Below are 288358 nucleotides of genomic sequence, written 5' to 3'. Positions count from 1 at the left end.
GTACAAATAGATTCTCACATTCTTCTCAATCCAGGGTGATTTTTAATCAGTATATTGAAGATTAGTATAGCAAAAAACAACTTTAACCATGTTAGCATCAAATAGTAACACAATGAGAACTTATGCAAAAAAATATAGTAACATGACGAGAGAACACCTATATTTTTATCAGTTTTTTTTATTTAATTGAAAAATTGTTGATACAACTAAGTCCTTCCCTTCATCTAGATCCCAGCATCCTCCCACTAGTTCTTAGATTGGATTTTTGCAACTATTTCAGAGCTAACTTGCAAAGATGGTGCTACAAAACTTTCTAGGTAATGCCACTCTACCCCATATTCTGGATCATGCACTGGTCAATAATTCACCATGTCATTATCAAGGTAACCACTAATCAGGATGACTAACTTAGAACATACATAAAACATTACAATACAAATTCAGATAAATTCAACCATTAGACCACAAGACCTGAGAGGGTAAAAGAAAAACAATCTACAGGTACCTTCCAGGAAGCAGCTGAGCACTGCTGACAGGGCTCTTGGTATTACCAAACCGCTTAGCCCTATTTTCATGTCCTTTCTCCACACGCATAGCAGCTACCTCCTTCTCCATTGCAGCTACTTCCCTTCTCATCTTCTTTGCCTCAACCTCCATTGCCTTAGTTAATGTCTCTACTTTCTTTGCTAACATCTGTAAACAGCAGTTGCATCTAGATATTATTAACCGTTAGTATAAAATAAAAGAATACACCAGCAGAGAGGAGAAAATGCCAACCTCAATAGCATCATCCTTATCTTTGAGGCTTTGATCTTTCTCATGGCCAGCCTTCCTCAAAGATACGACCTCTTTCTGCAGCAAATCATACAAGACTCCGGGAACACTATCCTCAGTATCACCTGACTGGAAATTGTTGGACTTATCGTCCAGATTTCCTTTCCAAGTATTAGGTGTTTCATTGTCCTTGGTTGCATTGCAAGACTGATTGAATTGTCCATTTAAAAGCACTTTACCCCTGTCTAATGATCTTGTGCCTCCATCAAATGATTTTGATGTTCCTTTAGCGTGCTTCAACATTGTACTAGAAGACAATGACCTCAACTGAGATGGTGTTCTTTTTGACAAAAAGCCATTCGAGGTCAGCTTTGAGATGTTATCAGCTCCACCCAGTGACTGACGACGAGAAGACCCATTGCTGACACTTCTTCCCTCAGGTGTAGTGCGACTAGTAACATTTGGAGATCCTCTCAAACTCTCCTCTAGCACTTTGAGCCGCAGATGATACTTTTCCTAGAAAATGCAACAACAAATGCTTTAATTTTGAAACCAGAAAACAAAGTCCTGCCAAACATTTTAATACAGATTGGATTTTTTACTTTCAACTGTGCTTCAGACTTGGCAGTTCGCTCCATGATAGCAAGCTTGTCACGAAGTTGCTGCATTTCTCCCTGTAACAATAAAGAATTGCAATGAGCAGCACATAAATGATGCAAGTGAAGGCAGTTTCATTCGACCAAAGAAACTGCTAGCGAGACCCCAAACATAGAAAGATAAAGAAGCTAAACATCAACAATAACCTGCAAGAATCTCCGTTCCTCAAGCCATTGTTTCACAGGCATCACTTTGTCATTAGCATCTTTCCATTCATTGGCTACAACTGTGGCCACCCTGTTTGCAGTTACCTTTGCACGAGCCAACTCCCTGTCCAGAGTTTTCCTTTCATCCTTAAAACAAAGTCATAGACACTTTGAGAATTGTGTCATAAAATATAAACTAAAAGCATGAATTAAAAAAATTGATTCTCTAATTTTTGGCACATTACATTCATCTCCTGAACTTTCCTCTGGTAGTCCCTCACAGCATTAGCTGCTGCACCACCAGCAAGAACAGCCTCTTCAAGCTCACGTACAGTCTGGGTAAGCTTTTCAACCTCTGCAACCTTTTGTCGATGCATCTTGTCCAAAATTTTGTTTTCTTCCTAATATACAAAAATAACAAACACGTTACTACACCAGAGCTTTATACATAGTCCAGACCATTAAAAAAAAAAATCCTAAAGTTCTGACAAAATGAAATTAAAAAAATATATGATTGCCATACCTGGCAAATTTCTATCTGTTTCATTAACTCTTGGTTTTTGTTTTGGAGATCATCTACCATAGAGGCCTTAGCCAAGGCAACCTGAACAGTCCTCTCAGCTTCAAGTAATGCTGCTTCTTTGGACTTGGTTAGACGATCTAAAGCTTTGTTATCATCTTGAAGCTTTGCAATCTGTAAGGATCTCAGAATTTATTAACTAAGTGTTTGGAGGATTGCATTACTTATCAAATTCCTAAGACTGACCACCATGCATGAAGGCATATATACCTCTTGCCTAGCAAGTTTAAGCTCAGCCTCAAGTGGAGCAAGAATAGCTTCAATTGGAGGCATATCATCATCCTTCTGAGCAGCATGAACTCTTCGAAGTGTGGCTTCAGCAGCAAACTGAGCTGCCATGGAAGCTTTCTTCTCATCATTGATTTTCTTGATTTCAAGATTCTGCAAAACATATTTAATCAATAAGTACATAATTATGCTACCACAGAGAACATCAAAGCAGGAGTTGAAAGAGGTTTTAAGCAATACTTTGCTTTCAATAAGAGATTCTGCTAACTTGAGCTTCTCCTCCACCTTCGAGAGTTCATCAGTAAGCTACGGATAAAAATGGAATACAGAAAAGTAAGGTCAGCATCAATCTAAACCATATACCAGACCAGATCACAGTACCAAACATCAAAACTAGGTAAAAGATTTTTAATTTAAAAAAAAAAAACTAATCAAATTCACCAGGCATATCAAAATTGAAAAAGAAAATTGATGCCAAACAGTGACAAAATAAAATCTTCCAACAGCTTCAAAAGTAGATGCAACACATTTAACCCCGATTTTACACAATGAAAGTAGCATAGATTTCAGAATTTGTAAATTTTAATATCTCAGCAGGTCTATCCCTCATTCATTTTAACAGCAATATAGGCATAGGAAGATCTGAAAGCCACATTAGTATTTAAGCACTCATATATTAGATGTTGAATGGCAAAAATACTTGAATAACAAATGAAAAAATTTGTATTACAACTGAAAATATAGCATCTAATATAGATGTGATAAGTTAGAATAAGATAGTCATATCGAGTGTAAGCTTCAAATCAATACCCAGACAGAACATCAATAACATGGTAAGATTACTACGGTTATTAAAAAATGGGCATGATGATGAATTCACCCAAATGTGTCAATTAATGAAAATCTCTTCTCAGAGGACAAAAGGAAGATTTTTTCATCTCTTTGGACAAAGTACATTTCTGAGTGGGGCAGGCATAAACATGAAAGTTGGTTTATTTCTCCTTCAATTGCCGGGATCTATATGTTACATTGGCAATGCATAACAATGAAAGAACGTATGTAAGCTGAAAATGTTACAACTTAACATCTTTAGCGCTTAGTTAAAGTAATAATAATATTTCCACTAAAAGAAAACTTTAAGCACACTGACAAATTAAAGGAAAAATCGCTTTAAATGAAGCTTAAACTACCCAAATTAAAAATCGCTAAGTTAAATAAGCCCATCACTTTCATTAAGAAAAGTAATAAATAAGAGTTAAAAATTGACCTCTTCGACAGCCTTCTCTCTTAACCGTTCCGACAATCTCAAAGCCTTGATCTCCGCTTGCGCTTCCCCTAATTCTCTGTCCTTATCTACAAACACCAAAAAATATGAAAAAGGAAAAAAATTAAATAATTATAACAAGATAATTAAATAAATAACCACCACAAAGCGCAGCCAAAAACAACACGAGTCAAGTCAAAAAGACCAGATCGAGCCACATTACACACCTCTGACTTCATTCTCCAACCGATTTAACTCCACCTTGACCGGATCCGAGCCGTGCAGCAACGTGATGAACTCATTGTCAGCATCGAAGCTCGGCCTCATAGACACTCGCCTCCTCGAGGAGCTCTTACCTACTTCCTTGAAAGACGTCGACACTGCGAACGGCGCCGACGGAGTCTCCGTCGTGACAGAAGCGCCTCCGATAAACTCCGGCGCTACCACAGCAACTCCGTCGCCGGGAAACTCCGCCATTATCTCCACCGATCTGATCGCCTACCTACTTGACCTGAAACCTACCACTGATCCAAAACGGCAACGTTTAGATCCAAATGCTAGGCGTCAGAACTGAGAAATCGTCAGCTGGAGTGAAGTGAAGATTGAACTTCGAAATGTAGAGAGAGAAACACCGTGCGTTTGTTTTGCTTTGATTTTTCTCTCTCTAGATTGTGATTTAAATCTGGCTGAGTAGTACACAGAGTGACAGTGTTTTGAGAGTGATTTTGATTTATTTTTACTGTTTACTCCTTTGTTTTTATGATTATTTGTAAACCCTAACTTTTGAATTTTTTGCAAACACCACACTAGGTGGTGGAGTTCAAACTTCAAACCCTATTATTGGAAAGCTCCGAGAAAATTGAATTTTGATTAATATAGAGAAAGAACGATTATTTCTCATTTGAACTATGTCAAAATTATGAACTATGACTCTTCAAGTCGAAAATGACAAATTTTCACTTTTTTTCACGTTTTGTTAAAATATTTCATTATAATTTAGAGAAAAATAACGATTAAAATAAGGAAATTATCCTTTTATAAGTTTTTAATTCATTGGACCACATTTTCTTGTCTTCTTCTTCAATTCTCAACCATATTAACTCACAATACTTAACTCTTTTAACACTAAGGGGACTCCCATCCAAACAAACAAGATAAAAAATAGAGATCAAAGTTTGAAATTAGTTGTTACATGTGGGTTTTAAATAGGGATACATTTGCGTTAAACTCAAATAAAAGTTGGTTTAAATTTGATTCAAATTTAATATGATCTTTACTTATTCGATTTCATGAACAGTAAAGTAAAAAAGAAGAAAAATCGTCTACAAAAGAAAATAAATCACTAACAAGTCAAATTCTAACACTATCGTCGATTCATCTCTTACCTAATTCAACTAGAGATATAATAGTTTGTATTAATGCTTTCATTTTTTTTTTTTTTTTTTGTTTTCATTCTTTATTTTGTTGCTTAAAATGTAATTTTTTACTTTTTAGTTCTGTTTTCTTAACATAAAAGAGGGACAAGAAAGACATTAATAAAATCACTAAATTAAAAAAATTAACACCACTAAATATCACTTCAAAAATACATTGTTAAAAGATAAATAAAAAATTATTTATATTTAAAATAAAAAAGAAAATAATCAGGGAAATCAAATAAACTAGTGTAATTTTTAAATTAAACAATACATTTTTTTCTTTTATTTACCTTTTTTTTATCTCTATAGTGAGTAAGGTGTATTGATATTTTATCTATAGTAGGGCGTTTAAGCAACTTTTAAAATATGAGGGGGTACATTGTGATAAGAAAATAAATGATAAAATACGAAGTCAGGTTAGTTAGCTGTTAAGCAGACACAAGACACAAGAGAGTGATGATAGGTTGGAAGGCGCGTGTTGTACAAAATATGTGACAATTACAATTTTTTTTCTAATTATTTGCTTTATAAATAATAATAATATTTTAAATATATAATTTTATCATTTTATATTAAAAATAATATATTATTTTTTTATTTTACTAAAAATATAATTAATAGATTATTTTATTTTATAATTATCCGTGAACATTTATTTGACTTGGTTGGACATATTCAAACTTTTTTGACACTGAAAATTTAATCAACAAAAAAAATAAATAAACTCATAAATATAATTTTTATGTTATAAATAAATAGCAAAAAGAATTTCTAAGCTGTTTAGTTTACAGATTGGGAGGTTATGTTTATTATTATGTTATTAATTATTTGGCGAAATTTTTTTAACAAAATTATGTGATATAAAAAATTTCATTTCTTTGTTATATAATCTTGTATTTATAAGGGTTGAAGAAAAGAAGTTATTGTAATTACATTATTAAACATGGTTAGATCTGAATGGCTAATAAATTGTGTCATCCTAAAAAGGAAGGAGAAAAGGGGTATCTCATATTCATAGAAGACAGAGATCAAAGGTGATTCGACAAAAATAAGAGGTACAAATAACATTTCGAGTATATCATGAAAAAAGATGAAATTGTCAAGACCCACTCTTCTCGTTACTTTTAGATACATGTCTAGTTTGACTTATGTGTAGATAAATATGTCTAATTATTGTTATTGATTGATTATTTAGTCACTTTTTTATTTACTTAGGATGAGGTTAGATTTGAACCGAATTGGTTCAAACTTGAAAGATAGATAATCTAGATCGACTTACTTCGAATTCATGTAACTCAAATTCATATCAAGTTTAAGCTAGAAGGTTCAACTTGTTTTTTAAATTAAGTCGAACTTGAGTTTGAGAGAGTTCACCTCGATTTGATTTATGAGTTGAGCTGATGGATCGATTTAATTCAAATTTAATTCATGACTCGATATCATTTTGTTAATTAATCATAAATTTGAATTATAAATCCAAATTGTGGATACTAGTCATGAGATCAATCATAAATTTGAGTCAAATTTAAATTAAACTCAAATTAAAATATTTGTATTTGAATCAAACCTTAACCATTCTTATTTTTCGTTTAACAAACTCAAATTAAACTAGAAATTAAATTATTTTTTATTCAAACTGAATTCAAATTAAAAGATATTTAAACTTTATATCCACCCTTTAGTTGAGGGTAAGTCAAATAACAAAACCCTTATATAGTTTCTTTGTTTCTTTCATTTTTTTTTTTCTATTTTTTGGGTTTAGAAATTAAAATTAAAATAAAAATATATTAATAATAAGTTAATTCCTGCGAAATGGTATAAATAACAAAAAGCCTAAAATATTTATTATCTTTCTACACTATTTTTGATCGTATGCATTAAAAATAATTTAATAATAAAGAATTTAAGTAACTTTTTTAGTTAAACAGTTACTAGGTTTCTTGGTAAAAGAGCCCAAGGATACTACGAGGGGATTTTGTAATACGCATATTACGAGCTACAACCTATATGTTGAGTTAAGGGTGTGTGATTCACTCGACAACACTTTATAGCCTCTAGGCTATTGTGTATGGTTATAGTCAAAATTACATTCAAATTAAATTAAATTTAAATTTGATTTGATTTATATATAATTAAGTTTGAGCTCGTAAAAGTTTAACTCAGATTTAATTCAAATTCAGTTTAACTTATTTCGAATTCGAGTTTTCGACTAACTCATTATTAAAACGATATTATTTTAATACATATAAGTTAAAACGACGTTGTTTTGTATCAAAATTTTTAATTCGTAAATTTGACGAGTAGTGCAAACTCGAAAATGTTGGCTCAAGCTCGAGGTTGCATAGGGCTAGATCATTTCAGATTCGTTCATATCGAGCTTAAACTTGAGCTCGAATAAGCTTAGTTCGAATCCAACCCTAATTGTGGTAACTTCCACGTTATTAATAATGCTAAATAAAACAAGTTAAATAAAAATTTTTAATTATATTTTAGTTTAAATTAATTTTTAAAATTTGAATTTAAAATCCAAATTAATGATTTTAATAATTAGTACCCATGAAAAATTTTTAAAAAGCCTAAATCCTATTATAAATAAAATATAAAAACAAATTACAAAAAAAATTAAAAATAATTATATAATCTAAATCATATTACAACTTATATTTTTATATAATTATTGATTTAAATTTATCAATAAAAAATTAATTGATATATATTTATATTATATAAAAAATCTATAAATTATCATGCAATTTTAATCACAATTCAAACCTATTTGATCGATTTAACCGTAAATCAATCAAATCTTATGCTTAACAACATGACTAAATCCAATGATTAAGACACCATTAGGTTGCAAATATTTATATTTATAGTTGTCCAATAAATGTATTAATGCATTCCCAAGTACAAAGTGTTGATCAAGTTTAGGTGAGTTAACTTTAAGAATTGCAACTATGATCTTGTTTAGAATTCGACCTACCAGGAAGAACCTTGCACACATGTATCAATTAACTAAAGATGACCTAAAATGCCTGCAAGGCTTAAAAGATGATCCACCGGCCAAGGAATCCCACCACCTGTCTCTGGTTAATAAAGAGAAAGGATTAAGGCACAAGTATTTAGAGAATACTCAAGACAATTTTCTTTTATCAAAAGATTAAAAAAAGTTACGATGAGTTTCTAGGCCTTTATAAAGACTATAAAATACATTAAACTAATACATTAGAATTCAAATAAAACAATAAAATAGTGCATATTGAGATCCCAACCAAATTAAACAATAGTTTATGAGACATTCTCAAAGAGAAAAAGGGAACAAGGAGTTATCCATTGTGTCATCCTTTGTCTTTGCCAAATTGGATAAGTCTTGAGTTTAGTGTTTGTCATTCTTTTCTCTTTCATTATGGCTTTCTTTGACTTGTTTGCACTTCTCATGATGAACTAATGCACTATTAATGGAGTTCAATTACAAATAAACACATAATTAAGCTAATGCATAATTAATTAAACAACATTTAGACAAAATAACACTCCATTAGGCTTGCTTGTTATTCTTTGATCCAAGTGACCATATTGCACCTAATAGAGTGGTTTGAGCCTATTGAAGCTTGAAGGGTCAGGTGGTATAAAAAAGTTGCATGGGCTTGGATGTTGTTGTTGGAGCTTGAAGTGTTGTAGTTTGATTAGAAAGCATGGTTCAGATCCATATCACCCTCCTCCAGTTAAGGAGGATTTGTCCTCAAATCTGGAAGGTTTTCATCCTTCAAGTATGGTACTAAATCTCCTGCATTGAAGGTTGTCAAGACTCTACCAAATGAAATGGCCACTTTGTAAGCATTGTCTTCAACTCTTGTAATGATTTCAAAAGGTCTATCAACTCTAAGGGATAATTTGCTCTTCCTCTTGGATGGAAACCTTTCCTTCCTCAAATGCAACCACACTAAGTTCTTGGGTTGAAATGTGAAAGGCTTTTTATGCTTGTTGGCTCTTTTTTTGTATGTTTCATTTGTCTTCTCAATTTGACCCTTGATGCCTTCATGGAATTTCTTCATTACCTTCACCTTGTCTTATGCATCCTTATGATCTTACAATTTACCAAGCAAAGAGGTTAGTTCAATATGAGTGATTAAATTAATGCTATAAACTACCTTAAAAGGAGAATGACAAGTTATAACACTAAGAGTCTGGTTGTATGCAAATTCGACATAAGTCAATTTTAAGTCTCAATCTTTGAGATGTCGATTCACTATGGCCCTCAAGAGTATGTCTAATGTTCTATTTGTCACCACTATTTGGCCATCAGTTTAAGGGTGATAAGAAGTGCTAAAAAGAAGCTTGGTTCTAAGATCCCCTATAGTGTCTTCCAAAAGTAACTTAGAAACTTTATGTCATGATCGGATACAATGATTCTTGGAACTCTATGTAACCCCATAACGTCTTTGAAAAACAAGTTCGCTATCTTACTAGCATTCTTTGTCTTATTGTATAGGATGAAATGAATCACCTTGGAAAACCTATCAACAACCACCATGATGAAGTTTTTCCCTCTTTGTGTTCTCAGTAAGGCTACAATGGAATCCATACTTAGGTCTTCCCAAGGTTGCTTTAGGATAGGTAATAGTGTGTAAGGTTTCAGTTTGAAATGTGTCTTAGCTCTTTGACATGTTCTACACCTTGCAATGATGGTTTGAATATCTCCTAACATCTTTGGCTAATAGAAGTGTTCTTTAAGCATCTCTAAGGTCTTATAAATGCCAAAGTGACCTGCCAACCACCTCTATATGTCTCATGTATTAACACTTCCTTAAAAGTCCCATTGGAACACATAACTGATTACCATGCCTTGGATTGATTTTGTGTTACCCATCGAGAAACTTCAAGGTTTGATGATCTAAATGTAACACAAATTGTTTTGGCCAAAGGTAGTGACTCTAATGGTCAAGTGCACTTACAATGGCATAGAACTATTTGTCAGATGTGGAGTATCTCCTCTTGGTGTCATTGAGCTTTTCACTAAAGTATGCTAAAGGCCTTTTGGATTGAGTAAAAACAACTCATATTCTCACTCTACTAGCATCACACTCCACTTCAATCAACTTATCAAAATTCGACAATACAAGAATGAGAGTTTCACATAACCTTTGCTTGATCACTCCAAAGGTTTCATTGGCTATCAAAGTCCACTTAAAATTACCCTTCTTCATGCATTCAGTGATAAGTGTCATGATGATACTGAAATTAATACAAATCTTCTATAGAATAAAGTCAAGCCATGGAAACTTCTTGCATCTGTGAGTGTCTTAGGCTCAAGCATAGCATGAATTGCTTTCACCTTGGACCGATCCACCATAATTCGATCAATTGAGATGATATACCTAAGGAAGACAATGCTACCCACAAAGAACTTACACTTTTCATGCTTCCCATAGAGCTTTTGCTTCCTTAACACTCTAAACACTACCCTCAAGTACTCAATATATTCTTCTTTGTTTATTCTATACACAAGAATGTCATCAAAGTACACAATAATAAATTTACCAATGAAAGGTTTGAGCACCTTATTCATTAACCTCATGAAAGTACTTAAGGTATTGGAAAGGCCAAATGGCATCACCATCCACTCATATAGCCCTCATTTTGTCTTGAAGGTCATATTTCATTCATCACACTCTCATTTGAATTTGATGGTAGTTACTTCTTAGATCAATTTTTTAGAAGGTTATAGCACCATATAGCTCATCAAACATATCATCCAACTAGAGAATAGGGTACCTACATTTGATAGTGATGTTGTTAATGACTCTACTATCCACACACATATTATTCGTTTTATCTTTTTTAGGGACAAGTAAAATCGACACCAAGCATGGACTTATACTCTCCCTTACAAACCCTTTTGCAATCAACTTATTGACTTGCCTTTGAAGCTTTTTAGTCTCTATAGGGTTATATTTATAGGCTACCCTATTAGTTAATGATGCCCTAAGAATGAGATTAATGTGGTGCTCTATTCCTTTAATAGGTGGTAAACCAAGTAGGAGGTTATTAGGAAAGACATCTTCAAACTTTTCCAGTAGTGATAAGACCTAGGGGTTGGGTGCCCTTACCTCCCTCTCTTATTTCCTCTCAACCATAAGTAAGGCATAACCAAATTTGTGTTTAAGGATGGTTCTCTCTATTTAGCCACCACTCAAGAACAAATTATCCTTCTTAACCTCTACCCCTTTTAGTGTTTGACGAAGTTTATTAGAACTAAGAGGTGCTAGGGTGATAAACTTCTCCTTAAACCTAAAGGAATAAGTATTCTTTCTACCATCATGTTTTAAATTCCTATCAAATTGTTGAGGCCTCCCCAATAACACATGACATGTATCCATAGGTATGATATCACACAAAACTTTGTCAATGTAATATTTGTCAATTGAAAAAGAAATGAGCACTTGCCTTGTCACTTGAAGACTACACCTATTGCTTAGCCATTGCCACTTATATGGTTGAGGGTGTGGTGATGATAGTAATTTTAGCTTCTTCATAAGTGTAGTAGATGTCATATTAGCACAACTCTCACTATCCACTATAACCAAGCACACCTTGCCAATGATAATGCACTTTGTTTGAAAAATGTTAAGGCTTTGATCATCATGAAGGTTGTTTTGGATATGTAAAGCTCTCTTAAGCACTAACATGTTGTCATTATCTGTTTCTTTGATCACCTCTTCCTTTTCTTCATTCTTAGCTAAATCATCATTCCCTTCATCATCTTCATCTTCCATGCATTGATAAGCCTCCTTAATTGCTTGAATCTCCTTGAGTGTTATCACCCTTCTATTAGGACAATTGGCTTAGAAATGCCTATAGTCATGACACTTGAAACATTTCTTATCGTTTTGGTTTGATCTTATTGGATAGGGTTTGTCTTTGGGGTGTTCTACTATTTTCTATTTGCCCTTGTCTCTTGAGAAAGTCTTGGGTTTAGTATAGGAAGTGGATCCCTTAGAGAATGAGGTTCCTTTAGTGAAAGTTCTTGTGGCCAAGGCTGTCATGGCTTTTATTTGCTTTTCCACCTTGATTGCAAGCTTACACATATCACCAAAAGTGCAATAAGGCTGTAATTCTACCATTTTGGCTATATGTTGCCTTAAACCACCAAGAAACTAAGCAATGGTTTGTTCCTTCAGTTCAAGCATCTCATTCCTCATCATGAGCTTCTCAAACTCTCTAATGTACTTATCTACACTACCATCCTCTTGTTTAAGTATGTGAAGTTTGAGGTACAATTTTTGCCTATGGTTTTTAGGTAAGAATTTTTTTTTTTGAGTAATTTTTTTAGTTTTTCCCATAATCTCACTTTATCCTTCCCTTTTCTACTTCATTGTTTCTTAATGTTTTCCCATTATAATGGGGCATAATTTTTAGACTTTAATATGGCTACCTTACATTTTTTCTCATCAGAATACCCCTTATATTTAAACACCCTTTTGATGGCATGTAGCCAACCAACAAAGTCATCCAGGCTAAGGCTTTCTTTAAACTTCAGATGTCAACTTTCAAGTCATAGTCATCATTCATAGGTCTCCTCCTCCACCTAGTCTCCTTATTATCATTTGACTCATTAAAGATGGGTGGTGGTTATCTAAGTGGTCTTTGGTGGTGGTGAGGTTGATAGGGTGAAGGTGATGGTGCACAAGTTTGATAAGGTGGGTTTTGTGTTTGGTTTTGGTTTAGGTTCCTTCTAAGTTGGAAGACTTGGGCCAATTGTTCTTTAAGTTCATGAATCTCTCATTAGAGTTTTTAGTGTCCAAATATCCAAGGATAGGGTGGGGATGAAGATTCACTCCTATGAGACATTTTGTGGTCAAGTGTTTATGGTTATGGTTTCGGGTTTTAGGTGATTTTCTTTGGGGAGTGATTGTGGTTGTTAAGAAAGGTTTATAATGGTGTTTGAGGTTGAATATGTCACACTAAAGGTAGAATTGAAGGTGTTTTTTGTGGTGTTTAGGTAAGGTTCAAGTATGGTAAGTGTATGAAGAATGTGGGGTGGAAGAGAAAGCACACATAAGGTTTATCAACAAGCAATACTAGCCAAGTACTTTCGGAAACAACCAAGTCAAGAAACTCGCCTTTCCAACCAACGCTCTAATACCTAATGATGCATTCCCAAGTGCAAAGTGTTGATCAAGTTTAGGTGATTTAACTTTAAGAATTCCAACTATGATCTTGTTTAGAATACGACCTACCAAGAAGAACCATGTGCACATGTATCAATTAACTAAAGATGACCTAAAATGCCTCCAAGGCTTAAAGGATGATCCACTAGCCAAGGAATCCCACCACCTATCTTCGATCAATAAAAAAGGGATAAAGGCACAAGTATTTAGAGAATACTCAAGACAATTTTCATTCATCAAAGGCTAAAAGAAAGCTACAATGAGTTTCTAAGCCTTTATAAAGGCTACAAAATACATTAAACTAATACATTAGAATTCAAATAAAACAATAAAATAGTGCATTTTGAGATCCCAACCAAACTAAACAATAGTTTATGAGACATGCCCATTGTGTCATTATTTCTCTTTGTTGAATTTGTTAAGTCTTGAGCTTAGCACTTGTCATTCTTGTCTCCTGCATTATGGCTTTCTTTGACTTGTTTACATTTCCTATGATGAACTAATGCACTATTAATGAAGTTCAATTACAAATAAACAGATATTAAGCTAAGATATAATTAATTAAGCAACATTTAGATAAAATAACACTCCATCGAGCTTGCTTGCTATTCTTGAAAGACCATTTTACATCCAATAGAGTGGTTTAAGCCTATTAAAGCTTGAACGGTTGGGTGGTATGAAGAAGTTGCATGGGCTTGGATATTGTTATTGGAGCTTGATTGGAGAGCATGGGCCAAATCCACATCATGTATAAAATATATATAATTTTATTTATGTCACTAATGTTATGTTGATGTCATTGACTTGATCAACCACTTAAGATTCAAATCGACCCCTTAATTGAGTCAATACTAATTTTGGATTTGAAACAATACTTATAATAATTTTCATAATGATTTTAAAGGGTATTTAATATTTAAAAAACCCTTTTTTTAAGTTTAATATCCCTTGATGACCCATGAAATCAATTTCTATCATTCATGTAAATGAACATTCATTTTTGCAAACCACATGAAATAAATTATCATATGCTCATTTGATATAAATTATGATTGCTGGAATCAATTCCTATCATTCACGTAAATGAATCTTCATTTTGCAAACCACACAAAATAAATTATTATGTGCTCGTTTGATATAACTATGATTGTTGAATTGTGATCAAGATTATTATTTTAAAAATAATTAATTATATGATAATCATTTGGTATCACTGACAAGTGCTTATTTGGAAGAGACTTAGGGAGAATTGCCTAGTGCATAAGGCCTTAAAAGCACAATCAAAAGCACTTCCTTTCAAGTGAAAAGTTGAAACCTAGAAATCCCTAGTGTTCTTCTCACAAATGGTGGGACAAATGAAACAAAAATATCCCTAGTATTTTTCTCAAAATGGTGAGACAAATATCCACATATTTAAAATTTGAATTTTAGTTATGTAAAACATGATATAAACATATACAATAAATATGAAATATATATACAAAAAATCTATAAAGAAAATAACAGAATAAATTTAAAAAACAACTGTTGTAATTATAATTTTTCCCTAATAATTTGAGAATTTGAAAAATATTATAATTTGATTGAATAAAGTTGCAATATTTTTAGCACAGGAGTATAACTGATGTTGAAAGGAATAATTTGATTGAGTTTATTTATTTAGAAATATATATCATGGGAAAGACATTGTATAATTTTTATAACTTCTATTTCAAATAATATTTTATGCAATGTAGAGAGTACACAATTTATATTAATTTTGGGGTGTTATGTTCAGTTATTTGAGGTGTAATTATCTTTTTTAAAACTACTGAAGGGAATATCAAAATTTTAAAATTTTCGAAAAAACAATTTTTTTTTTGAATTTCCAAAAGACCACTAAAAATTTCATTAACATTTATAATAATTTTAAGATTATAGTTCACCCCAAAATATACCACAAGATGTCATTGACATCTCTATCCATATTTGTACCAATAGTTTTTTTTTTAAATAATTTTAATTGAATTTAATATAAATTAGGGATATTCAAATTTTTTGGGCACAATATGTTATTTAGTTTGAGGGATATTTTTTTTCATCAATTTTATAGAAATATTCTACACATGGGGAAATGATTATTTTAAATTTAAAGGGTGATAATTTGTCATTTTATCAAACCTTGGAAGGGAATAGTCATTTGACCTAAATATATTGTTAATAAATATGATTTATCGTTTAGTTTGGTTTTATTGTTTTGACCAGATTATTCACAACCCTAAATATTTCCCCCATTTTTACGTGAAAATATGACAAAATGGTCAAGATTAATGGCAAGACTCAAGTATGTGCAATGCCAACTTTGTATACGTGATGTATAACCTAGTCAAAGAAAATTTTATTTAAGGAGGTAATTTCATATAAGAGTGGATACAAAGTGAGCCAAACTCAAACACCTACTAGTTTAAGTTTTGCTTGAATGAAAATTTAGGCAACTCGAGTTCATCGATTCGAAGTAAAAAGTAGCTTGAGTTTGACCCTATCCCTAAGTTTAAAGTTTGAAGCTTAGATCAAGTTCATGACTTAAATTCGTGGTTGGGATTTGTGGCTTCACATCTCATTAACAAAACGATATTGTTTTGATAATTATTTAACATGACTTGAATCAAGCCATGAGTTAAATTCAAACTGAATGAAATTATCACCTAATTGGCGAGCTAGATCAAGCCAAACTCCCTCTTGTTTGAGTTCAATTCGATTTCATAAGTGAGACAACCCTCTCAACTTAAGCTCAATTTGAATTTGATCAAAACAAATTTGAGTTGAGTTAAACTAAATCGAACCAACTTTTTCAACCCTAATTTTGTCTAACCTTAGCTTCAAAGGCGAGGATTATTTTTTTATGACACACCTGAGAATTGGTTTTTTAATTAATTCCCTCTTGTTTGAGTTCAATTTGATTTCATAAGTGAGACGACTCTCTCAACTTCAGTTCAATTTGAATTTGATCAAAACAAATTTGAGTTGAGTTAAATTAAATCGAACCAACTTTTTCAACCCTAATTTTGTCTAACCTTAGCTTCAAAGGTGAGGATTATTTTTTTATGACACACCTAAGAATTGGTTTTTTAATTAATTATACTTAATACTAAATAAATAAATAAATAAACCTTGCTTGAGAAAGACATTGCTCATTTTGGTATTGATACAAGAATTAAGATTATGAATGTCACATCTTTTGACTAAAAATATCATTAGCATAAATTTAGTTGATAAGGAATGGGACATTAATTGTGGTGGTTAAGTGCCTAAATCAATTGCTTATTAAAGAATTATTGAAAAAGACTAAATTATTATGTAAATAAGCACTGCCCACTTTAGGTCTTTGTCAATAATAAAGGGAGAAAAAGTGAAAACAAAATCATTTTAGATAGGCCAAAAGACATATGTCTACTGAAGGTTGGATGCAAACCCAATTTCCTATCCGCTAATTATTAAAAATTCAAATTCTCACCTATAGACTGTTAAAATTTACAGAATTAGTTAACTCTAAAAGTGAAATCATCATTTAACTAGTAATATATTAAAAATAATAAAATATTATATATTTCCCCTCTAAGTTTAGGAAACTAACAATTTCTTCCTGGGTTTAGGGCTTTTCTCTCTCCCTTTTCCAATGTCTAAACCAGCGGCTTCGCTTTCCCTTGCCTTTACTTTTGATGCATATCCAACATGTCCCTCCCCCTACAGTGACCTGTCTTTGTCCTCAGACAAAACATCCTTTTTGCCACTAGATGAAGGCGACGTCTTCGCCTAATGACAAAGATGGCATTTTCATAACCAAACAAAGACGAATAATTATGGGAGGGAACATGTCAAAGATGCGACGAAAAAGAGGAGAGAGAATGAAGTAGCCAATTTCGATGTCGAAAAAAAGAAGGGAGAAAAACCTTAAACCCTAGGGGGGGAATGTAAATTGTTAGTTTTCTAACCTTGGGATGAAATGGATAATGTTTTATTACTTATAATATATTACTAATTAAATAATAATTTTATCCTTGGAGTCAACCATTTATGTTACTTTTAACAGACCATGGGTGAGAGTTTGAGTTTTCAATAGTTGACAGGTAAGAGTTTGAATTTTTGATAATTAGCGGATGAAAGGCTAGGTTTGTATCAAACCTTGGGCAGGAAATAGTCATTTGGCCTTTTAGATATTGACTAATCAACCCATTTTATAGTCTAATCAAAATCAATGTTTTCAAACTAGGTCACTAAGTTAGGTATTGACCTAGTCAAGAGGCAATATGAGTTTTAACTTGGATTAGTGTATATTCAAATAAATATTAAAATATGGTGTATAAAGCCTTATGAATTGTAAAATTTTATAAAATAATATATTGACGTTATCATGACGGTTTGACCATTTTGTCTCAGACCATATACTAACCACTTAGTAATGGCTGAGCTAGTTCAACTAGCCAAATAGATCCAAGTTTTAAAACACATCAAACCAAATTATACTTAGTTAATTTGCAAATTTTGAGAATCAATCACTACTAAAATGATGTATAATGGAGAAATTAAATTTAATGGTGATTGGGTCATCACCACCATCTAACATAGAAGGCAAAAATTCAATTGAAATCCTATAATTTGAAACAATGCTAATGTTTTTGCATATGATAATTCTTATATAGAATATAATTTGTTAATTTACAACAAGGGTAAACTTTATATATTCGATAATTTTATTTTATTTAAATATATAATTTTCGAAACTAATTTAAATACATGTTAGATATGTGCAAAAATGTAAATAGCATAAAATTACATACATAAGTATTTCTATTAATCACATATTATCATATCAATTTATTTGAATAAAATAGGAAAAAAAAATATTTAACATATAATATTACTTGTAAAAATAATAAAATAACAAATAATTTATATATAATATTTATGGGACACATTTTATATCAATTTCAGTTCCTCCACTTATTGTTTAGGATTTTGGCCATACTGAATTAGGTTTAACTTGTTCAAGCACAGATTATAAAACTTTAGGTCCAAACCTTTGACATGTCCATTTGGATCTCATATTTTTTGTTCAAATATGGTTCATTAAAATTTTGGGGCTTTAGGCTATTTTGGGCTTATTTCGAGTATATTTTGTAATTTTAAAAACTTAAAAAAACATTATTATAATCTCTTGTTGGTTTAAAAATCCAACATATATATATATATATATATATATATATATATATATATATATATACACACACACACACCCTTGACCTTAATAAATTTTTGGGCCCTATTGGATCTCCGGCTTTAGCAACCTATGTTCAAACTTGAATTTGATAATTTAATAAACAAATTTTTTTGTCAAAGCTTGCTCGATGCTTGAATTTTGTTTAGCCTTAAACTAAATCTTTCGGGTCAAACAATCGTGCTTTAGCTTTTGTGACCTAAAAAACAGACTTATTTTTATTTATAATTTTTTACATTGGAAAGACAAAGTTGCTCTTCAAAGATTTTGACAAAAATAGAAATAAAGAAAATTAATAGTGGGCTCCAAATTTCAATTATTTCACTCGAGAAATTGGAATTCTCCAAGTTACATCAAGGTTCCAATTCATGAAACCTAAAATCTTAGTGTCACACTAAAGGTTACTTTTCTAAGAAAAAGTTTATTAACATCAACTCAATTATAATAGCAATAAAATTTATTGGGTTGTATCAAGTTAGGTCGACAACTAGATTGTCTATCATTTTTACTTTTTAAAATTTTAAAAATAAATTGATTTATTTATTTATTTTTGTTACAAAATTTTAGAGATATTTATGTCATTTGATAATTATTTATAGCCAAGCATAACTATTAAATTTCTATGTAAAATGAATACAATGCAACATCCTATTTAGTTGTCCCATATAAAATGTCTAAAATTTTGTGCGCTTTTAGAGGCGACTGAAAGAGGATGCATTAAAAAAGAGGAAAGCAAAAGTTGGAACCTTAGCCTTTTGATGAACATTGCACATCCCTTCACAGAATCAATCATCACATAAAAATGCTTTTCTGATAGCTTGAATGGTAAAATTGAAACACCCAAACAACATGACAAAAGTTTGAAACTTGTTGAAATATATCAAACATAACTAGCGGTGACCCGATTCAAGTAAGGGTTCATCATTTAAAAAGAATCACCTAAAGATACTCAAACTTTGTTAGTTATAATTACTGATATAAGATGGAACAAACCAAGTTTAATCATAAACAAGCCGAGTTTGAGTTTATTCGAACATTTGATTTTGAGTAAGTTAGAACTAAATAAAAAAATTAATTTGTTTTTTAGATAAGTTTGAATCACAACTAGTTGATATTGAGCCATTATTTGAGTTGAAAGAATTGGATTAGAGTCATTTTGAATTGGCCAAAGGACTATTTCACATTCAAGTTTTAATACAAAAACAAATGAATGGGTATTTGAGTTTTTCAAATCTCGTAAGTATGTATTTTAGGGATAGCAATAGAGAGGAACGGAGAGAGGATCTCAATCTCTGTCCTTGTTATGGGGATGATAAGGATTCCCCATTCTCTTCCTGTGAAGAAAAATTTTCTCTTTTTACCCGCAAAGAAAAATCCTCTTATAATACTCTTTAAACATAACATAAATATATTAAATAACAAAATTAAGTAAAATTAAAACCAACTCACTATTTCAAAATCACAAATATCATATATTAATCACTTTAATATGCACAATAAAAACCTAAATAAATTTGAAAAACATAAATAATTTAAAACTATATAAATATGTTGGTATTTTAAGTAAATATATTAATATAAAAGGATGAAGATAGGGATGGGGACCGGGACAAGGGGGCGACTGGGACAGGGGGACTACTAGGATGGGACATATGTATCCTCGTCCCTAACTGTGGGAATTTTTGTCATTCTCATCCCTATCCTCTTCCCTGTTTGTATGAGGAATCCCCTCCTAGTTAAGGTCGGAAAAAGTCGAAGCCCTTAAATTCGGACTAGAATTGTCATTTCTAATGTATTTGTCTTTATATTAAAACTTGGGTGGGAAATAGTCCTTTAGCCTTTTGAATTAGGTCTTATTTGGGCTCAGCTTATGTTGAATCCAACCATGTTTATCTCTACATATATTCAATGAAAAAATAGATTTTTTTTTTTTAATTCTTTGGTTTTATCCATATTGAAATTATTTATTTTCATTATTCTAAGTAGAGGCGTAAAAGGGTTGGCTTTTATTTGTGCGCAGTTTAGATCAAATTCAACTATGTGGATCGTTACATATATTCAATGAAAAAAGTTTTTCTTTTTTAATTCTTTGGTTTTATCCATTCTAAGATTATTTATTTTTACTATTCTAAGTCGAGACGTCAAGGGGTCAGGTTGGTTGAACCCCTTATAAATTGGCACAACCCATATTAACATAACCCACAATTTAACATGTTGTGCCAAGGCCCACAAGCCTATGAGGGTGACCTGATGTGGGAAAAAAATAATTTAGAACTTAAAAAAATTAAATAATATGGCAAGTTGGTCGAAAAAAGCATGTGGGTCATCTTGTCTAAAAGCCCACGAAGGCACAATCTAGGGGGTCAAAGGTTGTGTCTTGGGTCTTACTATTCCAATAGTCAGCATGACCTCTAATATATACAATTTGATGAGTTTTGGCCTAATATGATCCATAAATCTGATAAATCGTATCAATTAAGGTACGACATGACCTAACTTGGCCCATGGATACGTTTAATTTTGGGTATAGAAGAGTTTGAAACATATTTTAATTTGTTTTAACTTATTTTAATTTAACAACAAAAGTTCATTGATTTTTCACAATATTTGAACACTTTCATATGCAAGTATTGCATATTTGATGTAGCTCAGGTATAATATTGGATATTAAAAGAATGTTTTATTTCAAAATTTAGCCTTTTCAAGAATTTGTTTTAAACTTTAAAAAAATTTGAAGTATCAACAATAATTTATTTTAGAAATTTTACCAATAAAACTTTTATTTTGTAAGTTCAATATATTCCACTATTTGGTCCAAATATATGATTTACAATAATATAATATTACATAATATTAATACATCATTATATAATTGAATAATTTTAAATAAAAAATCAAAAAATATTTAATTACATGATAATATATTAACATCTCAATTGGTTTTAGGAAACCATATGTCTTTGACTTTTTCATGTGAATATCTACTAATCTAAAAAATGCAATTCTAATTCCTAAGAAATTACAATGGGTTCCAAAATCTTGTTTTATGTAATTTAAAAATATGACCAAAAAAATTGGTAATGTAATAAATAAATGATATAATAATATGAAAAAATGAGAAACTGGGTATGTATTTGTCTATACAATAAAAAATATATATTATTTAATTTTAAATTAAAAATTTTAAACTAAAAAATTTAAAAAAAACTGTAAGGTATGTACTTGAAAGAATTATGTAATAAGCTAGTAGCCTAATATTATTGAATTTAAATGGAGAATCTATAATTTAGTGTCTAAATTTAGGTAATAACTAACCTAGCAACTAATTTGACCAACATAAATGTGAGTATTTTTTTTTAAAGAAATATAAAATTATGTATACATATTTTTAATATATAATTTATATATATAAATAATATATTATTATATGATTATATAATTTTAAATTATAAATAAAATAATATCAAATCACATGATAACAAATCATTTATATATTCAAAATATATACAAAATATATATATAATATTATTTATTATACTAATATCTACAAATATATTTTATGTAGATTTAAATAAGAGTGGATTAGATCGAAGTGCACCCAAACAATGTCCAACTCAAACCAGATTTAATATTAAAAGTCTTACTCAAGATCGAGTCTAACCACTTTTAACAAACCACATTGGAAATATGTATTTTCAATAAACCATTTCATCAACAATGAATATGCAGCAAACCCAATTCATAGTGTTCGACATTTAGAAATAAGAATAACAACTACTCAATTCACCTATTATAAATAGGTCTAATCATTTGATTTTCATCACATTTCAACTTTTTTTTCATATTTTTTATTAGAAAACATAAATTAAAAAAAAAAATTCTTGCAATTAAAAAAATTGAGTTTGATCAAACTTGAGTTTCGACTCCTATGACTCAAGCTTTATGAATTTTAAAATCATGACTCAAGATTGAACCATGTTGGCACATTTCAGGCTAAATCAAGTTGAGTTGGCAATCAAACTCGAGCTAGCTTGGCTTGAATTCAACCCTTTTTTGCAGGTTATCATTTGAACTATTTCAATTAACATTAGAATAATATTCAATTAAATAGAATCATGATTTGGTGATATATGGTGCATATTTATTATAAAAAGAACTCAGTTTGAGTTCTAGCAAATGCATTTTTTTTTTTTTACTTTAACTAAACAACACTTTGGCTAGTGAAGATTTGCAAACTATCATTCTAATGTGATATTATCATACTGGCCTGACAGTTAAACTGATATGGATCGAATTGATAATCAAGTCTTGATCAAACTAATTTGACCAATATTGATCCAAATTTTAAAATAACGAGTACAAGTAATCTTTTTAAGTAATAAAGTGTTATACATTACCACTTCAATAAGTTACAAATCTTGAAGACCGGATTGTTTCAATCTATCAAATTGTTTTCTTAGGTTAAATTTTCATTTGAATTCTAATTTTTTTTGGTCAAATATATAAATTTTTTTAAATAAAAAACTTATGTGTGATTTAGATAGAATCTCTTAACATTTTTAAATAATCTTGAGTCTCTTGTTTATTGTAAATTGATCACCTTCCTTGTAACTTAATTGATTTGGTATGATTTTGTTTGGTTAAAATTTAAAAAAAAAAAAACACACTAAACCATATGGATTTTTTTTTTGTCCCTATTTTTGTATCGTGGACACTAAAAGATATAATTATGTCAATTAGGATTCTATTTGAATCGAGCCAATTCGATTGATTTTATATTTGATTGGATTCAAATTGAATTTAAATTAGAATTTTAGCTTGATAGTTCAATTTGAGTTTGTCAGAAATCTTCTCTAACGATATTGTTTATTCCATTAATGGTAATATTATTTATCTCGTTGGTGATACTATTTATCTCACCGATATCCCTCCAATGACATCTCTAACCAACTTAAACAAACGCTAACTAAATAAGATTCAAACTAAGCTCGAGCCAATTCATGTTCGGGTTAGACTCAAATCCAATATGTTAATTAGTGTGATTTGTATGATTTTATTGTGTTCTTTGTTGGTAATTTTCACTATTATTATTTCATATAACAATTAATAGTTAAACGTTATTCAACGGTATTTATTAGAGGAGCAATATCATATGTGCATATTTTTAAGTATATAATTGGATAAATAGATAAATATGTTATTATATGATTGAATATTATTTTATCATTAATTTAAAATTTTCTGATTGCATGATGATATATTATCTATATATTCAATTATATACTCAAAATTGTATATATATAGCTTACAAATATTAAAACGTGCATAAGAAGTTCATATTGCTATTTCACAATTATTAACTCTCCTCCTCTAATAACAATAAAATTATTATATGTACATACTTTTAAATACACAGATGATGTGTTATCATATGATTGAATATTACTTTATCTTTAATTTAAAATAATTCAATTACATAATGAAATATTATTTATATACTCAATTGTGTATCAAAAAATACGTATACATAATTTTATTGTTATTAGAGGGGGAGAGTTAATAATTGTGAATGAACAATATGACCTTCTTATGAACGTTTTAATACTTGTGAATATTCATATCACCCTAATTATATACTATCACATCAATTTATATAAATAAGTGAACACAAATTATTTGGACATATAATTTAATGTATATATTGAGATGGAGAGATTATTAAGTCTCTACTGTAGTTCTTTTCGAAAAGTCTTAGGGGTTGTTTGGTTCTTAGTAAACACAAATTACCTTGATAATATATTTTTTATTACTTTAATTACTTTGTTTTATTTGTCAGTAATAAAAAATTATAGTACCAATGGTGTGACAGGTAATGCAGATAATTATCTGATTACCACCATCACTTTAAGTATTAAAGTATTACGAAAATAATCTTGATTTTAGTATAATTATATTCTTCTTTATTAATTTTTAAGACAAAAATAATCTCATTTTCAATTAATATAATAAGTAATATAAAAAATATTTTGGAATAATTGTACCAAGGTCATTTCAGTAAAATAATATATTAATTTTTTTTTTTTACCTCTAGTCAAACACAATAATTATTTATATCTGCTAAATTTTATCAAACATATTAATCAGTACTCTATTAAGTAATTTATCTTTAAGATAATCTTTCAATTTAAGTAATAAAATATTATCCAAATCAAATATTCCCTGAAATATAATTTTATTAGGAAGTTTTATCAAAAAAATATAAAATTTATCTCATTTTTCTCACTTTAGTTTTGAAAACTAATAATTATATCATATTTTAGTTTTAAAAGTTATTTTTTCAGGTTTACAAAATTCACATTTGCCCCTCATTTTTAAGGGTTTCATATTTATATTTTTGAAACCTTTACTAACCCCCTATATTTTTTACTCTTACCGGCCACCCCATACTTTGAAATCTTTACTTCCCCTTCTCTTTTCTAGTTGCCCCTCTATTTCTAGCATCGTTCTTTGTTCCATTGGCGCACCCTAAACTCTTGAATCAATGGATAGACAATGAAGGCTAAACATAGAGCCAAAATCGACTGAATCAATGCGAAATACGCTTAGGGTTTCAACTTCATCAACAAATTAACACTATCATCGACCTCTCTTTTGGTGGTTGATGATGACATGATATCTCCTTCATCCGATTCGACGAATTGAAGGGAGACGGAGCATTGGTGGTTGACTACGCCAAATTGAAGCATTGATGGCCAAAATCTCTTGCTCGATTTTAGCCAAAATTTTGCGCTAGACATTATATAAATGGGAAGAAGATGAAGGGATGTCACGACATCTCAATCTCGGTTGTCGGAGACGAAGGGAGAAGGACCTCAACGATGATCTGGAAGTTGAAGCTGAATAAGGAGTGAAATTGAAATTTTTCAAAAGGTTGGGGGTGCCCTAAATAGGAAAAATATGAAAGGTTGAATTAAAACCTAGACTTTGGGGGGGGGGGGAGGGGGGGGGAATGGTTAGTTTTTAAACTTGAAAAAAAAAAAAGAATTATTAGTTTTCAAAACTAAATCAGGAAAAATAAGATAATTTTTTCATTCTTTAAATAAAATCTCTAAATTATGATTTTACCTTTGACAGTAATAGTCAAAATTAATAGACAGGTGGATATTTGAGTTTTCGAAAGTTAATAGATATAAGTTTGGGTTTGTACTAAACCTTGGGTGGAAATAAATCTTTTGGCCTAAATTAAATTATACGTACAAATAATTTTTGTTCACATATTTATACAAATTAATATGACAATATATAATTACGATGATATGCATATTTACAAGTATTAAAACGTGCATAAGAAAGCCATCTTGATGAAACAATATTTTGAACTTTTTAAATTTGAAAAGTCTATTAGCCCATCTATTATCCATTTGGCGGAAAGATAGGAATGTTATTTTCTCTTTTTATCTTCTCTTTTCCCCTTTCTTCCAAGGCTGGATTCAAACTAAGCCGAGCTCAAGCTTGACTCGATTTATATATGGTAGAGCTCGAGTTCGAGTTTGAGCTCATAAAAGCTAAACTCAAACTTGGCTCGTTTCAAACTTGAGCTTTTAACTAACTCTTTATTAAAATGACATTGTTTTAATATATATTGGTCAAAACGACGTTATTTTGTATGAAAATTTTTAATTCACAAATTTAACGAGCTCGAATTCGAAAATGTTAGCTCGAGCGAGCTTGTATAGGGTTGGCTCATTTCAAGCTCATTCGAGCTGAGTTTGAGCTCAAGCTTGAATGGATTCAATTCGAATTCAACCCTACTTTCTTCATCTCTTCTTGATAGACACCTATCTAGGATTTGGTTTTATATATCATCAGAGATAGGATTGTCCAAAGAATTCTTTTGAAGATTAAGTACTAGAAGAGATGATAATTGTGGGAGAAATGGTGGAAATTGACCAATAATATTATTGTCATGAAGATCAAATTATTCAAGCTGATTTAGCCCACTAAGATTTTAAGGTAATTTTTTTGGATAATTCATTTTTGCCTAGTGATAACATCCTTGTACATAGACCAAAAGTTTCTTGAACCGGAGAATCTAATGGAAGATGTATCATTCAACATTTCGGAGTCATATTGGATGTTGCCTAGTATAGGAGTAGTACAATCCAATCAAATGTTAGACCGTTTGACCAATTTTTTAAAAATAATATTTAAAATTTAATCATTAATTATATAATTTAAATTATTTAAATAAAAAATAAATTAGTTTGATGACATATTTATTCAAAATTAATAGATAAATCTTGGGATAAATCCACTTTAACCCCAAAACGGTTTTTTAGCAAATTGTAACTGTTTTTCTTGGTGGGTAACAGTTAAACCAATTGAAGTGAACAATCTAATCTAATTTTTAAAACTATGATATCAATATAAGCTAGTAATATTGTAGGATAGTGTAATCAAAAGTCAAACTATTTGACCAAATTATTATATTCAAAACAATTTTTAAAATTTAATCATTAAATATATAATTTGAATTATTTAAACATAAAAATAAATTTAGTTTGATAATATGTAGGCTTAAAATTGATATATAAGGTTTTGGGTTCAATTTTTTTGCGAACAGATCAAATTAACTAATCCAGTCTGATTCTTCTAAATGATCACAATGAAATCATGCCAATCAAAACAACACAAAAATCCATTGAAGGTTGTTGACATTGTGTTGGTGTGTGCATGCTTGATTAACAATGTTGTTCATGCAAGAAAAAACGCGTTGACAAAGACTTGGAAGAGATAGGTGCATAGATGATGAGGATAAGCATGGGGGGTGGCAGAGTCATAAAGGTGATGATTGATGATGAAGATCAAAGGTGTTTCTATAGTTTTAATAACAATGAGAATAAATTAATAATTGACATTATATTAAGTGTTTATAATAGCTTCATAAAGGGAAATTAAAATAATTACCCTTTTTTTCAAGGTAATAAATAAATTTATCCCTAGTTTTCGAGTTTAAACGAAAATACTCATACTTTAAAATATTTAAACGGAAATGCCCTAAATATCCTAAAAATACTAAAACTACCCTTCCTTTATTCCATATTTTGGGAAATTAATTAAATTACCCTTTTTAAAAGAGTAATAAACAAATTTACCCCTAATTTTTAGTATTAAATGTGTGCATGCTTGATTAACAATGTTGATCGTGCAGGCAAAAACGCATTGACAAAGACTTGGAAGAGATAGGTGCATAGATGATGAGAATGAGCATGGGGGGTGGCAGAGTCATAAAGGCGATGATTGATGATGAAGATCAAAGGTGTTTCTATAGTTTTAATAACAATGAGAATAAATTAATAATTGACATTAGATTTAGTGTTTATAATAGCTTCATAAAGGGAAATTAAAATAATTACCCTTTTTTTCGAGGTAATAAATAAATTTATCCCTAGTTTTGGAATTTAAACGAAAATACTCATACTTTAAAGGATTTAAATGAAAATGTCCTAAATATCCTAAAAATACTAAAACTACCCTTCATTTATTCCATATTTTGGGAAATTAATTAAAGTACCCTTTTTTTAAGAGTAATAAACAAATTTACTCATAACTCTGGGGTTTGAACCAAAATACCCTTATTTAAAGATATTTAAACAAAAATGCTCAAAAAAAAACCAAAACTATCTTTTCTTTATTTCTATATAAACTATATCTCTTCCATCATTTTTAACATATCTGAGAGAGATTTCTAGAAAGAGAAAAGAAGTTCATATTCAGGATTTCGAGCGAGAAGAAAAAAGTTTGTGATATCAAAGTATTTATATCTACTATAACTTCAATCGTTATTATTTTATTAATAATGCAATTATATGTGATGTTTTATATAATAAATTATAATTTTGTGTAAAAAGAAAGTTAATAAAAATTATATGGGCTATTTTGTAAATATTATAGTTGTATGGGGTGAAATTATATGTTACAATAAAGGGTATTAGAGGATTAGATTAGATAATATTTAATGATAAAATAATATTTTACAATGAAAGGTGTTAAAGATATGTTAGATAATATTTAGGGTAAAATGATATTTTATAATATAGGGGTAAGGTGATATTGTTCCAAATTAATATCACATTAATCAAAATATATTAATAATTACAATATATAATTAAATTATGGAATAGGTATAATTATACAATAAAAATTTGTAAATAGTATTTTCAATCATATTATTTATGTTGATTATATATTTTATTGTAGGATTAATCTAAATAGTTAGATATGCTTCAATTAGATAGGGGAAAATGGATAGAAAGGGGTGGAAATATAATAAAATATGTTGACGATAACAGAAAATTGATTAAAATTCCAGAATACACCTTCAAGGAATTAATCTAAATGGTGAGCGACAAATGTAATATAGATCGAAGAATATTTAACATTCAGCTCAGAATGAAACCAAAGCATCTTGAAAATGGCATCCTGATTGAAATTTCGAATGATGAAAATGTTGAGGCTCTTAACAGTCTATCTAACCTCTTCAAAAAATGCGTTTTAGTTTTTGTAACAACTACAGTTAATGATAACAGTTATGAGGCTCAATAAATAGATGAGGTTTTACAAGGTGATAAGCCAAGTAGTTATCCAAAAAATCAAAATATTGGTTTAGAAGGGATTTAAAATGTCGGGATCAATCCGAAATAAGAATTTTCAGAGGAAGATTTTGCATATATAAATGATATTGATGTTGATGCATTCTATCGTATGGAAGAATTTCTTCATGGTAACAAAGAAAAATCTATAGAGTGGAGTGAATTTGATGGAAAGGTTGTGCATGATATTCCAATGAAGGAATCAAAGATCAAAGAGAGGATACATGTTAATGAAGATATCGGATGTACAAGTAGTTTTCCAAAAACAAATCCTGATAGTGAAAATGTTCGTATTGATACATTTCATTGGTTACCACATTTTCCTGACCAGTCATCTATATCCAAAAGCCCAAGAGTGTCAAGCGATAGTAATTCTCCAAAAATTGGTACATTATTTTCAAGTAAACAACATATCATTAATGCGATAAGTCGAGATGCTCTTCAGAAGGGATATCAGTTTGTAGTGGACAAGTCAGAGACAGGCAAATGGGTGGTTAAATATCGTAACGAAGAATGTAAATGGTGTGCATAGGCAATTAGGGTAGGAGAAAGTGATAGTTTTAAATTATGTCATTTGGATAGTCATCACACATGTTCTAGAGTCCAGATATTACCTCATTATAAGCAAGCAGACGCCCAAGCTTTAGGACAAATTTTGAGGACCAAATTTATATTAGTTAATCATGTTTATCAACCAAAGGAGATCATTGCGGATATTGTTGATCGATATAAAATTGATATATCATATGCATAAGTATGGTCGATGAGAAATTAGACACTTTAATCATTGAGGGGTACACCAGAAGAGTCGTTTATGTTGCTACCAGAGTATTGCTACAATTTAGTATGTTGTAATCTGAGAATTATAACACATACACTAACAGATGAGCATGAACGATTTAAATACTTTTACATGACATTGGGTTGCAGTTTCCTTGCATTCCAACAACATATTCAACTAGTCATTTGTAATGATGTCGTCCTCTTAAAGGGTAGATATCTCGGTCAATTATTTATCGTTGTTGCATTGAATGGTAATAATCAAATATACCCATTGGCTTTTGGCATCGGTCCTAGGGAAGACCAAGACACGTGATGTTGGTTTTTAACAAAGCTGAATGGTTGTTTTGGTGAGGTACCTTATTTAGCCATGATTTCAAATCGACATGTCAGTATATTTTTTGCAATGGTTTAAGTATTCCTTGGTATGCACTATGACTATTGTTATCATCATTTCCATTGTAACATGCGATTCAAGTACAAGCAGAATGCAAAAGTCTCATAGATTTATTAGAAAACAGCTAAGGCATACACGAAGTATGAATTCCAAGAGATAATAAAGTCATTGGCCCGTATGCACCCTATTGCAACAACATACCTATGTGAGGTGGGTTTCGATCGATAGGCATAAGCATATTTCCTAGGACATATGTACAATATAATAAGTACCAATATCACTGAGTCATTTAATGCACTTATCAAACACGCTCGAGATTTACTTATTACTATTCATCAGAGGTACATTGCAGCATGTTATAAATGTGTGTATATAAACTTATACTTAATTACTCACCATATTTGTTTATATTTATATTAGCCTAATAACACCTTGGGTAGAGGAAACGATTGTCAAACATGTGCGAAAGTCTTCAAACTTGGAGGTGCATTCTATTACATCTGAACGATACCAGGTTCTTGGTAGTGGCCAATATGATGCTCTGGTCAACCTTACGGAGTGGACATGTACCTATAAAAAATTTCAACTATCATAGATTCTTTGCATGTATGTCATTGTTGTTGTCAGATATATGAAGCTCACCACTTGCATTCAATGGGTGCATCCATACTACAACACTGTTTTTTATCGTATAGTCTACGCAAAGGTTATCAATCCATTAGAAGATCAATCAGAGCAGATCCATCTAGAGGAGACAAGTGTTATCCACCTATCGTTTCTGCATCATTGTCGTATGAGACATCTAGCAAATAAAAACAGACGCCCTTCACAGGGAGAGATTGTTGATCAACTTATTTATAGTCGATGTCACAAACTTGGACATACGATACAGAATTGTAAGAGTCCTACTCCAATACCTAGTTCTATACCACCAAGTTCAAGAAGAAAAAAGAAAGATAAAAGATAACTGCACTTGTAATTGTACTTGTTAATTTTGATATAAATGTTGTTATTGTAATTGTTACTTTAATTATAAAGTTTGTGATTGTAATATATTTTGATATAAAAGTTGTGATTATAGTTGTTACTTCATATATACAGTTTCTTATTGTAACATATTATCTTTAAAATTTGTGATTGTATTTGCTAATATATCTATAAAATTTCGGCTAGTAATCATTATTTATGTCCATGTTGATTTCATATATCCATTTTCAGTCATTTTTTGTTCATTATATTATCGCTTATAGTAATTATATAAAAGACAAACGTATATAAATGAACCAATATATGAATATACTAACACATAAAACATATGAATGAGTAAACATATATAGATATATAAATGAGATATAATATAATAGTCAATCAATAAAAATAGTTGTGTGCCTAAATGCATGCGAGGTGTAAAGAGTCCTTCCCTTCAAAAGATAACGATCGGCCAAGTGTCAAGCACTCGATGTATCATAACATGAACATACTATAATCATTTGATAAGGGTGTCTGTTATGGTATATCCACCACCTTATGTAATGCAAATGAATCGTCTCATGGACTCTGACCTGTATAAGACCAAAATGATGTCGCAGCTAGTAAATGTGGTATCATTGACGTATACCAGAACATTTTTAGCCCAAATAACTTCGGGTCAATAGTAAACCTCTGTAACAAGTCATAAACTATAATCTTCCACTTTTCAAATCCAAGACCCCTGCAACCTAATGTGCATTATTGAAGTTTATCAGGATAAAAACTTGCACACATTGATAAAATACATATATTAGACCTTAATTCAGTATTCCTTGAAAATTAATTGAAATCCGAATACTAACTTTATCAATCACACCCTAGGGTTGCAAATGTAAATTAGGTGGATAATTCGTATTCACTAGTGGCGTGAAGAGTAGAGAAAACTGGTAATTATACTGATCTTTCATCTATACGACATACTCATGAGGGATGTATGCAACAAAGTAAGCCAAACTGTCGTCCAATTCTGACGAACCTTCGCAGTATCATCATGTTGTCATCGACGTAATAATCCCAAAAATGAATCTGCATGCTATAAAAACAAAAAATATAATATTATCACACACCTGAACAATCTTTTATACTAAAAAACAAAATTAATTGACCAAGTGAACTCATCTCATCAGATAACCATCCGAATGTATCCATGAGTGTACCCTATAAAGCAATTTTGATTCTCATCCCTATGTCGTACACATGACGTTTCTCAAAAAGATTTGGTTTTGCATACAATTTCTTAAAAATTTTCTCACACTCAGTACTCGATAACTGCACAATCAGTCTTAACTGTTAGATCCGTGGTTTCAATAGATTTGTGTATGGGCTACAAATGAGCGGTCCCTTCTTGACAATTTTACTACAAACTGTGCAGAAATACTATATTAAAACAAATATTATGTCATTTAAAATTACATTAACTCATGAGATTTTCATAAACTTTTGAATACCTTCTGTAAAGTAAAAGTCATGGTCAGAGAATCCGCAAGTGAAGTTAGATCGATTGTATTAACTTTCAAGGTTGGCTATAGTTAAATACATGAATTCAATAAATGAATAATATATTTTCCAATTATACTTATTAAATTTCTTGAAAATTTTTCAACCTGAATGATGTCCCCTTGTATAGGGAGCTAAACCATATCATTAGTGACCTCGTCATCTTGAGAGGCAATATCGATCACCTGTTTTCCCTTGCTTGGTGTGTTGAGATAGACCAAACGGAGATCTTATTGTAACAACAGGTTAAAGGTAAATGATAATTAATATTAACAAAAGTAACAATTTATAGTGGTTAATCCAACAGTTTACCTCAACCTCCATATAAGGTGATAATGGGGCATTCTTATGGGGTGATTCATTGTCATCAGTGATATCCTGTGACAGTATTAACATCTCATATTGGTAAATCAAACTGTTTAACAATAATTATAAAGTATACAGTTAACAATGTACGTACCTCTAATGTTAAAATAGATGTCATAATAGGATGCCCCTTCGACGTGGCCTGCTCAACACCAAGACACTGTCACAATGTCTACAATAATGTGTTAATAAAGAATCGATAATCAAATGTGTAAATAAGATATAATATTAATAGTCAATATTATACTTACCAGAATCATCATAGAAGGTGTCGACGGGAAAACTATGTTGGGTGATCCATCATCGCCGATATTCTATAACAGTATTAACATTTTATATTGGTTAATCAAAGAGTTACGTTTATCGAGATTAGAAGGTGTATAATTGATAGTGTACGTACATCTACTTTTGGTGTTAATGTCATCAGGGAATCCCCTATCAGTACAATGTTAGAAACGTTAGGCCACTGTCACAGTGTCAATAGTAACAATTAACAGGTAATCAATCAATGATTGTTGAATTCGAATATAATATTTACAAACGACATTATAATTACCTGAACCATTATAGAAGGTGTCAACAAGAAAACTTCATGTGATGATATGTCATCGCTCAAATCAAAAGTCAATATAGAATATTCTCTAGATGGTCCCTCACCAAACAACTGACACTATAACAATACCAACATTCACAAGTTAATAGAAGACTAAAAGTATTTCTAAAGTATCATTTCTAATATACTCATAACATTTAGCACCACATTGATAGTAGGTAAAGATAAAAATTTCAGACCCCCTCTCGATAGTCAGTTACCATCGTCATAAGAAGACTATAACAATATATACAATTATTATAGGGTTTATATGGTTACGTTTATAAATAGATGGACTATCTAATAAATTATTAACTTTTTTACCTGTTGGATAGTATCTATATGGTGATGAGATTGTGTCTCCTCCGTACAAGTCATCATATCCTCTATACGACTCAGCTTATCCTCGATCTGACTCAACCTATCTTCAATCCGACTCAACCTATCCTTCATACTAGCCTTTATATCAGTGAATCGATCTAAGATAAGATTTCTCCATCGAGCCAATGCAACATCAAAGTAATGAATGGAGAAATCTAATTCACTAACAGGAGGAACGTTTAATGTGCACTTAATGGTAAGGAGCAGAATAGAGGGCTCTAATGATATGTGCTCGTCGACAAGGGTCGTAATAGGGTCACTGACTAGACAAGGCTCGATCATAAGAGGTTGGACAAAAGTCTCGATAAGAAGAGGAGCAATGATCAGAGAAGTAACGTCAGCAGAACCCGATGATGCATTTGGTGATGTGCATGAAGAAGATCGATTATTTGACATCCCCGTGTATCGGACGATATCATCATACCAATCTGTACCTTTCTCTACCAAAGATAAAACTAGTAGAAAATTAACATCACCTTACAAATTTTTTTTTAAGTGCATTTTGTTATTATACCTTATACATATATTAATCGATAACAAATTAATACTTAGTGTATCTCTAGTAAAGATAGTTGAGATAGAATCTCATCCCATGATGTCTTTCGTGTGCCATCTCAACATTCGGATAGCTCTTGAAACCTACAAGATATCCACTTATCGATGTAGCAAGTCTAGCGTCTTGTATATCTAAAACTGTAATTTCAACTTAAATTGGTTATTGTATATATTTACAATCGTATTAAATCAATTTTATTTTAATTAAAAAAATTTTTGAATTAATAAATGTCATAATTATATGAAACACTAGTGGAAATCCTATGATATCATACTATTTAAGCTAGTTTTCCTTCTTCTTTTTTGTGTCGAGTCGAAATCTATAAAAATTCGAGAGATATTATCAAAAATCAAGCGATATGTCATCTACCATACCCGTACTCCTTATAGGTATGCATTGAATCCATTAAGATGATCAGCCAATTGTAATATCTTCTAGAAAATTATTTTCCTCAAATCACTCTTTAATAATCTCATGTGAAGATAAAACAACAACACTAACTTTACTACATCAATGTCGTCCTCGTACCACAGCCTTTGTTGGAAAACACGACTTAGATCAGCATATGTAAATGACTTACACCCATGAAAATATGTCTAAAGGATCCGATCTGTGGCCTTCGATGGAATATAGATGTCAATATCTACCATATGACTGAATTGAAGGTCTGTTATAATAGCAAACTCATAGGGATTGAATCTCACATCCACATCATTAACTCGAAACCATAACTCCTCTCTCAAGGTCACCTTATTTACAGCTCTAAGGATGAAGAAGTGTATTAAAACTCTACTAAATCGGCTATCCTTCAAGTCCAAGAAGTGTCTGATACAGGTACATTGAAAAATTTGTAATTGCCTCTTTATTAATAATTTTTTAATCACGACTCCCACATTTTTATATCCACGTGTAGTAACTTGAGCCTTGAAGTGTTTTTCAATAGGAAATCGCATTTCATCCTTGCCCTCATTCCTTTTTCTCTTTTGTCCAACTCTCTGTATCAAAATTAAATTGTGATTATATTAAATTTATATCAAATTTATATTATAAATTATTCAATTATGAACATAGAGGCCTTATTCAAAAAAAATATATATATATCAAATTCAAATTCTACACATTAAAAAACCTTAAGATGCATAAAATTAAATTCGCCCCTTATATGAAAAAAATCAAAAAAAAGCCCAAATTTTTGCATAACATGCAATCTGCCTCCTAAATCCAACCACACCAATTTGCATGGTGGATAACTTTGGAAAAACGCATTTTGCCCCCACCACTCAAATTCGCGTGTCAACCACATGAATTCTTGAGTCAACTGCATGAATTCGTGTGGTTGACCATCACCTTGTGTATCAACCAACTTTTTGAATTTGTATTCTGTCCCACCACATGATTAAAACTCACATTTTCACCCCCAACCACACGAGTTCGTGTGGTCCAGGAAGTTTGAAAAATACATAAAACCTCCATGTCTCTGACAAATCTCACTACACAAATTAATGTGATCAACGCACCATTCGAGTGGTCACTGTTGAATTCATGTGCTTAGATTTCATCTTTCAAACTTCATTTTTCAAACGTCATTTCAACAACAATCAACTCTACACCAATCTAACACAAAAGTTCTAAGGAAATTTATCAAAATCACCAATAAATCAAGCAATTTCATCAAAATTTTCAAATCGGAACCCTAACGCTAAACACGCAAATTTCACATCAAATCAACTAAATCTTGAACCAAAATGCATAAAGAGATGACAAGGATTATTTTACTAACCTTTTTGTCCATTTTCGTAGCCAGAAATGTCGCGAAAATCGCTTGAGAAAATTGATTGCACCAACTGCACGAAACGTGTGTTTGAATATTTTGTTTTCGTGCGTTGGACGACTAAACACAATGTTTTCTTCGTTTTTGAAATGAAGGGCATTTTTGTCTCTGCAGCAATTTAGGGCATTTTGGTTTAAAATTCAAAAACAAGGATAATTTTTTTTGCCCCCTTAACTTTAAGGAAATTTAATTAATTTCCCTTTCATAAATTCACTAAAAGAGATAAACTAGTAATTTATAGAAAAACAAAAATGTTTTCTTTAATAGGAGTGATTGAAGGATGAGGTTGGACAAATAAATTTTCAAACTTAATAGTAGGCAATGATCATATCATCAAATTTTGGATAGAAAATAGTCACTTGACCTACCTATTATTATCTTTATCCTATATCATATTTATTTGGTGAAATAACTATTTCCACCCTACATTTGATGAAACAAATTTCTGCCATTTAAGTTTGAAAAAATCAATGTTTTACTAATCTATAAAAGTCAACTATTAATTTTAACAATAAAGAGATATTATTGTCATTTTATCTAAATATTATAATAAAAGTATGATTTATTATCATTTTGTCTCAAAAATTTAAAATATTACAATAATAACCCTGTTGGAGTGAACTGTGAAAATTATTGTGGGAGAAATAAATGCCAGTTTTTTAAAGCCTACTATAGACGAATAAATATTTTTTCTTATAAAAATTATCATACTCACCCTTTTTTTTTAACATAACTATAGTTATTATGGTTTATAATATGACATTTAAAACTACTAAGAAGAGCATTGAAATTTAAAAAAATTTCAAAAACACCTTTTAACTTTTTTCAAATTTCAACTTTAAAATTTTATTAACACCTTTAATATTTTTAAAATTATAATTTACCTAAATATATAATTATATGTCATTGACACCTCTATGTATATTTACACTAATAAAATTTTTTATTATTTTTAATTGAAATGAATATATATTAAGGTACAAAAATTATTCAATAAAATTTTGAGGGCAAAGTATTATCTAATTTAAGGTTTTTTTTTTAAAATAATTTTATTAAAAAATTAATAAATTTTGTTAACAAATCTTACAAACTGGTGGAGAATTCACTTTTTCTGGATTGTCAGTTCATGAAACAATGGGTAGAAAATAGTCATTTGACCTATTTATTTTCATCTTTATTGTATAGCCTATAGGGGTGTATAATCCAAGTAACTGAACTGGTTAATCAGATTTGTGAGTTAAACTAAATTTTTGGTTTGATGAAAATTTCGAATTGAAACTGAATCAAATTTACACATTCTGATTGATAAATAAACTAAATTTATTGGATAACCGAACGGAATATTTGATTACCTAATTTTGAACCGATTTTTTAAATTAATATTACAATTATACCCTATTTCATCATGAACATTTAGACTTAATTTGAAAATACCTTGCCAATTGAGGCCTAATTGATTCTTAGGCAAAGAATTGCCTTTCTATATTCTTGGGCCTTGCTTTTAGAAGGGATAAGAATATATTGTTTTTTTGGGATAAGTATCAGCTAAAAGAGAGAAGTACAAATGTGGGGAAGATGACTGTTGAGAAGTCAATGGCGGAAAATGAACCACAACTGCCCATCTTCCCCTGGTTGTTTTTGCGAGGAACTCTTTCGGTTACCTACACACAATCCCTGTTTTTAACATTAGAACTATGAAAAATACAAAGGAAAATAATAGCAAAAAATTGACAGAGAAATATGGCCATGAATTTTTTTTTAGTCATTAAATTTTTATATAAAATATTATTTATTATATATTTAATTTAAAATCGGTTTGGTTTGGGAAATTAGTTTTTTCAAATTTTACAAACCGAAAACCAAATCAAAAATTTGGTTTTTTACAATTATTCAAATTGGTAATTGAATCAGTTTTTCAAATATCTTATTTTTCAGATTAATTTAGGGTTCAGATACTGGTTCAAGTTGATTTTGGGTTATTTTTAAACATCTTTAATAACCTATAAACCTATCTTCATCTTTGGAACTTGTCTTTTTCTCTAATGTTGTATATAAACACCCAGGTGTAATAAATGAAAAATTAGAGAAATTTACTCTCATTTTATCATGCGAGTTTAACTGGGGATAAGTGATAAAATTCAAACAATAAGGGGCATCTGAAAATTTCAGAAAACTTCGGGCCCTGTTTAATTTGAACCCTCAGTAACTGAAAAAAACCGTGTTAAACCAGGCGCCAAGTTTTGAATTTTCGTTCGTTACTCAAAGAGAAGAGGCAGAGCCATGGCCATTGAATGCCTAGTTCTCGGTAACCCATCTCTTCTCTTGACTCTCTTCTTCAATCTACAATCTCCACAAAGATTATCATTCGTTTGATTGACTTTTCCAGGAGCTGGGCAAGAAATCGGGAAGAGCTGCGTGGTTGTAACGATCAACGGCAAGCGAATAATGTTCGATTGCGGGATGCACATGGGCTACGACGATCACCGTCGTTACCCAGATTTCTCTCTCATATCAAAGTCCGGGGAATTCGATAATTCTCTCAGTTGCATCATCATTACTCATTTGTAAAACTCTACCTTTCATATTTGCTACTAATTTATTTTCTTTGATTGTTTTGCATTCACTTAATTCTTTCTATTTGGTAACTGCGGTTGGGATTTTGTACTTTTTTTTGTTTCAGTCACTTGGATCATGTTGGGGCACTTCCTTTCTTCACTGAAGTTTGTGGGTACAATGGACCTATTTATATGACGGTAAATCCATTATGTGTTTGATAAAATGTTTATCTCATGCTTTCACTTTGTGTGTAGTTCTTTTTCACAGGTCGAAGTAGAAAAATAAAGCGGCATATTTTCCCCCTTCTATGAAGCTCCATGTTGACTTCAATATGTTTCTTTTATGAACTCAAAGTCCAGAATTTTATAGACTTTTGATCTTTATATACGGCAATATAAGTGTGTAATATAAAATTGTTGTCTTGTAGTTCAGTTTAAAGTGTCCAGTATGTTGCAATATATTCAAAACATACTTTACCAAACGCCATGCTGATATTAATGGTGAACTTTATATAACATTTAACGACTGATGGATTTGGCTCTTCTCTAGCAGTTGATGCACTATTTTAAAAAGTTTAATATTATTCTTTTTCTCTTCATTTTCTAGTCCAATATCATTTTTTTCCAATTTGTGGATGGATATAGTTTCGGATGATTTTAGATTTGATTTCTTCATCATTCCAAAATATCATCCTTGTAGACTTATGTTTTAAAGGGAAATCTCAACTTCATTTCACATGCTAGCCACTTGTAACTCTTTCTTGCTTTATTAGTGCATAGTTCAATTGCTTATGTAAAATTTATAAATGTACTAAAATCTTAGTACTTCAGAATTTTGTGCTTGTAGCTTAGGGTATCTGCTGTTAAGTCATGCTAACATATTGGACAATTTATTCCATAAAATTACCATTTTTCTGGAGGGACAAGTTTAGTTCACTCTTATGTGTTTTTTACTTGTTGTTGGCTTGCATGTGGGGGCTCTTGTTTTCATAAAAGTTATACTTTTTGGACCAATCATGTTTGAAATTCAAATTATAAATTTTGATGTATTTCGATGAATGTCTACTGCAGTATCCAACAAAGGCATTGGCTCCTTTAATGTTGGAGGATTATCGAAAAGTTATAGTTGACCGAAGGGGAGAGGAAGAGCAATTTACTTCTGATCATATTGCAGAATGCATGAAGAAAGGTAGGATTTTCTCATTTTCTATGAGTGTAACTTGTTCTGGACTTTTCATTTTTTACAGTTTGGTAAATGCTGAATTGTAAAGTTGTATGCATCAAAATTGGAATACCTTACTTTAACACCAGTAATGTATTGTTTCCATTTAATTGTTTTGATTGAAACCTTTGAAGTTGTTATTGCATGGACTCCAACTTTTGTTCACACATATATTAATTTCTTCTTCTCTTTCATTTCTTTGCAATTTTATGCGGTCTTTAAGTCGTATTTCGCTTCATATATTCTTAAAGTTTCAAGCACATATATTAATGCATTAATGTGTTTTCACATTTCTGTTTCAAAATGGTTTCTCATTGCAGTCATAGCAGTAGATCTGAAGCAGACTGTGCAGGTTGACAAAGACCTTCAGATCCGTGCCTATTATGCTGGACACGTAAGATTTTTAAACTTAATTCTATAAACATAGGCCTTTTATCAGCCTTATCTGCACTAGATGGCAGCTCACACTGTGATGTAACTCCTATACTGTCCTTCATATCCAGCTTAACTGCCTAAGAATTGCATATACACATTGAAATTAAACTGAGAGAAATGCATATTGTATGAAAGACATATCGCTTCTCTTTTCTAAGATACACCAGTTAAATACATGTATAACTATGCTTTTTTTTATTATTATTTTTTTCAATTTATAAATTTCAATTAGACTCCTTTCTAATCCTTGTATGAGCAGATTTAGACCCAAGATCTCTTGTATAAGCACACCAATCAACTGACCTACCTAGTACTCATAGATTTGACTACATCAGTTAGGGGTTACATAAAATTGTCAGGTTCTCATGTTCCAACTTTTCCCAAGTGGTTATTTAACATGGTAACAGGGGCTGTTGATCAAGTGGTCATGTGTCTGAATTCCGTTGTATAATCGAATTAGAGTATGCTTTGTTTATGTTTGTTACAATGTTCTTGGTTTTGATTGTGTCAGATCTACGTGCCTTATATGTGTGTAGATATGCTAGTGTTCACATACTGCTATTAGGTTCTTACTCATCAACTTAAGCATCTGGATAAACTGCTAATATATTTGACAGGCACATTCATTACTAAATAAACATTTTGTGTGCTTCAAGTGTGAAACACAAGACTGTTTAATGATCCACATGATATGTCGTTTAAAAGTTCTTGACAGATCATTTTCATTATTAACTCATAATATTTTTCATCAGGAATTTTGAAAATGTCGTCCACATGTCATTGAGTTACAAGTCTCATTGTTTATGGTGTTTAAGGTGCTTGGAGCTGCAATGTTCTATGCAAAGGTGGGGGACACTTCTATGGTGTACACGGGAGATTATAATATGACTCCAGATAGACATCTTGGAGCTGCTCAAATTGATCGACTACAGCTGGACCTCCTTATAACAGAGTAAGGAACCTATATGCACGCATTTTTAAGTTGTGTGTAGTCCCATCTGCACATAAATAGGAAAAAACTATTAGCTACTGGTGACAATCTTCTGGAGTGTGTGATTCAATTTATCTTAGTTTGACGGAAGGAGAAAGACTTATGCCATTCATCACTTATCTTTGCCATAAAGGCAATTAATTTTTCTAGCCAGGTTTGGATGACCTAATTCTATAAAGGAATAATCAGAAGACCAGCACATTGCCAATACTCCATTATACTACATCATTTTGCAAATTTCATTCTGATCTTTAATTGGGTATATCATCATTATAATTTCTCAAATGAATATCAAGTTTTCTTCTTAACCTTTTCTTCTCATCTGAAAAATAATATACGGATATTTTTATGATTTTTATCCTGAATGGTTATGAAAATCACGATGGACAGATACTGGGCATACAACTCTCATTTCTATCCTGAGTTGATAGTTTCTGGCTGTATTTATCTTTCTGGCCTTAAAGTATTTCCATTTAATTATATAATTTTGTTAAAAAATGAACCTCTGGAATCATGATTTAGAGGCAAAATCAGGTGATGCTGTTTCTCTACGGCTTAAACTACACAAAATCAAGACAACTGTGTTCCTGGAGTGATATAATGGTTGTCCAGAGGCATCTTTTAATTATTTGATTGAGGGAAGAATTGATGCTCAGTGAACAGAGTGAATTTTTGGTTATAAATCTTGACATGAGTGAATTAATTTTCTTTTCCCCATTGAATTGGATATATTTTTGTTTTTGACCTCTATTGTCATTTAGTACTTGAGTTCCAAATTGAATATTTGGCTTTATTTTAGCATTGGTTTAATTATCTTTAATCAGCTAAAGATTTTTTTAAAGATAATATTTGTCAGTTTTTGCTGAGATGAAAATTGCATTCAAAATCTCAATATTTTATAACCATCTTCTCTATTAAATGAATATATTATTCAAACATGAATTCTTATGAACCTATTTCTTCCTTATACATGACTGTCTACACCAGGTCTAGGTTAAAGGATGTTTTCTAATTCTTCTGACAAGAATTCTGCTTCAGGTCCACATATGCAACAACTATACGGGATTCAAAATATGCTCGGGAGAGGGAATTTCTTAAAGCTGTACGTAAATGATAAGACTGTTGAATTCTCAACTATTTATTATATTCTTAAATTTTTTGCTAATTTTTTCTTCCATAACCAACTAGTGGTAAAGAGATTTGTTTATCCTCAGAGTACCTCAGAGGTTAATCAAATCTGCAGGGATCTTTTTCTGCTGCTTCTGATAGTCAGTGCCAAAGAATTTAGAAAGTTCATGATTATGTATCTGGATGAGTGCCTATGAGTATGTGCTTTGATTTATCTTTGACCCAGCATATAGTTGATTCTGTAGCCTTCTTCAACTTTATCTGTAGCTGTGGCATTAATTTTTTTATATTTTTACGGATGCTTTCAGCATAAGTGATATTTTGGTTGATCTTTGACTCTTTTTATGGATATCTATAATATGCTACTGTGAAAAAATATTGAAAGAATCTTAGTCATGCGTGGTTGTGTCATCTATAACTTCCTATACTTGGTTTGTAGCCTTCTTCAACTTTATCTGTAGCTGTGGCATTAATTTTTTTATATTTTTACGGATGCTTTCAGCATAAGTGATATTTTGGTTGATCTTTGACTCTTTTTATGGATATCTATAATATGCTACTGTGAAAAAATATTGAAAGAATCTTAGTCATGCGTGGTTGTGTCATCTATAACTTCCTATACTTGGTTTACATATTTGTACAAGTTATTGAATATTCTTTTTAGTTATTATTTGTTTTATGATAAAACTCAACGAAATTGCTGTTTCATCATTTACTTGCTTAACTAATTTACATTCACATTAAATCTTCTTACACTATACATTTTTGGTTTCCATTTACTTGCATTAATATCATTCAATTTATATTATTCAAAATCCCTCTGATAGTAGTATGTTTCTGTGTTTGAAAAATTCCTTTAGGTTCATAAATGTGTTGCTGGTGGAGGAAAGGTGCTTATTCCAACATTTGCCCTCGGAAGAGCTCAGGTTTTTTTGTTGCACAAACTTTTATTTTGCTTTCCTTGATTAATTGGAATGTGAACTATGACTTCATGCCTAAGTAACTTGTAGAGATTTTAAGATTTACCAAACATAGGTATGCAACAAAGAAATAAGTACTGTGGTTTGCAAATCATAAGAGAGAGTTTGGAAGGATTGTTTCTGCTGTGAAATTAAGTGCTGCTCTATCTTTTGCTCTGTTAAGAGCTTCAGGAAAAGAGTGGGGTGACTCAAAGGTTAACATGTTTTGAACATCTAGCCACTCTATCTCTTCCTCTCTTCACTTCACTGGGAACTAGACATTTTATCTTTGAGAGTCCATTCCTTATGCTTTCTGTGTCTTCTAAAATTCCTGGTCATGGATGCTTCTGCATATCTAAGTAATTGTTTTATTGATATAAATATCAATAAAGTCAGTTTGTAATTACCCTTCACTCTTTTATATAAAATGTTATAGTCTTTAAACTTAGAATTTGACATATAAGATTTTGACTTCTTGCTCCTAGAGAGCTGAAAATTTTCTTAACAATTTTGTAGGACTTAGGACCACATATTGTGTGAGATTTTACCTTGATAGGATTGCTCGTGAAGACATACCTTTTTTTTTCTTTTGTAGATCTACAACTTGTATCCTTGTTTACTGCATTGTAGAAGTCATAGATGTGATCTATATATGGATTTTATAACTTGACTATGAATAATTGCTATTACCATGGAACAGTTAAGAAAATCATTTCCTTTTTCTTTTTGACAATATTCTTAATTATCATACAGGAACTCTGCATATTGTTGGATGATTACTGGGAGCGTATGACTCTTAATGTGCCTATTTACTTTTCAGCAGGTTTGCTAAATTTGCTATTTTATTTATGTAAAATTCTTTGTTTGCTTGACTTTGGTTAGTCAGTATATTCTAAATCATGATATTCTTCTTTGTTCATGTATAAATAAGATGTGTAATTATAGGTCTAACAAGTTGAGAGTGATAATCAAGCTCTATTTGCTATGTTCTCATTGAAGATTTGAAAATTAATATTTAAACAACCAGAGAGCCAGCCTAGGCAATTGCAAGGTCACATGAGATTTTTGAGAACTATGTTGTTTATCTCAGTGTTACACTATTGTATGATATCTGTGGCTGAGATTGTCAAGATGTTATTAGCTTAAACTTGAAATGGATGCCTTAGTTGATAATACAAAGTTTTCTCAGGAACCCATATATGCAGGTTCTTGATGTTTTATTGGCATGCAGCTTATCATCTATTTTACGGTTTTTTATTAATTTTATCTGTATGATTTAGAAGTACTTATGGAAATAATATTTGATGGTGAATGCTCACTAATAAGTGGAGAAACTTGCCTTAGGTGCTCTCTTGTTGGCATTTTTCTTTTTCTACCGGTAGGCAATCATGATTCATATTTCTGTTGATGACTGGATTCTTGTTTTTCAGGTTTGACCATTCAAGCCAATATGTATTATAAAATGCTAATTAGTTGGACTAGCCAGAAAGTCAAAGAGACATACGCCACACATAATGCATTTGACTTTAAACATGGTACGTATAACTTTTTATCCTTTCTTCTGAGGAAGTATTAGTATCAATTCTTCTGAGGAAGATATCTGTATATTCCTAAAGATATCTGCTTCAAATTATATTGTTTTCCCTGTTATCTACAGTGGCATACCCAAAATTTAGAATAGAAACAATATGTATTCTTAATCAGTCTTGTCTCTTTTAAGGGGCATTCTTCTATCTGAGTGCCATTTCTTGTTTCAGAGTTCTCTCCTGGCATATTACTCTGATTGCCAATTTACTATTGGAAGCCTGATATTGTTGGCCACATGTATGTCATATGTTACGATAAGACGGTAGTTTTCACACCAGTTCAATTCAATTCCTGTAGAAATTTGTATTTTTGACTTTTGTTAACATAAAAAATGGGTTCTATACAGTCTGAGAAGCAAGTGAATTATTGATTGTCTTCTTGATTCAGTGAATGAAGTCGAAGTACTTAGTTTCCAAATTGGCATGTGATTATCTCCAAATCTCTTTCAATGTACAAACTATCACCCCTCTAAAGTTTTGACTGTTTTTACATAATCACAACATTTTAGAACACTTCCAAACAATTTTTATAAGAGCATATAAAAAGCTTGGTTTATGACTTCTTCAAACTTTCATGTCAATTACTTTTTGTACAGGTGAAAAATTTTACTTCATTTGCTCAGATTAGGATAACTTAGAACATTGCTCTTTAATCTTTCATGATATATATCTGCTCCAAAATAATTGAACAATGTTAATTTCAATTTTTGGAACAGCTTAGTTTAATTTCAATTTTTGGAACAGCTTAGTTATCCATTGCAGAAGAAACAATATTTCAACTCAAGTTGTAATTAAGAGTTACTTTTTTCTTTTATATCATTACATGATTGTTTTGCTTAAACGGTTACATCTCTATCTTATTTGTGTTTGGATATTGCAGTTCGTAAATTTGACCGCTCTTTGATAGATGTTCCGGGTCCTTGTGTTCTTTTTGCAACGCCAGGGATGATTAGTGGTGGTTTTTCTCTTGAGGTTTTTAAACATTGGGCTCCATCTGAAATGAATCTTGTCACATTACCTGGGTAAGAACTTTGTTATTTGGTTTTTTTGTTGGGCATACATGATAAAGTGATCATGCTGTGATTTAATGTTCATTTGTTTGATAGAAAACTGCATTTGTATGCTTATGTTTTCAAGCCAATCTCTGATGCATTTTTGGGGATTTATATTAAAGATATAAGAAAAAGAAATGAAAGAAGAAACATTTCTAGATTTATTAGTGGTTATTTAATAGTTACTGGATGATTTATCTGTCTTAGGGCATCTATTGAATTATTAAACTGACTTATCTTCATGGTTATCGGGTTTTCTAGAATAAGATAGCCTTTTGCTGTGACTCAGCGTTAATCTCCTGGCTGATTGCTGGTATGATTCTTTATGTCGTTACTGACTCATTGCTAACTTAGATATGCATAAAGAATGTTTTACTATTGCTATTACTTGAAGGTCACTGTAAAAGCAGTTATCTTTTCTCACACTGCTTCATAAGAGAGGTAACTAAATGCACATCAAACACTATACCTGTGTCAAGAATGTTCTTTGAAAAATCTTTTTGACTTGGGATTAGGATTGTCAATGTTCTTCTGAAAAGAAAAGTGAGTTCTTGTAGCACAAAGGTAGTTGCCGCCAATAGGAATTCGTTTCATGAATCTGGACTATTCTTTGGGTACAAGTGAGCCTCACTATCGGGGGCAATGTATGATAAATGATCTGTCTAAATTGAGGCATTTAGTTTGTAATTTTTCAAGTCAAGCCAAAAATAGATTTGGGAATTCAACAGATAGCTTCTACAGAGAATTTATATGTTATGGCAGTGGGATATGTGCTTTTTTAATTATCGATATATGTTATGGGCTTGGAGACTTATTTCAATTTATGAATCCTCTTTTTTCTTTTTTATTTGTAGGTATTGTGTGGCAGGAACCATAGGACATAAATTGATGTCAGGAAAGCCCACCAAAATTGATTTGGACAAGAAGACCCAAATTGATGTCCGATGTCAGGTTCAAATTCATCCCTTACCACTGTTAATTTATTTTCACATCATCTTATGAATTTTTTTTTTTCAATCTTTCATTTCGTCTCTTTTCACATATTGCAGTATGCTCAAGTTTTTCTATTGCTATTTTCATTTAAAGCAAAAGTTGGTATCTCAGGTTAAATCTATGAAGTATTAAATTTGTTTTGCCAAGTTATTACGACAACCCACAGTGCTGTGACAGATGTCAAATTGATGATCCGAAGTTATTAATCTCTTCATTCCATGAAAGTCCAACTCTTTCATTACGCAAATCATATTATCCATCTGGTTTGGTTTCTCCAATCTAGGTAGAATGACAGAGGTGAATAGTTTCTGAGGTGCATTTAAGTCTTTATTGAAACTTGGTGTTTGAAATATACACATATATCATAGGGCATGAAACTATTATCTTATTTGAACAAGAAGAGTTTCTGGAAAAAAGATAGTGATCATGTATGCTGTAGTATAGTGTCCAGCACTAAAATCTGAATGTCATGTAGTATTTAAGCATGTTAATGTATCTGCCTTAAAGGGTCTCTTCCCCACCAAAAATGGGATTCATTATGTTATCTTTGCCCATCTGTATCCTCTCTATGTTTTGACAGTGCAATATATGACTTTCTTTTGTTTGCGCTTCCTTGTGTCAATGTTGTTTATTGTCTTAGATTTCCTAACTGCGTTTTCTGTTTCCAGATTCATCAACTATCTTTTAGTCCTCACACAGATGCAAAAGGAATTATGGATCTTGTTAAATTTCTCACCCCACAGCATGTAATACTTGTACACGGCGAGAAACCAAAGATGGCTACTTTAAAAGATAGAATACAGTCTGAATTGAGGATTCCATGTTATGATCCTGCAAATAATAAATCGGTGCACATTCCTTCAACTCACTTTGTGAAAGCTAATGCTTCTGATGCATTCATCCGAAGTTGTTTGAATCCTAACTTTAAGTTCTTAAAAGGTGGTTCAGAAGAGAACTTTGACTCTGGTTCAAAAGGCACAAGTGCCTTGTCACTGCTGCAAATAAGTGACGAAAGAGTTCTGGAAGGGATTCTAGTCTTGGAGAAAAGCAAGAAGGCAAAGATTGTACACCAAGTTGAGCTTCTGCTTATGTTTGGAGAAAAAGAACACAAGCTTCAGTTTGCCTATTGTTGCCCTGTAAGTATTGACAAGTTAGAGAAGGCCACAACCACAGATCTTACTCCAGAAACTAATTCACTTTATGTTTTTCAAACATCCTCTCTGATTCAATTACTATCCACAAGATTATCGAGTGAACTTTCTGAAGGAAACATTGTAGTTCTGGGGGAACATCTGCAGGTGGAATCATTTCAATTATCAATTTGTTTGAAGGACAACTGCCCATATAGAAAAAGTGGTACATCGCAGCAGAAAAAATCTGAAGCAGTATTCTTTTGCTGCACTTGGTCAGTGGCAGATGAGAAGCTTGCATGGAAAATCATTTCAATCATGGAGAATTTTAATTAGACTTAAATGTCTCATCGTCATGCAGCTTTTTATGAGAATGCCCTTAAGTTGTTTATGGTGAGCTCAATTATGTGCTCGCAGAGAGGGGTATTTTTTTAATCAATCATGGAGAACTCCAACACAAGTGCAACTTCAAGTCATCCGGCGCTGTTGTATTCATCAATTTATTGTTGATCATATGGAGTTGTTTATGTTAAAGGTAATCTACTCTGAACTTTTTGGTGCAGGTGTTTCGTGAAGTGTTGCACAAGAACGACGTAGGAGCCATTGGCTTGTGACATTTTGCATATCACTTCTTGACATATTTAAGAAAAAGGGTATTAGCAAAATAGGTCAGACAGTCTTTCAAAGTCATTGTTTTAATTTGTGTTTGTTATGAATAATGTAATATCCTAGCAAGAAATTGATATTTTTTAGACTTGACAGTTTATGCTTTTGGGTTATGTGACTAGCAAAGACCCCAACCTAAACTTGATCCAAATTAATATCATACCAAAGACACCCAAACTGAATTATGAATGTGTTGATATAATATAAATTGAATTAATCTAATTAGGTCGTACTATGTCAAAATATAGTTCGTTTGACCCACTTAACTTAAAATGACATATTCTATATATTTTTCATTTATATATGATTTGACCATTTTAACTCAAAACAACTCAAACACAACACCTATATGAAGATCTTGGTTTGGTTATGCAGGGTCAATATGGACATGACTTGATTTATAAATGGATTAACCAAATATGATTGAATTAGAATTTGTGTAGAAAATACTCAATATTAAATCTATTTTTATTTGTCATATTATATCGTAAATTGTCAACTCTAATATGTTTGCAATAAAAGACTTATTTTTAAACTTCGAAGATTCACTGTGGAAGTCTTTGAAATAGCTTTAACACTAATGTAAACTTAAAAGTAGTAGTAAGAGGAAATCTCAGTTGTCTTCTTTAGCGCGGGGCAAAAACAATGGAAAATCTCACTATTTTTAAATTCAATGGACGAACAAATTTAAAACCCAACTAGACGTTAACCTAGTCAAAGTATTATTCTATAGATTAACCCACCGATTGAGTAGAACAATGATATTAATATAATATCATTATATGATATAACTAAAATTTTGAAATTAAATATATTATATATATTTACTAAATAATATTGAATAACAAACACTTTTAACTTAATGATTTTTGTATCGATCCAATTGTGTTATAAAACGAGGTTCAACTCTCTTTATTCTCAATATCAAATACATATAACCATAGACACTCCTTTCAATGTATTCTCAAATTGGCAACTCTAGCTCTGAAAAAGCCAGTCTTTCCTTTCCTAGCGACAAAATGTTATATGATTGACTTGTCAAAAATGAGTATTTCTTGATGCACTAAAATAGGTAACAAACATTAGAATAAAGACTGTGCATTAATTAAGTAGTGTACATGAATTTATTATGCATCAATAATGCTACATTCCTTTCATAAGATGAATCTCAAATTTTGTAGACCTGGCTCATGTCAGATTTGCTTTATGCAAACTAAGCAACACAAAAAACAAAGAGAAAGGGTCTTTTCCCTCGAACACATTTCCCACCAAAATCACTCACTCTTCCGTTTTCGCCAATCAGATCCAAGATCTTACAATCCAACGGCTCTAATCCCAATAATTCAAGTCACACGGATCACTGTCCAATCCAACGGCTACGTATGCCTCATCTCTTCCTATATAAACGTCGTCCTCGTCTTATCTTTTCATCCGCCTTAACAAACAAACATCCAGAGAGTGACCAAAGGAAAACTGAAGAAAAAAGACAAGAATGTCAGGAAGAGGAAAGGGAGGTAAAGGATTGGGAAAGGGAGGAGCAAAGCGGCACCGTAAGGTTCTCAGAGATAACATTCAGGGGATCACGAAGCCGGCCATTCGGCGTCTGGCGAGGCGTGGCGGAGTCAAGCGTATCAGCGGTTTAATCTACGAAGAAACTCGCGGTGTTCTGAAGATCTTTCTGGAGAACGTGATTAGAGACGCCGTGACGTACACGGAGCACGCTCGCCGGAAGACCGTTACGGCCATGGACGTCGTTTATGCTCTGAAACGACAGGGGCGAACTCTGTATGGTTTCGGGGGATAGGGTTAGGGTTAGGGTTAGGGTTAGTTTTGTTTTCTTGCGTATGAATGGAAATTGTAATGAATTAAAGGAGATTTGTATGGGAATTGACTCATCTCTGAATCTGAAGGATTGGTAGAGAAAATGGCAGTGGCAGCATAATAATAATGAACATTGTATGAGTAATTCTCTTATCGCTTAAGACTAAAAACATAGTATAGCATAAAAGCCCCAGCTCATGAGTGTTGGTCCTCTCTCTTCCTCATACAACCAAGAAGCCTAACTTAACATTCAGTATTCCATTACTCATCTACCTGTCTATTGAACACAACTGATACAAGTAAAGGAGCATTAAAAAAGAAAGGGTTATTATTCATTGAGTAATAATGAATTTCAGTCTTTCAGACTTCAACAATATATATTTGGAACAAATCATAATCTTCTCAATTCCCATACATAATCTGCTCCAATCGAGGTTGACCAAAGTAGTCAAACAGTATCCATGGCTGACTGCAGGGAATCAGTTCAACTTCCTCCTCACCACATGAAGTTTCCACTAATTCAATATTCTCAACAGATTGAGTCCTCACACATTCCTGTAAAATCTGAAATATCTCCTCCTCAAATGAAGAAATAAAAAAGGGGCTATTAGAAATACCCTCATCATATTCTTCATCCTCACTAAGCCGTGACTCTATGTTTCTTAATACGACCCGTTCCTCAACACACATCTGAGCTTTTTCAACACCGTGCAGTAAATGAGTCAACTCTGCATATTCATGTTTCACTTTCTGAGTCAATTCAAGAAGAAGCAATTTCTGGGTAAAATGATCCCCATGCCTTCTCTCCTTCCCCTTCCCCTTCCCTTTCCCCAGTACAGAGAAATTAGTAGAAGCAGCATTCTTGGCGTTCGTGATTTTGTTGTACTTATGAATCAGTTGGAGGCAAGATTCAGAATCCTCAGGCCAAGAATCGAAGGAGCTGGTACTGGAAGATGGGTCTTCGTGTTTGCAAATAAACAGAACATCAACGTCGCAAAGAATGCTCAATTCCTTGCTCTTTTTCTTCAAACATTGGAGTCTCTTTGGGTTCTTTTTTGATGTCTTCATTGTCATTGCGAGAGAAAAAGAAATCAACAAAATCAGCCACTTGCAGAGAGCCGAAGAGAAATCAAGAAAATCAAGAAAAACTCAAGGAATGAATATCGAAATCGTTGCCGCAGCTGCTTCCTTTATACAGTTGGAGCTGGCGCCAAGTTGACCGTTGGAGAGTATTAAAAAAATAATTAAAAAAATAATTTTTTTTAATTAAAAAAAACATTTGACTAACTTGTTTTTCATATAATATAATCTCTTGCATTAAGCGTATTCGTGTTGAGATTATTATTAATTTGATCAAGGACAGAATTGACGGTCAGTGAACAGAGCAACTTTTCTGTTCATAAATCTTGAATTCTTTTTCTACTTCCCATTGAATTGGAAACATATTTCTTTTCGACCAGATTGAATATTTTTGCGTAGGTTTAAATATCTTTAATCAGCAAAAGTAAATTTTCTAAAGATGAGATTAAAATTATATTCAGAATCAAACTAAACCAACAAGCACACAATTGCTACGTCTGAGCGGTTTGATCAAATTCTATACTTCAGCATAAACATAAAGAGCTCAAGAAAGAACTCTTGTTATTAGATTCAGAAAGAAGAATAATGAAAACATCAATTGTGTTACTAAAAAAAAACGACCTCATCTGCTTAATTTACTAAAAGCAACTAATGGGCCATGTAACCACAGCAACTTCGTAATCACCCCCACCGCCATTGCCATCTTCTGAAAGATGAGGAAGACGACGTTAGTTTATAACAGGCGAAGGAAGCTACAAAGGAGATGCAAGAAATGGGCCACAAAGAAGCAAGGACAAAAGGGTGTAGATAAAGACAAGTGAGGGACCCAAAACAAGTGCGTTTGGGATTCCTGGAGGAGATACAACGGGACTTCAATTGATCTGCCAGGGCATATTATAATACGAGCCTTATAAGAACTACATCTCAAAAATTAACTATTGAGATGGGAGAACCCAAGATTATATAAACCCTACATTAGTTATCCATACATTTTAATATGAAATTCAAGTCTCATACCTTATACTTAGAATGCTAACATATTATAATACAAATTTATATTTATAATAATATAAAAATATATTATTTATGAGGGTTTTTTGTTTTTGCTGAGTTTTTTGTTTAGCCATCATGTATTACAGCTTCTTTTCAACACGGTTCTCTCTTTTCAAAGTCAGAAGATTAATACTACTCCAAGAAATTATGCGAAGAGTGAAGAGGAGAAATAAATTTGTTAGCCTCGTTAGAACTTACTTCAATGTGGTGTTGTTTAGTCAATAAATGGTTCCCATCTCAATCAAATCGATTTCAGATTCAGATAAGAATTTTGTTCTTCATTTTCCAGTCTGCACTACTTCATTTTAAAAGAGAGTGATCTGATGGTTATGTTTAAGTCAAATTGTGTTTTCTAGGTAGTCCTTCTAAGGTTGAGAATGTTTCATATATATAAACACTTGAGAATGATTGTTACTTGGTTAATGAGAACACAGAAAAGAAGTTTTCAATAATTTTCCGAATCTCTTCATGGTATCTGACTCTTCTAACCAACGTCGAGTGACCTATCTTTTGGATCTACAAAGTCGCCACTTCTACCTCAGATTGGGAACTTTCCTATCAAGGCTGCAAGCTGTGAATGATAATCGACGTTATTGGCGTGGTTAGGCTTTCTTCTCAGCAGGCCACACATGAATTGGAAGAATTAATGGTATTGTCCTCCATAACAGCAGCTAGATTTGAGATGTTGGGAAATCAATTGTGTGTGGTAGGAAAATATTTTGTAGTAAGAACTGAATCTTTATAAAGCAAAGAAGATAGTGAAGAAGGAGTTTTGAATGACAAGAATGTTGGTAGCCAGTTTTGTTGTATAACAAGCAATTCAGAATTGGTAGAAGTGATGGTTTAGTTTTAGAGAGGATTCTTACTGAAGTGATGACCTAAATAGTTTCAGAGAGGATCCCTTATTGAATCTTCGTTGTTATAATAAAAGTGAAAGCTCATTCAAAAAAGGTTCTTTATTGAATTCTCAGGAAGAATTTTTCCTTGCTTTAAGTGTTCTTTTTCAGTTTTATGTTGGAAATTTTTTATATGGGTTAACATTAATTATATTTTGATTTCACAAAATCAAGTAATTGAATAGTCAAATATCGATTTATATATGGATTTGAGTAGAGATGACAATCTGGACCCGACTTTAGGGGTCCTGACCCTCCCCAACTCTAATAGGGAAGGGATTCCCCGATAGAAACCGGGAAGGGGAAGGGGAAGGGGATGGGGAAGAAAAAAATCCCCGCAATTGGGGACGGGCCCGGGATGGGGATACATGTGTCCCCTCCCCGCCCCTATCCTCGCCCTTTATATCAATATATTTATTTAAAATACTAATATATTTTTATAGTTTTAAATTATTTATGTTTTTTAAATTTATTTAGATTTTTGTTGTACATATTAAATGGGTTAATATATTATATTTATGATATTTGAAATAGTAGATTAATTTTAATTTTGCTTAATTTTGTTATTTAATAGATTTATATTGTATTTACAAGGTAAAAAAAATATATTTTTTTGCCGGTATGGGGAGAGGATTTTTCCCCGCAGGGATGAGGAGGGGATGTGGAGAGGATTTTTCTTTTCGGGGAGGGGATGGGGAATCATTTTCATCCCCGTAGCGGGGACGGGTCGAGGACGGGGATTTAGATCCCCTCCCCACCCCTCCCCGTTGCCATCTCTAGATTTGAGTGATCAATAAATATATGTTTAATACACTTAAAAATTATTGGTTTGAATGAACGGTTTAGTATGCGTCTTTGATTATTGAACTTTTAATGAGAGAGTCTAAATAATCTCATATAAATTAGCTAGATCCGCATTCTAAAACCTAATTTTTGATATGTTTATCCATTCAAAATAGTTATAAAAAGGTTTCTAAAGTAAAAGACTACTCATAACGTATTTTCAAGTTTTAGATTATTATTAAAGATCTTTGGTTTCAGATGCATGACTCAAATAAGTTTTTCTATATCTCTAATCATTAATTTTATATTTAATTTAATTATAAAATTTAATATTTTATAATTTATACGTATTTAGATTAAGTTCAGTATAACACCTTATATCATCATTCTTCTTAGCAAGCCAACAAGTTACACTTTTTGGCTTCACGGAGGATCCGAAGCATGATGTTTAAAAAATAACCAAGAAGGAAGTTTCTTCTCCTATTACAAATTGACTAATAGACTCTAGTCTCAAGGCCAAAAGACTTGTTCTCACCTAACGTTCGGTGTAACTCCAAACTCTCACACTCTAATTTTTAAAATTTTAAAATCTCATTTATAATCTAAATTTTATTAAAAGTTTTAGTTAAAAACAAAACCATTATTTAATTAAAAAAATTTTAAAAAATTAAATTTTAATCACGTTATCTTTCTTTAGTTTAAAAATATAATAATTTTTTTTATCTAAAGTTTAAAAAGTGATAATTTACTTAATAGGGTTTTGAAATCATCATTATAGATGGCAATGCATTCATCATCTCTGTTGAGTTATCTCTCTTTATCGATCAAATTTCTACCTCTAACGAAGATTAGGGAGCAAACTTTTTGAAGGAAACATTCAAGTTTCGGGGGAACATCTTCAGGTGGAATCATTTCAATTGTCGATTTGTTTGAACGACAACTGCCCATATGGAAAGATTGGTCTGTCGTAGCAGAATAAATCCAAGGCAGTATTCTTTTGCTGCACTTGGTCGGTGGCGGATGAGAAGCTTGAATGGAAAATCATTTCAATCATGGAGAATTTTGATCAGACTTTGAATGTGTCCTTGAGTTGTTTATGGTGATTTCAATTATGTGCTCGGAGAAAAGGGTATTTTTTATTAATTATGAATGATGTTCAGGAGTGTTCGAAGTGATTAAATATCAATAAAAATTTTATTATCTCGTGAAATTTGAGATAAGTCGAACTTTACTAGCCATAGAGTATGAGATCATAGGTAAGAGTACCCATGAGAGGATTGCAAATTCAGCAATCAGATAAAATCGATTATGCTCTTAACATTCGAACAATGCCACGCATCAAGAGAACAAATCAGTGACTGATATAGTTATCGTCGCTGCTTCCTTTAAATACTTCAAGCTGACCCCAACCAAGTTTGACCGTTGGCAAGAATAAAAATTTTAAAAACGAAAGACGTGTGCTTTTTTACTAAAATAACCTTACTCTTACATTCCGTTGAGTTTTTTTGGGGCCTAACATTATATGGGTCACAGTTAATTGGGTTGTTGTATGGGCTTTGAAACTTGATGAGACTAAAATTCACAACTGTTATCCCAAGTAAGATTTGTCTTAGGACCTGATTCAATTAGACAGAGCCCAAAGCACTTCTCCTCACTTAAAAGTTTAGTTCATTTCTAAATATATTATATATATTTATAGAATTTTAAAATTTTAAATACTCATTTATTTATAAAATTTTTTTATTAGAGTTAAAAGTAAAATTATTTTTTAACAAAATATTTTAAAAAATTAAAATTTTATATCATTCTCTTCTTTTCCACCACCAAAAGTGTAAAAAATTACCTTTTCTCTCATAATTTTTTTCTCTTTCTCTAGCAACAATCTTCATTCCAATCTACAACCGGCCTTCACCAACTTCTTTTCTCATCAAATGTCATGCTCGATGACCAATGTTTTAAAAACTGGACCGAACTGATCGGTTCAACTGAGAACCGACTTCAAGTCTAGTCTGGTTGATATGAAAATATTGTTTGGTAAATAGCTCGGTCAAACCCGATCAAAACCGATAAACCGGATGAACCGGTCAAAACTAAAAAAATCGAGTTTGACTTTAAAATTTCAACAAACACTGCACATTATTATTAATTCCAACACACCAGGTTTGGCTCCCTTGGCAGCTTGTGTCTTCTCAGCTTGGATTACTTAATTAATAAAATATTATTAATTTATTAACATAAAACAAAACCCTAAAGATTCCCAATTCACAATTTCACTTAAACAAAATATCTCCCAACAGGCACAACGTCTTCTTCTTTTCGTCGGTAAGTCTTCTTCTTCTTGATTTATTATTTATTTCTTTATTTGCTAAAATGGGTTTACTTTAATCTGTAATCTCAATGCTTTTTTCCTGTTTGAAAGGGTGATGATCTTTGTTTTTGTTTACTGAAATCCATTCTATTAATGTTTCAGTTTTAGTTTTTGGGTGTTGGGCAGTTGATTAAATCATAGCATTGCTGATGCTTTGATATTGGTGTTTGAAATTCTTTAACAAACAAAAGAATCATGTTAGGTCGTGTTAAAGACAACTGAGTTAAACCATTGTCTGTAAAAACTGCTACCTTAAGGTGCTGATTAGAAGCCATTAAATTTGGTTTTTCGGTTAATTATATAAAACCCACTTTGCTACTTAAATTTTATCGTGTTATAAATTATAATCACTGGAGCTCCAACATTCTACCTTTTTCAAGCAAGTTAAAAATTCTATTTTGGCATTTCATAAAAATCTCCCAGTAGTGAATTATTGAAAATTATTTGCAGTTAAGTTTGTATAATTCTTGACCATTATTTTTTGCTATGATCAGTGATGAATGAGAACATTCAATTCTTGGTAGGATTAAAAAATCACATGTCTAAGTTAGTGTGTCCATTTTACCTTATTGAAAAGTGTTTGCTTGTAAAAATGTCATTCTAAATGATAGTTTATTTTTTCAGTGAAATGGAAAATATATCATCAAGGTCAACACCATCTTTTGAGGGAGAATCTAGACAACAAACATCTTCCGAATGCTCCATACGACAAAAAAAGGATATAGTATGGAAGTTTATTAGTGAGGGAAGTAATTCTAATGGGAAGGTATTAATATGTGGATTTTGTCGAAAACAAATAGCAGGTGGAGGTATTAATAGAATGAAGCAACATTTAGCTAGAGAAAGAGATATTGTTAATCCATGTAAGAAGGTTATTGGAGATGTTCGATTTCAAATAAAAGAGTTATTACAAAAAAATATTGATAAAACCAAAGAAAGAGGGGGATTATATAATGAACGTGATGATATTCAAGAGATTTCTGAATATCAGTCTAGAAGTTCCTATAAAGGAAAGAGAAAAGCAAGTGCTACAATTGACACATTTTTCAAAATGCCTTGTGATCTTTCTCAACCTAATATCAAGGCATGTATGCAAAGTCAAGAAAGATGGCATGATACTGACTTGGAAATTGCCTTATGGTTTTACGATGCATGTATTCCTATAAATGCAGTGAATTCTCCTGTTTTATCAAATTGCAATAAGTAAGATAACAAATATAGGTCATGGATATAAATGTCCATCTTATCATGCTTTACGTGTAAATTTGTTGAAAGATGCTAAACAACATGTAAAGTTGATTCTCGACTCTTATCGAAGCACTTAGGATGAAACAGGTTGTTCCATTATGGCAAATGTTTGGACAGACACAAGACAAAGATTTTTAATAAATTTCTTAGTGTATTGTCCTAGAGGAATTACATTTGTCAAATCAATTGATACTTCAAGTTTCTCTACAAATGCAAAGAGTTTGTGTAATTTGTTTGTAGAATTCGTTGAATGGGTGGGTCCTCAAAATGTAGTTCATATGATGACTGATAATGGAGCGAACTACAAAGCTGTAGGATATTTACTTTGTGAGAGATTTCCTCACATTAGTTGGTCACCATGCACTGCTCATTGCATTAATTTAATAATAAATGACATAGGAGAGATGTCTGAGGTGCAGAGTTTGGTCAATCTTGCTTCTAAGGTAACAATTTTTGTTTATAATCATAAATGGACTTTGAATTAGTTAAGAAAAAAGCCGAATTGGAGAGAAATTATTCTTCCTAGAGCCACTTGCTTTGCCAACAATTTTATTGCTTTAAAAAGTTTACATGATTATAAAGATGGTTTGCAACCTCTTGTTATTGATGCAAATTACAAAAAAATCTTGAAGATGCAAAAGGGTAAAGAGGTTGAACAAATTGTTTTTAATGGAAATTTTTGGAATAATTGCTTGATCACAGTAAGGATTATGACTCCACTAATACGTCTTTTGTGTATTTGTAATTCTGATGAAAAACCTACTTCAAGTTATGGTTATGAACGGTTGTATAAGGCACACTTGGGTACTAAGAAGTTGTTCAAACATAAGAAGCATTTGTACAAGCCTTATACCAACATTATAAATGCTAGATGGGATAAAATGTTGCATCGAAGTCTTCATGCTGCAACGTATTGGTTAAACCCAACTTTTCAATAAGATCGAGACAATTTTTGCAAAAAACCAGAGATTATGAGTGGGTTAATGGATGTGATTGAAAAACATATTATATGTGACAAGCCAAAGTTGTTAGCTAAAACTAGTTTATATCGAGATCGTTTGAAAAGTTTTTCTCGTTTATTAGCTTATACTAGCAGCAAGAATATTTGACCTGATAAGAATCAAAATTTATCTATGCTTTAATGTTTAATATTATCTTTAATTTTATTTACTGTATTTTAGTGATTTTATCATTTAATTTATTTTTTAATGAAAGATGAATGGTGGAGATTATTTGGTTATGATACTCCAAATCTACAAAAGTTAGCAATAAGGCTTCTTAGCCAAGCAACTTCTTCTTCTGGATGTGAATGAAACTGGAATGTATTTGAACGCATACACACGAAGAAAAGAAATATACTAGAGCATCGAAGGCTTAATGATCTTGTCTATATTCGTTATAATGTGTGATTGAAAGATAGGTATAAAAAAAATTAAATTTCTTTTCTCGTGTGATTTTACATGTTCATATATATGTATGTATTTTATATTAGGTTTACTAATTAGAATAATATTTTTATATCAATGTATAGGATTGGATCTTCCAAGAAGTCATATGATCCTGTAGATTATGAATCAATTGATAAAACTGAGTTTTGGGTTATGGATGAAGAGGAAGAAGGAGAACTTGACTATGATGAATTAGAAAATATGCTTGATGAAGAATATCCAAAAGATATTGAAGAGTCATGTTCTCATGATCCTAAAGGTTGGTTTAAAATTAATAGGTTTTTTAAGTTCATGTATATTTAAAATTTATGTTAGATTATAACTTTATTATATTTTTATAGGTGATGAAGATGATGCAATGGTGATATTTGATGGCCATGATAATGATAAAGATTGATTGGAGCTTCCGCCGTAGAGTGAGAATTCTTTGATTAAGATATTTGAAATTGTTTTATTGTTTTGGTTTTTTTGAGTTTTCTGTCTTTCTTTCCATGAATTGAAATTTATTATTCAAAGAAACAAACATACTTTGTTATCATCAGTGTTATTGACTAGCAAACTATTTTTAGTGTTATTGCAATTTTTGTGTGTTATAGTAAATTGATGATTAGATTATAAAGTCTAATGTGTTTATGAAATGGTTGTGTTGTGTTTTATGTAGGTTATTAGATTGTTAATTTCATATAAAGTGAATTATAGATAATTGAATGAGATTTTAGGTTGTTTCCATGGTTAGTAGTAGAGAATTGTGTAATGTGAATCTAGTACCTTCCTAGTTTCTTTTGTTAGTGTTAATGGTTGTTGGATTACGATATTTAAGTTTTGGGAATAGTGGAATTTAATTAAGTAGTCTAACTTATATCACAATAATAATTGGTGATGTATCATTTTACTACACATGTGTTTGCCTTTTAAAATTAAATGGTTATGTTATCTTTTAAACAATGTTTAGATGATTAATTGTGGGTTAGATTGAATATTGTTTAATTGGTTGTGAAAAGTTGTATATATCATTTTTTGTAGTTTAATCACTTTCCATGATTATGTTGTATGTGATAATTGTTGTTGGAATGGTAATTTTTAAGTTGTGTTGCATAATGAAAAGACTTGGTGTCCGACTTGCGCTTTTTTCAACTGTTTATATTTTGTAGGTTAACTTGATCGATTCGGTCGATTGAACCGATCGAACTATGACTCAATAATCTCACCGGTTCATTATCGGCCCGGTTTTAAAAACATTGCCGATGATTGTCTTTGTGGCCAGACAAGGATGAAGAAGTCATCTTCTTTTCTTCAAGCTGGATAAAGATAATTTGTCTTCATTTGGCCATGAAGATAATCGATCTTTGGTCGTCTGACGTAGATATATCGTCTTCTTTTGACGACTCTATTACGATGAGAAGATCCGAGGGTAAGAAAAGAAAATGGTGGGAAGATGAGTCAACATTGGGAACAAATTCCTATAAAAAAAAAAAACCTAGGAGGAAAAAATAAATTTTTTAAAATTTAATTCTAAAAGAAAATCATTCGTTTTTCAAATCAAATGTGTAAAATGATATAATATTTAATTTTAAAATTTAGTGATAAAATAATAATTTTATCTCTTATAATTAATTATTTGGTTAAGTTTAATAGCCTATAGAAGAGTTTTTGAGTTTTTCAAATTTTATGAATGTATTTGAGAATAAGCTAAATCCTTAGGTGGGAATAAGTCTTTCGACGTTTAAATAATAGTGGAGATTAATTCGAATTCAAAAGATTTATTATTCTTCACTTAAAGCACAATGAAACAACCGAGCTAGCATATAAAATTTGAATTAAAGATTAAATTTATATTCATAAAATCGAGTTCAAGTTGTTTTGAATATTTTGAATTCGAATTGGCTAAAATTGAATTTAAGATTAAATAATTTACAATCTGAGTTTGCATATTAATTTATCAATCTCTAGTTAATTTTTCTTTTTAAATTCAAATTAAACTCAAATTGAATTTGAATAAGTATGAATCCAACACTGGGTGTTACACACGTTTGCTTTATCTGCAGTACCATGCTTTATAAGGCGCAATAATATTGTATTTATAATTTTATATACAAATAATTATATATTATTATGTGATTGGATATTGTTTTATCTTTAATTTTTAACTGTCTAATCACATAATAATATATTGTTTGTACATAAAATTATGTACAAAAATTATACAGCCAAACGACTATTTCCTACACAAAGTTTGGTACAAACTCAGCTTTTCACTTGTTAGTTATTGAAAATCTAAATAGTCACTATTATGTTAAATTTTACCGTTATCGTCAAAGGTAAAAATTATAAATCCATCATATTCCCCTCTAAAAATTAACAATTTCTCTCCTACCTTCCCTTTACCCAAAGTTTAAAAAATCACTATTTTCCCCCTAGAGTTTGCATTATTTCCTTATTGCTTTTCTGATGACCGGAGTCAACCAACCTCCATCCTCTTATCTTCTAGACAAGGATGAATCATCAGTCAACCTCCTGTTGATCGATGATTCATCAATGACGCATAGATCAGTGTGAAACATAGATTTGTACATTGCACAAATTAGGTAAGCTGATATGTGCACCGATTGATGCACAAATCGATTAGATAAAAAGTTTAAGCGTTTGTCTGACCGATCTGTGCGTTGACCAACATGATTTATGTAACACAGATCCTCATGACGAATCATTGGTTAACGATTTGTCCTCGTCCGAGAGATGAGAGGGAGAAGGTTGGTCAGTTCTAATTGCCAAAGAAGTGACAAGAGAGAAAATACAAATCCTAAAAGGATAAATAGTCATTTTTCAAACTTTGGATAAGAAAAAAATAAAAAAATTATTAATTTTTAAACCAAAAGAGAGAGAAATATGGTGAGTTTGTAAATTTTTAAAATATTTTTATTAAATAATAATTTTACCTCTAACAATAATATTATAATTTAATAAAAAAATAAATATTTAAAATTTTAATAATTAACAAATGAAAAATTGAGAATACACCAAATCTTGGATGAAAAAAATCATTTGGTCAAATTATTCAGATGACACTATTCATATACAGCCATGTACATGTGTTTCTGCTCTCGCCACGTTTTCCCTGCCTCATGCGTTGACTAATTTATCACTGTTTTTTCATTTACCCAAAATGGCAAGTAAATTAATCGTTCTAATTCTTACCCATAAAAAGGAAAAATAATTTATTTTCAATATTAATTAAGGTCATTTTGTAATAATAATCTAATAATTAAAATAATAAAATGAATATTTCCTGAATTTCCCACGCTGACTGAGTAAAATTTTCTTTCAAAAAAGTTCCCAACAGATTGAAAACTTTTTAGAAACCCCCCTGCCAATTCAAACCCAATTCAGGAGCCACCTCTGTCACTCTGTGTTCCGTTTCATCTACCATTCAACTCAGTGGCTCACCAAAACAAAAACGGTTCTTTCTTTACTGTTTCTTCTACACACAGCTGAACAAACAAACAAACAACAGAATCAGTCTTAATTAAGCGTCTCGCTCAATTCATTCAATTTCGTATCGTTCACTTTCATGTCTTCTTCCCAAGCCTCTGCAGCGGCAGCGGCGGCGGCGGCTGAGGCGGAGGCCGACGGCTCTGGGAGCCACGCGCCTCTCCTGCGTCCACGGGAATCCACTCCTTCGCCTACTGCTGCTGCTGCCCGCCCCGCAACTCTTGCTCTCTTGCTCGGCCGCGCTGCCGGCCGCGCCCGAGGCCCTTCCATGCTTGTTCGGGAAACCGCGGCTCGTGAGCTGGAAGAGCGACGCGCGGATTGGGGCTACTCGAAGCCGGTTGTTGCGTTAGATATGTTGTGGAACACTGCGTTTGTGGTGGTTTCCGTCGTGATGTTGATAATTACAGTTGATGAAAAACCTAATACGCCGATTAAGTTTTGGATCTGCGGGTAATTTTTTCTTAACTTGTTTGACCTAGATGGTATTTGTATTCACTATTCATATATGGAAATTGTTATGTCACCGGTGCTTAATTGCGTTAATGTTGCTCAATTGTGCACCAGCACCGTATTTTGTCCTTGAATTTATTGGTGAATGTTAACTTGCTTCCTGGTACAGATACTTGGATCAATAGTTTTGGCATAATTTTGAGGAACAGCAGCTTAATGACATATAATGCTTGAGTTGCTTTTAATTAGACTGATTGAAACTTTGATATACATTTTTTGACTGACAGGTATGCCCTGCAGTGTTTGGTGCATGTGGTGTTGGTGTGGTTAGAGTACCGGAGGAGGAACACACGGAGAGTCAGGGATGATGAGAGGGGTGTTGGCGATATGGTGGATGCGAATAATGATAGTGAGGATGAGGAGGAGGAAGAGGATGGTGGAGGATCACGGATTTCGAGTCGATCTAGGTGAGTTTTGGTTTGATTTTCTTTGTTTAAAGTGAGGAAGTTTAGTTTGAACGGAATTGATGTTAAATTTAAGTTTGAATTTGGATTTTGGATTTGATTCTCACTAATGGTTTTCTTATTCAAAGTCATGCCAATGATAGTACATCTACAGATACTGGTAAGAATGTGCCCGGTTAACCTTAGCACTCATCATTTTGTGTTTTGGTGGGAGCTGGATTTGAAAAGGTTGGGAATACCAAGTGCAAAAAGTTTGGTTGCACTTTCAGGAACTTGTGTGGATTTCTCTGCTGATATGAATGCATAAATTACGGGTATATTATTGGATGAGAATAAAAAAATTTGTTACCCTAGTTATAAACTAGTGTAACCTGATGTCCCGGGTTTCTCTTTTTCCCTCTTAAATTAAATGTAGTCTAGCCTCTCTAGTTTAACATAAATGTAGAAGATGAAGATCTTCATAGAGGATCAAGTTTTGGCAATTGAAAAATATCAACTTTGGATTAAAATGGGAAAAAGTCAACAGATAAAAGGAAAAAGAGTTTTTTAGAGATGTGTTGTGATAACCATTGCTGCTGAAGGTTTATAGCCACACAATATCTAGAGTTGTTAAAGACTGAATAAGAAAAAAGTGGGGATTAAACAGGTTAGGAAGTTGAGTTTTGGGAAGATGGCGGAAAGAGTATTCCCACATCAATATTTGTATCTCAACATAAAGGAAAAAGGGTTGAAATCTTCGTTTGTGGGGGAATTCTTGCAGGGAGATCTCAAAATAATCTAAGGGTTGCTTCATTGTGGGCCATGTGATCACTTGTCACTCCTAAAGTGAGTTGCTTGTGGATTAGCCCAAGTTGTTTGTGTGTTATGATGTTATTGGGTTTCCTCGTATTACTGACACAATGAATTTGTATTACTTAAAATTTTTGAATAGCGATTCATTGCTGGCAATCTGACCAGATGAAATGAAGGATTGATGGTTCTCAATAATGATGTATGACCATTGTTTGAAACAGAATATAATAATGCAAAGAATCATAGGATTCAAGTATGTATGAAAACATGCAACCTTCTGGTCCATCATGAACTTTTAGCTTGTTTATTCAACCTTACAAATGATTCCATGATTATAGTGTGATACACAATCTTGACTGCTGATTGATGTTTAAGCAACTGCGAATTGTAAAATTCTTATGTGAACAACTAGATGCAAGCACTCACATGTACTTTGTTTTTTTTTTTTTTTCTCTTTTAAAGAATGGAAATATGATATGCTCATTTCATGTTCAGCTGGTCCGTGTTGAGAGGTATCAATACTTGTTAGTTTGAACTAACAGTGCATTTATCTGCTGCAAAGGAGATTCAAGATTTATCCTTTTTCTTTATTCACCTTGATTGGGAAGTGGTTTTTGGCTGACTTTACTAGGTTTTGGGGTTTTTGTCCAGGGGAGAGATGGTTAGCACAATTTGTAAAGAATTATTTTCCCTTTCTTGGTTTTGTGTCTTATTTGTCAACACCTGGCCTGGTCCACCAGTTTTTCTTCTCATATGTAAAATTTGATAATACTTGTTAAAAAAAAAAAGAAAAAACTAAATGATGCATCTACCATTACTTTAGGAAGTAAGGTGGCTTTTGATTGTTGTTTTAGTAACTTTACTGTATGTAAGATTACTGACCGCTTACTGATTTGATGCTTGATGGCTTAGTGTCACTAAACGATGTGAATCGATTAATACAATGGTGTCATTTCTCTGGTGGATAGTTGGATTTTACTGGGTGGTCTCTGGTGGAGATGTACTCCTGCAGGATGCCCCTCGTTTGTACTGGTATGCTTTTAACTTATCTTTTCTATTACAAAATCTTCATTCAGTTGTACATGCTTTGTATTTTAAATTTTGTTTCCTTCCATGCCTATCACAGAAAAAAGGTATAACCTCTTGATGTTTTCCTTAAAATTTCTAGTTTTCTACTTCTTTCATCTTTTTCTGGAGTCTGATGACTCTAAATACTTAGGCTTGTTCGTTTTTTAATCAACTTATTTTATTTTATCAATCCCTGGGTTTTCTGTATACATCACCCAGTACATGAGTAACACACATTTGCTCTTTTATTAAATGAAGAATATGAAGCTCAAGATTTAACTACATTTGGTTCTCCTTCTATGCAAACTGCGATGTCGGTTGAGACTTGACCAATATTACATGTTACTATGATCCTAATCATTTTATCAAGTAAAATTAAGTTACTGGAATTTGATCAAATTCTAATATTAACTCAATTGACCATAATCCTGCCAGATTGATTTGAAATGTTTTTCTTTTATGCTTTAGTATTTGCTGAAATCTCTAATTCATCATATTTGCAGGTTGGCTGTGGTTTTCCTGGCATTTGATGTGTTCTTTGCCATCTTTTGTGTTGTTTTGGCATGTTTAATCGGGATTGCTCTGTGTTGCTGCTTGCCATGCATTATTGCAGTTCTCTATGCTGTCGCGGGACAGGTTTGAAGAAAAGAATTATGAACTATGACTGACACAGTGATCTTTAAACAAATTAAGGGTGAAACAACTTACTAATGGTGTCTTCTCTTGTTTGACTGATTAGGAAGGTGCATCAGAAGCAGATCTCAGTATCCTTCCAAAATACAGATTTCAAATATTGAACAATGATGAAAAGCCTAGTGTGGGAGCTGGGAAAATGGTTCCTGTAGAAACAAGCAGTGGATACTTGGCAAATGAACGTATACTGTTACCTGAGGATGCAGTAAGTTATTCTTTACTATGGAAATACTCAGTTTTCACAATCACAATGTATTCAATTAGAATTGTTGCCTTTTGTGTTAGTACAAAGTAGGATGAAAGTACTAGAATCTCTTCTTTTGTTTTTCTCATAATATTTGTATACAGTTATGCCTCACTGCAAACCAAGCCAGACCATTTGATATGCTGGCTTGGTTCTATGAACACTTCCACTGAAACAAAACCATACCAGTTGCTTTGAAGCCCTGAAAATATAAACCAGTAAGACTGGTTTCTTTTTGTCTAATGTTTAGATGCAGTTGTATAGGCAAGAGTCAGGCTAGTAAGTGCAGTTTATTGTGTCATACCACTTCGGCAAGAGTTGCATCTTCATATTTGATATGTCAAATATAATTGAAGTGTTTAAGCAAGTGAGATGCTTCAGTGAAGTCATAAGGACTGAAAATATAGAAATAATATAGTAATATCATAGGAGACCGTCTATTATCAGTGGTTTATTTTCTGAAGGGCTTTGAACTCCCCACATTATTATACTAAGGTCTTATCAAGAGATGGTTTCAGTAAATTGATTTTAGCGTTTCTTTATCTTTTCCATAGGAATGCTGTATATGTCTCTGCCCTTATGAGGATGGTGCAGAGCTTCATGCCCTTCCCTGCAACCATCATTTCCATACCACATGCATTGTGAAGTGGCTTAAGATGAATGCGACATGTCCTCTGTGCAAGTACAACATTCTCAAGGGAAATGAACAGGTATAAGAACGGTTCACATGCACTCTCTGTATATGCCGAAGAAACCAAGGCAGTAAGAACAAAACTTCTCCTAACTCTTTTCAGAATGAGTTTCCAATTTCGGCATTTGCGCTTCTTTACTATGTTCATTGGCCTTGTGGGGTTGTTTTTTTTTCCCCTTGCCCTTGTATGAATTATTTCAGGCACTTGTGCAAAAGTTGGAGCCATTGATTTGCAGGTTTTAAGTTATGCCTTGTTTATTCTCCTTTCTTTTTTTGTTTTGTAGTTGTATAAGACAAAAATAATGGTTTCATGTATTATTTATACTTTTGTGTCAATTATACTACATATTGTACCTTTGTGATTCAAATAATAGGCGGTATACTGCAATGGGTTATTTGCAGTGTATTCTATGTCTGATTTCTAGATATGTGATGACAATATATTGACCAGCAGCTTCACTTTTCTTTGAATTGTATTCTAAATCTGATGGCATTTCAAGTTCGAGCTTGAATCGGTTCATATGGTAAATAGTGACATTGGAGAAGATGAGATGACGAAAAATGATTAGAGAAGAACAATTGTTGACAAGCCCTTGAACTTGAGTTGAGTTGTCAATTTGGAGCTGTAGTTCAAGTTTGACTTAATTTGACCTGAACATGGATTCATCCACCCCTGCCCCTACGGACTGTGTCTATAGTAGGAAAACAAGCTCTGTTACATTTAATTTATTGCTGGGAATTTCAGAATGGCCTGAGCTATAATGGCTAATGAATCTCTTCTTGGTCATGCAAGACAGCCAAAAGAAAGCTATATAGGATTCCAATCAGTTCATAGTGGAACTATATATATGGTACAAGGGTTGATGTTACCCTCCACAGGTAAGGTAACGTTACTCTGCAGTACCCTGGTAGAACCTGCATGAACAAACTGGATATAGTTTTTCCCATATGCCTTTGATTGCAAAATCCATAATTTCGGAATCCCCACAACTGTAGAGCCAAATTAAGGAGCCTAATTGATGTTTGTAAAGAGGTAGGCAAAGGGTTCATAATTCTTGTTCAACATAATGTTAACATTACCAATGTTTTTAGGCTAGATCCAACATGACTCAATCAAATGATCAATCCACAAGTCCATATAATTAAAATTTTAACATACGTTTTAATCATGTGAAGACAACATAATTTTAATATGAATGTCAAACTAGTCTGACTTGTAGGTTAAACCTTGGTTCAATACTATTTATCTAGTTTAACCTCAAATCAATCTATTCCAATGGCTAGAACAAAATTTAACCATGACTCAAACCGGATTTGACATTGGTTCTTGAAGCTTCTAGTTGCTCACTGCATATGAGCTGCAAAAAGTTGAATCAAATGCGCACCTTTGGCCTCCAGGAACAGAAATACTCAATGGAGTAAAACATTTTCTCCTAGATAGTTCCCAGTAAGTGACGTGCAAAATCAATATGCAGTGCATGCCCCCCCTGAATTGCATGTACAAATTGGAATCAGGAACTTGATACAAGTCTCATAACTGAAATAAGCATAGTTACTTTTGGAAATCACAAAATCTTGTCGTGATACAATTGATCACATAGTATTCTCTAGGGTTAGATTCAAATTAAGTTAGTTCAGCTCAGCTCAGTGTTTGGCTCAATTCAAATTGGAGCTTTAACTCGACAATTTGATTCAAGTTCAACTTGAATTCTCTCCGACAATACTGTTAATCTTACTAATGTCATTATTCATCCTTCGAATAACACTGTTCATCTCTCCTATGACACTCCAACAACACATCCGACCAACTCAAACGAACATGAGCTGACCATAATGAATTCAAGCCAAACTTGGGTCAACCCATGTTCAGCCCTATTAGTCTTTGGATTTAGACAATCATAAACTATGACAAACTGCAATATTCATAGTCATAGCATAATGGTTTATGTTTAACTTCACAAATGATAGATCATCACATACTTTTCTGAAATAAAGTATGTATATTAACAATTAATCAGCAATAATTACCAAAAGATTGGAGAATTGAGAAAGAAAAGACACTTGCCTTGAAAGCTACTATGTGAGCCACTGGAAGTCCCTGACTACCATTCTGTGCAAACAGGGATAGGTCGCCAATAAGATCTAATACCTTATGCCGACAAGGTTCATCTGGGAATCGCAGTGACGGATTTAACCAACCGTCACTGATACTGCACAAGAAAATCAAGAAAATGAACAAGTGTATAATGAAAAGATTGGGAAAATTTTATGTCTTTTATGTTGAAACTAGCAGAAATATAATGCTCTCCTTGATCAAATAGAAAGATGAGAAAGAGAAATTGATTCAACATGCTTTAAGAATCACGTTATGTTATCTCTCATTAGATGTATAAACTGAATCCAAGTTTCTGAGTCACTCCGGCCTGTGCTTATCTATATTTTCAACTTCATACACAGATTAATGTTGTTACCTATATCAGAGAGTAAAACTGGATTTAAACCCACTGCAAGTTTACCATTTCAAAGTATAGACATTGATGTAAATGTGATTATCCTTTTTTTTTTTTGGGGTAAGTTAAATGTGGTTATCTTGTTCGTGGAAAAATGAAAGATTTTCTAAGTCACAGAAAAGTCAACATTATGATATATTCTGTGTCTATCACAATTGTATAGAAGACCTAGTCTCACCAAACTACACCCTCATCAGTTCAAAATGTGCATTCTTTAGTACCATAGGTGGTCAATCTCGTGTTTGTTTCATAACATATTACACAGGGGTCCGGTAAATCCATTTGGTTATTCATCCACAAAGCCTCATAATTCATAAATTAATGAAGGATCTCACCTGCAAACAAGGGCATTTTCTAATGAACCCCCTTTTATTAATCCGGCATTGCGCATAGACTCCACCTAAAAAGAATATCACAAGAGATTTAGTATCTGCACTGCATATCCATAACATAGAGCAGTAAAAAAAAAAAACCAGAATCATCATCAAATTTAATGACCAAATATCCAGGATAAATAAATATAGATAATAGTTCCAGAGTCTTAATTTCAGAAATTTATAACTCAGTTAGAAAAAATAAAAATTTTCAAATATGTGCAAGCAAGTTATGTTGGAGAAAAATAAAATTAGCTACAAGATCTGCTTTTATCTGATAGAGCACCATATGACCATATTATGTTGGTGAAGACTTCATGGCTCTGTTTAAAAGGGTCACCCAATTCTGTTAGGCTATCATTAATGTCAGAAGCTTATAGGGAACATCAGCAGAAGACCAAGCTGTAGTATTTAAACACTAACACATCTCCTGTGGTACTTGAGAAAAGAAGTGCACAAAAATGTATAAAAATAGTTATCATATTTAAGTTTATATGCCACCCGTCTTTGATAAGAGGGTTCTACCATATATAACATCACGTATGTAATTTATATGAATCAGCACTTTGGAAATCATACAACAAAAACTAACATCTCAGCTTGCCTTTGAAGATCATCAGTGCATCAATTAACAACAAAAGAGAAAGCATCAAACCATTAAATGAGCAAGTCACTACTGATTTTGAACAATGACAAGGCTACCACTTGAGAAAATGGACAAAAACGAAACCTCCTCATAAATGCAAAAAGTTCTTGAAGATGCAATCTGTGTTGCATAGACAGACTCATCCAAAGGGGCTGAAGAAAACCATTGGCAGCCAATAGTGGGCACCTAAAGAACAGAAAGGCAAAGTGTATGAATCGCACTATTCTTGGTACCTAAGATATGACATCAAATGTATTGGGTTGAGAGTTTTCAATGTAAACAAACATTTGCAGCAATTATAGGCGAAACAATATATCACATGGTAAATTTGGAAACAATATAGTTAATTCAAATAAATAACAAAGTTTAAACAAACTGCTTTACAAGATCATATTTAATGTTGTACACCATCAAACACCCAATATAGCTTCATACCTTGGGAAAGTGGACTCCACAAGTGATGCGAACCTTTGGGGAAGGGAAAGCGGCTATAAAAGAATCATTCCTCCATACATGCACTGGTTCATTCAAATATGGAGCAACTTTTTCGCCATTGTTTCCATGCTGATCCAAGGCCTCCTTTACCCCAACTTTTTCTATTGCCTCCAACCATGCACATGCTGACCCATCAAGAATAGGTACCTGTGTTAGTAAATTGTTGGCAATCATCGATCTTCCTTTATAATGTTCATGAAAAATCAACTATTCACCTCCTGCCACTCCAAACAATTCCTAATGTAGAACACTGCAATAAAAACTTGTTCCTATGAATTATTAAATTATTTTTTATTCAAATTTATTATAATTAATTTGCTCCCATGGCTTAGACAGCATGAGTTATACCAAACTGATGCCAAGTAAACAGCTACTGAAAATGGCACAGCAGTCTTATGGCTGACAACATACACCCTCTTATGAAGGTAACTTGATGAGATAGCAAAAGAGATTCTGCAGATCTGAGGAAGAAAGGGGGATATCTAGAAGAATTAAGAGGTAGAAAATAATTAAGAAAAAAATAATAGAAAACAAGAAAAGAAATTCAGTAGGGAGACAAAATAGAATTTAGAAGAACAGAAATTAGAGAAATTTCAATTATTTCTACAAAAGATATCTCATCAAACAAGATTATTTAAGTAACATCAATTTATCGAATAATAAAGATAAATCTTAAAACTAAATCCTAATATAAGCCTCTTGGCTTGGCTCTGCATCATCTAATCAATTTGTTAGAGAAAGTTAATTAACCTACTGCCCTTCTAAACAGTGTACTAGAAAAGCATGTCCCTTCTTTAGTAAAAGTGTAAGAAGAGACTCATGAATTTGGTCACGCGTACAAAAAACTCATACACCCTTGCCATTCATACACAGCACAAGTCAGTAACACATTCACTTATCAAACCAAAACTACAAAGCTGACAATTCCAGCGCACACTAAATTGCAAGGTTAAAAATTTCATGTATTCCACTGGTCCAAAATTAAATTTAGCCCAGCAAACTCTTGAGCCTGAAGACTAATTAAAAGCACTAACCTCAACCTCTCGACTGTCACAATCCTGATTTTCGATCTCAATCTTGCAATTATCAACACCCTTAGCCTCCAAAGCAGACAGCAGATGCTCAACAGTCCGGACTCTAACTCCGTCCTTACAAAGTGTGGTACACAAGGGTGATACTTTGGCGAAATCAATGGATGCAGGCACCGATTTTGATTGAAATTTGAAGTACCTACCTTCACCAGCAAACCCCGGAAATATTTTCACCTTTGAAACCTCACCCGAGTGCAAAGTCTTGCCACTCTTCTCTATGCATCCAGCTATGGTTTGTTGAAGCCTACCTGTCTATCACCAAACACAATGTCGTAGACCATCATAAATTTCTGCACTTTAAGTAATTTCATGTTACTAAAAGATTCATATACTGTAATTAAGGCATGACTGATACTCATAGTACTAACATCACTCTATGTTACAATTCATAATTTGTTATTACTTTTCGTTTGACCAAAATCCCTTGTTTCCGATTCTAAGAAGTTTTTTGTAATTTTTCATCATTTGGGTTCAAATGAAACACAAAAATGAAGCATACACGATTGAATTTTGACACGGTTTACCAGCTAAATATCTCTTTTTTCTAATTTTTTTTTTTCTGCTGAACAAACCGAAAACACAGAAGCAAACTCCGACAAAAGCTCTCGGATAAACAAATACAATATATATGGAGATGATGTGTGCGAGCGTACAGATTTCCAGGAGATGAGATTGGAGGATTTGAGGGTGTTGAAGGTGCCAGACACAGTCATTTGACGAAGCAACTTCAATTGACTTTGCATACTGCAAGTTGACAAGGAGTTTAAAGCTCGTTTGTTTCGGAGTGAAAGAGAATAGAAGTAGAAGTTGAAAAAAAACCTGAGTTGGGATATTTCGTATCCACGTTAAATAAATAAATAAATAGATACATATTTTATATATTTTATAAAATAATTTATAATTTTAAATTAAAAATAAAATAATATATAATCATATAATAATGTACCATAATTATATATATTTTTATAATTAAAATGAATACAAATATAAATAAATTTTAAATTAAAATAAATATAATTTTTGTATTAATAAAATATTTATTAATTAATACACCTATAATTTCCCTTGATATAGTTTTATTTTTTAAAAGTATTGTATAATAACTTTATTATTAATACTATCAAATAATTTTTTTTTTATATACACAATAAAATTATCATTTAATTATTAATCACTTATTTTATTTCACAAATTACTTTTCATAAAATTCAATGTTGAAAGTACTTTTTCTACAGTAACAATGATAATCAGTAAAATTAATGTTAATTTCATAAACAAATAAATGAATAAAAATATTTTATTATTCTTAGCTTTAACCATCATTTTTACAAGATTTTAAATCTCATAAATTTGTGATTAATAGGTATATTTAAAATGTAAATATCAAGTTGAAAATATAGTGAAGAAAATGTTGAGAAAGTTTTGATATTTGAATGAATAACCGAACAATAAAATAAAATAAAGATGAAAAAATGTAAACAATATTATGGAGAAAAGAATGAGGAGGTGAGAAATACGAATGACTCTATCTCATTTAGTCTACCTCTATTACTTATTTGTAGAGTTAAATTCGACTCAAACCAAACTTGAACTTGTTTAAGCTCAAACTTGCTCTTGAGCTTGTCAAAGTTCTCTCACGCTGTTTAAGCTCAACTACTTAAAATGATTTGAGCTCGAATTGAGATCAAGTGAGCTTTGAACTTAGCGTGATACAGTAACTAAGCAACAAAAAAATAACTACAATAACTTTTTTTGATATGATAAATCGAAATGATGTCCTTTTAATTGATTCATATAAAAATTTTTTTGGGTTGTGAGTTTGATAAACTAAACATTTTTCAAGTTTGAACTCAAACAAAAAAATTTTTAACTCTCAAGTTTAAACTCGAACTCGAATTCATTTAAATCAAATTTATTTTGGACTTATTTTAATCAAACTTATTTCAAGTTTTAACAAACTCAGTTTGAATATACCCCTCATTGTTTATTTGCTCAACAATTAAATATACATTTTATAGTATAATATTATACATATGAGGGGCAAAATGGGTTTTTTGACAAAGTCTGAACCCCCTCCCTTTGCCCCTGATTTTGGTACTATAAGTTTGTTATGTAGGACAACGAGAGATTTTGCTTGCAAATGAGAGGGAATTCCATAACCATCACTGTGTCTGCAACGGGAGATTATCTTTGCCTCTCAGATGGACCTTCTCCAGCCCAAGATCTTTCAGTATCATCTTTTCTGTTATGGCTGGAGCTAGTTTGTAGTGTTTGTTTTGATTGTTTTAATTAGAGGTGTCGATGGGCCGGGTCGGGCTGGCTCAGGCTCGGCCCATTGGGCTAATGGGTCGGGCGGGGCCCAAAGTCCAAACAGTAATGAGCTTTCGGGCCGGCCCAACCCATTAATATATAAAGGCCTAAGGCCTGACCCATATAAAAATGGGTCTTAAATGGGCCGAGTCGGGCTGAGCTTTAAATATTTAAAAAAATTATTTAAAATTTTTAAATACAAATTATTTTTCAAATTATAAAATATAAACAAATATATACTATGATAATATTCAAATGGGTTGAATTCATTTGATACTTGATCCATTTGTAATATTTCGTAATGATAAAATTAAAATAAAAATAAAATTATAAACACAAAGAATTATTATTTATAAATTTAGATATTTTCTGAAAGATAATTGATGAAAGAAAATGAGATTGAAAATATAATGAAATAATTAAGATTGAGAGATTTGTAAATGAAAGTGAAAATGAAAAAAAATTGAATAGATTTATATAAAAATAAATAAATTAATTAATTAAAAAATTTTAAAAAAAAAAATGAAGGCAAAAGCTTTGCTTCCCTCTACCTAACAAGGCTTCTGCCTTGCGGCAGAAGGCAGAAGGCAGAAACCTTGCTTCTACCAACAAAAATTAAAAAAAAAAATTAAACAGTATCAGATCGGGCCAGACCAACACATGAGTTTAATATTAAAAGCCCGAGACCCGGTCCAATAGGCCAGTGTGCCTAGCTCGACACATTACAGTATGAGTTGAGCTTTCTCGTGCCATGCTTTTTTTTGTGTTTCGTATCGGCTTCCATTCAATCCGACCCAATTGATGTGTCTAGTTTTAATGCTTACTAGGTGGTGTTTAAGGCTTTTTGCTGCTTTTTTGTCTTCTTGGATTAGTGTGCCGGACTTTCTCGTGTCGTGCTTTTTTTCGTGTTTCGTATCGGGTTTCTATTCGATCCGACTCAATTGACGTGTCTAGTTTTAATGCTTACAAGGTGGTGTTTAAGGCTTTTTGCTGCTTTTTTGTCTTCCTGGGTTGGTTTCTTACTTTACTCCTGGGTTTTATATTCTTCTGTATCTAATTTTTTATTACTATCTTATCCCTTATCTTATAAGATAAGGCGGGTTTTCATAAATCTGTGTCCTACTTCAACTGGTACGCAAAACTTAGGGGTGTCCTTGAATTATTATTATTTTTACGGGATGATCAAAGCTTAATTAAACATTAGGGTTGGTTTAAATATAGCATTTTAATCTCCCCTTAAGTCTAAAAAATAACAAAGAGGACCCCTCATATAAAATAAAAATGGTATGTTGTGATAGTCTGGTTAATTAAAAAAAAATTTTAAGAAATTTGCCTGCAAGAAATAGTTGATCATGCGCAAGTACCATCTAACCAGTTAATGTCATCATTCGACTTGTTCAAATTGAAGACCCAAAACATAGGAAGTTCAACTTTTAAGATTGAAAAACATGCCAACGTAGAGGGTTGAATTCATTTTGGATCAATTCCAAACAAAACTCTGATTGAGATCGACTTAAACATAAACAAATTAGTTTGTAATCAATAAATTCAAATTTAAATTCGTTTAAAAATAATTTAATTTTAGATTTGATTTAAATTAATTTGAATTTGACTTGTTTATGATAACGAGTTATTCTAACTTGAATCGAATTTAATATTAAAAGTTAGTGTTTTCATTGCTCTTAAGCTAAAACCTAAAAAAAAAAAAAAACACTTTTGACCATAATAAAAATGTATTTAAAAAATTTTAAATTTTTAAAAATATTTATGATAATTTTTAAAATAATGAATATACGATATGATATATGATTTGATTATCATAATTATTGTAAAGAAATCTGGTTGGGTATTGGTTAGAATTTTGGACGAACTAGGCTTTTGTTTTTGTTATTGGTTTGATAATATTTGAAGATCCGTTAACCAAACCAATTTGAAAAAAAAAAAAAACGAAGTTTGAAAGAACCAGTGCCACGACTACTTTTCAAGAAAATGATTAATTTGCCCGCCATTGGAAAAGCCTCTTAAAAACCCTATTGTTCCCATCCGCTCTTATCGTCTTATTACAATATTAAGTCTCTTAAAAAAACCCGTTCCCTCTCTCTTCCTCATTTAAATTTCCTTCAGTCTTTGTCCAACCAACAAAATCAATTCAGTTCAACTCAGCTAGCTCTTCCTCCTCCGTTCGGTTCCCCAGACACAGTAAGAAAAATCCCTAGAACTTTCTCTGTGTTTCTTGAAACAAAGTTTGAATCCAACACAATCCACTCTGGATTCCTGATTCTAGGGTTTTCGTTTCAGCATCGACATGTCCTGTGAGGACGAAGTTGTTATGCGCGATGTCGCCAATGCGGGGCTTGTTGTCAGCGATCGCATTGGCGGTGAAGCTGCTGCTCAGCTCGACGTTGAAGATGCCCTAGAAGCGTCTAGATACGCTAGCCACCCCTATTCTACTCACCCTAGAGAGGTACAATGCGCATGATTTTGATCGTTATTCGATAGGTGAAATTGAATCGAAAAATTTCAGCATCGTGTTTATAATAAAGGAATAGATATGGTTCTGTTTTTTTTTTTTTTCCATCATAGGAATTAGTAACATTCAATGCTCTAATTTGTGATTTTAAAAGTTTTTAACTTTTAGCATTTACTTTTTTCAGCATTTAGTTTTAAATTGACAATTAAATATCAATTAAATATGATAATAGATAAGGAATTGTACTTGTTAAAACGCATGCATTGCGAGCCTTATTAGTCCAAGTCATGCAATGAATTTGTGTAATGTGTGAGTTTATTTGAATATGAAATGATTAATGAAAATAAACTATTGATTGTAGCTAGTGAAACTGAGTGGTATGGAAATGGCACATTATGGTGCAGTGTGATAATATTATTTCAGTGGCTGCCTCTGGTTGAGGTGGTGGATTCATTGGACTTGCCTACAGCACTTGTTCAAAGATATAATGCAGCTGGTGGAGAAGGAAATGCTTTATGTGGAATATTTCCGGAGATACGGAGAGCATGGGCATCGGTTGATAATTCCTTGTTCCTTTGGCGTTTTGACAAATGGTAAGATCTTTTTATTTTCTTAAACTAATAGTTGTGAAATTGGCCACAGTGTTGTGGATTGTTGATGTAAAATGGAGATGTAAATTAATAGAAAAGGCACTAAGGCAGGGGTAGTTACTAAAGTGGACCAAGTGTCCATAGAGCTGTAATGGTTATTTCGTTATTATGCAATTCGTTGGCAATTGAAACACAGAAATATTAAGAGATGATGTTCTGATTTCTTAAGTTAATATATCTTTGTATGAAGGCTTAAAATTATTTGAAGAAGGCTGATGGGAAATATTTGAAATACTTGTGTCAATAGTAATGCTTAGTGGGAAGGTCTTATGTAATTCCACTTATCTTGCTAGTGAGCGAATCTTGGGTTGAATGGTTGTAACACTTCTTCTGTATATTTGTATATGATGAAATCCTGCATAATATACAAATATAAGAACAATAATAATGATTAGTGGTATAGATAATGAAAGATAAATAAATGTATATTTGTCATGGTTTTATAAGATGTGCACTTATGATATAGTATCTTATTCATACAAAGATATTTCTGTTATTTGTATGATTGTTTCCTACTTCTCTCTCTCTCTTTTAGAAGTTTATTGGGAATTAATTCACAAATTATCTTTACATGGTCATATTTGACCATAACTTCATATTTATGATTAGGGATGGCCAATGTCCTGAATACACTAGAAAGGAACAAGTTATTTGTGCGGTTGGTCTTGCCAAATCTAGACCCGAAATTTTTGTTGAAGCTATCCAATACCTTATTATTTTAGCAATGCCAGTCGAGGTAGTTGCCTGTACTTTTTTCTTTTTTTCTTATGAAAATGTAATTTTATTTATAATTTTTTGAGTGGAGTTTTTGTTATTTTCTTGTGAAAAGCTTTTATTCTATAGCAATATAAAGTATGTTGGGAATCTTTACATCCTTGTTTTACTAATTTAATTTATTTAAAAATTAAATTTAAGTACAGTGGGAGAAACAAAAGTGTTGCTTTTTCTCCAATGGTATGATGTTATATATTTTATCTCGAGGATATACTCCTTGCATGTCATTTGGCCTAATTTAATGTACTCATTAGGGTTATGTTAGAGACAAGTTAGGTCATGTTACTTTTCACAGAACGTTATCTGATGCTAGAACAAGTACAGAAAAATGCTTGTTAGGAATCGTATAGCGGGAGCAGCTATAACACTCTTTTGTTTCTCTATTAATTGGTCAAATTCATGACCAGGAATATCCAAGGATGCTTTTATTTTAATTATTACAGTAATTATGTTGTTAGATTTTGATTTGGAGGTGAATGGACAAGCTTAGTGGTTCGTCTTTGCGAAACTGAAGAAAGATGCTTTGACATACCCATGACAGGAACAAATGCATACTTACCCAGGAATGTAGCTGCCCACTGTAGTGTCATACATTTATAATATATCGAACCCAGTGTTTTATTAATCCAGCCAGATTATTTGTCCTTAGGTCAAAATGATTGTTTATAGCAGATATTTATAGCTATTTGAATAATTGTTGGAGACTCAAGTGATTGACATGTAAGATAACTTATAATTTGTTCTATATTATATCTTCATGAATCTAGGTACTTATGTTTGCATTGTACATTTTACCTATGTACTGGAAGTGATAACCTTTTACATTATGCAGGATTGTACCCAATGACACTTCTTTTGGTTCTTTCTTTAGCTTATGTCTCTTATCCCTTGGAGGCATTCTTCCACTAGTAGGTTTTCAGAAGAATCCCATTTATTTGGGTGTGGATGGTGGACATGCTTTTATGTGAATTCCAAGTTTAAGTTACTATAATATAATTGACTGGTGCTACCCTCTAAACATTTTGAATGGTAAATGATATGAAAGCACTCCTTCAGTTTCTTACTATCATGGCCTTCATGTTACCCAAATATTTTTTAAGTATTTTTATCAAATAGTTGTCATGTCATTGGTCACTATCATCTTCCTTATCATTTTTATACTGTTTGTCTCACCACATTGAGCATTATTTTCATTTTATTGTGTTTCACACAGTTGTCTTTCTTTGGTACTAATTGTAGTATTCTTGTTCAAGATCTTGTTGTTTCTTATTAGCCATTTCTTTTTATCAGTTGATGCTTATTGGTGTATGCCGTTCTGGAGGAGGTGATGGTACAGATCCTTATGCAGAGATTTCAATGCAGCCTTTGCCAGAGTATACAGTACCATCAGATGGAGTTACCATGACTTGTATAACATGTACTGATTAGGGGTGTATTTTCCCGGCAGGCCGTGATGGCCACATCTATGAGTTGCATTACACAACTGGCTCAGGTTGGTACAAGCGCTGCCGTAAAGTATGCCTCACTGTTGGTGTTGGAAATGTGATTTCAAGGTATTTATATTTTACTGCTGCAGAGTGAAATAATCCATTTATGCACCCCGTTATCTCACACCGATGATTGAATCTTGTCTAAATTTACAATATTTTATCACATTTCTGAATTTGCAAGTTCAACCATGTGATATTTGAGACAAGGAAGTAATGTGTCTTTCACTCAAATTTGGTAGTTGCAAATGAAGGTTTTACTTACATCATGTTTGAAAATTATGCTTTTATGATTTTCGGGTGGATAGTACCAAATTTATTTAAATTTGGAGCTGTTGACCCCATCGTTGAAATGGTTTATGATAATGAAAGACAAATATTGTATGCAAGAACTGAGGAAATGAAACTTCAGGTTTTTGTTATGTGGCCAAGCGGAGAAGGTCCACTAAAGAAAGTGGCTGAAGAAAGGAATATTTTCAATCAATGGGATACACATTATGGAGGTAGACAATCAACAAGACCAAGAGCCTCGAATCGATCAACAAAGGCATCCATAGTCTGCATTTCACCTTTATCCATTGTTGAATCAAAGTGGTTGCACCTTGTTGCCGTCTTATCAGATGGAAGAAGGATGTGTCTTTCCACTTCTCATTCTAGTGGTAATGGTGCAAGTGTTGGAGGTTTGAGGGGATTTAACAGTCACCAGCATAGACCAAGCTGTTTAAAAGTCATGACAACTAGGCCTTCTCCTCCTTTGGGGTTGGTGGAGGGCTTGGATTTGGAGCTATATCTCTTGCTGGGAGGAATCAGAGTGAGGATCTGTCATTGAAGGTTGAAGCAGCATATTTCTCAGCTGGAACCTTATCCTTTCTGATTCATCACCATCAACTACGTCTTATCTTCTTATGGTAAGCAAGGACTCAAGCTCACAATCATCTTTGTCTGGTAGTTTGGGGACAAGTGCTAGGACTTCTCGAGCACTAAGCGAAACAGTGTCTTCGTTTCCTGTTGAAGGTCAAATGCTATCTGCGGCTGATGTTTTACCTTTACCAGAACTTGAATTTTATGAACTTGAAAGCTTAGGGGAGTCCTATGAAAAGGCATCTGTAAAACTTTGGGCAAGAGGTGACCTTTCAACCCAACATATACTGCCAAGGGGGAGAATTGTTGTTTTTAGCACCATGGGCATGATGGAAGTACTTTTCAACAGGCCCATCGATATTTTGAGGAGGTTGTTTGAATTGAACGCATCAAAATAAATCATAGAAGATCTTTTTAACTGTTTTGTAATTGGCGAGGCAGCTTCAATGTGCTTGATGCTAGCTGCGAGGATAGTTCATTATGAAAATTTTATAAGCAATGCTGTTGTTGAAAAGGCTGCTGAGGCTTTTGAGGACCCAAGACTTGTTGGAATGCCACAACTTGAAGGTAGTAATGCATTGGCAAACACTAGAACAGTAGCAGGGGGATTCAGCATAGGGCAGGTTGTTCAGGAAGTTGAGCCTGTATTTTCTGGCGCACATGAAGGGCTCTGTCTGTGCTCATCAAGATTGCTTTTCCCTATTTGGGAACTTTCTATAATGGTCATTCATATGATACTATGCCTCAAAATGGGGTAGTTGTATGCAGACTTTCTGTTGGGGCCATGCATTTCTTGGAAAACAAGATTCGTTCATTGGAGAAGTTCTTGAGGTGTATAAGAAACCAGAGAAGATGTCTTCATGGCTGTATAGTTGGTTTAGGGAACTTGACTGGCTCTATTTTGTATGGAACTGGTTCAAATTTAGGTGTTGGTGACCAGAGTATGGTTAGAAACTTATTTGGTGCTTACCCAAGGAATGTTGAGTCGAATGGTGCTGGGACATCAAATAAAAGACAACGATTACCATATACTTCCACTGAATTGGCTGCAATGGAGGTATGATGAAATAGCTTGAAGATTTCATGTGTTTTTACTTTTCTTTGTCATCTCCTTTGGCAAATTTCTAATCTGCTGTGCTGCAGGTAAGGGCAATGGAATGTATCAGGTAGTTGCTTCTTAGATCTACTGAAGCTCTGTTTTTGCTTCAACTTCTTTCTCAGCATTATGTGGCTCACTTGGTTCAAGGTTTTAATGCTAATTTACAGTAGCAGTTAGTTCAACTGACATTTTGTCAACTAGTTTGTTCTGAGGAGCGTGACTGCCTTGCCACAAGGCTTATTTCTACCATGATGGAGTGTACAACTTCTTTTTAGATCTTGCATGTTCCACTTAATAAGCTAGTTAGGTTGGCTAACTTTCTTTCAATCTCCCAATTGCTACTTAGCTTGTTTAGGTTTATGTGCTGTTGTCGATTTTGCTAACTTTCAGTGATTGATATTGGTCTTTTTATTCATTTCTCCAGTATTATACTGGTCCAGATGGCAGGGAACAGTTGACGAAATTAGTGCAAGATAACGAGAAGGATGCCTGAGCTATTTCAAGGAATCTGATTACAAGTTCTTTTTAACTGTGGAATGTCTTGAAAAAGCTGTTATAACTTCAGACTCTGAAGAGAAGGAAAATCCTGCTAGAGAGGCCTTCAATTTCTTAAGTAAAATCCCAGAATCTACAGATTTACGAACTGTTTGCAAATGCTTTGAAGACTTAAGGTCAGCTATTAACCAAATTCTAGGTAGAGCTGGTGCTGTTTAATTTGTGTATTCCTGAATTTGATTTCATTTTCTTATTGGCTTACTGCAGATTTTATGAAGCTGTGGTTTGCTTACCTCTGAAAAGGCACAGGCTCTTGATTCTGTAGGTGATGCCTTTAATGATCAAGCCAATGCAGCAACCAAGGAGTTTGCTCTTGCACAATGTGAACAATGCTATGAGATAATCACATGTGCTTCGCCATCTCTAAAAGGTGATTCTTCTCCTAGAGAATTTGTCCCCTGTTAGACCTGCTGTTGCACGATCTACCATTGATCTAGCCTCATAGAAGAAATATATATGCTAGATTGTTCAGCTTGTTGTGCAATCACCAGATTGAATATTTCATGAATACCTGTATAGAACTATGATTGATTTGGGTCTTGAAAACGAGCTGTTTGAGTATGGAGGTCCTGATTTGGTGCCTTTTCTGCAAAGTGCTGGTCATGAACCCTTACAAGAGGTTTTTATTGTTTCCATTGTGTTATTGCATTTAACTTTAGAGGAATTAGCTTGATCAATTTCTCAAAAAAAAAAAAATCAAAATTTTGTGATGAAATTTTCACAGTTGTAGTTGTTTACTTTTTTAAGATGTTAAGAGCATGTTTCATCACAAGTTTGAATTGTTTGTTATTCTAATTTCTCTCTTTTTCTTGTAGGTTCGGGCTGTGTCTAGATTAACATTAGCGACTTCCCTAATGAGTTGAACTATCCCATCAAATAGAGCTAAATACTTTGATCTTTTGGCACGATATTATGTCTTGAAACGACAACATCTACTTGTGGCTCATGTTTTGCTAAGGCTTGCTGAAAGAAGATCAACTGATGCAAAGGATGCTCCTACTCTTGATTGGAGGTCTGAAGTTTTTTCTTTTCTTTTCATTCTTACCCTTTTGTTATGTCTCTAAATGCAAACAATTATGTGGATAGGATCAAATGGGTATCAACCTACTATTGAATGAAATTTTTGTTTTATCATTTAGAATTCAACAATGATGTCTATATGAGCAAAAGCCGGCTGAGTTAAGTTTGGTTTGGAATTTGATTGCTCAAGCAGATATTTGGCTTTGTTTAACCCATTAAAACCTAGCCTCAGTAGTCAAGTGGGTTGTTATCATGAAATATATGTATGATAATTTTAATCTTAAGTTCAATATATCTACTGTGCATATGACTAGTTGAATATGTTTCCAGAAATCCTTCAATCCCTTTTACATATTACATGTACTTCAGGGTTAAAATGGGGATTATTGCCAGACCTTACAACTTTGGTATTTAAGAAACTTATGGGATATAATATTCCAAGTGGATGGCCTAGGGGGAGTTGAACCATTGACCTCTTTGTTGAAACCAAAAGCCTTAGATATTAATAGGTACTTGGAGAGTGCGACGTCTGTGCGAGTGTTCCTCTTCTTGCGTTGATGCAGCAAGGATAGAATTTCCAGTGGGAGTTGGTATGCGACTGAGAGTTTGTACTTGCTTCTTTTCTTAATGTAACAGTAAGAATTTCGGAAGACAGAGGAAGAGATAATTATTTCAGTTGTAATAATTTGATAAGAAATAAAATTAGAATGGCATTACACTTTCATTACCTCTGCAGTCACAAAAACAGATGACAAACTCATAAGTTTAATGATGACAATTCCTCAACGAGTTCAACATAACCCAAAATAAAAAATAATTACAAGCAACTCAAGTGGAATACAAAAACCCAACACTACTTCAACTTTTGAGAGGTTGGGTCTCTCCCCTATTCCTTTCTTTCTCCCTCCCAAAAACTACTTTCCCTACTTTTCAGGTCCCTATTTCTTGATTCCTTGTTGCCGCTCCCTCAATCCTTGCATGCCAACTTAGCATCCAATATTTTCATAGTTCTTTTCTTTCCCAACATGTCCCTGAACTTTTGCTGTATGTCTGTTGCCCTTGCCGCTTCTGGAGTGCTGCCATTTGGAGCTCTCATAAACTGCTCACCAAAATTATTAGCACTGTTACCATCTATGTTAGGATTGCTACCTTCTGCTCCCATAATTTGCTCTCCAGTATTGTTATATCACTGATGTCGTCTGCTAGCTTCTCAGCTTGTGTTTTCAGGTTTGCCTTTCTTCCTCTTCTCTTCTTCTTCACATATACTCGAGCTCTAACAAATATTTGACGTAACCCTTGGGATTATATGACCTGTAGTTGAATTAACCTTAAGTTTTCAATTTCCAATTCCATTGTCAAATTAATTTGTTAAGATAAACAAATTAAACCACCTTAATGCTAGTCTTGTGTGTTTTGGTTCCTACGATGTATAGTTTGAACTTCCATCAATAATTGCTCTACATTTGTCATTGTCAGGCGTCAATACCTAAGTAATGTAGTTTTATAGGCCAAGAATGCAAGTAATAGTGACAGTCTAGTTAGTTCTTCTCGAGGTGCTTTTGATAATGGATTGTTGGATTTACTTGAAGGGAAGCTCACTGTTCTTCAGTTTCAAATAAAAATCAAAGAGGATCTGGAGGCCATAGCATCTAGTTTGGAAGCATCAGGTGACATGTCTGCTCAAAATGTACCAGCAGCTGAAAGCCATTCTTCTAACAATGCTGACTTTGCAAACTCTGTCCGAGAAAAGATCAAAGATCTATCATTAGATTTGAAGAACATCACTCAGTTATATAATGAATATGCTGTTCCATTTGAACTTTGGGAGGTGCACCTTTTATCTGTTTCCATTCTTGCTTCTATGATTATGTTAGAGCTCGAGTATATGTGAAGAAGAAGAAAGGAGAAAGGAAGGCAAAGTCGAAGATACAAGTTGAGGAATTGGCAGACGACATCAGTAATAATGACACTGGAGAGCAAATTATGGGAGTAGAGGGTTGTAATCCTAAAACAGATGATAGTAGTGTTGATAATTTTGGTGAGCAGCTGATGGGAGCTCCAGATGGCAACACTTTAAAAGCGGCAAAAACAGCAGACATACAGCAAAAGTTTAAGGACATGCTGGGAAAGAGAGAAACTATGAAAATATTGGGTGTTGAGCTGGCACGCAAGGATTGGGGGAGCAACAACAAGGAGTCAAGAAATAGGGACTTGGAGAGGAAAGAAGGGAGTTTCTTGGAAGAAGGAAGAAAGGATTAGGGGAGAGATCCAGCCTCTCGAAAGTTGGAATAGTGCTGAATTCCTTGTATTTTGTTTGAGTCGTATGTAGTTATTTTGGTTTCGGTGATGTTATATTTGTGAGAGATTGTTATCTTAAAACTTAAGAGTATGTTAATTGTTTTTGCGTTTGTGGAAGCAATGGAATTGCAATGCCTATCTGATTTCATTACTTATCAAACTTATTACAGTTGAAATATTAATTTCTTTTCCTGTTCTCCGTATTCTCCACTGTTACATTAAGGAAGAAGCAAATAAAATCTCTTGGGTGTACACCGATTCTTTAGGAAATTCTGTCCGTGCAACTGCAACGTAGGGAGAGGAATATTTGTATAGCCTACGCACTCTTCATGTTCCTAACACTTGTTATTAGAGCATGACCAGGATGGAGAGTCAGGTAGAGGGGCTTGAGAAGGAGGTGACAGAGGTTTATGCGATGTTGACAAGGATGGGTAACCGGCTGGAGGGTTTGGACAAGGAAGTGAGGGAGAAATTGAATGACACACAGGTAAGGTTGAAAGGGATGGAGAGTGGCATGGAAGTCATAAAAGGATACCTTCGGGACCTTAAAGAAGTCATGATCGGAAAGGAGGGTGGTGACAAGGGCAAAACACCGATGGACCCAGGACCCTCCACATCTCCAGTTGCAGGTCATAGTAACACAACACCGAATGGGAGAGAATCGACTCCTAACCACAACCCACCTACTAGAGCTACCAATGTTCGCCCACCACTTAAAGTAGAGGAAGCTGACGGAGGAGAGGAGATGTCAGAGATCGGGCAGAAAGGAGATGACTCTCAAAGCAGAGCTCGACAAGACATTTAGTTCCACCTATTAGACTTTCCATTGTTTGCGGGTGAACAAGCCTTGGAGTGCTTTGAGAAGGTTAAGCGTTATTTTGACGTCAATCGAATATCAGAGAGAGAGAGGTTGACAGTTGTGGGGGTTTGTATGGAAGGGGCGACATTTGACTAATTTAGATGGAGAAGAAGACGACAACCGTTCTCTAGTTGGGAGGACTTTCGAAACACAACCTTTAGAAGGTTCAGAACGGACGATGAATGGTCAGCTTAGGAGGAGTTATTTGCCATTCGACTCACAGACTCTGTCCATAAGTACAAGTGCCGATTCGAGTTATTGTCAGCGGAGGTTGAATAGCTGTCCGAAAGTACTCTGACAATAATCTTCATGAACAGACTCTTGGAAGAACTCAGGGAAGAGGTACAACTATTTCGTCCAACAACTCTGCAGGAAACGATGGAGAGAGCACAGGAGATTAAGAGGAAGAACGCGTTGATTGAAAACAAGGTGGGTATCTGACTCGGCAAAAGCTACCCAAGAACCCAGACAACCCCAACTCGACACCCAGCTCTTCTAAACACAGGCCAACCCACGCAATCAAGCAGCCCACACTAACTGTCATACTACCGGCCTAATATCCAACCTAATCAAAACCCAAACACACAACTTAGTCGCCCAATAACCAGCCCAATGCCGACCCAAGTGCCTGGCCCAACCCGCCCCACTTTAAACCTACGTCCCTTCGATCAAAGCAGAATGAAAAGTGTGTTCCCATACACAAACGCGATGTCTATGACAAGAGCTCTAAATGTTTTCGTCGTGTCATCCTCCAGCCAACGAAGAGACAACAATTTTCGGATGTTGTCCGACGACGAATACTGTTCAAAAATTGAGAAAGGCTTATGTTTCAGATGCGATGAGAAATACACCCCTGACATTGATGCCGATACCGACAGCTACGGATAATGATAGCCTGTGAATAGGATACTGCAGAGGACAAGGAAGAGGAAGTAAAAGAAGACGAAGCTGAGGCAAGGGAGTTGGAAGCAAACCTTAACTCAAGTTCAGTGGTAGGAATAGATTCCCTGAAAACAATGAAGTTCACCAGAATCATTGGAGGGAGGTAGGTATTGATTTTAATGGATAGTAAGGCGACACATAACTTCATTTCAGACCAATTGGTTACTGAGTTGCAGATTCCAGTCTAGCCAGCTACCTTTGCTATAGTGTTGGGAGACAGTAGGAAAGTCAGGGGAGACGACAAATGCAGGGGAGTTGAACTATTTGTGCAGGGGATAAAAATAATTCAAAACTTCCTTCCTTCTAGATTAGGTGGGGTAGACGTGATACTTGGTATCGAATGGTTGAGTCAGCTTGGATAAGTGAAGACTAACTGGGGAAAACACACAATGCGATTTGGATGGAATACGTAGAGAGTAGAGTTAAAAGGGGATGTTTTATTGACTAGATTAGAGTCATCAGTGGGGGCATTACTGAAGTTGATGGCATAGGGGAGCGAAGACTTTTCCTTGAAGGCAAGTGATGAGAGGAAAATTTTAGAGTCAGATGAGAAGGATATACCAGTAGACATGACTTTATTGTTGAAAGAGTTTGAAGATTTGTTTACAGAACCTTACAGAGTTAAAAGGGGATGTTTCATTGACTAAATTAGAGTTATCAGTGGGGGCATTACTGAAGTTGATGGCACAGGGGAGCGAAGGCTTTTCCCTGAAGGCAAGTGATGAGAGGAAAATTTCAGAGTCGAATGAGGAGGATATACCAGCAGAAATGACTCCATTGCTGAAAGAGTTTGAAGATTTGTTTACAGAACCTTACGGGCTGCCACCAAAACGAGAGAGAGACCATGCCATTCGACTAATGGAAGGGGCCTAGCCTCTTAACTTGAGTCCTTACCGCTACTCCCATTTCCAGAAAACTGAAGTGGAAAGAATCATCAAGGAAATGCTTACGACGGGGATAATTCAATCTAGTGTGAGCCCGTACTCAAGCCCGGTACTTCTGGTGAGAAAGAAGGATGGGAGCTGGAGGTTTTGCGTCGACTACAGGGCCTTAAACCGTGTAATTGTACCTGATAAGTTTCCAATTCCAACGATAGATGAACTCCTCGATGAATTAGAGGGGGCTGAAATTTTTAGTAAGTTGGATCTACGCTCAGGATATCATCAGATCAGAATTAAAGAATCCGACGTAGAAAAAACAGCCTTTCGAATGCACGACAGACATTATGAGTTTCTTGTAATGCTGTTTGGATTATCGAATTCCCCGACCATGTTTCAGAGCTTGATGAATGACATCTTTTGCCCTTTTTTGAGGAAGTTCATGCTAGTATTTTTCGACGATATCTTGGTCTATAGTAAGGGATTCAATGACCATTTACGACACTTACGAATGGTGTTGGAGTTACTAAGAAACCACCATCTAGTGGTCAACAAAAAAAAATGTCAGTTCGACAGGGAGAAGATAGGCTATTTAGGCCACATTGTGTCAAGAAAAGGAGTAGAAGCTGACCCTCGAAAGATAGGAGATATGCAAAATTGGCCTATACCATGCGATTTACGTGATCTGAGAGGTTTTTTGGGACTCATAGGATATTATCGAAGGTTTGTTCGTGGGTATAGGAAAATTGCAGAACCATTAACTAACTTATTAAAAAAAAAAATGCTTTCAGGTGGAATGACGAGGCGCATGCTGCATTCAAAACCCTCAAGAAGGCAATGGTTATGGTCCCCGTTCTTGTGCTGTTTGATTTCACAAAGGTATTTGTAGTGGAAACCGACGCTTCAGGTTCGGGAATGGGCGTTGTCCTTATGCAAGTCGGGAGACCTATTGCATATCTAAGTAAAAAATTGTCACCCCAAAACAAGAAGAAGTTAGTTTACGAAAGGGAGCTTATGGCCATTGTCTTAGCTTTGCAAAAGTGGCGCCATTACTTGTTTGAATGCCGTTTTCAGGTGAGGACCGATCAGTGCAGTCTCAAGTTTTTAACCGAGCAGAAAGTAGTAGGCCACGAATAGCAAAAATGGTTGGTGAAGATGCTAGGATTTGATTTTGACATCGTGTACAAACCTAGGTGTGAAAACAAGGCAGCCGATGCCTTGTCAAGGAAGCCAATGGAAGAAGGGGAATTGAAAGCAATCATGTTCGTTGTCCCAACTGGTGCAGATGGGATTCAAGAGGAGGTGATGAAGGATGAGAAACTAAGGGGAATTATACAAGAATTGCTCAGAGGAACTATCACTCATGCAGGATATGAGCTGAGAAAAGGAAACTTGATGTACAAGAGATGCATGGTAGTGCCAAAAAATTCCAGGTTGGTTCAATTATTTCTTTTAGAATTCCACTCTTCACCCATTGGTGGACATTTCGGTTTTTTCCTCACCTACAAGAAGATCTCTTCAATCCTTTATTAGGAAGGAATGAAAAATGATGTAAACAAATTTGTGATAGTGTGAAGTATGTCGGCGGGCCAAATACGAAGCAACAACACCGGTGGGCCTCCTGTAGCCTCTTCCCATTCCCTCCAAAATTTGGGATGATTTGTTAATGAATTTTATTGTGGGATTGCCGAAAGTGAGGGGTTTCAATACCATATTGGTGGTAGGGCTGGATTCGAATCGAGTCGAGTATCAAAACGACATCGTTTTGTATATATATATGGATCAAAACGACGTCGTTTTGTATAAAATATTTAAAAAAAAATCTACCGAGCCAACCCAAGCCAGTTCGAGCTCGGCTCGAGCTCGAGCTCGATCGAGCCGAGCAGAGCCCGGCTTGCTTCGGGCTCAAATTGAGCCGAGCTCGAGCTCGAGCTGGAGCTGGCTCGGCTCGAGTCCAACCCTAATTGGTGGAAGTGGATCGTTTATCTAAATACGAGAATTTTCTCGCTGTTCGTCATCCTTATACGGCCAAAGATATCGTTGGAATTTTTATTAGAGTGGTTGTTAGGCTCTATGGCTTTCTGAGGACCATTGTTTTAGATAGAGATCGTGTTTTCATGAGTACTTTCTGATCAAAACTTTTTAAGGCCTCCAAAACGGCACTTCAATTTAGCTCGGCCTATCATCCTCAGACTAATGGGCAAATCGAGGTAGTGAATCGAAGTTTAGAAACGTATCTCAGGTGTTTCTGTTTTGAGCAGCAGCGAACTTGGTCGAATTGGTTGCCTTGGGGGGAATATTGGTTTAATACCACATTTAATTCGACGGCGGGAATGACACCATTCAAGGCGGTGTATGGACGCGAACTACCACCACTTTTGAAGTTTGTAGAAGAACCCTCTAAAGTCGATGAGGTAGACGTAATGATAAAATAGCGAAATGAGATTTTAGATAGGTTAAAATCTAATCTTCACGAAGCTCAATAGCGGATGAAAAGTATGGTCGAACTGGCAGTGGGAGATCAGGTGTTTCTGAAGCTACAACCCTATAGACTCCGATCATTAGCATTGAGACCTAACGAGAAGTTGAGTCCATGCTTTTACGGACCCTTTGAGATAGAGGAAAAAGTAGGGTAGGTTGCATACAGACTCAAGCTTTCGGTGATAGCAAAAATTCATCCAGTCTTCCATATTTCCCAGCTAAAAAAAAGGATATGCCCCTCAGTGTCCAATATATCTCTCCCACGTTGTTTGAATGAGGAGGCTGAGTTGGAAGCACAACTTGAAGAAGTTTTAGATTTTCGTTACTCGCAGCTTGGAGACTTGGAGCTGCTTATTAAGTGGCATGGTTTACACGATCACGAAAACTCTTGGGAATTATACAAAAATTTAATTCGTGCTTTTCCTTATTTGCACCTTGAGGACAATGTTAGAGCTCGAGTATATGTGAAGAAGAAGAAAGGCAAAGCCGAAGATACAAGTTGAGGAATTGGCAGACGACCTCAGTAATAACGACACTTGAGAGCAAATTATGGGAGCAGGGGGCTGTAATCCTAAAACAGATGGTAACAGTGTTGGTAATTTTGGTGAGCAGCTGATAGGAGCTCCATATGGCAACACTCTAGAAGCGGCAAAGGCAATGGACATGCAGCAAAAGTTTAGGGACATACTGGGAAAGAGAGAAACTATGAAGATATTAGGTGTTGAGCTGGCACGCAAGGATTGGGGGAGCAACAGCAAGGAGTCAAGAAATAGGGACCTAGAGAGGAAAGAAGGGAGTTTTTTGGAAGAAGGAAGAAAGGATTAGGGGAGAAATCCAACCTCTCGACAGTTGGAATAGTGCTAAATTCCTTGTATTTTGTTTGAGTCGTATGTAGTTATTTTGGTTTCGGTGATATTATATTTGTGAGAGATTATTATCTTAAAACTTAAGAGTATGTCAATTCTTTTTGCGTTTGTGGAAGTAATGGAATTGCAATGCCTATCTGATTTCATTTCTTATCAAACTTATTACAGCTGAAATATTAATTTCTTTTTCTGTTCTCCGTATTCTCCACTGTTACATTAAGGAAGAAGCAAGTAAAATCTCTTGGGTGTACACTGATTCTTCAGGAAATTCTGTCCGCGCAACTGCAACGCAGGGAGAGGAATATTTGTGCAGCCTGCTCACTCTTCAGGTTCTTAACAGATTATTGTCATTTAAGTTGATAATTGTTTGTCTTTCTTTTGGTATCTTAAACTTCAGTGAATTGATGGTTTACTGGAAAGACCATGGTTTCTTTTCTTTCTGACCTTCTATCAAAAAACCCTTTACATTAATTAAGATAAATGAAACCTAAATATAAGTTTGAAATCTTTTCTTTAATTTGAAAACAATACAAGTTCAGTTTCTCGATCTATTTGTCTTGTGTGATTCATGAGACATTTATATTGTTATAACCACTTTGTATTATGATAATCTTCTTTTTTTGTGGTTTTATTTTTTTTTTTTTAAATTAATTTGCTAGTCTATCTAATAGTGCCATACGAAACTTGGTTGAAACTTTACTCTTTGGTCGCAATATGTGGATTATTCAGTTGAATTGTATTTTTACTTCTTTATTGCTTGAAATATGCGCATTATGGACATATAAAATTACTATACAATTGTTTGACAAGGTAGAATCATGCTGGAGATCTATGGTCTAAATATCTATTGGTCCCAAAAAATATTTTTCTTAAAGAAATGAATTGGTTCCTGGTGCTGTAAATAAATTTGTGATTGTAAAGTGGTTTTTAAATTTCCGAGAAAATTTAATTTAATGTGGTACTTGGTAAATTGGAAAAGTAAGGTCATACCTGGCTAGAAAAGTGTGAATCATCCTTTGTAAGTATATATGAATATTGGCTCTTTAATTACCTCTTCTGCTTTCTCCTCATCCTTTAAGATTCATTCATTGTGTTTTAGCCTTAAAACATTGTGTTAGGGCTCGGGTCTACGTGAAGAGGAAAAGAAGAGGAAGAAGGGCGACCTTGAAGGAGCAAATCTGGAATTCGACAGAAGGCATTGATGATAATAACAGAAAGCAGGATAGTGAAGCGGAAGGCAGCAGTCCAAAAGCTGTGAGTGATAATGTTGGTAGCAATATTAGTAAACAGCCTAGGTGGACTCCAGGTGGCAGCATTCCAGTGGCGGAGAGGATAACAGACACGCAGCAAAAGATTAGGAGTATGCTGGAAGAGACAGAGGTTGTGAATACAGGGGACGCTGAGTTGGCATTTGGAGATTGGTTGGGTGTCAGCAAGGAGTCCAGAAATAAGGAGCTAAGAGAGGAAGCAAGGGGGGAGGGAAAAAGAAGGAAATAGAGTAAGGGAGAGTCCCAACCTCTCGAAAGCTGGTGGGTGTAGGGTTTGGTTTGTGTTTTGCTTGAGGTATCTGTTTGGTCTTTACGATAGGAAGGTTATTGTCTTAGTTTGAGTATTACTTGTTGGTTAAAATTCCAGTAGAGTTGTTTATTTGTGATGATATGAATGATAGATGTACAATGTAATCAAACTCTTCTTTTAACGAAATGATTCAGTAAAAGTTCATTGTTCTCTTGTTATGTTCATTTGAATACTTCACTGTTACATCAGAAAGGAAAACAAAACAAATCCTCAACGCCGACAGACTCAGTCTGGAGTTCCTTTCTCCACTGCACTAGCAGGAGGGAAAAAGCATCTGAGTAGCCGCTGCAGCCTCCAGGTACCTAACACATTGTGTTAGCCCGAGGGAGGATTAATACTTGATGCTAAAAGAAAACAGGTCTTTGTGCTTGTTGTCTCATTGGTGTATTATCTGTAAAAACAATGGGGAAAGTATCGACCATATTTGGCATCATTGTTCTACTACTTTCCAGGTGTGGCATATTGTTTTTAAGGGAAGCCAAATTGGTTTGAATTGAACTTTTTTTTCAGTTTTTAATAAAAAATTTGGAGATGTGTTGTTTGGAGTTGGAAAAGGGGAGGGTGTGGGGTGGTTGATTGGAAGGTTAACTGGATATAATCTTCTTTTGGGTGGAATTGTAGGATTTCAGCAGATATCTTCCTTTTGTTTATTCTTAGTTGGACCTTGTCGATAATAATAATAATAAGAAGAAAAGGCTCTGTGCAAGGATCAGCTTATTTGCTTCTTTTTCATTGCTCTTTTGCTATTTTTATATTTTGTCTTGTCAAATGTAATATTTTGTAATAATGGACCTTATTTTCTAGCAAATCTTTTAAATTTGTAGAGTAGTTTATTTACAGTGTCATTCCTAGACCTTTTTTTATTTCAATTTAATTTTACATTTCATGAAGCAAAAGTTTTTTTTTTTTTTCAATTACTGCTTTCAGATATGTCTAAAAATGCTCTACTTTGCAAGCTATTCTGGTGATACCAATAGTAGCATTATAAGAGAAACCTGGGCTAGACTTATTGATCAAGCTCTTTCAGAGGGCGGCTTTGCTGAAGCTTGTTCAGTGCTGAAGAGGATTGGTTCCCTTGTGTATCCTAGGGATGGAGCAGTTTTACCTTTGGACACTTTATGTCTGCAACTTGAGAAAGCTGCACTGGTACTTTTTCCATTTTGTGTTCCTATGCATGCTTTGACTTATGTATGTTTATTGCAGAACTGCTCAACATAGTCTCAAATTTCCCAGATTCCGTTTGAATGTTGTAAGGTTTCCTTGGAGTGGGGTTTACTATCTTTGCCTGTGGTTTATGATTTCTTTTTGGGTTTCTTTTCTTTAAAAAAAAAAAAACCTTTGTAGGAGGTATTGGATTCAGGAGCTGAAATTGTTCAAGATGAAGATGTACCAACGGCTCTTCTGGCTGCTTGCAAGGGACCAGTTGAACCTGTATTGAACACTTATGACCAATTATTGTCGAATGGAGCTATTTTGCCATCTCCTAACCTCAGATTACGCCTTCTTCGATCAGTTCTTGTGGTACTTAGAGAGTGGGCAATGTCTGTATTTGCTCAGAGAATGGCTACAAGTTCTACTGGAGCCTTTATGATAGTACGTGGAACATTTTCAATTGGGCAAACAACTGTCATAAACCAAGGGATTCGAGATAAGATCACCAGTGCTGCAAACAGGTTAAATTCTTTTTCTTTTCTCTCTCACTCGCTCACTTTTCCATGTAGCATAATATATGGTTCATTTTTTTTTTAAAGATTAAATGTGATATGGATGGAGCAGTAATGAAGTTGTCCGGACATCTGTTTTGTTCTAACAGGTTTACATATATTTTCTGAAGATTTTAATTTAGATTTATGATAGAAATCCTTGTATTGCTTCTGTGGAAAATATCTTTTTTTCAACCTTGTTTTACCTGAAATGTTGGACCATCAATCATTGCCTTTGACAAATTCTTCACAGAAGTTTTAAGTTCCCCAAGTCTTGCCATTTTTGTTCTCCCGACAATTGTCTGCCTCTTTTTTTGGCATAATGATAAAATTTTTCTTTATAAAAGAAAGCAATATCAAAGGCGCTAGAAATAACTTAGATAAACTCAAATTTACCTTCTTAGGAACAAGCGTCAATATCTACTGCTTGCTGACATGGGGCAAAAGAAGGGAAAAAATGTTAAAAGGACTTGAAAAGCATGTTTGTTTTTTGAGGGTAGCATTCAATTGCTGTATCAGTGACTGTTTGGCAATGATCATTTCCTTTGATCTTTTCCCTTTTTTTTCTATTTAAGGGTTGTTTGGTTTTAGAATTTAAAGATTATCTTGGTAATTTATCTTTTATTACCTTATTTAGTTTGTCATTAATAAAATATTATAACAATATTTTATTACCAATATTGATGTGATAGGTAATATAAATAGTAATCTGATTACCACTTTTACCTTAGGTATTAAAAAATTATCCAGATACTCTAGATTTCATTATAATTATATTATTATTTATAAATTTTTTGAGATAAAAATAAATTTATTTTTAATTAATATAACAAATAATATAAAAATAATTATATTCAAAGACATTTAAGTAAAATGATTTACTAGTATTCTTTTATTACCTTTAACCAAATATAATAATTATCTATATCAATCAAATTTTATCAAAAATAGTAATAATTTATACTCATTAATCTTCTAAGTAATCTATCTTCAAAGTAATCTTTCTATTTTGGTAATAAAATAGTACCTAAACCAAACCTTCTCTAAAGGTTTACCATTTTGTTTGCAAGGGTGGTTTATGGTTTTGATCTAACCAGTGGGACATATTTTTGTCGCTTGCACTAATGAATTGGCATTATATGTATGTTTTCATCATGTTTACAGTGTAACATTTAATTCTGTTCTTTTGAGTGTGGTATCAGGTATATGACAGAGGTACGGAGACTTCCCCTTCCACAAAGCCAGACTGAGGCTGTCTACAGAGGATTTAGAGAACTTGAGGAATCCCTAATAAGTTCTCTTTCTTTTACTCGATTTTGATTGTTTCTTCTTTATGTAATATTGTATGATGAAATATTTTTTTTCACGGGTTTTGCCAATAAATAATATTATAGGTTCAATGTTGGAAGTGCTCATATGCTTAACAGTAGACAGTTCAAATGTAAAAAATGCTGTGGTTTTATCGAAAAAATATCAAGAGCTTGAATTCTCATTCCTAGCTGCCGTGTGTAAGAAATTGGAAACTGTTAATGCCTGCATTTTGGTACCAGCTCCTTGGTGGGAATTGGTGTTGCCCTTGTGCCTCTGTAAAGTGGAATGTTCCGATCTGCAGTTTTTGGCCTGTTGAACTCATGAAGCTGGAGAAAGTTTCTTGTTCTCAGCCTTTCCATTTTGCAACTATTTCCAAGATATTGCAGCTCTATATGCCCTGCCATGGATATTGGTGAATGTTCAAACTTACAGTTATGAATAAAGGCAAGAGGTGACAGGCCACAGTGACTGACAATGGTTATGGGCACACAGCTGCCATATTTAGGTATATCTTTCTTGCTTCTTGGTCATTGATTTTGTTTTTGCTTTAACTGTGCTTCATTCAGATTCATTGTCCACTGCTTTATTTAATCAGAAGTCATGTTTATTGACTACATTAAGAGATTAGATTTCTCTCACTAAAGGGATCAATTTTTTGGCAAATCGCCACCCTAGCTTGAGCTTTGATCTTCAAAGGTTCCCAGCTAGTCCAGAGGGATTTAAATTTGGATGGCTGTTAGTACTCAGCATGTGACAATCTTTGTTATTTTTACAGCCACCATCTCTCAACATGTTCACACTAAGAAATACTCCCATTTAAGATATTGCCAAGAGTAAAACTACGTGTAAAAACATTTTTTACTAACTTATCACGTTGAAGTGAGGTAGGTGAAAAGTCAACAATGTATTACTGAATCATATGTTACGTTAGATTGTATGAGTAAGTTAGTAAAAAAGTGTACGTGAATGTAGTTTTATTATATCATCAATTATGATGAATTGAATTCATACATTTGTTTCTAAGTAGGCAAAAGACGCCCATAATCTTTGGTCAAATTCAGTTGATAAATAGGGAATAGAATTTCTTGGATCTTGAAAGGCATTGAAATAACAAGTATTAAGCTCATTGAAATCCTGTTTCCTAGGTTGGTTCTCTTTCATTTTCAATACCCAATCTAATTCTTTGTACCTATTATTAGTTCATGAAATATTTTTTATTTTAAATGAAAATAAAATAAATAATTACTTAATTAAATTACTTAATGATAGATGAGATTATTTGTACTGTGATTATTCCTAATCAAAGTGTTGAAAGGGATTTATTGTTCAACTAATCTTGTAATGTTAAGATTTGAGTGTTCCACATGCCTCGAGGAATAATTTAGCCTATGATTTTCACCATTTTATTTAGGTGGTTCCTTTGACAATTAATTAAATGCTCCAAATCATCAAAATTTTCATCTATTAATTAATATTTTTTATTATTTTAATTGTATAAACACATGTTTATTAATTTTATTGGGTGATTTAATTATATATTTTATTTTAAAATTAAAATTATTAAATGTGATATTTATTTATTTATTTTTTCAAATTGAAATATTTCTAATCAAGATTGTCTTTTATAGAGTTTATATTATTATACGAATATATTTTTTAGTATATAATTAAATATATATATATTATCATATAATTAGATATTATTTTATTTTTAATTTAAAATTATTCGATTATATAAAAGTATACTACCTACATGTTCAATTTTATGCTAAAAAAAATTTACACGTTTTTTTAAATTATAAATAGCTAATATTTTGTTTCTTAAAAGCAACATTAGTTTAAATTAAAAAATGGGTTTTGATGTCCTCTCTTATATTTTGTAATATTTTTCAAAATCATTATCTATTTTTGATTAAAAAATAATAATAAAACACGAACGAGCCAATAAACAATATACTGGAAAATGTTTTATGTTATATCATTAAAATGGATATTATTTTATTATAATTTTTATTGAAATAAAAAAAAAAGTAATGTGATACTTTTGAGAAGAATATTTTGTATTTATATTTAAAAATAAATAAATTCTATGTAAGTATAATGTTTAAATCAATTTAATAAAATAAATTTCAATTATATCATTCAAAAAGCACAAAAATTTAAAAAATTATCCAAAAACAGGGGCGTTTTAGTCATTTCAGTAGCATCTAACATGCAGGCATTCAGGATTTTGGATTTAACATCGCAAAATCCAAAACTGCGTCTCCTTGGAAACTCAAAAAACGAAAACGCAAAAAGCAAAAAGCAAAAAGCAAACACACAAAATTAGGTCTTATCATTTTCATAAAACACCACCACCACCACCCCGATTAAATTAAATTAAACAAACGAAAAACAATTCTTCATTTTCTTATTTTTCCCTTTCTCAAAATCGCCAGATCTGAACTTCAAATTCACTTCGAGTTTTCTCTGAGAAGGAAAGATCATGAAACGACGTCGTTGATTCTCCGCTCTTTTTGATCATCTAACCAGCCAACCAACCAACCAACCAACCAACCAACAACAGCTATTGAATTGTTAGGGTTTTGGTTGCAATTTTTTCATGGCGGACGCAGTGATTCCCGCTAGTGTCCTTCGTAGTCTCGCCGATAAGCTTTACGAGAAGCGCAAAAATGCTGCCCTTGAGGTGAAATTGATGCTCTTTCTTTGTTTAATTTTCTTAATTTCTGTACTATTGGTTTAATTCGTCGTCGTTTCTGATATCTTAGTGTTTCGTATGTCTTTGTAGGTTGAGGGCGTAGTGAAGCAGTTGGCGTTGGCCGGCGATCACGACAAGATTTCGGCGGTCATCAATTTGTTGACCACTGAGTTCACCTACTCGCCTCAAGCCAACCACCGCAAGGTTTTAGTTTTTGTTTTTTGTCATCCATTATTTTTGTTAATTTTATTTAAACTGCTACGCCTAGGTTTTTGGTAAAGTAAAATATTTTATGTTTTTAAACGACAAGATTATACACGTTAATTTGATTTTAAAATTTTAATTTATAGTGGAAAATTCAGAATTATTATGCTTAGAAGTTATAACATTCAGTATTTGGAAGGACAGATAGATATGTGATTTCGGTACAAGTCTGTGTTACTACGGAGTCTTTACAGTACTGTATATATGAAGGTTTAATTTTTATTTATATTTGCAATGATTGTTGACTCATTGTAATGCATAAATGAGCGAACTTGTGTGTTGTGTAGGGAGGATTGATAGGATTAGCTGCTGTCACTGTTGGGTTGACTTCTGAAGCAGCTCAGCATCTTGAGGTAACCTGTATTTTTTTTATTTATTTTCTAATGTTATGATGTTCATTCAATCTAATTCAGATTTTTGTTTGTCAATTGTTAAACTTTGAATTGTTGTTTGATCTCAACCGTTTCAACCATATTTTTCGGTATTATTATAAGTTTGACTTAGGGTAATTTCATCTTTGTCACTATTTGTTTATTTATCTATCAGATGTGTTGAATTCATTTCTCCTAAAAATTGAATATATGAGGAGGCTGAATAAATTTCTTTTCCCATTTGGAATGACTCATATATTTATCACTCAATGTGACTGCGTGCTTTTATGGTTTCTTTTGATAATAATAAGTGACTGGTTAAGCAGTTGTTTTATTCTGGTTGGGTCAATACTTCTGTATTTCAGCCCATTCTTTTACCAAATATATGCTGAATGACAGTCATTGAAGTTCTGCACTACTACGCAACTAATATTTCTTTATTATTATTATTTTTTAAGCAAGGACTTTGTTTTTATATTTCATAGGTATGTATTACATATTTAGTAATTACACATACATGTAATTCTAGAAAGGGCACTTCTTACTTAGCCAATTACGATTAGTTTGTTGAAAAAGAAATGGATACTCTTGTAGATTTCATCTAGTATAGTTGCAACATCAAAACGACATCAAGGTGGGAGTTCTTTAATAATTGGTGATGCTTGCTGGAGATTATGCTCTGTTTCAGAAATATGGAAGTGTTTATGGATGGACATTATTATTTTGTGTTTGGTGTTTTCAGTAGTAGATTTAATGGAAACGAGCCTTATTTGATGGACTAAAGTATCAACAAGTAGGAGGAGGGCCTCTTTCCCACTCTGCTTATGTGTGTCTTCTGATTGGAGACGTGTTAGTGGCCTATAGAATGGAGAGGGGCTGTAGTGTCTTTGGATTTGAGACGCAGTGTATTGTGTGTCTTTTGAGTGGATAAGGTGTGTAATATGCGTTGTGGAAGTGAAGGGTTGTAGTGTGCATCTTTGGGGTGGAGGACTGTAACGTGCTTCTTTGGTGTGCAAAAGGGAAGGGGGGTGGGGTTTGTTTCTTCAGAGTGCAGAAGGGGAAGGGGTGTGGACTAGATTTAATTAAACCTTTATCTTTGCTGTAATGTATGTCTATGATTCTCTTGTATACTTGAAATTATTACTGAATACTTTTATTTTGTTAGCTGATTTTGCTCTTTTTGCCTGTTGTTTACACCTGTATTCACGATTTCTCCTACATTAATCTTCTAGAATATTTTTTTGTCATTTTTTCTTGTGTTGGTTCTTCTGCTTTCTTTGCTGGTATTCTTATGCCTTATTTTTCATTCTGATGTAACACTACAGCAAATAGTGTCACCTGTGGTTAATTCTTTCTCTGATCAAGAAAGTGGACTCCACAAGTGATGCGAACCTTTGGGGAAGGGAAAGCGGCTATAAAAGAATCATTCCTCCATACATGCACTGGTTCATTCAAATATGGAGCAACTTTTTCGCCATTGTTTCCATGCTGATCCAAGGCCTCCTTTACCCCAACTTTTTCTATTGCCTCCAACCATGCACATGCTGACCCATCAAGAATAGGTACCTGTGTTAGTAAATTGTTGGCAATCATCGATCTTCCTTTATAATGTTCATGAAAAATCAACTATTCACCTCCTGCCACTCCAAACAATTCCTAATGTAGAACACTGCAATAAAAACTTGTTCCTATGAATTATTAAATTATTTTTTATTCAAATTTATTATAATTAATTTGCTCCCATGGCTTAGACAGCATGAGTTATACCAAACTGATGCCAAGTAAACAGCTACTGAAAATGGCACAGCAGTCTTATGGCTGACAACATACACCCTCTTATGAAGGTAACTTGATGAGATAGCAAAAGAGATTCTGCAGATCTGAGGAAGAAAGGGGGATATCTAGAAGAATTAAGAGGTAGAAAATAATTAAGAAAAAAATAATAGAAAACAAGAAAAGAAATTCAGTAGGGAGACAAAATAGAATTTAGAAGAACAGAAATTAGAGAAATTTCAATTATTTCTACAAAAGATATCTCATCAAACAAGATTATTTAAGTAACATCAATTTATCGAATAATAAAGATAAATCTTAAAACTAAATCCTAATATAAGCCTCTTGGCTTGGCTCTGCATCATCTAATCAATTTGTTAGAGAAAGTTAATTAACCTACTGCCCTTCTAAACAGTGTACTAGAAAAGCATGTCCCTTCTTTAGTAAAAGTGTAAGAAGAGACTCATGAATTTGGTCACGCGTACAAAAAACTCATACACCCTTGCCATTCATACACAGCACAAGTCAGTAACACATTCACTTATCAAACCAAAACTACAAAGCTGACAATTCCAGCGCACACTAAATTGCAAGGTTAAAAATTTCATGTATTCCACTGGTCCAAAATTAAATTTAGCCCAGCAAACTCTTGAGCCTGAAGACTAATTAAAAGCACTAACCTCAACCTCTCGACTGTCACAATCCTGATTTTCGATCTCAATCTTGCAATTATCAACACCCTTAGCCTCCAAAGCAGACAGCAGATGCTCAACAGTCCGGACTCTAACTCCGTCCTTACAAAGTGTGGTACACAAGGGTGATACTTTGGCGAAATCAATGGATGCAGGCACCGATTTTGATTGAAATTTGAAGTACCTACCTTCACCAGCAAACCCCGGAAATATTTTCACCTTTGAAACCTCACCCGAGTGCAAAGTCTTGCCACTCTTCTCTATGCATCCAGCTATGGTTTGTTGAAGCCTACCTGTCTATCACCAAACACAATGTCGTAGACCATCATAAATTTCTGCACTTTAAGTAATTTCATGTTACTAAAAGATTCATATACTGTAATTAAGGCATGACTGATACTCATAGTACTAACATCACTCTATGTTACAATTCATAATTTGTTATTACTTTTCGTTTGACCAAAATCCCTTGTTTCCGATTCTAAGAAGTTTTTTGTAATTTTTCATCATTTGGGTTCAAATGAAACACAAAAATGAAGCATACACGATTGAATTTTGACACGGTTTACCAGCTAAATATCTCTTTTTTCTAATTTTTTTTTTTCTGCTGAACAAACCGAAAACACAGAAGCAAACTCCGACAAAAGCTCTCGGATAAACAAATACAATATATATGGAGATGATGTGTGCGAGCGTACAGATTTCCAGGAGATGAGATTGGAGGATTTGAGGGTGTTGAAGGTGCCAGACACAGTCATTTGACGAAGCAACTTCAATTGACTTTGCATACTGCAAGTTGACAAGGAGTTTAAAGCTCGTTTGTTTCGGAGTGAAAGAGAATAGAAGTAGAAGTTGAAAAAAAACCTGAGTTGGGATATTTCGTATCCACGTTAAATAAATAAATAAATAGATACATATTTTATATATTTTATAAAATAATTTATAATTTTAAATTAAAAATAAAATAATATATAATCATATAATAATGTACCATAATTATATATATTTTTATAATTAAAATGAATACAAATATAAATAAATTTTAAATTAAAATAAATATAATTTTTGTATTAATAAAATATTTATTAATTAATACACCTATAATTTCCCTTGATATAGTTTTATTTTTTAAAAGTATTGTATAATAACTTTATTATTAATACTATCAAATAATTTTTTTTTTATATACACAATAAAATTATCATTTAATTATTAATCACTTATTTTATTTCACAAATTACTTTTCATAAAATTCAATGTTGAAAGTACTTTTTCTACAGTAACAATGATAATCAGTAAAATTAATGTTAATTTCATAAACAAATAAATGAATAAAAATATTTTATTATTCTTAGCTTTAACCATCATTTTTACAAGATTTTAAATCTCATAAATTTGTGATTAATAGGTATATTTAAAATGTAAATATCAAGTTGAAAATATAGTGAAGAAAATGTTGAGAAAGTTTTGATATTTGAATGAATAACCGAACAATAAAATAAAATAAAGATGAAAAAATGTAAACAATATTATGGAGAAAAGAATGAGGAGGTGAGAAATACGAATGACTCTATCTCATTTAGTCTACCTCTATTACTTATTTGTAGAGTTAAATTCGACTCAAACCAAACTTGAACTTGTTTAAGCTCAAACTTGCTCTTGAGCTTGTCAAAGTTCTCTCACGCTGTTTAAGCTCAACTACTTAAAATGATTTGAGCTCGAATTGAGATCAAGTGAGCTTTGAACTTAGCGTGATACAGTAACTAAGCAACAAAAAAATAACTACAATAACTTTTTTTGATATGATAAATCGAAATGATGTCCTTTTAATTGATTCATATAAAAATTTTTTTGGGTTGTGAGTTTGATAAACTAAACATTTTTCAAGTTTGAACTCAAACAAAAAAATTTTTAACTCTCAAGTTTAAACTCGAACTCGAATTCATTTAAATCAAATTTATTTTGGACTTATTTTAATCAAACTTATTTCAAGTTTTAACAAACTCAGTTTGAATATACCCCTCATTGTTTATTTGCTCAACAATTAAATATACATTTTATAGTATAATATTATACATATGAGGGGCAAAATGGGTTTTTTGACAAAGTCTGAACCCCCTCCCTTTGCCCCTGATTTTGGTACTATAAGTTTGTTATGTAGGACAACGAGAGATTTTGCTTGCAAATGAGAGGGAATTCCATAACCATCACTGTGTCTGCAACGGGAGATTATCTTTGCCTCTCAGATGGACCTTCTCCAGCCCAAGATCTTTCAGTATCATCTTTTCTGTTATGGCTGGAGCTAGTTTGTAGTGTTTGTTTTGATTGTTTTAATTAGAGGTGTCGATGGGCCGGGTCGGGCTGGCTCAGGCTCGGCCCATTGGGCTAATGGGTCGGGCGGGGCCCAAAGTCCAAACAGTAATGAGCTTTCGGGCCGGCCCAACCCATTAATATATAAAGGCCTAAGGCCTGGCCCATATAAAAATGGGTCTTAAATGGGCCGAGTCGGGCTGAGCTTTAAATATTTAAAAAAATTATTTAAAATTTTTAAATACAAATTATTTTTCAAATTATAAAATATAAACAAATATATACTATGATAATATTCAAATGGGTTGAATTCATTTGATACTTGATCCATTTGTAATATTTCGTAATGATAAAATTAAAATAAAAATAAAATTATAAACACAAAGAATTATTATTTATAAATTTAGATATTTTCTGAAAGATAATTGATGAAAGAAAATGAGATTGAAAATATAATGAAATAATTAAGATTGAGAGATTTGTAAATGAAAGTGAAAATGAAAAAAAATTGAATAGATTTATATAAAAATAAATAAATTAATTAATTAAAAAATTTTAAAAAAAAAAATGAAGGCAAAAGCTTTGCTTCCCTCTACCTAACAAGGCTTCTGCCTTGCGGCAGAAGGCAGAAGGCAGAAACCTTGCTTCTACCAACAAAAATTAAAAAAAAAAATTAAACAGTATCAGATCGGGCCAGACCAACACATGAGTTTAATATTAAAAGCCCGAGACCCGGTCCAATAGGCCAGTGTGCCTAGCTCGACACATTACAGTATGAGTTGAGCTTTCTCGTGCCATGCTTTTTTTTGTGTTTCGTATCGGCTTCCATTCAATCCGACCCAATTGATGTGTCTAGTTTTAATGCTTACTAGGTGGTGTTTAAGGCTTTTTGCTGCTTTTTTGTCTTCTTGGATTAGTGTGCCGGACTTTCTCGTGTCGTGCTTTTTTTCGTGTTTCGTATCGGGTTTCTATTCGATCCGACTCAATTGACGTGTCTAGTTTTAATGCTTACAAGGTGGTGTTTAAGGCTTTTTGCTGCTTTTTTGTCTTCCTGGGTTGGTTTCTTACTTTACTCCTGGGTTTTATATTCTTCTGTATCTAATTTTTTATTACTATCTTATCCCTTATCTTATAAGATAAGGCGGGTTTTCATAAATCTGTGTCCTACTTCAACTGGTACGCAAAACTTAGGGGTGTCCTTGAATTATTATTATTTTTACGGGATGATCAAAGCTTAATTAAACATTAGGGTTGGTTTAAATATAGCATTTTAATCTCCCCTTAAGTCTAAAAAATAACAAAGAGGACCCCTCATATAAAATAAAAATGGTATGTTGTGATAGTCTGGTTAATTAAAAAAAAATTTTAAGAAATTTGCCTGCAAGAAATAGTTGATCATGCGCAAGTACCATCTAACCAGTTAATGTCATCATTCGACTTGTTCAAATTGAAGACCCAAAACATAGGAAGTTCAACTTTTAAGATTGAAAAACATGCCAACGTAGAGGGTTGAATTCATTTTGGATCAATTCCAAACAAAACTCTGATTGAGATCGACTTAAACATAAACAAATTAGTTTGTAATCAATAAATTCAAATTTAAATTCGTTTAAAAATAATTTAATTTTAGATTTGATTTAAATTAATTTGAATTTGACTTGTTTATGATAACGAGTTATTCTAACTTGAATCGAATTTAATATTAAAAGTTAGTGTTTTCATTGCTCTTAAGCTAAAACCTAAAAAAAAAAAAAACACTTTTGACCATAATAAAAATGTATTTAAAAAATTTTAAATTTTTAAAAATATTTATGATAATTTTTAAAATAATGAATATACGATATGATATATGATTTGATTATCATAATTATTGTAAAGAAATCTGGTTGGGTATTGGTTAGAATTTTGGACGAACTAGGCTTTTGTTTTTGTTATTGGTTTGATAATATTTGAAGATCCGTTAACCAAACCAATTTGAAAAAAAAAAAAAACGAAGTTTGAAAGAACCAGTGCCACGACTACTTTTCAAGAAAATGATTAATTTGCCCGCCATTGGAAAAGCCTCTTAAAAACCCTATTGTTCCCATCCGCTCTTATCGTCTTATTACAATATTAAGTCTCTTAAAAAAACCCGTTCCCTCTCTCTTCCTCATTTAAATTTCCTTCAGTCTTTGTCCAACCAACAAAATCAATTCAGTTCAACTCAGCTAGCTCTTCCTCCTCCGTTCGGTTCCCCAGACACAGTAAGAAAAATCCCTAGAACTTTCTCTGTGTTTCTTGAAACAAAGTTTGAATCCAACACAATCCACTCTGGATTCCTGATTCTAGGGTTTTCGTTTCAGCATCGACATGTCCTGTGAGGACGAAGTTGTTATGCGCGATGTCGCCAATGCGGGGCTTGTTGTCAGCGATCGCATTGGCGGTGAAGCTGCTGCTCAGCTCGACGTTGAAGATGCCCTAGAAGCGTCTAGATACGCTAGCCACCCCTATTCTACTCACCCTAGAGAGGTACAATGCGCATGATTTTGATCGTTATTCGATAGGTGAAATTGAATCGAAAAATTTCAGCATCGTGTTTATAATAAAGGAATAGATATGGTTCTGTTTTTTTTTTTTTTCCATCATAGGAATTAGTAACATTCAATGCTCTAATTTGTGATTTTAAAAGTTTTTAACTTTTAGCATTTACTTTTTTCAGCATTTAGTTTTAAATTGACAATTAAATATCAATTAAATATGATAATAGATAAGGAATTGTACTTGTTAAAACGCATGCATTGCGAGCCTTATTAGTCCAAGTCATGCAATGAATTTGTGTAATGTGTGAGTTTATTTGAATATGAAATGATTAATGAAAATAAACTATTGATTGTAGCTAGTGAAACTGAGTGGTATGGAAATGGCACATTATGGTGCAGTGTGATAATATTATTTCAGTGGCTGCCTCTGGTTGAGGTGGTGGATTCATTGGACTTGCCTACAGCACTTGTTCAAAGATATAATGCAGCTGGTGGAGAAGGAAATGCTTTATGTGGAATATTTCCGGAGATACGGAGAGCATGGGCATCGGTTGATAATTCCTTGTTCCTTTGGCGTTTTGACAAATGGTAAGATCTTTTTATTTTCTTAAACTAATAGTTGTGAAATTGGCCACAGTGTTGTGGATTGTTGATGTAAAATGGAGATGTAAATTAATAGAAAAGGCACTAAGGCAGGGGTAGTTACTAAAGTGGACCAAGTGTCCATAGAGCTGTAATGGTTATTTCGTTATTATGCAATTCGTTGGCAATTGAAACACAGAAATATTAAGAGATGATGTTCTGATTTCTTAAGTTAATATATCTTTGTATGAAGGCTTAAAATTATTTGAAGAAGGCTGATGGGAAATATTTGAAATACTTGTGTCAATAGTAATGCTTAGTGGGAAGGTCTTATGTAATTCCACTTATCTTGCTAGTGAGCGAATCTTGGGTTGAATGGTTGTAACACTTCTTCTGTATATTTGTATATGATGAAATCCTGCATAATATACAAATATAAGAACAATAATAATGATTAGTGGTATAGATAATGAAAGATAAATAAATGTATATTTGTCATGGTTTTATAAGATGTGCACTTATGATATAGTATCTTATTCATACAAAGATATTTCTGTTATTTGTATGATTGTTTCCTACTTCTCTCTCTCTCTTTTAGAAGTTTATTGGGAATTAATTCACAAATTATCTTTACATGGTCATATTTGACCATAACTTCATATTTATGATTAGGGATGGCCAATGTCCTGAATACACTAGAAAGGAACAAGTTATTTGTGCGGTTGGTCTTGCCAAATCTAGACCCGAAATTTTTGTTGAAGCTATCCAATACCTTATTATTTTAGCAATGCCAGTCGAGGTAGTTGCCTGTACTTTTTTCTTTTTTTCTTATGAAAATGTAATTTTATTTATAATTTTTTGAGTGGAGTTTTTGTTATTTTCTTGTGAAAAGCTTTTATTCTATAGCAATATAAAGTATGTTGGGAATCTTTACATCCTTGTTTTACTAATTTAATTTATTTAAAAATTAAATTTAAGTACAGTGGGAGAAACAAAAGTGTTGCTTTTTCTCCAATGGTATGATGTTATATATTTTATCTCGAGGATATACTCCTTGCATGTCATTTGGCCTAATTTAATGTACTCATTAGGGTTATGTTAGAGACAAGTTAGGTCATGTTACTTTTCACAGAACGTTATCTGATGCTAGAACAAGTACAGAAAAATGCTTGTTAGGAATCGTATAGCGGGAGCAGCTATAACACTCTTTTGTTTCTCTATTAATTGGTCAAATTCATGACCAGGAATATCCAAGGATGCTTTTATTTTAATTATTACAGTATTTATGTTGTTAGATTTTGATTTGGAGGTGAATGGACAAGCTTAGTGGTTCGTCTTTGCGAAACTGAAGAAAGATGCTTTGACATACCCATGACAGGAACAAATGCATACTTACCCAGGAATGTAGCTGCCCACTGTAGTGTCATACATTTATAATATATCGAACCCAGTGTTTTATTAATCCAGCCAGATTATTTGTCCTTAGGTCAAAATGATTGTTTATAGCAGATATTTATAGCTATTTGAATAATTGTTGGAGACTCAAGTGATTGACATGTAAGATAACTTATAATTTGTTCTATATTATATCTTCATGAATCTAGGTACTTATGTTTGCATTGTACATTTTACCTATGTACTGGAAGTGATAACCTTTTACATTATGCAGGATTGTACCCAATGACACTTCTTTTGGTTCTTTCTTTAGCTTATGTCTCTTATCCCTTGGAGGCATTCTTCCACTAGTAGGTTTTCAGAAGAATCCCATTTATTTGGGTGTGGATGGTGGACATGCTTTTATGTGAATTCCAAGTTTAAGTTACTATAATATAATTGACTGGTGCTACCTCTAAACATTTTGAATGGTAAATGATATGAAAGCACTCCTTCAGTTTCTTACTATCATGGCCTTCATGTTACCCAAATATTTTTTAAGTATTTTTATCAAATAGTTGTCATGTCATTGGTCACTATCATCTTCCTTATCATTTTTATACTGTTTGTCTCACCACATTGAGCATTATTTTCATTTTATTGTGTTTCACACAGTTGTCTTTCTTTGGTACTAATTGTAGTATTCTTGTTCAAGATCTTGTTGTTTCTTATTAGCCATTTCTTTTTATCAGTTGATGCTTATTGGTGTATGCCGTTCTGGAGGAGGTGATGGTACAGATCCTTATGCAGAGATTTCAATGCAGCCTTTGCCAGAGTATACAGTACCATCAGATGGAGTTACCATGACTTGTATAACATGTACTGATTAGGGGTGTATTTTCCCGGCAGGCCGTGATGGCCACATCTATGAGTTGCATTACACAACTGGCTCAGGTTGGTACAAGCGCTGCCGTAAAGTATGCCTCACTGTTGGTGTTGGAAATGTGATTTCAAGGTATTTATATTTTACTGCTGCAGAGTGAAATAATCCATTTATGCACCCCGTTATCTCACACCGATGATTGAATCTTGTCTAAATTTACAATATTTTATCACATTTCTGAATTTGCAAGTTCAACCATGTGATATTTGAGACAAGGAAGTAATGTGTCTTTCACTCAAATTTGGTAGTTGCAAATGAAGGTTTTACTTACATCATGTTTGAAAATTATGCTTTTATGATTTTCGGGTGGATAGTACCAAATTTATTTAAATTTGGAGCTGTTGACCCCATCGTTGAAATGGTTTATGATAATGAAAGACAAATATTGTATGCAAGAACTGAGGAAATGAAACTTCAGGTTTTTGTTATGTGGCCAAGCGGAGAAGGTCCACTAAAGAAAGTGGCTGAAGAAAGGAATATTTTCAATCAATGGGATACACATTATGGAGGTAGACAATCAACAAGACCAAGAGCCTCGAATCGATCAACAAAGGCATCCATAGTCTGCATTTCACCTTTATCCATTGTTGAATCAAAGTGGTTGCACCTTGTTGCCGTCTTATCAGATGGAAGAAGGATGTGTCTTTCCACTTCTCATTCTAGTGGTAATGGTGCAAGTGTTGGAGGTTTGAGGGGATTTAACAGTCACCAGCATAGACCAAGCTGTTTAAAAGTCATGACAACTAGGCCTTCTCCTCCTTTGGGGTTGGTGGAGGGCTTGGATTTGGAGCTATATCTCTTGCTGGGAGGAATCAGAGTGAGGATCTGTCATTGAAGGTTGAAGCAGCATATTTCTCAGCTGGAACCTTATCCTTTCTGATTCATCACCATCAACTACGTCTTATCTTCTTATGGTAAGCAAGGACTCAAGCTCACAATCATCTTTGTCTGGTAGTTTGGGGACAAGTGCTAGGACTTCTCGAGCACTAAGCGAAACAGTGTCTTCGTTTCCTGTTGAAGGTCAAATGCTATCTGCGGCTGATGTTTTACCTTTACCAGAACTTGAATTTTATGAACTTGAAAGCTTAGGGGAGTCCTATGAAAAGGCATCTGTAAAACTTTGGGCAAGAGGTGACCTTCAACCCAACATATACTGCCAAGGGGGAGAATTGTTTGTTTTTAGCACCATGGGCATGATGGAAGTACTTTTCAACAGGCCCATCGATATTTTGAGGAGGTTGTTTGAATTGAACGCATCAAAATAAATCATAGAAGATCTTTTTAACTGTTTTGTAATTGGCGAGGCAGCTTCAATGTGCTTGATGCTAGCTGCGAGGATAGTTCATTATGAAAATTTTATAAGCAATGCTGTTGTTGAAAAGGCTGCTGAGGCTTTTGAGGACCCAAGACTTGTTGGAATGCCACAACTTGAAGGTAGTAACACTTGTTATTAGAGCATGACCAGGATGGAGAGTCAGGTAGAGGGGCTTGAGAAGGAGGTGACAGAGGTTTATGCGATGTTGACAAGGATGGGTAACCGGCTGGAGGGTTTGGACAAGGAAGTGAGGGAGAAATTGAATGACACACAGGTAAGGTTGAAAGGGATGGAGAGTGGCATGGAAGTCATAAAAGGATACCTTCGGGACCTTAAAGAAGTCATGATCGGAAAGGAGGGTGGTGACAAGGGCAAAACACCGATGGACCCAGGACCCTCCACATCTCCAGTTGCAGGTCATAGTAAAACAACACCGAATGGGAGAGAATCGACTCCTAACCACAACCCACCTACTAGAGCTACCAATGTTCGCCCACCACTTAAAGTAGAGGAAGCTGACGGAGGAGAGGAGATGTCAGAGATCGGGCAGAGAAATAGATGACTCTCAAAGCAGAGCTCGACAAGACATTTAGTTCCACCTATTAGACTTTCCATTGTTTGCGGGTGAACAAGCCTTGGAGTGCTTTGAGAAGGTTAAGCGTTATTTTGACGTCAATCGAATATCAGAGAGAGAGAGGTTGACAGTTGTGGGGGTTTGTATGGAAGGGGCGACATTTGACTAATTTAGATGGAGAAGAAGACGACAACCGTTCTCTAGTTGGGAGGACTTTCGAAACACAACCTTTAGAAGGTTCAGAACGGACGATGAATGGTCAGCTTAGGAGGAGTTATTTGCCATTCGACTCACAGACTCTGTCCATAAGTACAAGTGCCGATTCGAGTTATTGTCAGCGGAGGTTGAATAGCTGTCCGAAGGTACTCTGACAATAATCTTCATGAACAGACTCTTGGAAGAACTCAGGGAAGAGGTACAACTATTTCGTCCAACAACTCTGGAGGAAACGATGGAGAGAGCACAGGAGATTAAGAGGAAGAACGCGTTGATTGAAAACAAGGTGGGTATCTGACTCGGCAAAAGCTACCCAAGAACCCAGACAACCCCAACTCGACACCCAGCTCTTCTAAACACAGGCCAACCCACGCAATCAAGCAGCCCACACTAACTGTCATACTACCGGCCTAATATCCAACCTAATCAAAACCCAAACACACAACTTAGTCGCCCAATAACCAGCCCAATGCCGACCCAAGTGCCTGGCCCAACCCGCCCCACTTTAAACCTACGTCCCTTCGATCAAAGCAGAATGAAAAGTGTGTTCCCATACACAAACGCGATGTCTATGACAAGAGCTCTAAATGTTTTCGTCGTGTCATCCTCCAGCCAACGAAGAGACAACAATTTTCGGATGTTGTCCGACGACGAATACTGTTCAAAAATTGAGAAAGGCTTATGTTTCAGATGCGATGAGAAATACACCCCTGACATTGATGCCGATACCGACAGCTACGGATAATGATAGCCTGTGAATAGGATACTGCAGAGGACAAGGAAGAGGAAGTAAAAGAAGACGAAGCTGAGGCAAGGGAGTTGGAAGCAAACCTTAACTCAAGTTCAGTGGTAGGAATAGATTCCCTGAAAACAATGAAGTTCACCAGAATCATTGGAGGGAGGTAGGTATTGATTTTAATGGATAGTAAGGCGACACATAACTTCATTTCAGACCAATTGGTTACTGAGTTGCAGATTCCAGTCTAGCCAGCTACCTTTGCTATAGTGTTGGGAGACAGTAGGAAAGTCAGGGGAGACGACAAATGCAGGGGAGTTGAACTATTTGTGCAGGGGATAAAAATAATTCAAAACTTCCTTCCTTCTAGATTAGGTGGGGTAGACGTGATACTTGGTATCGAATGGTTGAGTCAGCTTGGATAAGTGAAGACTAACTGGGGAAAACACACAATGCGATTTGGATGGAATACGTAGAGAGTAGAGTTAAAAGGGGATGTTTTATTGACTAGATTAGAGTCATCAGTGGGGGCATTACTGAAGTTGATGGCATAGGGGAGCGAAGACTTTTCCTTGAAGGCAAGTGATGAGAGGAAAATTTTAGAGTCAGATGAGAAGGATATACCAGTAGACATGACTTTATTGTTGAAAGAGTTTGAAGATTTGTTTACAGAACCTTACAGAGTTAAAAGGGGATGTTTCATTGACTAAATTAGAGTTATCAGTGGGGGCATTACTGAAGTTGATGGCACAGGGAGCGAAGGCTTTTCCCTGAAGGCAAGTGATGAGAGGAAAATTTCAGAGTCGAATGAGGAGGATATACCAGCAGAAATGACTCCATTGCTGAAAGAGTTTGAAGATTTGTTTACAGAACCTTACGGGCTGCCACCAAAACGAGAGAGAGACCATGCCATTCGACTAATGGAAGGGGCCTAGCCTCTTAACTTGAGTCCTTACCGCTACTCCCATTTCCAGAAAACTGAAGTGGAAAGAATCATCAAGGAAATGCTTACGACGGGGATAATTCAATCTAGTGTGAGCCCGTACTCAAGCCCGGTACTTCTGGTGAGAAAGAAGGATGGGAGCTGGAGGTTTTGCGTCGACTACAGGGCCTTAAACCGTGTAATTGTACCTGATAAGTTTCCAATTCCAACGATAGATGAACTCCTCGATGAATTAGAGGGGGCTGAAATTTTTAGTAAGTTGGATCTACGCTCAGGATATCATCAGATCAGAATTAAAGAATCCGACGTAGAAAAAACAGCCTTTCGAATGCACGACAGACATTATGAGTTTCTTGTAATGCTGTTTGGATTATCGAATTCCCCGACCATGTTTCAGAGCTTGATGAATGACATCTTTTGCCCTTTTTTGAGGAAGTTCATGCTAGTATTTTTCGACGATATCTTGGTCTATAGTAAGGGATTCAATGACCATTTACGACACTTACGAATGGTGTTGGAGTTACTAAGAAACCACCATCTAGTGGTCAACAAAAAAAAATGTCAGTTCGACAGGGAGAAGATAGGCTATTTAGGCCACATTGTGTCAAGAAAAGGAGTAGAAGCTGACCCTCGAAAGATAGGAGATATGCAAAATTGGCCTATACCATGCGATTTACGTGATCTGAGAGGTTTTTTGGGACTCATAGGATATTATCGAAGGTTTGTTCGTGGGTATAGGAAAATTGCAGAACCATTAACTAACTTATTAAAAAAAAAAATGCTTTCAGGTGGAATGACGAGGCGCATGCTGCATTCAAAACCCTCAAGAAGGCAATGGTTATGGTCCCCGTTCTTGTGCTGTTTGATTTCACAAAGGTATTTGTAGTGGAAACCGACGCTTCAGGTTCGGGAATGGGCGTTGTCCTTATGCAAGTCGGGAGACCTATTGCATATCTAAGTAAAAAATTGTCACCCCAAAACAAGAAGAAGTTAGTTTACGAAAGGGAGCTTATGGCCATTGTCTTAGCTTTGCAAAAGTGGCGCCATTACTTGTTTGAATGCCGTTTTCAGGTGAGGACCGATCAGTGCAGTCTCAAGTTTTTAACCGAGCAGAAAGTAGTAGGCCACGAATAGCAAAAATGGTTGGTGAAGATGCTAGGATTTGATTTTGACATCGTGTACAAACCTAGGTGTGAAAACAAGGCAGCCGATGCCTTGTCAAGGAAGCCAATGGAAGAAGGGGAATTGAAAGCAATCATGTTCGTTGTCCCAACTGGTGCAGATGGGATTCAAGAGGAGGTGATGAAGGATGAGAAACTAAGGGGAATTATACAAGAATTGCTCAGAGGAACTATCACTCATGCAGGATATGAGCTGAGAAAAGGAAACTTGATGTACAAGAGATGCATGGTAGTGCCAAAAAATTCCAGGTTGGTTCAATTATTTCTTTTAGAATTCCACTCTTCACCCATTGGTGGACATTTCGGTTTTTTCCTCACCTACAAGAAGATCTCTTCAATCCTTTATTAGGAAGGAATGAAAAATGATGTAAACAAATTTGTGATAGTGTGAAGTATGTCGGCGGGCCAAATACGAAGCAACAACACCGGTGGGCCTCCTGTAGCCTCTTCCCATTCCCTCCAAAATTTGGGATGATTTGTTAATGAATTTTATTGTGGGATTGCCGAAAGTGAGGGGTTTCAATACCATATTGGTGGTAGGGCTGGATTCGAATCGAGTCGAGTATCAAAACGACATCGTTTTGTATATATATATGGATCAAAACGACGTCGTTTTGTATAAAATATTTAAAAAAAAATCTACCGAGCCAACCCAAGCCAGTTCGAGCTCGGCTCGAGCTCGAGCTCGATCGAGCCGAGCAGAGCCCGGCTTGCTTCGGGCTCAAATTGAGCCGAGCTCGAGCTCGAGCTGGAGCTGGCTCGGCTCGAGTCCAACCCTAATTGGTGGAAGTGGATCGTTTATCTAAATACGAGAATTTTCTCGCTGTTCGTCATCCTTATACGGCCAAAGATATCGTTGGAATTTTTATTAGAGTGGTTGTTAGGCTCTATGGCTTTCTGAGGACCATTGTTTTAGATAGAGATCGTGTTTTCATGAGTACTTTCTGATCAAAACTTTTTAAGGCCTCCAAAACGGCACTTCAATTTAGCTCGGCCTATCATCCTCAGACTAATGGGCAAATCGAGGTAGTGAATCGAAGTTTAGAAACGTATCTCAGGTGTTTCTGTTTTGAGCAGCAGCGAACTTGGTCGAATTGGTTGCCTTGGGGGGAATATTGGTTTAATACCACATTTAATTCGACGGCGGGAATGACACCATTCAAGGCGGTGTATGGACGCGAACTACCACCACTTTTGAAGTTTGTAGAAGAACCCTCTAAAGTCGATGAGGTAGACGTAATGATAAAATAGCGAAATGAGATTTTAGATAGGTTAAAATCTAATCTTCACGAAGCTCAATAGCGGATGAAAAGTATGGTCGAACTGGCAGTGGGAGATCAGGTGTTTCTGAAGCTACAACCCTATAGACTCCGATCATTAGCATTGAGACCTAACGAGAAGTTGAGTCCATGCTTTTACGGACCCTTTGAGATAGAGGAAAAAGTAGGGTAGGTTGCATACAGACTCAAGCTTTCGGTGATAGCAAAAATTCATCCAGTCTTCCATATTTCCCAGCTAAAAAAAAGGATATGCCCCTCAGTGTCCAATATATCTCTCCCACGTTGTTTGAATGAGGAGGCTGAGTTGGAAGCACAACTTGAAGAAGTTTTAGATTTTCGTTACTCGCAGCTTGGAGACTTGGAGCTGCTTATTAAGTGGCATGGTTTACACGATCACGAAAACTCTTGGGAATTATACAAAAATTTAATTCGTGCTTTTCCTTATTTGCACCTTGAGGACAATGTTAGAGCTCGAGTATATGTGAAGAAGAAGAAAGGCAAAGCCGAAGATACAAGTTGAGGAATTGGCAGACGACCTCAGTAATAACGACACTTGAGAGCAAATTATGGGAGCAGGGGGCTGTAATCCTAAAACAGATGGTAACAGTGTTGGTAATTTTGGTGAGCAGCTGATAGGAGCTCCATATGGCAACACTCTAGAAGCGGCAAAGGCAATGGACATGCAGCAAAAGTTTAGGGACATACTGGGAAAGAGAGAAACTATGAAGATATTAGGTGTTGAGCTGGCACGCAAGGATTGGGGGAGCAACAGCAAGGAGTCAAGAAATAGGGACCTAGAGAGGAAAGAAGGGAGTTTTTTGGAAGAAGGAAGAAAGGATTAGGGGAGAAATCCAACCTCTCGACAGTTGGAATAGTGCTAAATTCCTTGTATTTTGTTTGAGTCGTATGTAGTTATTTTGGTTTCGGTGATATTATATTTGTGAGAGATTATTATCTTAAAACTTAAGAGTATGTCAATTCTTTTTGCGTTTGTGGAAGTAATGGAATTGCAATGCCTATCTGATTTCATTTCTTATCAAACTTATTACAGCTGAAATATTAATTTCTTTTTCTGTTCTCCGTATTCTCCACTGTTACATTAAGGAAGAAGCAAGTAAAATCTCTTGGGTGTACACTGATTCTTCAGGAAATTCTGTCCGCGCAACTGCAACGCAGGGAGAGGAATATTTGTGCAGCCTGCTCACTCTTCAGGTTCTTAACAGATTATTGTCATTTAAGTTGATAATTGTTTGTCTTTCTTTTGGTATCTTAAACTTCAGTGAATTGATGGTTTACTGGAAAGACCATGGTTTCTTTTCTTTCTGACCTTCTATCAAAAAACCCTTTACATTAATTAAGATAAATGAAACCTAAATATAAGTTTGAAATCTTTTCTTTAATTTGAAAACAATACAAGTTCAGTTTCTCGATCTATTTGTCTTGTGTGATTCATGAGACATTTATATTGTTATAACCACTTTGTATTATGATAATCTTCTTTTTTTGTGGTTTTATTTTTTTTTTTTTAAATTAATTTGCTAGTCTATCTAATAGTGCCATACGAAACTTGGTTGAAACTTTACTCTTTGGTCGCAATATGTGGATTATTCAGTTGAATTGTATTTTTACTTCTTTATTGCTTGAAATATGCGCATTATGGACATATAAAATTACTATACAATTGTTTGACAAGGTAGAATCATGCTGGAGATCTATGGTCTAAATATCTATTGGTCCCAAAAAATATTTTTCTTAAAGAAATGAATTGGTTCCTGGTGCTGTAAATAAATTTGTGATTGTAAAGTGGTTTTTAAATTTCCGAGAAAATTTAATTTAATGTGGTACTTGGTAAATTGGAAAAGTAAGGTCATACCTGGCTAGAAAAGTGTGAATCATCCTTTGTAAGTATATATGAATATTGGCTCTTTAATTACCTCTTCTGCTTTCTCCTCATCCTTTAAGATTCATTCATTGTGTTTTAGCCTTAAAACATTGTGTTAGGGCTCGGGTCTACGTGAAGAGGAAAAGAAGAGGAAGAAGGGCGACCTTGAAGGAGCAAATCTGGAATTCGACAGAAGGCATTGATGATAATAACAGAAAGCAGGATAGTGAAGCGGAAGGCAGCAGTCCAAAAGCTGTGAGTGATAATGTTGGTAGCAATATTAGTAAACAGCCTAGGTGGACTCCAGGTGGCAGCATTCCAGTGGCGGAGAGGATAACAGACACGCAGCAAAAGATTAGGAGTATGCTGGAAGAGACAGAGGTTGTGAATACAGGGGACGCTGAGTTGGCATTTGGAGATTGGTTGGGTGTCAGCAAGGAGTCCAGAAATAAGGAGCTAAGAGAGGAAGCAAGGGGGGAGGGAAAAAGAAGGAAATAGAGTAAGGGAGAGTCCCAACCTCTCGAAAGCTGGTGGGTGTAGGGTTTGGTTTGTGTTTTGCTTGAGGTATCTGTTTGGTCTTTACGATAGGAAGGTTATTGTCTTAGTTTGAGTATTACTTGTTGGTTAAAATTCCAGTAGAGTTGTTTATTTGTGATGATATGAATGATAGATGTACAATGTAATCAAACTCTTCTTTTAACGAAATGATTCAGTAAAAGTTCATTGTTCTCTTGTTATGTTCATTTGAATACTTCACTGTTACATCAGAAAGGAAAACAAAACAAATCCTCAACGCCGACAGACTCAGTCTGGAGTTCCTTTCTCCACTGCACTAGCAGGAGGGAAAAAGCATCTGAGTAGCCGCTGCAGCCTCCAGGTACCTAACACATTGTGTTAGCCCGAGGGAGGATTAATACTTGATGCTAAAAGAAAACAGGTCTTTGTGCTTGTTGTCTCATTGGTGTATTATCTGTAAAAACAATGGGGAAAGTATCGACCATATTTGGCATCATTGTTCTACTACTTTCCAGGTGTGGCATATTGTTTTTAAGGGAAGCCAAATTGGTTTGAATTGAACTTTTTTTTCAGTTTTTAATAAAAAATTTGGAGATGTGTTGTTTGGAGTTGGAAAAGGGGAGGGTGTGGGGTGGTTGATTGGAAGGTTAACTGGATATAATCTTCTTTTGGGTGGAATTGTAGGATTTCAGCAGATATCTTCCTTTTGTTTATTCTTAGTTGGACCTTGTCGATAATAATAATAATAAGAAGAAAAGGCTCTGTGCAAGGATCAGCTTATTTGCTTCTTTTTCATTGCTCTTTTGCTATTTTTATATTTTGTCTTGTCAAATGTAATATTTTGTAATAATGGACCTTATTTTCTAGCAAATCTTTTAAATTTGTAGAGTAGTTTATTTACAGTGTCATTCCTAGACCTTTTTTTATTTCAATTTAATTTTACATTTCATGAAGCAAAAGTTTTTTTTTTTTTTCAATTACTGCTTTCAGATATGTCTAAAAATGCTCTACTTTGCAAGCTATTCTGGTGATACCAATAGTAGCATTATAAGAGAAACCTGGGCTAGACTTATTGATCAAGCTCTTTCAGAGGGCGGCTTTGCTGAAGCTTGTTCAGTGCTGAAGAGGATTGGTTCCCTTGTGTATCCTAGGGATGGAGCAGTTTTACCTTTGGACACTTTATGTCTGCAACTTGAGAAAGCTGCACTGGTACTTTTTCCATTTTGTGTTCCTATGCATGCTTTGACTTATGTATGTTTATTGCAGAACTGCTCAACATAGTCTCAAATTTCCCAGATTCCGTTTGAATGTTGTAAGGTTTCCTTGGAGTGGGGTTTACTATCTTTGCCTGTGGTTTATGATTTCTTTTTGGGTTTCTTTTCTTTAAAAAAAAAAAAACCTTTGTAGGAGGTATTGGATTCAGGAGCTGAAATTGTTCAAGATGAAGATGTACCAACGGCTCTTCTGGCTGCTTGCAAGGGACCAGTTGAACCTGTATTGAACACTTATGACCAATTATTGTCGAATGGAGCTATTTTGCCATCTCCTAACCTCAGATTACGCCTTCTTCGATCAGTTCTTGTGGTACTTAGAGAGTGGGCAATGTCTGTATTTGCTCAGAGAATGGCTACAAGTTCTACTGGAGCCTTTATGATAGTACGTGGAACATTTTCAATTGGGCAAACAACTGTCATAAACCAAGGGATTCGAGATAAGATCACCAGTGCTGCAAACAGGTTAAATTCTTTTTCTTTTCTCTCTCACTCGCTCACTTTTCCATGTAGCATAATATATGGTTCATTTTTTTTTTAAAGATTAAATGTGATATGGATGGAGCAGTAATGAAGTTGTCCGGACATCTGTTTTGTTCTAACAGGTTTACATATATTTTCTGAAGATTTTAATTTAGATTTATGATAGAAATCCTTGTATTGCTTCTGTGGAAAATATCTTTTTTTCAACCTTGTTTTACCTGAAATGTTGGACCATCAATCATTGCCTTTGACAAATTCTTCACAGAAGTTTTAAGTTCCCCAAGTCTTGCCATTTTTGTTCTCCCGACAATTGTCTGCCTCTTTTTTTGGCATAATGATAAAATTTTTCTTTATAAAAGAAAGCAATATCAAAGGCGCTAGAAATAACTTAGATAAACTCAAATTTACCTTCTTAGGAACAAGCGTCAATATCTACTGCTTGCTGACATGGGGCAAAAGAAGGGAAAAAATGTTAAAAGGACTTGAAAAGCATGTTTGTTTTTTGAGGGTAGCATTCAATTGCTGTATCAGTGACTGTTTGGCAATGATCATTTCCTTTGATCTTTTCCCTTTTTTTTCTATTTAAGGGTTGTTTGGTTTTAGAATTTAAAGATTATCTTGGTAATTTATCTTTTATTACCTTATTTAGTTTGTCATTAATAAAATATTATAACAATATTTTATTACCAATATTGATGTGATAGGTAATATAAATAGTAATCTGATTACCACTTTTACCTTAGGTATTAAAAAATTATCCAGATACTCTAGATTTCATTATAATTATATTATTATTTATAAATTTTTTGAGATAAAAATAAATTTATTTTTAATTAATATAACAAATAATATAAAAATAATTATATTCAAAGACATTTAAGTAAAATGATTTACTAGTATTCTTTTATTACCTTTAACCAAATATAATAATTATCTATATCAATCAAATTTTATCAAAAATAGTAATAATTTATACTCATTAATCTTCTAAGTAATCTATCTTCAAAGTAATCTTTCTATTTTGGTAATAAAATAGTACCTAAACCAAACCTTCTCTAAAGGTTTACCATTTTGTTTGCAAGGGTGGTTTATGGTTTTGATCTAACCAGTGGGACATATTTTTGTCGCTTGCACTAATGAATTGGCATTATATGTATGTTTTCATCATGTTTACAGTGTAACATTTAATTCTGTTCTTTTGAGTGTGGTATCAGGTATATGACAGAGGTACGGAGACTTCCCCTTCCACAAAGCCAGACTGAGGCTGTCTACAGAGGATTTAGAGAACTTGAGGAATCCCTAATAAGTTCTCTTTCTTTTACTCGATTTTGATTGTTTCTTCTTTATGTAATATTGTATGATGAAATATTTTTTTTCACGGGTTTTGCCAATAAATAATATTATAGGTTCAATGTTGGAAGTGCTCATATGCTTAACAGTAGACAGTTCAAATGTAAAAAATGCTGTGGTTTTATCGAAAAAATATCAAGAGCTTGAATTCTCATTCCTAGCTGCCGTGTGTAAGAAATTGGAAACTGTTAATGCCTGCATTTTGGTACCAGCTCCTTGGTGGGAATTGGTGTTGCCCTTGTGCCTCTGTAAAGTGGAATGTTCCGATCTGCAGTTTTTGGCCTGTTGAACTCATGAAGCTGGAGAAAGTTTCTTGTTCTCAGCCTTTCCATTTTGCAACTATTTCCAAGATATTGCAGCTCTATATGCCCTGCCATGGATATTGGTGAATGTTCAAACTTACAGTTATGAATAAAGGCAAGAGGTGACAGGCCACAGTGACTGACAATGGTTATGGGCACACAGCTGCCATATTTAGGTATATCTTTCTTGCTTCTTGGTCATTGATTTTGTTTTTGCTTTAACTGTGCTTCATTCAGATTCATTGTCCACTGCTTTATTTAATCAGAAGTCATGTTTATTGACTACATTAAGAGATTAGATTTCTCTCACTAAAGGGATCAATTTTTTGGCAAATCGCCACCCTAGCTTGAGCTTTGATCTTCAAAGGTTCCCAGCTAGTCCAGAGGGATTTAAATTTGGATGGCTGTTAGTACTCAGCATGTGACAATCTTTGTTATTTTTACAGCCACCATCTCTCAACATGTTCACACTAAGAAATACTCCCATTTAAGATATTGCCAAGAGTAAAACTACGTGTAAAAACATTTTTTACTAACTTATCACGTTGAAGTGAGGTAGGTGAAAAGTCAACAATGTATTACTGAATCATATGTTACGTTAGATTGTATGAGTAAGTTAGTAAAAAAGTGTACGTGAATGTAGTTTTATTATATCATCAATTATGATGAATTGAATTCATACATTTGTTTCTAAGTAGGCAAAAGACGCCCATAATCTTTGGTCAAATTCAGTTGATAAATAGGGAATAGAATTTCTTGGATCTTGAAAGGCATTGAAATAACAAGTATTAAGCTCATTGAAATCCTGTTTCCTAGGTTGGTTCTCTTTCATTTTCAATACCCAATCTAATTCTTTGTACCTATTATTAGTTCATGAAATATTTTTTATTTTAAATGAAAATAAAATAAATAATTACTTAATTAAATTACTTAATGATAGATGAGATTATTTGTACTGTGATTATTCCTAATCAAAGTGTTGAAAGGGATTTATTGTTCAACTAATCTTGTAATGTTAAGATTTGAGTGTTCCACATGCCTCGAGGAATAATTTAGCCTATGATTTTCACCATTTTATTTAGGTGGTTCCTTTGACAATTAATTAAATGCTCCAAATCATCAAAATTTTCATCTATTAATTAATATTTTTTATTATTTTAATTGTATAAACACATGTTTATTAATTTTATTGGGTGATTTAATTATATATTTTATTTTAAAATTAAAATTATTAAATGTGATATTTATTTATTTATTTTTTCAAATTGAAATATTTCTAATCAAGATTGTCTTTTATAGAGTTTATATTATTATACGAATATATTTTTTAGTATATAATTAAATATATATATATTATCATATAATTAGATATTATTTTATTTTTAATTTAAAATTATTCGATTATATAAAAGTATACTACCTACATGTTCAATTTTATGCTAAAAAAAATTTACACGTTTTTTTAAATTATAAATAGCTAATATTTTGTTTCTTAAAAGCAACATTAGTTTAAATTAAAAAATGGGTTTTGATGTCCTCTCTTATATTTTGTAATATTTTTCAAAATCATTATCTATTTTTGATTAAAAAATAATAATAAAACACGAACGAGCCAATAAACAATATACTGGAAAATGTTTTATGTTATATCATTAAAATGGATATTATTTTATTATAATTTTTATTGAAATAAAAAAAAAAGTAATGTGATACTTTTGAGAAGAATATTTTGTATTTATATTTAAAAATAAATAAATTCTATGTAAGTATAATGTTTAAATCAATTTAATAAAATAAATTTCAATTATATCATTCAAAAAGCACAAAAATTTAAAAAATTATCCAAAAACAGGGGCGTTTTAGTCATTTCAGTAGCATCTAACATGCAGGCATTCAGGATTTTGGATTTAACATCGCAAAATCCAAAACTGCGTCTCCTTGGAAACTCAAAAAACGAAAACGCAAAAAGCAAAAAGCAAAAAGCAAACACACAAAATTAGGTCTTATCATTTTCATAAAACACCACCACCACCACCCCGATTAAATTAAATTAAACAAACGAAAAACAATTCTTCATTTTCTTATTTTTCCCTTTCTCAAAATCGCCAGATCTGAACTTCAAATTCACTTCGAGTTTTCTCTGAGAAGGAAAGATCATGAAACGACGTCGTTGATTCTCCGCTCTTTTTGATCATCTAACCAGCCAACCAACCAACCAACCAACCAACCAACAACAGCTATTGAATTGTTAGGGTTTTGGTTGCAATTTTTTCATGGCGGACGCAGTGATTCCCGCTAGTGTCCTTCGTAGTCTCGCCGATAAGCTTTACGAGAAGCGCAAAAATGCTGCCCTTGAGGTGAAATTGATGCTCTTTCTTTGTTTAATTTTCTTAATTTCTGTACTATTGGTTTAATTCGTCGTCGTTTCTGATATCTTAGTGTTTCGTATGTCTTTGTAGGTTGAGGGCGTAGTGAAGCAGTTGGCGTTGGCCGGCGATCACGACAAGATTTCGGCGGTCATCAATTTGTTGACCACTGAGTTCACCTACTCGCCTCAAGCCAACCACCGCAAGGTTTTAGTTTTTGTTTTTTGTCATCCATTATTTTTGTTAATTTTATTTAAACTGCTACGCCTAGGTTTTTGGTAAAGTAAAATATTTTATGTTTTTAAACGACAAGATTATACACGTTAATTTGATTTTAAAATTTTAATTTATAGTGGAAAATTCAGAATTATTATGCTTAGAAGTTATAACATTCAGTATTTGGAAGGACAGATAGATATGTGATTTCGGTACAAGTCTGTGTTACTACGGAGTCTTTACAGTACTGTATATATGAAGGTTTAATTTTTATTTATATTTGCAATGATTGTTGACTCATTGTAATGCATAAATGAGCGAACTTGTGTGTTGTGTAGGGAGGATTGATAGGATTAGCTGCTGTCACTGTTGGGTTGACTTCTGAAGCAGCTCAGCATCTTGAGGTAACCTGTATTTTTTTTATTTATTTTCTAATGTTATGATGTTCATTCAATCTAATTCAGATTTTTGTTTGTCAATTGTTAAACTTTGAATTGTTGTTTGATCTCAACCGTTTCAACCATATTTTTCGGTATTATTATAAGTTTGACTTAGGGTAATTTCATCTTTGTCACTATTTGTTTATTTATCTATCAGATGTGTTGAATTCATTTCTCCTAAAAATTGAATATATGAGGAGGCTGAATAAATTTCTTTTCCCATTTGGAATGACTCATATATTTATCACTCAATGTGACTGCGTGCTTTTATGGTTTCTTTTGATAATAATAAGTGACTGGTTAAGCAGTTGTTTTATTCTGGTTGGGTCAATACTTCTGTATTTCAGCCCATTCTTTTACCAAATATATGCTGAATGACAGTCATTGAAGTTCTGCACTACTACGCAACTAATATTTCTTTATTATTATTATTTTTTAAGCAAGGACTTTGTTTTTATATTTCATAGGTATGTATTACATATTTAGTAATTACACATACATGTAATTCTAGAAAGGGCACTTCTTACTTAGCCAATTACGATTAGTTTGTTGAAAAAGAAATGGATACTCTTGTAGATTTCATCTAGTATAGTTGCAACATCAAAACGACATCAAGGTGGGAGTTCTTTAATAATTGGTGATGCTTGCTGGAGATTATGCTCTGTTTCAGAAATATGGAAGTGTTTATGGATGGACATTATTATTTTGTGTTTGGTGTTTTCAGTAGTAGATTTAATGGAAACGAGCCTTATTTGATGGACTAAAGTATCAACAAGTAGGAGGAGGGCCTCTTTCCCACTCTGCTTATGTGTGTCTTCTGATTGGAGACGTGTTAGTGGCCTATAGAATGGAGAGGGGCTGTAGTGTCTTTGGATTTGAGACGCAGTGTATTGTGTGTCTTTTGAGTGGATAAGGTGTGTAATATGCGTTGTGGAAGTGAAGGGTTGTAGTGTGCATCTTTGGGGTGGAGGACTGTAACGTGCTTCTTTGGTGTGCAAAAGGGAAGGGGGGTGGGGTTTGTTTCTTCAGAGTGCAGAAGGGGAAGGGGTGTGGACTAGATTTAATTAAACCTTTATCTTTGCTGTAATGTATGTCTATGATTCTCTTGTATACTTGAAATTATTACTGAATACTTTTATTTTGTTAGCTGATTTTGCTCTTTTTGCCTGTTGTTTACACCTGTATTCACGATTTCTCCTACATTAATCTTCTAGAATATTTTTTTGTCATTTTTTCTTGTGTTGGTTCTTCTGCTTTCTTTGCTGGTATTCTTATGCCTTATTTTTCATTCTGATGTAACACTACAGCAAATAGTGTCACCTGTGGTTAATTCTTTCTCTGATCAAGATAGCAGAGTTCGCTACTATGCCTGTGAAGCTCTGTATAACATTGCGAAGGTGAGATTTGATTGAGTGATTGACATTTTATGGCTTCATCCCCCAAATTATATGTTAAGCTTTTGCTGCTGCATCACAGGTTGTAAGAGGAGATTTCATCATATTCTTTAATCAGATTTTTGATGCATTATGTAAGCTTTCAGCAGATTCAGATGGCAATGTACAAAGTGCTGCACATCTACTAGATCGCCTTGTAAAGGTGGTTTCTCCATCCTCCCATAAATATTTAACTTCACATTGTAATAATCTGAAGATAGAAATTCCTTTTTGCTGGATCAATTCTCAGATTTTGCTATGTGAAACAGGACATTGTCACTGAAAGTGATCAATTCAGGTGCACAGTCTTATATTCCAAATCTAAATTGGAAGCTCTTGTGTTTAGAGGCAAACACTGGAACAGGAGTTTGCGACTGCTTTTATAATTTAGTTTGTTGTTTTATGGTGTCTTTCTCTTCAGCATTGAAGAATTTATACCCTTGTTAAGAGAGCGGATGAATGTTCTAAATCCCTTTGTCCGGCAGTTTTTGGTTGGATGGATCACTGTATTGGACAGTGTTCCAGATATTGATATGCTGGGTTTTCTTCCTGACTTTCTTGATGGTAAATAGTATTTAACATATATAAATTGCTTCTTTTTTCCTCCTGGTTTCAAGTATTCTTCTTTTCTGCTTGTGGACTCTAAAATACTTGATAAATTTCAGGTTTGTTTAATATGTTGAGTGATTCTAGCCATGAAATACGGCAACAAGCTGATTCAGCCCTTTCAGAGTTTCTTCAAGAGATTAAAAACTCTCCAGTAAGTCTTCTACTGAAAATTAGAATTTCTGATTTCATTATACGTTGCCATGATATCTGTTTCCTGACCACTTGCCTTTCTGCATTACTTTCTTTATGTCATTAAAAAAAGGTATGGGGGACCCAAGGTTCAATGTCAATGGGTGTGAGTTGAGTGAAATTGTGGTGAGTCAAACTTCAAATTAATTTAATATAATTTTAGGAAAATTGTGTGGAATAATAACTAATTTGATATATCTAAAAAATCGGTGGGGTCAGACCTATAAAATTGAACACAAGTATTATTGGATTAAAAATAAAAAACTTAAAAAAATTAATAAAATTCTTGTTGAGGGGTTTCACCAGCCCCCAGTGGGCTGTTGGGCCCTTCTTTGGAACACCCATGAATTTAGGATCGCCAGCTTTATTTTTGAAATGTGATACTAACAGACAGTGGCATTGGTGGATCATTTACATCAAATATTTTGTCATGAATTCTTTTTGTTCATTTGCAATTTCCTGACTCAAGCAGTGCTACTGTTGAAGTCTGTAGATTATGGTCGCATGGCTGAAATACTGGTTGAGAGGGCAGCTTCTCCAGATGAGTTTACTCGGTTAACGGCCATCACTTGGGTAAAGTGTGATCAGTCTTTTCTGCCAATCTTTTCTGTTTTCATTTTTTTAAACAAAATTTCTCTGCGTTTTTTTCCTAAAAATGTTGAAGATTGCATTTCATATGAATAGCCAAACTGCTTAATTTATTGATTGAACAGATAAATGAGTTCGTAAAGCTTGGTGGGGATCAGCTGGTTCCTTACTATGCTGATATTCTAGGAGCCATTCTACCTTGCATTTCTGATAGAGAAGAAAAAATCAGAGTGGTAAGACAGTAAAAAGCTAACAATTTTCTAATAAATTTAAAAAAAATTAGTTGCGGTACCTTTGAGCATCTTGGTAAATGAACTTGTTTCCCTCTTTTTTTATGTAAGGTTGCGCGTGAAACCAATGAAGAGCTTCGTGCAATCCAGGCTGATCCAGCAGAAGGGTTTGATGCTGGAACAATCCTTTCTATTGCAAGGAGGTGTAGTTTTGTAATCTGGGAAAATTCTAGTTTTGTGAATGAGTTCTGATGTTTAACCGTAAATGATTACTGAAGAGATTGCTGGCTCTTTTGACTGATTAGGCAACTATCTAGTGAGTGGGAGGCTACTCGAATTGAAGCATTGCACTGGATATCAACCCTTTTGAATAGACATCGAGCTAAGGTGACTGGACATTTGTAGGTTAATCATGTGATCATCTGGTTCATGCATGTCCTCATGTTTTTTGCCTACTTTTTATAATATTATTATTAACATTGAACCTAGTCCTATAGTTTGATTGTTTCTAACTTGTAACACCCTGTAGAATTTAGTAAAAATCCTGTATCTCAACTTCTTATTTTGTCTCATGGGTGTTTGAGATCCCACTTACTTGCTCCCTTTTAAAATTGTTGTTTCCCCTGTATTTTTGAGGCAAATATATCATTTGTAAACGACTGCAGTTAGTTTTAGGGAAAGTATAAGTTTTGCAGCAATACTGTTATTATGTTGACTGGGGATGGTGGGATCTAACCAAGTGATTATTCATGCTTTCCATTTCATTACTGAAGTTAAATTTTAAAGTTTAAGTCTACTGGTGGTTGTGGTATGCATGGTTCTTAATTTTTATATTACCTGTGCGCAACACTATTGTTGGGGTCATAATGTAAACATTTCTAAAATTTTACATAATCAAGAATCGTAATTTCAATGCATGAGAGTGAAATAGTTTAAACCTGTATGACATCAAAAGTGCGGAGATACAGTGCTGACCTTGTTACTTCCATTTAGAGGTAGGCCATTGCTTTTGTCAACCAACCTAATTAGTCTGTATACTAGCCTTATTTGTGCCTGTATCACTGTGATACAGTTGAATCAATTTTGTGTGCAAAACTCAATGGAACAGGGTATGATTTTAATTGTGTTTAGTATACTAATTTATTGTTTATGATGTAAGACAGAACCTATAGCGTATATTAGATTTCAGTAAAATAATTTACATAATTGTTTAATTAGTTGATCGGACATTGTCATATTTCTTATCAAAAAGTATACTGTCTTTATGGGTCTGACATTTTGCAATTCAGTTTTGGGTTGGTTTCTTGACTAGTTCAATGTGTCAAACTCACCTGAAACTACTGTGCACATCCCTAAGTGTTCACTTATTTGTGTTTCTGTTTCCTTTTTGGGAAAATATATGTCTTCTGGCCTTGTTTTATGTTGATAACACGTGGTTTCAATTTTCTTCATTTAACAGGTTGTTTGTTTTCTAAATGAAATTTTTGACACTCTTTTAAAAGCACTGTCAGATCCTTCTGATGAGGTAAATTTCTTCCCAATTTCTGATTTTTCCTCCAGCAGGCCTTTCTAGTTTTATTATGTTATGTATTTCATTTAACATAACATGCCTTTCTAGTTTTATTATGTCAGTTCAGATGGTCAACTACGTTTCTTTAGCCTTGAACGTGAACATGCTCCTTACATTTATGTATTTCATTCAACATAATTCTCCATCATGTAACTTTATTAAAAATTGGAAATTTGGATTTTTCCCCAGGTTGTGCTCCTGGTTATTGAGGTTCATGCATGCATTGCAAAAGATCCACAACATTTTCGCCAGCTTGTTGTTTTCCTAGTACATAATTTCCGGGTTGATAATTCTCTTCTGGAGAAGTTAGTCTCTTTCCTTATTCCTTTTAAATGTTGTAGAATAGCTGGCAGTGGTATGCTTACCTTGTTTCTTTCTACTGTAATTGTGCTTTCTTTTGTTTCTTTAGTCGTGGTGCTTTGATAATCCGCCGACTTTGTGTACTTCTGGATGCTAAGAGGGTTTACCTGGAACTCTCCATGATACTTGAGGGAGAATCGGACCTAGATTTTGCATGTATTATGGTTCAGGTTATCCTCTATTCAACCTTAGTTAAGGCACTAAAGTGGGTTTGAATCAAAGAAACTATGTTGAGCATGTTTTTTTTATAGGCCAATGCAATTCTGGGATTGAAGACATAACTTAGATATAAAGTAGGAAAAAATAAAATGGTTTAGCCTTTCTATTCATTATTTTAGTTAATAGAAGTAACTTTTATTCATATTTTCATTTATGACCAAATTATACTTGTTATTTCTCTCCTTTCAGGCTTTAAATTTGATTTTACTTACATCCTCCGAACTCTCTGAGCTTCGAGATCTCTTAAAACAATCACTGGTTAACCTTGCTGGGAAAGAATTATTTGTTTCCTTATATGCTTCATGGTGTCATTCACCCATGGCAATTATAAGTCTTTGTCTATTAGCTCAGGTAAGAAATTAGAATTTTTACGGCTATTCATTTTGTTTTTGTATCGTTCCTTCCCAGTGAACTTCTTACCTGTTTTTCATAGCTATTTATGTAATCTTAATGATAATGTTGGATTCTTGTCTGACAGACATACCAGCATGTCAGTACTGTGATTCAGTCACTAGTGGAGGAAGATATTAATGTCAAATTTTTGGTCCAGCTGGATAAACTGATTTGTTTGATGGAAACTCCTACCTTTGCTTATCTTAGATTGCAGGTGCTCAAGTTGAACGTTAAATTCTGATTTCACTTACCATTGGGTCATGCAGTTGTCTTGTAAATGTTCTGCTTAGCAAGAACACATGCATGTATTCCTTCCTATTTAGCACATATTTTTCTTCAAGTTGTCAGTTTTACTTGGGAGGTTTGAAAAGATTTTTTTTGTTCTGTAGGTTTTTAGAAAACTTTTTTTATAATTATTGTGAACCAATTTAACATTCTCGGCAAACGCCCCATGCCGTCATGTGGAAAAGCTTCTTGAGTTGGGATTTAGGAGATTGGTAATGATTTAGTTTTTTCTTCTGGCCTTAATATCATTGCCTGTGCATACTAATAATATGACCTTTAAGTAATTACTGATTTCTTTTCTTTATCATAGTTCAGGGTTTCATTTCAATGAATAGTGTTTAGAGACACATGAATTTCTAAATTGATACAGTTGATTGTCTGCAATGTTGTTAATTATTTTGCATTCATCTGTTGTTAAAGCCATTTGTTATATCATTGATTTTGACCTCTCAACATCAAGATATTTTGATTGGTTGATTAATTTTGTGATTTACAGCTTCTTGAACCTGGAAGATATATGTGGTTATTGAAAGCCTTATATGGTCTTCTTATGTTGCTTCCCCAGGTATGTCTCAGCATTTTGCTACATTTCTCCATCTCTGTTTTTTAATGTTAATTGGACCTAAAGCCTACTTGGTATGCTCATATTTAATTCTTTTTCCTCCAAAAAATTATATTTTACTGCATGGAAAGTTCTTAGAAATGCGTTGTAATCTCTAGTAGATATTTGAAGATCAATCTGATATGAACCTTAGGAGAACTATACCTCAAAAGCTAGCTATTGAGATAGGAGAACCCAAGGCCATATAAACCCCTCACTAGTTTCCCATACTTTCCAATGTGGGATCCAAGTTCCATACCTTGCACTTGGGATCCTAACATACCACCACGCTCTGCAGCCTCAGCCCCCATGCGGGCTGGTTGTGCGCTAGCTCCCTGTTAGCCCCGGGCGAACGCTTCAATGCTAGCGTCACCACCCGCGCCGCACGATTGCAATTGGGAGACATGGTGATGACTCTGATACCAAATGATACGAACCTTAGGAGAACCACACTTCAAAAGCTAGCTATTGAGATGGGAGAACCCAAGACCATATAAACCCCACACTAGTTGCCCATACTTTCCAAGGTGGGATCCAAGTCCCATACCTTGCACTTGGGATCCTAACACAATCCCACCCATTTATCATTTGTGATTTCTGTTTATAATCAATCCCATTGTTCATGATTCATTATTGCAGCAAAGTGCAGCCTTTAAGATACTACGGACTCGTTTGAAGACTGTACCTTCATACTCGTTCAATCAGGAGCAATTCAAGTGGACATCTTCAGGTAATCACTACTCTCTCTCGACAGGATCACAATTCACTGAAGATGGTGACTCGAACTCTGACATGGCGACCTCGCACAATGGAATTAACTTTACTTCAAGGTTGCAACAGTTTGAGCAGATGCAGCGCCAGCATCGGATGCATGTGAAAACACAGGCAAAGTTGCGGAATAGTTCTACTTCAGTGTTGAAGGTTTGTTGAATTTAATCTACTATCATCTGGTCTTCTATTGTGAATTAAGTAATAAACAATGTGTGATGAAATGAAAGGATAAAGGCATAATATTTAAGCACATTCAGGCGATGCTGAATATATTATTCACTTGCTGACTGAATATGTTGGGTGGTTTCATGACCTGAACCATAATGGATTTTATTGTAGTATAATACTCTTATGTTTTTATAATATTCTAAACAATGTTTATCTTATTGGACAAAGATTTGGGTTTTGGGGGAATAGAATGGAGTTTTAGAGGTATTGAACCGATTTTATTCATCCAAAACCCCCTATTATTGTCTAAAGGGGATAAACATTGCTGTGCTTAAATTGGAATCTGATTTATGGTGGGGTCTCTCGACAATGCAGTGATGTTCTTGTTTCCAACTCTTATTTGCGACATTGCATTGTTCTAGTATTTCTTTTTTCATATTGTTATCTTATTTAGTTTTGTTGATCTATTATTTTTCAATTGTCACTGATATATTAAGGATCTTCTCTGTCACCTGTTGAATTTGCAGGAGGTGCAAAGACTGCAAGAATCTCAACGACTGTCTCCCCCATCAGACGTAAGTAGAACTTCTTCAAGATCATCATCCAGAAAAGGTCCAGGGCAGTGACAACTCTAGTGATGAATCTGCTGATGATCTCACACCTCAAATGAGATCAAGTATAAATTGTAAAATTGTATATTCTAGGAGTTTGTTTAATTAATTGAAGTTATGGAAGGTTGGGATGATGATGATGGTGAAAGCTTGGGTTTTGAATTTTATAAGTTAAAAAGCTTGGGTTTTAGCCTGAGCTGATTCTTTTTTCCTGTGTAATTGGGACATGCCCATATGGTTGTGTTATTTTTATTGGGAACCATATGGGCTACAGGGAGATATATAATTTTAGAAAATGCATTTTGTTCTTTCTCTCTCTGTTTATCTGTTGCACAGCAACCAAACTCAATTTGATACATTTCTGCTTCTTCTTTGTTTATCTTATTGTGGGTGGAGACAGGCTGAAAAAATGTTTAAGAGCTTCAAGTTACTGACTGACAACCATCTTCAACTCTCGAGATGATGGTTGCATTCATGATCTACAGGGAGTTATATTTAGCGGTAAGGATACTAAACATAACACCGGTAAGGTACTGTTAATTCGTGTGCTCCCAGTTGGCAAGTAATTAGGTCAAAAGAAGGGGAGGAGTTTGGAAGGTGCTGACAATCAACAAGCCGCTTATCGGAAGTAAAAGTAATTCTTGCTACACAAATCCATAATTTTATTGATTATAGGGTTTGGATTGAATTCAAAAGTCCCAATAAAGCCCTCCTTGAGATAGGCTCAATTTCAAAATCAAAAGAATCCTTCGGAGATTAATTTAAGATTGAAAACCAACCCTTAGCTTGGTTCGAATTTAGCTCATTCCATAAAAATGAGTTCAATCCTTAGCTTCAACAAGCTGCTCGGATAGAAAACCAACCCTAGTTGAGTAGTGCTTCAAATTCTACTGACCACTTAGCTTTATGTAGAGCAACACTAGCAAACGCGAGCTTGTGCAGCTGAAAAAATAAAACCACAGAAGTCTGCCTTCTGTTATTGTTTATAGAGCATAAATCTTCTCAAGGTCAGAGTTATATTCATCAGCATCAGATATATTTGCCGAGTACAGTGACCATGAGAATGACTTGCTTGCACTTGCCCTTCTGATGCGTCTCTGAGAGTCGTTGCGGAAGAACCCACAATGTTGTCGGAAAACAAAGTAGCACATACTAGCAAGCGTCCCAACAAGAATTGGTGCTCCCATCAGGGTTATGGTGATAGCCATCCAGGAATGTCCCTTCCCCACAACAACAAAAGCTATCGACAAAAATGCTCCACAAGTGCATGCGCAAGCAGCCCACATTAGCTTGTTAACTACTGAAACAACCTGCTTCTGAGCCCCCGTGTCCCAGGCCACCAAAGTGATCTGAACCACCACAACAGCCAGAGAGATGAAGAGGGATGTCGCGTTTAAGAGGCAAAACACACGAAAGCCTACTTTGTCAGCAATGTAAGCCTGCCCTGCTTCTGGTTCATCCTTTATATACTGACCTGGTAAACTAAATAATGCCACAAAAGCTATCGAGGCAAAGAGAGTAGCAACAACTGTAATAGAATTGGTCGTGTTCTGTACAGCTTCCCGGTGAAGCTTCTTTAGTTCCTTGGCGATACCAGTAACTCGTCTATTGGTTTTTTCATTTTGTATGAGTTGGACGCTTACTTCATGCTTAATATCACTCACAGTCCTCTTAAGTTCCATAGCTTCATCTACTTGGCCAATGTATCTTGCATGCTTGCCACCAACCTCCACAAGAGCTTCCTTGATTTCCAATGAAGATTCTCCATATTGGAGTTTGTCAGCCAAATCCATTGCAGTTTCTCGCTGGTAATTAATGGAATTGACATCGATCGATGTATAACTAAGCAATAGGTTTATTATCTGAAATATATAGATAACAAAATGTCAGGAATATGAACATCAGTGGAAATCACAAGAAGGCAGCTTTTCTTAAATATAAGTTTTATTCAAGGAACTACAAAAGCATGCATAATTACACTGTTTCCAGATTTTAAATATCCTAGAGACACCCTAATGTATTAAAGACATGAAATTCAGAGGACTATGTTTTGTGACGGAAACTTGAAATTCAACAAATATAACCTAGAATAAGTTCTCTCATTTTCATGTTATCATTCTAGCCTAAAAGTGTCCCTCTATGTTGTTGGTGTGGAAATATGCACCAACGAAGCAACACTGTTTGCCTTTTATTTGCATACTATGTCTTTTTATAATCTTGCACCCAAATCTCCCTAATTCGGTGTACTTCTTGTTGGTGCATATTTAAACACTAACAGTTGTGTTCGAGCCAATAAAGGGAAATAATCTGAGACGAGAAATTCCCCATCAAGTAGGTAGTTCATTAATCAGAAATTCAAGGTTGTGGAATGTTAAGTTATCATGTGTCTTTTGGTGTTAGAAGCAAGAATATAAATATACATTGTGCTGGAAGTATCAAAAGCATATAAATTAAACAGAAGAATGCTAGATAAATAACTAATGACAAGAAGTTCATCAATGAAACATACCTGCGGACGACATTTCCTTGTAGCTATATGAACTGCTGTATTACCCTTCTTGTCACGCTCAGTCAGTACCAAGTGATCGGCATGTAATATATCCTCTACCACTGAAGGACACTGACCCTTTGCAGCCATATGGAGAGCAGTTTGACCTTTCTTGTCTTTGATGCTGACAATTCCAGGATCATGATATATCAGCGTTTTCACCATATCAACAAGGCCATATCTAGCAGCCGTGTGCAAGGCAGTTTTTCCATTTTTCCGAACTGCTCTTATGCAACTAACATCAGCATCCAAGATAGCCTTAACCACATCTAAATGGTCTTTCACAGCTGCTGAATAAAGGGGACTTGTATTTGAGGAGTCGCATGACTTGCAAAGCTCAGGCCAAACACTCAAAAGTTCCTTTACAATTCCTAAACAAAATAAAAGTCAAGACAATATCAAGTTAAGAAACCTACTATCATCAAAACCTCTATCAGTCATGCTAACCACTGCAAATTTTTAAATTTTCGAGACCCCTTAAGGCTTCTGAGAGCAGTATAGAAAAATTACTAATTTCTTACCTCTACTTTCAAGATAAAGAAGTTTTGTATGCACAAAAGGAGAAAACCATTCAAAATGACATCATAAATGTTCAGTTCTTTCAAATAAGACTTCCTTACAGCAGACATTCTATACCATGAAACTAGAACCTCCCTGGATTAGTTAGTCAATCAGTTAATAATTCACAACTATTATCATTGATTTGTTTTGATCGCCGCCACACCAATTTTATAATACCCTTATTACAGCAAAATAGACATAGCCATAAGTTGGGAAAATGTATAACAAACTTTTAACTATAGAGATATAATCAAACTTTGGCACATGATTTGAAGGTTCAAATTCAGGTATTTTGTACATATTCATGACACACAAGATGTTGTGGTTCTCCCGAAGACACAATAATCCACTAAATCCTCAAATCCAAAGCATTTGAATCTCCTTCAATGGACTTTAAAAACAGCCACAGACACTCCATCAGAACAAACTTACCATAAAATGAAAAAAGGTAACAAATCAAGAGCTGCTACTTCAGAAACAGCCCAATTACAAAACCGAACACCAGCTTAAATATTAGTCTTTGTCTCGATAATTTTGAGATTAAATCAACTTAAATTTAGTCTTTGTTTCGATTATTTTGACAATCAAACCAATCCAGTTAAAACACCCCGCAAAAGAATTAATAAAATAAAACAAACAACACAAAAGATGAACCACAATCAAACATACCCAGATGGCCCCTCTTAGCAGCAACATGAAAGGCATCCAAATCAGACTTGGACCTGATCTTCACAATATCAACATCACAAAATTTAAGCAAGTAACTGAAAACCTCTTGAAAATTATGATCAGCAGCCACATAGAGGACAGTCTCCCCACCATCATTTTGCATAGCCATCAGATCAGACACCAAAGAAGAGCCATCAGGAGCCTCAACTTTTGTCAACTCATCAATAATCCTTTTCAGGGCTTTAAGGTCACCGGATCGGACGGCCGAGAAAAAAGATTGGTGGGTGATGAACCTGAGTGACTTTGAGTCCATGATAGCATAACAGCTCAGATTGTTGAATTCTAGCTCAGTTCTCAGTACTCACCCATCTCAAACATGTTTTCCTCTGCATAAATGCGAGAAAAGAACAGTAAAAACAGAACCCACTTGGCTATTAAAGTCTTTCTCCTCCTCTCCCTCTGAATCTTCCTCTTCTTGCAATTAAACGACGAGAAGACTTGACTAAATGTGAAAGAGACTTAAACATAAAATACAGAAGTCTGTAGGCATCTTTCTTGCAACCTTTTTCTTTATGATTCTTTTCACAATATTAATAATTTCTTGGAGATTTTGATTAAGAAAATGGGGTCTATATTCTTTTGACAGCAAACACCATGTGGGGGTAGTAGACTTTATCCTCTCTGTCTTCATTTTCTAAAGACAAAGAAGACATCACACTGTTCCTTTCTTTTCTCTAATATTTGTCTAATCTAATGCAAGACCAGGCACAGACTTTGATTGAGCTCTCTCGCAGGCTTCACTGTTCCTAGTAAGTGGTGACTACCATCAAATTCTGGTAAAACGTTATGCATACGAATTTGGAATTTTCGTGTTTATAAATAACTATAGTAAGTCCTAAACATCTTATCAACATCTTGAGTGCCAGACCGACAGGTTTAACCATAACTGTGATCCAGTAGTCCTGTCTAGTTACAGTCGATACTAATTGTTTTGAATTGGGATGAAGCATGAGCGAACTGGTCTAAATTTATCCAATCACAGTTTAATACCTCTATATAATTTTGCTATTTTATTTAACTTATTTGAAGGGAAAGTTTATTTTTTAAAATTTAATTTTTACGAAATGAACATGCAACACCACCATAGTGATTAATTAACATTTTTCCACCTAATGTTTGGTGGAAAAACACTTTTCTATCTATGACTCATCTTAATAACACTTTTTCATCCAAAATTATAGCTTTCATTTGTTGCTCTTGTAAAGTCTGGTTCGTATTTGTTGATTGATGCTAATTGAGTTTGAATTGAGTTTTGTATTATTGAAATTAGAATGAAATTGAATTGATTGATATATCTATGGTTGATTGGAGTTTGATTATAGTTTGATTATGGTTCGATAGTTACTGGAAAAGTTGATTGGGTTGTCTTGACTCTATACACATTGAAAGTACTTGTTTTATGATCGGATTGAGTATTTCTTGTCACTCACATTTCATCTCAAAAACACTAACTCATTAGTTTCATTTTTTTTTGTTTTGGTTGAAACCATTGTTAATAAGGGGTTGATTTGTAAAGCTGAAACTTTTGTTGTATAGGCTTCTAGAAATTGTTGTATAGTTGAAACTATTACTTAATAATAGAAGTCAAATATTTTTGTTGGCAGTTTTTGTAAACATTATAACATCAAGAATTAATACAGGTTTTCAATCTCTTGTGATTAATGAAATAATTCAAGATTTGCCTTTATTTTCAGTTGTCATCTTCATATATCAATTATCAGGATAAATTAGGCAAGTTAATTATAAATTTTGAGTAGTTAAATAATTCAATAAAACTATGTATACCCATTTTTGGTACACAATTTGTGTACACAGATGAGGTGTTATCATGTGATTAAATGTTTCTTTATCATATGATGACATATGTTTTAAAATCAACTAATTATATAATGACACATCACTATGTACATGAATTGTGTACCAAAAATGGGTACACATAGCATTGCTCTAAATAATTTTATATTATTAAACATATGAAACAAAAAAAAGTCAACTTATAAGGGTATTATGGTAATTATATATTTTATGATATCTTTTCTATTAACGAAGTTATAATTTAGATAGAAACATATTGTTAATGCCAACCCGTGTTTTTATACCAAAACTTGGGTGGGAAAATGTCATTTACTTTTAATTATGGTCCAAATAATATTTAATGATTAAATAGATAAAATTATTTAAAATATTATTTTTAATACTTATTTAATCAACCACTGCTACAATTGTTTGTTGACTCAGAGTAACCTTTTTACCGGGTCAATATTTGATCTAACTTTGAAATTATTATGTCTTATTAGTTAAGGTTCGATACTATTTAAGTATGAAGTTGAGATTTTAATTTAATTTGAAAATAATCTAATTCTAAAACCAATCCAAATAAGCTTGAATTCAAATGTTTAAATTAATTTGAATTCGAATCGTTTTACGAAAATAAATTCAATTTTTAACTTGAAACTTGATTTGTTTGATTGAAATTTGAGTAATTTGATTTGAAACAAATCCCATCCTATTATTACTTATTCTACAAACATAAAAATTAAGTTAGAATCTCTTGATTGAAAAAAATAATGGTAGGTATTTCTCAATTTACAATAATATTATCTTTAAAAAATTCAATACCATTCATTAGACCATCTAAATAAAATAACAATATTTTTATATATGTTATTAGATCAATTAATATGAATTATATTCTAGGTTCAAACTTATGTATTGGAGGGATTTTAATAGTTTTATAGAGAATTTTTTATCAGGGAAATTATATTAAATACCCATTTTACCCTTTTATTAAGTAAAAATGTCCATTTTTTCTATTCTTAAGCAAAAATGCCTATTTTTCCTATTCCTAAGGAAAAATGCCCTAAATTTTTTTTAAAATACCAAAATTATCCTTTATCACATCTATATAAACCTTCTCATTCTCACTCTCACTCTTATTATATACACTTCTCATATTACTCAAATACTTACTCTCACTCTCATTTTTATTCAATATCAATTACTATGGGTCCGTTCGGAAGGAAGAAGTTTGTATGTTTGAATTCAAATAAAAAAATAAATTCGTGAAAAAAAAAAATTTATACGAATCTTAACTCAAAATTTAATTTTATTTGTTAAATCTAGTTTATATATCATGTAAATGGGGTATTTGAATATTAGATAATAATTTAGAGGTTAAATGAAATGTTAGAAAAATATATGAGACATTTTGAAATTACACAATATATATAAAAGATTTAAATAACATGTTAAGAATAGATAAGTATATTTTGATACAAGACAACATACAAGGGTATTAAATAAAATATTAGATAATTATGAGTGGGTTAGATGAAATGTTAAAAAATATGAGGGATATTTTGATATTAAACATTGTAAGAACATTTTAAATGAAATGTTAGGAATAGATAGATACATTTTGATATAATACAACTTACAAGGGTGTTAAATGAAATGTTAGATAATTATAGGGGATAAAAAAATGTTAAAAAAATATTGAAGGTATTTTGATATTACACAATATATGAAGGTTTTAAATAACATGTTAAGAATAGATATATTCATTTTGATACAAGACAACATACAAGGGTGTTAAATGAAAAGTCAAATAATTATAGAGGGTTAAAAAGATATTAAAAAATATGAGAGTTATTTTGATATTAATCATTGTAAGACTATTTTAAATAGTTATTGTGGACTTTTTATTATAAATGATAATTTTTCTCCAAAAATATGTCATTGTAGGATCGATAATTAAAATGACTGGTTATACATCGATTCGTTACCAAGGAGAATGGATTCAAAGTGATGACAACACAATGAAATATGTTGGAGGATCTAAACTATTGATTAAAATTCTCTCTGAAACAACATTTAAGGGATTTATTTAGTTTTTGAAGGAGTCTTGCGATCTTGATCCAATTAAAAACTACCTTCAACTATCTATGAACTTAAGAAAAAATGAGTTCGACTGTCTCGTACAGATCCAAAATGATGAAGATGTCTAAAATCTTATTGATATACCTCAATACTTATAGGAATGTATTCCTATTTTTATTACATGTTCCCCTATTTAAGGACAGGAAGAAGAAGAAGAAGAAGAAGTAGAAGAAGAAGAAATTAGTGAAGTGAGAAAAGAATATGATTTGAAAAACTTAATTGATTTTAGTAATGACGCCTTGTATATTGCAAACTCGTGGGCTCATGGAGAGAAAGATAAGGTTCCCCACTGGGGTGACTTCGATGAAAATGGCATGACTGATATTCTTTTTAAAGAGGCAGAGCTCGAGCATAAGCCACTTGTTACCAAGGGTATGAACAATTTGCAGCTTGAAGATCCTATTTTGGGTGGTGAAAATTATTCTGGGCTATTTTTTGACAATGTCCCCATCGGTCCGTTTAAGTGGCTTCCTAATTTTTCTTCATAGCCATCAACATCATCAAGTGGTACAAGATCGATCTGAGAGGAGAATGCTGTAAAGTTTGATGATATTTTTCATAATAAAGAACAATTGAAAGATACTATGAAGCAATTTGCCCTACTGAAAGGATTTCAATATAGGGTCAAAAAGTCTAACAGGGGGCGATGAAATATTAAATGCAAGGCTGAAAACTATCAGTGGTATATATCTGCAACCAAATCCAAAGTCGATGCAATGTTTTAAATCAGTCAAATGAATCTAACCTACAAATGTTCAGTTGATCAAATAATGTCATATCACAGACAAGTTGGGGCCTGAGCTTTAGGTCAATTAATAAGGTCAAAGTTTGTATTAATTGATTGAATTTATCAGCCTAAAGAAATAATTGTGGACATTGCCAAATGGTATAAAATTGACATTTCATATTCACAGGCTTAACGGGCAAAAATTGGGCTTTGAATTCATTAAGAAGCTCACCGAAATAATCATTTATACTCTTACCAGATTATTGCTATAATTTATAGTGTACTAATCTGAAAATCGTTACCGCTATTGAAATGGACAATGACCATTAATTTAAGTATTTTTTTCATAACATTAGGATGTTCCATTCGTGTATTTAGAGAATATCTTCGACCTATTATTTGCATTGATGTTATTTTCCTTAAAGGTCAATATTTAGGTCATTTATTTTTTGCGGTGGGCCTCGATGGTAATAACCAGATATACCCCATTGGTTTCTGTGTAGGTAAAAAAAAGATCATGACACGTGGTGTTAATTTCTCAGGAAAATTAAAGAATGCATCCATGATATGTCCGAATTGATGATAATCTCGAATCGATATCATGTTATATACTCTTTAATGGCCGAAGTCTTTTCAGATGTCCACTATAGATGTTGTCATCACCTTCTATATAACATGTGAGCGAAGTACAAACGAGACTCAAAGGTAACGTGTTTAAACAGATATTAAATTTTTATTCTATTTAACATTTTTATAAATTTTTATCATAAAGTTCTCATATTATTTATTACCTTGTAGGTTGTGAGTGCATATTGGAAAGTCGCGTAATCATATACAAAAGCAAATTTTGAGGCTATGATGTGATGAACTCTCAAGCTAGGGCTTATCTAACTGAGATCGAATTTGAGTGATGGAGCATAACACATTTTTTGAGGCATCAATACAACATCATGACAATTAATATTGCGGAATCATTTAACTCCTTTGTAAGACATGCACAGGGTCTGTTTATCACAATGCTCGCTGAGTTCATTCATGGTATCTTATAGCGATGGTTTTACGAGAGGAGAAACCATGCAAGTACATACCCAATTGTTAATAATTATTTATTTGAGCATGTATTTCTTCCCTTATGTTTGTTATTAACATATATGTTGTTAATATTTTTTTAAATTACAGATGAATACCCTAACTTTATCACCCCTTGGACGGAGGGGAAGATCAGTCGTCGTTTGTCAAAGTCTGCATGCTTAGAGGTTCAGCCAATTACACTTATTTGGTATTAGGCTATTGGTTTTGGTGGATACATGAGCATTGTGGACTTCAATGAAATGTCATGTATGTGTAAAAAGTTTCAACTTTCACATATTCCATGCAAGCATATCGTTGCTGTTGCAAGACACATGAGGTTCATAAATATCAATGCATGGGTTCATCCATTATTTTGCACCGAGTTTTACTATGCAATATATGAGGAACCTGTCAATCCTCTTGGAAACCAATTAGAATGGTTGCATGCACTAGAAAAAAAAAGTTATCTTGCCCCTCGTTCTTGATAGTGGTTGTCTGGATCGCTCTTCCAATAGAAATCAACGTCCTTTACAAGGGAAAAATGTTACACTCAGGATTTGCAATCGTTATAAGGAACCAGGGCATGTTCGAACCCAATGTAAAAACCCAACACCAGTCCCAAGCTCTGCTCCAGAGGGTTCATTCAAAAAAGGTAAAGGATCGAGATCTTAATAAACTTTTGTTTAGTTGTATTAATTATACGATTCATGATTGTTGTTCAAATAATATGTAATCGATGTAATTTGATTATTATTTTAAATATGTAATTGTATTCACATGTGATGTAATAAATTTAGTGAAAATAATTTCTTCATTTCATATTTGTTAAAATGAGTATTATTCTTCCAATTATTAGAATTAACTTTTCCTGATTTGATTAATGTATGTTTTACCTGTGTATTAAACTGAACTTATAAAAATCAATAAATTATGTCATTGAACATGAACTATATTAAATAAACAATAATAATATTAATGTTAAAAACATTTTTGAGTATTTCACTAATACCATAATTTAAAGTTAATAACATCACTCTAGTTTTATATAATTATTTCCGTGACAAAATTATTTAAAAAATGAAATCAAATGCATATTTATATATAATGATGGATAAAATACATCATACATATACACACATACAATAAATATATACATAACAATATTTGAAAAACGATAAATAAACAATGATCGAACTAAATATACATCCATGATTTACTCGATACAGTGAAAATACAACTGTGATGCTAAATGCAGACGTATAGAGGTAGATAACTCTCGAGAAAAATCTATGCTCTATGACAATGCCAAACACTTAAAAAAGCGTAACATAATGTCAGTATGAATGTCGTGTATGGTGGCATCTGTCGTTCAAGACACCCTATATGCTATGAGCATAATATCTCAGGGTTGTACACCATAATCAATCAATCACGGAAATCTATAACTTGAGTTATCCAATGTGCGCAGTTGAAGTTTATAGGAATGAAAACCTATAAACAATGAGAAATTAGAATGGATACACGTGTAGATTATATTATAATTCAATGTAAATTATAATGAAAATACTATTATGCTATACCATATCAACCATCCCCCATGGTTTGTAAAATAATCCCGGGGTATAATCTACCTCAACCATTTTCGTGAAGAACCCAAGAAACCGATACTTCTCTGTCGGTGTGGTCTACCAACTGTTGAAGGCCATCTCAACATGTCTTACGAAGAAAGTGTGGGCAGTCATCCAACGCTATGAAATAGTCACATGGTGATCATCTTAGTGCTAACATAATATAGCCAAAAAAGAATCCATATGCTGAAATGATATAAAAAACTTGAATTGTGTTAGTTATTGACAAATATATAAAACTTTTAACTGGTGAATATAAAACTCAACATAATTGCAATATTTAATAAATCAATTGACTCAATGATTAACAATTACATACTTGATCACTAGTAAAAATAGTGCTTACATGACTCCAAGTAGGAACGTCTCGTATACGCCACCTAAACATTCATGGAGATGCATGGATATCAATCATATCAACCCAATCATACAAGGTGTCTAGCGTCTCATATATCCAATACTGCAATATAACCATTAATGATTAAAATAAATGAAGTTGTATTTTTGTCGATTAAAATATATAATCAATAAATTTAAATTTACCTGAAATACAAATGGAAATCCGTAGAGGTCATATTTACATATTTCAGGCATTCGACTGGAGCAGACTCTGTCACTTGCTTGTGACATCGATTCGTACTTCATCTGCCACATTGTAATGCCCTAGGGATAAGAATTAAATCCATCGAGATGATCAACCAACTATAAGTATTCGACAGATACTTTCTTTCGTTGATCATTCCCTAACAACACCATATAAAGACAGTATAGTAAGGTCATCTTGATGACATCAATATCGTCATCCCCCCATGGCCTAGCCAAAAAACACCCTCTATGCCGTGATACTGCACCTTCAGACAACCTCAAAAGTATGTATCTTTGATCCTATGTCCAGATGAGCAGAGAATATACAATGAAAGAGCAGTGAGTCAGCTAAAGGATAACTCTATCATCAAAGAAAACTCAAACAGGCTGAATCTCCTGTCATCCCTGTTAACCTTAAACTATAACTCATCTCTGACAGAAGACCGATGTAGCTATCATAAGAGAAATGCATGAACCAACACTCTGAAAAATTTCATATCGGGTAGACAAAGGAGATTCCTAAAACATATCCTCTCAAACAGTCGAAGTTGATCTAGGGTTAGTGTTGACTTAATCTTGGACAATGCAATGTACTATGCACGACATATATCCTCTGCCCGAAAGTGTCTCGACTCGTCAGGGATTCATTGCAAAAAATTTGAAAATTTTGTAAGGCATTCATAAAAAACAGACATATAAACAAATGTAGAAATAACAAATAAAAAAGGCCAAACGACTATTTCCCACCCAAGGTTTGATGTTTTCTCAAGTTTTCACCCTTTAACTATGGAAACACCAAACACCCACCCATGACTGGTTAAATTTAATCAAACCCTAATGTCTGAAAATTTTATCTATTTTTGCCCCCCTAAACTTTAAAAACTAAAATTTTTTCTCAGCCTAAGTTTAAAAAAATGGCAGTTTCACCCTAGGGTTTGGTTTTGAAATCTCTGGCGACCTCTTCGGCTCTGTTGCCGATGACGTCTCCCTCCCAAAGCATTCTCTCCTTTCGACGATCCCTTTCCTCCTATTTGGAGGTCCGATCAACGTCGAAGACGTCTTGGGAGACGAAGAACTTTATCGGGGAAGACGAAGAACTTCATCGGGGAAGACGAAGTTCTTCGTCTTCCCAGCCATCGTCTTCGTCTTCCCCGATGAAGTTCTTCATCTCCGAAGGTGTCTCCGACGTCGATCGGACCTCCAAATAGGAGGAAAGGGATCATCGAAAGGAGAGGATTCTTTGGGAGGGAGACGTCGTCGGCAACGGAGCTGGAGATTTCAAAACCAAACCCTAAGGTGAAATTGCCATTTTTTAAAACTTAGGCTGGGGAAAAATTTTAGTTTTTAAAGTTTAGGGGGGCAAAATTTGATTCTATTTTAGTTTATTTTTAATATTATAGAGAAAATGATGATTTTACCCTTACCACCGTTAGGGTTTGATTAAATTTAACCGGCTATGGGTGGGTGTTTGGTATTTCCATAGTTAAAGGGTGAAAACTTGAGAAAACATCAAACCTTAGGTGGGAAATAGTCGTTTGGCCAATAAAAAAATATTGAAAAATAAAAAATAGAAAAAAATCAAAACAAAAATGACAAAAATCTGAAAAATGAAACTGAAATTTCAATTCTACTCACTGAAATACCCTAAAATATTAATAATCCAAAAATCGCTTAGAAATCTGAAGAACACGAACCGATACATCCTAAAATGGCAAATATTGAAAAAAAAGGAAACAAAATTCAAATTATATATGTCAAAATACCCTAGAATGCCAACAATTGAAAAATCGATCAAAAATCTAAAAAATACAAGTCGATCTATCCAAAAATGATGAAAATAGAAAAAATGCAATTAAAATTCGAATTCTATACGTTGAAATACCTTAGAATGTCAACAATAGAAAAATTATTTTAAAATATAAAAAATACGAATCGATATATCCTAAAACGACGAAAATAAAAAAAACAAAACTGAAATTCAAATTCTATACATTGAAATACCTTAGAATTTCAATAATCGAAAAATCATTCAAAAATATGAAAATACATGTTGATATATCCTAAAACAGTGAAAACAAAAAAACGAAATTCGAATTTGAATTCTATACATTAAAATACCCTAGAATGTCAATAATTAAAAAATCATTCGAAAATATGAAAAATATGAGTCTATCTAACCTAAAATGGCGAAAATAAAAAAAAGAACTGAAATTCGAATTCTATACGTTGAAATACCCTCAAATGTTAACAATAAAAAAATTATTCAAAAATCTAAAAAATACGAGTTGATTTATCCTAAAATAGTAAAAATCGAAAAAAAGGAATTGAAATTCGAATTCTATACGTTAAAATACCCTGAAATGTCAACAATCAAAAAATTATTCAAAAATCCAAAAATACGAGTTGATATATTTGAAAATGAAAAAATTCAAAAAATGGTAAAAATAAAAAAAAACGAAACTGAAATTCAAAAATACGAGTCGATATATCCTATAAATAAAAAAATCGAAATATCGATCAAAAATTTAGTCATTACATAGTAAAATGTGTCTAAAAAAACACAAAAATGAAAAACCGAATGTCAAATTAGAAAACTACATATCAAAAAACTCTAAAATAGGAAAAACAAATATAAAATTTGAAAACTACATGTCAAAAAACCTTAGATATGAAAAATATCAATTTACCCCCTTAGAAAATTTCTACTAGGAATAGGTCTAATATTTATCCCTTGCTCCCTCAGCAATTTTTTAATCTCTTAGAGCACATGTAGTTTAAAAAAAGTAAATTTCCCCTTAACCCACGGTTTTTATGCATTAGCCCACAGTTTCATATAAAATTTCACAAAGACCCCTAGTGGACTACCCCTTCTCCCCTAGCTCCCTAATATTTCAAAAAAAGCTACTTCTCCCCCCAACCCACCATCGATCTCTCCTGACCGTGGGAGAATTCCTCCTGTCCATGGGATCCACTGTTCCCACAAACAAGAGCGTCAGTGATTCTAACCTTTTTTTTGGCCCAAAAATCGTCGTTTCTACCTCCAATTTCAATATAAACCAAATCTACATATCCTATAAGGCAAAAGGACTATTTCCCACCCAAGGTATGCTGCATTCTCAAGTTTTCCCCCTTTAACTTTGATAATCCCAAATACCCATCCATGAGCAGTTAAAATTAACGGCGGTCTCTCCCTTCCGAAGTTGTCGTCTTCGTTTGGGAAGACGAAGCTCGACGAAGCTCTTTGTCTTCCATCGCTCCTCCAATGTCAATTGGACATCCAAATGGGAAGAGAGAGACCGTCGAAGGGAGAGGAAGCTTCGAGAGGGAGAGGGCGTCCACAATGAAGCCGGAGATCTCGAAACGAAACCTAGGGTAAAACTGTTATTTTTTAAAACTTAGGTTGGTGGAAGCTTTTAGTTTTTAAAGTTTAGGGGGATAACAATAGATTATATTTTAGTTTATTTTTAATATTATAGAAAAATAATGATTTTACCCTTACTACTATTAATTTTAACTGCTCATGGGTGGGTATTTTGGGATTATCAAAGTTAAAGGGGGGAAACTTGGGAATGCAACATACCTTGGGTGGGAAATAGTCGTTTGGCCATCCTATAACACAAAACCTCTCAAAAAATTCAACCAAAACAACCAAGAATTAAAACATTTTATGCATTGTTCAAAATCAGAACCTTAAAATTTTAAACCTCAAATTCTCTCTCAAATCTCAATAATCTTAATAATAAATTGATTCTCTGCCATTTTCGATCACTGAAAAACATGATAATCGATAGAAATCTCTTCGCCTATGGGAGACGCAAAATTCTTTGAATTTGCACAATAAAATCGTGGGAAAATAACGGAGAAAATATGTAAAATTCTTGGTTTATATATAGGGGCAGTTTAGTCATTTCACAAAAGGGGGCATTTTTGCTTAATCCTAATTGTTTAAGGTAATTTTGCTTAGAGCCCCTTAATTTAAGACATTTAATATAATTTCCCTTTTTATCAATTTTAAGGGAGGATCTTTGATGATTATATGAGTGCATTTAATTTATTGCTAAAATTGAAAAATTACCTTAAAAATAGATTATTTAAAATATTATTAAGTATAAATAATTATTATGCTGCTTAGAGGTAATAATACTAGTATATTATATTATTTTAATAACTGTATGTATAATTATTTTAAAATATTTTTTATATTTGCTATTATATTAATTAAAAATGAGAATATTTTTATCTTACAAAATTAATAATTATAATTATAATAAAATTAAGATTACTAAAATATTTTATTGCAAAAATCTTTATTACCTTATAATCATATAAAGTAATGTCAATAATAAAATATAAATTATCAAATTAATTTTTTTATACATCAAAATAAACGCTCCTAAAAGTAAAATTCATTAACATATTTCATATTACGTGATAACAAAAGGATATATGAAATTAGACCTTGGTAGTAAAAAACATTATTGGATGGAGGGAAATTATTAAAAAAAGGCAAAATTAAGGGGGTCTAAGCGAAATTGCCCAAAAAATTCAGGTTTAAGCAAAAATGCCCAAGTTTTGTGAAATGAAGAAACTGCCCCTATATATAAACACAGCAAATTTCATTACTTCCCACGGTCATTTTACTATGCAAATTCAAAGAAAATTCAAACTTTCCCCTTTCCCACAGTCATCCCACGGTCGAACCTCATTTCTGCCAATTTTCTTGCTTTTCGGTAACCGTAAATGGTAAAGAAGGTTAGTATATCTCCCGTAATCTTGTTTAGAGCAAGTTATTGCTCATATTATTGAGATTTGATTGAGATTTTTTGGTTTGAAATTTTAGGGTTTAGGGTTTGAACAATGCTTAAAATGTTTTGATTGGTTGTTTTCGTTGAATTGATTAAGGGGTTTTGTGTTATACAATGTGTAGATTTGATTTATGTGAAAATCGGAGGCCAAAACAACCAAAATTTAGTCGAAAATGTCTGTTGAAAGGATCGGCAGTCCGACCGTGGGAACAGTGTTTCCCACGGTCAAACAATTTATCCCACAGTCAGCAGACATTGACCGTGGGTTAGGGGGTAGAGTGACTTTTTTAAAATATTGGGGTGTTAGGGAGAGTCCTTAGCCCACGTCGGGTTTTTCTGAAATTTCCCACGTGATCGTGGGTTTGAAACGAAATTATGAAACTGCCCCTCTATATAAACACAGCAAAATTTCATTTCTTCCCACGACAATATTTGAGATTTCACTGTGCAATTCATAGAAAATTCCAAAGCTTCCCACTCTCCCACGGTGAACCTCATTTCCGCTGATATTCTTGTTTTCCGGCAACCGTAAATGGCAAAGAAGGTTAGTATATCTCCCGTAATCTTGTTTGGATCAAGTTATTGCTCATATTATTGAGATTTGATTGAGATTTTTCGGTCTGAAATTTTAGGGTTTACGGTTTGAACAATACTTAAAATGTTTTGATTCTTGGTTGTTTTTCGTTGAATTGATTGAGGGGTTTTGTGTTATACAACGTGTAAGTTTGATTTATGTGAAAATCGGAGGCTGAAACGACCAAAATTTGGCTGAAATGGCTGTCGAAAGGATCGACAGTCCGACCGTGGGAACAGCGTTTCCCACGGCAAACGATTTATCCCACGGTCAGCAGACATTGACCATGGGTTAGGGGGTAAAGTGGCTTTTTTAAAATATTGGGGAGCCGGAGGAGATTTGTTAGAACACAATGGGTTTTTTTGAAATTTGTCATATAACAGTGGACCTTTTCAATTAAGGAATTTTCATGAGGGGGTAAATTGAGAATTTTATTATCTAGGGTTTTTGATCATGTAGTTTTCGAATTTTATATCTGTTTTTTCTGTTTTAGGGTTTTTCCATATGTAATTTTCAAATTTGAGATTCGATTTTTCGAATTTTGGTGCTTTTTGACACATTTTATGATGTAATGACGTAATTTCAACTTAATATTTCAATTTTTTCGTTTATAGGATATATTGATTCGTGTTTTGGAATTTCAGTTGCGTTTTTTCGTATTTTGTCTTTTTATGATATATCGATTCGTTTTTTTCAAATTTTCAAATGATTTTTCGGTTAGTGATATTTATAGGGATTTCAACTGATAGAGTTCGAATTTCAAATCCGTTTTTTTGATTTTCCCCGTGTTAGGATAAATTGAGTCTTCTTTTCAAATTATCTAACTATTTTTCGATTATTCATATTCTATAGTATTTTATCGTATAGATTTTGAATTTCATTTTCGTTTTTCATTAAGATTTCGCCATTTCAACTTCTAGAATACGAATTTCAGTTCTGTTTTTCCTAATTTTATTGTTTCAGGATATATCGACTCGTATTGATTCATTTCTGATCAATTTTTCGATTATTAACATTAAAAAGGTATTTCAACGTATAGAATTCGAATTTCAATTCCTTTTTTTTGAATTTCACCATTTCAAGATATACCGATTCGTATTTTCAAGATTTCCGAAAGATTTTTCGATTATCATCACTTTAAGGTATTTCAACGTATAGAATTCGAATTTCAGTTTCGTTTTTTCGAATTTCACCATTTCAGGATATATCAATTCGTATTTTCAGGATTTCTGAACAATTTTTTGATTATCGTCACTTTAAGGTATTTCAACGTATAGACTTTGAATTTCAATTCTGTTTTTTCGAATTTCATCATTTCAGGATATATTGACTCGTATTTTCAAGATTTTCGAATGATTTTTCGATTATCATCACTTTAAGGTATTTCAAAGTATAAAATTCGAATTTCAGTTCTGTTTTTTCGAATTTCACCATTTTAGAATATATCAATTCGTATTTTTAAGATTTTTGAACGATTTTTCGATTATCGTCACTTTAAGGTATTTCAAAGTATAGAATTTGAATTTCAGTTATGTTTTTTTCGAATTTCACCATTTTAGGATATATCGATTCGTATTTTCAAGATTTTCAAACGATTTTTCGATTATCGTCACTTTAAGATATTTCAATGTATAGACTTCGAATTTCAGTTCCGTTTTTTTGAATTTCACCATTTCAGGATATATCGACTCGTATTTTCAAGATTTTTGAACGATTTTTTTATTATCGTCACTTTAAGGTATTTCAAAGTATAGAATTCAAATTTCAGTTCCATTTTTTCAAATTTCAGTATTTTAGGATATATCGATTTGTATTTTCAAGATTTTCGAATAATTTTTTGATTATCGTCACTTTTAAGGTATTTCAAAGTATAGAATTCAAATTTCAGTTCCATTTTTTCGAATTTCACCATTCCAGGATATATCGATTCGTATTTTTAAGATTTTCAAACGATTTTTCGATTATCGTCATTTTAAGGTATTTCAAAGTATAGAATTCAAATTTCAGTTTCGTTTTTTTTATTTTCGTCCTTTCAGGATATCTTGATTCATATTATGTTATTTTCGATCGATTTTTCGATTGTTAATATTCTAGCGTATTTGAACGTATAGAACTCAAATTTCAATTCTTATTTGTTAAGTTTTGTCATTTTCTTTTTGATTATTTGGTATTTTTCATCTTTTTATGTTTTTTCCACAAATACATTTGTTTACATATTTATTTTTATGAATGTCTCAACAAATTTTTAAAATTGTTACAAGATATTTTTTGCAAAAGAAGACAGGTTGACAGCGAGCTGTGAATCCCCGACAAGTGCAGACACTTCCGGGCAGATGCGATATGTCGTGCATAGCGTACTGCATTATCTCAGATTTCTTCTACATTGACCCTGGGTCAGCTACGACTATTTGAGAGAACATGTTTCGGGTATCTCCTTCGTTTACCTGAAACCAAATTCCCTGGGATATTGGTTCATGCATTTCTACTACGACAACTATATCCACCTTTTGCCAGAGGCAAGTTTTGTTTTAGGGTTAGCGAGGTTGATGTGAGATTTAGCCTGTTTGAGTTTACGTTGGTGACAGGGCTTTCGTTTAGCCGATGGACTGATGTTTCTTCATATATTTCTCGCTCCTCCAGATATAGGATCAGGGATACGTACTTTCACGGTTGTCCGAAGGTGCAGCATCATGACATAGAGCGTGTTCGCTTGTCGAGGCCATAGGGGGATGACGATATTGACGCTGTCAAGATGGCCTCGTTGTATATTCTTCACATTGTTTTGTTGGGGAATGATAGACGAAAGAAGGTGTCCACAGATTACTTACAATTAGTTGATCATTTGGACGGGTTTAATTCCTACCTCTAGCCTATTGCTATGTGGCAGATGACATACGAGTCTATGTCACAGGTGAGTGAGAATGTCTATTTCAGACAGATGCCTGAAATCCGTAAATACGACCTTTACAGATTTCCTTTCGCATTTCAGGTAATTTTTATATTATTATTTATATATATTAATTGACAAAAATATAAATTGATTTATTTATATCGTAAATGATTATATTACAGTATTAGATATATGAGACTCTGGACACGTTATACTATTGAATTGACCTTGTTGATCCTTATGCGTTCCCATGGATGTTGAGGTGGTGTACGCTAGACGTCCCTAGTTGAACTCATATAGGTCGTATTTTCACTGGTAGTCCGTTATGTACTCATTAATTAATAAGTTGATTAATTCATATGATGTTGCTATTATTTTGACTTATATATCTTCATCATTAGAAGGATGTCACATTCCCCCTTCGTCCATCATCGAACGAGGAGGGTGTACCATGGTATTCTGAGATTCGTGAGTACACTGGTTTACCCGATGCTGATTCCTCCTCATCTTCTTCGATTCCTCTACCAATCAGAGACGGGGCTTCTATAGCCTCTAGACCTTTAGATGTACTCGTTGACACTTCTGAGACACAGGGGGAGCCTATTCAGCCTCTTATTATGAAACAGCCTATTCAGTTTCCTGTTATGGAGCAACCTATTCAACTTCTTGTTATGGAGTAGCCTTTACGTTCCCCTGTGGTTCAGAGCCCACGGACGACATACCATCCTAAAGTGGAGGATCGTACTACCCATCATGCCGTCGAGTAGTGTCCCCCATCCGTAACACCCAGTATTTCTACATTAGATGCTACATTAGCGCACTGGGGTGCTATGATTTTACGTGAGATATTGAGTTTTCACAATGATGTCTCTTCCCAGATGACTCGATTACACGACGATATGACTCGAGTACATGTATGGCTCGTTTTGAAGACATCGTTATGCATACATATCCAGCCCCCGTTGCTCAGGTTGTAAAACCACATCTAATTTATTACTTATTAAAAATGCATACACTGTTATTATTCTGACAACTATTATTACATTAGTACAGGAGAGGGACGACAATATCTAGTCGACATCCCCCATTGATACCGCTATACCATCCCATCAGTCACACGAGGTCTATATGATATTTGAAATTTATATTGAATGTCGTTATTATATTATAATATTGTTATATATGAAATTTCATATAATTAAGTTATTATTACTATTATCTTAGGGTAGTCGCCATGAGGAGGCACCGGTTAGCCCTTCTATTGCATCACCTGTCTGAGTTGAGGTATGTCACTTAGGACCAGAATTTTATTTTTATGATTGTTTGGTTATCGATTAATATAGGGTATATATATTCGTATAGGGTCTTCCTCATGAAGGCCATCCGATCGGATCTCCAGTTGCTTCAGATCCTCCACTTGAGGTATGCTAATTATTAATGATATTATATTTTATATGAAATATCACTTACCATTTTATCCTTTTCATGCATATAGGGAACCGACATTGATATATTATCGATAGAGGGTTCTCTTCGAACACCTTTCCCAGAAGTTGAGGTTAATTTTTTTAAAATGATGTCATTAATCGATTTGTCTTTTCTGTTATATTGTTTATTTAATGATGTTTTGACTCTTTTTTAGGACGAGCGATTATGGTTACTTGTTGATATCTCGAGCTCAACCAAAAAAATAGTGGATATTGGTTCACAGGAGGAGGACTTTCAGGAGGACGTTTCTGAGGCCATCCATATTGAGGTATATCAATTATACTTAGTATATAAATATTCATATATATTGGTCATTGAGATGTTCAAAATTATAATTTTGAAGTCCCCCGAGGGAACATGCGTGGTGGACTTGACCGTGATTCAGGATTCTCTAGTTGAACCTCCTCTCGCATACATGATAAAGGTAAAATAAATCGATTAATGCTAATTGTTACGTATGATGGAATGATGAATTAATTGTTTTTTGGGATCATATAGCTTATTCATATAACACGTGGTCGGATCATCCAGAAAGGTCCACTGGTTCACACTTCGTATACAAATCCACTCAAAGGGAAGACGAAACGGTAACTTAGGACCATTCTATCCTCTGCCTCAGAGCGTGAGGAATCTTTCCTCACATGGTACACTAGAGTTGCGGCTTTCGACACACATGATGTCTACTTCATCGGGTCGAAGTTAAAGCATAGTTTTTGGCAGCTTGTGGTAGAGTTGCGCGAGTGGCTGATCGACGATGTAAGTTGTCTATAGTATATAATTCCTGAAAAAGTTTGATATATTTATCAATAACTAACACATGTGAACTTGTTTATACCATTTTAGTATGTGGATTCATTTTTGGCTTTATTACGTCAGCACCAGGACGACCACCGTGCGAATGTTTCACAATGGTGGATGACTGCCTACACATTCTTCGGAAGCCATATTGAGATGGCTTGGAAGAGTTGGCAGATCACACCGTTTGAGGAGTTTAAGTTTTCGAGGCTCTTCACAAGGATGGTTGAGGCAGCGTACACCCCAGGATTATTGTATCAACCATAGAGGATGGTCGATCAGGTATAGTATATATGTATTTTCACTAAAATTTGTCACTGTTTATAGATTCACATCTCTATAAACTTTGACTACGCACATTGGGCGACCGAAGTTATAGATTTTTGTGAGTGGTTGATTACAGTATACTATTCGAATGTATCATATTTGGGGAATATGGGGTCTCTTGAGCAGCAGATGCGACCGTATCTAACATTCATACCTGCGTTATTAGAGGCGACGAGTTTTTAGACCGCTTCTGGACAGACTCCACGACATGATTCCCTCACTTTATATCGAGTGGATGTCCCTCAGTAGGGACTGGGATCTGGTGACTGTGGCGTGTTTATGTTACGTTTTTTTGAGTGTTTGACATTGTCACGGAGGGTCAATTTTTCTCGAGAGTCGTTTACCTCTATACATCATCATTTAGCGTCGCAGTTGCATTTTCACTATATCGAGTAGCTCACAGATGTATATTTAGTTAGCTTATTGTTTATTTATCATTCTTCATATGTTCGTATGTATATTTTATTGTATGTGCGTATATGTACGATGTACTTTATCTATCATTATATATCGATATGTATTTGATTTCATGCTTAGATGTGATTTGAGTGATGTTACTATCCAACAACAATCGAAACAATAAAAACATAGGATTTCTCAAACAATAACACATTTGAAACAACATGATGAAGGTAAAAATATACTCAAACAACTCCTTATTTATACTTAAGTTATTACATCACATAAAAATACAATTAAACATTTGAAACAATAATAAAAATATATCGGTTATATCAAACTAAAGTACAACAATGAAGAATCATATAAACATATCAAGATCTCGTTTCTTTGCCTTTTCTAGATGAACATTGCGAGGTAGAGCTCGGGACCAGTGTTGGGGATTTACATTGGGTTTGTGCATGCCCCGATTCATGACAACGACTGCAAATTATTAGTGTAACAGTTTCTCCCTATGACGGACGTCGATTTCTATTAGATGGATAATCGGGATGATAACTATCGAGGACGAGGGGCAATATAACGCTTTCTTCCGATGAGTGCAATCAATCAGATTTATTTCTAAGAGGATTGATAGGTTCTTGATATATTGCATGGTATACGTCGGTTCGAAAGAATGGATGAACCCATGCATTAACATTCGTGAGCCTCATATGTCGTGCAATAGCAATGGCATGCTTGCATAGAATACGTGAAAGCTGAAACTTTCTACACGTGCAAGACATGTCACCAAAGTCCATAATACCCATGAACCCACTAAATCTGATGACCTGATATCGAGTAGGTGTAATCGATCGAACCTCCAGACTTACAGACTTTGATAGACGACTGTTGATCTTGTCCTCTGCCCAAGGGGTGATAAAGTTAGGACATTCATCTGTAATTTGAAAAAATATTAACTACACATTTGGTAATAACCAAAAGAAAAGAGGAAAAAGTACATGAGATAAAACTTTTAATTAATAACGATTTGATACTTACCAACATGGGTTATCCTCTTATAAAACCAGCGTTGCATGGTATCATAAATAAACTCTAAGAGCATTGTTATAGGTAGGCCCGTATATGTCTGACAAAGACATTAAATGACTCAGCAATATTAGTGGTCATGATGTTGTATTGATGTCCCAAAAAGTACGCTCTACTCCAACACTCAAATCTGATATCCCGTAGATAAGCTCCAGTTTGAGGGTTCATCGAGTCAAGAGATTGTATCATTACCCCAAAGTCTAATTATGTGTATGATTTTGCTGCTTTCCAATATGCACCTGCAACTTGTAAGTTGGTAAAAAAAAGAAAAACTGAGTATAATCAAAATGTATGAAAAGGATAAACTGTTACAATGTTAATTACTTGTTTAAAACACTATACCTTTGAGTCTCATTTATACTTTGCCCGCATGTTACACAGAAGATGATGACAACATCCATGGTGGACATCTGAAAAGACTTCAGCCATTGCCAAGTATATAACATGATGTCAATCTGAGATTATTACCAACTCAGATAGATCATGGATACATTCTTTAATCCTCCAAAGAAACCAACACCACGCGCCATGATCTTCCTTTTTACCGACACAGAAACTGATTGGATATATCTGGTTATTACCATCAAGAGCCACCACAATGAATAAATACCCCAGATACTGACCTTTAAGGAATGCAGCATCAATGCAAATAACCGAGTGGAGATATTGGCTGAATGAACGAATGGAACATCCTAATGCCATGAAAAAATTCTGAAATCGATGGTCATTATCTGTTTCAATAGCAGTAACGGTGCCCAGATTAGTACGCTAAAGATTATAGCAATAATCTGATAAAAGCATGAATGATTCCTTCAGTGAACCCCTCAATGAATTTATAGCCCAATTTCTTGCCCGTCAAGCCTATGAGTATGAAATATCAATTTTATATTGATTGGCGATGTTAACAATTATTTCCTTAGGCCGATAAATTATATCAATCATCACAAACTTTGATCTAATTAATTGACCTAAAGCTCAAGCCCCAGCTTGTTTGTGATGTGACATGATTTGATCAACTGAACATGTGTGGATATGATTCATAGAGTTGATCCCCCAAACTTCACCAACTGTGGACTTGGTTGTATATATAAACCAGTTACAATTTTCAGCCTTGCACTTAATTTCCCACCTCTTCTTGTCAGACTTTTTTACACCAAATTGAAATCCTTTAAGTAAGGAAAATTACTTCACAGCGTCTTTCAATTGGACTTTATTATGGAAAATATCACCAACCTTAATACCATTCTCTTTTCAGATCGATCTGGAACCACCTGATGATGCTGATGACTGTGGAGAAAAATCAGGAAGTTACCTAAATGGATTAGTGGGGACATTATCAAAAAATGGCCTAGAATAATTTCCACCACTTAAAATAGGATCTTCAAGCTGTAAACTATCCATACCCTCGGTAACTGATGTCATATACTTAGGCTCTACATCTTCTGAAGGAATATCGGGCATTTCATTTCGATCAAAGTCACTCCAGTCGGGAACTCTATCTTTTTCTTCATGGGCCCATGAGTTTGCAATGTACAACAGGTCATTACTGAAATCAATCAACTTTTCCCAAGTTGTATTCTTTCTTGACCCCACTATTTTCTTCTTCATCTTTATCTTCTCCCTTTTGCCCTTCAATTGGGATACACGTAACAAAAACAGGAATACATTCCTGTAAGTACTAGGACATATCAATAAGACCCTGAACATCTTCATCATTTTGGACCTATACGAGGCAGTCGAGCTGAATTTTTCTTGGCTTCATTGATAGTTGAAGGTAGTTTTTCATTAGGTCAAAACTGCAAGACTCCTTCAAAAGCTCAATAAATCCCTCGAATGTTGTTTTATAAGGGTTTTTAATCAATTGTTTGGCTCCTCCAACATATTTCATTGTGTTGTTGCCACGTTGAATCCATTCTCCCTGGTAACGAACCGATGCATAACCATCCATTTTAATTATCAATCCTGCAATGACAAGTTTTTGAAAATAATTATTCATTTATAATAAAAAAACTGTAATAACTATGTAAAACAGTTGTACCATTATTAATATTAAAAAAATTCCTCATATTTTTTAAATATTTTATTTAATCCCATATAATTATTTAACAATTTATATAACACCCTCGTATGTTATCTTATATCAAAATCTAGAAAACATGAGTCGATATATCCTAAAACGGTGAAATTTGAAAAAATGAAACTGAAATTCGAATTCTAAAAGTTGAAATACCCTAGAATGGCAAGAATCAAAAAATTCTTCGAAAATCTAAAAAATACGAGTCGATATATCCTAAATCGGTGAAATTCAAAAAAACAAAACTGAAATTCGAATTTTAAAAGTTGAAATACTTTAGAATGGCAAGAATAGAAAAATTCTTCAGAAATCTGAAAAATACGAGTCGATATATCCTAAAACGGTGAAATTCAAAAAAACAGAACCAAAATTTGAATTCTAAAAGTTGAAATACCTAGAATGACAAGAATAAAAAAATTCTTCTGAATCTGAAAAATACGAGTCAATATATCCTAAAACGATGAAATTCGAAAAAAATAAACAGAAATTCGAATTCTAAAAGTTGAAATACCTTAGAATGGCAAGAATCGAAAAATTCTTCGAAAATCTAGAAAATATGAGTCGATATATCATAAAATGGTGAAATTAAAAAAAACAGAACTGAAATTTGAATTCTAAAAATTAAAATACCTTAGAATGGCAAGAATCGAAAAATTTTTCGAAAATCTGGAAAATACTAGTCGATATATCCGAAAATGGTAAAATTCAGAAAAAGGAAACTGAAATTCCTATTCTAAAAGTTGAAATACCCTAGAGTGGCAAGAATCAAAAAATTCTTCGAAATCTGAAAAATATGAGTCGATATATCCTAAAATGGTGAAATTCGAATTCTAAAAGTTGAAATACCTTAGAGTGGCAAGAATCAAAATTCTTCAAAAATCTGAAAAATACGAGTCGATATATCCTAAAACGGTGAAATTCAAAAAACGGAACTAAAATTCGAATTCTAAAAGTTGAAATACCCTAGAATACCAACAATAGAAAATTTTTTAAGATATCTGGAAAATACGAGTCGATATATCCTAAAACGGTGAAATTCGAAAAAACCTAAAATTTCATTTATAATGCTCCTATTATATTTAATATCAAAATGCCCCCAAATTTTAATAATATTTCATTTCAACCCTCAATTATCTCTTTTTTATTTAACACCCTTGCATGTTGTCTTGTATCAAAGCAATATCTATCTATTTTTAGCATATTATATAAATCCTTCATATATTGTATAATATCAAAAAAAAAACCTCATATTTATCTAAAAGTGCATGTAACCCCCATATTTGTCTAACATTGCATTTAACACCTATATTATGACATATAAACTAGGCTTAACAAATAAAATTAAGTTTTACGCTAAGATTGGTATAAACACATTTTTTTGATGAATAGTCTTTTTTCGAGTCGAATTTAAAAATATGAACTTCTTCCATCTGAACAAATCCCTACTAATTGATCTTGAATAAAAATGAGAGTGAGAGTGAGTGTTTGAGTGATATGAGAAATGTGTGTAATAAAAATGAGTGAGAAGGGTTTATATAGATAAGGGGGAGGGTAATTTTGGCATTATAGAAAAAGTTATGAAATAAAGAAATATCAAAATGCCCTTACAATGTTTAATATCAAAATACCCCCTAATTTTACTAAAATTTCATTTAACCCCTCATAGTGAGTGATGAGAGTTTATATAAATTAGGGGAAGGGTAATTTTGGTATTTTAAAAAAGTTATGGTGTTTAATATCAAAATACCCCCTAATTTTAATAAAATTTCATTTAACCCCTCATAATGAGTGAGGAGGGTTTATATAAATGAGGAGAAGAGTAATTTTGGTATTTTAAAAAATGTCATGGGCATTTTTGCTTAGTGGGAGGGTATTTTGGCTATTTTTTATAATTTCCCTTGGATGGAACTTGTATAGTTCTAATGAGTATTTGTTGGTTCGAAAATGCCAAAGGACTTATTCCCACCCTAAGATTGTTTCTTTCTTAGGTCCTCACTCTTTAACTTTGAAAAACTCTTTTACTCACTTATAAGCGGTTAAAGTTAACCAAATTTGTTAGTTTTAAAATTTTATCTTGTTTTTCTTCTATAAACCTTAAAAAATAACAATTTCCTGTTAGATTAAGGTTTAAAAAACATGTTTCCCTCTAGGGTTTACTTTTCTATATCTGACCGCTTATCTAGAGTCATCTCTGATAATCTATTTCCTTTGACGTGTTCTCTCCCTCCGGAGGTCTCTCTCTCCTCCAGTCGACAATTCAAGTCTAGAAGACAAAGGTCTTCCTCGTCTTCTTAGCTTGAATAACTAGCCAGAGGAGGAAGAGATGAGGATAGAGAGATTGTTGAAGAGAGAGAACACATTGACAGGGATTATCGGTAATGGCACCAGAGTAACAGTCAAAGATGGAAGAGTAAACCCTTGGGGGGGGGGGGAATGTTATTTTTTAAACTATGACTCGAGAGAAATTGTTACTTTTTAGAGTTTAGGAGAGTAAAAAGAGATAAAATTTTATTTATTTTTAATATTACAGATAAAATGATGAGTTTACTTTTAAAACTAAAAGACTTAACAATCTATAGATAGGTAAAATGGTTTTTCAAAATTAAAGGATGAGAATTTGATAAAGAAGCAATATTTGGGTGGGAATAAGTCCTTTGGTCTTTCGAAAATAATATCATAAAACACGTGTGTTTGGCTATAGAAATGTGATTATAACTTCAAAATTTTACGGACGGTTAAATTATTCTATTTAAGTTAAAAAGAAATAATGTTTTTATCAAATTTGTTGACAATGTGAAAGATTTAATTTATTTTTTAGAGGTTACATTGATAAAATTATTAATAAATTTGAAGGTTGAATTGATGACATTTTTTAAAATTGGGGTGTTAAGAAATAGAGACTAGGATCATGTTTCCAAAGAGAATAGAGGGAAAGATTACATTTCTAAAATCAATGAATCTGAAAAAAGGGCCAAATATGCAATGATTTTACAATAAAAACCCCAGAGCCAATATGGGCTTTAGAATATGGTATTTAGTGTCACAACAAAAATGAAATAATAATATTTCATATATAAAAAATAAATATAAATATATATATAAATATTATAATATTATAATATAACTGAATAATATTAAATTATAAATAAAATAAACATATCAATATTATACCCGTATTTATACTTATTGTCAATGTACATCAAATTAGACATAAGATGCTATAGGCTAGACAGAGTCTTGTCTACCAAAATAACATGGTGCCTTTTTAAGGCTCACACTAAAAAAGACTAGACAAACTCAAATATTCCCTAAATCTTGCATGATTGACATACCAACTAGACATGTGCTAAACCCTAAAACACAAATAGCCCACAAATATGTGCTAAATTCTAAATGTGAATGATTAGATTGCTTACTCCAATCTTCAAGTTTGATCTATTTCAAATTGCCCCATGTTTGACTTATTTTAGCTAATTTATTAAAGGGTATATAGTTTTGGAGAATATGTTGTAGAGTATCATGTTACTTTGTAAATTTACAATCATTGGCTATCACTTGAAGCTAGCACTTTCTGGCAATAGGGCAAGTTTGTGTCATGCTTTTGTATTTCGTTTTAGAAGATACTTAATTTATACCCTATTTAAATTAGAATCATATCGAAAATACTTAACCTAAAAATTGAAAGGTTTAATTCCTTTCATTAAAAAAAAAAAGTTTGGTCTATTTATTTTAAAAAGGGATGAAATTTAACACCATCGGAAGATATTATCTCTTATTCATATTATTCATAATTTAAAAAATATATTCTTTAGACTAGTTTAACAACCTATCAATAAAGCCTCTCACTTCAATACGATCATATTATAAGTCATTAGTGTATATACTTAAATTTATTTATAAGAGTATGAAATCGAGGTTAGATTTTTTGGTTATACATATAAAATTTCATATTTTAATCAGTTGTTCTATTCATAGTAGATAAATTTATTCATCATTCCAATCTAGATACGATAATAGGTTGAACAAAATTATGTTATGCCTAATTTGGCACAATTTAACATGGTAGAGGTCGTGTTGTGTTAAGACCTGCTACAAGATAAACCATATTGGCCTGCCTTAACACTAAGACTCATGACACGACTCATAACCTTTTTGGTTGTGCTTTTATGGGCTTTTTTGCTAGGGTAACCCTACTTTACAGGCTAGTCAACCAAAAATTATTATTCTATATAATTTTCATTTTTAAAAAATTTTTGTGACTATATCAGATCGGCCCATAGACTCAACACAACCCATCTTAAAAACGGGTCTTGGCGTGACCCGCAATTTTGCATGCAGTACCCCCAAGCTGGGCTTTTTTAGTTTTATGTTGATTAATTCTGGTAAGTTTTCTTTGCCTTGAATTATCGCAACTGATGATTTTTCTTTCTTTTTTTTTTTTAATTTGGAATTGCTTTAAATTTAATAATTTTTCATATCATTCTCATTCTGTATCTTTGTTTTAGGGAAATGGGGTTTCTTTTTGTTTTTACAACTCAGTTTAATTGTTCATTTTGTTAAACACGGTTATATATTTCTGGGATTTTGATGAAGTTTGAGCCCATTTGCAGTGTCTTCCATGGTATTAAAACGTATATGTGGCAATTTTATTGTTCGAGTGAACATATTCCTGACGTTTTACTTGTTAGTTGCGAATTTTCAGTTTTTCGGAAGAGTCGGGGATACTGGCGATGGAAATTTTCCTTTTTATGCATTGAGCAGGCCTAATTACCATTGTTGTGTTGGTGGGATTGTTTGTCGTATTAGGGTTTTATATGAATCATTTGATCAAGTAAAACTCCGCTGTTGTATGATGTCAGACAAATTTACTTAAACTGAAAATAGGTCGGTAACATCAAGTTTTGTAAATTAGGGTTTTTAGAGTTCTGAATTTGAGTAAACTGGACACTGTGGGAGTATTTGGCGGAGGAACTATGGGCAATGAAATTGGGTTTGAAGCTTCTGCAGAAAGGGCAAAGGTGGGAAGCTTATGGTGGCTGTATATTAGCAATCTTCCTAAAACTTACAGTGTTCCAATCTTCTTTCAAGGGGAGGATATTAAGAACTCGCAATATGCTCCTATTCTTTACCAGGTATATCGTTTGGCTAACTCATAACTAATATTAACAGCTTAATGACAATGGCTGTTTGGTCACTTTTAAGGCTGTGCTTGAGATTTGAAATTATTGCCTGATTAAGACAGAGTAAAATAAGAAACTAATGTAGTTCATTTGCTCCAAAATCACTGCTAAAGGCTCTGAACCATTCTGGCTAGTTGACTTGAAGGGAATATATGTACCTTTGTTTGGATTCTTAAACAGTTCTAGATTTTCAGTTAGCTTCAAAAGTACCAGTAATTTGTTAAAATCTATCTTCATGAACCAGGTGAACATAAGATGCCGTTTTCTTCTTTATTTTGACCAAGAAGTCTGGCGTGCTCTTGAGAGTTTGAAACCTAATGGTCACCTTTTGGGGGGCCAAGAAATGGGTGCATCAGTTCTTGGATGGGCAGTGTTGGCAGTCTCATTTAGGTCATTTTGTTTGCATAAAAATCCCCATGATGCTTCCTCTTATGGATATGTGCAATCATAGCTTCAATCCTAATGCTCAAATTGTTCAGGAAAAAGAAGCAAGGAATGCAGAATTGCTAAGAAAGGCAGGTTCTCTAATTTGTTTTCTTATATTCCTCAATTGCTTACATCTTCCGAAAAGAAGTTCTACACTTTTTAACTACTCTAGAACTTATATTTCAATTCTTAGAGACAAATATATAGCAGAAACAGAGGTCAAACAAAATGATTCATTACTACTTACTTCTCGGTGCCTAAACAATGATCTTTTCTTGTGGGGCTATGGATTTGTGATTCCTTCAAATCCTTATGACAGCACTGAGCTAAGATATGACAGAGTGCTTATGGATGCTGGGATTTCATTGCCAAACTTCTCCTCACCAGTTGGATGGCAGCAGCAATTTTTAACCCTCATAAAGTTAGATGGAGAAGCATCAGTTTCCAAGGTTTCTCCTATTGAATTGCTTCTAACCAATTGAAGGGCATGCATCATATTGAATTTTTATCCCTCTCAAGTTCTGGTCCAAATACTTCTGCTTGTGATTAACATGACACTCTCTTTGTCTTTCCTCTATTTTCAGAAAATTGTGACAGAAGGCAATGAGAGCTTCAGAGTTTGCCAGAAGAAACAGGGCAAATCTTCCCATTCATTTCCCTTTTAGTTTTGAATGCTTATAGAAGCTACGCCCTTTCCTCATGCAAATTACTGGTCCTGGACATCAACTTTTTTATCCAATCCTTTTAGTTTATAAGCAGTGAGCAGCATTCAGGAGCCATGAAACACTATAACTTGGACACAATTTAAGAAAAAAATTATGGAAACAGTGCAGAAGCATGATTTGTCCCTTGTTTTATCCTAACAGGTAACCTTAGGAGAGGAAGCCCGGATTTGGTGGAGGGACATTTGTTGGCAGCCTTAAAGAGTATTACTTGCAAGTGATTTGAAAACAGTGCAGAAGCATTACTTAAATGTGAATCCCCCCTTGGAATTGAGAATGAAGTCGAGGTTTTTCACACCCTTGTTGCATTATGTCTGATTGCACTAGAGCATTTTCCTAGAAAAATAATGGAAGATGAATCCCTATTTAAACATGGAGTTTCAGCTTCTACTGAACATCTGAACTGGCCAACAGATTCAGAATCGAGAAGAAATCTATAATCATAGACATGATGCAAAATCTCTTGAAGAGGGTTACGTTATTATTGTCAAAGGAAACCACAGCTACTCAAGGCTGAAATGACAGTTGAAGATACATCTACTGCCGCATTTTGGCCTACACAATTTCATTTTCTTCCTCTTGCAATGTAGGTATCACTGCCCATTTCCCGTCAATTGTGTACCCATTTCAGATGTTTTAAGTTATTTGTTTGTTATGTTTTTGAAAGATTTTGATAGTTTAAACTGGCATTTCGGCTGATCTTTACATCATTACTTACCAGTATCCCGAAATTGCTGTCAATATATATTATTAGTATACTGAAAACTAAATTGTACAAAAATCTTAAATGAAAAGACCAAGAATATTTGAATATTTGTCTCGGGGATGAGGGCAATTTCTTTGTTTAAAGCAGCATAGTATAACTGAAAACTAAATCATGGTTCTCCTTAAAATAGTGGTGGATTCAATCTAAACTAGTCTGATTCAGAACCACCACTCAGCTTAGCTCATACGAGTTGATCTCAAGTTTAAGTTCCAAGCTTGGATCAAGATCATTTAGTTTGTTTCATTGGCAACATTGTTTATCTTGCCGGCAACACCTTTTACTATATATTATAGTTGTGATTTTAAAAATTAGATTGGATTAGTTGGTTTGATGGTCACTTACTAGGAAAAACTGTTATAGTAATTGAAAAATCTTTTTTAGAGTTAGACTCTGACTTTTCAAACCATTGGATCAGGTAAGCCATGGATTTGACCCAACAATTTTTTTAAATTTCATTATTGAGATTATTATTATAAATTTATTTTTATGTTAAAATAATTTAGATTATATATTTAATTATTAATCATATAAAATTATTATAAATATTGTTTTTAAATAGTTTATTAGTCTAACCACTAATCAAATGATTTGACCATCGATTAGATTGTATTATCTCTTTCATTGGGTTGATATCTGATTCGATTTTAAAAATATTGTCTTTAGAAACATTTTACATCATTTGAAATGAACTTAAACTCAAATTGGACAATATTATGCTTGAAGTGGATAATATTATATTTGATCTGATATAAGCTCAGCTTCAAATCCATTCCTATCCCCTACCTCAAACGGTTATTTTAGGATGAAAAGTTGGTATAGCTCATAGAGTTCAAATTATCTTTAATTCTTTGGTTTTATCCATATCTCAGTCTTAATCTTGATGGGATAGTATTTAAGAAATCCAAAAATGGAAATGAAGGGTAGTCTAGAATTCCTAAATTTTACTCTGTTTTCTGAAAGGCGACTTGGACTGCGACTCTCTCTGCTGCCTGCCTACCCAACTACCAATTTCACACACTTCTTTGGATTTGGTTCGCCAAACCCTCAACAAAAATCTCAAAAATCAACTTCAACAGTCACAAATTGACACCTAATTTTATTTTAAAATTGATGGCTCCAACGAACAAAAAAATTCTAATACGCAAACTTAAAAAATGAATTCAAATTGAATAACGGAATATTCTGATATATATATATGCATATGCTGAATTAAAACTGTTAGTTTTTTGTTTATTTATTTTTTAATATTTATGAAGATGTTGTTTCTGTTTTATCCTGTGAAATTTTCCCAGGAAACAAACAAAAGAAAACAAGAAAAGGAACAAAAAGGAGTTCTGGTTTCAAAGACATGTACAACTGAAACAAACAAGAAATCCCAGAAATTAAAACTGTTGGCTTTTTTTTTTAAAAAAATATTAATGAAGATGTTATTTCTGTTTCATCCTATGAAATTTTCCCAGGAAACAAACGAAAGAAAACAAGAAAAGGAATAAAAGGGAGTTCTGGTTTCCAAGACATGTACAACTGAAACAAACAAGAAAACCCAGACATTAAAACCGTTGGTTTTTTTAATTTTCTTATGAAGATGTTGTTTCTGTTTCATTCTATGAAATTTTCCCAGGAAACAAACAAAAGAAAACAAAAAAAAAAAAAGGCACAAAAATGATTTCTGGTTTCCAAGACATGTACAACTGAAACAAACAAGAAATCCCAGAAGCTGATCACTAAGAAAACGTACAAACTAACACAAGAAATACCCACATGAACATCATCATCATCAAAGTAACTGAAATTCTATATTTCATACACGGTAATTATTTCTAAAAACTCCAACTGATGAAGAAACAGTTGCTCTCTCCCTCTCCGCCAGCCCCAGTGGCGACCTTGGCCGCTGCCTGGCGACTCCGTAAGCCACTCGTCTAATCTCCGGCTGCTTCATCTTCTCACTCTCTTGCTTGATCTTCATAACCTGGCTGTGAATCGCTACGCCACCAACCACCTTCATGTTCTTGCTGCCATCTTCTTTCTTTTGTTCCATTCTTTGCCTTTTCTTCCGCCTGGAATATTTTTAAAAAGAAGCCACACAGAAAGCAGCTTTCGAAACAGTTTTCGTGATGAATCCTGGAAGAGTTTTGAACGTATGAAAGAGTATTTAGATGTAAACAAAGAGATGATAAAGACACGGTTTCCTTCGGGTAAAAGAGTTCGATACTACTATTTATTTGAATCTTGAAGCTTCAGTCTTAGACGATTCTTTCAACCGTTCACATCACGACACTCTTAACGACTTTCAAAATACTGACATTTTGTGATGTTGATTAAAATATTCATGTTAATTTTGAAAGGTTGGATATAAATTAAGCTACCTTTATTTTAGAAGCTGATTCCACTTAATTAAGCTTTACTTAAATTTGTTTAATTTAAATTTGAATTAAATTTAATTTAAAAGAGTTAGTTCATTATTTGAACTGTATCAAGCTTGATTTAAATTTGTGATTTGAGTTCATAGTTTATTAATAAAATAATATTATTATATCTATTATCAGATAAAATAATATCGTTTTATCAATAAACTATAATGTCAAATTATAAATTCAAGCAACAGAATTGAGTTATAAATTCAAATTGAAATTAAGTCAAATTATAAGCCGAATTTAAGATAGAAATATTTAAGTTAATTTGGTTTGTATTCACCCTTTAAATGTTATACAAAAATAACCAATTACTCTCGAACAATTTTGTCATCATGTCTAATATTTCTATGAAAACCCAAATCTCTTAACCCTAATTGACACCTTTTAATTATAACACAAACGATCACTTACTTTAAATGTGTATAGTTTTACTCTATTAATTTTTACAAGCTTAAAAAGAAAAATTTTCTTACTTCTTTTTAATGTTTTTTGATCCAATAATATAAATATACTAAATATCTATATTAGGGATATTATGAGTATTCTAACACTTCTTTTGTAAACTTACTGAAAATAAAAAATTATACAAATTTTAAAATATATTAAAAAATTTTAAAAATTGAGAGTTGTAATTAAATTTATTGAAAAGAAAATGTTTTTATTGGAATTTCTAGTGTATTTTGGAACTTGGGAATAATTAAATCATGGGTACTTTTTTTTTTTTGCTTAAATTTATTGGTTTTTTTTAATTTTTAGTTTATTTTGTAATTTATTTCAATTTTGAAAAAAAAATATAAAACCTACAAAAAAGAAAGCTAATAAAATTCCTTTGATAATTCAAATATATATATATTGTTAAATTTTTGTTTGACCAATTGCCGTTTGGTGATACATATGTTGACTAAGGTCAATTGCTTAGATGGAGCTAGGAGGCTAGTCTTTGCCAAATTTCTTCAACACTTGGTTTGACTGCTTTTTATTTTCAAAATTAATCATTATGTTAAATCCTATATCCTAAATATCAAATTTTAAAGTACGGGTGAAAGTATCTATTCTGAAATATTTGAGGTGAAATTGTACCTTTTTAACATTTTGAGGGTATTTTTATGTTTTCCAAAACTATGTCAATTTGGTTGTAATTGATTTCTAACAAGGGTAAAAATGTCAATTTTGTAAAATTTTAGAGTTTTATATAATTTTTTCAAAAATAATAAAAAAGTTTTTGGTTTTTGGTAGGGGTAAAAATTGCTAATTTAAATTTTTTTTAAAATGAACAAAGTTATAAAAAAGTTTGGGAGTGTTTTTAATAGTTGTTTGAGTGCCATCATTTTGGTAAGTGTCAATTTCTGGTACCGGTGAAAATGACAATTTAAAAAAATTTTAGGGATAAATGAATGGCCAAAGGACTATGTCCCACCTAAGGAATGCTACAATCTCAAGTTTTCTCCATTTATCTTTGATAATCCTAAACACTCACTCATGAGTAGTTAAAATTAATGGTAGTAAAGGTAAAATCGTCATTTTTTCTATAATATTAAAAATAAACTAAAATATAATCTCTTTTTATCCTAGGGTGAAACTGTCATATTTTAAAACTTAGGTTTGAAAAAATTTTTAGTTTTTAAAGTTTAGGGAGGCAAAAAGAGATTATTATTTAGTTTATTTTTAATATTATAGAAAAAATGACGATTTCACTCTTATTACCGTTAATTTTAACTGTTCATGGGTGGGTATTTGAAATTATCAAAGATAAAAGGGAAAAACTTGAGATTGCAGTATACCTTGGGTGGGAAATAGTCCTTTGGCCTAAATGAATTTTACAAATGTTATTTTTTTCTGTTATTTCCAAAACACACGGAGTGTTGCTAACAATTAGTCTTAAATTAGGGTGAAAAAATTAATTTTTAAATTTTTATGGTGTATATAAAATTTTCAAAATAAGGTTGAAGGTTTGAATACAATTCAGGGTTTAGAGTTTAATACGATTTAGGGCTTAAGATTTACCATTCGAGATTTAAAATTCAATGTTTAAGATTTAGGTTTTAAGATTGATGAGTTTGCGTTTATAATTCTTGAGCTTGGATTCAAAGTTCAGTATTTAGTATTTAAGACCTTAACGATGAAAGTTTAATGTTTATGGTATATGGGTTTTTAATAATAAAATTATGTATATTTATTTTAATTATATATTAATATATATTATAAAATAAATAAATAATTTTAAATTTTAAATAAAATAATATACATAAATATATATACAATATTATTATTATTTTTTAATGGCCATCACGAGCGTATATTTTTGATTGCCAACAAGAAAATATTTTGACCTCTTTCCGTATATTTCGATTGCCAAAATGAAAATATTTTGACCAATTCGAAAATTTGCTCGCCCTCGCAAGCACTGTATTGGGGCGCGCACCAAGCCATCACAAAAAGTCCAGCCTGAACCCAAAAAAAAAGGAAAAAAAAAATCTTTTCGCACCCAAAACGGCTTCTTTTGGCCCCACCATTTGCCCACGTGATTACTCGCGTTATTCCCCCCACGTTGCCCTTGCGCTAAGTTACAGCCTCTGGATGTTTTGGGGCCAATCCAATGCTCCTGGGGTTTTCATGCTGACAGGTGCTTCGGTTGTCTTCCCTCCTTTCTCTCATTTTATCTCTGCCAAAATGCTTCATTGGCCGTCCTCCTCCGCCCTCTGAGATTACGACTTGCAGCGACCACTTTTAGACTTCGTTTCTCCATACCTTGGAAGCTAAGCATTCCTTCTTGTTCTTCTTTTATCTTTTCGATTTCGGTTCAAAATAGTTTAGGGAATCCGTATGTTTTCTTCAATTTTTGACTTAGATTGATTGATCTCATACTAAACATGTGAGTTCAATCAATTGAAGTCTAACAAAAAGGAAAAAAACCGATCAGATGGTATGTTAACTCAAGACATTTTTTTTGTAAGATTAATTGACGGAACTCGAAGCCTTGAAAGTTACCTTAAATTGTGAACGGCTAGGGACGCAAGATGTGGCAAATAAACTTCTTGTTTATGACATTCCTTAGACAGCCAGATATGCATTTCTTATATGCCACGTTTCCATTAAAACTTGGTGTGTTCAGACAATATAACCTAGCCATCATAGAAATCCTGCAACAATAGTTGACAGGGAATATAGAGTTTCTCTTAAATCTATACCCAATTCAAGTACATATGCATCTTTAATATTATAAATGTCTATTATGGATTAGGATAACACTTCAATCTGATTTGTACTTCTAGAAAACCTCTTTTCTCCAGATCTGTGTATATTGTGGGGAAAAACAATTCATTGTTTCAGCATATCAACAACGAAGACTTTTTTAATTTGAATATTACCCTTTTTTATAGTTGTACTTGATATCTATCATTTAAGGATCATGACTAAAATTCAACATAAGCAAGAAATTAATAACAGTGTGCAATATCCCACTGCATTATGTTCAATTCGAAACCCAAGCTGTAGAAATAGCAGTTCAGATTGTGATTATAGTAAATGATGCCTCAAAGATATTGGTGTCAAGAAAGAGCCCAACTGCAGGGAAGAAGAGAGTAAAGAGGGGAAGGACCAAAGAGTATATCTGTTATTCACTTAACAAATAAAGTGTAATGGTAACTTAATGTAAAGATGCATATTTGTGCTTGTTTTTTTTTCATTGATTTTTCAGTTTGGAATAGTCTATTGTAATATGACAATTCTCACCTAATTAGACGATTTGTTTAGGTATTTCTATCTCTCTTTATAATCTTCTTCCCAAATCCCTTCCTGCCCTAGTTCTTTTGTCATGTTCTGTTACTGCAATATGACTATATTGGTTCAACTACAGATTTTTCATGTAGGAAATTTTTCTTTGTATATTTTTTCAGTGTTTTATGTGCTTATTTCTAATTTTGAATTAATTATTTTTTGGGATGTGTAAAAATATTACATGGATAATTTTGGAACATGCTTTTCTTATTACTTAGTTTTTGAACTTGAGTTTCGGCATCTATATTTCTTTTTCCATAGTATTCTTGCTTATGTGTGCTCTTCCATCATTAGTAGCATAATGCATTGCTAATGGAAATGCAGAAGAAATTGGTTCGTTTCATCACCTTAACTAGATGCAGAGACATTTAATCTTGGATTCAAGGTAAGAAATTGTAATTAGTTATTTTTTTGGTGATGAATTAGTGTCCTAGGTGCTCTATATTCCGAAAACAACTGATATAAACTTGGTGATGTGGTTTGTCGATTTTTTGAGATGTTTTTCAAATGTTTACATTGACTGTTGCTTTGTGGTAAAGTTTAGGTAAAAGTTGAGGCTAAGGCCTTTGAAATTTGAGATGTGCATAAATTGCATTCTTCACGTATGATCTTTCTAGGCACGTGTTAACCATGTGGCCTGCAAGTTATACAACTGTTTTAATTTTATTGCTGGTGGTCCAGGGAGAGGCAAGGGTGGGGCAACAATTAAGTACTTGTTAAGTATTGATTAGATATTTCGGTATTCTTGAAATTTATAATATTGCAAACTTACAAATGGGGTTTAATTAATTAATTGACTTAGGCCTAATAAGACAAGTTATTAATGTATATCATTCCAGATAAATTAATTTTTCAACAGTGCTCATAATTTAATTGGTGGGCGTGAGATTCATAAGTTCTACCATTCATTGCCAGATTCTATGGTTTTTTTCCTCTTTGAAGACTCTTATTTGTAAAAGGTTCAAAGAATGCTATTACTAAATCAGTCTAAGAATGCTTGTGGTTTTCACATTTCAGCTGTGGTGAAGTCAATGAATCAGTGATCCCTTACCCTGTGGATGTGAGTTGTAATTTTCATTTATGTGTGTGGGTTTTAGCTTTGGTTCTTCAAATCATGTTCTAATATTTCTTCTTTACTATACACCGTGTGGACAGGACTTGTAAATAACATAATATTATCCTTGCATAACACTTATAAATTTCAAAGTTTCACTCAAAACAATTTTAAATTTTCTTCTGCTCCATGGCAACCAATCTGGTATAAAAAAATTTAAAAGCTGAAGTTGCTTATAGGGCTGTAATTTCCAGCTGTGGCACGATATTTTCGACCATTTGCTCATTTTTGCTTGTTATTGATTACTAGATAGATATGAAACAATGTTGATTTGTGTGTCATACTCTCATATTGTGGAATATGGAATATCATACTTATGAACTGTGGAATACATAAAAGAGCTGGGGTATTGGTTTACAAAAGATAATGTCAATGTGGGTTGTGAATTTCGGTTGTGGGTTTAGTTTATTATCTCTCTTTCTTGCAAATTTTTGTAATGCGATCCACTCCAATCCAATCCAGTTCAATTTTTTTTTTTTGTAATTTTTCATGTGTAATGTTGAATTTAATTGAACTGCGTATTTCTTTTTCTGAAAAGGAATTTTGCTGGAAGTGCTTGTGCAAATGTCAGGCTTACTCCTCCATGGCCCTTTTAGTGCCCTGTTAGCTTTCATTCGTTGCAATTGAATTGTTCATACCCAGGTCTTGAATATATTATTTTTTAAATGTCATCCTAATGAAAACATCAGACTACTAAATTCTGATGCCTAAGAAAGCTAAACTAAAGAGAGGGCCTCGCTTTTTTGATTGAGTTGTTGGTGGATATTAGAATAAAATGGAAAAATAAAATTGTTCTAGTTTAGAGTTTACCCCCATTTTTTCATTGAAAATGACAAGAGAGGAAATTTGGGGTGGGCTGTGTGGGCAGTTCTTGGATTACAGAATTAATAGAAGTTATTAATTGTGCTTATTTTAGATTTTCTTAAAAGTTGTAGTTTTGTAACTTGTTGATCATATTATTGTTTGTAGGAAGGATACGAAGTTTTTGTTGTTGGAAATTGAAAACTGAGTGAAATCACAAGGTATGATCTAAATATTAGATTTTTTTTTCCATGTTGGAATGAACTTTAATTAATGTTAAATGACAATTGACATCTTTCTTTGTGTTAATTTTTTTTTTTGTTTTTATAGATCCTTCTTTTGTGTTGGTGTTACAAATGATTAACGGCCCTAGCAAAAGCATTCATTGACCTTCTTTCTTTGCTTGAGCTCTGTTTTTTCCATTCTAAAGCTTCCAAGGCCAGAACAATTATTCAGCATTGTTTCTGAGGGAGTGTGTCCCATGCAACCATGAAAAACTGATTATGTAAAATGCTAGTTTTTTTTTTATATATTTTCCATTATGCATTTGATTTTGGGCATTATGTAAATTAATTGTATTTTTTTGTTCTCTAAGTTGCTTGATACTTTTCGGTGCTTTCTTCTGAGTAACAAAGTTGAATTGTTCTATACATCTTTCTTTTTTAGTGGAGGGAGATAAAATGATATTTCATCTCAAATTTGACGAGGAGTGATACAAATTTGTGAATCCATGCAAATTTGTATCATAAATTAGAAAAGAGAATTCAGTAGATAGTGATTGAATGATAACCCCAATTAATTTTGGAGGATCAAAGGTTGCACTTTTTATTTCTGTAAATTTCTCTTTGTAAATTTCGTAAGGTCATCTCATAAGTCAAACTCTAGAAGTTGGCCATTTGTTGTTGCAGAAAATATTGATTTATCAATTAAAATATTTACAAAAGTTAATCCATTTGGTTTGTAAATTGTTGCCAAAGGTTTTTTCTTTCTTGAGATCTGCACACTATTGATATCTGAAATATTCTAGCATGCTTTTGGCTCAATATCCATGCATCGGAGTCCTTATGTATTTTGAAAGAACTAATTTGCTTAATCTAGATATTGATACTCTTTGGTGTTATCAACAAGTTAGAGTTTTCTTTGTTTTCAAGTGTTTTCCTTTTCTATTTTCCTTCCTATCATTTTTCATATATATTGTGGAAGGGTCATGCGTTTGTATTTAGCTTCAACTCTCTTATTGTTTACCTCATTTTTGGTATTTAGGTGTTCAAAGTGTTATAAAAATTTCTGAAGCTTCTGCGAAGATGGAAGACTTTTATGATCTTATGTTAAATGTCAAGGGCTTAAAAATTCCAGGGGATAGTCTAGACGATTACCTTAGTCTGGAAGAGCTTCATGGAGATATTCAGTATTTTTGCAAATCATGTAGAGCATTAGTTGATGCTGCTTGGAGTATCAAGCTATGGTCACTTGGTGAAATTCTTAAAGGCATTGTGTTTTCCTTCCAAAGGTACTTTGTCATGCGCATTTGAGAGCATTATGTACCGCTATCGTGCAGTTTTGACGTTATATATGCTGTTAGACTTGCTAATTTTGACTCCTTTATGTCTTATTTTTTGTCATTTCTTAAATTGTGTCATGCTTGACAACTAACAAACGAGAGAATTTTTTATCAATTCATTTTTCACTTGTCAATGTTGCAGATCTTCTGCAACCCTTTTTGATTGGAATTTGTAATTCAAACCCCATAGCAATTTAAAGATCATTTGTGACTTAATTATTTATTGTTGTTGAAGTTGCATATCAACTTCAACAGTTCTTCAATTTGGTGAAACTCATTATATGATAGTTTGATCTTTTTTTATGTGGTGTTGTGGATGAATAAGTAGTTGTTCATTTAAACTGCATTGGAAAATAATAGTTTGTGGAATGTAATAAGCATAAGATGGCAAATCCTATGCAATTATTTGAAAGTATTTTGCAGTTCTTAATTATGATGTGCCAATCATATATATGCATTCTACGTTGCATGATTGGCAACCCCCTGGTAGCCCTTTTAAGTCATAACGTGGACACTGTAATTGTCTGACTTTTGGCTGTATCTGTCTCTGGCTGCGTCTGTCTTTGACTGCATTTTAGTCGAAAGTAGGTCATAGGAAAAAAATGGTTAGTTTTCCTTTTAAGCTATGGGAAAGCATTATTGGGTATTTAAGTGGAGGCTCAACTAAAGACGCTACATTGCAGAGTGTTGCGTTGAATGTTGATGGCTTCTTCTGCATGGGATTGACTTGGTTCTGCTTGTTATTTCTTATGTTGAACTAGTTACGAATTTGCATAGAGGTTCCAGTGACTTTATACTCACAAGTTCACCTTTTTTTTTTTCTCCCAGCAATTTCAGAGAGATGAAGAGGTATGTAAGAAGATTTTTTTACGTGGTGGGGAGAGTGCTCCCATGAGAAGAAAGAAAGACAGTGGTTATCAATTGCTACTACCAGATCGGTAAACAATTTTATGATTGCATTAAAAAATCTATGATTTGAGCATGCATATTGACACACTCTAAAGTGGATCTACCCCATTCCTGTTAAAGTCCAATCCCATTCCAACTCATTATTATTCAGCCCATATTTATTGTTTTTCAATTCCCTTCCTACCCATTTCTATTCCACCCATTTTTAGATTCTTGTTAGATCAAGCAATTGGACACAACAAACACTGAGGGGCATGCCGAGTCATTTCTGTCCTTATTGGATTATTGATATAATTTAGTATTCTATAATCCGGAGGCTGTGACATAAATAGAAACAAATGAACAAACAATGATTTAAATATCTAAGTACTATTTACATTGTCATATATCAAATAACCCTACGATATAAGATGTCACTTCACTCCTTGCATGTATCACCTCACATTGTAAAATAGCAGTTCTCCCCCTACAATTATAATATCAAAACCCTCCACATGTCTCCATCACCCTAATTTTGAGACAATTCTGAGCTAATATTTAATACAACACAAATTATTGCATAATCAACAAATTAATCAAATTTTGAATTGTCATTCACATTAATATCTCAATATCATGAACTTCTTTCCTATGAATCAGACACGATGTTAGATATTGAGTGAGATTGTGAAAATGTGAATGATATTTTGTTGATATAGGGTTAGAGTTTATATAAAAGAGATGGAAAGTAATTTTGGTAATAAATTAAGTATTTTGGTCATATCCATTTAACACAAAAAAAAAATGTGGTCAATTTTGTTTTGGTGCATGAAAACAAAATCTTTACACTAGAATATATTAAATATGACAAGAAATGATTTAATAACCTTTAGTGCTATTTTCGTAATGAAATAGTGGTGAAAAGTTAGTAAAAGTGAATGGTTTCTATGCATTAGGGAGGTGTCTTAATATGTGGGGTGGAAATGTGATTTTTTAAATTTGAAACGAATTTTAGGGGTTCTTTATATATGGACATTTTCATCATTGTAAAAATTGTTGATTATTGGTTAATCATGTTTAGTTTAAATTAGTCGTGACTAATTGAATTAATTTCTCTTTTAATAAATTTAATATGAAATAAGTTTTTAGAGAGATTGACTATTTGATTAGATTTCTTTTTGTGCTAATAGGGATATAATTGAGTAAGTCAAATAGTGCTTGACTTGAGCTTAATTAATTAATATAAAGACAAAGCTTAAATTTGAGCTTGAACTTTTCAAATTGATTGGAGTTTTGCTAAAAAATTATATCTAAATCTCTTAATTTTCAAATAAATATTTTAAATCTCTTATCATATATATTATTAATTGCCTTCATATTCAAAATTAGAGAGTAAAATTTTATAGATGTAATTAATATTTGAAATTTTCTGTGGTTTATTGACATTTTACTTGCAGCAGAGTATGAGCTTGTGCGCTGATTGAGTTGACCACCAAGAAGCTCAAGAATAAGATAAAATTACATCGAATTATATGAGAATATATCATTATTGATATCAAATGAAAAATAATTATAAGTACACATAACATTATTCATATAAGCTATTTGCGACATTGCTTTCTAGCAATGGTTTTGAGCTAAACCAAACCTGAATAATAGATAACTCAAGTTTGATCCGAATCTAGAATGGTTGACTAAAAATTAAATTTGGCTTATTTGAATATTTAGAGAAGAAGAATCATTGTAGAAGAAAAAGAATAATAATTGCTGACGAGGTGAGCTTTGATGCAGAAAAAGGGTTTGAGTTGAAATTTTTTCAACTCTTTTAAGCTCATGTCATTCAGATCTAATCCACCTTTACCACCTCTTGTTGCTTCTATGTTAACAAAATTATATGTATATATTTTTTATACATAATTTAAATATATAGAAGATGTATTATTATATAATTAGATGATTTTAAATTAAAGATAAAAAAATACCTCATCATATAATAATATATCATTTATGTATTCAAATTATATACTTTATATATATATATATATATATATATATATATATATATATATATATGTGTGTGTGTGTGTGTGTGTGTGTGTGTGTATAATATTTCTCGTATTTATCTGCACTCTTGAGCGAAATTGTAAGCCTTTTGTGGGTATCTATGGCTGAAGAAATCCTTGAAACAATCGACTGACGATGTAACTCCACAAGAGGGAGCTGAAATATTAACTGACGAATCCAAATCTTCTTTGAAAATGGTTTTAGAAGAGAAATTAATTTTTTCTTGGTAAAGATGCTTACTTATTTTCCTTTTGAAAGCCTTGTATAATTGAAAAATTCTTTAAGGGTATTGAAAATATTTTATTATCAAAATTAAAAGATTATTTTGAATATAGAGTATTTAAAAGATTATCGAATATAAATGAATATTATATTTAGTAAAATTTGATAGATATAAATAATTATTATGTTTGGTTAGAAATAATAAAAAAATACTAACATATTATTTTACTTAAATACTTTTGAGTATAATTATTTTCAAATATTTTTATATTACATGTTATATTAATTAAAAATAAGAATATTTTTGTTCTAACAAAATAATAAATGAGAATATAATTATAATAAAATCAAGATTACCTTTCTAATTTTTTAATACTTAAAGTAGAGGTAGTAATAAGATATCTCTTATATTACTTAACAAATCATTATTAGTAACAAAAGATTACCGGAATATTTTATTACTTATAAATTAAATAAAATAATATAAATAACAAATAATAGATAATTAAAATATTTTAAAAAGGATAATTAAAATATGAAATAATATTCACCATTGTCTGAATATATATTGAGTCTATAAGTGTGGAGATCGAAACTTATATTATACAAACTTTATTAGTTTTGTGTAATATGAGTTTCGATCTTCAGACTTGTAGATCTAATATATATTTTCGATATGGTATCAGAGCCACTTGACTAATGTCTGAGGTGGCTAACTTGACATTTACTGCATCTTCAGGCAACTCCATGACTTTTAAGTGATCTGATGTGACTAGATCTGGTGAGTGCTTCTATCAAACTGGTGGTTTTCCTATCTCAACGCTTCAACTTGTTACATCGAAACTTACTAATGAAAAGTATTGATATTGGAGGACTCAAGCATTTCTAGTTATAGGTGCTCATGACCTAAAAGAGCACTTACCAGGTTTAGTTACTTGTTGAACGCTTTTATTTCTGTGAAGTCTGATAATGGAATTGATGAGATTAAGATTAGGAATAATCAATTTAGTGTGTGGAAGAGATATAACAAGCTACTTATGGGATGGTTGATTTCGTTTGTTAGTGAAAATTTGTTTAGTCTAGTATCACAGTGTAGCATAGCAAATGGAATGTGGATTGCACTAGAAGCTTACTTTGTTACAGAGTAGAAAGTAAAGATTATGCATCTTAAAACCACTTTACAAACTTTAAAGAAAGGGAGTCTTAGTGTGCAAGAATATATGCACAGAATGAAAGATGTTTTTGACACTTTGATCTCTAGTGGTCAGTCATTAACGGAGAAAGATTTAGTTAATTTCATACTTGATGGTTTGGGAGTTGATTTTGAGCCTATAGTGGTATTCATACTTGCTAGAATGGATTCACAGTTTGAAAAGTTGTCTTTAGCTGATCTAAAGCTCATACATAAAAAATATGAGTAGAGACTTGGGAGAACCTCAAGCTTCTATTTTGATTTTAAGGGAAATTTAAAAAATGGCCAAAATGCCCTCCCATTAAGCAAAAATACCCAAAATCACTATTTCCAAGTCAAAATGCCCAAAATTACTGTTCCAAAAAAAAAATGCCTATGACTTTTTTTAATACCAAAACTACCCTTCCCCTCATATTTATATAACTCTCCCACTTACTATGGGGTTTTAATGTAATTTTAGATCACTATGAGGGGTTTTTGGATATTTTACATTATAAAGGCATTTTGATATTTATTTATTTATTTCAAACTTTTTCTAAAATGTCAAAATTACCATTCCCTTCATTTATATAACTCCCCTCACTCATTATGGGGGTTAAAATAATTTTAGATAAATATGGAGGGTTTTTGGATATTTTACATTGTAAAGGCATTTTCATATTTATTTATTTATTTCAAACTTTTTCTAAAATGTCAAAATTACCCTTCCTCTTATCTATATAAACCCTCCTCACTCATTTTATTTACACACACTTCTCATATCACTCAAACACTCACTCTTACTTTCATTTTTTTTCAATATCAATTAGTAGGGATTTGTTCAGACGGAAGAAGTTCGTATTTTTGGGTTCGACTCGAAAAAACACTTTCATCAAAAAAAAGTATTTATGTCAATCTTAGTCTAAAACTTAATTTCATTTGTTAAGTTTAGTTTTTATGCCATAATATGAGGGTTAAATGCAATGCTTCACAAGTATAGGGGGTTAAATATAATTTAGGATAAATATGGGGGGTTTTTAGATATTTTACATTATAAAGACATTTTTGATATTTATTTATTTAATTACTTTTTCTAAAATGTCAAAATTACCCTTCCTCTCATCTATATAAACCCTTCTCACTCCCTTTATTTACACACACTTCTCATATCACTCAAACACTCACTCTCACTTTCATTTTTTTTCAACATCAATTAGTAGGGATTCGTTCGGACGGAAGAAGTTCGTATTTCTGTGTTCGATTTGAAAAAATACTATTCATCAAAAAAAGGTATTTATGTCAATCTTAGTCTAAAACTTAATTTCATTTGTTAAGTTTAGTTTTTATGTCATAATATGAGGGTTAAATACAATGCTTCACAAGTATAGGGGGTTAAATGTTATTTAGGATAAATATGGAGAGTTTTTAGATATTTTACATTATAAAGACATTTTTTATATTTATTTATTTAATTACTTTTTCTAAAATATCAAAATTACCCTTCCTCTCATCTATATAAACCCTCCTCACTCCCTTTATTTACACACACTTCTCATATCACTCAAACACTTATTCTCACTTTCATTTTTATTCAACATCAATTAGTAGGGATTCGTTCGGAAGGAAGAAGTTCGTATTTTTGTATTCGACTTGAAAAAACACTATTTATCAAAAAAAGGTATTTATGTCAATCTTAGTGTAAAACTTAATTTCATTTGTAAAGTTTAGTTTTTATGCCATAATATGGGGGTTAAATGCAATGCTTCACAAGTATAGGGGGTTAAAGTAATTTAGGATAAATATGGGGGGTTTTTAGATATTTTACATTATAAAGGCATTTTGATATTTATTTATTTATTTATTAATTACTTTTTCTAAAATGTCAAATGAAATGTTATTAAAATTAGGGCGCGTTTTCATATTAAACATGGTAGGCGCATTATAATTGAAATTATAGGTTTTTTCGAGTTTCACTCCTTTAGGATATATCAATTCACATTTTCCAGATTTTTACATAATTTTTCGATTGTTGCCATACTAGGGTATTTCAACTTTTAGATTCCGAATTTCAGTTTCGTTTTTTCGAATTTCATCCCTTTAGGATATATCGATTCGTATTTTTAAGATTTTTGAAGAATTTTTCGATTGATGTTATTCTAGGGTATTTCAACTTTTAGAATTCAAATTTCAATTCTGTTTTTTTGAATTTCACCGTTTTAGGATATATCAACTTGTATTTTTTAGATTTTCGAAGAATTGTTCGATTATTACCATTCTAGGGTATTTCAACTTTTAGAATTTGAATTTCAGTTCTGTTTTTTTGAATTTTATCATTTTAAGATATATCCACTAGTATTTTCTAGATTTCTGAAGAAATTTTTTATTATTGACATTTTAAAGCATTTCAAAGTATAGATATTATAAAAACGTTTTAAATGGAACGTTACAAACAGATAGATGCATTTTGAGGGGTAAAATAACATACGAAAGTGTTATATAAATTGTTAAATAATTATAGGGGGATAAATAAATTATTAGAAAAATATTATGAGTTTTTTTTAATTATTAATAATTGTACGACTGTTTTTCATAGTTATTATTGATTTTTTTATTATAAATGAATAATTATCTTCAAAAACTGGTCATTGCAGGATTCATAATTAAAATGGATGGTTATGCATCAGTTCGTTATCAGGGAGAATGGATTCAAGGTCGCAACAACACAATGAAATATGTTGGAGGAGCCAAACAATTGATTAAAATCCCTTATGGAACAACATTCGAGGGATTTATTGAGCTTTTGACGGAGTCTTACAGTATTGATCCAATGAAAAACTACATTCAAGTATCAATGAAGCCAAGAAAAATTGAGCTCGACGGCCCCATCCAGATCCAAAATGATGAAGATGTCCAGGGTCTTCTTGATATGTCCCAGTACTTTCAGGAATGTATTCCTGTATTTGTTACATGTACCCCAATTGAAGGGCAGGAGGATGAAGATGAAGATGAAGATGAAGATGAAAACGAAAGTAGTTGGGTCAAAAAAGAATATGATTTGAAAAAGTTGATTGATTTCAGTAATGACCCATTGTATATTGCAAACTCATGGGCTCATGGAGAAAAAGATATAGTTCCCTATTGGGGTGACTTTGATGGAAATGATATGCCCGACATTCCTTCATAAGATCTATAGCCTAAGTATATGGCATCAGTTACCGAGGGTATGGATAGTTTACAGCTTGAAGATCCTATTTCAGGTGGTGGAAATTATTCTGGCCCATTTTTTGACAATATCCCTACTGATCCATTTAGGTGGCTTCCTGATTTTCCTCCACAGCCATCAGCATCATCAGGTAGTTCCAGATCGATCCGAGATGAGCATGGTGTCAAGATAGGGGATATTTTTCATAATAAAGTCCAAACAAGATTACGAGAGATATACTAACCTTCTTTACCATTTTCGGATGCCAGAAATCACGAAAATCGACAGAAATTTGGTCAGCCGTGGGATGAACGTGGTGACGGGAAAAGTTTTGAAATTTGAAAGAAATGCACAGTAAATTCTCAAATATTAACGTGGGAAATAAGAAATTTGGCTGTGTTTATATATAGGGACATTTTCGTAATTTTGCCAAACTCACGTTGACGTGACAAATTTCAAAAAAACCCGACGTGGGCTAATGTGTCTCCCACGACTCCCCAATAGTTTTAAAAAGCTAATTTACCCCCCTAAATTTGGTTGAACGTGGGATGCATGATTTTGACGTGGGAAACACTGTTCCCACGTCGGACTGCCGATCTCTTCGACAGTCATTTTCGGTCAAATTTTGGTCGTTTCAGCCTCTGATTTTCACATAAATCGAATCTACACGTTGTATAACACAAAACCCCTCAATTAATTCAACAAAAACAACCAAGAATCAAAACAATTTAAACATTGTTCAAACCGTAAACCCTAAAATTTCAAATCGAAATATCTTAATCAAATCTCAATAATATGAGCAATAACTTGATCCAAACAAGATTACGGGAGATGTGATAACATTATTTTCCATTTTCGGTTGTCGGAAAGCAAAAAAATCGACGGAAATGACATTCGTCGTGGGATTGCCGTGGGATGTGTAAAAAATTCGAATTTTCTTTGAATTGCACAGTGAAAATTTGCTGTGTTTATATATGGGGGCAGTTTCGTCATTTCACAAAACCTAGGCATTTTTGCTTAAACCTGAATTTTTTGGGCAATTTCGCTTAGACCCATTTAATTTTGCCTAGTTTTTAAAATTTCCCTGATTTTAATGGTGGAGTAGCAAAAATGGTCAAATAGACCAGTAAAATTGGGCCTGGGTGTATGAATTTCAAATCTGAGAATTTTGGAAAGAATAGTAGTGAATTTTTTGTTGAATTAGCCTCTGGACATTTGGGTAAGAGTGAGAACATGAGCCAAAAACACTTTAGGCCTTTTTCTCATGAGTCTAATTTTGGGTCACAGAGTATAAGTAGAGGAAGAAATTTCAATGGGCCTACAGTTCTTTGTCAACTCTATGGGAAGTCAGGACATGTAGTCTAGCAGTGTTATCACAGATTTGACATCCATTATACTGGCGATAATCCTAACTATAGTGTACAAAATCTAACTACCCTTCAAACACTTCCATCATAGCTCAGTCCTGAAACATAGAACCATACATCACAACCTAGCTATTGCATATCACCATCATTACTACCATCTTACAACCTAAACAACTATTAATCCCATCCATCACAACCAAATACAAACCCATAATATACCACAAATACAACTCTTTATACAACCTAAACACCTCTGACAAATCTTTACTAGTCATCCCATATTCCTTAGCACATAGATACAATATCAGGACCATAATCACCTACTGGTACTATTACTCAGATGCCCAACATATCATCTGCTCATGCTTCAACTAGTAGAAGCTCATTGGCCATTCCAAAAGCTAATCCCAAGACTGTAAAGGACTTAACTTGGTATATGAATTTAGGAGCAACGGATCATGTAACTGCTAGGGTTGATTAGCTTGTTGTTAAGAAGGATTATGTAGGTAATTAGTAGTTCCAAGTGGGTAATGGTAAGTGTTTACATATTTCCCATACTGGTTGTGCTTTTTTACCTTCTTTTTGCGCCAAAAGATACCTTTATCTGAAAAAAATTTTATTTGTCCCTAAAATTACTAAAAATCCTTTTAGTATTTCAAAGTTTCCCGAAGACAATAATGTCATAGTGGAATTAATGAGTGACTATTGTCTTGTTAATGACAAGGATACTAGAAATATGCAGCTCCGAGGGACTTTTAAAGATGGCCTACATCAACTCCAAGCCCCTATTGATGGTTTGAATTTGTTTATTACACCAGTACATTTTTCATGTCATTTATGTCTTCTAATTAATTTTGTTATGTATGCAAATATATCCAATTGTACCTTTGATAAGTCCTCTATTGGTTTTACTTCAATAATTTCTGTTAATAATTCTATTTTGAGTGTCTTTTCTTTACCTTGTACTATCCTGAATATTAATAAAGTCAATGTTTCTATTCGGCATAGACGTCTTGGACATCCATGTGTGAAAACCTTGAAAAACATCTTTACTAAATTGAAATATATTGTTAATTTTGCTAATTTTACATTTTGCAAAGATTGTCAATATGGAAAACATCATCAAAGTCATTTTACTCTATCAAATTCAAGAGCCATACAACCCCTAAACTCATTCATAGTGACTTGTAAGGTCCAACACCTTTAGAATCAACCTTAGATTTTAAATACTATATATATTTTTTAGATGACTTTACTAGATTTACTTGGATCTTTCCTTTGAAAACAAAGGCAAAAATCTTCCCTTTATTTCAAAATTTTCATAGGCTAGTTGAAAACTAGTTTGATAAGAAAATAAAAACCTTACAAACTGATTGGGATGAGGAGTATAGGATTCTTGAACAATATCTTAGTAAGCATGGGATAATTTTTAAGCATCCTTGCCCTCATACATATTAACAAAATGGTAAAGTTGAGTGTAAACATAGGCATATAGTTGAACTTGGGTTAATGCTGCTTTAAATCTTTGTTGGGAAACCTTTCAAACCTTTGTTTTTCTACTGCCTACACCTGTTCTTTCCAATTTAACCCCTTATTAGTTACTGTTTCATAAAGAGTCTAATCATAGTGCCTTGAAAGTGTTTGGGTGTGCTTGCTACCTTTTTCTTAGACCCTATAGTAAACAAAAATTCAATTTTTATATAGAGAAATGTGTTTTCATTGGTTATAGTCCACTATATAAAAGCTACAAATGCTTAAGTAAAATTGGCAGGCTGTATATTTCAGCTTCAATAAATTTTGATAAGAATAATTTCCCTTTTTTTTCTGATCCTAATTTTAGTTCTAATGCGTCTTTATCTTCTTCTTATTCAAACACCACACTCTAAACACAACTCTCAGTTTATTTATTCCTATTTTATCTCTAGTAAACACTACTACCATACCTTCATTAATACAACCATAAGATTCTATCAATTTGAGAGTTCCTTTAGCTGCTCTTAGATATTCTAGTTCACAAGATACATGCTCACATTTCTCTGTTGATACAACCACATCTTTGATTAACACTCCAACAACCCATCCAAATACTACAATAGAATCTCAACTAGCACCCAAAACACCTAATCATAGACTAATTAGTACTTCTCAAACACTCAAATCATTTAACATATACACTACTATTCCACTACAAGTTGCTTTGCCTATTAAGATTCCTAAACCAGTAACTAAAAATACACCTAATAGGCCTTGTCATCATATGATTACAAAAGCTAAATTAGGTCACTTACTCGCACCAAGAACTTTTTCCCTTCTTACAAAATCTTTACCTAAAGAGCTAGCAAGTGTTGTAGAAGCTCTTTCTAGTTCCTTATGGTTTGACTCTATGAAAATGGAATTTAATGCTTTAGAAAAGAAAATGAAACTTAGGAATTAGTGCCTCGTTCACCATATCAACATATTGTAGGCCATAAATAGGTTTATAAAACTAAGTTAAATGCAGATGGGATAGTATAAAGACTTAAGGCTAGGTTAGTAGCCAAAGGTTTCCAACAGACTCCTGGGGTGGATCACCTTGATACATTTAGTCTAGTGGTTAAACATGTTACAATTTGGGTAATTTTGATTCTAGTAGTGGCATATAAGTGGCCTGTTCATCAAATAGACATTAACAATGCTTTTTTTAATGGTGAGTTGCAAGATGAAGTGTACATGAGCCAACCTTAAGGCTTTGTTAATGGAGATAAGCCTCATTTTTTTTGTAAGCTGAAAAAGGCATTATATGGGTTAACACAGGCTTTTAGAGCTTGGTTTGAGAAATTAAAGGGTGTTTTATTGGCTAAAGGTTTCACCATTATTATTTCAGATCCTAGTTTCACCAGAACCCTATGATAGCCAATACAAAATTATTCCTCGGAGATAATGAACCATATTCCAATCCTACATAGTACAAAAGCATCATTAGAGCACTTCAGTACTTGACCATAACTAGGCCATATCTCTCATTTGTAGTCAACAAATTAAACTAGTTATTTAAGGATCCCTCTGAACTATAATGGCAGACATGCAAGAGGGTGTTGAGATATATTAAAGGCACTCAATCATTTAGATTACTGATCAAAATAGTTGTTTGTTTTTCTATAAAGGTCTATGTAGATTGGATAGGGAATCTAAGTGATAGAATATCCATTAGTGGTTTTGTAATATACTTTGGTTCAATTCTAGTGTAGTAAGGATCTAGAAAATAGAAAGTTGCAGCTTTCTCTTCCATAGAAGTTAAGTACAAGGCTTTTAGCCAAACTTATACTGAAATTGCTTAATTAAAGAGTCTACTTAGTGAATTAAAATTTTGTTGTTTTTCTATTCCAATATTTTGGTGCGATAATCTTAATGCAGGTTTACTTGCTTCCAATGCAATCTTACATAGCCAAACCAAGCACATAAAGATTGACGTACATTTTATAGGGAACAAGTCATTGCAAAACAACTAAAGGTATAATATGTTCCCACTCAATATCAAACAACTGATGTATTCACTAAGTCTCTTTCAGTTTTTAGGTTTAAGGAGTAGAAAAGAAAGACAAATATAGCTGATTGGCTAAGTTGGTCTAGCATTTTGGAAAAAAAATAGTCCAAAAGTATCAAGACACGTTATAGAAGGGAGATTATCAGTCATTGAAAATTTCCAACAATAGTCAGATATTGAAAGATACTGAAGGAGATGAGTCAAGTACGCAACTTGATGGTAATAATGGTAGTGACTCTTGTAGACTCTGTGGTGTATAATGATATCTAGCTAATTCTATGTTAGTTGGTTATGTTATACTTTTAGGGAGGAACTGGAGTTCTAGTGATGAGTTAAAGTTTCTAACATTTTGTGAAAGTGGAATGTTTATATTGAGGGAGGAACTGAAGTTCTAAGTATTCTAAGCATTATTCATTTGCGAATAGTAATTGAGTGAGTTGATGATATGCATTGGGATTAACTATCTTTTACCCTATTTTTTATGTTGTGGAAACTCTGGTTGTAAGCCTAAAATGGCATACTACTATTTTGGCTTGAGGGAAGATGTCGAGGTATTGGAAAAACTGTGCGTTTTTATAAAAGAGTAAAACACACTATTTCAATTAAAAGAAATAATAACAAAAGAAACATCTTTACTTTTCTTTACATTGGCTATCATTCATGAAGTTTCCTTCTCTGTTGTTGCATTTCACTTTTACTCAAAGTTCTTTGTCACAGCTACACATTAAAGCATCTCTAGTGACTCAATAGCTTAGATAAGCAGTTATCTTTGTTGTATGATGTGATCAAGATGTCGGGTTATGATTGATTTGGTAGTTATTACCAGACTATCAGTTGATCTTGTATATAAACCTTATTGTAATCAATCTTGATGCTTAATGAAATACAAAGGCATATTTAATATATTTTTTCTGGTTTTGGTTCTTGATTCGTAGTTAGGAAGATTTGCATGGTATCTTCCTAACTATGAATAAAATAAAAAGAAAGAGAGTCCCACATCTAATAAAATAAAGTAAAGTGAGTGATATATAAGTGTGTGAATTAGACCTTAACACAAACCAGTTGATTTTGTGTAATATAAGTTTCAATCTCTACACTTGTAAACCTAATTTATTTATGACATGATATCAAAGCACAAGCTAAATGGCAGGTTTAACAGTCTAAAGTGTTTTTGGATACAAATAACAAAGTACCCAACCAAAAACCGGCTAAGCTAAATGGAAAGCTTAACAGCCTAGGTGGTTGCACTTGGATAGGGGTGTTGAAGACTCAAATGAAAAGAAAAAGAGCCTCACATCAAAATAAAAAGAAAGAAAGTCTCACATCGAATAAAATTGAGTAAAGTGAGTGGTATATAAGTGTGTGGATTGAAACTTAACATAAGACAATTAATTTTGTGTAATATGAGTTTCAATCTCCACACTTATAAACTCAATATATATTTCTGACAACTATTGTTGGGGATCGAACTGAGTCACCTGTGTTATAGGCAGGAATACTTACATTTTAAATATTATAATATAATCTAATTTTGTAGAAACACTTCTATTAATCTAAACAATTATTCTTCTACCAATAAAATCAAGATGGTTTTCATATACAAATGCTATTTTCAACTCAATCAAGGCTTCATTCTTGAGGTTGGGATGAGTTGTTTAGTTATGTGTCATAAGGCTTAACTTAAAACACATAAATCAGGTGTTGACCTATTCAAAAGTTTGATTCACATGCAAACTACTCTAATTGGCTAGTTAGATTGATGTCATTAGCATAATATAATTAATATTTGAAAACGGATTCTAGCTACATGACATTAACATTACATCATGTGGACAATGGTATGAGGCTAGATTGGTTTGATTTGATGATCGAATTATGATTCGGTACTATTTACTCGATTCATTTTAGGTCAATTCAGTCAGATGGTTAAAAAAGATTTTAGACATGAGCTAGACCAGATTTCACTATGGTTTCAAATTGGACTGGTTAAAAAGCTTTTATCACTTTGAATTCTAAAAAAAAATCCAACTCTTACTAAAAAAAAAAACTAGAAAATTTAGATAAAATATAGATATTATTTGTCCACCCTAAGAGATCTGAGGCTCGGGCTAAGTGTGTATGTAGGTTTCCTTAGTTTGTTAAAAATTTCTTGATATGGGCCAATATTAATTATGATTTTGATTTAATAAAACTGGATAATTAAATAGGTCAATGTCAGTTTACAGATAGGTTTGAGTGATTAATAATGATAAACCTAATACACTAAAAGGTTATGATCTGGATGAATAACATAAGTATGAGCCTTGAAGTTTATTAGACTTTGATAGAGGTCAATTAACCTACTATAAATTGGCTAGGTTTCTGCTTCAAAACTTAATGTATAAGTGTAATATAATTTGCCCTATTGGATAGTTGCCATTCAAAGAGGTTTTTGGAGTAAAAGACCAAGTCATATCAAGAGATAAGCTCAGTAGCTTCACAGATTCAGATTGCGTGGTGATTCAGGTATTTATATAACACTAAAGATTATTTGATATTTTATAATTTATGCGTAGATCTTAGAATTAGGCTTGATTGCTTGGCAATTCAAGTATTTCTATAACCTTAAAAATTATTCAGTAATTTATAACTTATGCGTAGATCTTTGAATTAGGAATGATTGATTGATTTTATTTAGTTTATGTAATATAAATCTTACATGAAGTTGACCTGACACGACCCTTACTAGTTTGAAAGAGAACAATAACTTAGAAGGTTTATTTACCCAAAGCTGATAGACTTTTTAAAAGTTATTTATTTTTCTTATTTGTAACCTTATGTTCACCCTAATTGCATGTCGTATTTCTGCCTAAAGGTGATTATATGATGATGTTCCTGAAACCCTCATGGATAATAACTTATAAGGTTTTCAAGCTATTTATTGCTAATTATATTGCTTATTGCATCCCATCTTTGATGGAATCCATTATTGTGAACAATAATAATAATGCCACAATAGAGATCTTGAATCATTTAAACTTTAAAGAGTTAGAGATAAGATTTGTATTTGCATTGCTAATTAAGGATATAGTTTTGGCCCAGTGAGTTGATGAACCACCTAAACCCAAGATAACAACTCAATTGAATAAAACGATTTCTATGATGAGTGAAAAAAATCCATTAGGTCAAGGTTCCTTGCCATAAAGAATCCATTGTTAATTACCTTATTAGAGGTTTACACTAAACCACAAGTGTTAAGAAATTTGTCACTAAGGTTACTAAAACATCTCACAATGTTAGAGATATTGGTTTAGTGAATGGTATAACTTTGAGAGAGATTTTCTTTGAAAATTTTAATCCTAAAGTTTTGAAAAAAAAAAAAATGATTGTTTCACAATGATGACATAAGATTTTTTGTTTTTCTCTAAAAGAGAAGCGTTACGTGGACCCGACCATAGCTTTATCTAATATGTCTATTTCCTTTTTTGTCTAAATTCAAAGACGCAAGATTCTTTTGTTCTTCATCCACGTGTCTCTTTCGTTGATAATTATCTTTTTCTTATCCTAAGAAACCCCTTTATTATTGAGTAATACTATATGTATCCATTTTAGATACACAAATTGGTACATATTTACATGTGTCATTATATGATTGAGTGTTACTTTATCCTTAATTCAAAATTATCCAATCACATGATGAGACACATAAGTATGTGCTCATTTGTGTATCCAAAATGGGTATACATAGTTTTATTGTTTATTATTATTATTTTTTTGATAGATATTTGAAACATGAAACATTAATGCAATTCAGGTTTACTCTTCTTATTGGGTTTAGGTCCACCCATGATGGGTAGACCTAGCCTGTTTTACTTTCACTACCAAGGGTAGTTGGTGTAAAAGTTAGTGACAGTTGGACTCTTATTTAAAGTCTAAAACTGTATTCCCTTAAGTGCAATGAATGAAATATTTTTCCAGAAGAAGTTTTCTCTTCTTCTTCTCCTTAAGTGCAATGAATCAAAAACATAGAGAGATCAAGTCTCCCGAAAGGAATGTAGTATGTGAGCAAATGGGGTTGTGGAAATAACTCATGTCAACACCCTGAGTAATGTTTAAATGGGTTTCGTTGCAAACTTGAAGTCGAGTATGTCAAATTTATATTTATAGTATTCACAAAATGTTATGTTTTGACATGTTAAATTGTTTCTAACGTTGCTATTAGAGCTTAGGTTATGAATTTGCCATGTTTTCTGTGAATTAAATTATGTAATTTGTGAAAATTATAATATGGAATTTCAATTTGTGATTAAAATTATGTTTAAATTCAAATTTTGGGCATGAATTAAATTTGGTCAAAATTGCATGAAATTAGTGATAGGAAAGATGTTGGATAATTGCTTGGAATTGTTTTACATGTTTTAAATTAAGAATTGAGTTGAAATAATGCTAGAATCGACGAATTTAGAGCCAAATCCAATACTAAAAAGTTGTGTTTTTCTAGCCGCCTTATTGTCAAAATTTGGTGACTTTGGAGTATGTCATTGGTCTGACATGAACGATTGACCAAAGGGTTACAAAAACCCTATGGTCCTATCGTCGAAGAATCACCAAAAGATGGCCAATTAAATAGCCAAAGTTGTTAGGGTTCATGCATAAATCCGAGTGTAATTAGATTGAAAAAACTTGATTTCTTGACCCATTTAGTTAATGGGCTGACCAGACCCATTGGTTAACGGTTAACCTATGGTCGATTGGGTTATAGTTGAACCAATCAATGCCCACTCGAGTCAATTGATTGGTCAACTATTAAAGCTTGATCGATCATCATTGACTAGCATGTATGAGCATGTGACAATCTTCCCTCGACGTGTGACAACACGTGTGTCTCACTCCTGGCCTATGAAGCCACGTGTAGGCACTGTTTCGATGCGTAGAGGCACGTGTGACATCGATTCGTTGTGTGAAGGCATGTATAACCATAGTTTGGTGTGTGACAACATGTGAGCAACACTTTTCAATGTGTTTTGGCATGTGAAACCATGTTCCAGAGTGTGGTAGCTATGTGATGCTTAGATCTACATGTTGAATGTGTTCTATAGGTCCTCTGATGCGTGAAGATATGTAATACCTTGTTCAAGCTTTTGAGAACACATATTGCTGTTTCAAAATACATATTTCTAAATGCAAGTTTGTTAACTAAGGACCATCATATTATGTACAGAATGTGATTATCTGATGATCTAGTGGTGCATGTTGAGACTATATATAATTAGTCATACTCTTTTAATTGGAAAAGAGATAGTACATAGTCTAATCATATTCATGCATGATTATTATTCCCGTAATTAATGATCTTGTTTTAGACAAAAATTTGAAAACTTTTGGGACTAAGTGGATACATTATAGTTTGCTAAAAAGCAACACTTAGTAATGTATGAGAGAAAATCCACCACTTTGACGTTATTCCCAAATTAAAGAAATGCGAGGTATTTGACCTACTGCAAATTTCATAGAGATTTTATCATGGATAAAATGATTCTAAAAACGATAAGGTTGATGAAATAGTCATAGTCATAATAAATGACACATTTGTTGAATCATATGTTTTTTATATGTTAAATGTGAGAATTCTAATATTGGTAGAATTTAGTGAAATTCTCATCTAAAATTAATATTGATGTAATTAGATTGAATTTTAAAATGTTAAACATTTGTGTCTGGAAGATGATTGGGAACATAGTAAACTTTCGATTCTGTGTTTTATGTGAGATATTTTAAATTTTAATGCATAATTACGACAATTGATATGTATTTAGTTGTATTGATTGAGTTATGTCTAATATATGTCTTTGTGATCTAGTTAACTATAACATCCTAGGACATGATGGCTGATTTGAATAAGAATGATATTGAATAAAGATAATTCCAACTTGTGACATTTAAACTACATAATATCCTAAATAAGCGAAAGGCTTTGGAAACCGTAGATCAGGTTAAGATAAAGTCACGACTGACTGAGGGATAGATATCTAAATGATGCCTTACACAAATGTGATATGGATGCACATCACGCATGTAAAAAGCAAGACTCACTTCGTGTGATATCTTGACTCATTCCCTGAATAACGCTTTGGTATACGAGTACCAGTTATGCTCAACTGCATATGCCATAAGTATGGTTTTGATTAAAAAGTTTGGAGAAATTGTAGTCCTTAAATGAAGATAGTTGATTGTTAAATTTGATTAAATGTCAAATATGATAATGGACCCGAAGTTAGCTAGACGTAACCTGACAAATAAATAATAGGTCCATTTAGTAAAACGATCTCTTCCCAAAAAGTGGGAGTTAATAAAGGTACATATGACCCATAATAAAAATATAAGTACTTTTGTTAGTAGTTCTTGCCACATAGAAATAGAAGACAAATGCCTTTAAGGTAGATAGACCTACTACTTATGCATATGTTACAAAGTCAAGTTTCAAAAGTGAGTGACTTAAATCCAAATAGAGGAAGGAAGTCGTATAATGCTAAAAAAGCAAGAACAAAGAATTGAAAGAGAAGAGTGGCAAAAGTATTGGAAGAAGAGATGAAAACAAGATGAATTATTGCAATAGAAGTAATGAAAGTTATTTCACCCGTGAATGAACAGAGCTGAAAATGATATTGTCACATTCTACATAAAGTGATGAAACTTTATTTTCTAGTAATATGATATTAACTGAGTATTATCCTATGTGGATTAGGAACTCAAAAGCCATCGACCAAATAGCTCGTGATAGAGGATCTTTAGTAGATTTCTATCAAATTTTGAATAAAGTGAATTGAATGTATGTAGACAAAAACACAAGGGTTGTAGTAAAAGGAATGGACACGAGCAAATGAGTTTTACGAGGTGGTCGAATCCTATACTTGTATAGAATCTAATATGCCATAAATATTCGATGAATCTTGGTCAAAGTACTTGTTCTTCTTTAAACTAAGATATAATTTGAATTTCTCTAGGTGCTTTATCAATAAGTATTTCTATAGATTTGGTTTGTTAGTTGAATGGTTATATGATATTTGTCACCTTTCATTATGATAATGTTAGTTTTTCATTATTTGCTTTTCTTATATGTATGGATATGAATGCAAATATTTAACATGCTAGATTAGGGCACATTGGCCAAGATAGGTTGAATAAATTGGCCTATGAAAGTTTATTAGGAACTTTTATATAAATAGAACTGCTCATGTGTGTGCATTGCCCAGTTGGAAAAACTACTAGAAAACCATTTAACAAAGCTTTAAGAGTTTGACTTCTTTTGCAATTTATCTACTTACGAATGTAAAGTTTGAAAAGATATCTCATATTTCATTACTTGTGTTGATGACTTGATCTCCAATGAGTCATAAGCAGTAGACTGCTTTAGACATTGCATATGATTGAGGTTGATAATCAATTAGATAAAATAAATAAAAGTTTTAAGAACTGACTGAAGTCTTGAGTATTTGTCTAAAAAGTTCGATGAATTGAGTAATAAAATTGAAATAGAATAAAACTACTAATTCCAAGAACTTCGCAACAAACTGGTGTAGTGGAAGAGAGTAATTGAACTATATTGGAATTGGTTAGATCAATGATGACATAAGCAAAATATCAAGTCACTTTTTGATGATATGACATTAATTACTACTTGTGTACTTAACTGAATGCCAACTAAATTAGTTGCTTCCACTCCTTATGAGTTATGATTAGAGAGAAAACCTGATTTAATTTATTGCAACCTTTGTGGTTTAGCGATGTTTACCTATAGCTTATTCTATGAATTTGAAAACCTGGGACTAAGAAGAAAGGAATGTATCTTTATAAGATATGTAGAACATTCCAAAGGGTATATGTTTATTAGGGAGGATTTTATTGGAAGATTAACTAAAATTGTATTATGAGATACTACATTCATAAAAGATATTTTTCTTAATATGGATGATATTGATAAAAGATATCATTTTTTAATATGGATGATGTTGATAAAAGATTTCATTTGAATGACATGAGAGAAATATGAGGATAGGTACATCTTAGTGCCCATTGATTGAGTCCTAAGAGATAATACTTATACTTATTCTAGATAATGAAAGCAAATGTAATTGAGCTCTAACCTATTCCAGATAGTGGAAGCAATGATCCTCAATAGCGTCCATCTTAATCCAGTGGAAACATTGAAATTAAGCTTTAATCTATTTCAGATAATAGGAACATTAATCCTCAATTGCATAGGAGAGAATCTCTAAAAGTACTATAGTGACGTTCTAAATTAAAAACGAGATTCGTATCCATTCCCTAAGATGATGAAGAACCTAAAATTATAAAAAAAATTAACTCATCTTTTGCTAAGAAAAATGTTGAGATGCATTGGAAGAAGAGATAAAATATGTAGAAAACAAACCAATTCTAGGTTATGGTTGACTCACCGTCGAGTTGAAAATCCATTGTGAACAAGTGGATTCCTCGAATCAATTGTAAAGTGGATAACTCAATAAATATATATAATTTTGCTTTATAGCGAAAACTATACCCAATGAATAGGTATAAATTGTGAAGAATAAAGTTTTTGTCATTTGTAAGATTTACTTCAATATGTTTAATTCTAGTTGTAGTAACACATTTGAATTTAGGATTACACTAGATAAATGTCAAAATAACTTTTTTTAGTAGAGAACTCGACAAAGAAGTCAGCGTGAAATGAGATATAGATCTCATTGTTATAGGTTTGAAGTGCAGAGTGTGCAAGCTTTAAGAACATTGAATGACCTAAAATTTTCATCCAAACACTAATACTTGAAATTTCATAAGTGTTAATACCTTATAACTTTAAAATGATTAATCAAGATTACCATGCCTATGTGGCGAAGTCTGATAGCAAATTTGTAATTCTATCAATATATGTGATGATGTGTAGATAGCTAAAAATGATTTGAAGTAAATGATGAGCATCATAGGATGGTTTTCCATACTTTTGACCTACAGGATGTGGGAAAACAGATTACATATTATGAATTAAAATCTAGAGAAATTGTTCAAAGATACTTTTGACGTTATCACAAGAGCATAATATTCAATATATTTTAGAACAATCCAATATAGTTAGCTATGAACTTATTGATATTCTTGTGTCAAATGAAGAATTATTGAGCTAAGAGATATGTCCCAAAACTTAAGATGGAAACAAAGAAATATTAATAGTTACCTATTCAGATGTCATTAAATATATTATGTATGCTATAGTGCATACATATCCAGACATTTGTTTTTGTTGTTAAGCTGGTGAGTCTATATAAGTCAATATTGAAAAGAATACTGAAAAGCTATCTATAAAATATTAATATATTTAAAAGGCTTTGGGATTATTGTTTATGTGATTAAGGATTGAATTTTCGTTTAATTAGCTATTGAGATGCCAATTGGGGAAGTAATTTAAACCAACACAAAATAAATTCTGGCTATGTTTTTTTACTTCAGAAGGGCCCATTTATTAGAGTGATAAGAAACAAGGATGCATAGCTTTATCCATAATGAAGGTCAAGTATATAGCTTGTTCAATGATTATACAAGAAACTGTTTAGTTAAGAAGATTCTTCGTGAATCTGGGTAAACAAGATGAGATTATTAGAGCAATAGTTATCTATTGAAATAAACGATCCCAAGTATTATAGAATAACAAAACATATCGAAACTAAACATAATATTTTAAGAAACTTTATTTCTAAGAGAGAAATGAACGTATAATATAATTTTATGTATTGTATGGTCATTGATCCTTTGACCAAGATTGTTTCAATAAAAGTATATCTTGCACATGTTAAATCTCTTAGATTACGTAGACTATAATTTGTAAGTTGTTAAGTTTATATATTGTATAGGTGACATAACATTGAAAACCATGAATTCAAATTTAGGTTATATTTGAACTTGCGTCCCAAAATTCTTGGGTTTTTTCATTGCATACACATCGTTTTTAGCTCAATAAGATTGTAATGTCACACATGTTAGAGATTGACTCACTTATATGAGCAATCACTTTTGACGTAGAGAGAGCATGCAAAGATGAGACATTATTCTTAAGAAATGTGATGTTGAGAGAGCATGCTAATGAGAGACAAATCTCTTAAGAAAAGATTTATCAAAATTAAAATGTCCCTTTAAAGATTGATCAAGATAAGGTCATGGATAGATATATTTGAAAATGACTGATTTGGATTTCCCACGTCCAAACAGCTTATGAATGTCAAATATAAGTTTTTAATATGGATAAATACCTACAAGTGTGAAGATGATTAAAAACTAAGGTTAGGCGCTTGGTGTAGCGACTTAACTAAGATTTGTGTAATATTGTGAATGACATTTGAGAAAATACACACTGTAGCATATGATTCATACCATGTAGCACATGATTCATACCATGTGTGCATAAGTAAGATGACTAGTTAAAATAGTGAGATGATGAATTTCTGCTCCTTTACTATGTGAGACTTTATGAGGATTATCTTATGTTAGTACTCTTTGACTCTTTGCTATTATTCGATGTTTACTCTTAGTGTTGCTATCTTAGTTTGACACCTATGGTCACACACGATTCAGTCCATCGAACATAACTAGAAAAATAGTTAAGTTTAAATTGAGAATTTCAAATAGAAGAGGAAGACTTATATATTATGTGTGTTCATTGGCCAGTCGATCATGTCATTTATATGGAAGAATAAACTTGATCATGGATACATAGAAAAATAACACAATGATAAATGAGGGATTAAAGAAAGCTAGTGTTATCGAGTAAGTCTGGTTACTATGAGCTTAATACTTTATTTTGTTTTATTCAAGTTAAAGTGACTATGTTATTCCTAACAGATGCATAATATTTAGCTCTCAAGTGTAAGTTGCTTGCAAGGTGGTACGACACATTTACAAATATGAAAATACTGTTGTATGAGATTTCTGTGAAAGTTTTTGGTTCGGGTCTTTCATCATGTGTGAGTAGGAGATATTAGGTTTGGATCCGCCCATGACGAGTCGATCCGACCCGTTTTACTTTAATTGTTAGTGGTAGTTGGTGTAGAAGTTATTGGCAGGTGGACTTTTATTTAAAGCCCAAAATTGTCTTCCCTCAAGTGCAATGAACGCAATATTTTTCTAGAAGAAGTTTTCTCTTCTTCTTCTCCACACACAAAACCAAAAACACAGAGAGATCAAGTCTTCCAAAAGGAATGCAATACATGAGCAAATAGGGTCATAGAAATGCCTCATGTCAACACCTCGTGTCGTATTTGAATAGGTTTTGTTGCAAACTCAAAGTCAGGTACACTAAATTTATATTTATAATATTCGCAGAATGTTATGTTTTGGAATGTTAAATTGTTTCCAACACTTCTTGTTATTAATATTAATTATTATAATTTATATTGAATTACTTAATTAATACACCAAGTTGGTCATTTAAATTGGAGGATATTTTAGTCATTTTGTTAGAAAAAGGTAAAGTGGTCATTTTAATTAAAGGGTTTTTTTTTTTGGCATTTCATTGGAAAAGGGTAAAGCAATCATTTTAGTCATAGACTAACAAAAAAATATTAAAGTTAACCTTTCATGGATGGTTTTTGGGTTTTTAATAAGTACTGGGTAGGAATTTGGGAAAACAATAAACTTTGGGTGAGGATAGGCCTTTGGGTAATTTTTTTAGGACCTCGCCTGTTGTAGAATAATTTGGGGGCATTCATGGATGAACAAATGTTAAGGATGAATTCAATCCAAGTTACTTTGAATGAGTCGATTTTAAGTTAGAACTCCAACGTGACAATTTAATTTAAAATCCATAAGTTGATTAGAATAAGTCAACTTTGAGTTAGAGCTCTAATTTGGCAATTTGACTTGAGATTAACTGATTTATTTATTCGAAAATTTTTCATTTTGCCAATGATACGGTTTGCACTACTGGTAATTTGTCGACCTTATCAACAACCCTACGATAATATTATACATTAATTTAAATAAATTCAAATTGGTTCAAAAATCAATTCATTGAATCCACTCCTAAGAAATGTGCGAGCCAATCAACCGAACGATTGAACTCCTCAAGAGGAAGCTGAAATATTCAAATATCTACCAATGAATCCAAATCTTCTCTGGAAAATGAAAATGGTTTTTGGAGAGGGATTTTTTTTTCCTTGGTAAAGATGGTTACTAATCGTCCTTCTGAAAGCCTCATTTAATATCAAAATTCTTAAAAATGATAAAAATGAAAAACAAAAATAAAATTTCATCTATTTGCATTAAGTATTATATTATAATCTGATATTTTTAGCAGCTTTTCTATTGATCAAAACACTTATTCTTCCATATATAGAAAATCAGCTGATGATGATTGCTATTGATTGGTTTCCCTCGATATATTATCTAGTTAATTGTTTCACTCAAAATGTATGGTTTAGTGTACCAGACTTTCTTGCTTGTGGTGATCTTAGGAGGATCTCATATATTCTTTATAGATTAAGTCAATGTTTTCGAAATCGAATTAGTGTCAGCCTGATAAAGGGGTGGTCTAGTCCAACAAATGATCAAATTGGTTAACCAATATCTGTTTAAAAATAATGTTAAAAATAAATTTATATAAATTATCATTAAATATATAATTTGAATTATTTCAATATTAAAATAGATGTAGTTTGATGGTATATATGTTTTTTGAGTTCAAGTCCCAATAATGAATTAAAAAAAAGATTTTTTTATGTTTGAACGGTTCAATTTATTTTAACTTTAAAAACGATTTTCAAGTAAAATGAAATTTGTTTTATTGATAGGTGACAGTTTAATCAGTCTAACTAATTGGTCTAATCCGATCTTTAAAACCATAGATCAAGCAAATCATAAACATCTATCATTTTGGATGTACTTACTAATTTTCATCTTCTAGGTTCTTAACATACTCAAAATTAATTAATTATTTTATTATATATGAATAATGGCCCTTTTAGCCTTATACAAAAACATATCTTGCTACACGGTAAACTCTTATTTGTGGCAAAAAAACCAACGACTCCCATTTCGACTTGTAGATAGACCTTCTTTGTCCAAAGACGCAGTGTACCAATTGATATCCTTTGTGTATCTTTCAACTCTCAAATATTCTTTTAATTACAATGTAATGGATTGGAAATTTTATTATATGACTCTGAATTTTAAAACATTATTGATAAGATTGTAACCCCTTCACTTCATCCTATCCTATAAATATAAAAAGAATATTTAAAGGAAAAGAGGAGAGATGCGAAGAGAAGAGAGAGAGAAAAAAAAAAGAAAAAAAAGAGATATCTAATATTGAAATTTAGGCAAACATCATTCTAAGTTAGGTGAGGAGACAAATGAAAATTTAGCAACTCTATTCAGATGGCTTGTCCAAAATCAAGTCATTTTCAAGACATCTCCTTTGTAACGGTTGATGCAGGACATCTCCTTTGTAACTCGTGTTCAATCTTCACTTTGTGTTTATTTTATCTCCCATTGTAGTTAATATTTGGATTAATTAAATGATCTTAACTGTTGTCACCGTAATCTATCCAACACCAGACTTTAAATCTGTATATCAACTAGTAACAAAAAGTTTCATAAACACATGCCATTGATGTTATAAAGATATATTATTTATAAGACCAAAACTTGAGAGAGTTACATTAATATGCAGTCTAGATTAATAAGTTGATGGTGGAAAACCAGTACAGTTATCCAGATGCTGGTACTCAATCAAGAGATGAGTTAAATTCGTTTATTAAATTGGAAGAACTAAGAACTCCATTTTTAAAGATGAAAACCTCAAAAGTATCTTTTAGAGAAGTTATTAAAGGTGTCTAGAATTTTTCAAAACTGGGAAAAATAATTTAATACGATTATCTTAAGCAATCTAAAGGAAACAGAAAATAAAATGAATAAGATAAATTTGACATTCAGAGGGAAAAATTACGAGCATTAATTCAAATTGTATGCTGGCGAGGTAGGTGTAAAATTCAAGCCATGCAAATAACGTAACCATCTACAGCAATCAGAAATATTAATAATTAAGAAAACAAGAAATTCAAGTGGAATGAGACTGAAAAACACGGGCAATGCTATGTATTTTTTTTTTTAAATATAATTTAGGTATATAGATAATATGTTATAATATAATTGAATATTACTTTAGCTTTAATTCAAAATCAATAAATCACATAATGATATATTATTTATATACTCAAATTATATATTAAAAATAGATGCACAAATACAATTGTTTATTATTTCATTCAAAATCTAAGGTTATATTACCAAGTCCTTATCATATGTGGTGATCCTAAGAGGATCTCATAATCCTCGTGTCGAGGATCCCATATTGGTTGGGAATTAAGCTGGTTGGTCAGAGAAAAGTCTTATCCCTTGAACTAGCTTTTTGGGATGAAAGAAACTCATTAACACTTTTCAAAGCTCTAACGAGTGGTATTAAAACTGAAGGTTAGAAACAATTTCATCCAAAGTATCGGTTTGTGTAATTTTAGCTCAAACATCGGTAAACTCCCATCCTGGGAGGCCTAAATGAGGGGAGGCTTCTATCTCTCTTACTCCTTTTGGTAAAATCCCATCGTATTCTTATTGCATATGGTGATCCTAAGAAGTTCTTATATTTTTATTGTTGAGTATCCCATATTGGCTAGGAAATAAGTTGGATGGTATGAGGAAAAGTCTTACCCGTCAAGTTAGCTTCTAATTGGTTTGATAGGGTGCAGCCACTGTATATATACCTATGTTTAATATCCAAATACTATTGATGAAAGAGACATAAGGTATTTTTGCGTCTTTTACGGTAGGAGAAAATGAAAAAGAGTTCAGTAGGAATTGGACGCCTTCATGCAGCGAAAAATGTACCATTCATATTATTCATCTCTCTTCTTTCTTTCTGGTTGGGTTATTGTTTGTATTATAAGACATGTTGAATATGCATGCAGGAGAATTATACCGTTGTACTTCCATGGGTGACAGTTATGGTTAACACAATGTTCTTTGGGAAGTGCACGGTTCAGCCAAATAGGAAGAGCAACAAGCTGGATTGTTTTTGCATTGATTGTCTCTCTTCTTTCTGCTCTCACTGTCTTCCCTTTCTCACCTGCTGCCACAACCGTGTCAAGGTCTCTCACCACTGAAACCAGTAAAATTAAGGGATACTGCATTTTTTACCCTAAAATAGGTCTACTATACATTTATATTACACTTTTTTATAATTTAAACATTTTTGTTATTTTATATGTTAAAATACCGAACTGTCCTTATCTCCAACCTTATAAAGATTCATATTTATGATTTCATGTGAAATATAATTTACTATTATTTAATATTGTGATTTTACATTGTTATATTATTTAATATTGTTATAATGTAACTGAAGTATTAATGATTAAAATTGGGAATGAGCTAATGAAAATCCAGGTCTGGATAAAAAAAATACATGAAGAACGAGTTAACATTAATGTCAACCTATTCTTCGTGTATTTTTATATCCAGACCGAAATCTTTGTCAACTCATTCCAAGTTTTAACCATCAATACTTCCACTATATTATAACAATACTAAACAATATAATATCATGAAATCACAATATTAAATAATATAATAACATGAAATCATAATATTAAATAACATAACAACATGAAATCACAATATTAAACAATAATAAATTATATTTTATATGAAATCATAAACATAAATCTTTATAAGGATAAAGACAAAGACAGTTTAGATAAAGACAAAGTGGTAAAAATGTTTAGAGTATAAAAAGTGAGGTATAAATGTATATGTGGACCCATTTTAGAGCATAAAATTCAATAACCCTAAAAATAATTGCAATAAAAATATATAACTATTTTGAACATACAAATAAATATATATTTAATATGTATCATCATACAATTAGATGATTTTAAATTAATTATAAAGTTTCACCTTGGGATTCAAGAAAGGAACAATAAAATTTGTTACTTCATTTTGCTATGTAGATTCATATCTACATCTACAAGGATGTGATCAATCAACGTGATATGACCAAACTCTTTAACTGTTCTAACATTCATGTTGATTCGGGAAAAGGCCAAAAGACCATGCCCCAACCAAGGTTTTCTGAAATGACAATGTCCACCCTTTATGTCTCAAAAAGCTAGATTCCCACCTGTCACTCATTTTTGTTAGTGAATTTTCTTCTTTTTTTTCCTCTTTTCCTCTTGTTAAGTATTGTATTCATTTGAGTGCCATTCAATAGAGTTTTCATCTCTATTTTGTTCTTTGTGTTCTTATTTTCCTTTAAGAGTTTGTGGGTTTTTTAAGCTTACTTAATATGAGATCTCTTGTTTATATATGTACAAATAAATCTTACTAATATTTTTATACAAATTTATGTGTCAACATGTAGTTAGATAATGTGATTATTTATATTTTTTTTCACTTTAAAGTCATTCAATAACATATTATCACATCAATTTATATAAATAAATTAATATTATTTATTTGTACATGTATTATTATTTAATTTAATAAAAAATAACCAATAACCTATTTATACTTTTAAGTTCTTTCTAATTTATTCCTCATCATTATACATTTATTATAACAAATGTATCCTGTAACTTGGAGAAAAAAATTTGTGCACCCATGTTTCCTAACCACCAACCCAAATTCATTGTCTCCTCGATATTCTTAATTTAAAAATATCTAAAATATAATAACATATTATTTACATAACTACACTTCATTTTATTGGTATTGATATCGTATAATTATAATCTACGGGCCAAAAGATTATTTCCATATAAGGTTTAGTCTATTAACAAATTCTCACACATGAATTTAAAAAAATCCAAATATCTAGGTGTTATCCAATTGCATTAGTACTTCTGTTAATTTAATGATAAATTACTGATTTACCCTTTTATGACATGTATATATACCCATAAAATCTGTCTATATACACATGGAAAATTTAATCAAATTTAATTTGATAACCATCCTGTAGCTTCAAATGAAGATTATAAATAAAAAATAATATATCCTTAAATTTTATTATCTCTTCAGGGATTATATTTAAACCCTTGAGACCCTTTGGATACTTAAGTATATGTCATTACTTATTCATAATTATCTTCTTGAAAACTAGAAGTAATCCTTCAGAAGAATAGTAATCTCTTACTAAAAACTTGAAGTAAACCTTCTGAAGAATGAACAGTCACATCAGTCACACACAACTACCCACCCCCGCCTACACCCCGTTCACTCCACCTGGAGCTCTTTTCCCCTTCTCAGATCCACCACTACCTCCCGTCTACGATTTCCACATGCTTGACCTCTGTATAAGAGGGAAACCATTGTTGTTTGTGAAAAGAGTGGAATGAAATTGAATGTATAATTGCTGTGAGATAGTTTTTGTAGATCTGAGATGAGGAAGGGAAGTTTGTTCTAATCAGGAGTGAGGGGGATTAATTTGCTTTGAAAAAAGAGAGAAATTGTAAGATGGAAAGCTTGTTTTAATCAGGAGTAAGAGGGTATTAATTTACTTTGGAAGAGGAGAGAAATTGGAAGGGGATTGGGAAGGGCGTTGGATTTGGTAAGTTTGCGGGGATTTGATTTTGATTGGGAATCAGAAATTATAAAGCAAAATTTTAAATTTTGGAAAATAGAGAGATTTTTATTATAATAGTATATATTAAATTTTTGAATTTTATTATTATATAATCTATCTAATTTACCATTACTTTTTGAGGAAATCATTAACAATTTCAATTTATAGGTAGATGTTTGAATTTTTTAAAATAAATGTAGTGAGATCGATAAAGGAAACCTTGGGTGGGAATAAGTTTTTGACCTATTCTTCTCACATGCAAATTTAACATGACTATTAATTATTTACACTGGCCACTATTTTTATGAAAATATATTTTCTACAAATAAAACCAAAGTCCTGTTCCTGAAACGAAGGAATCATCATCATCGTCAGCAAATAATTAATTCAGACTCAGAGGATTGCAACATAATTCACTCTACTACAGCATTTAATGCAAGGTCAGTCTCTCTTCTATGCTAAGTCCAAATGACTGCCATTATAACTTACCATATATATCGAATTATTAATATTTCATTATCAGGTTAAAACAACGTTGGTTAGCTTTTTAAAAATATTAAAATTTTAATAAATCTTAAAAAATATTATGTTTTGTTTACAACCCTAACCTTTTGAACTTAATTCTATAAAATCACATTAATAATTTATGTTTAATTTGTTTGGGTAACTTAATTAATCTCCTTAATTAATCTAGATTAATTAATACGACAGGTTTTAGATCTAGTTGGAAATGAATGGAGAGAAGAAAGCAAAGTAGAAGATGATCATTGCTACTCGACAACATCATCACCCAAGAGCCAGAATGGAAAACGATTAAGAAAAGGATTTCCATCAAGAACTCTAATGATGTGACTTTTATCACTAGATTTGTGTTATATTATATATCAAAAATATAATTTTTTATATTATGTATTGTATATCATATTATATTGTATAATGCATCTTTATAGAAAATAATAATAATGAAATAATAAAAATTCTAATTACCATATTATTATTGCGAAAATTGTCATAAATACTCATTGAAATTATAAAAATTTTCAAATACACACTTATCATGTCGTCAGTTCATCAAAAAGGTATATTGATTTATATCAGTAATATGTATTGTATCGTATAATATATGTATCATATCATAATGAAATAGATTTTGACATCAATTAGCTTAGTAATTCACTACAAAATTTGAAAAATTAACATGGTCAATAATTAATTTTTTTGAAATATTTTCGTTTGAGTAGATGAAAATTAATAAATGTTACTAATTCATTTCCCAAATGTTAGGTGAAATTCATTATTGATATAAAAATATATTCGAACTTCAAAGTTTTCCAAAATGAATCTCCATCCGAAGTAGGTTTGGATTCAATATTGAGTTTGAGTCACAAAGTGAGCTCATTTTCATAAAATAAACTAAGTTTAAGTGGATTCGAATATTTAAGTTCAAATTATCTTAGTTTGAATAAAAAGTAATTTTTTTTTTAAATCGAATTCAAGTCTCGTCAATCTTGAATTGACTTTTTAATTTTTGAGCCAATCTCATATTGTAATGTATTCGAACCTAGTCCAAATCAAATCTAGCATATTAATGGCAATGTGGAAAACACTTCCCTTTAGATGGATAAGTGGCATCCCATGGGGCCCCTGAAAGAGAGGTTTGGAGAAGGTATTATTAATAACTCGAGCATGAGTAAAGTAGCGAAAGTAAAAGATATTATTGAAGGTAATGAGTGAAGATGGTTGTTGGTCAACTCCCCGGACTTGAGGGAGGTTAAAGCTATGATGGTGGAAAAACCAAAAGATGGTATTTATGTCATTTGCTGGATTCCTAACCCTTCACGAACCTTCTCTTTAAAGTCCTCTTGTAACAAGTTGAGGGCAAAGAAAAGAGAGATTAATTGATATCATTTGGTTTGGCACAAACAAAAAGCTCATTCCTCATCACGCCATCATTCTTTGGCTCGCTATTAGGAAGAGATTGAGTACGAAGGATAAACTCTTGAGATATGGCCTCATTTCAAATTCTACTATGTAACAATGGAGAGGAGGATATAAGCCACCTCTTCTTCAAATATAAGTATAATGTCTTCATTTGGAAGGGAATCCTAAAGATTAAGAATATGGCCTATAGTGATCAAGCTTGGGAGAGCTTCATTGAAGTCATTGTAGAGGCTTGGAGAAGAAATAATCTCAAATGCATTATGGGAAAGTTAAGTCTTGAGCCACCATTTATGCTATTTGGAAGGAAAGGAACAATAGAGTCTTTTTTAGAGGTACTCTCCCTAAGAAGAGAGTTAAAGAAAATGTAAGGAGAATGCTGAGGGATAAAGGCGCCGAGTTAACAAAAATGAACTTTAATAGTGAAGTTGGAAATATTGCTTTGAGATGGGGTCTTCCCCAATACATCGTCAAAATTGTCCATGTCCATAACCAAGGGAATCAATGAGTTCCCCTCTTTTGTATTCTAACATGTTTGGTTTTTGTAAGGTTCTTTCATTATAGAAGTTGCTGAAGTCTTTCTTACTTTCTTTGTCTGTTCGTGTCTTACTGCATTCTTTTGGTGTAGTTCTGTTGTCCTGTGATATCTCTCTGGATAGCTTGCTCTAGTTCTGGCATTTGCTACCTCCTCATTGCACTACTAGTTTTGATGGTTCTATGTTTTGTTTCCATTTTGGTTTCATTGGTTCTATAGTTTAGGATAAGTAGAACCTTGTCTCTGCCTTCTGCTATAGTTTTACTTGTCTGTATGTCCCCTGTCATGTTGCTGTTTTTGTTTTTTAGTTGTAGCCTATAAAATTATCCTCAGTGTTAGTTGCCCAGATATGTTTTAGGTGCTTGCAATGATTGTCTATTTTTTTTCTCCAGGTGTTGCTTTGTTCTTTGTGTGGGATAATTTCCTCTTCTTTCTGGTTATTGTTAGAGAGCTTTATTCCAGCCCCTTTTGCCTCTCTTGAGTTCACAACTTTAGCTCTGGCCTCTCTTTTGCCTTTTCTTTTGAAAACATATTGTGCGTGACTTGGGTTTTTCATTGGAAGCAAAGATTTTCCTGGTTGCAATCTAAGAACACTCTTGGTTCCTTTTGCTTTGTGCTGCATGTTAGGGCTTTTGCTCAATTTGATGATGTTCCAAATTGTTTCTCATGTAACAAGTCTAGCAAAATTGCTTGTTTTTCTCCTCGCCAGCTTTCGAGTGCCTTGTATAGATTGTACAGTTTGTACTACTTAAATGGTTTTTTTGTATTTTTGATTTGTTTTTGTCTCTTTTGTTCCTCTCTTGAGTCTTATCATTGTTTGTTCTCAGATCAACAAGTGGTTTCCTTTAGGGATATTGAATTTTTTAACCTTTTTTTAAACCATGTATACATATATACCACATAACTCATTCACTTAACAAAAATACCACAATAGTGATCCATTTCCCCAAAATACTCTTGTTGATATAACTTATGCAGAAAGAGAGAATACCATCTCTCTCTTTTTCCTCAGTCTTCTAGTAAGGAAGAAATCTCTACGGCATAAAAAAAAGTTCTTCAATAAAGAAGACATCTGTGATTAAACAAGAAAACCCATGAGAAAGCTATTATAAAGGATTCAACTTAGATACAAGGAAAAGAGAGACAAAAATTGCTAAATTTATTTAGAGATTTAACATTTGTTGCAAAGATTTCATAGCAAAATCACCCACATTTAGGTCAGTCTTGATTCAAGCTCATATGTTATGTGTTTTCTTGATGAACAATTGAAAATTAAATAATGTATAGGAGATTCATATTTATAACTTCATGTGAAATATAATTTTGTTATGATTTCATGTTGTTAGATTGTTTAATGTTGTGATTTCATGTTGCTTTTATTGTTTAAAATTGTTATAATGTTGTATTGATGGTTAAAAAATACGAAAATTCAAGTTTAAAAAAAAAAGATAATGCCAACCCTAGACATTAATGCTAAGGCCGACATTAGCGCTAACCCTTGACATTAACGCTAATCCGCTTGGGCCCCCTTGAATTTTGTTTGTTTGTTTTCTTCTAATCCACTCAATTCCTTTATCCTTTATACCTTGGTTATGCTTATGTTCCAATTCGATGCCTTTTTAGTGTGGGTATTATTTTCCTTGTCTTGGCAGAGAGTTGCATAAAAAATTATAGAATTGCCACTGCTGTTTTCCTCTATTTTTTATTGTCTTGCCTCTCGATCAATAGTTGTATATCATTTGATAATATGATAGTTTAATGTGTTATAAATACGTATGTATGAAATTTGGCCGCATTGGTATTGCATTTGGGGCCTAATTTGAAAAAATTGTAAAGTAGTGCAATTTAGAGTGCATAGTATTTTCTAGCTCACCCTTTTTGGATTTATTGCTTATGCATGGTCGTACGCATCAGTTTGGTATCAAAGCATTAGTTGTTTGTGTGAGATAACTATGATTTTCTTCATTTCGGAGTTACTATTTTTTACCAAACGATATTGTTTACCAACGGATATTGTTCACAATACATAAACTTTGCCTAAACACATGTGTTTTTATTATGTTTTTTGATTTATTTTAAGTCAAGATGGAAAAAGTTGTATTTAAGATTCGCTATGGAGGGAAATGAATTAATGGTGATGATAATGTGATAAGATATATTGGTAGGAATGCGTGAGGGATGTGTATTGACATAAGTGTTGATTTTGAAAGATTCATTGCGAGAATAAAATCTTGTCTAAGACTCGATCGAAGTCAGTCAAATGTACATGTATTTTCCCCAAGTGATGTGGGTCCAATAGAGATTTTAGATGATGATGACGTGGAGTTTTGGACGGTTGTAGCAAAAAGTTTATGTGGATTAACAAAACTCTATGTTACTAAGAATCCAACTGACGAAAGGGATAATCAATAAACCAAAGATGTTCATAAGGAAGAAAAGGAAAATCATCCAACAAATAAGTGGGAATATCCATAAAGTTTCCAAGAGTTTAGCGGGAATTATAGTGATGATGATAATGACAATGACATGGATGAGGATTATGAAGTAGAGAGTAATGAGGATGATGATGATGATGATGATTTTTCGGGGTTTGATGAGGACATGTATTGTCACCTATATCTCCCCATGAAGTATCGATATTTGCCCTTGTATCTCTCCATGAATTGTTGACACATGTTGGTTCTACTCGGTGAGCATCATCATAGTGTGTTGGTTGAGTTACTGCTGCATCTAAGAGCTATTAACTCTTTCATGATTTATTAAGATCTGTTGAAGACGGTCATATGATACACCATTATACGAAGTCTTATGAATTGAGTGTCTTGCAGGCTCGATCTCCTTATAGGATAACAACATGTGAATGCCTTGGAAGTATTCCTCTCTCAATTGAGGTGTCTCTATGTAATCAACATTGTTGGACACCTCTATTTCCTCCCCAAAAATCAGACTAGTGACTAGCGCAAACTCAACAAGGCTGAATCAGAACTCAAGAACATTTAATCTGAACCACATTTCTTTGTTTAGGTTCTCGCGGCTAATCAAATTAAGTAACATAGCATGCATAAAAATAATATTAAACCGTGGCTTTGCCAAATGATACGAACCTTAGGAGAACCACACCTCAAAAGCTAGCTATTAAGATGGGAGAGCCCAAGGCCATATAAACCCCACATTAGTTGTCCATACTTTCTAATGTGGGATCCAAGTCCTATACCTTGCACTTGGGATCTTAACATACCACCACGTTTCGCAGCCCCGGCGCCCACGCGAGCTAGCTGTGCGCTAGCTCCCTGCTAGCCCTAGGCTAACACTGCAATGTCGACGTCACCACCTGCGCCGCACGATTGTGACTGGGAGACATGGTGATGGCTCTGATACCAAATGATACGAACCTTATGAGAACCACACCTCAAAAGTTAGCTATTGAGATGAGAGAGCCCAAGGCCATATAAACCCCACATTAGTTGTCCATACTTTCTAATATGGGATCCAAGTCCCATACCTTGTACTTGGGATCTTAACATATGTCCGAAACAGGTTATCCAAAAAATAGCTTTCTAAGTAAGCGTAAGTTTGTTCTTGATTATGGTCACAATGTTTATCTTTGTTCGAAGCAACATGTGCACTCAAAATTTGTATGCATTATGGAATCTGTATGCCCCTCTTGGTAGTTAATAGGGCTGGACTCGAGCCGAGCTAGCTCGAGCTCGAGCTCGGCTGGGCTCGGTTCGAGCCCGAAAAGAGCCGGGCTCTGCTCGGCTTGATCGAGCTCGAGCTGGCTCGGGTTGGCTTGGTAGATTTTTTTAAAATTTTTTTTTATATAAAACGACGTTGTTTTGATCTATATATATTAAAAATGATGTCGTTTTGATAATGAAAAACGAGTCGAGCCGAACTCGAGTAGAGTCGGGTCAAGCTCGAGTTGAGCTCGAGCCGAACTTGAGCCGCCCATAAATAAACTGAGCCGAGCCCGAGCTAAGCTCGGCTCGGCTCGAATCCAGCCCGAGCTAAGCTCGGCTCGGCTCGAATCCAGCCCTAGTAGTTAATTGCAAATGCCTGAAAAATATATTAATTCATTTAATACATTAATGAATGACAATAATTTTTAATCAAAGATTAATCAAACAAACTAGATTATCATTATTAATATGGTTGATATCAACTAATGTGGTAACATTGGAATTAAAAATAATTGGACTTATCATTATTAAAATGAATTTTTTCATGAGTAATATTTAAAAAAAAAAATGGATAGGTGACATGCAAAATTGGAATCAAACCTGAAAATTGGATTATCGTTATTAAAATGAATTTTTTTTTCACGAGTAACATTTGGAAAAAAACGAATAAAACCTAGCACCAAAAAGGTTGCAGCACCCATGGTTGGTGAAAATGCCGACCATTGGCGGAACGCCAATGGCATTCCGGCCAACCATTGGCGCCACCTACCTGTTCTCATTGCGACAATTGCTAATTAACTTAATTAGATTTACATTTACTTAATTAGCTAATCTTGATTTAGATCGAATCGAGATTTATATTTACTTAACTGATAATTTATATTGAATTACTAAATTAAATTTAGATCGAATTAAATTTAATTAGTATTGGTAATTTATATTCAATTACTTAATTGAATTCAGATTGAATTAAATTTGGTACGACACAATTATGCTTCCATTTTATACTATATTTGTTAACTCACTTGTCGTCCTGCCGTTATGTCACTGTTGTTAATCCAACAAGTTTCATCGTTGGCCAATTGCTTACTAAATTTTCTTCGTGCACAGGAAAACAATATGAAAATCTATGCTATATATGTTAACTCTTATATGTTATATATCTATGCTATATATAATATGATCTTTGAGAAAGCAAGCAAGGACTATTGCAAAGGTTTGTACATTCACGTGAAAGAAGCAAACAAGCATTATTTGAAAGTATTTCTTGTAATATTCTATGCTTCTTTGCAATATTTCTTGCACAAATATTCTCTGTAAAATTTGCTTTGCTTCTTGGGATATTTTTTATACACACACACACACACATTATATGATATATAAAAGAGAAAAGTATTCTTTGCATATTTAACGCTAAGGCCTTTAGTGCATGCTTTTCATGGGTGGGTTATCAGATTATCTTTTCGTGTGTTGCTTCAATAGAGATTAACACCAACCACACTTTTAATCTAAAGAATTTAAACTCAAAAATTTTAAATTCAATTGATCTTATCTAACACATATATATAAATCTTGTTTCAAATGTTAATACTAAATATCTATACATATTCTCTCGTATACAAAGAAAGAGATAATAACATTGTCTTTGTTTGGTTTTTCAAGTTTGAAGATAAAGATAATTTAGGTATTCTAACATATAAAATAATAAAAATATTTAGAGTGTAAAAAATATGATATAAATATATACATGGCCCAAAATGGGCTAAAAAATTCAATATCCTTTTGTAACTTGGGTCTACTTGTCCTGCGGCCCCCTTTTTTCGTCGGTTGAGCTTTGATTGTTTTGGTTTCGTCTTGCCCCTTTTTTTTAATACACATTTACTTAGCCCAAAAAAAAAAAAAAATCTAGCTCTAAATTGTTCTAGATTGTATACTTTTTTTTGAAAAAAAAATTTTAAAGCCAATATTTTTGCAGCATCAATCATTATTCATTGACATTAACAATTCTAGTTATTCTGGAAGTCGCAGATGAACGTTATTTTCATCATTAAAAATCATGTTTTCAAGAAATCAATAAAGAAGTAGGTATCATAATAATTCATGATTAGTTACTGATTTTAATTTACATGAATAAGTAGTAAAATGAGATTATGAAAATGATATGAACAATATTTTTGGAATCGAACTGAAAACCATTAACCCAGTAATTAATCTGTTATCAGACCGATTAATGATTTAAAAGTAATATTTAAAACAAATTTATATAATTTATCATTAAATAAATAATTTGAATTCATTTATTTATTATTAAAATAAACTTAGTTTTATAATATATTTGTTTAAAATTAATAAATAATGATTTTTTTATATTGATTGAGTTAAATTTAGTTTTTTAACCAGTTTACCTATTCAAACTATTAGATTCAGTTTTATCCAATTTGGGTTAACTTTAAATATAGTTATCTGAAACCATTTTTACTAGTAGGTATTTGTATGATTCGATTTTTAAAACTATGATATAAATAATAATATAAGTATAAATAATAATATAGGTATTTATTAGATTAATTAAGAATAATACCGGAATGAGGTACGTAGTTAAATAATAACTAAGCTTACATCATTAAGACAAGGATTAAACAAAAATTTGGAAATTGAATATAATGAAAAAACAAAAAAAAAAAAGAAACATAGACAAATTTGTGTGTGAACCCATCTTCTTCCTACTTAATTTGTCATCACATTTAGGGCACTTTATCACTATTCTTTTTTCTCAGTCAACTATTTTCGAATATTTCGTAAAAGAATAAAATTTTAATTTTAATTTATTAAAATATTAAACTCTTTCGTGAAGCACATGTGAAGAATAGGGTTACAAACGAGTCCAACCATAAATAGCTCTAACAATTTTTTTCATTATTATTTAATTTTAATCAATGGTGTTAATTGAGAAATTTCCCACGTGCCCAACGCGATTAATAGAGTTTTTATAATTAATTTTCTATTCAAATTTGTCATCTTGCCTCCCCACAACACAGGATCAATGATTTTCATTACCTCCAACCATTTCCGTTTTATTTGATTAATTCTTTAATAATTGCCTCTTAACCTCTCCAATCCACCAAGATTAATTAAAAAAGAGCAAAGAAAACTCTAAAATAGAAAATGAAATTTTGATATGTTTACATTAAAGTGAGAGGTTTTGATTGTGAATTATTGAGTTGGTGTCCCTAAAATTCGCCGCCTTAGTGATTGGACTCCGTCAAATATGATTCCTCCTAAAAAGTGTGAAATTTGGTAACACATTAACAACTTGGCAACAACAAATTTTTTTTTTGTTAACAAAGAATTTTTACTTGAGTCAGATTGCTTTTTTAGGACTGAATAGACTAATGCAAGTAGATAAAACCCCATGTGTAGTAATTGAATTCATAATCACTGTATTAGATAAATCAAGATGTTGATTTAGATATGTTGCCCCATGCTTTGTTGCTTGGGAATCTTCTATGTTTACCACTTAAGCTACCCTTTAGGTTCGACAACAACGAATTTGAACAAAAGACAAGATATTCAAGATAAGAGTTTGTAATATCAAACACATGGATCAGAGAGTTGCTTTCTTAAGAAAATTAACTGAAGTTAATGATGATCGATCGTTCAACTTCTCCATTATAATTCTTTTAATTTCTTGTAATAAGTCTTACTAAAATTTTATATTTTGGAAGATAAAGAGTAAAGAGACAGAATAATTTCTCAAGGAGTGGGGTGCTTCATGCAATATTTCTTATATCCCATGTGAGTTTCAGCTAGTTTGGCTTATTACTACTTGGAAAGAGTTGGTAGGGGGAGATTAATTAATTTTTAACACACATATAAGGTTGGATTTGAGTTGAGGCTGACTTGAGCTTGTTTGCCAACTCTATTCGAACAAGCTTAAAATGAGTTCAGTTTATGCAAGTTTGATCTTGAGCCTAAAAGCTTTATATTGTTGAGTTTGAATTTGAATTTGGAAGTGTTTGGCTAGCCAAGTTTACAAGCTTGAAAAAGTTTGATTTAAATTGGCTAAAACATTGTCCTTTCGATCAATTTTGGTTTAGCTACAATGCCAAATCAAGTTTGGCTTGACATTACAAACAAACTCAGTTTCGGTTGTTCTCAAAGTAGTTTAAAAGGAGTTTGAGTTTGACTTTTTCAAATTGAGTCAAATTCAAGTTTACTTAAACTTAAGCTTGGTTAGACTCAAATCTGTATGTGTACACACTTTATATGCATATTAAAATTTTGACTATGTAAGATGCCGACTAAATCAGATATATATCTAAAGTATAATTTGAGTAAAATGATATTTTAATCATTGCATCCCTTACACGCAGATTTTGTGAGTGTATAAAAGTTTATAAACCTCATTATGGAGTGGATCATTTAAATTTGGGTTTGATTTTTCTTGACTTAACCCGGAAAAAATGTTTATCTCTTCTTGGTTAACTCATGCAGACTAGGGTCTTTTAGACCAGTCTACCATGTTCAAACAGGTTTTGGATAAACAGCCATTAGGTCTTTATAAATTGTTAAAATGACTTAAAAGCCAATTTAATTTGGACACCAAATATGTTACCATTTCATTTTCCTTTTCTTCCAATGTGTGACTTATATATTCCAACATGAAATGCTAAAACTTATAACAAGATTACTTTTCTCTTGATAATAACAAAATTTGAAATCTGAATTTTAGATCGGCGCATGAGACACTGCGATGAATTCGTATACAACAGAAAAAGCTATAACAAGATTACTTTATTTTTAGAACAATATTATGTGTATCTAGTTTTAAATATATAATTAAGTACTTACACGATGTACCATAAAATGATTATGTTTATTTTATTTTTAATTTAAAATCACATAATGATGTATCATCTGAGTATTTAATTGAATATTCAAAACTAGGTATATATAATTTGGTTGTTATTTTTATCTTCTTCCGGTTGCCCTTGTAATATATAATTGGATTCCTTTAATCTGCACCATACATTTGGTGGGTCTTAAATTCTGACCATTGTGAATATATTTAAGGTATACATTGCAATTTTCAATTAAGTACTTACGGAAATATTGTAATTGAATTTTGGTTCCTTCGAAAGATGATTATTTTATGATATAATAATGTAATGGCCAAAAGACTTGTTCCCACCAAAGGTTTAATTCATTTTCAAACTTACATCTGCGAGATTTCAAAAACCCAAATACGTATTTATCATTCAACTTCTGTTAATTTTCAATTATATATAAGGGTAAACTATCATTTTAGTAGTAATATTAAAAAATATATAATTTTATCTCATTTCCCCTTATATTTTAAAAACTAACAATTTCACCAATATCTAAATTTTTTCAGTTTTGAAAAATGACTTTTTTCTCCTAAGGTTTTTTTCCTCTTACAATTTCTAACCAACTTCTCCCCTCCGGTCGCCTTCTCTATCAATAAGCTTCTTTCTTGATGACCTCTCTATCTGCCTTTTCACCCAATGACAGACGACCTAGTGGAATCGATTGAATCCACCAAATCTCGTTTATCGAATGCGATTCCCACATGCATCTCATTCATCGAACTGGGCCTTCCATTCGTTGATGTTAGTTGACAATAACAAAGAGCTAACGAGAAGACAACTAGAATGCCAACACATCTTCATGAAGCGTTGATGGAGATGGGCGACTTGTCCGTTGAAAACGAAGAGTTGATAGACAATTTGTCTTCTTCATTTTTGACAGACGATTTGTCCTATTAGCTTTCTGTTTTTGACAGATGATAGGATAAAGAGAGAGATCACCAGGTGGGAGAGAGATTGGGCATGGGCCATTGACTAAAAATGGATAAGGTGGTTGAAAAGATGGAAGATAGAAAAATAAACCCTAGTAGAGGAAAAAGACAACTTTTTAAACTTTTTAGGTAGGGGTGAAGTGTTAGTTTTCAAAATTTGGAGAGAAAAATGAGATATAATTTTATTTATTTTAAAATTACTATTAAAATAACAATTTTATCTTTACATATAATTGAATATTTTAATGAAGGTTGTATGACGGGAGGGTATTTGGGTTTTTGAAACCCTACAAGTGTGAGTAAGAAATAGACTAAACCTTGGGTGGGAACAAGTCTTTTGGCCTAATGTAATCGTTGTCAAATATGACATGCGATAGGGCATGCCCAGCTGGAATAAAATGGCTCACTGGTTATGACCAGCAGTAAAGAGAAAGAAATTAATACTTAATTTATTACATGTATATAAGCATATTGAAAATATGATTAACATTGGTAATTGGTTAATTAATGTAAATCTTTGTAGATTTTCCTCAAATATAATCTAAAGGTGATTTCTAGTTAAACTGAGCTCAAATAAGAGTTAGCTCTAAAACTTGAATTCAAATTGGTTAGCTCAAGTTTAAGCTTGAGCCGATTCGAAGTGATATTAGAGTAGATGATAAGTTGATAAAAAATGAGAAGAAAATAATTGTTGGAAAATAAGAGTTTCACTGAAAAATCTTCAACAAATTCTTGAACAAGAGCTGAACTACTTTGAGTTTGATTAATTCAAGCCAAACATAAATTTAAACTTGAGTTAACTTAATTCCAATCCATCCTTAATATTATTTAATTTTGGAACTCAATTTTAATCATTTTTGTTTTTAGGGGATTCTTATTCCCTGTAATATTTAATTGTTATTTATATAGAAAATCGCTACAAATTATTCTTGTGCGCCAACCGGCAACCACCAAGAAGTTTCTACATTAGGTTAATAAGCAATTTATTGTGGTATATCTAAAGCAACATCTTAAAACATCTAAAACAAAACGCGAAAATACTTAAGACTTTTTCTACTATTAAATATTTTCTTCAATATAAAGAATGACGATTTCTTGATTTTTCTTTCTTTTAAGTGTACGATGGTGTATAAACTCAAGACTTTTTTCTACTATTTCTTTAAGAGTAGAATGATCCGAGAATTAATTTTTGTTTTACTCAAAACTAGTTTTCCTGCTTTTATTTTCTCCCAATTGACACTCATGACTTTTCGGCTATTATTATTTTTTGAATATATAGTATTTACTTCTCAAAATTTTTCTTACAAATATAGGATAATCCATAATACGTCTATTCTAATTAAAACAGTTTTTCCCGTCCAATACTCTAGAAAATGACTTATTTCTTCCTAGCTAGGGTGAACTCGCCAAACCAAAAGAAGGATCAGTTCAAATTCAACTCCAATCTAAAATGGTCAATTTAAGTTTAAGGTTGGTTTAATTAGGATTGAATTCGAACTAAGTTAACTGAGTCTTGAAAGTCGACACGATTCAGATTGGTTTGACTTAAATTTGTTTAATTCGAATTAGAATTGAATTTGAATTAGATTTATGTAATCTTTTAAATTGAATCAAACTTGAACTAGGAGGTGTTCGAATCGATTTGACTTGAATTGATAATTCAAATTTATGACATAGTTTAGCTTGGATTTATGGCTTGAATCGGTGATTTTGCTTATTATTTAAGTAAAACAAATCATTTTATTAATGAGTTATAAACTTTGAGCTATAAATTTGAATTATCGATTTAAACTATAAATTTGAGCTAAACCAAACCCAACCAAATCAAATCACTATTTATTGGAGCTAAACTTGAATTGAACCATTTTTTTTGTGTCAAGCTTAAGTTAAGAGGTGTTAGGAAGGATTTGATATGGTTTGTATCTAACCTTAGGTTCAATTGATTGGTGAAAAATGATGTTGGAGAAGAAAATAATGGTTCGCCGTTGAAAAAAAAAATGGTTAGAAAAGAAGAGCTGGTGATACCACTTGAGGATGCTCTCCACACTAGGGTTGGATTCGAGCCGAGCTCGGTTCATATATGAGCGGCTCGAGCTTGACTCAAGCTCAGCTCGGCTCGACTCGTTTCGGGCTCGCGTTCGGTTCGGCTCGTTTTTCTTTATCAAAACGACGTTGTTTTTAATATATATTAATCAAAACGACGCCGTTTTGTATAAAAAATTTTTTAAAAAAATCTACAGAGCCAACTCGAGCCAGCTTGAGCTCGGCTAAGCCAAGCTCGTTTCGGGCTCGAGCCGAGCTTGGCTCGGCTCGGATCCAGCCCTACTCCACACGTGGATTCGGTCTCTACACATGAGGATGTTCAAAAGGGATTGGAACTTCAATTTGAATTCAAATCATTAGAACCTAACGTGGAAACGGTCTCCACACGTGAGGATTTTCTCTGAAGTCGGCCAAAATCAAATTCTCGCAAGCTTCATCTTCTTCCTCCTTGGTCTTCTTGGAACCCCACCATTCGGTATTGCCCTATTACTTTCTTTATAAACAATTCTATGTATAGCTTCTTTGTTCATTGTTATGCGAACCTTAAAACTTCTCTCTAGCTCACTTTACCATCTTCTTTGTTTAATGATGACAGTTTCTTTGGTCTCTCGGAGGGGCCGGCAGCTCCAGAGATATAACAACCTGGGCCATCGCCAAGTTGTAGGGTGAATACTTTGATTTTTCATTTACAATTTTTCTCTATTTTATTCTTGTTTCTGATGAGGAAGTTTTGGACTTGCAGATGCATTCCTTACCGATTCAAAGATGGCGAAGATGGTGACATTACTGATGAATTGGAAGTTCTTGTTATTACTTCTCAGAAAGGTCGAGCTCAAGGCCTGATGTTTCCCAAGGCAACATTATATACACAAGCTTGATATATGATTCAATTTAATTCATGATTTTAATTATTATATCTTCGGCCCATGCATTAATTTTTCAGGGTGGATGGGAAGTTGATGAATCTCTAGAGCAAGCAGCTTTAAGAGAATCTATTGAAGAAGCTGGAGTTCTTGGCAATGTTGAGGTGAGAATTGTATATTTTTGAAGCTTTTCCATAATTGCTTCCACGAAGTATTCTGAGTCCAGTTTTTATATTTTCAATTTACAGCGTGAATTGGGAGAATGGAACTTTCTCAGCAAAAGTCAAGGCACTCTTTATGAAGGCTACATGTTTCCGTTGCTCGTCAAGGAGCAGCTTGAAGTATGGCCGGAAAAATATGTCAGGCAAAGAATCTGGGTAAGTTTCTAGAGACTGATTTATAGTCCATATTTTTAAAAATTCAAGTATTTTCACTATTATGAATTATGGGTTTAATATATTTGAACTCCAACGGTTAAAATAACTCAAACAAATATAACTTAAATATTCATTATATTATATACTCTCCCATTTTTATTTTTCGACCGATCTGTGACTTATCTATTCTAACGTTTCCCTTAACAGCAACTATGCTACCAGTTAACGTTGGTTATATATACATAAGGTGACCCATATAAACTTAGGTCTAACTTTTCTTGATGACTCAACTTGAAACAAAGTCTAACTCTTTTCGGTTAACTCATGGATCCAACTAGATTTTAACACAAAGGTCTTGCGTATTTCAACTCTAGCCAACACTCTTAAATGAGACTTGAATTAACAACCATTAAGCCTTTGTAACTTTGATACCATATTAGAAATCAGTCCACTAATGTATTATGTAAAATGATTGCGCAGATGAGTGTCGATGAAGCAAGAGAAGTGTGCTGCCATTGGTGGATGAAAGACGCTTTGGACATATTAGTTGCAAGACTCACATCAGCAATGGATCACAATGAGGAAGGAAGAGAGCTTTGATTGTATACTTTTCTTTTTAAAAAAAAATTTTAAAGCCAATATTTTTGCGGTATCAATCATTATTCATTAACAGTAACAATTCTAGTCTTCTGGAAGTCGTAGATGAATGTTATTTTCATCATTAAAAATCATGTTTTTAAGAAATCAATAAAGAAGTAGACATCATAATAATTCATGCTTAGTTAAAGATTTTAATTTACATGAATAAGAAGTAGTACTATGAAAATGATATAAACAATATTTTTGGAATTGAACTGTAAGTCAACCCAATAGTTAATCTGTTATCAGACTGATTATTGGTTTAAAGGTAGTTAAATAAATAATTTCAGTTCATTTATTATTAAAATAAACTTAATTTTATGGTATATATACTCAAAATTAATAAATAATGATTTTTTTATATTGATCGAGTTAAATTCAATTTTTTTAACTAGTTTAACTATTTAAATTATTCGATTCAATTTGATCCAATTTGGGTTAACTTTAAATATGGTCTTTAAGTATACGAAAACCATTTTTACTAGTAGGTTATATATTTGTTTGATTCGATTTTCAAAACTATGATATAAGTAATAATAAAAGTATTTATTGGATTAATTAATAATAATACCGGAATGAGTTACGTAGTTAAATGATAACTAAGCTTAAATCATTAAGACAAGGATTAAAAAAAAAATGTGAAAATTGAATATAATGAAAAAAAAACATAAATAAAATTTTGTGTGAACCCATCTTCTTCCTACTTAATTTGTCATCACATTTAGGGCACTTTATCACTATACTTTTTCTCAGTCAACTATTTTCGAATATTTCATAAAAGAATAAATTTTTAATTTTAATTTATTAAAATATTAAACTCTTTCGTGAAGCACATGTGAAGAATAGGGTTACAAACGAGTCCAACCATGAATAGCTCTAAAAATTTTTTTCAATATTATTTAATTATAATCAATGGTGTTAATTGAGAAATTTCCCACGTGCCCAATGCGATTAATAGAATTTTTATAATTAATTTTCTATTCAAATTTGTCATCTTGCCTCCCCACAACACAGGATCAATTATTTTCATTACCTCCAACCATTTCCATTTTGTTTGATTAATTCTTTAATAATTGCCTCTTAACCTCTACAACCCAGCAAGATTAATTAAAAAAGAGCAAAGAAAACTCTAAAATAGAAAATGAAATTTTGACATGATCATATTGAAGTGAGAGGTCTTGACTATGAATTATTTAGTTGGTGTCCCTAAACTCACCGCCTTAGTGATCGAACTTCGTCAAATATGATTCCTCCAAAAAAATGTGAAATTTGGTGACACATTAACAACTTGGCAATAACAAATTTTTTTTTGCTAACGAGGAATTTTTACTTGAGTTGAACTGTTTTTTAGAGACTGAATAGACTAATGTAAGTAAGTAAAACCTTATATATAGTAATTGGGTTGACAACCACTATATTAGATAAATCAAGAGGTTGATTTTGATATATTGTTAATAGGGTTTGACCCCATGCTTTGTTGCTTGGGAACGAAGAGTTTGTAATATCAAACACATGGATCAGGGAGTTGCTTTCTTAAGAAAATTAATTGAAGTTAATGATGATCACTCGTTCAACTTCTCCATTATAATTCTTTGAATTTTCTTTGTAATAAGTCTTTCTAAAATTTTATACTTTGGAAGACAAAGAGTAAAGAGACAGATTAATTTCTCAAGGAGTGGGTCCTTCAATCAATATTTCTTATATCCCATGTGAGTTTGAGCTAGTTTGGCTTATTACTACTTGGAAAGAGTTGGCAGAGGGAGATTAATTATTTTTTAACACATTTATAGGGTTGGATTTGAGACGAGACTGACTTGAGCTTGTTTGCCAACTCTATTCGAACAAGCTTAAAACGAGTTCAGTTTATGCAAGTTTGATTTTGAGTATAAAAGTTTTATATTGTTGAGTTTGAACTTAAATTTGGAAGTGTTTGGCTCGCAAAGCTTACGAGCTTGAAAAAATTTGATTTAAATTGGCTAAAACATTGTCCTTTCAATCGATTTTGGTTTAGCTACAGTGCCAAGTCAAGTTTGGCTGGACATTACAATCAAACTTAATCTCGGCTTCTCTCAAATTGGTTTAAAAGGAGTTTGAGCTTAACTTTTTCAAATTAAGTTAAACTTAAGTTTACCCAAACTTAGACTCAGTTCGGCTCAAATTTATATGTGTACACACTTTATATGCATATTAAAACTGACTACGTAAGATGCCAACTAAATCAGATAGATATCTGAAGTATAATTTGAGAAAAATAATTTTTTAATCATTGCATCCCTTACAGCCAGATTTTGTGAGTGTATAAAAGTTTATCAAATGCATGAGAAAACAAAAATGAAAGAAATATAGAAATCAACCAATTAATTCTATGTAATTTTAAAGTCACATGATTGTAATAATTAAATAATAAAAAGATTTACTAGTTCTACATAAATTCCATTAAAGTCTAATGATCATTGTAGTAATTAAAAAATATAAAAGATTAACATGCATATCAAATAATATGAACACACGATTTCGATATAATTAAATTAATAAACCTTTGTTTAACATATCCGCTGATGCAAACCTGTTTAAACATGGTGGGTTAAGTTGAAAGAAGTCAGTATCTTAGATTAAAATTGAGGTGGATTCATAAGTTAGCCAAGAAGAGTTATACTTTGATTTGGCTGAATAAAAAAAAATCAAATATAAGTTAAGAAAGTCTCAATTGGTAGCTCGGTAAAATTTAAGATTATTGAATTCTCGACAGTTAGAAATTTAAGTCTTCTAGACTTAATAATTATGGTTTCATCATATTCGGCTTCTAATTGTTAAAATGATTTAAATTAATTAAACTTGGATACTTAAAGTTTTATAAACGCCATTATGGAGTGGGTCATTTAAATTTGGGTTTGATTTTTCTTGACTCAACTCGGAAAAAATGGTTTATCTCTTTTTGGTTAACTCATGCGGACTAGGGTCTTTCAGACCAGTCTACCATGTTCAAACAGGTTTTGGATCAACAGCCATTAGGTCTTTCTAAATTGTTAAAATGACTTAAAAGCCAATTTAATTTGGACACCAAATACGTTACCATTTCATTTTCTTTTTCTTCCATTGTGTGACTTATATATTCCAACATGAATCACTAAAACTTATAACAAGATTACTTTCTCTTGGTTATAACAAAATTTGAAATCTGAATTTTAGATCGGCACATGAGACTTTGCGATGAATTTGTGTATAGCAGAAAAAACTATAACAAGATTTCTTTATTTTTAGAGTAATATTATATGTATCTAGTTTTAAATATTTAATTGAATACTCATATAATGTATCGTAATATAATTATGTTTATTTTTTAATTTAAAATCACATAATATTATATCATTTAAATATTTAATTAAATACTCAAAATTAGATATACATAATTTTATTGTTATTTTAATCTTCTTCCGGTTGCCCTTGTAATATATAATTGGATTTCTTTTATCTGCACCGTACATTCGGTGGGTCTTAAATTCTGACCATTGTGAATGTATTTGAGGTATAGATTGCAATTCTCAATTAAGTACCTATGGAAATATTGTAATTGAATTTTGGTTCGTATGAAAGATGATTGTTTTATGATATAATAATGTAATGGCCAAAAGACTTACTCCCACCAAAGGTTTAGTTTATTCCTTATTCATATCTACGGTTTTAAAAACTTAAATACTTATCCATCATTCAACTTCTCTTAAAATTTTTAATTATATGTAAGGGTAAAATTATCATTTTAATAGTAATATTAAAAAATATATAATTTTATTTCATTCCCCCAAGATTTTAAAAACTAACAATTTCATCTATGCCTAAACTTTTCCAATTTTGAAAAGTGACTTTTTTCCCCTTACATTTTCCGGCTGACTTCTCCTCTCTGGTTGCCTTCTCTTCTAATAAACTTCCTTCCTGACGGCTTCTCTATCTACCTTTTCTCCCAATGACAGATGATTTGGTGGAATCGATTGAATCCACCAAATCTCGTTTGTCGAATGCGATTCCCAAGCGCATCTCATTCATCGAACTTGGCCTTCCATTCGTTGATGTTAGCTGACAACAATGAAGAGCTAATGAGAAGGAAACTAGAATGCCAACCCATCTTTATGAAGCGTTGATGGAGATGGGCGACTTGTTTGTTTAAAACGAAGAGTCGAAAGACAATTTGTCTTCTTCATTTTTGACAGATGATTTGTCCAATTGGCTTTCTATTTTCGATAGATGATAGGACCAAGAGAGAGATCACCGGGTGGGAGAGAGATTGGGCATGGGCCATTGGCTGAAAAAGGATAAGGTGGTTGAAAAGATGGGAGAAAGAAAAATAAACCCTAGTAGAGGGAAAAATAACTTTTTAAACTTTTTAAGCAGGGGTGAAGTGTTAGTTTTTAAAATTTGAAAGGAAAAATGAGATATAATTTTATTTATTTTAAAATTATTATTAAAATAACAATTTTACCCTTACATATAATTAAAAATTTTAATGGAAGTTGGATAACAGATGGGTATTTGAGTTTTTGAAACCCTACATGTATGAATTAGAAATAGACTAAACCTTGGGTAGGAATCTTTTGGCCTAATGTAATTGTTGTCAAATAGGACATGCAATAGGGCATGCCCAACTGGAATAAAATGGCTCACTGGTTATGACCAGCAGTAAAGAGAAAGAAATTAATACTTAATTTATTACATGTATATAAGCATATTGAAAATATGATTAACGTTGGTAATTGGTTAATTAATGTAAATCTTTGTAGATTTTCCTCAAATATAATCTAAAGGTGATTTCGAGTTAAACTAAGCTCAAATAAGAGTTAACTTTAAAACTTGAATTCAAATTGGTTAGCTTAAGTTTAAGTTTGAGCCGATTCAAAGTGATATTAGAGTAGACGATAAGTTGATAAAAAATGAGAAGAAAATAACTGTTGGAAAATAATTTTTGTTTTGAGGGGATTCTTATTCCATGTAATATTTAATTGTTATTTATATAGAAAATCGCTATAAATTATTCTTGTGCGCCAACCGGCAACCACCAACAACTTTCTATATTAGGTTAATAAGCAATTTATTGTGATATATCTAAAGCAACATCTTAAAACGTCTAAAACATAAATTCTAAACGCGAAAATACTTAAGACTTTTTCTACTATTAAATATTTTCTTCAATATAAAGAACGACGATTTCTTGATTTTTCTTTCTTTAAGTGTGTTGTGCAGTGGAAATACAAAACACAACTTCTATGCTATTGAATATAATAAATAATTAAAGCAGAAAATAAAATGCAGAAAAATAAAAGAAAGAAAACACAAGAATTTATGAGGTTCGGTAAATGTACCTACGTCCTCGGCGCCGCTGACTACTTTCACTATCTCCAAAGAATAGTTACAAAGGAAAAATAAACTATTAGAGATCCCTAATAATAAGATTCTCTCAATACAATTGTGTTTGACTACAACTGTCTTAGAGATGATTTTGAACTAAAACTAAAGCCTCTATTTATAGCCTTTAGTAAAATACAAAGAGATTAAATTAATAGATGTGGGACATAAAGAGCCACTTATTTCAACAATCTCCACCTTGACGATTTAGCGAGTCCCACCAAATTTCCTTTATACTTTCTTCTTCAGCGATGACTTCAAATGCGCCTTTCGGCGCAATTTAAGCTGGCAGGATGTTGATCAAGTTCAAACAATGATTGAACTTGATCGTTGTTACCACCTTGGTCATCATATCTATAGGGTTTTCAGCACTCTCATCATACAATAATAGATAAATGAAAAACCCATCTTGTAGCCTGCGAAAATATACACAATTATCATACTTGTTTCTTGTGTACCTATGCTCCATCATAAATTGATCAAATCGCTTGTACCACTGTCTTGGAGACTGTTTCAGTCTATAAAACGATTTCTTCAATTTGCAAACCCAATTTTCTTTATCAGCAACCTTAAATCCTTTAGGTTGAGTCATGTAGATTTTCTCTTCCAAATTACCATGTAGAAATGCAGTTTTCACATCAAATTGAACTAGTTCAAGATTCAATTGTGCTATCAAGGCCAACAAAATTCTAATAGAGGAATGCTTAACAACTGGAGAAAATACCTCATCAATCCCTTCCTTTTGAGCATAGCCTTTTGCTACCAACTTTGTCCTGTAGCGAATATCTTCTTTGTTAGGAAATCTATCTTTTCTTGCATACACCCACTTGCACCCAATTGTCTTCTTGTGCTTTGGCAATTGAACTAACTGCCAAGTTTTATTCTTCTGAAGGGATTGTAATTCCTCATCCATGGCTTTCTTCCATTTTTCAGCTTCTAGACTTTTGATTTCTTCTTTATAAGTGGAAGGAATATCATCATCTATAATTGGAAGTGCATAGGCCACCATATCAGCAAATCGAGTAGGCTTATGTATTTCTCGTTTTGGCCTATGTGATGCAATTGATTCTTGTTGCTGTTGAGGTTCTTAGGTTGAAACCTCTTCATCTTCACTTTCCTCCTCTGTCACTGGAGTATCACTATCATTTTCAACAACTCTAACTGGGTTTTTTGTTGTGATTGTCTCAAACTCCACCTGTTGTGGAATACACTCCACCTATTGTTGAGTATCATCGGTCTTCTTTGTTACCTTCTTTAACATGGTAGATTCATCAAAGGTAACATCACTACTGTGAACGATTTTCTTCAACTTTGGACACCAAAGACGATATCCTTTCACTTCAGAACTAATCCCCATAAAGATTGCTTTCTTAGCTCTTGGATCTAATTTATACTCCTTTGTATGATAATAGGTAGTCGAACCAAACACACGTAAGGAATCATAGTCATTAACAGGTTTTCCAGACCATACCTCAAGGGGTGATTTCCCTTCAATTGCAGTGGATGGTAAACGATTAATGAGATGACATGCATATGTAACAGCCTCAGCCCAAAATGGCTTGCCTAACCCAGCATTGGACAACATACATCTAACCTTCTCCACAAGGTTCGATTCATGCGTTCAACCACCCTATTCTGTTGTGGTGTTCCTTTAACTGAGAAATGACGTACAATACCTTCAGCCTGACAAACTTAAAAAAATGGATCACAAGTATACTCACCACCATTATCAATTCTTAGTCGATTGATCTTTCTGTCAGTCTGAGTTTCAACCATTTTTTTCCATTTTAGGAAAACACCTAATACGTTATTCTTCTTCTTTAAAGTGTACACCTATGTCCTTCTGGAAAAGTCATCAACAAAAGTAATAAAGTAGTGTCTACCTCCCAAAGAAGCTGTTTTAGTAGGTGCCCACACATCAGAGTGAACATAATCCAAAATACCTTCAGTATTATGAATTACAGTACCAAATCTTACTTTTGTTTGTTTTCCTAAGACACAATGCTCACAAAAATCCAACTTGCAGGTCTTTGCTCCTTTCAATAAGCCTTGTTTCACCAAACTAAATAAGGTTTTTTCCCCTGCATGTCCCAAACGCATATGTCAAAGTCTGGTTGCTTCATCATCTATATTCTTTTCAGATACTACAACTATTGATTCAAAAACTGTACCACCATTATAATAATACAAGTTATTTCTCTTGTACCTTTCATCACTACAAGAGCACCATAAATAACTTTTAAGACTCCATCTTGCATTGACACCTTGAAGCCTTTGGATTCCAAAACTCTCAAAGAAATGAGATTTTTCTTCAACTGTGGTACATGTCGAACGTCTATCAGAACTCTAGTTGATCCATCATGATTCTTTAAACTGATTGAACCTATCCCCTCAGTTTTGCAAGGACTATCATTACCCATGAAAACAACTCCACCATTTAGTTTTTCATAATTGAAGAACCATTCCTTGTGTGGACACATATGATAAGTGCAACCCGAATCTAGAAGCCATTCATCATACTGAGATGTCATTGGTAGACTTACTAGAGCAAAATCTGACTCATTTTCTTCAATTCTAGCTACACATGCATCTGAAGCAACTTTGGTCTTCCCTTTATCTTTCCTTTGTAACTTCAGACAATCTTTCTTCCAATGTCCCTTCTCTCGGCAAAAAGCACATTCATCTTTACTAGGTCTTTTATGAGATCTACCCCTTCTTTCTTGCTTCTTCATATACTTGTTTCTTAACGTCTTCCACATTTTAGTTGCAGACGTCTCTTTCATGAATGGATATTTCTGCTCTCTACAAAGACACGTACGAATTGTACCACAAGCTTGACGGTTGATCCTCACCCATTCTTTGTCATCCATCTTCTCTGGTTTTTCCTCCTCTAGAGCTATATCAAGATTTTCTTGACACAGGGCGTCCATCACCTCATATTGCCACAAGCCAAAATTGTTGCGGCTATCAAATTTTTCCACATCAATTTTTGCGGTTGTCACAATTTTCTTTGTTGATGTCGATGCCATTTTCTACTGATTACGATTTACTTGGTATATAGTTTTTTAAATAACCAAGTTTCATAAATTTATATTCAATAGCTAAAACACAATTACTATAACCCAGGATAGTAGTAAGTGCCCAAAAATGATAATATATGCACTAAGAAAGTACCCAAAAAAAATTGGTGGGGACAAAGCCTCCTTAAAAACCAATCTCCTTTGATAGTATTTTCCTAGACATGCACATAACCATATAAATAGCTACTCACTGTCCTAAACCTAGGCTCTGATACCACTTACTGTGCAGCGAAAATACAAAACACAACTTTTATGCTATTGAATATAATAAATAATTAAAGCAGAAAATAAAATGCAGAAAAATAAAAGAAAGAGAACACAAGAATTTACGAGGTTCGATAAATGTACCTACGTCCTTGGCGTAGCTGACTACTTTCACTATCTCCAAAGAATAGTTACAAAGGAAAAATAAACTATTAGAGATCCCTAATAATAGGATTCTCTCAATACAATTATGTTTGACTACAACTGTCTTAGAGATGATTTTGAACTAAAACTAAAGCCTCTATTTATAGCCTTTAGTAAAATACAAAGAGATTAAATTAATAGATGTGGGACATAAAGAGCCACTTATTTCAACAAAGTGTACGATGATGTATAAACTCAAGACTTTTTTTTTCTACTATTACTTTCTTTAAGCGTAGAATAATCCCAGTATTAATTTGTATTTTACTCAAAACTAGTTTTTCTGCTTTTATTTTCTCCCAATTGACACTCAAGACTTTTTGGCTATTATTATAATATTTACTTCTCAAAATTTTTCTTACAAATATAGGATAATCCATAATACGTCTATTCTAATTAAAACAGTTTTTCCCGTCCAATACTCTAGAAAATGACTTAATATTAAGCTTTTATTTCTTCCTAACTAGGGTGAACTCGCCAAACCCGAAGAAGGATCGGTTCAAATTTAACTCAAATCTAAAATGGTCAATTTAAGTTTAAGGTTAATTTAATTAGGGTTGGATTCGAACTAAGTTAGCTGAGTCTTGAAAGTCGAGACGATTCAGATTGGTTTGACTTAAATTTGTTTAATTCGAATCAGAACTGAATTTGAATTAAAAGATTTATGTAATCTTTTAAATCAAATCAAACTTGAACTAAGACGTGTTCGAATCAATTTGACTTAAATTGGTAGTTCAAATTTATGACATAGTTTAACTTGAATTTATGACTTGAATCGGTGATTTTGCCTATTATTTGAGTAAAACGAATCATTTTATCAATGAGTTATAAACTTTGTGCTATAAATTTGAATTATCAATTCAAACTATAAATTTGAGCTAAATCAAATCGAACCAAATCAAATCACTTTATTTGAATCAGACCATTTTTTTGTGTCGAGCTCAAGTTAAGAGGTGTTAGGATTTGACATGGGTTGTATTTAACCCTAGGTTCAATTGATTGGTGAAAAATGATATCGGAGAAGAAAATAATGGATCATCGTTGCAGAAGAAAAATCGTTAGAGAAGAAGAGCTGGTGATACCGCTTGAGGATGTTCCCCACACGTGGATTCAGACTCTACACATGCGGATGTTCAAAAGGGATTGGAACTTCAATTTGAATTCAAATCATTAGAACCTAACGTGGATTCGGTCTCCACACGTGAGGATCTTCTGTGAAGTCGGCCAAAACCAAATTCTCGCAAGCTTCATCTTCCTTCCTCCTTGGTCTTCTTGGAACCCCATCATTCGGTATTGCCCTATTACTTTCTTTATAAACAATTCTATATGTAGCTTCTTTGTTCATTGTTGTGCCAACCTTAAAACTTCTCTCTAGCTCACTTCACCATCTTCTTTGTTTAATGATGACAGCTTCTTTGGTCTTTCGGAGGGGCCGGCAGCTCCAGAGATATAACAACCTGGGCCATCGCCAAGTTGTAGGGTGAATACTTTGATTTTTTATTTATAATTTTTCTCTATTTTATTCTTGTTTCTGATGAGGAAGTTTTGGACTTGCAGATGCATTCCTTACCGATTCAAAGATGGCAAAGATGGTGACATTACTGATGAATTAGAAGTTCTTGTTATTACTTCTCAGAAAGGCCGAGCTCAAGGCCTGATGTTCCCCAAGGCAACATTATACACACAAGCTTGATATATGATTCGATTTAATTCATGATTTTAATTATTATATCTTCGGCCCATGCATTAATTTTTCAGGGTGGATGGGAAGTTGATGAATCTCTAGAGCAAGCAGCTTTAAGAGAATCTATTGAAGAAGCTGGAGTTCTTGGCAATGTTGAGATGAGAATTGTATATTTTTGAAGCTTTTCCATAATTTTTTCCCCGGAGTATTCTGAGTCCAGTTTTTATATTTTCAATTTACAGCGTGAATTGGGAAAATTCAAGAATCTGGGTATGTTTCTAGAGACTGATTTATAGTCCATATTTTAAAAAATTCAAGTATTTTCACTATTATTAATTATGGATTTAGTATATTGAGCTCCAAAGGTTAAAATGACTTAAACAAATATAACTTAAATACTCATTATATTATATACTCTCATTTTTTTTTTTCGACCGATCTGTGACTTACCTATTCTATCGTTTCTCTTAACAGCAACTATGCTACCAGTTAACGCTGGTTATATATACACAAGGTGACCCATATAAGCTTAGGTCTAAATTTTCTTGATGACTCAATCTGAAATAAAGTCTAACTCTTTTTGGCTAACTCATGGATCCAACTAGATTTTAACACAGAGGTCTTGTGTGTTTCAACTCTGGCCAACACTCTTATATGAGACTTGAATTAAAAACCCTTAATCTTTGTAACTCTGATACTATACTAGAAATCAGTCCACTAATGTATTACGTAAAATGATCGTGCAGATGAGTTTCGAAGAAGCAAGAGAAGTGTGCTGCCATTGGTGGATGAAAGAAGCTTTGGACATATTACTTGCAAGACTCACATCAGCAATGGATCAAAATGAGGAAGAAGAAAATGTATCATATTGTTCATTGGGTTAGAAGAGAAACTAGATCAGTTTAGTCTCATCTTCTACACTTGAAATAAAGGAAAAGATAGAAATTACAAATAAATAAATAAAATACATGCACATTCTTTTAATAATTTATTTATATAAAGTGACAATATATGATTGAGTGATTTTAAAATAAAAGAAAAAATAAATAATTATTTTTTTCAATAATATTTTACCAAGTCAATTTGTATAAATAAATTAGTAAGAATAGAAACATTTTTGACTAGAAGTGGGAGTTAGAGTGATATTGTTCAGACGCAAATTAGTTTTCGGATGGATGAAGAGAGGATCAATTGACTCTAATGACAACATACATAGAAAATATATAGAAATTAATCCAAAATATGTATAGGTTAAATCCTTTTTGTAGAAATTAAATCTGTGAATTTCATCAGCCTTTTTTTTTTTTTTAACTAAAATGAAGTTCTTAAATATTTTCACTATCTTTAGGGATTACATCATCATTTTGAATAATTTAAGTTTAGGAGAAGTGAAAATAAATTACATAACATGAAATAGTAAAAGGGACATATTTCTTATCAATCAATTAACAAATACGAAGTGGGAAAACTTTAGAAAACTCATATTGATGCTTCAAAGTATTTTATACTAATGATGGATACATCTTCACACCCAAAATTAACATTATATGAGTGATATTACATGCACTCATAATCAATATGAACACGAGTACAAATATTTATTTGTTATCATACGATTGAATATTATTTTATCTTTAATTCAAAATTATCTAATTATATAATAATATATCAATATTTATATTCATGTTTATATACATGGTTAGAAAATGAAGTGTTATTAATATCATAATAACTTTTTTTAATACTTTAAAAAGGGAAAGGTGTCCATCATAATAAACTTTTAGGGTGCTTTTGGTTCAAATAATTTTTTATTATCAAAATTGAAAGATTGTTACAAAAATAATTTAATTTAAAGATTAATTGGAATAAAATAATATTTTGTTCTAAAAAATTGATTTGTATAAATAATTATGATGTTTGATTGATAATAATAAGAGAATATTAATAAATGTCTTTAATATGTTAAACTAAATTTATTAAATAAGAGTAGAATTATAACAAAAGTATAATATTTAAATACGGGGTATTAATTAAAATAGCACGAAAGTTTCTGCCTAAACCTTTTTAGGCAAACTTTGAGTGATTTTATTTTTTTAAGCAAACTTAATTTGTATTCCAATGATAGCCCTTTACCCTAAGTACATTAGATTCAGTATAGTTTTTCCTTGACAACCTTTCCTCTTTCATCATCATATTGCTGATACATTTGATAACTTATGATCTGAATATTTAAAAACTCATTCGAAAACAGATCAATTTTTGGTATAATTGTTGATATTTACAGATTGTAATGTAAAGATAAACGTAAATGCACAAAGTGCGTACGAGTGTGTGTGAGTGCGAAGAGTGCATACGAGTACGTGCAGGTGCGGTTAAGGTGCAAAAAATTGCAAGCGAAATTGCGTGAATTCATGCGCAGGAAAATTGGAAAGGTAGAATGGAATTGTTGTATGAAAACACTTGTCATTAACAATTGCATGAAAACAATTGATTTTATCAATTGCATGAAGACAATTGATTTCATTCATTAATGTTTTGGATGGGGTAGCTTTGGAGGTAGATGAAAATATTTACTATATTTTCGCCCCTCATTTATAAAGAAACACACTTCTTTACTTGTTTCATTCAAAACTTAATTGATTTTAAACCAACTATATTTCACTTGCTTGAATTGATTGATCAGAAAAAATGGTAGGAGTGATATTCATGCTTGGATTTGGTGGGCAATGGCACAACAAAGATGATAATAATTTAAAATATATTGGTGGAGTTTAGACATTAGTTTCAGTTAATAGAAAAATCAATTACAATATATTTGTAGAAGCGGTATCTTCTCGTTTAGGTATTGATCAAAGTTATAATGAGATAAAAATTTATATATCAAACCTAATAAAGTTTAGTGATTTGCCATATTTATTAAAAGATGACTATGATATTTGGACGATGATGAAGCGATCTAGGTCAAGCAGAAGGTCTTCCTTATTTTTTGAAGTGGTGAAACACCAAATTGAATTCTAAGCTAAGAATGAATAACAACATCCAGAACCAGAACAAGGGATTCACCAAGGAGTTCATCGAAACCCATCCACTGAAGTTCACTCTATGGATAACATATATATGCAATAAAAATACTAAATTAAAATATAATATGACAATTGAGCTCATTAAAGTCTAGCCCGGTCACAAGAAAGACCAAAATTCATGAAAACCCAAAAATCCTAAATTTGGTAACACAAAAACTGTATAATACACACTGAAATGGCCTTTATTTGGGCCTATAAATTGGGAACAACCACAAAAGTAAGTTATTGATATAGAGCTCAAAACGAGCTTCACGTTGATAGGTTACAAGCCCCGTAACTTCTCCTAGATAAAAAGTTATGGCCATTTAAAGTTTGCCTATGCGTTTTAGATTTCGATTTCTCCATGGGCTTGGGCCTAAATTAGGTTGACTTCTCTGTTGGCTTCTTTAAGCATCCAGTCATCCTTAAGTAAACTGGTTTTAGTCTCTAAGCCCTCTATGAGCCCTACTAAAGCCTGTTGCACTTCTTGACTTTACTTCTCGTAATTGGGCTAATCGAAATGTGTAGCAGATCTGTTGGATGACTTGATGCTCCCATGATGCCTCTATCATTCCCTCCTTCTTGAAAGGATTTGCCCTCAAATTTGCATCATCAAAAGGAGATAAGTCAAAAACATTAAAAGTAGCACTTATATTATGTTCACCTGGAAGATCCAATCTGTAGGCATTATTATTTATACGCTTAAAGACTTGAAATAGACCATCACCCTTCGGGTGTAACTTAGATTTTTATTGGGATGGAAACTGTTCCTTCTGTATGTGCACCCAAACCCAATCACCTGGTTGGAACACCACCTTGAGCTTTCCTTTGTTAGCTTGTTTGACATATTATTCAGTTCTCCTTTTAATATTTTGCCTAACTTTCTCATGAAGTTATCGAAGAACTTTGCCTTCCTTTTACCATTTAAACTGGTACATTCCTCAATAGGTAAAGGTAACAAGTCCAAAGGTGTAAGTGGATTAAAACCATAAACAACTTCAAAAGATGAATAACTAGTAAATGTATACATAACCCTATAATATGTAAATTCTGCATGTGGTAAGCTATCCTCCAAAGTCCTCAAGCTACCCCTATTTGCCCATCCATTTATGGGTGACATGTTGTAAAAAATAGTAGTTTAGTACCTAACTTACCTCACAATACCTTTTAGAAATAGCTTAAGAACTTCACATCACCATGAGATACAAAACTCTGTGGAATGCCGTATAGATGCACGATCTCCTTGAAAAACAAATCAACAATGTAAGTTGCATCATCGGTTTTGTGACATAGAATAAAGTGTGCTATCTTTGAAAACCTATCAACCACGGTAAAAACTGAATCACTACCCCTTTTAGACCGAGGTAACCCTAAAACAAAGTCCATAGAAATATCCTCCTAAGGTATAATAGGTATAGGTAAAGGTGTATATAAACCATGGGGTAAAACTCTAGACTTGGCTTGTTTACACTTAATGCAACGAGTAAAAATATGCTCTACATCTTGTTTCATATGTGGCCAAAAGAAATGCTCTTGTAGTATATCTAAAGTCTTTGTTATACCGAAATGACTGATTAATCTACCTCGATATGCTTCCTTCACAAGCAATTCATACAAGGAACTCATAGGCACACACAATATATTTTCTTGAAATAAATAACCATCATGCCTATAAAACTTACCAAATGCAGTTTTCTCATAAGCTTAATAATTACTGAAAAGTCAGAATAATTCACATACAAATCCTTAATGTACTCAAAGCCGAGTAACTTAGTATCTAAAGTCGAGATTAGAGTATACTTGCGTGATAACATATCTACCATAATATTTTCCTTACCTTGCTTGTAATGAATGACATAAGAAAAAGTTTCAATATATTCAACCCACCTCGCATGTCTCTTGTTTAATTTATCTTGCCCCTTTAGGTATTTTAAGGAATCATAATCTGTTTTGATAATGAACTCACGTGGCTAAAGGTAATGCTGCCACGTCTCCAATGCTCTCACCAAAGTGTACAACTCTTTGTCATAAGTAGGGTACTTTAAAGCTAGCCCATTGAGTTTCTCATTGAAATACGCTATGGTCAATTTTCTTGCATCAAAATAGCTCCAATACCTATACTTGAAGCATCACACTCAAGTTCAAATGGTTTTAAAAAATCAGGCAAAACAAGTAAAGGTGCAGAACTTAACTTATCCTTAATTAATGCAAATGTACGCTTTCGTTCCTCACCCCACCTAAACCCTACTTTCTTTTTAAGAACTTCAGTTAGTGATGCTGCTAATGTATTTAAATCTCATATAAATCTCTTATAAAAATTAGCCAGACTATGGAAACTCCTAACCTCGGTCATAGAAGTAGGCATCGACCACTCTTGGATAACCTTAACCTTTTCCTCATCTACTTTAATCCTTTTAGATGAAAGCACAAATCCTAAGAATGTAACTTGGTCAGTGCAAAAGGAACATTTCTTAAGATTACCAAATAACCTCTCTTTCTTAAGCACAAACAAAACATCACGCACATGTCATCTAGACTATGACTATAAATGAGAATATCATCAAAATAAATGACTACAAACTTGCCTATAAATGCACGCAAGACATGGTTCATTAACCTCATAAACGTAATAGATGCGTTAGTAAGCTAAAATGGCATTACCAACCACTCATATAGTCTATGCTTGGTTTTAAATGCAGTTTTCCATTTATCACCCTCTTTTATCCTAATTTGATGATACCCACTTTTCAAATCAATTTTTGAAAAGATACATGATCCATGCAACTCATCAAACATATCATCTAACCTAGGTATAGGATAATGATACTTTATAGTTATTTTGTTGATGGATTAACAGTCAACGCACGTTCTCCACGTCCTATCCTTCTTAGGCACTAGAATCATTGGTATGGCACATAGACTGATGCTCTCTCTCATGTATCCCTTCTTCATCAACTCTTCCACGTGCCTTTAAAGCTCCTTTGTCTCATCAAGATTACTTTTATAGGTTAGTCGGTTGGGTATTGCTGTTCCAGGTATGTACTCGATTTGGTGCTTGATCCCATGAATCAAAGGTAGTCCATTGGAATCTCCTCAGGGAATATGTCTTCAAACTCCTACAAAAGAGAAACAAACACACTAGGAAAAGAATCGCGAGTGTTAGTGAAAGATAAAAAGCTTTCCATGTAAACTTACAATAATGGATATTGTTTAGTCACAAGAGAAACCTTCATATCACTTATCTTCCCATAAAAACTCTCTTTTTTTCTCTTATGGCTGAATTGTCACCTTCTTTTTTTTTTCTCTTCTTTTTGGCCTTACTTTTTCTTTGATCATCCTCACTCAAATTTTCTCTTCTTTTGTTTTCGCTCTCACTTTCTTTTTTTTCTTAACTCATCTTTCTTCTCCCCACTTGATCCTCATAAACCAGCTCTAGTGACAATGGTACAAGTGTGATGAGTTTATTATTTATCATGAAAAAGTGTCTATTGTTGACTCCATCGTATGTGACCTTTTTGTCATATTGCTATGGTCTCCCTAACAAGATGTGTCCAACATGCACGGGTACTGTATCACACAACACCTTATCTTGATACCTACCCATAGACAAGGCCACCACCACTTGTTTATTCATCCTAATTTCTCTATAGTCATTTAACCACTAAACCTTATAAGGTCTAGGGTGTTTGATTGTGGTTAAACTAAGTTTTTCTATAAGTTCGGTACTAGCTACGTTCTTGCAACTACCCCCATCTATAATTAAAGTGCACACCTTACCCTTTACATGACATCAAGTATGGAAAATATTCTCTCTCTGCTCATCATTTTCTTCCTTGTATTGTAAACTCAAAGCTCTCTTAGACACTAGTGCCTCATCCTCTGCTGCATACGCCAACTTTACATCACTAGCATCCTCTAATGGTGGCATAAACTTATCACTAGATTCTTCCTCTGTCGCATACTGGCCATCCTCCCTCAATACCATGGTTTTTTTGTTAGGACACTGAGAGGCTATGTGACCCCTACCCAAACACTTAAAACATTTGATCTCACTATTTCTCTTTAGTGGTTTGGGTTTGATACTAGGCTTTTCTCGGCTAGATTCATCTTTGTTTTTTATTATTTTTAAAATTTTTTTAACAAGAATCTCTCAAGGGTTTGACAAATTCATCCGAAATCGGAGAAAGGCCAAAGAACTATTTCACAACCAAGGTTTTCTAAAATGACAATTTCAACCTTTAAGTCTCAAAAAGCTAGATTCCCACCCATCTCTCATTTTTATTGGTGAATTTTCTTTATTTTTTTTTCTCTTTTTCTCTTGTTAAGTGTTGTATTCATTTGAGTGCCATTCAGTGGAGTTTTCATTATTTTCCTTTAACAGTTTGTGGGTTTTTTAAGTTTACTTAATACAAGATCTCTTACAAATAAATTTTACTAATATTTTCATATAAATTAATGTATCAACATATAGTTAGATAATGTGATTGTTTATATTTTCTTTCACTTTAAAGTCATTCAATCACATATTATCACATCAATTTATATGAATATACTATTATTATTTATTTGTACATATATTATTATTTAATTTAATAAAAAGTAACCAACAACCTATTTATACTTTTAAGTTCTTTCTAATTTATTCCTCATCATTATACATTTATTATAACATATGTATCCTGCAAGCTGGAGAAAAAAATTTGTGCACCCATGTTTCCTAACCACCAACCCAACTTCATTGTCTCCTTAATATTCTTAATTTAAGAACATCTAATAATATAATAACATATTATTTAAATACCAATTGAATACTTACTAGCTACACTTCATTTTATTGGTTTTGATATCATATAATTATATTCTACGGGCCAAAAGATTATTTCTATTTAAGGTTTAGTTTATTGACAAATTTTTACCTATGAACTTTATAAATTTCAAATATCTACGTGTTATCCAATTCTATTAATGGTTTTGTTAATTTAACGATAAATTATTGATTTACCCTTTTATAACATGTATATATACCCATAAAATCTGTATACATACACATGGAAAATTTAATCAACTTTAATTTGATAACAATCCTGTAGCTTCAGACGAAGATTATAAATAAAAAATAATATATCCTTAAATTTTATTATCTCTTCAGGGATTATATTTATACCCTTGAGACCCTTTGGATACTTAAGTATATGTCATTACTTATTCATAATTATCTTCTTGAAAACTAGAAATAATCCTTCGGAAGAATAGTAATCTCTTATTAAAAACTTGAGGTAAACCTTCGGAAAAATGAACAAACAGAAGAGTCACATCAGGCGCACACAACTACCCACCCTCGCCCACACCCCGTTCACTCCGCCTGGAGCTCTTTTCCCCTTCTCCGATCCACCACCACCTGCCGCCTATGATTTCCACATGCTTGACCTCTGTATAAGAGGGCAACCATTGTTGTTTGTGAAAAGAGTGGAATGAAATTGAAAGTATAATTGCTGTGAGATAGTATTTGTAGATCTGAGATGAGGAAGGGAAGTTTGTTCTAATCAGGAGTGAAAAAAAGAGAGAAATTGTAAGATGGAAAGCTTGTTTTAATCAGGAGTAAGAGGGTATTAATTTGCTTTGGAAGAGGAGAGAAATTGGAGGGGGATTTGGAAGGGCGTTGGATTTGTTAAGTTTGCGGGGATTTGATTTTGATTGGGAATCAGAAATTATAAAGCAAAATTTTAAATTTTGGAAAATAGCGACATTTTTAGTATAATAGTATATATTAAAATTTTGATTTTTATTATTATATAATCTATCTAATTTACTATTGCTTTTGAGGGAAATCATTAACTATGTCAATTCATGGGTGGATATTTAAATTTTTTAAAATTAATGCAGTAATTGGCAATAAACGAAACCTTGCGTGGGAATAAGTTTTTTGGCCTATTCTTCTCACATGCAAATTTAACATGACCTCCATTATCCTATCCGCAAAAATCTTATTAGCTGAAACATATGCTTGCCACAACGACCTACCACCAAGGTCTGGCGATAAAGGTAACATGTAATGAAACAAAGGCCATAATTGTTGCTTACAGAACCCACGATAGTACCGGCTAAAAAGATCTTGTGGGAGAAAAACTGGCATGCATTTATAGGTTTCTAAAAGTATTTGCGACACCTCTTGTTGTTCATTCATATGAATCTCTTCCTTCAAACAGCCAACATGTATAACTTCAATGTCATCATCCCCTATTCCGTCTTTCAGTTGGAGGAGAAGCGAATTCTCATCCCAACTAAAAATCCAACCCTTACTACCCTTTAGGGATGACAATTTAGGCCCGATTTTAGGGGTCCCGACCCTAACGAGAAGGGGAGTCCCCGTTTCTATTGGGGAAAGGGACAGGGACGGAGATAAACAAAATCCCCGCAATCGGAGACGGGTCGGGGATGGGGATACATGTGTCCCCTCCCCACCCTTTTATATTAATATATTTATTTAAAATACTAATATATTTTTATAATTTTAAATTATTTATGTTTTTCAAATTTATTTAGATTTTTTTTGTGCATATTAAAGTAGTTAATATATTATATTTATGATATTTGAAATAGTAGGTTAATTTTAATTTTGCTTAATTTTATTATTTAATATATTTATATTGTATTTATAAGGTATAAAAAAGAAATTTTTTTTTATGGATACGGGGAAGGGATTTTTCCCCGCGGGGACGGGGAGGGGATGGGGATTTATTTTCGTCCCCGTAGCGGGGACGGGCCGGGGACAGGGATTGATATCCCCTACGGGGATGGGGACGGGGATTGAGATCCCCTCCCTGCCCCTCCCCGCCCCTCCCCGTTGCCATCCCTACTACCCTTACCACAGTCTGATTTTCGTTGCACCCTAATAAGCAGCTGATTGGCCACAATTATGATTCTTTCTCGTTGAACTGACAATGATGATGAATTAGAGCAAACACTCTCAGATGGATCATCATCGATGTCAGACATGATTCCAGCTACAGTCATAACTCGTGGAATTCTCCAGCTCATTCGGCCAAACGATGAAGACTCACCAGAGGCAAGCTCCAACAGATTAGAATATGATCTTGACACCATTTTTTCTGGGTTTTCCAATAACAAAACTAATTAGACATTTATTTCACTTTACCAAGTAGACAAAATTAAACAACTCCTATTAAAAGGTAAACTTTCAGAGTAACAATCTTCTCTTCTCCGCTAACTCAAAAACAAGATGAGCACTAGCTAAGCTGTTATAAGGGAAATTACATTAAATGCCTTAAATTAAAGGGGTCTAAGCGAAATTATTCAAAATAATTAGGATAAAGCAAAAATGCCCTTTTTTATGAAATGACCAAACTGCCCTTATATAAACCAAGAATTTTACATATTTTCCCCATTATTTTCGCACAGTTTCACCGTACAAATTCAAAGAATTTCGTGTCTCCCACAGCCATCCCACAGGTGTTTCACGGACGAAGCGATTTTCATGTTTTTTGACGATAAAAAATGGCAAAAAAGGTTAGTAAATTTTCCTACTGTTGTTTGAATCAATTTATTGTTAACATTATTGAGATTTGAGGAAGATTTTGAGGTTTGAAATTTTAGGGTTTCGATTTTGAACAATGCATGAAATGTTTTGATTCTTGGTTATTTTGGTTGAATTTCTTGAAAGGTTTTGTGTTATAGGATATGTACATTTGATTTGCGTTGAAATTGGAGGCAGAAACGATGATTTTGGATCGAAAAAGGGGTTAGAATAGTCAATGCTCATGTTTGTGGGAACAGTGGATAACATGGTCAAGAGGAATTCTGCTACAATCAGGAGAGACTGACCGTGGGTTAGGGGCGAAGTAGCTTTTTCAAAATATTAGGGAGCTAGGGGAGAGCAGTTAGTCCATTGGGGGTCTTTGAAAATTTTACTTGAGACAGTGCACTAATGCCGTGAAAACCGAAGTAAGTAGTTGCAAGGCAATCACGATGGGTTGGGGGAAATTTATATTTTTTAAACTATAGGGGGTCTAAGAGATTAGAAAATTGTTGAGGGGGAAGGGATAAATATTGGACATGTTGGCAGTTAAATTTTCTAAGGGGTAAATTGATAATTTTCACAACTAAGGTTTTTCAACGCACAGTTTTCAAATTTTATATCCGTTTTTTCCATTTTAAGCTTTTTCAATATGTAGTTTTCGAATTTGACATTTACTTTTTTTATTTTTGCACTTTTTGACATATTTTACTATGTAATGACGAAATTTCTACACGATATTTTGGTTTTTTTTGTTTATAGGATATATCGACTCGTATTTTTGAATTTTAGTTTTGTTTTTTCGAATTTTACCGTTTTAGGATATATCAAGTCGTATTTTTCAAATTTTTGAATGATTTTTCAATTATTGACATTCTAGGGTAAATCAATATATAGAATTCAAATTTTAATTCTATTTTTTTGATTTTCGTTGTTTTAGGATATATCGATTCGTATTTTTTATATTTTCCAACGATTTTTGGATTGTTAACATTTTAGGTTATTTCAACGTATAGAATTCGAATTTCAATTCCGTTTTTTCTATTTTTGCCATTTTAGAATAAATTGACACATATTTTTCAGATTTTGTAACGATTTTTCGGTTGTTAATATTCTAGGATATTTCAACGTATAGAGTTCGAATTTCAGTTTCATTTTTTTTTATTTTCACTGTTTTAGGATATATTGACTCGTATTTTTCAGATTTTCAAATGATTTTTCGATTGTTGACATTCTAGGGCATTTCAACATATAGAATTCGAATTTCAGTTCCCTCTTTTTTAATTTCATCATTTTAAGATATATCAATTTGTATTTTCAAATTTTCAAATAATTTTATGATTGTTAACATTCTGAGATATCTCAATATATATAATTCTAATTTCAGTTTTGTTTTTTCAATTTTACTCCATTTTAGGATAAATCAACTCATATTTTTCAAATTTTCAAATGATTTTTTTATTATTAACATTCGAGGGTATTTTAATGTATAGATTTCGAATTTCAGTTTTATTTTTTTGATTTTTATCATTTTACGATAGATCGACTCATAGTTTTAGATTTTCGAACAATTTTTTTATTATTGACATTCTATAGTATTTTAACTTATAGAAGTTAAATTTCAGTTCTGTTTTTTCAAATTTCATTATTTTCAAATATATCGACTCGTATTTTTAGATTTTCGAATGATTTTTCGATTGTTGACATTCTAGGATATTTTAACGTATAGAATTCAAATTTCAGTTTCATTTTTTTTTATTTTTGCCATTTAAGGATAACCGACTCCTATGTTTTAGATTTTCGAATAATTTTTTGATTGTTGACATTTGAGGGTATTTCAACATATAGAATTCAAATTTCACTTCCCTTTTTTTGATTTTCACTATTTTAGGATATTTCAATTCTTATTTTTCAGATTTTCAAATGATTTTTTTATTGTTGACATTCTAGGATATTTCAATGTATAGAATTTGAATTTTCGTTTCGTTTTTTATATTTTTGTCATTTTTGTTTTGAATGTTTTTCTATTTTTTATCTTTCTATGTTTTTTTAATTTGTTTACATTTCTGTTTTTTATGAATGTCTTAAGAATTTTCAAAATTTTTTGTAAGATACTTCTCATAAAAGGAAATATGTCGACGGCGAGCTATGATTTCTTGATGAGTCTAGACATTTTCGGGCAAAGGTTATATATCGTGCACAATGCACTGTATTGTCCAGGATTACGTTGACACTGACCCCATATCAGTTTCGACTATTTAAGAGGACATGTTTTGGGTATCTCCTTTGTCTACTTGATACCAAATTTTTCGGAGTATTGGTTCATGTATTTCTCCTACGACAACTACATCAACCCTCTGTCAGAGATGAGTTATGGTTTAGGGTTAACAGGGTTGATGTGAGATTAAGCCTATTTGAGTTTGATGATAGGGCTATCATTTAGCCAACTCACTGCTCTTTCATCGTATATTTCTCGCTCATCCTAACAGGATCAAAGATACATACTTTTGGGGCTATCCGAATGTGTAATATCATGACATAGAGCATATTTTTTTGGTCAGGCCATGGGGGGATGATGATATTGATGTTGTTAAGATGGCTTTATTGTACTATCTTTATATGGTGTTGTTAGGGGATGATCGACGAAAGAAAGTATCTGTCGAATGCTTACAGTTGGTTGATCATCTAGATGTGTTTAATTCTTATCCCCAAGGTGTTGTCATGTGGCAGATGACGTATGCGTCGATGTCGCAGGTGAGTGATAGAGTCTACTTTGGACGGATGCTTGAAATGCGTAAATATGACCTTTACTGATTTCTTTTTACATTTTAGGTAAGTTTAAATTTATTGATTATATATATTAATTGACAAAAATACGAATTGATTTATTTTAATCATTAATGGTTATATTGCAGTATTGGATATATGAGACGCTGGACACCTTGTATGATTGGGTTGATATGATTGATATCCATGCGTCTTTAAGGATGTTTAGGTAGCTCATATGGGACGTCCATACTTGGAGTCATATGGGCACTATTTTCACTGGTAACCAAATATGTAATCGTTAATCAGTCAGTCAATTGATTCATTGAATATTGTAATTATTTTGAGTTATATATCTTCATGAATAGGATGATGTCACATTCTCGCTTCGTCCTTCACCAATTGAGGAGGCTCTACCATGGTATGCGTACATCTATTAGTACACTAATTTGTCAGATGTGCATTCCTCCTCATCATCTTTGATGCCTTCCTCGACAGGAGATGGGATTTTTCCAGTCACGCCACTTTTAGATATACCCGTCGATACTCCTAGAACACTTGAAGAGCCTACTCAGCCTCCAGTTATGAAGCAACCTTCATGTCTCCCTGTAGTTTAAAGTTTAGCGATCGAGACCACAAGCCTTCCTAAGGTTAAGGATTGTGTTACCCATCCTGTCACAGAGGAGTGTCCCCTATTTGTATCATCCAGTCTATCCATAGTAGATGTTGCACTTGAATAATAGTCATGAATTATATAATTAATGAAACTAAATTGAAGCATGTCAAGATCTCGATCTTTTACCTTTTTTGGATAAACCTTATGGGGCAGATCTTGGGACTAGTGCTAGGGTTTTACATTGGGTTTAGACATGCCTTGGTTCCTTACAACGACTATAAATCCTGAGTATAACACTTTTCCCTTGTGAAGGACGTCGATTTCTATTGGAAGGATAACCCAGACGATGACTATCGAGAACGGGGGGCAGGATGACTTTTTTTTCTGGTGCATGCAACCATTCTTATTGGTTTCCAAGAGGATTGATAGGTTCCTCTTGGAAGAATGGATGAATGGATGAACCCATGCATGGTCGAACTCGGTGCGGAAGAATGGATGAACCCATGCATTGACATTTGTGAGCCTCATGTGTCTTGCAACAACAATGACATGCTTGCATGGAATACGTGAAAGTTGAAACTTTTCACATGTACAAGACACTTCATTGAATTCCAGAATGCCCATATATCTACTAAAACCAACAACCTAATACTGAGTAGGTGTAATTGACCAAACCTCTAAGCGTGCAGACTTTAACAGATGATGGATGATCTTCTCTTTTGTCCAAGGGGTAACAAAGTTAGGGCATTCATCAGTAATTTGAAAAAATATTAATAACACATATGTTAATAACAAACATATTCATAGCTAGACATGTCAATGGGCCAAGCTGACTCCAGCTCAACCCATTGGGCTCATGGGCTAGGTAGGGTTAGGCCCTAGGTCGACATAGTAATGAGCCTTCGGATTGGGTTGGCCCATGAATTTTTGAAGGCCCATGGCTCGACCCTATATATAGGGTTGCGTTGGGCCTTAATCAAGCTGACCTATATGGCCACGGGCCGATCCATTTAAACAATTTTTTAAAATTTTAATTACAATTTTTAAACACAAATTATTTTTTAATTATTAAAACTGAGGACAGTACCCGAAATATTTTATTTATAATCTCTCATTTGTGGGGAGAAATACTATGGTTATATGAATAAAAATATTATAAGTTTATAACATAGTACAAATAAATTAATCTATTTATTGTATAATTATAAACATAAATAAAATATATATACCATACAATTTTTGAATTTATTTGATATTGAATCTATTTGTAATGATAAAATTAAAATAAAAATGAAATTATAAATACAAAGAATTATTATTTACAAATTCAGACAGTTTTTTAAAGAGAGGTAATGAGAAAAAATGAGATTAAAAATATAATAAAATAACTGAGATTGAGAGATTTATAAATAAAATTAAAAATAAAAAAGATTTGGATTGGTTTATATAAAAAAATAAAAAATTAGAAAAATAAAACAAATAAGAGAAAGGCAATTAATATTAAAGTTTATAATCTGCCCAAAGGACCTATGCACTAAACCTGACATACTACAGTATTGAACCGGAATGTTTTAGGCCGGGCCTGAATTTTAGACTTCAAGTCTGATCTCTATTCAATCCGGTCCAATTGGCTTGTGTGTTCATAGAGGGAGGATAGCCCTACTTTTACAGCGCATGGCGACAATTAGAGAGTTTATTACTCAACAACAATTGGACACTTTTCAGGTTTACAGTAAGAGGGCATTAATTAATTTTTGTCATTTTGCCGTAAGCTCAAATCTAAAATTACACCCACGACTTAGTACTGCAGTTCAAGCTTTGAAAACCGATAAATCCTCACCAGCTTTTACGCGGAAGAGGACACGAAAGATCTCAGAAGAGGCAATGAACAGTCGATTCAAGTTTGTTATTAGCTTTCTTTTTTAGGTAAAAAATTTATTCTAAGATATACGATTTCTTGTACAAATGTTGAATGCATGGTCCAATAATCGAGGGAAGGAGTCTCAATGACAAGTTGTTTTCGGGCAAAAAAGAAGCAGCAGAAAAAAGCCATTCCTCTCTGATAATCCCTGCCTCATTTCTCGTTTAAATCCATGCAGAATATATAATAATTATTGAGTTGCTTTGCTTCCAAAGAAGCTATACTTCTACTCCTCTAGGTCTATATCTGTAAGTTTGTTTATACAAAAACCATTAAAGGAAAGATGGCTTAAATGGTATGTGTGGTTCACTGGTTGAGAGGAGAAAGTGAGAGAAGAGAGAAATGGAAGCTGAAACTAGCGCTACTACTGTAGAGAATAATGCTGAAAGTAGTGAGAATAATGTTCATGACTTGAGTTTTTTTTAAGAAAAAGAAGAGGAAGAAGATGACATTATTTTGAAGAAGAGTATCTCGAGTCACCCTTTGTTTGGAGTTTTGATTCAAACCCACTTGAGCTGCTTCAAGGTACGTTTTTCAGATCTTATTTTTCGAATTTGTTATGTCTAAGCTTATCAATGGTTTATATCAGGAAAAAAAAGAGTCTGATATTTGTAGAAATCTAGCATGTGTGTGGTCACCTCTGATTTAGGGGCCATGAGAGAATAAACAGTGCGTTTGCCTGGACCATAGAGAGAAACTGACACTTCTTAAAAGATCAATGTTGTCCCCTTCCAAAAACCAAAAGATCCTAACGATGGAATGTTAGGTCTGAGTTATTGGGCTAGTCTTCCAAAGATTTACTGGGTTACAATATTTTATCAATAAATTTATGTATTACGAATTCAAATTTGGAAAGAAATGTGAAAGGATTCTTGCATTTATATTTTCATAATTTGAAGGTTAGGTTTATGATAGTTAATATATAATCTAGTTTTCTCTCATAACACAAATACCTTTGTGCATGCAGGTGGGTTTAGGTGAACTTGGAGAGTTTGGCACAACAAATGCAGCAAACGCCAAACCTACTTCTACTCACAAACCATCCCTTCCAACCTCTTCTGAACTTGATCTTTTTATGGTATGATTTTCTTTTAATATATATATGTATGTATGTTTGTATTAGAATCTGGTAAGACCTTGAAATAATTAGGAGAACATTTTTGTTTTTATTTTGTAAATGAACAGGAAGCATACTGCATTACCCTTGGGAAGCTGAAAGAAGCCATGGAGGAACCACTGCAAGAGATAACATGTTTCATTGATGCAATGTACATTCAACTGAAGGAGCTCTGCGAAACCCACACCATTAATAATCCACAACCCAACCCTCCAACTTCTTAGAGCCTATTTTATATCCATTCTTGGGAGTTTTCAGAAGGCTCCGGCCATTGTCCTACTTTGTTATAACTTGATCTCTACAATATGGTTTGTTCTTCCTTGGAGTTGTTCGTTCGTGTTCAATTTTAGTTGATAATCAGTGTTAATTATTAGAAAGCAACTTCGTTACACAAAAATATAAATGAATACATACGCAATTTCAAGGCTTGTAGCTTTCCCTATTCCAAATTTGTTTAGCTATTTAAATTACAGGATGACTATTAATTACTTACCCCGGTCACTATTTTTATGAAAATATATTTTCTACAAATAAAACCAAAGTCCTGTTCCTAAAACATCGTCAGCAAATAATTAATTCAGACTCAGAGGATTGCAACATAATTCACTCTACTGCAGCATTGAATGCAAGGTCAGTCTTTCTTCTATGCTAGTCCAAATGACTGCCATTATAACTTACCATATATATCGAATTATTAATATTTCATTATCAGTTTAAAACACTGTTGGTTAGCTTTTCAAAAATATTAAAAATTTAATTAATCTTAAAAATATTATGTTTTGTTTACAACCCTAACCTTAGGTGGGAAATATCTTTTGACCTTAATTCTATAAAATCACATTAATAATTTATGTTTCATTTGTTTGGGTAACTTAATTAAGCTCCTTAATTAATCTTGATTAATTAATACGACAGGTTTTAGATCGAGCTGGAAATGAACGGAGAGAAGACAGCAAAGTAGAAGATGATCATTGCTACTTGACAACAACATCACCCAAGAGCCAGAATGGAAAACGATTACGAAAAGGATTTCCATCAAGAACTCTAATGATGTGATTTTCATCACTAGATTTGTATTATATTATTTATCAAAAATAAAATTTTTCATATTGTGTATTGTGTATCATATTATATTGCATAATACATCTTTATAGAAAATAATAATGAAATAATAAAAATTCTAATTACCATATTATTATCTTGAAAATTGTCATAAATACTCATTGAAATTATAAAAATTTTCAAATACACACCTGTCATGTTGTCACTTCATCAAAAAAATATATTGATTCATATCAATAATATGTATCGTATCGTGTAATATATGTATCGTATCATAATGAAATAGATTTCGACATCAATTAGCTTAGTAATTCACTACAAAATTTGAAAAATTAACATGGTCAATAATTAATTATTTGAAATATTTTCGTTTGAGAAGATGAAAATTAATGAATGTTACTAATTCATTTCCCAAATGTTAGGTTAAATTCATTAGTGATATAAAAATATATTCGAACTTCAAAGTTTTCCAAAATGAATCTCCATCTGAAGTCGGGTTGGATTCAATATTGAGTTTGAGTCACAAAGTGAGCTCATTTTCATAAAATAAACTAAGTTTAAGTGGATTCGAATATTTAAGTTCAAATTATCTTAGCTTGAATATAAAGTAATTTTTTTAAAATCGAATTCAAGTCTCATCAATCTTGAATTGACTTTTTAATTTTTGAGCCAATCTCATGTCATAATGTATTCGAACCTAGTCCAAATCAAATCTAGCATATTAATGGCAATGTGGAAAACACTTCCCTTTGGATGCATAAGTGGCATCCCATGGGTCACTGAAAGAGAGGTTTGGAGAAGGTATTATCAATAACTCGAGCATGAGCAAAGTAGCGAAAGTAAAAGATATTATTGAAGGTAATGAGTGAAGATGGTTGTTGGTCAACTCCTCAGACTTGAGGGAGGTTAAAGCTATAATGGCCGAAAAACCAAAAGGTGTTATTGATGTCATTTGGTGGATTCCTAACCCTTCACGAACCTTCTCTTTAAAGTCCGCTTGTAACAAGTTAAGGGAAAAGAAAAGAGAGATTAATTGATATCATTTGGTCTAGCACAAACAAAAAGCTTATTCCTCATCACGCCATCATTCTTTGGCTAGCTATTAGGAATAGACTGAGTAAGAAGGATAAACTCTTGAGATATGGCCTCATTTCAAATTCTACTATGCAACAATGGAGAAAAGGATATAAGCCACCTCTTCTTCAAATGTGAGTATAATGTCTTCATTTGGAAGGGAATCCTAGAGATTAAGAATATGGCCTATACTGATCAAGCTTGGGAGAGCTTCATTGAAGTCATTGTAGAGGCTTGGAGAAGAAATAATCTCAAATGCATTATGGGAAAGTTAAGTCTTGAGCCACCATTTATGCTATTTAGAAGGAAAGGAACAATAGAGTCTACTTTCGAGGTAGTCTCCCTAAGAAAAGAGTTAAAGAAAATGTGAGGAGAATGATGAGGATAAAGGTGCTAAGTTAAAAAAATGAGCTTTAATAGTAAAGTTAGAAATATTGCTTTGAGATGGGGTTTACCCCAATACATCATCAAAATCATCCATGTCCACAACTAAGGGAATCAATGAGTTCCCCTCTTTTGCATTCTAACATGTTTGGTTTTTATAAGGTTCTTTCATTATAGAAGTTGCTAGAGTCTTTCTTGCTTTCTTTGTCTATTTGTGTCTTATTACATTCTTCTAGTATAGTTTTATTGTCCTGTGATATCTCTCTAGATAGTTTGCTTTAGTTCTATCGTTTGTTACCTCCTTGTTACACTACTAGTTTTGATGGCTCTATGTTTTGTTTCCATTTTGGTTTCATTAGTTCTACAGTTTAGGATAAGTAGAACCTTGTCTCTACCTCCTGTTATAGTTCTACTTGTCTGCATGTCCTCTGTCATGTTACTGGTTTTAATTGCTTAGTTGTAGCCTGTAAAATTGGCCCTAGTGTTAGTTGCCTTGATATGTTTTAAGTTGTTGCAATGATTGTCTATTTTTTTTTCTTTAGGTGTTGCTTTGTTCTTTGTGTGGGATAATTTCCTCTTCTTTCTGATTATTGTTGAAGAGCTTCATTCCAGCCCTTTTTGCCTCTCTTGAGTTCAAAGTTCTAGCTCTGGCCTCTCTTTTGCCTTTTCTTTTGAAAACATGTCATGTGTGACTTGGGTTTTTCATTGGAAGCAAAGATTTTCCTGGTTACAATCTAAGAACACTCTTGTTTCCTTTTGCTTTATGTTGCATGTTAGGGATTTTGCTCCATTTGATGATGTTCCAAATTGTTTCTCATGTAACAAGCCTAGCAAAATTGCTTGTTTTTCTCCTCGCCAGCCTTCTAGTGCCTTGTATAGATTGTATAGTTTGCACTGCTTAGGTGGTCTTTTTGTATTTTTGATTTGTTTTTGTCTTTTTTGTTCTTCTCTTGAGTCTTATCTTTGTTTGTTCTCAGATCAACAGGTGGTATCCGTTTGGGGATATTGAATTTTTTAGCCTTTTTTTAAAGCATGTATACATATATACCACATAACTCATTCACTTAATAAAAATACCACAACAGTGATCAATTTCCCCAAAATACTCTTATTGATATAAAAAATAGAGAATACCATATCTCTTTTTTTCCTCGGTCTTTTAATAAGGAAAGAATCTTTGTAGCATGAAAAAAAATTCTTCAATAGAGAAGACATATGTGATTAAACAAGAAAACCCATGAGAAAGCCCTTATAAAGGATTCAACTTGACACAAGGGGGGAAGAGACAAAAATTGCTAAATTTATTTAGAGATTTAACATTTGTTGTAAAGATTTCATAGCAAAATCACCCACATTCAGGTCAGTTTTGATTCAAACTCGTATGTTATATTTTTTTTTGGTGAACAATTGAAAATCAGCTAATATATAGTAAATTCATATTTATGACTTCATGTGAAATATAATTTTGTTATGATTTCATATTGTTAGATTGTTTAATGTTGTGATTTCATGTGTTTTTATTGTTTAAAATTATTATAATGTTATATTGATGGTTATAAAATACAAAAAATCAAGTTTAAAAAAAAAAACAAATAATGCTAACCTTAGGCTTTAATGCTAAGGCTGGCGTTAGCGCTAACCCCTGGCATTAACGCCAATCCGCTTGGGCCTTCCTGAATTTTTTTTGTCTGTTTTCTTCCAATCCACTCAATTCCTTTATCCTTTATACCTTGGTTATGCTTATGTTCCAATTTGGTGTCATTTTAGTGTGGATATTGTTTTCCTTGTCTTGGCAGAGAGTTGCATAAAAAATTATAGAATTGCCACTGTTGTTTTCCTCCATTTTTTATTGCCTTGCCTTGATCAATATTTGTATATCACTTGATGATATGATTGTTTAAGATGTTATAAATACATATGTATGAAATTTGGTCGTATTGGTATTGCATTTGGGGCCTAATTTGAAAAAATTGTAAAACAGTGCAATTTAGAGTGAATAGTATTTTCTAGCTCATCACTTTTGGATTTATTGCTTATGTATGGTTGTATGCACTAGTTTGGTATCAGAGCATTGGTTGTTTGTGTGAGATAACTATGATTTCTTCATTTTAGAGTTACTATTCTTTACCAAAAGATACTATTCACCAACGAATATTGTTCATAATACATAAACTTTGCCTAAACACATGTGTTTTTTATTATGTTTTTAGATTTATTTTAAGTCAAAATGGAAAAAGCTGTATTTATGATTCGCTATAGAGGGCAATAGATTAATGGTGATGATAATGTGACAAGATATATTGGTGGAAATGAGTGAGGGAGGTGTATTGACACAAGTGTTGATTTTGAAAGATTCCTTGAGGGAATAAACTCTTGTTTAAGACTCGATCGAGATTAGTCAAATGTGCACGTATTTACCCCAAGTGATATGGGTCCAATAGAGATTTTAAACGATAATGACGTGGAGTTTTTTATTGTTACAGCAAAAAGTTTATATGGGTTAACAAAACTCTATGTTACCAAGAATCTAATTGATGAAAAGGATAATCAATAAGTCAAAGATGTTTATGAGAAAGAAAAGGGAAAATCATCCAACAAATGAGTGGGCATATTCGCAAAGTTTCCAAGAGTTTAGTAGGAATTATAGTGATGATGATAATGATAACAACATGTAAGAGAATTATAAAGTAGAGGATAATGAGGATGATGATTTCTTGGGGTTTGATGAGGACATGTATGGTGCATCTCGCGATGAAACACTAATGCTTATTATTGTCACTACTCCTATATCTCTCCACGAAGTATCGATGTTTGTCCATGTATCTCACCATAAATTGTCGATGCATGTTGCTCCTACTCGATGAGCACCATTGTAGTGTGTTGGTCGAGTTGCTGTTGTATCTAAGAGTCGATAACTTTTTCATGATTTATTAAGATCTGTTGAAGACGATCATATGATACACCATTGTACAAAGTCCCATGAATTGAGTGTCTTGTAGGCCCGATTGCCTTATGGGATAACAACATGTGAATGCCCTAGAAGTATTCCTCTCTCAATCGAGGCGTCTCTATGCAATCAACATAGTTGGACACCTCTATGTCCTCCCTTAAAATCAGACCAATAACTAGCGTAAACTTAATAGGGTTGAATTAGAACTTAAGACCATTTAATCTGAACCACATTTCTTTGTTTGGGTTCTCACGGTTAATCAAATGAAGTAATATTGCATGCATAAAAACAACACTAAACTGTGGCTCTACCAAATCTAATAAGTGTCCGAATAGGTTGTCTGAAAAATAACTATCTAAGCATAAGTTTGTTCTTAATTATAGTCACAATGTCTCTCTTTGTTTGAAGCAACATGTGCACTCGGAATTTGTATGCATCATGGAATCTGTATGCCCTCTCTTGGTAGTTGATTGCAAATGATTGAAAAATATATTAATTCATTTATTACATTAATGAATGACAATAATTTTTAATTAAAGATTAATCAAACAAACTAGATTATCATTATTAATATAGTTGGCATCAACTAATGTAGTAACATTAGAATTAAAAAAAAAATTGGACTTATCATTATTAAAATGAATTTTTTCATGAGTAATATTTTGAAAAAAAATGGATAGGTGACATGCAAAATTGGAATTAAACCTAAAAACTGGATTATCATTATTAAAATGAATTTTTTTTTCATAAGTAACACTTGGAAAAAAAAAAAAGAATCAAACCTAGCACCAAAAAGGTTGGCAGCACCCATGGTTGGTGGAAATGCCAACCCTTAGCATCGCCGCCAACCATTGGCGAATGTCAATGGCATTCCCGCCAACCGTTGGCGCCATCAACCTGTTCTCATTGTGACAATTGCTAATTAACTTAATTAGCTAATCTCAATTCAGATCGAATCGAGATGTACATTTACTTAATTGGTAATTTATATTCAATTACTTAATTGAATTCAAATTGAATTAAATTTGATACGACATAATTATGCTTCCATTTTATACTATATTTGTTAACTCACTTGTCGTCCTGCCATTATGTCATCATTGCCAATCCAACATGTTTCGTCGTTGGCTGATTGCTCATTGAATTTTCTGCGTGCATAGGAAAGCAATTTGAAAATCTATGCTATATATGTTGACTCTTATATGCTATATATAATATGATCTTCAAGAAAGCAAGCAAGGAGCATTGCAAAGGTTTGTACACTCATGTGAAAGAAGCAAACAAGCATTATTTGAAAGTATTTCCTGTAATATTCTATGTTTCTCTGCAATATTCCCCGCACAAATATTCTCTGCAAAATTTGCTTCACTTCTTGGGATATTTTATATACACACATAGATACATACACAGACACACACACACACACATTATATGATATATAAAAGAGAAAAATATTCTTTGCATATTCAATGTCAAGGTCTTTAGTACTTGCTCTTTATGGATGACTTATTGGATTATCTTTCCATGTGTTGCTTCAATAAAGATTAATGCCAACGACACTTTTAATCTAAAGAATGTAAACTCAAAAATTTTAAATTCAACTAATCTTATCTAACACATATATATAAATCGTGTTTCAAATATTAATACTAAATATCTACACATATTCTCTCTCTGCAATGCATACAAAGAAAGAGATAATAACATTGTCTTTGTTTGGTTTCTGAAGTTTGAAGATAAAGATAATTTAGATATTCTAACATATAAAATAATAAAAATGTTTAGAGTATAAAAAGTGTGGTATAAATATATACATAGACCCAAAATGTGCTAAAAAATTCAATATCCATTCCTTTTGTAACTTGGTTCTACTAGTCCTGTGGCCCCCTTTTTTGGTCGGTTGAGCTTTGATTGTTTTGGTTTCGTCTTGAAACCACCTTTTTTTTTAATACACATTTACTTAGCCAAAAAAAAAAAAATCTAGCTCTAATTTGTTCTAGATTGTATACTTTTTTTGGAAAAAAAAATTTTAAAGCCAATATTTTTGCAGCATCAATCATTATTCATTAACGTTAACAATTCTAGTTATTCTGGAAGTCGCAGATGAACGTTATTTTCATCATTAAAAATCATGTTTTCAAGAAATCAATAAAGAAGTAGATATCATAATAATTCATGATTAGTTAATGATCTTAATTTTCATGAATAAGTAGTAAAACGAGATTATGAAAATGATATGAACAATATTTTTAGAATTGAACTGAAAGCCGTCAACCCAGTAGCTAATTTGTTATCAGACTGATTAATGGTTTAAAAGTAATATTTAAAACAAATTTATATAATTTATCATTAAATAAATAATTTGAATTCATTTATTTATTATTAAAATAAACTTAGTTTTATAGTGTATTTGCTTAAAATTAATAAATAATGATTTTTTTATGTTGATTGAGTTAAATTTAGTTTTTTAACCAGTTTACTTATTCAAACTATTAGATTCTATTTGATCAAATTTGAGTTAACTTTAAATATAGTTAACTGAAACCATTTTTATTGGTAGGTATTTGTATGATTCGATTTTTAAAACTATGATATAAATAATAATATAAGTATAATATAAGTATTTATTAGATTAATTAAGAATAATACCGGAATGAGGTACGTAGTTAAATAATAACTAAGCTTACATCATTAAGACAAGGATTAAACAAAAATTTGGAAATTGAATATAATGAAAAAAAAAAAAAAAAAAGAAACATAGACAAATTTGTGTGTGAACCCATCTTCTTCCTACCTAATTTGTCATCACTTTTAGGGCACTTTATTACTATACTTTTTTCTCAGTCAACTATTATCGAATATTTCGTAAAAGAATCAAATTTTAATTTTAATTTAATAAAATATTAAACTCTTTCGTGAAGCACATGTGAAGAATAGGGTTACAAACGAGTCCAACCATAAATAGCTCGAACAATTTTTTTCATTATTATTTAATTTTAATCAATGGTGTTAATTGAGAAATTTCCCACGTGCCCAACGCGATTAATAGAATTTTTATAATTAATTCTCTATTCAAATTTGTCATCTTGCCTCCCCACAACACAGGATCAATGATTTTCATTACCTCCAACCATTTCCGTTTTGTTTGATTAATATTTTAATAATTGCCTCTTAACCTCTCCAACCCACCAAGATTAATTAAAAAAGAGCAAAGAAAACTCTAAAATAGAAAATAAAATTTTGATATAATTTCCATTTCCATTAAAGATTTACTAGTTCTACATAATTTCCATTAAAGTCTAAAGATTAACATGCATATCAAATAATATGAACACGCGATTTCGATATAATTTAATTAATAAACTTTTGATTACGTATCCGCTGATTCAAAACCTGTGTAAACACGGTGGGTTAAGCTGAAAGAGGTGAGTATATTAGGTTAAAATTGAGGTGGATTAGCCAAGAAGAGTTTTACTTTGATTTGGCTGAATCAAAAAAGTCAAATGTAAGTTAATAAAGTCTCAATTGGTAGCTCGGTAATACTTAAGATTATTGAATTCTCAATAGTTAGAAATTTAAGTCTTCTAGACTTAATAATTATGGTTTCAACATACTCCGGCTTTAATTGTTAAAATCATTTACGTCAATTTAATTTCAATTCTTACTGTATTATAAACCACCATTATGGAGTGGCTCATCTAAATTTGGGTGTGGTTCTTCTTGACTCAATCAGAAAAAAATAGTCTATTTCTTCTTGGTTAGCTCATGAAGGGTCTTTCAGACCAACCTACCATATTCAAACAGCTTCTGGATCAGCGGCTGCTAGCTCTTTCTAAATTGATAAAATGACTTAAAAGCCAATTTAATTTGGACGCAAGATATATTACCATTTCATTTTCCTTTTCTTCCAATGTGTCACTTATATATTCCAACATGAATTACTAAACTTATAACAAGATTGCTTTCTCTTGATGAAAAAAAAAATCTGAAATCTGAATTTTAGATCTGCAAGAGACATTGCATTGAATTTGTATACAACTGAGAAACTTACAACAAGATTACTTTATTTTTAAAGTAATATTATATGTATCTAGTTTTAAGTATTTAATTTGATACATATATTCATTTTCTTCTTAATTTAAAATCACTTAATCATATAATGATACATCATCTGAATATCTTACTAAATACTCAAAACAAAAGTATATATAATTTTATTGTTATTTTCATCTTCTTCGTTATATATTAAAATCCCCCCAAAAAAATAAATAGATCCGATTGCCCTTGTAATATAATTGGGCATCTTAAATCTGCACCATACATTTGATGGGTGTTAAATTCTGATCATTGAGAATATATTTGAGGTATACATTGCAATTTCCAATTAACTTCTGGAAATATTGTAATTGGATTTTGGTTCTTATGAAAGATGATTATTTTATGATATATTATTGTAATTGTTGTCAAATATGACATGCAATAGGGCATGCCCAATTGGAATAAAATGGCTTACTGGTTATGACCAGCAGTAAAGAGAAAGAAATTAATACTTAATTTGTATATAAACATATGGAAAATATGATTAACATTTGTAATTAGTTAATTAAGATAATCTTTGTAGGTTTTCCTCAAATATAATCTAGAAGTGATTTTGAGTCAAATAAGCTCAAAAAATTGAATTCGAATGAGTTGCTAGAAAACATTAAAAAAAAAAGTTTTAATGAAGGGAAAAATGTTTCTATTTCGTTAATACTTTTAATGTAAAAAGTTATAATGACGAAAACTTTTTTATTGTTAAAAGTTTTTAATAATGAAAAATAAACTTTCAACAACCATTGTTTTCTTGTTAAAATCATAAATGTATTTGATTTTAATAAAAATATAAATAATTGATTACTAAAATCACAAAAAAAAAAAAAACTTATAACAACTGGATATCATCCACTTATTATTTTTTCTCTCATTAATACTAGTTTTTTTCTGTAATGAAATGTGATGAAAATAATAGTTAAAAAATAAGAGTTTAGCTGAAGAATCGTCAATAAGTTTTCGAACACGAGCCAAAATACCTTGAATTTGATTTATTTAAGCCAAACATAGATTTAAACTTGAGTTAACTCATTTTGAATCTATCTCAAATATTATGTTATTCCTGTAGTCAATTTCAATCAAATTTGTTCTTAGGGGATTCTCTTCTCCTGTAATATTTAATTGTTATTTATATAGAAAATCGCTATAAATTATTCTTGTGTGCCAACCACCAACAACTTTCTATACTGTCAGAAAAATCCTATGTGATATATTAGGTTAATAAGCAATCTAATGTCATATATCAAAAGCAAAATCTTAAAACGTCTAAAACATAAATCCTAAACTCGAAAATACTTAAGACTTTTTCTACTATTAATTAATTTTCTTCAAAATAGAGAATGACGATTTCTTTAAGTGTACAATGAAGCATAAACTCAAGACTTCTTTCTGCTAATACTTTCTTCAAAATAGATAATGACTTCTCGAATTTTCCCGGTTTAAGTGTAGAATAATCCGAGAATTAATATGTATTTTACTCAAAACTAGTTTTTCCACTTTTATTTTCTCCCAATTGACACTCAGGATTTTTCAGCTATTACTATTATTTTTGAATATATAATATTTACGTCTCAAAATTTTTCCGACAAATATAGGATAATCCATAATACGTCTATTCTAATTAAAACGGTTTTTCCTTGCTTATTTTTCCCGTCCAATACTCAGGAAAATTACTTAATATTAAGCTTTTATTTCTTCCTAGCTAGGGTGGACTTGCCAAACCTTAAAAAGGATAGGTTTGAATTCAACTCAAATCTAAAATGGTCGGCTCAAGTTTAAGATTGATTTAATTAGGGCTAGATTTGAACTAAGATAGCTCGGTCTTAAAAGTCAACTCGACTTGGTTTGACTTAACTTACATTCGTTTAATTCAATTTGAATTGAATTCAAGCTAAAAGATTTAATTCATTTTTTAAATTGAGTCGAATTTGAATTAGAAGGTGTTCAAATCAGTTCAGCTCAAGTTCAATTTGAATTAGTGGTTTCAATTAATGACTCGGTTTGGTTTGAATTTATTGTTTGAATAAGTAGTTTTGCTTATTATTTGAGTAAAACGACTTCATTTTGTCAACGAGTTACAAATTCGAACTATCAATTCAAATTATAAATTTGTGCTGAACTTAAACTAAACCAAGTTGAGTAATTTATTATTTAGGCCGAACTTAAACTGGACTATTTTTCTCGAACTCAAGTCAAGAGGTTTTCAAGCTTGACCTAGTTCATACCCACCCCTAGGTTCAGTCAGTCGGTGGAAAATGATGTTGCAGAAGAAAACAATGGACTGTTGTTGAAGAAGAAAAATCAATGGAGAAGAAGAGTTGGCAATACCAATGAGCCTTCGAACTCAAATTGAGTTACTAGATTGAAATTTCATTTCGGATTCAACCTATTAGAACCTAACGTGGATTTTGTCTCCATCCAAAGCAGAAGCTTTGATGCTCACAGAGGTGATTATGTTCTCTGAATTCGACCAAAACCAAATACTCGCAAGCGTCATCTTCTTCCTTCTTGGTCTTCTCGGAACCCCACCATTCGGTATTGCCCTATTACTTTTTTTATAAACAGTTCTATATATAGCTTCTTTGTTCATTGTTATGCCAACCTTAAAACTTCTCTCAAGCTCAATTCACCATCTTCTTTGTGTAATGATGGCAGTTTCTTTGGCCTCTCGGATGGGCCGGAAGCTCCAGAGATATAACAACCTGGGCCATCGACAAGTCGTAGGGTAAGTGCTTTTTGATTTTTGATTTATAATTTTTCTCTATTTTATTCTCCTTTCTGATGAGGAAGTTTTGGATCTGCAGATGCATTCCTTACCGATTCAAAAATGGCGCAGATGTAGACATTACTGATGAATTGGAAGTTCTTGTCGTTACTTCTCAGAAAGGCCGAGCTCAAGGCCTGATGTTCCCCAAGGTAACATATCATACATAAACTTGATATATGATTCAATTTAACTCATGATTTTAAATTTTCAGGGTGGATGGGAAGTTGATGAATCTCTAGAGCAAGCAGCTTTAAGAGAATCAATTGAAGAAGCTGGAGTTCTTGGCAATGTTGAGGTGAGATTATAAATTGTTGAAGCTTTTCCATAATTGTTTCCATGGGGTTTTCTGAGTCTAGTTTTTGTATATTCATTTTACAGCGTGAATTGGGAAAATGGAACTTTGTCAGCAAAAGCCAAGGCACTCTTTATGAAGGCTACATGTTTCCGTTGCTCGTCAAGGAGCAGCTTGAAGTATGGCCAGAAAAAGATGTCAGGCAAAGAATCTGGGTAAGTTTCTAGTGACTGATTCGTCGCCCTTATTTTTAGAAATGCAAGTAATTTCAACATTATAAATTATGGGTTTACCATATTAATGCTCCAATTATTAAAATGATTTAAATAAATGTAATTTGGATACTCATTACATTATATACTTTTTTACTTTTCTGTAAGTACAAGTGTATCACCTGATGATACTTGTTATACATGAGATGACTCATTTAAACTTGGGATTGACTCTCTTTGACTCATTTTGAGTCTAACTTTTTTCGGCTAACCTAAGAATTCATCTAGATTTTAATACAAAGGTCTTGCTTCTTTCAACTCAAGCCAACATTTTTAATTAGGACTTGAATCAATGGCCGGTAGGCCTTTGAAACTTTAATACCATGTTAGAAATCTAAGACTAATATATTACGTGAAATGATTGTGTAGATGAGTATCGATGAAGCAAGAGAAGTATGTTGCCATTGGTGGATGAAGGAAGCTTTGGACATATTTGTTGCAAGATTCACACCAACAATGGATAGAGACTAGATCAATTTGTTTCATAGCAATTAAATTTGTTGGTTGCCAACAATGGATAGAGACTAGATCAATTTGGAAAAAAAATACAAATTATAATAAATAAATAAGTAAAACTATAAGTATAAATTTTTTTTCTCTATCTTCATATTGTCAGTTTATATAGATAAATTAATAAAAAAAAATTATATATGTGAATTCATTAAAAGAAATCAACAATTCCGATTGGAAGCATATTTTGTTGGAAGTAGGAGTTATAACAAAGCCAAGAATTTCATCAATTTTTTTTCTATTAAAATCAAGTTCTTCAATTAACTTTAGGGATTACATTAAATCATTTTGAAGAATTTAAGTTTAAGAGAAGTCAATAAACAATAAATTGCCTAAAATTAAATAGTAAAGTGGGCATATATCTGATCAATCGCTTTAGAGAACACATTGATGCTTCAAGTGTTTTATGCTGTTGATGGACACATAAACCGAATTTCACTGTATAAATATTTATTATTTGAATTAAGTCACTTAGGCATTATGAGAAGTAAAATTTGATGTGATTTTATACTAATAAAAATATGATAGTTAATTATGTAAATAGTTGAGCTAAGAACCAAAAACAATAATTTTAAAGGATAACTGATTATTTTCCATATAAGGTTTGATAAAATGATACATTCTCATTGTTTAAGTTTGAAAAGTTTAATTTTTATTTATTTATTAAATTTGTTAAAAAATTTATTAAATATTTTTATAAAATTATTGAAAAGAAAAAAAACTCTCAAATTAAATAATAGCTTGACCCTAAAATTATATTAAATAATTTTTTACCTCTAATTTATATAAAATTTAATTTAAAATAATTAAAAAAATTACTACTATAGGTATAGATTTTGCATATTTTGGACAAACTATTTGAAAAAGTTAAGAATGACAATGAAAATATTCAAGGATTTGAGAAATTCGAATAACGTTTGTGGTCTCTCTCTCTCTAGCACCCTAGAGACACTATGATCACCAAAAAGAGCTTTTTTCAAAACTCTCTCTCCTTAGCTCTTGATAGAAACAAATCAAAAAATAGGACATGATCCTTGATTTGTCATCATGCCTTTTTAAACTACACCTTTGTAACATCATGTATGAGCATGCATACTTGGTATGCACAAACGTACATAACTTTAAAATATCAAACATGGCAACTGATTTATTTGGCTAACGTGGTGCATAATGTACGGGCATACATATTTCATAAACGGTTGTACATTGCCCTAAGTACTTAATTTATACTTCAATTCCAATCCTCACTCACATGACAAACAAATATAATCAAAATACATGTAAAAAAACTGTAATTCCCTCAAAACATACTAGTGGGTATTATAGTTTATACATGGTGGGTTAAGCTAAAAGAAGTTAGTATATTGGATTAAAACCTACGTGGACCCATAGGTTAGCTAAGAAGAGTTAGACCATGTTTAAGTTGGACAAAAAAGAGTCAAATTTAAGTTTAGATGAGTCATATCATGTATGACAAGTCTCAATAGGTAGCTTAGTAACACTTGTGGGGAATGTTAGAATATAAGTATAATGTTAAGAAAAAAATGAAATAAAATTTGAAAGGGTATATTATATAAAACATTATATATATTATATAACATGAAAAGTTGAATTTATAGTTAATTACACTTACAAAGTTTTAATAAATATTAGGAGTTTTAAGTATGCTTCATGTTATGAATTTTACATTTAATGTTACAATTAATCTTATGTTTAATGTTTCAAACTTGACACTTCTTGTTTTTCAAACTACTGAATTCTCAATGGTTAGAAATTTAAACCTTTTTAGACTTATTAATTATGGTTTTAATATATTCGGACTTTTATTGCTAAAATGATTTGAGTCTATTTAACTCTGATACTTAAAAGTATTATGCACTGTTTCATCTTTCTTCTTCTTTTTTTTTTTTTCAATGTTAGATTTGTCATCTTCGAGTGGCTCATCTAAACTTGGGTTTGGTTCATCTTAACTCAATCTGAAAGAGGGTCTATCTCTTCTTGTTGTTACATGGAGGGTATGACTTCTTTCATCTCAACTTACCATGTTCAGATGGGTTTCAATCAACGATCCTTAGGTCTTTCTAAATTTTTAAAATGACTTAAGTAAATCTAACTTGGATACCTAACATGTTATATACCCTTTCATTTTTCTTTTCCTCCAACAGGGCTTATATATTCAACATAAATTACTAATTTTATATCATATCTTATAATTGTCATTAGAACTCTCGTTAATAAGGATTAACTTTTATATGCAAGAGTTTATTCACATTTATAAAATCTCGAAATACTCTAGAATGACAAAAATTGAAAACCCAATTTGAAATTAAAAAACTATACGTTGAAATCTTATAATAACAAAAATAAAAAAATTAATCTGAAATTTAAAAACTACACATTGAAAATTCCTAGAATGAAGAAATTTGAAAAACTGATCTGAAATTCAAAAACTATACATTGAAAAACCTTAGAATGATAAAAATTGAAAAACTGATCTGAAATTTGAAAATTACAAGTTGAAAAACTCTAAAATGATAAAAATAAAAAAACTGACCTGAATTAGAAAACTACAAGTCAAAATACCCTAAAACAAAAGAAAAACAGACATGAAATTTGAAAACTACACATCAATAAACCCTATAAGAAAAAAAATATCAATTTGGCCCTAACAATTTTCCTCTCTCCTGCAAGTCCAAAATGTTTAAAAAACTAAAATCTCTTCCTCTCATGGGGTTACACTGTTTAAAAAATCAAAATTTCTCCCTTTCCCTAAGGTTTCCCTGTGGAATACTTTTCAAAAAAGTGCAATTTCTCCCTCCACTAGGGTTCCCCCGTGGACTCCACAATGTGGTTACTATTCAAAAAATCATATTTTTCCTCCTCCCCTGTGGCATTGATTCAACTTAGGGGGATATTTATCAAACCTGGGATTCCCTAGGTTGAAAATTTTTCCCTCGAGGTAAGACACTGACATGAAAAATCCATATTTTTCAATTAAAATCTTAATTTTTGAATACCATTTCAACAACAAATGATTATACATCTATTAAAACATAGTATTCTTAAACTAATTCATCCAATATAAACAAGAATCAAGCCATAAAATTAATTGCTCAAATGAAAAAACCCTAAACTAAAAACACCCAAAATGTTTATTTAATTGGTAAAATTTAAACACCAAAATGATTTAAACAAGATAACAGACGATTTACTCACTTTCTTTGTCATTTTCATCATTTGAAAATATAAAAAAATGTCATCCAAAAAGCCAAAAATCTCATTGTCACCATTACTTCGTTGAAGTCTTGGGAATTCTCTGATTTTGGGAGTAGTGAAAGGGAAAATATGGGTGGGGATATGAATTTCTTTGGTTTATATAAGGGCATTTCGGTTATTTTATGTAAATGGGGCATTTTTGCTTAAGTTAAAAAAATTGAACAATTTCTTTAAACCCCTGATGTTGAGGGCAATTAATTTAGTAACCCTAAAAAACTTTATAGTTAATTATATAGATTGTCGAGCTAAAAGTAAAAAACAATAATTTTAAAAGCCAAATAATTATTTTCCATCTAATGTTTAATAAAATGGCATATTCTCATCTTTCAAATTTACAATTTTTTCTATTTGTTTATTCAATTTGTTGAAAAAAACTATTAATTTTTTTATAAGATAATTGAAAAGACAAAAAGCTCTGAAATTAATTACCAATTTGATCCAAAAATTTTATTAAATGTATTTTTATACCTCTAATTTATATTATTTTAAATTAAAAATAATAAAAAATTACTATTACAAGTATAGATGTGAGTGTCAATTATAGGTAATTATATATTTGAGATAAAGTGTAGTATTTGAAAAAGTTAAAGGTTGTTAAAATTTTTTTAGGTATTTTAGAAATTGGAAAAAAGTTTAGAGTGTTTTTTAAATTTTTAAATATATCTTTTCGTAGTTTCAATTATGCTATTAAAGGAGATATATCTATTTGCCCTAGTAAGTTTTAAAAACTGTATTTGTGTTCTCTAATATTGTTCACATTTCAGACTAAAATGGGTGTGATTATAATATTTTGAACCTTGGATATAATAATATTTAAACAAAATAATATAAATACTCTTTGAATTTTAAAACAACTGAGTGCCTTTGACAAATGAGAGAACAATAGTTTTTTCTAACTTAATTGGTAATATAATTATAGTTTTGCAAATTAGTGTATGTGTGTACATATATATTGGTGATAAGAAACCTAAGTTGGGGCTGAAGAGATTAGTCTAATGATCCGCTACTAGAGCTTCCATGACATATATGTGCTCAAATCCATTTCCATGAATATGAAGTCCAACCTTAACTAGTTATTTGACAAGTGATGGTTAAAAATTCTTGTAAAGAAATATTTAATTAATAAGTTGATATTATTATAAGAGAAAATATCAATAATTTGATGATAAAAATTTTTCTTTTTTTTTTTTCGTAAAACTATCAATAATTTTCCCCATGTTATTTGTGATTTTAGAGATGGGAAATTAATTCAATTAATCATAATCAACTTAAACCAAATGTAATTGACCAACTTTTTAAATATTAAATAATTTACCGATTACTTTGTATAATGACAAAAATGCCTACATATAAAGGACTTATAAAATGTTTTCCTATTTTAAAAATAACATTCCCACCTTGTGTGCTTAACTTTTACCGCGTACAGTTTTTTGTTATTTCAATCAGCATTTTCTCCAATTTTTGGTGAAGAAAATGACACAAAAGGTTAGTAAATAATTTTTTATCATGTTTAAAACCTTTTTAATGTAGAGATTTAAACATATTAGTATAGATTTTGGGGGTTTAGGGTTTGTTATTTCCAGTTTGAAATTTGCATAAATAGTTTCAATCATTCGTGTTTTAGACGAAATTTGTTAGGACTTTATGTTAAAATAGGTGTAGAATTGATTGATGATTTGGGGTTATTCAATCACTATGTGAATCATATGTGGTGAGAATAGTTGGACATGAGATGTTTTTGTGATTTTTAAAAGTGCAAGCTGTAGGATTTTGGCAAGAAAATTAAAATTTTTAAATCATGTTCACATCATATGTAACAATAATAATATAAAATTTACATATTGTTTCAAGAAATAAAATATAGAAACATGTAAACTATCTTATACCTTGTAATTTGATTCGAAGTTAGAAAACTTGAATCACTAAAATAAGTGATCTCTTGACTTGCATCATTCAAAGAAGAAAAATGAAAGCTTTTCCCAGCAAAAGGAAGAAGAAGAAAAATCTCTATATTTTCTTCTTTTTTCTCCCATTTATTAAACTTAAACTTGATATTATCAAATTAAATCATGTGTTTATTTCCTATTGGTTGATAACTAAGAGTAAATTATAATTTGACACATGTTAAATAATTTGTGCCCAAAATTATTCATTCAGCTTTCTAAACAATTTAAAAGTGCAAAATGACAATTTTACCCTTTTTTCGAATCTTATTCGAAAAGCACTATTTTTATCCGTGGAAAGTGCTAGCCAACCATGGATAAATATTTTCAGCTTTATAACACCATTTTCTTCCTTGAAATATGGGTGTGACCTTCGAGGTTCATAGTGACGTAGTCATGGGTCCTATATTGGATGATACGTTTCATTATATCATTGTATAACCCAAAACTGTCGTTAACTGATATACTTCATTTTTCGTTACAAAACGAAGCTCCCACTGATCATATGGTGTTATCTAGCAATATCTCATGACCCTTACATTACAATGAAGTACAAGCTTCACATAATACCAAGTGAGCCTTTCTTACTCACACTTACCATATAGTCCAATCCCTCCGTCATTACATCCCGATTAAACTTTGATTTATAGAATGTCAAAATTCAATATTTAATCTTTTCAAATATCAAGTTATACCTCAGAACGTGCTACATCGAAACTCTTTTCATGTGGACTTTTATCTACACTAGCTAATGTCTTAGATTTTCATATTTTTCGATATTCGTATGAAAATTTGAGAGCAATTGAGCTAACGGATCCCTATATGATCATCACCTATCCTCTCGCTCAAGCATCATATGATTAAAGCGGCTTCTAAACGAGACATGATTAACCTTGTGATATACACCATATGGACCATACGTTCCAAAATGAAGCACAACCATGATATCTCAAGTCAAAGAATCTATACACTAGTATGATTTATGATGTATCATTGATTACATATTAATGTCCATGTGATCATCGTTAAGTGGTCACGTTCGATAAACAATATAATATAATAATCTTTAATCAGTTCTCTTATCATCAAACGGTTCTATTATTTATCCATGTGTATATCCACTATGTCTAATATCACCCCCTGATATACTGTGGTGATATAGCACATACACACTATATAATACTATTGCCCAAATAGATTGCCTATGCAGGGAATAATTTGATGACGTTTATTAAAACTCATCGTGACCTTTCACATGTCATATGCATTTAGCTAATATGGATGTAATATACAACTACAACATAGATATAAAAGTGGCACAAAAAACATGTGAAGTATGATAAAACTCTTTTTTTTTTTTTAATTAATAATGTATATGCAAGATATACAACTTTTGAAACCAACAAAGCGATTGGTTTTTAGGGCATATTCTAACACGAGCATACGAGATCGTGTTGGGGGTAGGGTGTTGAAAGGCAGGACATGACACATACGGTCAAGTGGTAGGGTTTTTTGTAATTTTCCACCACGCGTGGTGGGGCTTTGAAATTTTTCTAGCTATGGGGGTTTTATAATATTTTCCAATTTAAGGTTTTTTGACTTATTGTTTTCAAATTTTTGGTCTAGTTTTTCGAATAATACATGTATTATGAAACTTGACATGTTTTTACTTATTTTAATACAGAAAATGGCTTCAAGACACAAAAATTAAGATATGAATTTGAATCGAATCAAACTACAAATTCAAATCATCAATTCGAGTTATGAATTCTAGTCAAACCGAACCGTAGATTCAAACAAATTCGAGATAAACCAAGTTAAACAACTTCTACCCTGGGTTTGCTTCCATTTAAAAAACAAATCAAATCTTTTATTTGAATTCAAATTAAATTAATTCAAGGTGAACTGAGTCAAACTGACTTTTAAGAGTAAATCAATTTAGTTCGGATCTAATCTTAATTGATAGACACTTTCTAACATTTTATTAGATATCGTAAGTAAGAGAATACACTAAATAATTTCCTAAGAAATTTGGAAAATATTAATTTATACAAACAACTAAAAACGATATGAAATTTGATAAATATCCATTTTCCCAACAGGCTAAAATATCAATTTAGCTTTGATATGGTTAAATATCAAATAACACTGCATAGTATAGTATTTATTTAAATGGTAAAAAATCTAATAACCTTTATATTATAAAATATCACTGCACTCTATGTTAAAGTCAAATATCTAATAACACCCCATATTAACATATATTATGTGGTAATTTTTTTTGGTTGATGTAAAGTTAAAGTTTATTTGAAAAAGATGAAGCGTAATTTTGATGTTGAATTAAAGGGAAATTATAAAAAATAGGCAAAAGTAAGGGGGTTCAAGTAAAAATGCCCAAAAAATTCAGATTCAAGCAAAAATGCCCAACTTTTGTGAAATATCGAAACTGCCCATATATAAACACAACAAATTTCCCCGGTCCCCACGGTGATTTTTTGGGCAATTCACTGTTCAATGACCGTGGAAAATTTCAAATTTTCCCCTATCCCACGGTCATCCCACTATCGACGAGATTTCTAGCGATATCTTATTTGAATCAAGTTATTGTTCATATTATTGAGTTTGAGTGAGATTTTGTGGTTTGAAATTTTAGGGTTTCGATTTTGAACAATGCTTAAAATGTTTTGATTCTTGGTTGTTTTCGTCGAATTGATTGAGGGGTTTTGTGTTATAACCTATGTAGATTTGATTTATGTTGAAATCGGAGGCCGAAACAACGAATTTTTGGTCGAAAATGGCCTCTGAACCGATCGGCAGTCCGACCGTGGGAATAGTGTTTCCCATTGTGAAACGAATTCTCCCACGGTCAGCAGAGATTGACTGTGGGTTAGGGAGATTAATTAGCTTTTTTAAAACATTGGGGAGCTGGGGGAAACTCCTTAGTCCACGGCGGGTTTTTCTAAAATTTGCCACGTGACAGTGGGTTGTTGCTGTGTATACCATGGGCAGGGGGGAAATTTGTTTTTTTGAAACTGCAAGGGCGCTAAGAGACTAAAAAATTACTGAAGGGCCAGGGATAAATATTGGACCTGTTTGTACTAGGAATTTTTTAAGGAGGTAAATTGAAAATTTTCTTATCTAGGGTTTCTTAACGTGTAGTTTTCAAAATTTATATCCGTTTTTCTGATTTAGGGTTTTTCCATATGTAGTTTTCGAGTTTGAGATTCGATTTTATGAATTTTATGTTTTTTAGCACATTTTACGAGATATTTTTTTACCGTTTTAGGATATATCGACTCGTATTTTTTTGATTTCCGAAGAATTTTTTTATTGTTGTCATTCTAGGGTATTTCAACGTGTAGAATTTGAATTTCAGTTTTGTCTTTTTGAATTTCACTGTTTTAGGATATATCGACTCGTATTTTCTAGATTTCTGAAGAATTTTTCGATTGTTGCCATTCTAGGGTATTTCAACGTGTAGAATTTCGTCGTTTTAGGATATATTGACTCGTATTTTCCAGATTTCTAAAGAATTTTTCTATTGTTGCCATTCTAGGATATTTCAACGTGTAGAATTAGAATTTCAGTTTTGTTTTTTCGAATTTCGCCGTTTTAGGATATATCGACTCGTATTTTCTAGATTTCTGAAGAATTTTTCGATTATTGCCATTCTAGGGTATTTCAATGTGTAGAATTCGAATTTTAGTTTCATTTTTTTGAATTTTGTCGTTTTAGGATATATCGACTCGTATATTCTAAATTTTTGAAGAATTTTTCGATTGTTGCCATTCTAGGGTATTTCAACGTGTAGAATTTGAATTTCAGTTCCGTTTTTCTGAATTTTGCCATTTTTGGACTCTTATTTTCCAGATTTTTGAAGAATTTTTCGATTGTTGTCATTCTAGGGTATTTTAAAGCGTAGAATTCGAATTTCAGTTTCGTTTTTTTGAATTTCACTGTTTTAGGATATATCGACTCGTATTTTCTAGATTTTTGACGAATTTTTCGATTGTTGTCATTTTATATATAATTGATTTAATTTTTCAAATTTTTCGATATATAATTGATTTAATTTTTTAAATTTTTCGATATATAATTGATTTAATTTTTTAAATAACTTATCACAGAAATAATTATTTTTTATTTGAGTGATGTTACTATTAAACGTTAGATGAAATAAAGAAATACTCAAACAACTCATTTTAACAAATATAAAATGAATAAATTATTTCCACTAAAATTATTACATCACATATCAATACAACTACACACTTGAAAAAATAATAAAAATACATCAGTTACATATAACTGATGTATAATAAAACTGATTCAGATGCATGTCAAGATCTTATCCCTTTGCCTTTTTTAGATAAACATTATGGGGTGGAGCTCTGCACGGGTGCTGGGCTTTTACATTAGGTTCGTACGTGTCCTGGTTCATGGCAACGACTACAAATCCTCAGTGTCACATTTTCTTCCTGTGAAAGACGTCGATTTCTGTTCGAGGGATGACTCGGACGACGACTATCGAGGACAGGGGGCAGAATAACATTCCTTCTAGTGAGTGCAACCAATCAGATTGGTTTCCAAGAGGATTGATAGGTTCCTGATATATTGCACGGTAGATATCGGTCTGAAAGAATGGATGAACCCATGCATTGACATTAGTGAGCCTCATATCACGTAGATAAGCTCCCGCTTGAAGGTTCATCGAGTCAAGAGATTGCATCATCGCCCCAAATTCTGACTCTATGTATGCTTTTGCCGCTTTCCAATATGCCCCCGCAACCTGTAAGGTTGTAAAATATATGAGAATTAATTATAACCAAAATATATGAAAAGTATAAAATGTTACAAATTTAATTACTTGTTTAAACACTATACCTTTGAGTCTCGTTTATACTTTGCCGGCATGTTACACAGAAGATGATGACAACAACATCCATGGTAGACATCTGGAAAGACTTCAGCCATTGCCGAGTATATGGCATGATGTCAATATGAGATTATTGCCAGCTTAGGTAGGTTATGGATGCATTCTTTAATCCTCCTGAGAAACCAACACCACGTGTCGTGATCTTATTTTTCACTGACACCAAAACCTATTGGATATATCTGATTATTACCATTAAGAGCCACTGCAATGAATAAATGCCCCAAATATCGACCTTTAAGGAATACAACGTCAATGCAAATAACAGGGCAGAGATATTCTCTGAATGCACGAACGGAACATCCTAATGCCATGAAAAAGTTCTGAAATCGATGGTCATCATCCGTTTCAATAGCAGTAATGGTGCCCGGATTAGTACGCTGTAGATTGTAGTCATAATCTGGTAAAAATATAAATGATTCCTCCGGAGAGCCCCTCAATGAATTTATAGCCTAATTTCTTGCCCGCCAAGCCTGTGAGTATGAAATATCAATTTTATATCGGTCGGCGATGTCCACAATTATTTTCTTAGGCCAATAAATTCGATCAATCATCACAAACTTTGATCTCATTAATTGACCTAAAGCTCGGGCCCCAACTTGTCTGTGATGTGACATGATTTGATCAACTGAACATATGTGGGTAGGATTCATAAAGTTGATTCCCCACACTTCACCGACTGTGGACTTGGTTGCATGTATATACCACTCACAATTTTCAATCTTGCATTTGATTTCCTACAGTTTTTTGTCAGACTTTTTTACACCGAATTGAAATCCTTTAAGTAAGGCGAATTGCTTCACAACGTCTTTCAATTGAATTTTATTATGGAAAATATCACCAACCTTTACACCATTCTCCTCTCGGATCGATCTGAAACCACTTGATGATGTTGATGGCTGTGGAGGAAAATCAGGAAGCCACCTAAATGGATTAGTGGGGACATTGTCAAAAAATGGCCCAGAATAATTTCCACCACCTGAAATAGGATCTTCAAGATGCAAACTATCCATACTCTCAATAACTGATGTCATACCCTTGGTAACTGATGTCATATACTTAAGCTCTACATCTTCTGAAGGAATATCGGGCATATCATTTCTATCAAAGTCACCCCAGTCGGGAACTTTATCTTTTTCTCCATGAGCCCATGAGTTTGCAATGTACAACGGGTCATTACTGAAATCAATCAATTTTTCCAAATCGTATTCTTTTTTGACCCCACTAATGTCTTCTTCATCTTCGCCTTCATCTTCTTTCTCCTGCCCTTCAATTAGGGTACATGTAACAAAAACAAGAATATATTCCTGTAAATACTGGGACATATCAACATCTTCATCATTTTGGATTTGTACGGGGTAGTAGAGTTCAATTTTTCTTGACTTCATTGATAATTGAAAGTAGTTTGTTATTGGATCAATACCGTAAGACTCCTTCAAAAGCTCAATAAATCCCTCGAATGTTGTTCCATAATGGATTTTAATCAATTGTTTGGCTCCTCCAACATATTTCATTGTGTTGTTGCTACCTTGAATCCATTCACCCTGGTAATGAACCGATGCATAACCATCCATTTTAATTATCAATCCTGCAATGATAAGTTTTTGAAAATAATTATTCATTTATAATAAAAAAATCTGTAATAATATGTAAAACAGTCATACAATTATTAATATAAAAAAAACTCCTCATATTTTTCTAATATTTTATTCAAAAGTCTGGAAAATATGAGTCGATATATCCTAAAACGGTGAAATTTAAAAAAATGAAACTGAAATTCGAATTCTACACGTTGAAATACCCTAGAATGGCAACAATCAAAAAATTCTTCAAAAATCGAAAAAATACGAGTCGATATATCCTAAAATGGTGAAATTCAAAAAAACGAAACTGAAATTCAAGTTTTACAAGTTGAAATACCCTAGAATGACAATAATCAAAAAATTCTTTAAAAATTGAAAAAAAACGAGTCGATATATCCTAAAACGGCGAAATTCGAAAAAACGCAACTGAAATTTGAATTTTACACGTTGAATTACCCTAGAATGGCAACAATTGACAAATTCTTAAGAAATCAAAAAAATACAAGTTGATATATCCTAAAACGGTGAAATTCGAAAAAACGGAACTGAAATTCAAATTCTACACGTTGAAATACCCTAGAATGGCAACAATCAAAAAATTTTTCAGAAATCAAAAAAATACGAATCGATATATCCTAAAAAGGTAAAAAAATACCTCATAAAATGTGCCAAAAAACATAAAATAAATAAAACCGAATCTCAAACTCGAAAACTATATATGGAAAAACCCTAAATCAGAAAAACGGATATAAATTTCGAAAACTACATGTTGAGAAACCCTAGATAAGAAAAATTTTAATTTACCCCCTAAAAAAATTTCTATTACAAATAGGTCCAATATTCTCCCTAACCCTTCAGTAATTTTTTAGTCTCTTAGCGCCCCTGCAATTTCAAAAAAGCAAATTTCCCCTCTACCCACGGTATACACGACAACAGCCCACTGTCACGTGGCAAATTTCAGAAAAACCTGCCGTGGGAGTTTCCCCCAGCTCCCCATTGTTTTAAAAAAGCTAATTAATCCCCCTAACCCACGATCAATCTCTGCTGACCGTGGGAGAATTCGTTTCACCGTGGGAAACACTGATCCCGCGGTCGGACTGCCGATCGCTTCGGAGGCCATTTTCAACCAAAAATTCGTTGTTTCGGCCTCCGATTTCAACATAAATCAAATCTACATAGGCTATAACACAAAACCCCTCAATCAATTCAACGAAAACAATCAAGAATCAAAACATTTTAAGCATTGTTCAAAATCGAAACTCTAAAATTTCAAACCACAAAATTTCACTCAAATCTTAATAATATGAATAATAACTTGATTCAAATAAGATGACGAAAGATATGCTAACGTTCTGTGCCATTTTCGGTTGTCGGAAACGACGAAAATCTCGCCGACAGTGGAAAATTTCAAATTTTCCACGGTCATTGAATAGTGAATTGCCCAAAAATCACCGTGGGGATCAGGGAAATTTGTTATGTTTATATATGGGCAGTTTCGATATTTCACAAAAGTTGGGCATTTTTGCTTGAATATGAATTTTTTGGGTATTTTTCTTAAACCCCCATATTTATCTAAAATTGCATTTGACCCCCCATATTTGTCTAATATTGTATTTAACCCCTATATTATGACATATAAACTAAACTTAACAAATAAAATTAAGTTTTAGACTAAGATTGGTATAAATACCTTTTTTTGATGAATAGTCTTTCTTCGAGTCGAATTCAAAAATACGAACTTCTTCCGTCCGAATGAATCCTTACTAATAGATCTTGAATAAAAATGAGAGTGAGAGTGAGTGTTTGAGTGATATGAGAAGTGTGTGTAATAAAAGTGAATGATGAGGGTTTATATAGATGAGAAGAAGGGTAATTTTGGCATTTTAGAAAAAGTTATGAAATAAAGAAATATCAAAATGCCCTTACAATGTTTACTATCAAAATACCCCTCTAATTTTAATAAAATTTCATTTAACCCCTCATAGTGAGTGAGGGGGGTTTATATAAATGAGGGTAATTTTGGCATTTTAGAAAAAGTCATGGGCATTTTTGCTTAGGAGTAGTGAATTTGGGTATTTTGCTTGAAAATAGTGACTTTGGGCATTTTTGCTTAGTGGGAGGGTATTTTGGCCATTTTGTATAATTTTCCTAAATTAAATATTTGGTCATAACATACTTTTTGGCATTTAAAATATGGTTAACGTAATTAATTTTCCGAGAGTTTATTCTGCAATTATCAACTCTAAAGATTTCAGAGATTGTTCGACCCTTACAAAACTGATACTGGTAGTTAAGTCCTGTGACATTCCCGCCATTACAAGCACATACAAGCATCGAAAAATGCATAAACTCTTCAAAACCAGCCATGAATTCTATAATATCGTCAAGAAGAAGCCTAAATTTCTCACACCCAATTTACATTTCCACAACTCCACTCAAAATCTGCACTCAGATTCAAGGCTAGGCTTCGTTTGCAATGAACTTGAAGAGCTACAGTCATCAAACCCGAATGCCAAATCATCGTTGCAGACCCAAGAACTCTCTAGTTTTAGTGAAAGAAATAAAGCATTGGAATCAACGGTTCAGATTTCACATCCGTGGCCAGAGTGGGTGGATTTGATGGAATGTTTGTTGAGAAAAGGGTACTTTGACGGGAATGAAAACCCTTTTAACAGTAAAAGTGATGAAATGGGTTCGAAGAAAGCAAACTCTATTCGTACTGCATGCCTTAATTTTGCCCGGGATCGTTATAGCCTTATAAGGTATGGACTTATGAAATGTGCATGCCACCTGTTTGATTTTACGACTGTGAGAGTGAAAATTACATTATTTTGCATTAACTTTGGTTGTTGTAAGATCTAGATAATGATGAGTCAGGGGTGGATTCAAGCTGAGCCGAGCCCTGGGCTGGCTCAAGCTTGGCTCGAACCCAATATATCTAGCCCGAACTGGTGTACGGTGTCATCAGGGAAGGTTGTGGACAAAATAAACAGTGCTGCCAGCAGGTAAACTGTCTCAAGCTTGGCTCAAATCCATAACACTCAACTCGAGTTGCTTGATTGAGCTGGTGTATAATGTCATCGGGAAGGTTGCCGATTGAGTGAACAGTACTGCCAATGGGTGAACATTGTCGTCAGATAGACAAACGAGCCAAACTTGAGCCAAGTTAGAGCTTCAACTTGAGTTTTGCTTGTTTGAGCTAAATAATAGATTTGAGCCAAGCTAGCCTAGTGATGAGTTGGGTTTAGTGAGACGTCTTTTCTGAATAGAATTAATAGGTTACCTACTTGTTAGTAGTGATGGCATTTCATGTGTGCTAATTGGCCGTTGCCTCAATATTATTGTTAATTTCATTCCTATATTTAGTATAATGATTAAAAATTTCTTTGTCAATAGTTTTAAGGCTGAAAGACTTATTCCCACCCAAGGTGTAGTGAAATCCCAAACTTATACTCTTCAACTTTCAAAAACCCAACTAGCCACCCATCACTCAATTTCTGTTAAAACTTTTTAATAGAGTCAAGGATAAAACCGTTATTTTATTAATAATATTAAAAAAATTATAATTTACCTAATTTCCCTTCTTAGGTTTTGAAACTAATAATTTCACTCTTGCCCAAACATTTTCAGTTTTGAAAAGTGACTATTTCGTCACTAGCGACTTCCTCTTCCCACCCTCACTGTCGGAATCATTTAGCCATCCACCTTAGAAGACTGTGCGACAAAAGGATGACGAAGAGACTCTTTGTCTTGGAAGAGACGGAGATGATTCGTCTCTGTCTCTTTTGAGACGAACAGATCGTCAAACAAAGAGACAATGTCTCTTCGTCAGACAACCTTTCATGACGATCGTTCGAACTATTTTAACGGTGAGGGTGGGAAAAGAAAGCTCTAGTGACAGAGTGGTGGTCAGAGAGGGAAGAAAAAAGAAACCTAGGTGTGAGAGGGAAATAATCACTTTTCAAAACTAAAAATATTTAGTTAAGAGTGAAATTATTAGTTTTAAAAACCTAGGGAGAGAAATAAGATAAATTATAATTTTTTAATATTACTGATAAAATGATGGTTTTATCCTTAACTTTAACATAAAATTTTAATAGATTTTGGGTGTTTAAGTTTTTGAAAATTTGAAGGTATGAGTTTAGGATTTCACTATACCTTAAGTGGGAATAAGTCTTTTGGCCTAGTTTTAATTATTATATAATATATTGCATGGAAGGTATCTGTCAAAACATTCTGAAAACATGTTACAATCTCTTTTGTATGATTTGGAAAATCATTTGCTTGAAAAAGATGAAAAACTTTGCATGTTTTGAATCACACATATAAATGATATGAATATATACTTTTTGTTGGAACGTGTGTTATAAATGGTTAACTATTTCTTTTAATATTGTCTAACATCAGATTGAACTATTTTGCTGAACATAACCATAAGATATCGGTGGAAACTAATGTTCATTTAAATTGTGATGTTCATACAGCTAGTTGTTAACTAGTCACAGTTCGTGTGTTATGAACCTAATTGATATCAAACTTAATATATGTGAAAAACCGAAGATAAACTGATTGATATGAACCTTAATACAAAAATATTATGTGTTGAGTTATTATTTATAATTAATAAAAGATTCCTTTTTGAAGATAAAATTTAATTAATCCTTATTTTTATTCAAATGATTGTTGTATTGGTTTGTAATATTTTATGTTTTTGAGACTGTTATCACAAATGAACTAAACTCAATTTAGTTTTTTGTTAATATATTCTTACTCATTAGAGCTCAACTACAACACAAGCTCAAAGCAATTAAAAAAATCTCATTACTTCTTTAAAACCAGCCATGGGTATCTTTATCCTACTCTCAAAAGGAACTCTGCCTATATTACATGTTAAAATCCCCCAAAGATCCCTAGATTCAGATTCAAAGCTAGGTTTAATTTTCAATGAAATTGAAGAGCCACAATGAGAGAATCTATATTTTCATATCATGGTCAGAGACCCCAAGATTGCTTTTTACTGGACCAATGTGAGAATCTATGGCCTGAGTAGATGGATTTGATGGAGATGGAAACTCTTTTAATCGTAAAAGATAGCCTGGGTTTTCAGGAAGCAAATTTTATCCATACTGCATGCATAAACTCTTTCACTAAGCAATTCTTTCTGTTTGGCACTCTGTTTCTACACAAGACGTTGCCAGTAATCTTTTGTCAGGGGTTCAAATTTTTGAGTTATCCTTGGATTCTGAACTTAGTATATCTTAGAACGTATGCTCTCAAAATGGGTTATCTGCTAGGTATTTCCCAAGGAAAGATATTCAAATAATTGCTGGATGTGGATGCCCGAGTATAGACAGAAAAGTTGTAAACTCGGGGAAGCGTCTAAGGGCACATGTGGGCATTGATGAAGGAAATGTATGTACAGAGTTTTATTTCAACGTTTGCCAATATGTTGATTTATCCATAAAAAGAACTCTTTCCATCTCAAATGTTTTGGTTTTCAAATTATTCTGCTAAAAGAAAAGATGCTTCAATGAATCGTCATTTATTTATTACATGCACTAAACAAGGACAACCATCTTAGTAGGTCTGCAGCTCCTGCAACTTGAGGGGAAACTGTGAAAGGGCATATGTTAAGGCACGCGAAGATGAAGGTGGACGAACAGTGGATGTTATTCGCATTCTGTTAACATATGGGCTTGATCACTTTACTGGGACTGTGGAGAACAAGCCATGCCTAAACAAAATGGTTAAGGAATCAGTGAGAAGGCTGCTGAAAGAAATGTTGGAGTATAGCACCAAGGAACCTGAGTCCAAGCTTTCAAATGATGAACCCTTGAAAGAGGGTGGACTGGTTCGTGATCATTTGAGTCCACAAGGAAGCAACATAAATGTTCCCATGAAGCAAGGCGATTGGCGTTGCCCCAAGTAATATGACTAAAAGTTATAATTTAGCTATCTAAAATTTATCTTTTTTTTTTTTTTTTTGTATGTTTGTCTAACATATTTCCTTTTTTCTTTTCTTTTCTTTTCATCATGTAGATGCAACTTCCTAAATTTTGCAAGAAATATTAGGTGCTTGCGCTGTGATGGTTTATTTCTGGATAGACTTAGGCAACTGAGGGAGGATCAGGATCACCTTCCACTGAAGAAGGGAGACTGGATATGTGATAAGTAATAAGTCTTCAGAACTTCTGGCTTTCTAATACTTGTGGCTCTGTTTCTTACTATTATTTCTTACAGATGTAATTTCTTGAACTTTGCGAAGAATACAAGATGCCTGCAATGCAAAGAAAATCCACCAAAGCGGAAACTTAATCCTGGGGAATGGGAATGTGAATCGTGAGTGTTCTTCCTTATTAGTCTTTGTAACTCTCTAAATGTCAGTATGTAAATAGTTCCTTTCCAAAAATAGGTCCAACATGATTAGAGGTTTGTGTTTTCAGGTGCAATTATATTAATTTCAGAAGAAACATGGTTTGCTTGAAATGTGACCATAGACGACTAAAATCGTCTAATGCATCAAATCATTATGCTGAATCACACGGAAATGGAGGCTTTCAGAATCTTGGCGGACAAAGTCAAGTTGGGCAAGGAAGACAAAGTCAAAACAGAGTTGCAGATATGTGGAGATTTGTAGAGGAAGACAGTGAAGACGATAATCAATCAAATTCCAGATTTGTTGATTTTCCCATTGCAGGAGGTAAGAGCGAATTGTCTAGGAATCCAAACGAGAGAGAAAAATGGAAGCTCGAGAGATCGGATAGGAAAATAGCAATGGTGAGTACGACAAGAGAAAATGATGATTCTAGTGCTACTTTTAGCCAGAAAAGGTCGGACTTCCTTGCATCTACTGATGATGAAGACATGGCTGGGTGGTTTGAGCATAGATAGAAGACACAAACTGAATGATCAAAATCTGTACTGGATTATCCAGATTGACTCACTAAATGCGTTTATGGTCCAACGCATACCAGTTTGCTGTGATGGTTTGATTAAATTTATTCATCCCAAGCTACTTATGTGTGTTGAATCGGCTCAAATCCTCTATTTTGAACCCCGTTTGCTTCCGTTCATCACATTGTTTATTTATACTATATTTGTGCGATGAATAATACTATATGTATATATTTTTGAATATATAATTAAATATACAGATGATATGTAATTATGTGATGAAAATATTATTTTACTATTAATTTAAAATTATTCAATTATGTAATAATATATTATATATACACTTAATTATATATTTAAAATATTTATACATAATTTTACTAATATACTTGTATAAATTATAAGCACAATAATTTTGGGTCATCGAAGAGAGAGGTTTAGGCAGAGGAGACAAGAGTAGGTGTTGAAATACCCAGAAGAGAAATGCAATCAAAGTTGATTTACGAAGAAATCAATAAGTGAATATATTAATATTATATAATATTTTGCCTTAATTAATAATTATCCAGTTACCACAAAAATTATAGCCATTAATTTGTTTCCATTATATTAACCCCTTGAGTGTAAAAGATTCTCAGCGGAGAAAAATCCAAAATACGAAAAGATATTCCAACAAATCAGTCAAATATCTCTTAAAGCTTTTCAACTCATATTTTTTTATATAATAATATTTTATATATTAAAAATATATTAAAATACAAATACAAATATCAATATATTATCATATAATTTAATAATTTTAAATTAAATATAAAATAATATTAATCATACAATAATACATCAATATTTATATATGCATTTCTATCTATTATTAATATATACTGTTATACTTAAAATATTAGTTGTACTTAATATATTAAGTCTATTTCCATAAACTTTCTATAACATCCCCAGGACTAAAACTACCAATCCGGCCTAGTGTTTACAAGCTTGGGCCCATAAACAAAATTTGGGAACGCACTTCAAGTTTGTCTAGTTTAACCTCAATTTTTTTCAACCTAGTTCATTAAAATTTTTTGGGCTCCAAAGTTATCTTTGTAAATTTAAAAACCTATAAAAATACCCCTATAATCTTTTATAGATTTGAAACTATGATGAATACATTTTTATCCAAATATAATAATTTAATAGATAATTTTTTTTTGAGAAATTAAAATTTTTACCTTTATTTTAATCCGTATATGTGTATATGTCACTCATCTCAAAGCTTAAACAAATATACCATTACAATAATCTAATTTTCTAAAATACCCCTCTTAATGCAACCCATACAAAGATTTTCTCTTTTTCCATATAACTTTTTCTCTCTATAATTTTAAAAGATATTTTACATTAATAAAAACTATTTGAAATAGTGAGATAATAGTATAATATATAATATGATAATAATTAAAAATTAAGATAATGAGATAGCCATTGATCACTTTCAACGTGAGCTGGAAGTCAAATATGGCAAAAAATTAATTTAGAAGGGGAAAAAGGAAGGGTTGGTGTCAACACCAACCCGTGCTTTTTCCATTAATAAGTGACGTCGACCCACTTTCTCTAGATTTAACTTTTAAAAATGTCATATTTTCAGCAAGTATAATGAATATATATGAATAATGCATCAAGAGGGAATATTATAATGAATAAATATGAATAATGCACTGACGTGAATAATTCACTGACAACCAGAGAATATATTTCTTATGTTCTTGTTTGTTTTCCTTTTTACCTTTCACGTGGAAGTCTTGCTTGCTTCCATATATGTGCATGTTTTTGCAAATATTTTTTGTAAAACTATATGCTTGCTTGCTTCCATATTTTCTCCAAAAGTATTTGCTTTCACATAGATAATCGGATTGTTTTCTTGTGCATGAAGAAAATTTAGCAAACAACCTTATCGATCATCGGTACTGTTGACATAATAGTAGGAAGACAGGTTAGGTTTCATTATATCAAATGGAAGTAGAATTATATCATACCAAATTCAATTTGATCCAAATTCAATGTAAATTGAATTTTAATTTGGTCTGAATTTAAATTAATTTGATTGGATTGGATTAATTTGAAATTAAAATTAAAATTAAAATTAATATGAAATTGATCAAATTAATTTAAAATTGCAATGGTTGAGTGGAGTACCGTGGTTGGCGGAAATGCCAAGCTCTTCCCCGTACTTCTTCTATTTCACTAATCTATTTCTTTTTAATATACTTTCTTTACTGCTTACCTATCCATGCTTGCAATTCAGTAGATTTTATTTTAGTATGTTGGTGATTCACATCTAAAATGTAGCTTAAATGACATTTTAAACTTAAGAATGGTAATCTTACATCAAATATTATGAACACTCAAATTTAACTATTTTTATGAAAAATGACACTATGCATATTAATTTACTGATAATCCAATTTTTTTTATTCTAATGTTACATTAGCTGATGCCAATTATGTTAATTTAATAATGATAATCCAGTTTGTTTGATTAAAATGATTGTCTTTTATTAATGTAATTTAATGAATTAATATATATTTTTAGGTATTTGCAATCAACTACCAAGAGGGGACATATAGATTCCATGATGCATACAGATTCCGAGTGCACATGTCGTTTCGGATAAAGATAGACATTGTGACTATAATTAGGAATAAACTAACATTTACTCAGAGAGCTATTTTTTGAACACTTATTAGATTTGGCAGAGTCATGATTTAGTGTTGTATTTATTCAAGCGATGTTATTTTGTATGATTAATCGCGGGAACCCAAACAAAGAAATGTGGTTTAGAATAAATGATGTTGACTTTCGATTCAGCCTTATAGAGTTTGCATTAGTCATTGGTCTGATTTTGGAGGAGGACATGGATGTGTCCAACTACGTTGATTGCACGAGGACACCTCGACTGAGAGAGGAATACTTCCTGGACATTCACAGGTTGTTATCTTATAGGGAGATCGAGTAAGTATTCAACAATGAAATTTGGGGAGACAATGATGATGATGCAGTGAAGTTTGTGGTCTTGTATTATGTGTTTATAAGATCATTAGGGGTGGATAACAAAACCAAAATATCTGAATATTTTTTGCATTTAGTGGACAATTTAGATGCATTTAGTCGATATTCATGGGAGACAGTGACATGGAATATAACAGTTGAATCGATATGGAAGGGTATCCATAACAAATATCAGTATTGTGTTGAACACTATCGATCGTACACAAGTCCACTCTCACTTCTTAGTTACAATATTTTAGGATACCCGATTGTTTTCCAAGTAAGTATCGCATAATAGATAAAATTTACATTCATATCGACGATGCTAAATGCTAACCATAAATGTTGTATATTGTGTAGTATTGGATTTATGAGACGATTCAAAATCTATTACCTTATATCTGTCTGGAAGCAAATGATCAAATCCCCCATATCTTGAAATGGAAAACAATTGTACTACTGACTTGGGATGACATATCAATATTTTGCGACGCTTTTCTGGTAAGTTGCTCATTGGTAGATTTATATTTTATTATTTCATTTTGCATTTCATTTCATTAATTTTTATAAATTTCCTTCATGTTCCAGGAGGGGATTACAACTGCATTATATTTGATCGAGACTGAGTGCAACTCTAAGTGATACATTTAAGCTCTGAAGTTTATTGGAGAACAGACACCATTGACATCATTAGATAATGAGTCTACAAATTCAGACAATGATGATAACATCTAGTTGAATCGTCCTATTACCTTTCAGACAACCCCTGAAGGGTCTTCATAGTCCTTCACTGCTTTCATATGAATGTCTTCATCATGAGGTGCCCAACCCATTGTTCCTAGGACGTCTCATATTAGATAGACATCTCTTCTACGAGTGTCATCCTCTCACACTACACACCCTCGAGAGTCACATAAGGCCTTTGATAATGTACATGTATCCCTTCCAAGGATATCTACCTCTCATGCCTCCTATCTTCAAGAGCATTAAAGGGACAAACCTGTAAGACACTCAATTCATGAGACTTCACACAATGGTGCATCATATGACCATCTTCAACAGATCTTAATAGAATATGGAAGGGGCATTAACTCTTAAATGCAACAGCAATTAGACCAACATGCTGTAATGATACGTGTAGAGTAAAGCGATAGGTATCAATGTTTTATAAGGAGATGCAAGAGCAATGGTAGTAGTAGACATCAATGTTTCGCAGGGATATGCAAGCGCATTGGCAACAACAGATGTCGATGTTTCATAGGGAGATGTAGGAGCAATGACAACATCAAATATCTATGTTTTGAGGGGAGATACAGGAACTCCAATCATCATTAAATAATTGAATTGCAAGACTTGAAGATTCTTATGTTTGGCATTAGGATCAGTACAAGTTATTATTCACTATACTTTTTTTTTTTTATTTCAATTAGTTGTATTATAAAATAATGATAAATATAATTTTTTTTTGTAGTTGGACAACTTATTGGACGATGATGTTCAACAACAAGCATAGGAGCAACCGATAACTATTTAGAAGCCGACAACAACTAAAAAAGTGTCAGCATTCAAAAATGTGCTATAAAAATGAAAACAGTTGGCAAGTCCATTCATAAATCCAACAAAGGCGAAAAAGAACAAATAGCCCATACCTGAGGATCGTCATCTAGACTCGCAATTGGTTGAGGCCTACTCAGAGTTCTTATTGTGGTACCATCGTGTGCCAGATAATGACACTCGACATGTCTTCCTCGGGGGACCAACCGAAATGGTAGCCTATACAAGCAAATCATGGTGAACCCTAATTGTAACACCGAGGCAATGGTTGGAAAACACAGTATGCATCGTTCCTTTGTATTAGTTCATATTAGTTATCATTTTCAACTTATGGTGTAACTTATTTATGTACACAGCACATCGAAGCTTTTATAGGGATACTCCGTATATCTTTTCCAGATGGCAACTGGATGACTGTTTTGACCTAGTTTGTTGCAATTCTCCCATAATGCTACAATGAGTTCAAACGATTGGGCACAAATATGGAGTGGCCCACATTTTTCCTAAATCAAATCAATGGTATCTCATGTCAACAGTCAACTGAATTCTTTCGACCATGGAGTAGTATTGACAAGGTGGTTTACAACAATAAGTTGTTTACGGTATATTTGATTATTGATACCTATTTCTCTTCATTGGTTGACAGATGTTTATTTTCCTCAACATCGACAACCAACATTAGGTGTGTGACGTATTGGATATCAATAATTGGAAGTTGTATGTATACAACTTTGCCCAATATACCACTAACTTAGAGAGGGTGAAGAAGTTGATGATGTCATATAGGGCATTGACACACCTAATAAAGGTAAGTAATTTTTATACATCAAAGGGAATTCAATTGCTAGATACTCCACCAACGTTACAATACAGGTGTGTTCGTGATGTGTCAAAACAATATGTAAGAAGTTGAGACTATGACATTTTTTTACTTATGTTTATGGAATACCTTACTTAAGATCAGCCATTTAATTTCACATCGAAACATTCCAGACTTTACTTAATTGATTGTATTTATTAAATTCAAATGGATTGTGAAAATGTAGGTTTCGAGGAATTCGATTAAGGTGTGGGTTGGCAGGCATGCATATGAATTGGATGTCATTTTATTATTGTTTCAATGATGTATTTTATTATTGTTTTACTGATGTATTTGCAACATAAATCATAACTTCCTTTTGATGATTTCTCAATGTTTATTCATGAAATGAAACTAATTAATAAAATATTTTAATACAAAATACATGGTTTGATGTAATAAAAAATCAAATATATATATAAAATAAACAATAACAAATAAATGTTGTGGTAATTCCATTCTGCTATTTTGATTAATTGTCATTGCGTACATGTAAGAGCCTAAACATAAAAAATTAATACATTAAAATTTGAACAAAACCCAATAGATAAATTACAAAAAATTAAACATGCAA

At 32.5% G+C, this 288358-nt stretch overlaps 18 protein-coding genes, 2 long non-coding RNA genes, 1 other non-coding gene and 1 pseudogene across 42 annotated transcripts in view; 16 read left to right on the top strand and 6 right to left on the bottom strand.

The window, feature by feature from the left end:
* LOC123217241 (microtubule-associated protein 70-1-like) overlaps positions 1-4381 on the bottom strand; it is a 5125-nt gene extending 744 nt beyond the window's left edge. The window contains exons 1-10 of the mRNA XM_044638134.1: positions 3877-4381; positions 3653-3738; positions 2626-2691; positions 2368-2538; positions 2101-2271; positions 1823-1978; positions 1578-1724; positions 1377-1448; positions 778-1290; positions 506-693 (exon numbers count right to left, since the gene is read on the bottom strand). Of these exons, the coding sequence (XP_044494069.1) occupies positions 506-693; positions 778-1290; positions 1377-1448; positions 1578-1724; positions 1823-1978; positions 2101-2271; positions 2368-2538; positions 2626-2691; positions 3653-3738; positions 3877-4126 (1820 nt within the window). The 5' untranslated portion in view covers positions 4127-4381. The remainder of the gene's footprint in view (positions 1-505; positions 694-777; positions 1291-1376; positions 1449-1577; positions 1725-1822; positions 1979-2100; positions 2272-2367; positions 2539-2625; positions 2692-3652; positions 3739-3876) is intronic.
* Positions 4382-38135: 33754 nt separating this feature from the next.
* Positions 38136-38254, bottom strand: LOC123217829. The gene has a single exon (XR_006502564.1). It is a non-coding gene; the product is annotated as a small nucleolar RNA snoR135 (small nucleolar RNA).
* A 505-nt stretch (positions 38255-38759) lies between these two features.
* Positions 38760-49363, top strand: LOC123216232 (cleavage and polyadenylation specificity factor subunit 3-II-like). The gene is made up of 13 exons (XM_044636630.1): positions 38760-38878; positions 38960-39137; positions 39254-39326; positions 40200-40317; positions 40671-40744; positions 41601-41737; positions 42815-42878; positions 43765-43830; positions 44617-44686; positions 45294-45398; positions 46330-46471; positions 47356-47452; positions 48163-49363. Exons 1-13 carry the CDS (start codon positions 38854-38856, stop codon positions 48958-48960), a joined length of 1947 nt encoding a protein of 648 aa, XP_044492565.1. The 5' UTR covers positions 38760-38853; the 3' UTR covers positions 48961-49363.
* A 1222-nt stretch (positions 49364-50585) lies between these two features.
* On the top strand, positions 50586-51256 carry LOC123216236 (histone H4). The gene has a single exon (XM_044636634.1). It carries the CDS (start codon positions 50783-50785, stop codon positions 51092-51094), a length of 312 nt encoding a protein of 103 aa, XP_044492569.1. The 5' UTR covers positions 50586-50782; the 3' UTR covers positions 51095-51256.
* A 12111-nt stretch (positions 51257-63367) lies between these two features.
* LOC123216233 (E3 ubiquitin protein ligase RIE1-like) lies at positions 63368-68289 on the top strand. The gene is made up of 6 exons (XM_044636631.1): positions 63368-63926; positions 64214-64393; positions 66095-66214; positions 66754-66886; positions 66990-67148; positions 67742-68289. The coding sequence occupies exons 1-6, from the start codon at positions 63556-63558 to the stop codon at positions 67901-67903; spliced, it is 1125 nt and encodes a 374-aa protein (XP_044492566.1). The 5' UTR covers positions 63368-63555; the 3' UTR covers positions 67904-68289.
* Positions 68290-68983: 694 nt separating this feature from the next.
* LOC123216235 (probable UDP-3-O-acyl-N-acetylglucosamine deacetylase 1, mitochondrial) lies at positions 68984-73779 on the bottom strand. 2 transcript variants are annotated; one of them, XM_044636632.1, is made up of 7 exons: positions 73648-73779; positions 72938-73246; positions 71844-72050; positions 71493-71594; positions 70724-70788; positions 69944-70088; positions 68984-69365 (listed from the first exon to the last, which is right to left on the bottom strand). In XM_044636632.1, exons 1-7 carry the CDS (start codon positions 73735-73737, stop codon positions 69312-69314), a joined length of 972 nt encoding a protein of 323 aa, XP_044492567.1. In that variant the 5' UTR covers positions 73738-73779; the 3' UTR covers positions 68984-69311. The 2 variants fall into 2 exon arrangements, with proteins under 2 accessions (XP_044492567.1, XP_044492568.1); XM_044636633.1 differs by lacking the exon at positions 71493-71594.
* A 3431-nt stretch (positions 73780-77210) lies between these two features.
* On the top strand, positions 77211-94273 carry LOC123217356 (nuclear pore complex protein NUP155-like). 12 transcript variants are annotated; one of them, XR_006502467.1, is made up of 13 exons: positions 77248-77503; positions 77603-77768; positions 78136-78367; positions 79034-79160; positions 80031-80227; positions 80489-80751; positions 81098-82603; positions 82690-82952; positions 83070-83316; positions 83408-83570; positions 84016-84212; positions 92766-92873; positions 93663-94273. XR_006502467.1 is itself a non-coding variant. In XM_044638344.1 (7 exons), exons 1-4 carry the CDS (start codon positions 77610-77612, stop codon positions 80624-80626), a joined length of 594 nt encoding a protein of 197 aa, XP_044494279.1. In that variant the 5' UTR covers positions 77211-77609; the 3' UTR covers positions 80627-80751; positions 84016-84212; positions 92766-92873; positions 93663-94273. The 12 variants fall into 12 exon arrangements, 1 of the variants encoding a protein (XP_044494279.1); XR_006502474.1 differs by having other exon boundaries at positions 77247-77768; positions 82690-82712; XR_006502472.1 differs by having other exon boundaries at positions 77247-77768; positions 82690-82947.
* Positions 94274-95051: 778 nt separating this feature from the next.
* On the top strand, positions 95052-97317 carry LOC123217355 (nuclear pore complex protein NUP155-like). Its single transcript, XM_044638343.1, has 3 exons — positions 95052-95268; positions 95467-95795; positions 97028-97317. Exons 1-3 carry the CDS (start codon positions 95062-95064, stop codon positions 97143-97145), a joined length of 654 nt encoding a protein of 217 aa, XP_044494278.1. The 5' UTR covers positions 95052-95061; the 3' UTR covers positions 97146-97317.
* A 2074-nt stretch (positions 97318-99391) lies between these two features.
* LOC123215932 (protein VAC14 homolog) lies at positions 99392-101899 on the top strand. Of its 2 annotated transcripts, none has more exons than XM_044636246.1 (4): positions 99392-99822; positions 99925-100038; positions 100386-100451; positions 101795-101899. In XM_044636246.1, exons 1-4 carry the CDS (start codon positions 99739-99741, stop codon positions 101852-101854), a joined length of 324 nt encoding a protein of 107 aa, XP_044492181.1. In that variant the 5' UTR covers positions 99392-99738; the 3' UTR covers positions 101855-101899. The 2 variants fall into 2 exon arrangements, with proteins under 2 accessions (XP_044492181.1, XP_044492182.1); XM_044636247.1 differs by lacking the exon at positions 101795-101899 and adding an exon at positions 101212-101781.
* Positions 101795-103764, bottom strand: LOC123215931 (probable UDP-3-O-acyl-N-acetylglucosamine deacetylase 1, mitochondrial). Of its 3 annotated transcripts, none has more exons than XM_044636242.1 (3): positions 103633-103764; positions 102923-103231; positions 101795-102035 (listed from the first exon to the last, which is right to left on the bottom strand). In XM_044636242.1, exons 1-3 carry the CDS (start codon positions 103720-103722, stop codon positions 101814-101816), a joined length of 621 nt encoding a protein of 206 aa, XP_044492177.1. In that variant the 5' UTR covers positions 103723-103764; the 3' UTR covers positions 101795-101813. The 3 variants fall into 3 exon arrangements, with proteins under 3 accessions (XP_044492177.1, XP_044492179.1, XP_044492178.1); XM_044636244.1 differs by having other exon boundaries at positions 101878-102013; XM_044636243.1 differs by having other exon boundaries at positions 101991-102138.
* Positions 103765-107233: 3469 nt separating this feature from the next.
* LOC123215537 (nuclear pore complex protein NUP155-like) lies at positions 107234-111218 on the top strand. Of its 3 annotated transcripts, XM_044635685.1 has the most exons (6): positions 107234-107487; positions 107587-107752; positions 108182-108351; positions 109018-109144; positions 110472-110734; positions 111081-111218. In XM_044635685.1, the coding sequence occupies exons 2-5, from the start codon at positions 107594-107596 to the stop codon at positions 110607-110609; spliced, it is 594 nt and encodes a 197-aa protein (XP_044491620.1). In that variant the 5' UTR covers positions 107234-107487; positions 107587-107593; the 3' UTR covers positions 110610-110734; positions 111081-111218. The 3 variants fall into 3 exon arrangements, with proteins under 3 accessions (XP_044491620.1, XP_044491619.1, XP_044491621.1); XM_044635684.1 differs by having other exon boundaries at positions 107236-107752; XM_044635686.1 differs by lacking the exons at positions 110472-110734; positions 111081-111218 and adding an exon at positions 110015-110172 and having other exon boundaries at positions 107237-107752.
* Positions 111219-115598: 4380 nt separating this feature from the next.
* LOC123215247 lies at positions 115599-115976 on the top strand. The gene has a single exon (XM_044635264.1). It carries the CDS (start codon positions 115599-115601, stop codon positions 115974-115976), a length of 378 nt encoding a protein of 125 aa, XP_044491199.1.
* A 401-nt stretch (positions 115977-116377) lies between these two features.
* Positions 116378-119519, top strand: LOC123215538. The gene is made up of 2 exons (XR_006502085.1): positions 116378-118119; positions 118909-119519. It is a non-coding gene; the product is annotated as an uncharacterized LOC123215538 (long non-coding RNA).
* A 778-nt stretch (positions 119520-120297) lies between these two features.
* LOC123215536 (nuclear pore complex protein NUP155-like) lies at positions 120298-122563 on the top strand. Its single transcript, XM_044635683.1, has 3 exons — positions 120298-120514; positions 120713-121041; positions 122274-122563. The coding sequence occupies exons 1-3, from the start codon at positions 120308-120310 to the stop codon at positions 122389-122391; spliced, it is 654 nt and encodes a 217-aa protein (XP_044491618.1). The 5' UTR covers positions 120298-120307; the 3' UTR covers positions 122392-122563.
* Positions 122564-124640: 2077 nt separating this feature from the next.
* Positions 124641-134068, top strand: LOC123216718 (protein VAC14 homolog). Of its 2 annotated transcripts, none has more exons than XM_044637247.1 (20): positions 124641-125068; positions 125171-125284; positions 125632-125697; positions 127041-127130; positions 127210-127329; positions 127436-127464; positions 127588-127730; positions 127832-127926; positions 128451-128537; positions 128678-128785; positions 128894-128985; positions 129088-129169; positions 130242-130307; positions 130542-130657; positions 130762-130882; positions 131121-131282; positions 131410-131538; positions 132106-132174; positions 132850-132940; positions 133051-133131. In XM_044637247.1, the coding sequence occupies exons 1-20, from the start codon at positions 124985-124987 to the stop codon at positions 133053-133055; spliced, it is 1869 nt and encodes a 622-aa protein (XP_044493182.1). In that variant the 5' UTR covers positions 124641-124984; the 3' UTR covers positions 133056-133131. The 2 variants fall into 2 exon arrangements, with proteins under 2 accessions (XP_044493182.1, XP_044493180.1); XM_044637245.1 differs by adding an exon at positions 133677-134068 and having other exon boundaries at positions 124642-125068; positions 132850-133131.
* A 333-nt stretch (positions 134069-134401) lies between these two features.
* Positions 134402-138372, bottom strand: LOC123216719 (ankyrin repeat-containing protein At2g01680-like). The gene is made up of 3 exons (XM_044637248.1): positions 137539-138372; positions 136270-136679; positions 134402-135622 (listed from the first exon to the last, which is right to left on the bottom strand). The coding sequence occupies exons 1-3, from the start codon at positions 137849-137851 to the stop codon at positions 134744-134746; spliced, it is 1602 nt and encodes a 533-aa protein (XP_044493183.1). The 5' UTR covers positions 137852-138372; the 3' UTR covers positions 134402-134743.
* Positions 138373-164607: 26235 nt separating this feature from the next.
* Positions 164608-167030, top strand: LOC123215243 (annotated as a pseudogene).
* A 1599-nt stretch (positions 167031-168629) lies between these two features.
* Positions 168630-169321, bottom strand: LOC123216255. Its single transcript, XM_044636659.1, has one exon. It carries the CDS (start codon positions 169119-169121, stop codon positions 168885-168887), a length of 237 nt encoding a protein of 78 aa, XP_044492594.1. The 5' UTR covers positions 169122-169321; the 3' UTR covers positions 168630-168884.
* A 2631-nt stretch (positions 169322-171952) lies between these two features.
* LOC123215512 lies at positions 171953-179314 on the top strand. Of its 4 annotated transcripts, none has more exons than XR_006502081.1 (7): positions 171953-173659; positions 174292-174334; positions 175358-175410; positions 175520-175694; positions 176453-176699; positions 177579-177688; positions 179099-179314. It is a non-coding gene; the product is annotated as an uncharacterized LOC123215512 (long non-coding RNA). The 4 variants fall into 4 exon arrangements; XR_006502080.1 differs by having other exon boundaries at positions 179096-179314; XR_006502078.1 differs by lacking the exon at positions 179099-179314 and having other exon boundaries at positions 171959-173659; positions 177579-178025.
* Positions 179315-221433: 42119 nt separating this feature from the next.
* LOC123215241 (nudix hydrolase 18, mitochondrial-like) lies at positions 221434-234171 on the top strand. The gene is made up of 5 exons (XM_044635261.1): positions 221434-221510; positions 221588-221699; positions 221789-221872; positions 221957-222085; positions 234034-234171. The coding sequence occupies exons 1-5, from the start codon at positions 221434-221436 to the stop codon at positions 234169-234171; spliced, it is 540 nt and encodes a 179-aa protein (XP_044491196.1).
* A 28339-nt stretch (positions 234172-262510) lies between these two features.
* On the top strand, positions 262511-263995 carry LOC123215235 (nudix hydrolase 18, mitochondrial-like). Its single transcript, XM_044635247.1, has 6 exons — positions 262511-262587; positions 262667-262778; positions 262841-262924; positions 263008-263136; positions 263563-263638; positions 263847-263995. The coding sequence occupies exons 1-6, from the start codon at positions 262511-262513 to the stop codon at positions 263993-263995; spliced, it is 627 nt and encodes a 208-aa protein (XP_044491182.1).
* A 13656-nt stretch (positions 263996-277651) lies between these two features.
* On the top strand, positions 277652-282511 carry LOC123217110 (zinc finger protein VAR3, chloroplastic-like). Its single transcript, XM_044637889.1, has 6 exons — positions 277652-278200; positions 280733-280850; positions 281023-281363; positions 281478-281609; positions 281679-281777; positions 281882-282511. The coding sequence occupies exons 1-6, from the start codon at positions 277779-277781 to the stop codon at positions 282327-282329; spliced, it is 1560 nt and encodes a 519-aa protein (XP_044493824.1). The 5' UTR covers positions 277652-277778; the 3' UTR covers positions 282330-282511.
* The last annotated feature ends 5847 nt before the right edge of the window (positions 282512-288358 follow it).

This window comes from Mangifera indica, chromosome 5 (genome assembly GCF_011075055.1).
Source record: "Mangifera indica cultivar Alphonso chromosome 5, CATAS_Mindica_2.1, whole genome shotgun sequence".
Taxonomy (NCBI): Eukaryota; Viridiplantae; Streptophyta; class Magnoliopsida; order Sapindales; family Anacardiaceae; genus Mangifera; species Mangifera indica.
The sequence above is the reverse complement of the archived record's forward strand: the minus strand, read 5'-3'. Positions and strand labels throughout refer to the sequence as shown.

Coding starts and splice junctions, on each gene's coding strand:
- LOC123216719 (XM_044637248.1), bottom strand. CDS start 137,851: ATGGACTCAAAGTCACTCAGGTTCATCACCCACCAATCTTTTTTCTCG. Junction 136,680..137,538: donor TGCTAAGAGGGGCCATCTGG/GTATGTTTGATT, acceptor TATTTTGTTTAG/GAATTGTAAAGGAACTTTTG. Junction 135,623..136,269: donor CAAGGAAATGTCGTCCGCAG/GTATGTTTCATT, acceptor TATATATTTCAG/ATAATAAACCTATTGCTTAG.
- LOC123215932 (XM_044636246.1), top strand. CDS start 99,739: ATGGCGGACGCAGTGATTCCCGCTAGTGTCCTTCGTAGTCTCGCCGAT. Junction 99,823..99,924: donor GCAAAAATGCTGCCCTTGAG/GTGAAATTGATG, acceptor ATGTCTTTGTAG/GTTGAGGGCGTAGTGAAGCA. Junction 100,039..100,385: donor CTCAAGCCAACCACCGCAAG/GTTTTAGTTTTT, acceptor TGTGTTGTGTAG/GGAGGATTGATAGGATTAGC.
- LOC123217356 (XM_044638344.1), top strand. CDS start 77,610: ATGTCCTGTGAGGACGAAGTTGTTATGCGCGATGTCGCCAATGCGGGG. Junction 77,769..78,197: donor ATTCTACTCACCCTAGAGAG/GTACAATGCGCA, acceptor ATATTATTTCAG/TGGCTGCCTCTGGTTGAGGT. Junction 78,368..79,033: donor CTTTGGCGTTTTGACAAATG/GTAAGATCTTTT, acceptor ATTTATGATTAG/GGATGGCCAATGTCCTGAAT.
- LOC123215536 (XM_044635683.1), top strand. CDS start 120,308: ATGCTCTACTTTGCAAGCTATTCTGGTGATACCAATAGTAGCATTATA. Junction 120,515..120,712: donor AACTTGAGAAAGCTGCACTG/GTACTTTTTCCA, acceptor AAACCTTTGTAG/GAGGTATTGGATTCAGGAGC. Junction 121,042..122,273: donor ATCACCAGTGCTGCAAACAG/GTTAAATTCTTT, acceptor GTGTGGTATCAG/GTATATGACAGAGGTACGGA.
- LOC123216718 (XM_044637245.1), top strand. CDS start 124,985: ATGGCGGACGCAGTGATTCCCGCTAGTGTCCTTCGTAGTCTCGCCGAT. Junction 128,986..129,087: donor ATCCTTTCTATTGCAAGGAG/GTGTAGTTTTGT, acceptor TTGACTGATTAG/GCAACTATCTAGTGAGTGGG. Junction 130,308..130,541: donor TGTCAGATCCTTCTGATGAG/GTAAATTTCTTC, acceptor ATTTTTCCCCAG/GTTGTGCTCCTGGTTATTGA.
- LOC123215931 (XM_044636242.1), bottom strand. CDS start 103,722: ATGCAAAGTCAATTGAAGTTGCTTCGTCAAATGACTGTGTCTGGCACC. Junction 103,232..103,632: donor ATCTCATCTCCTGGAAATCT/GTACGCTCGCAC, acceptor GTTTGGTGATAG/ACAGGTAGGCTTCAACAAAC. Junction 102,036..102,922: donor GTGACAGTCGAGAGGTTGAG/GTTAGTGCTTTT, acceptor TTACTAACACAG/GTACCTATTCTTGATGGGTC.
- LOC123216255 (XM_044636659.1), bottom strand. CDS start 169,121: ATGGAACAAAAGAAAGAAGATGGCAGCAAGAACATGAAGGTGGTTGGT.
- LOC123216233 (XM_044636631.1), top strand. CDS start 63,556: ATGTCTTCTTCCCAAGCCTCTGCAGCGGCAGCGGCGGCGGCGGCTGAG. Junction 64,394..66,094: donor CGGATTTCGAGTCGATCTAG/GTGAGTTTTGGT, acceptor TTGATGGCTTAG/TGTCACTAAACGATGTGAAT. Junction 66,215..66,753: donor GATGCCCCTCGTTTGTACTG/GTATGCTTTTAA, acceptor TCATATTTGCAG/GTTGGCTGTGGTTTTCCTGG.
- LOC123217355 (XM_044638343.1), top strand. CDS start 95,062: ATGCTCTACTTTGCAAGCTATTCTGGTGATACCAATAGTAGCATTATA. Junction 95,269..95,466: donor AACTTGAGAAAGCTGCACTG/GTACTTTTTCCA, acceptor AAACCTTTGTAG/GAGGTATTGGATTCAGGAGC. Junction 95,796..97,027: donor ATCACCAGTGCTGCAAACAG/GTTAAATTCTTT, acceptor GTGTGGTATCAG/GTATATGACAGAGGTACGGA.
- LOC123215241 (XM_044635261.1), top strand. CDS start 221,434: ATGACAGTTTCTTTGGTCTCTCGGAGGGGCCGGCAGCTCCAGAGATAT. Junction 221,700..221,788: donor AAGGCCTGATGTTTCCCAAG/GCAACATTATAT, acceptor TTAATTTTTCAG/GGTGGATGGGAAGTTGATGA. Junction 221,873..221,956: donor GAGTTCTTGGCAATGTTGAG/GTGAGAATTGTA, acceptor TTCAATTTACAG/CGTGAATTGGGAGAATGGAA.
- LOC123215235 (XM_044635247.1), top strand. CDS start 262,511: ATGGCAGTTTCTTTGGCCTCTCGGATGGGCCGGAAGCTCCAGAGATAT. Junction 263,137..263,562: donor ATGTCAGGCAAAGAATCTGG/GTAAGTTTCTAG, acceptor ATGATTGTGTAG/ATGAGTATCGATGAAGCAAG. Junction 263,639..263,846: donor GGACATATTTGTTGCAAGAT/TCACACCAACAA, acceptor AAATTATATATG/TGAATTCATTAAAAGAAATC.
- LOC123217110 (XM_044637889.1), top strand. CDS start 277,779: ATGCATAAACTCTTCAAAACCAGCCATGAATTCTATAATATCGTCAAG. Junction 278,201..280,732: donor GATCGTTATAGCCTTATAAG/GTATGGACTTAT, acceptor GTTATCTGCTAG/GTATTTCCCAAGGAAAGATA. Junction 280,851..281,022: donor TGGGCATTGATGAAGGAAAT/GTATGTACAGAG, acceptor CCATCTTAGTAG/GTCTGCAGCTCCTGCAACTT.
- LOC123215247 (XM_044635264.1), top strand. CDS start 115,599: ATGCTAGGATTTGATTTTGACATCGTGTACAAACCTAGGTGTGAAAAC.
- LOC123216232 (XM_044636630.1), top strand. CDS start 38,854: ATGGCCATTGAATGCCTAGTTCTCG. Junction 44,687..45,293: donor GCCTATTTACTTTTCAGCAG/GTTTGCTAAATT, acceptor CTTGTTTTTCAG/GTTTGACCATTCAAGCCAAT. Junction 45,399..46,329: donor TGCATTTGACTTTAAACATG/GTACGTATAACT, acceptor TGGATATTGCAG/TTCGTAAATTTGACCGCTCT.
- LOC123216235 (XM_044636632.1), bottom strand. CDS start 73,737: ATGCAAAGTCAATTGAAGTTGCTTCGTCAAATGACTGTGTCTGGCACC. Junction 72,051..72,937: donor GTGACAGTCGAGAGGTTGAG/GTTAGTGCTTTT, acceptor TTACTAACACAG/GTACCTATTCTTGATGGGTC. Junction 69,366..69,943: donor CTCACATAGTAGCTTTCAAG/GCAAGTGTCTTT, acceptor CATGCAATTCAG/GGGGGGCATGCACTGCATAT.
- LOC123216236 (XM_044636634.1), top strand. CDS start 50,783: ATGTCAGGAAGAGGAAAGGGAGGTAAAGGATTGGGAAAGGGAGGAGCA.
- LOC123215537 (XM_044635685.1), top strand. CDS start 107,594: ATGTCCTGTGAGGACGAAGTTGTTATGCGCGATGTCGCCAATGCGGGG. Junction 107,753..108,181: donor ATTCTACTCACCCTAGAGAG/GTACAATGCGCA, acceptor ATATTATTTCAG/TGGCTGCCTCTGGTTGAGGT. Junction 109,145..110,471: donor TTTTAGCAATGCCAGTCGAG/GTAGTTGCCTGT, acceptor TCTTTTTATCAG/TTGATGCTTATTGGTGTATG.